This window comes from Giraffa tippelskirchi, chromosome 13 (genome assembly GCF_054371585.1).
Source record: "Giraffa tippelskirchi isolate mGirTip1 chromosome 13, T2T-mGirTip1v1.2.pri, whole genome shotgun sequence".
Lineage (NCBI taxonomy): Eukaryota > Metazoa > Chordata > Mammalia > Artiodactyla > Giraffidae > Giraffa > Giraffa tippelskirchi.
Genome location: NC_137287.1, coordinates 27,214,796 through 27,468,104, shown reverse-complemented (window position 1 = coordinate 27,468,104; position 253,309 = coordinate 27,214,796). Strand labels below are relative to the sequence as shown.

The following is a 253,309-nucleotide window of genomic DNA, read 5'->3' as shown; positions in this document are numbered from 1 at the left end:
ATTTGTAAATCAAAAAAATTTAAAAACAAGTGAAGGTCTCTCTAGTCACAGCAGCTTTGGAATTGACACAAAATATCTCTGAGTGCGATGGACCCTCCCAGTGGGCAGCATGCTCCCAGCCCCTCCCACTCTGTCACTGATGTGCTTCTGCTTCAGTCCAAGCTTCAGCCCGCTCACCACTTCCTGTCTATTCGGAAGATGAAGAGGCTCCCTCAGGTCACTGCCAGTACCATCATCTGGCCTCAGGGGACAGTGCCCTAGACCAAGCATGAAGCCAGTCCTCCTAGGGCTGCCATAGTGTATTCCCTCAACCAGCGGGGTTTAAACAACAGAAATTGATAGTCTCACAGTTCTGGAGGCCAGAAGCCAGTGTCTTCAGGACTGTGCTCTCTCTGAAGGCTCGTGGGAAGAATGCTTGCTTGCCTCTTCCAGCTCCTGGTGGCCCCTGGTAATCCTTGACTTTATCACTCCAATCTCTACCTCTTCTATAGTCCCCCTCTGTCTGTGTCTCTGGTCCTCTCTTCTTGTGAGGACACCAGTCATTGGATTTAAGGACCTTCCCCGGTGGTGCTAGTGATGAAGAACCTGCATGCCAATACAGGAGACGTAAGAGACACAGGTACGATCCCTGGGTAGGGAAGATCCACTGGAGAAGGGCCTGGCAGTCCACGCCAGTATTCTTGCCTGGAGAATCCCATGGACAGAGAAACATGGCAGGCTACAGTACATGGGGTCACATAGAATTGGACATGACTGAGTGAGTGAGCATGTGCACAGTTACATTAGAGATGCACAGAGAGTGGACAGCTCAACCGTGTGCCTGTATGACGCGCTAAATCTGCAATGATCGCATCACAGTCCTTACCTTAACAACTTCTCGTAAGACCCTGTTTCCAAATAAGTTCAGATTCTGAGATGGCAAGTGACCATGAATTTGGGGCAGGGGTGATGCTGAAAATTTGGCCTCTGGGCAGTGGTGTTGAATCAAACCTCAGAGCAGAGTTTTGGGTGCAGTAGAAAAGAATAGCTTTATTGTTTTGCCAGGCAAAGGGGGACACAGTGGGCTCCTGCCCTCAAAAATTGTTTTATAGCACTGGTTCAAGGGCAGGGCTGCTGCTAAGATTAGGGTGTGTGCAGGGCCTACACTCTTAATCTTGGGTAATCTCTTGACGAGCTTCTCTGGTTTCTTTAACGTGGCCTCAGGCGGTCTTCTCTGGAATGAAGAATGCTAGCATCTTGCATTTTGGAGTTTTAGTTCTGTAAAGATCTCAGGGATACTGTTAGGTGCACCCCTTGTGTATCCCAGGACCAGGACCCTGCCCCCAAGGCTGTGTTATTGTCTCAGGGCTGCTCTTCTCTCGTCTCTGCGTCCCCTCCCTTCCCTGGTTAGCAACAGTTCCAATCTGCCCTTTGGAACTCCGGGAAGGTCATGGAAGCTGGGATCTATTCCCTACACACAAGAAACAGGACAGAAAGGCTTCCATGCCCAGAAGGCACACAGTGTCCTGCTCGGTTTCAGGGGGATACTCTTTAACCCACTACACAGGTGCTTCCCACTCTTTCAGTAAACACTCAGGCTGAAAAGGGTCTGCCACTCTCCCTTCCTGGTAGAAAATGTGTGTCTGGAAGGCCTGACCTCAGACCAATTAGACAGCAGTCACTCACGGCTCCAACAAGCCAAAAAAGATCGAAACCCTCATAAAAGTCCTGCCTCTAGTACACCCGCTGAGCTCTGGGGTACATCTAACTTATGTTCCTGTCATTGCTATTGATTTTTTTTAAGCAAAACAAAGAAAAAAAAAACCCCACATCATTTATTGAGGTTTTCACAGAAGAGCAGAAGAAAGTAATTGTTCGATCTGCTCCCAGATCCCCAGGTCTGCCTGCAAAGGTGGGAAAACTTGCAGGTCTCAGGGTCCCATACTCCAGACTCACTCCTTTTGGGAGTCGACTGGGGGAACGGGACAATGATAGCTGGAGACACATTTATTGCAAGTCTGTCACTGTGCACTGAGCATGTACGCACATTTTCTCACTTGCTTTCACATCAAACCCATGAGGCAGATCCTATTATTGTTACAGTAAGTCTTCATATGTACTTCATTGGTACGTATGAATAAGTTCAGTTCTGACAGCGTGCTCATAAGTCCAATTTTTTGTAAGTCCGACAAAGTAAACCTAGGTACCCAACTAACAAAATTGGCTATCATTCTACGTTTGGGTCCTGTACTGCAAATAAAGAAAATCTTGCCATTTCCTGCATCATGAATCTCTTTAGTTCTTCAGTTACTTCCTTTTCCTCTTGTCTCTCTTTGTCCTTTCTCTGGGCCTCCAATTCCATAGGTCTTCATCAGTAGGTTCCACATTCACGTTCACATTCTTGGAAAGTTCACAACTTGAACTTTTGTATGCAGGTGACTTAACTGTGTCTGAAAACTGGGTTCTCTTCTTGGTGGGTTTTGAGTCAATAGACACAACCAAGCCAAAGATCAGGAGAAGGAAAGATTTATTACTTGCAATAAATAAGGAGATGCTATTAAAGTGCTGCACTCAATATGTCAGTGAATTTGGAAAACTCAGCAGTGGCCACAGGACTGGAAAAGATCATTTTTCATTCCAATCCCAAAGAAAGGCAATGCCAAAGAATGGTCAAACTACCATACAATTGTGCTCATTTCACCTGCTAACAAGGTAATGCTCAAACTCCATCAAGCTAGGCTTCAGCAGTACCTGAACCAAGAACTTCCAGATGTACAAGCTGGATTTAGAAAAGGCAGATGAACCAGAGATCAAATTGCCAACATCCATTGGATCATCAAAAAAGCAAGAGAATTCCAGAAAAACATCCGCTTCATTGACTATGCTAAAACCTTTGTGTGGATCACAACAAACTGTGGAAAATTCTTAAAGAGATGGGAATACCAGACTACCTTACCTGTCTCCTGAGAAACCTGTATGCAGGTCAAGACTTAGCAAGAGTTAGAACTGGACATGGAGCAACAGACTGGTTCAGAATTGGGAAAGGAGTATGTCAAGGCTGTATACTGTCACCCTGCTTATTTAACTCCTATGCAGAGTACATCATGTGAAATGCTGGGCTGGATGAATCACAAGCTGGAACCAAGATGGCCAGGAGAAATATCAACGACCTCAGATATGCAGATGACACCACTTTAATGGCAGAAAGTGAAGAGGAACTTAAGAGCCTCTTGAGGAGGGTGAAAGAAGAGAGTGGAAAAGCTGGCTTAAAAGTCAGCATTCAAAAAACTAAGATCATGGCATCTGGTCCCATCACTTCATTGCAAATAGAAAGGGAAACAGTGGAAACAGTGACAGATTTTATTTTCTTGGGCTCCAAAACCACTGCTGACGGTGACTACAGCCATGAAATTAAAAAATGCTTGCTCCTTGGAAGAAAAGCTATGAGAAACCTAGACAGTGTATTAAAAAGCAGAGACATCCCTGTTGTCTTGTTTGTAACAGTTCTTTTTGGTTGTAGAAGACCAAACTTGAAGCCAAGCTGGCAAAACATAAGGGTGTTTCCTGGCTCCTGGGCTGAGATGTCCCAAAATCTAAGGTACCAGCAGGTCCAGGGATTCAAACGATATCTATCTGTTTTCTATGTTTTGCTACCTCTCCATGCTGGCTTTGTCTAGCTATAGCTCCCAGCTTCCATTCCCCGAGCCTCCTGGAGGAAAAATCCAGCGATTTCAACAAGAATGCCAGCCTGGAGTCTGGGTCACATGCCCAGTCCCGAATCACCTGCTGGACCAGAGGGTGCCCATCACTCTCAGCCGAGCTGGGGGCCAAAGGTTGATCCTGGAGAGGGGGTGGTGATGTCAGCCCAGTTGTGCCAGAAGAGGAGAGAAGAGATGCTGGGAAGTTAAAAACACATGTCTGAAGCATTTTAGAGAATAAGAAACAAGACTTCCCTGGCAGTACAGTGGTTGACTCAGCTTCCACTGCATGGGGCGAGGGATCGATCCCTGGTTGGGGAACTAAGATTCTGTATCCCACACACCACACAACAAGCACCATCACCCACCTGCCCCAGTTCAGTTCAGTCGCTCAGTCGTGACCGACTCTGTGACCCCATGAATTGCAGCACGCCAGGCCTCCCTGTCCATCACCAACTCCCGGAGTTTACCCAAACCCATGTCCATCAAGTCGGTGATGCCATCCAACCATCTCATCCTCTGTCGTCCCCGTCTCCTCCCACCTTCAATCTTTCCCAGCATCACGGTCTTTTCTAATGAGTCAGCTCTTCGCGTCAGGTGGCCAAAGTATTGGAGTTTCAGCTTCAACATCAGACCTTCCAATAAACACCCAGGACTGATCTCCTTTTAGGATGGACTGGTTGGATCTTCTTGCAGTCCAGGGGACTCTCAAGAGTCTTCTCCAACACCACAGTTCAAAAGCATCAATTCAATGGCTGAGTAATATTCCATTGTGTATATGTACCACAGCTTCCTTATCCATTCATCTGCTGATGGACATCTAGGTTGCTTCCATGTCCTGGCTATTGTAAACACTGCTGCGATGAACATTGGGGTACACGCGTCTCTTTCAATTCTGGTTTCCTCGGTGTATATGCCCAGCAGTGGGATTGCTGGGTCATATGGCAGTTCTATTCCCAGTTTTTTAAGGAATCTCCACACTCTTCTCCATAGTGGCTGTACTAGTTTGCATTCCCACCAACAGTGTAAGAGGGTTCCCTTTTCTCCACACCCTCTCCAGCATTTATTGCTTGTAGACTTTTGGATAGCAGCCATTCTGACTGGTGTGAAATGATACCTCATTGTGGTTTTGATTTGCATTTCTCTAATAATGAGTGATGTTGAGCATCTTTTCATGTGTTTGTTAGCCATCTGTATGTCTTCTTTGGAGAAATGTCTGTTTAGTTCTTTGGCCCATTTTTTGATTGGGTCGTTTATTTTTCGGGAATTCAGCTGCAGAAGTTGCTTGTATATTTTTGAGATTAATTGTTTGTCTGTTGCTTCATTTGCTATTATTTTCTCCCATTCTGAAGGCTGTCTTTTCACCTTGTTTATAGTTTCCTTTGTTGTGCAAAAGCTTTTAATTTTAATTAGGTCCCATTTGTTTATTTTTGCTTTTATTTCCAATATTCTGGGAGGTGGGTCATGGAGGATCCTGCTGTGATTTATGTCGGAGAGTGTTTTGCCTATGTTTTCCTCTAGGAGTTTTATTGTTTCTGGTCTTACGTTTAGATCTTTAATCCATTTTGAGTTTATTTTTGTGTACGGTGTTAGGAAGTGTTCTAGTTTCATTCTTTTACAAGTGGTTGACCAGTTTTCCCAGCACCACTTGTAAACTGGAGCCCATTATACAGAGTGAAGTAAGCCAGAAAGAAAAACAACAATACAGTGTACTAATGCATATATATGGAATCTGAAAGATGGTAACGATAACCCTATATGCGAGACAGAATAAGAGACACAGATGCATGGAACAATTTTATGGACTCTGAGGGAGAAGGTGAGGGTGGGACGTTCTGGGAGAATGGCATTGAGACATGTGTATTGTCATATGTGAAACAGAGCACCATTCCATGTTCGATGCATGTGACAAGGGCTCAGGGCCGGGGCAATGGGATGATCCAGAAGGATGAGAGGGGGAGGGAGGTGGGTGGGGGGTCCGGGAAGGGGAACACATGTAAACCCATGGCTGATTCTTGTCAATGTATGGCAAAAACTATTACAATATTGTAAAGTAATTAGCCCCCAACTAAAATAAATAAATTTATAAAAAAAAAAAAAAACAAAAAAACAACAAAAGCATCAATTCTTCACCACTCAGCTTTCTTTATAGTCCAACTCTCACATCCATACATGACCACTAGAAAAACCATAGCCTTGACCAGATGGACCTTTGTTGACAAAGTAATGGCTCTGCTTTTCAATATACTATGTAGGCTGGTCAGAACTTTCCTTCCAAGGAGTAAGTGTCTTTTAATTTCATGGCTGCAGGCACCATCTGCAGTGATTTTGGAGCCCAGAAAAATAAAGTCAGCCACTGTTTCCACTATTTCCCCATCTATTTGCCATGAAGTGATGGGACCAGATGCCATCATCTTAGTTTTCTGAATGTTGAGCTTTAAGCCAACTTTTTCACTCTCCTCTTTCACTTTCATCAAGAGGCTCTTTAGTTCTTCTTTACTTTCTGCCATAAAGGTGGTGTCATCTGCATATCTGAGGTTATTGATATTTCTCCCAGCAATCTTGATTCCAGCTTGTGCTTCCTCCAGCCCAGTGTTTCTCATGATGTACTCTGCATATAAGTTCAATAAGCAGGGTGACAATATACAGCCTTGACTACTCCTTTTCCTATTTGGAACCAGTCTGTTGTTCCATGTCCAGTTCTAACTGTTGCTTCCTGACCTGCATACAGGTTTCTCAACAGGCAGGTCAGGTGGTCTGGTATTCCCATCTCTTTGAGAATTTTCCACAGTTTATTCTGATCTACACAGTCAAAGGCTTTGGCATAGTCAATAAAGCAGAAATAGATATTTTTTTCTGGAACTCTTTTGCTTTTTTGATGATCCATTGGATGTTGGGAATTTGATCTCTGGTTCCTCTGCCTTTTCTAAAACCAGCTTGAACATCTGGAAGTTCAGAGTTCATGTATTGCTGAAGCCTGGCTTGGAGAATTTGGAGCATTACTTTACTAGCGTGTGAGATGAGTGCAATTGTGCGGTAGTTGGAGCATCCTTTGGCATTGCCTTTCTTTGGGATTGGAATGAAAACTGACCTTTTCCAGTCCTGTGGCCACTGCTGAGTTTTCCAAATTTGCTGGGATGTTGAGTGCAGCACTTTTACAGCATCATCTTTCAGGATTTGAAATAGCTCAACTGGAATTCCATCACCTCCACTAGCTTTGTTTGTAGTGATGCTTCCTAAGGCCCACTTGACTTCACATTCCAGAAAGTCTGGCTCTAGGTAAGTGATCACACCATCATGATTATCTGGGTCATGAAGATCTTTTTTGTACAGTTCTTTTGTGTATTCTTGCCACCTCTTCTTAATATCTTCTGCTGCTTTTAGGTCCCTATCATTTCTGTCCTTTACTGAGCGCATCTTTGCATGAAACGTTCCCTTGGTATCTCTAATTTTCTTGAAGAGATCTCTAGTCTTTCCCATTCTATTGTTTTCCTCTATTTCTTTGCATTGATCACTGAGGAAGGCTTTCTTATCTCTCCTTGCTATTCTTTGGAACTCTGCATTCAAATGGGTGTATCTTTCCTTTTCTCCTTTGCTTTTTGATTCCCTTCTTTTCACAGCTATTTGTAAGGCCTCCTCAGACAGCCATTTTGCTTTTTTGCATTTCTTTTTCTTGGGGATGGTCTCGATTCCTGTCTCCTGTACAATGTCACGAACCTCCACCACCACCCCCACCAAAAAAAAAAAAAGAATAAAAAACAGGTTTTCAGAGCAGGGCAGGGATTTGCTAAGGTCATCAGCAAGCTCACTGAAGCGTGGACAGAGCTCAGAGTCGTTGGTCTGACTCAGTGCTTTGCATCCTCTTCTACAACATCCTGCCCAACCCAGAGGGCAGCTCAATCCTGAAAAGAGTGGTGCTGAGACTATTAGCCCTCCGGGGCCCCTACCTGGCTCTTGACTTGCTTTACCCGCAAGCTGTTTGTTTGCTCAGGTTTGAACAGCAACTGTCTACCCACGGAAACCACAGTCTATGCATTTGGAGGGAAGAAACCCCTAAGAAAGCATTTCTGTGGCTTCAGGCTCCACGCACAGCGTGGCCCTGGGTCAGTTAGGTCTGAATGAACTGCCCCACTTGGAGACCTCAACCCCCAGAAAGGCCCCGGAGCATGTTTAGCTATATTAAGATGAATTTTTTATTTGAAATCTTTTCTTCTTTTGTGGCTGAATCTTGCAGCCAACAAATGTCCATCTAGTCAAAGCTATGGCTTTTCCAGTAGTCATGTATGGATGTGAGAGTTGGACTATAAAGAAAGCTGAGTGCCAAAGAACTGATGCTTTTGAACTGTGGTGTTGGAGAAGACTCTCGAGAGTCCTTTGGACTGCAAGGAGATCCAACCAGTCCACCCTAAAGGAGATCAGTCTTGAATATTCATTGGAAGGACTAATGCTGATGCTGAAGCTCCAATACTTTGGCCACCTGGTGCAAAGAGCTGACTCATTTGAAGAGATCCTGATGCTGGGAAAGATTGAAGGCAGGAGGAGAAGGGGATTACAGAGGATGAGATGGTTGGATGGTATCACTGACTCAATGGACATGAGTTTGAGTAAACTCTAGGAGTTGGTGATGGTCAGAGAGGCCTGGCGTGCTGCAGTCCATGGGGTTGCAAAGAGTCAGACACAACTGAGCAACTGAACTGAACTGAAGTTGCAGCTTGTGGGATCTCAGTTCCCCAACCAGGGATTGAACGCAGGACACAGCAGTGAAAACCTGGAATCCTAACCACTTAGCCACCAAGTGGTGATTTGGTCACTAAGTCGTATCTGACTCTTGTGACCCCATGGGCTGTAGCCCACCATGCTCCTCTGTCCATGGGATTTCCCAGGTAAGAATACTGGTGTGGGTTGCCCTTTCCTTCTCCAGAGGATCTTCCCAACCCAGAGATCAGACCCGTGTCTCCTGCATTGCAGGTGGATTCTTAATGACTGAACCGACAGGGAAGCCCTTGGGCCACCAGAGAAGTCCTCTGTTTTGAAATAATTTTGAACTTACAGAAGCTGTCTTTAAAACAGTGCAAAGAACCCCTGTACACCCTATGACACAGAGTCACTAGTTGCTAGCATTTTGCTGCATCCTCTTTATCACTTTATTTCCAAGAATGACTTTAGTTGCAGACATGATGTCACGTCACCCTTAACTTCTTCAGCCTGTATTAAAGAACAAGGGTGCTCTTTCCTATTACAGCACAATTCTCAAAATCCAGAGGCACAAGACTATTATCTTGTATATACATTTTATTGATGGTCCCAGTCATTTTCATTATGGCTCACCCTTTCCAGCCTCACTCTCCCCATTTGTAACCTCAGCGTGGGCGTGGAGGCTTGCAGCTTCGAAGCTTGTTTGTTAACCCTCAGAAGGTTGAGCCAGGGCACCCCTTTCCTCCCGCACTGGGAGCTGGACCTCCGATGTCAGGCACTCACTCAAATTCATCAAACGTAAACAAACTGTCTATGTAAATTCATCGACTTGCTTCTGACTGATGGAATTTGCCAAAGATGATGGGAAGTCATTTCCTTGATTAGGTTACATCATACAAGTCTCCCTCTTAAGAGGACTGGAAACTCTCATTGCTGGCTTGAACTGAGCTGCCTTTCTGGGGAGGCCCGTGTGGCCAGCCTCCAGGGTCTGCAGATGGCTTTCAGCTGCCAACCCACAGAATCTGGGGCCCTCAGTTGCGGCGGGAGGGCAAGGGGGAGGGTCAGCAGGGGCCAGGCCCCAGAATCTGTGTGCAAAACAGCATCAGTCTCCCCACGTACAGAAGTGAAACAGGGTTCTATTTTAGAACACAGATTTACTTTCTGAAACGTCTTTCTTGAGTCCATGTCTGGCCCAGACACACCAGACTCAGCCAACACCAAGGGCGGGGCCTCTGCAGCCTGTGGATGGGTCTGTCTGCACTCACTGTGACTAAGAAGGTCTGGAGGGAGAAGGGGGGGGCGGGGGGCAGTTCTTTCACACCAGGCCCTGCATCAGGGAGACTTTCAGCAGAGGTGGAAGGGCCACCCCGACCACTGCAGCACCCTCAGCTGGTTCACCAGAATGGGATGAGGGGCCCAGTGGCTGGGTCCTTAGCTTCAACTATGGATGTTTCTTCCCCTTTCCTCCTCTGGACCCTGAACTCCCCATTTCCAAATCCTTCCTTCGCAGGACCTGTGGATCGTTCTCTTCATCTCGCTGAGGGAAGGTCTGGCCCTCGATCTCTGACCTTGTCCCACACACCTGAAAATTGAGGGGCTCGCTTTCCCACCAGTTCTGTAATCTGCCGACTGCATTCCAAAGGCAGCCAAAGTGTGAGGTGCTGATTGCTCAGTCATGTTCGAGTCTTTGCGACCCCATGGACTGGACCCTGCCAGGCTCCTCTGTCCATGGGATTCTCCAGGCAAGAATACTGGAGTGGGTAGCTATTCCCTTCTCTGGGGGAACTTCCCAATCCAGGGATTGAACCAGGGTCTCCTGCATTGCAGGCAGATTCTTTACTGTTTGAGCCACCAGGGAAGCCCAAAGGCAACCAGGTTTTCTCATATTTCCACCTAAGCTGTGCCCCAAGGCTGCCTACCTCCAGGGAGGGACTAGAACTCTGCTGGGAAAGAGCCTCCACACTCGGGCCTTGCAAGTACTAATCCAAACAAGCCCATTGGATCCGTCTCCACTGCATCTCTCCCCTAAGAGTGAGTTAGACCAGGCTGATGGTGTAACCACACATGCAGCTGGGAGACTGGCCAGTGACTGTATGAGCCTTAAGTATAGCCACACAGGAGGGTGTGAGGTCAAGTAACACAGTGATGGAGACCCCGCTGACTGCTGGTTTACAGGGCAGAGTCAGGTTCCTGCTTCTCCCCGAGTCCTAGAGCTACTATGTGACCTGTCCCCAGTGCAGATGGGAGCTATGGCAGGTCACTGCTGTGGGGGGGTGGGGGTGGGGGCTGAGATGCTTCTGATGGTCTGATGACTCGGACCCTGCCCACATGAAGCAGCTAGAAACCAGAGAAGCGAAGTCTCAAAGCATGAGGCTCCTCATGGAAAAGGCCACACACAGGTCAGCTGCACATCACAGTCAGTCCTAGAAGGTCACATCCGTCTCCTGTGTAGACAGGTCTGCTTTCACTCTGTGTCTGCTAGGCTGCCGTCTCCTGGTGGAAAATACAACCAAGATGAATGTGATGCCCTGTTTCAACCACCAATCGAGACGTTCCAAATTCCCTTGCCCCGACTAAAGGGGCATAGTGGCCTCTCAAGTCTTCTGGCAAAAACTGGCTACAGTGAAAGGTGTTTTGAAAGGATTGTGAAGGTTTTTAAGAGACCGTTAGTGTTGAACTTTAAAAAATTGCCCTTCATCAAGAATCAATTTACCTAGAAGTTCAAGTCTCTGCTGCGTCCTTTTCAAAATCCTGAGGGGGGTGGAGGGTGGGTGGGGAGTAACAGTAGTCTCAGGAAAAGGGCTTCACAATGGTGAAAGAAATCTTGTCTAAATAGGCTTATTCAAAAAGCAAGCCTGGCAGTGACCAAAACCAAGGTAGTCTGCAAAATGGATTTCTTTCCCAAGGAGAGAGTTCCCAAGTTTTATAACCAGAGGGTATCTTGTGGTTATTGTATTTTCCTCACGTGATTATAAGCTGGAGTGAGGCTGGAAACCCTGGAGGGTCCTGACCATGAACTGCCAGCAGTCCAGTCACCTGTTGGGGCCAGATGCCAAATTCAAAGGGGCTCCACGATGCCAGACCCATCTAATTCCCACCTCACAGATTCCCGGAAGGGATGAGAAGCTGACAGAACTGGGGTAAAATCCGCCCCCGCCAATCGAACAAAACACTCACTTGGGGAACTCAAGTGTGATGCTTGCTTTTAAAGTTTATTGACAACTGTTTGGTCCCAACACACAAAACAGCACTTGAACCACAAAAGAAGTGTTCAAACAAAGTAGACGAGAAAAACATCTCTTCCCCCAAAATCAATTCAAAACAAACAGTGCAAGATGGGAAAGGGGGTTTTGGTGATAACTTGTCTTTTTTTTTTTAAACAGATAAATCTGATATATTCTTTCCATCCAGAAATAAAGCATTTCATTGTCTTAATTCTCATACATCATTTTGTCACATCAATTAAGCCTCTAGATAAAAAAATAGATAGCAACTGGACTGGCCATTGTGGAGTACATTACGGACACCATGAGCTTTGCACATCTTCAAACGGCGACTGTTACGAGTCATGCACGCGTCCCAGGCTCCTGGCGATGCCAGTGAATGGTTCAACCACACCCCCATGACAGCGCACAACTCCAGTCTCTTCTTTGGTGCCCAAAGAAGCTGCTCTTTGAGGCTGTTCCAAGTGACTTGTAATGGTGCCTCGGGCATTTTTAAAGTCCACTTTCTCTACCTTCAAGCAAAACTAAAGTCCACGTGTGCAAATTCAGCCTTACGAAATCTTAGAATAAGGCCACTGATGTTCTCAACACTATCTTTATCATAATGTTTAAAAGCTTTCTAAAAAAAAGTGCACCTCTGCATTTTACTGACTGTCACACTATGTCTGTAGAGGACATGCCTTCGGGAAGACTGAGTGCCACGATGCCTACAAGGCTTTCCCAGGGCCGCTCCATCTTGGTCGGGGCTGTGGGCTGAGAACTGGGAATCGTTGGCTTCATTGAAAAGATTTGGGGAACAAAAAATCTTACTTGTAAAAAATCTCTCAATAGCCCTTATTTTGTGGCATTTTATCAAAATGCTGGCTATGAAATCAGAGCCCATTTTCTGGCTTTCTAGAAGCTACAAAATAGAATCATTTCCCCCAAAGAAACCATCTAACTAGTGGAAGACCTTATGCCAACAGGTTTTTTTCTGCTCTGTGAATGAATCCGCCTTTTTGCCCAACAAATACAACCCATTGTAAATGTCAGGTTTCTCCAGGAGGCGTAAGAGGCCGCCAATCACCGGATGCCTCAGCCACCTCAAGGCGAAGGTCACTCCATAGGGCAGTGCTCCCTCAAAGGCTGGCTTTCCATAAATGCCAACATCAGATACCACACACACAAAAACCCAAACATGCTTCCAACAGTGAGAAGTAACAGTAAAAGCAGACGCTATTAAAAGACACTGAGTTAATAAACACAAACACATAGACATGCGCACACAAAGCTTCCCAGCTATCAAAACCAGCTTTAAAATTACGAATACAAGGTTAAGTTGATCAACCTTGGCCTTCCTATGTATAGATAGAATTTCTGCCTCTTCCTAGTGGAAAGAGCATCGATACCATTCCTGTCAAAAGCACCTCCCTCCTCGCCTCTGATTTGTAATTTATGCATTTGATGCATATTCTAGAAAATCAGATTCTCTTCCCAACGCTGCCGCTCGACACACAATAATGTGTGTTGGAATTCAAATGCTGACTTTAAATTCATGACACCAAGACCATCTTCTTTTCCTTAACCTAATCTATGTCAAACTGGAACTTAACATAAAAGGGAAGCTTAAAAAACATCCTTGACTTTCTAGAAAGCTCAATGGAACCCCAAAGTGGAAACATTTTTAAAAATTTGAGATGAAGCCACATTTGTCAACTACAGACATAGTTAAATAAAAAAACAAGGCACGCTTACAAGTCACATGGAAGCCAGGAGCCTTCGCATCCAACCAGGACATACACTCCTCCTGCCTCGCCCACCCTTCTTCAGTGTGTGATCGCGCAGGATCACCAAACAGACTTTTGCTTCATCACCATCTCATGCATTTGATTAATACTGTCTGAACACATCAGTAAACAGGCTGAGAGACTACGGTATGCTACATGTAAGATTTTACCACTGGTGTGGCTTGATGGAAGTAAGACCACTTCCTTTGAGCTGAGTTCTCCCGGCTGTCTTCTTACGAAACACCATTCATTATACTTCATAATTAAGAAAAATTTGTTAAAATATATTAAGGATTCTTTAACAAATGCGAGGACATTTTTTTTTTCCCAAACAAGTGGGGGAGAAAAAGAAAAGAAAGAAAAACTTCAGCTTAAAGCTGCGTTCAACGTAAAAGAAACAAAACGTACGGAACATGTCTAAAAATGAAGTAAGTGGCTTCTGGGGGGAAAACAGAAAAGGTTGTGTTTTTTGAACCTGCTTTTGTGTGCAGAATCAGACAGTGTTTTCCCATCCTAATTCTATGTTCAAAACGAGACTCAAAGCTTGGTTATAGGTGCAAAGGAAAAGTTGGCTGCCAATTTTACTCTATTTTTGGGTTGCTTTTTGGCTGGGCTTTCCATGGGGTCCTTGCTGAGCAGCGACTCGGGGGTTTCTGAGGAGGGGCTGGGAGGCGCTGGGACAGCTGCCGAGACGCCCGATGAGCTGGGATCAGGGGGCAGGTTTTTGTTCTTTATTGGTACTGGAATTTCACTTTTCTCTTCTTGGTTCAATATCATAATTTCTGTAAACACAGGAAAGTAAAACACATTCAGTTGTAGGACCTCCCAGCAGTGCTAGTTTTCAGTTCCTCTCATTTCTCAAAAGATTAATCTCCGATCGTCACACACATGCTCTAATTTACACGTTAGCTCTGGCGAATACCAGGTATCACATAAGTATTTAAAAACTGTCTCTGCTCTTCCTTGAATTACAAAACTTCAGAGACCGTCATTTTGGGATACAAATCAATGGGCTGTCCGTGGTTTAAAAACATTTTTTTCTGCTTTCTCTGCCCATTCATTCTCTGCCAGGTAGTGAAGGACCCGGAAAGCCAAATGTGACCTACAGACTTTCAGACCAGAAGGGCCCTGGTACATTCGCCTGCTCCCAAGGGATCTAAGGTGGGGGAGGGAGGCGCACGGGCAGGCAGAGGTAAGGGGAGAACCACACAGAGTCAGAAGTACCCTCAGAAATCCAGGAAGAGGGACTTCCCTGGGGGTCCAGTGGTTGAGAATTCACCTGGCACTGCAGGGGACGCAGGTTTGATCCCTGGTCAGGGAACTGGGATCTCACGTGCCATGGAGCTCCTGAGCCCATGCACCACAACTAGAGTCCAGGTGCCACGATGAAGGATCCCGCACGATGCAGCAAAGATCCCGCGTGCCGTGACTAAGACCCGACACAGCCAAATAAATACACAAGTATGTATTTTTTAAATTCCAGGAAGAGAAGCAGCCCACTTTTCCTGCAGCGCCCACAGACTGTCTTTCTCTGGCTGAGCCACAGGTACTGATGAGTAGCCCACTGTGTGGACAGAGCCGTGCCACTCGGAAGAGACGTGCCCTGCACCTCGGGCTCCTACTGCATGTGCAAGGGGCTCCCACACTGAAGGCTCACAGAGGCCCAGAGTGACGGCAGGGACGCAGAGCCTCAGCTCAGCTCTCAGGCTGACACTCTCGGGGAAAAATGATGGAGAGATCTGCCAACACCACTCAAGATTATTTCTCTCCCCATCACACGGGGATGGCAGAACTCAGTACACTAAACACAGCAAGGTACACCCATGGAAGAACTACCATCAATTTCCTGTCAAGTCTATGCTTGTAGGGACACCACCCCTGCTGTCGCCACAGCCCAGGTCCACCCAGCAGCCAGGGAGGTTCACGTCTCCCTATCCATCTTGCAGACAAACAGCCTCTTTCAGGTTCTTTCTCTGGGTGACAGGGCCAGAGGCTGGTAAGAAGACTGAGGCCTGTGGTCAGCAGCAGGGTCGTCTCCTGGACAGCAGCGTCAGCAGAGCAGGGAAGGACCCATCATGACAGAGGGGACAATGGGGAAAGGCCCTCCTCAACAGGGCAGGCGGGCCGGCCTCTCGGGGGCCGGCGATACAGCACGAAGACGAGACGCCAGGGCTCCAGTCCTGGCTCTGCCCCTTCCCGGCCAGCCTGGGGCCCGGGCCACCCCTGGCTGCTGCACAAGCTGGGGTTCAAGACGCAGATGCCCCCTCCCTCCCCTACTCACAGCCCCCTGGAGCCCCAGGACCCTCTGAGACCTTCAGCTCATGTCTGCTGATGGGCAGGGGTTGCCCCTGGAGCTGCTGTGCTTTACAAAGTGGGGAGCACAGCCCAGGAGGCCCCCACGTGCGGCTCCGTGGGCTCCCCGCCCCCAGCCCGGCTGCAGGGCCCTCAAGACCACTGTCGTGCCCTGGCCTGCTGCTTCGCCAGCACCTCAGGCTGTGAGCCCAGCCCTGCAGGAAAGCTGACAGGAAAAGGGTCTGGAGTAATCCTCACAGGTATTTTTGTGCCCGAAAAGGTAGTCACTCCCTACTTCCATCAAACAGTTAAATCTTGGCATGAAGTGTTTACTGTTTGACTAAAGCCACAGAGAACCCGCTCCCCCAGTGACGCAGTGTCTCCTACCAGAAGGCTCCTGAGGGTGCTCCTCAAACCAGATGAGATCGGCAGCCTGGAGGACGACGGGATCCGGCCTCAGCTGTGGGGACGGCAGGCAGGAGGGGACTGGTGCGCACAGAAGGTCCACCGGGGAGTCGTTGGTCAGGCGCAGGAGCTCCTGCTCCGCAGGATGGGGCCCTGGGGGAAAGCAGGCGGGGGGCGGGAGGGGGGCTGCTCAGGAGCCGCAGTCCATGCCCGAGGCTCGCCTTCTCCCTGACTCCCTGAGGTCAGGAAGTACTCAAGAACGCAGGTTTTACCAAAAAAACCCATTCACAGAAAGGTCTGAGTCCTCTCTTTGGTAAGCGAAATGCCGCAGCCAGGATCGCCCGATTTGTGTTCATATGAACAGCAAAGGACAATTAAAAAACCCATAGCAAGTACTTGAAAGGAACAAACGTTCAGAATTAGAGGACTTGGGTCCCAGTTCTGTCGCTGCCTTGCTGTGTGCTCTCAAGTAAGCTACGACTTCTGGAACTTCAGTTCTTGGTTAGGATGGAGGTGACTGCTGAAGGCTGTGCCGACAGCCTGAGAGGAAGCACTACACTCAGGTGCCTTGGAGAACTGTAAAACGCTAGAGCCGATCACCCGATAAGCACGGAGCGCAGCAGCGCTGGTCACTTTAAAACGACTTGCAGAGCCCTAAGATAAAATGGCAATGGGCGCACAAGTCAAGGGAGCTGATCCCTACACCTCATACACAGAAAGCACCACATAAAGCCGGGGTGCCTCGATGACACTCTTCAGTAACACTAGTGCATTACTGTCAACTCTTTCCCAGGGAAGTCCTACAGCCAAGACTCCCTGACGCAACTTCAGAACTTCAGTCAGGGGTCAGGCACCTCAGCCCCCTTCTCCGCCAGCCGATGACCTTAGCCTGCTTACTGTGTCCTTGCCCTGTCCACGCTTGGCAAGAATCTTGGGAAGTCAGTTTAGAGGAATCCCCTCACCCTTGATATCTCATCAAGCTCCTCATCCCACCCCACCCTCAACCTTTGAGGTCTAAGAACCCTCTCGGGTCAGCCGGAATTCCCCGAGCCAGACATTTTCTCTTGGGAGCTTCCCAGTCACCGACGCCCTGGCTCTGCTCTGTGACCGTAAGCCTCACTTGTCCTTGCTGGCAGAGCTAAGCTCATCTCCCTCTCCAAGGGCAGCAGAGTTGATCCCACTGCAACTGTCTTCAAGTATTTTAACAAATGTCAGAATCTCTTTTAACATCTGAACAGGGCTGTCATACTTTCGTGACAGGGGCTACCGACAGCCTTCAAGAACCTTAACTGGTCAACCATCAAATGCAGGCCAGTTTTTTTCTCTGTTATTAACCAAACACCAGACTCCTCTGGAAAATGTACCAATGCTTCCCTTTGAAGAATGAAGATGACCCTGCTGTCGTCCTTTCCCCTGACCCACTCTTGACTCCACCCCAAGCCGTGTCCCCGAAACGTCACCAGCTTTGGTTTTCCCTCTCTCACCGTTGCCACCCACTCCAAGTCTGAGTTCCGAGGCCGGGGGAGACTCGGGCACCTCCAGGATGCGCTCAGGAGCTGCGGGCTGGGTCTCGTGACTGGCAGGGGGAAGACCGAGGGAACTCACACGACCTGGAGGACAGAAAACACCCGTCAGAGGGGGAGCCGGTGAGGGACCCGGGGCTTGTGAAGGGGGCAGGGATGGGGCATACTTACTTTTCATGTCATTTTTTAACACTACAATTCTCTTATGACCATGTCCTTTTATCCAGACCACCTGCACACAAGACATACTACTGGTTATGAGGTGGTAAAGGAGGGAAAATAAACCCTAAAATTATATGTTCGGTAACATACTTAAACATACTAGGATTTAAAAAGTCAATTAATGCCACAAAAAAATTTTTCAGCACTTTGTTTTAAAGCAACAGAGGATGGAGACACACGTCCCTTATAAAAAGCTGTGTAGTCTTAGAAATCATGAGATTCAGTTTTACTACTATGGCTCTTAAAGACATCACCTCCCAAATACCAGCTCTGGTATATAAATGAAGTTGGTTCTCTCATGTGGGAGCTCTTACCAGCTTTTCTAGATACTAAGTTCACCTTAAAAAGAATGAATGGCTCCCCCATGCCCCTCAAGCTAAAGCTCACTAATCCTAAAACGAAGACCCCCTACCTAATTATGCTGCCCCCGCCTCTGCCAGGAAAGGGGCAGCAGTGGCCTGGGTTCCCAACGCGCCCCCTCATATGCTTCTGTCACCAAGTCCCTCACCTCGGCTCGCCAGCTGGCCTGGCCTCGTGTCCTGTCCCACTTCAAATGTCGGGCTCCTTGTCCCCTTCTGGTTCTCTCCACTCCTCCATGGACAGCAACCCCAGGCTCCTCCCCTCTCCCCACGGAGACCCACCTCCATAACTGAGCTCTTACTCTGCAGTGAGGCACCCACTGCTCCCCACCACTTCTCACTGCTCTGCGCCTGCTCACAATGTCCGCCCCCCTCCCCTCTTCATCACGTGGTTAATCAAGCTTCTGCATATCGTGAGGACTCTGCTCTGGGATCCCCGAGCCTGGGGGTGGGCCTAGGCCTGGTCCTCCTCCGATGAATTTAACAAAGGTTTGCAGAATGAAGAAACACTAAAAACATTTTTTTTTTTTTTTTTGGCCAACAGTATGTATGTTTTGAAAGGACTGGTTCAAAATGCCTGCCTTTTCATTCTGTCCAAGAGAGGACACGCTTCAAGAAACTCAGAAAACGCCTACCTGTGGGATGGCTCCCAACAGCTCCTCCACACTACTGAAGCCATATGTCTTGGGCTGCAGTGTTTCTCCGACATACTTGGTATAGGCCATGGAAAATTCATGAAGGAAAAGCTGCTGGTAGTGGTAAGTATGAAGCAAAGACCGAACGTTCTTGGCAAACAAATACAGACTTGTGAGCTTCACACACTCCTCTGTCTTGTCATTAGTAAAAACCTGGTCCAGGAGAAAACAGCAGGATTAGAAACTTCCAGAGTGACAGGTCCTGCCTCCTGGGACAGAGGGTCTCTGAGAGTGAAGAGAGATGCCAAGTCAAACTTGAAAATGGGTCACAAGCCAGGGAGGAGGGGAGCCTAATTCAAGGATTTCCTTCAAGAGAGGACTACATCCTTGAGCAAACTCTAGTTCTGTCTGCAGGTGTCCAGCAGCAGAGGTCTGAAGAAATGGTGTGTCAGAAAGCAAGGAAAACTGGTAAACTCAATGAAAGGAGGCAGTGAAGAGGGAGAGCTGACCCGCAGGAGAGCAGAGCGGCAGCAGACAGTGGGGACTGAGGCCACCCACTCTCATCTCCCCAGGGACACCGGGATGTGGGGCAACAACTTCAGTGCCCTTTAAACAACAAAAGCACCAAACTCTTCTGTCCTCAAGAAAGTAAATAAATCTCTCTACATAAGATTTTCAGTCTTTAACCTGTCCTCCCTGAGGATATCTGAGAGAAGGGATCTTAGCTGGCCATGGAAAGCCTTTTGTCCTGGAATGTCGTACAACTAGTGTTCGTATACTAGTTCATACTTGTTTTGATGTCTGTGCTCAGTCGTGTCCAACTCTTTTGTGACCCCTTGGACTACGTAGCCCGCCAGGCTCCTCTGTCCATGGAATTCTGCAGGCAAGAGCGGGTTCCCATTTCCTACTCTAGGGGCTCTTCCTGACCCAGGAATTGAACCCACCTCTCTTGCCTTTCCTGAACTAGCAGGCTGATTCTTCACCACGAGCACCACCTGGGAAGCCCCAGGTGTCCCTTCCAGATAGGAAATTCACAGGGAAGAATGTGGATTTATAGCCATGGGGGCTGGGGAGAGGGACACCCGGAGCAGGCGGAATTCTTGTTAAACTGACCTAACAGAAACCTTGCAGAAGGCAGGCTAGGATGATCAAATGACAATGGCAGGAAGTTCTCTCCAAACTGGGCTAGCGGGCCCACCAAGGAGAAATACCAAGGACAAGGTATGGTCTAAAAGGTGGTCAAGGGAGCTTGATTAATGTTTGCCCAAGGAGAGAGCTTTTAAATTATTTAATTATCAATCACATGGTTATATGGTAACAATCGTTTTCTTACATTGCTGATTTAGTTAATATCCTAGTTAGAATCAATTTCTTTGGGGGGGGACTATATTAGGTTTCTAGTATTAAAGTTACTTTAGGTTCATAAAAGAAGTGGTGTTTTTTTTTCCCCAGGTGACCTAGGTTTTTTAAAAGTTGGAGTTATTTGTTCTTTAGGTGAGCTGAAGCTCAGTTCTTAACCCATCTACTCCTGGTGCCTTTGGGGTTTTTGGTTTTTTGGGTTTTTTTTGCCACACCACATGGCATGCAAGGATCATCCTTTTCCTGACCACGCCCCCTGCAGGGGAAGCTCAGAGTCCTAACCACTGGACTGCCGGGGAAGTCCCCCTGGTGCCTTTTGTCAGAAGTAAAATTTCAGTGATCGTCAGTCTCGAAAAGTCGTGTTAATTGGTCTAAGTTTTAACTACTTAAAAATCTGGAGTCAATTTGATCTTTTTACTGGGATCTTACTTATTTCTCCTAAGAAATAAGTGACCATCTGGTGACCATCCAGTCAACCTTCCTTTCTGACCTGCATCTGACTGGTAAGTGACTTGAAGCCATCATATAAGCCATCTAATTCAGAAAGAAGTGACAGCAGCAGCATCCCCCCCAGCACAGGAAGAAGGCACCTCAGTCCAAGGATCCAGAGGCTGGGGCTCTCGTCCCGGCTTGTCACTTGCTTGGGCAGGGTGCCTGCACCTGCCAAGGCCTCTGCTCATCTATAAAATGACCTATCAGTCTAATCTGGACCGTTCCGTGATCAAGAAATACCTGATAGAGTGATTTTCATTATGATTTTCATTACAGTAGTTCCAGAATCATTACCATTCATACCTCAACTAAGTAAGGCAGACTCTTCAGAAGTTCGGTCAAGGTCATGAACCCATATTCACAGGGGTTGAGAGGAGTGCTGTGGGTGCTTTCATAGTGTCTCTTGAGCTCATCGACAGAAAGATGGGTGGTTCCCTCCCAAGACATCAACAACACCAGCAGCTGGGCAGTGAGAGCACGCAGAGACTTGCGGTTGATCAGCTGAATCTGTTTGCCAGATTCCATATCAGCAACCTGGGGGAAACAAGAATGCACACTCTTCAGGACTCAAGAGATGGCCTGAGTCACACCCTGTTCATCTAGTTTCAGACTGGCAGATGAGACCATCAGAGCATGATCCATTTGTCTGCAAAACTGAAGTACAGTGAATGGGTTTGCTCCAAGTTCTTGGGGACCCCAGACCAGCACTATGGACCAACTGCAGCAGAACTTGTTCTCTCCTGCCCTGCCAGTCCATAAACCAGAAACACCCATGGACACCACCACTCCTCCAAGAAAAGATGAGACCAGCCCGCTGACATCCACTGGCACAAACTTATGGATTAAGGGTTGGTGTTCTCAGGGAGCAGGGGGTGGTGAGACTGCAGGGAACCCTCCACAGAGCTGCTCTGCACTCGACTCGCCCCAACGGTGTGTCCCAGGGACTGGACACAGGAGGTGACAGTAGGCCTTCTCTGTCCAAAGGCAAGCAGCATTCCTCTAGTCCATCAGTAATGAAAAAACAGCTGGTGTTTTCATGTCTGACTATATGTCTACTTCGCAATTTTTTTTCAGCTTCTCAAGGAGATAAAGGGTTTAACTGATTCACTGCACAGAAAAGGAGACCTTGTGAAAGAGACACAGGTTATCATTTGGGGACCAAACAGCAGGTGAAGAAATAGGCATTTGGTGACTGAGACCTGCAAGCCTTGGTCAGGGGGCGAGTCTGTGATGTGAGTCATGCCTGGAGTGAAAACAGGCGGAGCTCCAGGACACACACTGCTCAGGCATGGGCAGCTGAACCACTGCCCACCATTCTGGCTGTTTTCCCCTGTAGCTGATTTCCAGCCAGCACCACGGTCAAGATCAGGGGCACTGGTCCCTCAGACGCAGAACATGGGGGCAGCACTTGACATGCCAGTCCAATACCAGTGCGTCTTTGATGCCAACGCTCACCCAGAGATGGGACAAGAGGCTGGTGGGTGGACCCAGACTCCACTCATTGTGGTTATGGATGCAGATTCAGAACTGCAGATTGCCTCCGCAGACCTGGGGTTTAATCAATCATCAGATCCAAGTCCAGGGGACTCTTGAGTCATCTTCTTAGATTATCTGCCCAGATCATTATTAAGGATTCTTGACCTAGGCTACACCCTGGAATCACCTAGTGAGTTTATCAAAAATGCCAAGGCTCAAAACATACCTGGCCTCATTCTCTAAGAATCACAGAGGCCTCGGCATTTCCCAGGAGCCCCAGGAGACCACAGAGCACAACCCCGGGCGGTGCTGGAGCTGCTGCCGTCTTTCCCGGCTTCACCGCTCACACCCCCACGCCCCAGCCGCTGGCCCTCCTTCATCATGGTTGGTGGTCATGGCTTAGGGTCTTCGGTCCACTGAAGACCACCACTGCCATCGTCCTGAGCAGACGAACACTTGGGGGCCTGTCTCACACCAGGGCTTTCAGTTTCTCCATGTTCTCATCTCCAAAGACATACTCTTCTACTCTGCTCCACTCCAGACCCCAATCCAGGCCACAGTGCAGACCTTATCACTGCCCACTTCCGGAATCACTCATTCAACCGCCCCCGCCCACCACACACACACACACACACACACACGCACGCACGCACACACGCACGCACGCACGCACACGCATCCTGCATCCAAGGGCGGGGAGGCTGGAGCTGACACCAGGGTGGGAGACAAGGCGGCGACGTGAATGCTGAACTCTTACACTTCTTCAACTCTGCCAGCACAGACTCCTATTTTGTCCTGGTTCAGGAGCCCTCACCTTTCTTCACTTTGCTCTTTAATCCATCTTGGCACTGATGGGCCATTAGCTCATTAACATTCTTGTCAATACTCCACACTCCTCTGTCCCTAGGCCTTTTCATTGCACCCCTCTGGCAAAATCCCACCTTGAACCATCTCTTTCTCCCTCTCTAAGCAGCTGTGCCCACCTTGAACATAACGGAGAACAGCTCTCAGAAGGGGACTCCCTCCTTGGCCTGGTGACATACACCAAACTCGCCCACATCCACAGCTGCCCCACCCCTCTTCCCTTCCATCAAAATAGTAACCTCAGAGCTGTGCCTCCCTCCGTGGAACGCCAACGCCCACAATTTGGCCTCCTCAGGACCCTCACCCCGTCACCCCTTCTCTCCTAAGTCGGTCTCTCTCAGGCAGCTCCTCCATGGCATCTCTCAAATTTGCCAAGCCTCCCCGACTGGAAAGAAGGCCGGCCCCTGAATTCTCACTGGCTCGCTCAGCACCGTGGTCTCTCGCTCTTCTCCATCACAGGCAAACAGGCCACAAAGCTGTCAGTTACCTGCTGCCGATTTCATGCCTCCTCATTTCTCAGCCCACTCCGCATGGCTTCCGTCTCATGTCACCCTGACGCTGCTCCTGCCCCGGCCGGCAGCACATCTACCTGCCTGCACTCAGGCTGGCCCCAAGCTCGCGGGAGTCCTGCCTCACGGGAGTCTCTCAGGAGCACGGGGAGGTGCTGCCAGCCGTCCCTCCTCCTTGGCCATTCCCCCCTCGGGAGTCCCTTCTGTTCTCGGCTGCTGCCTCCCTGCCTCCCGTGAAGGGTCTTTCTCCTCTAACTGCCCGGCACAGAAACAGACTCCTCCCAGAGCTGTGACTGGGGCAGCCGCCACTCCGCACGTTTTCCTTCCATTTCTTCCTCCTTGCAGTCAGTTTTCTTGGTTCTGTGATAGGGGCAGCCTGCAAACCGTCCGGCCGCTCTGCCCAGGGCTGGAGGGTTGATGCAGTGCAGGCCGGGGAGGAAGAGGCAGCCACCCTCTCCAGTTCAGCCTCACCAGCACCCAAGGCAACTCTGAGCCCCAGAGTGCTCCTAAATCTACTCCGTAAGTTCAGAAGGAAGTGCTATAGAGCAGAAAGTAACACACATTGGAAAGCAAAACTATACTCCAATAAAAATTAAAAAAAAAAAAAAAAAAAAAAGCCAGTCAGGGAGATGGATCTTAAAAAGAACCTGGAAATGAGAAGAGAGCTGTGATTTCAGTCTCCCCAAAACTTCGTAGACAAAGATCTGTGTAGAAGGATCCAACTTCAGGTCAGCAGGACTGAGACACTTGAGAATAAACACCCTGGGATAAACGGGCGACTGTGTCGGTTCACAGATGTTACTTTGGGGAGGCTGCTAATAGACCCACAAAGGCAATCCCAAAAATCTAACCTGCCAAACCCAAGTCATCTCTTATGACCCAATGAGGTATTAACAACACAGAACATGTTGCAACAGTAGTAAGCGGTACAAGGTGTAAATATAGAAACACTAAATCACATGCAAACATCCCAACGAGGATTATACCACCACAAATCGCACTCTGTGAAAGAAAATAATCCCATTACCTTTACAACATGGCAGAGTTTCTGTGTTAAAGCTGAAACTGAACTGACATCATAGTCCTGGAGACGAAATGTGTAACCAAAAGTCTTAGCGTATTCCTTAAGCAGATCTGTCATCATAAGGCAGTTATCTTTTTGGGACCGAAGGAGTTTAACGAACTGAGCAGCTAGAGCTTTGAACCGTTCGACCTCTGTCAAAGTGAGGATCTTTTCTTCTCCACATTCCAATACCTTGGAAAACACAGGAGGAGGAAAGGGAGCATGGTCACAGGATAAACTGGCATGAAAATATATACAATCAAGAACCAAGAAGCACTTCTGTCCAGTTTCAGTTTTGCAAGGTTAGAAAGTTCTGGAAATTGGTTGCACAACATGAGGATATCTAACACTGCTGAACTGTACACTTAAAAACAGGCAGACAAGTAATGTGTATTTTATCACATACACAAAAATTTTTTAAGCACTGTGCGGGTCAAAAATGGTAATAGCAGGGACTTCCCCAGTGGTCCAGAGGTTAAGACACCACACTTTCCATGCAGGGAACGCGAGTGTGATCCCTGGCTGGGGAACTAAGATCCCACATGCTGCACATCGCAGTGAAAACAAGCGTGTGTGCTCAGTTGTGCAAATTTTCACCCTATTTTGTAACTCCCACTTCCAAGGCAAAAAGGCCTGAATTTTTTTTTTTCTCCCCATATTGTTCTGAAAGACAGAATTTCTTCACTTACTTGTAAAATATCAGGTATGGCTTCAAAAAGTTCAAGTAGTTTGGTAAAACCATAGTATGCAAGTTTGCACTGCCGGCCAAAGTGGTGATGGTAAGAGGGGATAAACTTATTAAAGGGCATCCGGAAATGGGGTTGATGCCGCAGCAAATCCACAACATCTTTGGAGAACTGTTTTGTCCTTTCTATTTCATCCTGAGTACGTTCTTCAATAACAGAACAAAACAAAAAACCCATAAACCACAATTATCTTCGACCCATTTGTATTCACATTATTGGTGTAGTTAGTCCTATGCACTAGACTATAAGCGATACCATCTTTGCCTTCCAAACACAACCTAAAACACTCTCTTCTCTCTTTCCAGATGGTTTTCAAATTTGATCAAGGGCAGAACACCAGGAAGTCATGATACACACACGCACACAGACACACCTATGTGGCTTCATCTCACAAGCTAGAAATAATTTCTCTAGCCCCTCCGCCTCCCCACACCCACTCCATATATATGAACGTGACACACATACATATCTCTGTACTTGAAAAAGTAATCTAGAAATTATTTTATTAAATCACACTTCTGAATATTCAAGTGCTTTGTTTATTCACCTGCTCTTCAGTTAAAACTGCTAGCAGCAACAAGCACCAGAAGTTTAACAAAAATACAGGGGAGAAACGTTTAGATGTATGTTTCTATTAAATTTTAAATTAGGATTATAGAAACACTGACCATAGTCATTTTAGCTTTGGAACACTATGACTTCATGGACATCAGTGCAAGAGCACAGTTTAAGAATGTTTCACAGATCAACATGAGTGGAAGAACATGACTACACAGATTTAATTTTTCTTAGTTCCCATCTCAGACTCAGCTGAACTAACAAAATGTGAAAGATGAAACATTCATTTGTGTCTTTTTTCCTTCTCAGGTGTGCAGAGGAAAACATCTTAGAGTGAAAAATCAGACAAGCAACAGCCAGGTACCTGACTCATGTGGGTAATTACAGCAGAAGCAGCCACAGACAGGCTAAAGGAGACATTTTTAAAAAGTGCTGGTTATGCCCTCCTTTTCCTTTAAGAGTGAATTCTGAAAAAACAGCCTGCTTTTCTTCTCAACAAGTGCCTTCCCCTACTCTGAAGAAGCTAGGGTCCACTGCCTGGCAGTGCAGAGTTCACACTGCACTTTCCACGGCATCCCCAGGAACCACGAGGAGGGGGTGAGAGCGCATCACTGTGAGATTCCCTGTCACAGTGACCACTGAGACAGACAACCTCCTTCCAGCAAATGTAAGGCACGTACCTCTTCTGGGGATACAAATCACCGCTTCACTATCTTGTTGGGACAAGCAGATGGTGGTGTCTGGGATCTCTGATATGATATCAATCAACTCACAAACACCATATTCAGTGATATCCCAGTCCTTTGAGAAACACCTAGGTTTTAATCATGGAGATGGGTGAAGAATGAGAAGCAGTACTTGCCAAAATCACTTTTTAAGTTTTTTCCAAAGAATGCTGAATGAAAAACTTAGATCATTATTCTTAAATTTGGAAGAAAAAGTATCTTAAAATATTTGCTTTTAATTTTTTCTCTTCTCAACTCACCAATGATAAGCCTGTGCGAATTCTCTCACAATGACTTGTTTGCTGGCTTGGGCTTTGAGAAGTTTGAGTAGATCCTGAGTAAAGCGCTTCACCTGGGCCCTGTGGGTAAGGGTCAGCAGACGTTTGGAGCCCATTCCAAGAATCTGCAAACCAGACGCTTGGGTTATTTACACTCCTAAGACCTTGGCAGAGCCTCTCTTTTTGATGGCTCGCGCTCTCTCTCCTGTTACCGCCCTCAGGGAACAATCCTTCTATGTACGATATCTGCACTTTGAAACACAGGTAGATAAACGAAGTGTAGGTGTCAGAATGAACAACTGCTCATGTGCCTGGGATCCCTTTTCTTTCCTTGCATGCTCTTTCCTAAACAGTCACGAATATAGAAATGAAGAGCATGTTATCAACCTGAGCAACTGATTTTGTCTCTAAATGACAGCTCAAATTTTGCAGGCTGTTTACAAGTGGGAAGTTATTATCACACTGTAGGTTAACAGGCAAAGACTCCTTAGGAAGCACTGTCAGGCTCCACTCCAGTAACTGGTCTTGAACTCCTTCATGAGAAAAGTAAGCCCGTGTTACAGCAGCTCCTATGGAAGAGTGAGAGAGGACTGTGCTAGGAGGAAGGAGGGCAGTCTATAGAGGTGAGAAGGAAAGTATTCCTCAGTGCACTTAAGAGTTCCTTTCAGTTGGAAACTCACAGCTTTCTGAACAACTGAGAAGACACACACGTGTATAAAGACAGTTTTTACGGGATGCTCTGCTCTGAGCTGACTTCTCAGGAATTAAGTTAACAGCTACCCTGTTTCTTTGGCAGAGAGACTCAAAGCCACGGAGGGACATTTCCACTGTTAAACAAATGAACTCTCAGCATTCCTTACCTGCAACACATGAGGCACTGCTTCTAACAATTCGATCAGCTTGGAATAGCCATAGTCTGATACCCGGCATTGCTTTGCAAAATGATGATGGTAAGATGGGATGAAGTTACTAATCGGTATGACACAGGATGGTTGGTTCTTCAATAGATCGATCACTTCTCTGCTGAACTGGATCAGCTGGGGGTTACCCACAGGACTTTTAGAACGCAGAAGCCAAGGGTCTAATACATATTTGGGGAGAAAACAGGAACATGCAAAAGACATAAAGCATGACTGCAGCAGCAGAAAGAGAAATAACTAACCTTGTACTCCCTGTGTGAACTCAATAATGACAGTGCACAAGACCAAATAGCTGTGTCACTTCCCCGCTGCTGAACTCAGGTCCTAGATAACCAACAGGATAACCCAACTTGTTTACAGACTGGCAAATGCTTTCCCACTGCTTCTGGAAGTCAACTTGCCAAAGTGAAGCATACTTCAACACAGTGAGAACTTAAGAGGGAAGAATACTATGGCAAAGGCCAACACAACACTGTGAAGCAATTTTCCTTCAATTAAAAATAAATTAAGTATGGGGAAAAAAAAATTGGGATTCCAAATAAATTAGTTTCAGTTAAAAAAAAAAAAAGGGAAGAGTAGATACAGAGGAAGTTTCCAGTTTATGAACTGGTTGTATGTCAAAGAACCATTTGTAATGTTGTCATTAACATATACTTTCCCAGAGAAACAAAGTTATACATGGTTGTTAAGCAGGTAGCCCAGAAGGGCCTAATTAATCCAGAGAGGGGCTGCAAATGTTGCCCAGATAACCATGGAAAGCAATGATGCAGAACTAGCATGAGATAAAACTAAGAAACAGTTTTTGAATTTATCTTGAATGTTTGTATAATTAAGACACTGATTATTTTATTTATAAAAGTATAAATAATCAGATGGAAACCTTTATAAGGGCCTAGTGGGCTAATGACACAGGAGAAAGGAGGAAACAGCACAACACAGGGGCCTGGAGGGTCTACGCCTGAGGGGAAAGGCTGGGAGAGGCTCTGGTACAAACAGCTCCCTCATCATCCTGACCTTTCTTCCTACAGGGAAGGGGCAGGGGAAGGTGGGAGGAGACGAGGAAGTTTTGGGGGCCAAGGTACAGTGCTATGCTCAGGTAACAGGATCAGACACCTGCAGCTCAGGGGTCGCCGAAGCCCAGAATCTCATGTATATCCCAGATCAAAGGTTCTGGTTCCTGACACTTAAATCTATTTTTGCATTGATTGAAGTCAACAACATTGATCAGAATAAATTACTGGAGCAAATACTCAGAGATAGTTCCTTCAAAGATCTGAAATGATTTTTAAAAGGCAAGCCAAACAAGCTTTACAAAATTACATAACTAGAGATGATTTGTAACTGTGGAATCTGGGTTTAAGAAAAAGTTTTTTAAAAAATAATTTATGCTGGTACTTTTCAAAAGTCTAATTCTGCCAAACCGTCAGCACGCTGAAGTTTTCAAAAGATCAAAGGAGACAATCACGCTGCTTTATGATGGGCAAACAGTGCTGCTATCTGAGAGGAAGGCCAGCAGCCTGTACTGCAGTAGACCGTGGCTTGAAAGGACCAAATACCTGAAACCTACCCGTGTTTGGAGGCGGGGGCTTGTTGTGAATCCATTTAACTACTTTGACGCCATTCTGTGCGGTGGCGATGTTCACACCTGGCACGCAGGTGATGAGGTGTTCCAAGGGGACACCCCCGCCTCGGTTTTCCTGCACTATTTCCAGTTCACCAAACTCTGCGGCATAACAATCTGGAAAACTGAAGTGGGGCAGGAGAAAAAGTTCATCAAAATAATGAAAAAACAGAGCACCTGGCAAACAGACTGCTGCTTTTAACACATCCATTAAGGTGCCCATGGTCTGGCTTTGAAAGTTAAAATGAAAGTCCCTCAGAGGTGATCACTATCTCTCTGTGATGCATTCTGATGGTACCAAAAATTCCGGGCAATTTTCTAGCAGGGGAGGGTTAAAAGTAAGGTAACCGGGTTCCAAGTTCAAGCTCCTCTAAACATAGTGGCTTTAAAGCAACTTGCTACCATCCTGGCCCCTCTATTAAGCCTACCAAGTGGCCCATGATGTGGTTAAACGGATTAGTGAAGAATACTTTTCTCCCTTAAATGTTGCAATCCACAACTATTTGAGACTGTGCATCCTCTCACAGTACTTGTGCACAGCACTTCCAACCATCTCTTCTCTGTGGAGGAGAATCTGCCCCACACATGCTGATGTTTCTAAAATTCAGCACAAACAGGAAATGTTCTTGTGGAAATATCAAGTGAATGGATCCCATGTTAGATACACTTTGACTACAAGTGGTAGCTAAAAATACTAGGCTGAAGCCTGGTACAGTGAGTGCTCTGGGAGAGGCACAGGCAGAGGGTAGACTTCCTAGAAAGAGGAGAACGAAGGCATCACAATGGCTTTGACAGTCACCTTAATAAAGGCACGGTGCCCTCGTGTGTCTGCAGAAGACTATGGACCTGGGGTGCAAATGTCTTCAGAGAGAGAATCACAAAAGGAATCTTGTAAGAGTCTGGATCAAATTCATGTTCACTGCGGAAAAGAGAACAGAAACAGAGAGCTGACACTTCTCAGTGGCCTAAGACGTTCCCAAGGTAATTCTAACAGATGCTCCACGACCTTTTACCGAACGATTGGTTCTCAAAGGAAATGGGTAGCATACCTGAAATCCTTGTTGGGACAATGCTGCCTGCAGACAGGCTCATGATATTCTAACTCTTCAAATATAATTGGGCTGCAGTTTGTTGAAGAGCCGTCGTGAGACTGGGAGGACCCCAAGGGGCTCTGGCGGGCCTGACTGCTGGGTAAGAGACACACCAGCCTGCCGTTTCCTTGTTCACGGATTGCAACCGTGTCTGTTAGTTTATACAGATCTGACACATTCAACCTGTGTCCAAACCTAGAAACAAGGAAAAAGAGAGAGAGAGAGATGCTGACTTAAAGAGAATATTTTTCTTCAATTGTAGAGAAATGCCTGACCTGTTTAGATAAAGCTCTGTAACCAAGAATGGATCCCTGTCTCTTCGAAAAGTAAAACTGGGATAATTCTACTATAAATTCATTCACCATCAAATCAGTAACACTCAGCACTCCTTGCAGTCATCCCGGGCCCACTGCCCATTACAGTGATTATATGTATCATTTGGTAAGTACCCTCCGACCCCAGTCTCTGTAAATGCCTCACCTAAATTTCTGAGATGGAAAGCTATCTGCTATAACCCTTGTCAACTTGGCTTCCCCTTCACTTCCAAATCCCTATTACCTCTCATCTCTGCTCCCCTCCCTCAGAGGTATTCCCCTTTCCAGCTACTCCTCACGTCCACTATGCTTCAGTCTTCTGATCTACACTAGACTGGACTCCCCAATCACCACTCTGACTCGTGTCTTTCATACCTGGAACACAAAGGCACAGGCTCTGAAGGCAGATAAATGTGAGCTCAAATCCTGATTCTACCTGTAAGACCTTAGTCAAGTTATACAACCAACCTACACCTCAGTTTTCCCATCTGTAAAACGGGGTGGCAATCCCTACATCGTGGAGTTGATGGGGATTACACATGGTATATATGCAGAGAGCATGGCACACAGTAAGTGCCTATTCAATGTTATCTGCTCTAATTGTCTCCTCCCAGTGCCCTGTCTACATGCTCAGATCTCCTTGCATATGTCAGTCTCAAGTCCCGGTCCCCACCCCCCACACTGCCCCGCTCCATAGAAGCCCAGTCTCCTCTGTGCTCTCTCAGTCTGGAGCTCTTGCATCTTCTCTGAAATGGAAACAGCTGGTCTCTCGATAGCCGCCTCTGCTATTTCACCATCCAGTCTGCCACCCCGTTTCCTCCAGGATTTTCTCCACAGGACTCTTAGGCGTCAGCTTCCAAGTCACCAGAGGCTGCCTCCTCCCCAACTCCAAACCTCACACCTCTTTCTCAGGCTGTCCCCACTCCCGATAGCATCCTGGCCTCTGGGTTCCCGCCAGCTTTGTCCCTAGTGGAATTCCACCCAGTTCTGCCCTCTCTCTGGCTCTCCTCTCACTCCTCTGAGCTGATGTTCCCAGGTCTTCCAAGATCATCTTTAGGCAAACAACTGCCATTATCTTCAGATCTGACTTCGTTCTTGAAGGAGACTCCACAGGTATAGAAGACCCCCTGAACTCTCTTCCCAGACATTTCAATTGCTCCCTAAAACTCGGATGCTCAACACCAAGATTAAAAACTTACCGTACCTCCTCAACAAGCTTTATTTCTTTTCTATTCCAGCTTAACCATATAACCTTTCCCTCAGTCATCTGGGGCAAAAAACTCAGAATTAAACTGACCTCTACTTTTTACCTTGCCTGCTACATAAAACTAATTACTAAGCCCTATTTCACCGACATCTGAAACATCTGTGCTGTCTAGTTCCTCTGACAGTGTCTGCTTAGAGCCAGGACTGGTGCCCACGTTCCGTGTCCCCCCTCCCCTAGTTCCGTTTGCTCCAGCTCAGACACCACCCCTGCCTGAAGCCCTCCCACCACCACACCTCCCCTCTCCCCTCCCTTCTCTGACACTTCAGTGGCTCCCACTACCCATGCTATTGATCATGGCCATACTCCTAGTTCCTTGCACCCTCTGTAATCTCAAGGCATTTTCTCCTCTGTAAGGACAGTTTTCTTTGTTCTATACAATAAATGGTGACTGTCTTTTTCCCTTCCAGACATATCCCCCCACTCAAAGAAATGGGCTGTCTTCCCAGCTCTGCACCCTCCAGAGCCTTTTGCTCCACTGGGATTTGCTGAGTGTCTGCTGAGCGCTGAGCACTGAAGACTCAGTATTAGGTCTGATCCAGTGCCTCCTGTCCAGAGCTTACAATCTAGAAGGTGCCTGAAAATGTTCACTCAATGAATAATAGAACAAATCAGCCAAGTGGAAAAGATACAAGTACAGCTTTAGGGACTGAGGTCTAAATTTACTAAAAATAAAAGACATTTTTAAAATAAGTGTTGTTAAAACTGGACTTTCAATCTGAACACCACTGTCTTGGTCTTATTTCCTCCCCTGGCTCCCTAAGAGTTGCTACCAGTGTAAGTCACTCATCAGCACTGGCTGGATCAATGACAACAACCCTCACTTACTTTTTTTCATAGATATCTGTAAATTTAAAAAGAGGCAGACAACAGGCAGGAGCATCCTGAAGAATGGACATTGTTTCTGCGCTGCAAGAAAAACGGTTAGTCCATTAGAGAATAGATGTCTTCCTCTGCTCCGAGTTGTTTTTAAAAACAAGAGTTCATTTAATTAACACAGTGTGTACACAAAATAAATATACTCATTTATTCTCAGAGTTTGAGCTTGCACAAAAACTTAAAAGAATGGACTTTAGGAACATGGCAATTAAAGAATATTTAATCATACACTGGGACTTTTATCAGACTCAAGCAGAGCTTTCCACACCTGTGTATCAGAAAGCAAAGGGCAGATGAGCCTGCCTGTCTCCTGCCACAGGGCAGTTCTATCAGACAGATGGGAGAGGACTCCCCACAGCTGAAGATACACAACTGAATACCCTTAAGAGTGACTGACTTTGAGCCATAGGATTATGGATGATTCTTCTGTCCCCAGCTTCTTTTATGTTCCTGAAATTTCCAAATTTTCTTCAATGAGTATTATTTTTATTCGAGGAAATAAAAAAATAACTTAAAATAATGGTGAAGTTTTGACTTGGATATGTTGTGAAATTACCACAATCAGTTAAGTGAACATCCATCATCTCATCCAGATACAAAATAAAAGAAAAAGAATGTTCCCCCTTGTGATGAGAACTCTTTTGGTATACTCTCCTAACACCTTTCATGCATGACAGCAGTGTTAAGGGTATTAATCATGTTGTACATTACATTCCTAGTACTTGGGTTATCTTATAACTGGAAGTTTGTACCTTTTGACCACCTTTATTCAATTACTCCCCACCCCCGACTTCTAGTAACTACAAAGCTAATCACTTTTTTTCTGTGAGTTTGCTTGTTTTTTTGAAGTTTAATTGACTGACAACAGTATATTAATTACTGGTGCACAAATCATTATGCTGTACACCTAAAACTTAAACAGTGCTCTACGTCAAAAGCATATTATGAATAAAACCATCACCAGACTCCTAAGATTAATTTGATTATAATGTAGATGTATGGGGCTGGGTGTCTATTTGACATTGAAGATGTACCTGCAAGTTGAGAGCATAGAATTTTGTAGATTTACCCCTTATAGACAAATCTACCTTCTACTAAAATTGGAAGGTAGTATTCCAGACTTTCTAGGCTTATAAACTTTTGCTGTAGAGGTCCACTATTTTTAGAACCTGTTCTGGATATGTGGCATATTATTTTACTCTTAAATGCCTGCCAAGATTAAACTGAGATTCATCTTTGATTAATGACTTGAACAAGAGTAAATTATTCTAGTTAGCTTATTACTAACTTCTACCTTATTTCTAACTCTATCAAGGGAGCGGGGAAAAAGTATTACTGTATATATGGGCATCACAAGAGGGTTGGGGATTGGATAAAATCTATTTTTATTATTTCTAAAATTGTTTCTGGGCCAAAAATAACATTTTTGAAATAAACAGCTTGTTCTTTACCTCAGTAAAGAGAGTGATTTATTAGCAGCTCCTGTGGCAAGTGAGACCAGGATTTTCTTGCTGCCAATTTTGTATCTGTGGAGGCTAGTCACCGCACCGATAGCTTCTTGTAAGTTCTCCATCTGAACCACAGCTTTGAGCTGATAATCTGTGTGGGGGCTGAGCTCAACACTCTTCACCTGCAGCAGTAAAAAGAAAACAGAACGCCAATCTACCAGAACCGTATCCTCTTGAAACTGAAGGTCACTCACTAAGGAACTCGCTTGTGGACTTCAATGCTGCCGTGAGGGAACCTGTCTGAACTCCACACTTCCGCCGACCACAACGGAAGCAAGCTAGGATGGGTGACCTTCAGGGGTGTGACAGCAGCCTGGCCGGCCTGTGCTCTGGCACACAGAGCTCTCCAAGGCAGGTTCAGGGGCCAAGACACACTGAGTCTTCTCCAGATCCTGCCAAAACTGGGGCAGAGCCAGTTTAAGAACCAGCAAAAGGTGCATTTTTTTAGCAACCTACACCTAAAAACTGAATCAGACACTGTAAGATGAACAAACAAAAACAGCCAACATCATTTTAGAATCCTGTTTCTGTATTTTACCTGCCAGAGCTAACTAAAATCCATCCGTGTTTTATTTCCCAAAGAGCCACTTATATCCCTGCCCGAGCCCACAAGTACGTCTCTGCCAGGCTTCTTGCTCCCTGGGGCTGTGTCCTAAAAACTGAACATACAGCACCAGCACGAGGAGACCCGAGTGAAAAAAGAAGGCGTTCAAACTCGTGAAGCCACGCTTACCGCCTGCCTGTGGTTATGTGTGCTGCGTCAAGTGCGCTCATCTTGAAATGCAGCAAGGGGTAGAACAGAGACAAGAGAGTGAAAAGGTTACCTTGCCGTGCCTAGAAAATGCTTCCTGCATGAGCTGCTGCAGTTCCTTCCGGGACAACCTGTAGTCCAGGTTGCTGATCTGGACGTCAACACCATGCGCGAATGGGTCTGGGCAGTCGGCACCAATGCTCGAATGTGCAGCGTTGAAAGCAAGCGGGGATGCTCTGTTTAAGAGGTTTGGAGACAGACTCCTGCTTAAAACGTATGGAGTGAGGCTTAAAAACTGTTTTAAAACTGTTATTCTATTTATTCAGTTTATGTCATTTAGATTTTGCTTGAAACTACATTAAAAACTGCTTTCCGAAATACAGTTTGGTCCTCAAATGTGCTTTTTCTTAAAACATCACACTGATTAGACTCATTGTCAGAAGTACTGTCGGTTGACATCCTGATTAACAACAACAACAAAAATTTTACTTAACATCAAACATTCTTTTGTTGGATTATTTAAAACTAAAGGCAGAAATTACAGGCAGGCCTGATGAATTCATTTTCCACTTTGGGTATTTATTCTTAGGAAATCAGCCTGTGATACCAACGTCAGCCATTTACCCTCTCCCCACTCTGAAAAAGCCAGATATTCTTGCTCATATGCTGTGGCTTTTCTCCCTGGGAGGAAAACTTTTACATCAATTTGCAGACACCATTTTACAGGTTCAAACTTTCAACAGTGAGTTTTCCCCAACCCAGCAGAATAACTACAATGCTAGCAGGAGCTCATGAGACCTAACATGGCCTTACGGCTCCTTTTGTTTTCCGAGCTTCCAGAATTACTCAGAGTAAATTCAGAAAGCTTAAATAAGGTGTTACACAGATGTTTACAGAGACCTTTGTTTCCCAAACAGTTTCCAATAATTACCCTATGAATAAAAAGAACCAATGCATGTCAGTTTGGGCCTCTTTCTCAGTCCAATGAAGTGATGAAGTGATATGGACGTAGTAAAGACATCTTAATGTGCCCCCCATCACTGGCCAAGGACTCCAGGACAGGCTTCTCTGACCTCGGCTTACCAAGACTCCCACATGGAGGATGGAGAAAGGCAAGAAGCGATCCCCCAAATGTTACCCGAGGAAAAGGGAACTGGCAGAAGAGCGGTGGAAGCTTTCTCTTTTATTTTTATTACTTTTTATGGTTCAAACATTTTTAATTTTTAAAATTTTTACTATAAATTTGTACTGGAGAAGTAAGGTTGCTTTACAATGTCATGTTAAGTTTCTACTATACAGCAAGGTCAGCTATCCCTTCTTATTTTGGATTTCCTTCCCATTTCAGTCACCAAGAGCATTGAGTAGAGTTGCTTGTGCTGTACAGCAGGTTCTCATTAGCTACCTATTTTATATGTAGTACGAAGATTTCTCTTTTAATTATGCAGTTCTGTATTGCTTGAATTCTGTTGAATAAACAGATTACTTCATAGGCCCTTCTACTGCCTACAACCACACCACAGATCAAGACCCACTCACCGAGAAGACCAAGGCTGAGCCGTGAGCAGGGGACTCACTTGTCTGGATGCGATCAACTTGCTAAAAGCAGATGGGTAACTCACTTGGAACAGAGTCTCCTCTTTCTCTTTTTTCTCCACAGGAGAACTGGTAACACTGCGGGCGCTGAGGTTCTCTTTCCTGGTGGAGGGAAACATTGCAGGCAAGAGGTCACTTGTTTCCCTTCACATCAATACAAGCAGCTACGAGGGAGAGTAAGGGAACCTACTTGGGATTGGTTTTGTAAACAGATTCTGCCAACCCTGGGGTTTTAGGCGTGGGCACTGCAGCACTTGAGTTTCTGTGAGGAGGCACCCCGGGCCTCAGATGGCCTTGCTGGGGCTCGCTGCTTCGAGTGCCAGTCTTCGACTCCAGGCGGCACAGCTCCTTAAGAGAGACAAGAGCAAGGGAGTTTAATAGTTAAAGTCTCCAAGCTGCGTCAGACCTTGTACAGGAAACACCTGACTTCAAACAGCCTCGAAAATGTAGGAAAACAAAAAAAGTATAGACACACCAAAAGCAGGTGAGCAGGTAAAACAGAGAGACCACGAAAGCAAACCTAGCATAAAGTTCAGAAAGCAAGAGGGGTCACAACTACCTGTAAACTTTTCACGTTGGTGTTTTTGGGAGCAGATCCAGAATTTGCCTGCGACCCTTTTCCAGGTGCGGCTCTGGCACTGGAAGGTGACTCACTTACATCTTTGATGAGGCACAGTTTTGGATTCTTAAGTTTCTTGGGAGACTTCACTTTATCAGCAGTTGCGTTTGAACTCTTGGTTTCACAGAGTTCGCCGCTTTTTGGAGTAAATGACACGACGATCCTGTTACCAAAAACATCTTCATTTTCCATTCGCTTCAGAGCCCGTTCCGCGCTGTCTCGGTTTATGAAGCGGAGGATGGCGCTGCAGCCTGTGATGTTCAGCACTTTCCCACCACAGTTATCGGACAGGCGTCTGAGCCTGTTGCTGATGCTCTTGCCGTCTTTGTTGGCTGGTAGGTTATAAACGTAGAGCAGAGTGTGGCACTGTGGACACAGACAAAGTGTTAAAACACGTGGGCTCAGGGGCTCACACTCAATTACAAAGAACAATGACCTCTCCAAACTACAGTGACCTCGGGGGAGGGAGAACAGAGATTTCCATGGGAAAGGGTACACATACTTGGATTGAAAACACAGAAAAAAAAAAAGAAGAAATGTACCTAAAATTGTCACTCTGGTGAATCAGAAAAAACATGTGGCAAGATTAAATGTTCTGAATAATCAGGTTTTTTTTTTAATCATAAGGAAAAAGGATCTCTACAATGGGTAACCTCTCACCTAAGATACTACATTTAACTTAAAGGCCTTCCAGATTAAAACAGGGAGTGCCAAATAGAAGCAAAGGGAGGAAATGTAGCTACAGCCAGAAGACATAAGGAATAACGACAAAAGTGAATTAGGGGTGCAGCTCCAAAGCTTGAAACAGGTATTGCCAACTGCAGACCATCCTAAGCATGTGTTTAATCTCAGGCCAGGCCCTGATCTCACTGGGTATCCGTGTGTGCAGAGGGACCAGCACTGCAAGCGCCTGAATCTGGAGGCAATCATGGTGGGACCTCCAGTGGCTTGCTTTTTTTTCCAAGGTGCTGACTTCCTCTTCACTAAAACTAGGTTGGGTGAGATCATTCCTAAAGTGCTTCTGTAACTCTCAAGTCATTAAAGTATGTTAAAACTGCATTTCATGAATGGGACTGCCCACCCTCTGGACCATCCACGCTACAGCTTCTTTCTATCATTATTAACGTGTGTTAGTCGCTCAGTGGGTCGCACCGAGTCGGACACGACTGAAGCGACTTAGCAGCAGCATGACCAACTGTTTGTGACCCCAGGGACTGCAGCCCACCAGGCTCCTCTGTCCATGGGATTCTCCAGGCAAGAATACTGGCATGGGTTGCCATTCCCTTCTCCAGGGGATCTTCCTGACCTGGGGATGGAACTCGACTCTCCTGCATTGCAGGCGGATTCTTTACCATCTGAGCCACCAGGGAAGCCATATATATTCTCCAAACAGCTTAAACACAAGTTCAGTGTCCTAGTAAACACCTTATCCTAAATCAAGACTGTGAGAAATGCTCATCTTGCTAGAAACACGTGCACATTCTCCTATTAAGTGGCTTATCAGGGTGACAGGTGTAGTGCCCACTACTCTTGATTGTGCTCGTGCATGGCAGGGTCTGCAACCAGAGAAGACAGGCTCAGAGGCCAGCTGGAACTTCAGGATTAAGTGTCACAACTGTATAATCATTCTGCTTATTTGCCTCCAACCACACCGATATATGCAAACCATCATCATATTCTTGACCCTTAAAACTTGGGCAAAAATAGTAGTAACTCTCATTCCATTACTGCTATACCCTGACACACAACACTGCTAACTGGCAAGTGGTTGTCAGTAAGGTGAATCTAAAAGTCAGTTTCCTGTGACAGTTTGAAAAATATAAAAGCAAAATTCACACACTGGGTTTCCCTGGTGGTACAATGGATAAGTATCTGCCTGCTAATGCAGGGGATATGGGTTTAATGCCTGCTCCAGGAAGACTCCACATGCCATGGAACAACTAGGCCCGTGCGCCACAACTACTGAGTCCGAGTGCTGCAACTACTGAAAACTGAGCGCCTAGAGCCTGTGCTCTGCAACCAGAGAAGCCACCACAGTGAGAAGCCCGTGCACTGCAACAAACAGTAGCCCCTGCTCGCTGCAACTAGAGAAAGCCCACAAGCAGCAACACAGACTCAGCACAAACAAAAAAATGAAAACAAAACCAAAAAAATTCACATATCAGTTCTCTGTATATTTGTTAAGAGAATGGAAAGTTTCTGGGCCTATTTCAAAATCTAGCCAGCCTACTACAAAGAACACCCTCACCTGGGCTTGGACATCCATTATGGAGGACTGTCTTGAGTCTTCACAGTCTTAACTAGATTACAGCAGAAAGAAAACAAACCCACTTACTGGCATTTTTAGTGGTAACCTGGGGGGCAGGTCAGAAATGAATTCTTCAAATCTGATCAGCTCGTTGGCGTGATGCAGCAGTGCTTCTGAGGCCTGGTTTTTATGGACCAAAATTATATGGAAACCATGCCTGTGTCTCAGGTCACTAAGTTCCAATGCGAAATTGACATCAGCTGAAAGACAGGGTACAGCCCACCCCCATCTCCAAAGATTAGAAACACTTGACAGAGAGGCATCTCCAGTAATACCCACTGAGAAGAAAGGAACAGCAGGACTGTATTCAAAGTGGCCCCCCGACCCTTTTTTTAGAATAGGAACACATTTCATATCAGAAGAATTAACACGGTAAGACAATTTTACCATAGACTCATGCTGAACTCCCAAGACACATTACTTTTAGTAGTAAAAAGGAACAAATATTAATGTTCTGGGGAGCCCCAACTTCATCTTGGATTTTTCTTTTAAATAAGCAAAACGGGGCCCAGGACTTAAATAAAAAAAAAATTACATTTCTTTAATAAACTTGGCCCTGTAAGAATCCTTACTCGAATTCCCAGGAGAAAATTACAGAAATCCACGTAGATCCACTTTTTTTTTTTTTTAACAGTTTTCAAAGGTAAGCATAAGCATGTCCCATGTATTTCAGCATATTTGGGGGCATATTTTAACATATTCTGGCTTCTATGATAATTCACACATAGAGAGTTTAGCTGAAATTAGCAGATTGTTTTTACACTTACTTGACACGAGAACCACAGTGGCAGGAGCAGTGTGAGTATTTGCAAACCTTCGGAGGCTCTGGCGGAGCTTGTCGTCAGCAGCATTCTTTGCAGTAGCATTGATGTGGGCAACGGTTACCTGCATTAATTTATAATAAGGACAAATGAGAAAGAGCTGAGGTTAGAAAATCACTACACATTCTGCCCACATCTTAATAGACAGTTCTTGAGGAACCTTTGATTTCCACTGCCACTCAGGGATGGGGAAAAAAAAAAAATTACAATCAAATCTCAATAATTTCACATTCAGCTCTCCAGACAAATTAACTGGATTCATTATTATCCCTACTTTCATCTCTAATCTTCTGCTTTTGCACTTCATCCATCCCCCTTTCAGAATAGAAAGTGAAATCTGAAGTAGTTAAATTAGCTCTCTCGAGCATCTTTTGCTAACAACGTGTGGGTGGCAGAGATTTAATCTATGATTAAGGAGAGACTCAGGGCTGTGTTTGTTATTCGCTTCCAGCTTAAGAGAACAGACTTGGAGGTCAATCTGGATTTAAATCCAAGTTCATCCACTCACTGGCAGTGTGATCTTAAAAGAGTTGCTTAACCTCTTGGGCCCTTTCATTCGTAAATTCCAAACCATAAATCCTCTGAGCAGTCACAGAGCAGTTATGAGCATCAAAGGAAATGATGCACATGGAATCACTATACTAGGGAAGCGCGAGTCACACAGAAGCAGACTTGCTAAAAAATCAGATGTGATTAAATGATTTCAGGTACTTACAGAAATAATCTCTTCCTTGTTTCTTTATTTACCAACTTAGCACAAACATACGATTAATAACAAATTTTCAACTGGAGTTCTTAAAAAAAAAAATCATGTGCTTATTCTTCTACTGAGATTAAAAAAAAAAAGAAAAAAGAATTTTTATCTACCTGGCAATTATTCAGCTCTTGAATAACTTCTTTATTTTCTTTACTGATGTCACATACACAAATGAATTCTGCTTCTCTGTGGCCTTTAAAAAACTTCTCCCGGATTCTCTGTACAACTGCAGTAGCTGAGCGGCCAGACGGGACTGAGCAGTTTTCAATATCCCAAAAAACCCCAATGGGGGGTAAGTTCTCTAGCATCTGTCCGGCTAGCGCAACTTCTGGTGACCCTTGAGAAATGTGAACACCTTTGATTACACACAGCAAAAAACTGGTTAAGATATTAAAGACAACAGGTAGCTACCTATCGTTCCCAGGGGCAGGAAAATGAAATTATAAATTGATGTTAAATTTAAGGATGCCAACCTCACTGGCTGGCCCAGTAAGACAACCCCAAGTTGCCAAAGTATCTCTAAGTGTTAATTCCTTTTTCAAGAGAGAACAAATCCAAAGGTCAATTTACTTTAGGCCCGCAATCAATCCATCACAAAGTGCGAGCCATCCTCACGCTGACCAGGTATGCTCCTCAACGCTAATACACAGGTGACTGGACACGGCCCTCTGGGGCCTGTCGTCATGCTGGGCCCACACCTCACTCAGTGTGGGAGAACAATGAAACGAATGGTGAAGGTGTTACAGCCCTTGACTTTTAATGACTTTTAACACTGCAATAACATCTGGTCCAACTTTTGAAAAGATCTTTTTAAAAGATAAAATATCATAACAGCTACTTTAGGGGGAAATGATCTTAGGTTTTCAAATATTGTTTTTTTGTCAGCCATTTCTAAATACTAATTATGTCTGAGCAACATACAACAAACAAGTGTGATTATGAACCTAAGTTGACACCAAGTACCCTCCAGTACTCATTTCTCCTCATATACTTTCCATTTTTCTATACACAGCTTCTGATCTCAAATAGCCCCAGCTCAACATAAATGGCAACTGACCTACTAGTCTATAAGGATAAGAAGATTTTTACCAAGAGATGGAAATGGCGACTCACATACACAGGAGTTTTAGAACCACAAGGAATCTTTTAAAGGCAGTTAAGTGCAGTGTTAGTATCAGGTATTGAAAACTATTTAAATATGCATTTTATACGAATCTGTCATTTACCAAATTTCGAAGCGGCTTTGCCTAGACTGGTCGCCAATAACAACGTGGTCTCCTTTCCTGTACCTTTGGTTCCACAGCCATTACACAGAGGAACAGTAACAGGTGCAGTCTGAGTATTTGGAGGTGGTATATTTGGCCAGACTTTAGCAGCATCAATTATACTATTTCTTGCCGGCTGTTATTTTAAAAAAGAGGAGGTTTCAGATATATTATTTCAGAACCTAGAGTTACGCATAACAACTGAAAACACAGTCTAAGTGTTTCTCCCTTCCACCTGCTAACCTCTGATAAAATGTATTTTCCTATCACCTTTCCCAGAACTACCAAAGCATAAACTCACTTCCAAAGTGACCTGAAATCATCAGGGAAGAGAGTCACACAATTAGACCTTTACATTCTGGGGCATGTGTCTGTTACAGGAGAAACCCTCAGACACACTTCACAAAAAAAGGAAGTTAAAGTCTTTACTTGAACTCCAGGTGTGATGGAGACCAAATTTCAAGTTCCCCCAATTACTACAAAAGGACAACAAGCAGTCATCTATATTACATGAATGGGTCCATGTATCAGGTGAGCATTAGCTTTAAGAAATTCCAGTTGCGCTCCAGCCTTTAAAAACAAGAGAGCACAAGCCTTGCCAAGCTAGGATCCCATGTAGGAGACAGATTTATTACAGGAGACTCTAAAAGCATGAAGTGAATAATTACACTACACTCTTCTGAACAGTCCCTCCCATTGTACCCTTTGCTTTCTTTCTGAACCACAAGAAGTTATGCTGATGGGGAGAAAGCCACATCATGAAAGAATCTTCAACCCCATCCACAAAACCAAGATTTTTTTTTTTAAAAGATGAAGTCATTTTATTTTTAAAATCATTCTTCAAACCTTAGCTGCACCCAACATAACAAATAAAAAGATACAAACCTTGTTGAGACAGTCTTCGCAGTAAAGTGAGCCCTTTAAACAAACTGGAGGTACCACATTTAGGTGCAAAGAGTTGGTGCATAAGTGAGGCGTGAGCTCCGACTGTGAAATGTGTTCTTCCAAGTGCCCGGGAGCCCCACTTGTGAAATCAGAACAGGGGAAATAGCCCGCAGAGGAAGAACAGCCCTGGAGAGCCGGAAACTGATGCAGCTTGTGCACATTACCATGACACGACTGGAAATGGAGCTTCCCACAACAGGGCAGGTGCTTGCAGGAAGAGAGGTTACTTTCTAGACACATGCTGGGAAAGTCGCTTGCAACGCCGGCCAAGGTGTTCCTAGCTGAGGCATTCTGGAGTGGAGGTGCAGACTGGAAAGCAAGCCCTGACCCTACCTGACACGTGATTGTCCTGGTGCTCTGCGAGTCTAACAGGGCGCCCGGGGGAACCAAGCTACCAGTCCCTCCGCCACTGCCACCACCAAAACGCACTGGCGAAGTGGAAGGGTCATTAGTGCAATGGGCACAGCAGCTTACTTTGGGGACAGTTGAAAGCTGTACTTTAGGTTGCTGAAGAGAGTGGATATCTGGAAGTGGGACTGCTGGGAAAAGTTTAGAGCCAGCATGAAGGGGAGATGGTACATCCTTTAGTTCCACAGCAACTTTCTTGTTCTCCATGTACTCTTTCTGAGGAAAGAAGACCAGAACACAAGTTAATTTTATGAGGCCAGTGACTTGGGGTTACTCACAATTGACTGCATTAAAAATGAACACTGTTCAAACCTTATTTATATCACTCGATCATAACCACACAAACGGAATGGCAGCTAAAACCAGGAGCGTTCCTCAGTGGGAGGTGAACACTGAGACAGACAACAAAAATTAAGACTGTCCTTCCTGAATTTTAAGAGACTGGGGGAGGGGGTCTGTTCACATATTTAACAAGCCTGGTTAACCATCCATGTCTCACTGGCTTCCCTTTGATAACTTCCCCTTGCCTCTCAGTGCCTTCTGCAGACAAAACAGGTGGCAGGTATGAAAAACAACACAGTCACAACAGTATTCACTAAAGACAGCTTATGAGCAAAGCGCTTTAAGGAAAATACTAAATAGTTCTTGCAGTCAGATCATAGGTGGTTTTATTAAAGTCCTCCAGGGGAGAAGATATCAAACACTATGGATGAGATTGGCCATCTGCCCAAGTGGTCCATCTATGAATAGATCTTAAACATGTTACTAATGACATTTAGCAAACCATGGGACATCATGACCTAAAGCCATAACGCCCACAACTGTTTTGTAGCCAGTGGAAAGAATCTGAGTAATAAGGAAACCACCTGGGAAACAGACATAAGAGAAATAGTTTATCATATGTCTCCAACACAGACACTTGAGGCTGGTCCATTTATTAAGATTATAGCATAGCCCTGTGGTCAGAGACCTGGGTTTGAATGTGATACTAAATAGTTTTATGACCTTGGGTAAGTGACTTAACCTAACCTCTCCATGCTTCAATCCTGCCATCCTTCAACTGGGAACAGAATGTACCTATTACATCTGTGAGAAGGGTAAGAAGAAACAGTGCACCTAAAGCGCTCAGCAGAGTACCTGGCCACTGAAAGACGGTGCGGCGGGGGTGGGGGTGTCCAACCAATCAACAGATTTTCTTGGCTGAGTGCAGACACAATTAAGATGAAGAGGATGCCCTGATACAGTGACTGAGACATACTCATCCCTTAGAGCATAGACGGGTCCATCTGGCTGCTATGATTTCACTCCTTCTGCTGATTTTACACTCACCTGGGAGGGTATACTCATATGGGAGAAATGTGGACTTTCAGTTAAGATTTTTTCCAAAAGGGAGGTAACAGCAATGGTCTGACCATTCTAAAAGGAGTGTGTTCTACCCTTGTGGTAATTACAATTCAGGCTGGAAATGAACTCACTGGCATTCGGATGGATTTAGATCTGGCTCTCGTGGGCAGGGCTACTGTGAGTCGGTCTTCCTGAATGTATTCAATTCTGGGTGCCACTGACAAAATCGAGACTCTGGATCTAGAAAGGTGACGGTGCACGTCTGTGTCAAGTGACAACTTTAGGCCCCAGATCTGCCACCCTGGACCCCTGCCTGAAGCTGCCAGCCCTCAGTGCAGACGGTCCCTGAAATTCTGAAATAACTCCAGTTACTGATGCCATGCAACAAAGGCAACTATATAATGAAAATGTGGAGATGACAGGGAATTGATTTTTTTTTTTAAGTCTGTTATCAATACTCTTATATAAACTCATGGTAAAGTCTCATTTAAATTCCAAGTACAAGAGAAAAAAAAAAGGTGATAACATGATACGGCAAATGAAGTCAGATCAAGTCAACAGCGTTATGAAAAGACAAAAAAAGGAAGTCTCAGATATATTTAAATATTCAAGAGAAATCCTGAGTAGAAAAAGATCATCAACAAGGTCATACGAGCTTTCTGTGAGTTTAAGACATAAAATTCAGAAGGCTACAGTAAAATAAAATCTATTTTGTACTTTCCTCCCATTTTACTCTAAAATGTGGATTTTTGTCTTTGGAATCTGTGACTTAGAGAAACAAACTTTCCCAAAATTTCAACATCACATCTTTAAAGCATCTAATGTTACTCATTAGTACAGGATTTAAAAAACTGCATCCTCATTGAGTCAGGAATTACAACAATGTGCTACAAGAAGTAATATAAGCAGGACACAAGGGAAAACTCAGCACAGACTCCAGGGCGAGAGACTGCCCCAGACCAAATGGATCGCTTATCTATTTGCATAAGGAATTTGCTATGTCCTTAGTCTTGCACATAGTTACCGTTTGGGGACTAAGTGGCAACGTTTGCTCAGGACGAGAAAAGCAGTTAGAGAATTTCCAAAGCCATGGCTTAGCATCATTATCTTGTTGAAGCCATCCAATTGTTCTACTGCAGGGGTTCTCAGTTCCGTTTCCTTCCATCATACAGCCATGCGGAGTGGTTCAACATTCTTTCATCTTTCTTTTCTTTCATTCTTCCACCCTGTTAAGAATGAGGTTTCAATGTTATTCATTTGTATAAGTACAGATTTTACTACTGAAATATAAGACTACAACTATATTTATGGCACATCATTTTGTTTAGTCACTAAGTTGTGTCCGACTTCCGTGAACCCACAGACTGTAGCCCACCAGGCTCCTCGTTCCTAAGATTTCCTAGGCAAGAATTCTGGGGTGGGTTGCCATTTCCTTCTCTAGGGCATCTTTCTGACCCAGGAATCGAACCTGTGTCTCCTGCGTTGCACGTGGATTCTTTACTACTGAGCCACAAGGGAAGCACATTTATGGTGCATAGGTCATTTCAAACAGGGCTGATGCAGCCAAATCTGGGTGCTTTTAACACTGGGACCAAAGACTGAGTCTTCCATAGGATGTAACAGCCACTCAGTAGCACTACACTTTCCTGATGGAGATACAAGATTTAGCCACTCATATCCATGATTAGTGATGTGGGAAAGTAAAAATTAATGTAATTGTTTTCCAAGCTAAAAAAAAAAAAATTATGGTGCAATGGCTCCATAATGGCTCAGATCTTAAGGAACAAAAGCAGAATGGCTATCAAAGGATATTGTAAAAGTGAAAGTGTCAGTCACACAGTCCAGCTGGCTCTTTGCGACCCCATGGACTATAACCTGCCAGACTCCTCAGTCCATGGGATTTTCCAGGCAAGAATACTGGAGTGGGTTGCCATATCCTTCTCCAGGGGATCTTCCCGACACAGGGATCGAAGTCAGGTCTCCTACACTGGCAGGCAGATGCTTTACCGTCTGAGCTACCAGGAAACCTGGCATCAAAGCATATTCTAGCTTACTAAAACTGGTAAACTTGGTTGACTACTCATACTTGAAATCTAACTATATCAATTTGACTTTAAAAAAAAATTTGTCATCTTCCATTCCTTATGTTTCATAGTTCTTCAAACAAAAATGAACTCTGGATGAGCCCTCTTTCCGGCCATGCTTGAGAGAGGTCACCGCATCTTGGACACCTGCATATCCCTCCGCTTCGCTGAGCTGGAGCCAACGTCCTCCAGCACTAAGTAGACTTTTTCTATATAGTATTTCTTAATTCTTTTTGACTATCCCTCCCTAAAGACTCTACTTGGGAGAGTGAAAAAGTTAACAGGAGAGAGCACGTAATTTGAGTAAAAGAACCACTACATGTCCTCATTCTCAATTATGTAAGATTGTGAAACTGATTTCAGAGCAACTGATCTCACTGTGTCTTTGATATTGAGCATGGAAGGTCCAAATTAAGTGCCCTCTGTGGACTCTGAATTTGATTCGGCCACAGAACAAATCGAACCAACCTTTCAGTTTGCTTATTATGAAAGTAGAATCTGCTATACCACCAAAAATCTAACAGACACATCTCAAGTTCCAGATGTGCTGTAGCTATTCCACAGCAACACTATACAACTCTTGAAACAGTACAATAAAAGCAGATGCAATCAATAGCAGCCATTGGGCGTGGAGGCAGCCTGCCAGTGATAAGGACGACTGAACCTCATTTCCAAGCCCTCGTCACCAAACCCCAACCACCACCTCCTCTTACCAACAATGGCCATTTTGAGGTCATTATCTTTCAGAAATTTCTGGGCATATAGATAAGATTTTCTTATCAAGAGATTTAAACATCTACATAGTAGGGTGAGGGGAGAGAAGTCACTTCTATAGTCACTATAAGCACTACGTCTAAGCTTAAGAAAACCAATCACATAAAGCGGGGGGGTGGGGTGGGGGGGGCAAACTATGGCCTAAAACGATAGCCCAAACCAGCCCACTGCTTGTATTTAAATGGCCTGCAAACTAAGAATGTAGTTCACATTTTTAATCCTTGGGGAAAAATCAAGAGAATGATTATATTTTGTGACAAAGTTATATGAAATTCAGATTTCGGTGTCTATGAATAGTTTTGAGACACAGCCATGTTTATTTAAGTTCTATGGCTGTGTTTGCACTACAACTGCGGAGTTGATTCTCTGCAATAGAGACTACACAGCCCACAGAGCCAAAAATATTTACAATTTGGCCCTTATGTGGAAACTACAAAACTTCTTCCTCTGTCAAATTTGCCATAATTTCTCCCCTGTCCACCTCACAGCATTACTGTGGAGAAAAGAAAACCAGATAAAGGACCTCACCATCTGTTTGTCTTCATTACCATATGTCCTGTGCCAAGCACAGCCTTCTACATAGTATATACTAAATAAATATTTGTTGAATGAGGGAATGAATAAAGCAAATATTCATCTACAAAACCCAGAGCTAATCTGGAGACAGAGACGAAGTTACTGCAACGATGGTAATAAACTATGGTACTTGTCCTTTCTATCAAATACAGACCCTAACAATATATCTATCAAAATATCCCCTAACAATCTCCTCTCTAGAGCCTAAGAATTTGGGATATTCGTGATACACACAACTTTGACACGCTCTCTCAAGCTTCTTCAAGGCAAATTCTGAGAGGAAGCCAACTAAGGCATTTTTCTTTAAGATCATTTATTTCCTCATTCAGCAAACATTTACTTAGTATCTGCTATGTAGCAGGCTTGTGCTTGGCACAAGGGATACAATGATGGACCCAACCAGAAAATGCAATCCATTTATGTCATCTTTTTTCCTACAGTAAATGTGTGTGAAAGACAAGGGAGAAATCGGCCACCTTTTTAATGAGGAAAAGGAGGCTTGCTTCCCTGGTGGCTCAGCGGTAAAGAATCTGCATGCCAATGTAGGAGACACTGGTTCGATACCTGGGTCAGGAAGATCCCCTGAAAAAGGAAACGGCAGAAACGGCAACCTACTGCCGTGTTCTTGCCTGGGAAATACCATAGAGAGAGAAGCCTGGCTACAGCCCATGGGGTCACAAAGAGTCAGACACAACTTACTGTCTGAACAACAACAAACAGGTTTAATGTAGTTTTGTAATTTGCCCAAGATCACACAATTATTAATAGAAAAGGGACAGAACCAGGCTTGTCCACTTCTTCCCACACAACCAAGGTATCTTTGGTATCGTCCAATGCAAGCAAAAGAAAGTAAAATATACTAGTACAAATGTGCACCCAGAAATTTTCCTAAATGCTCCTGGGAACGATAAGTAATTTGGTCATAGCAAATTGGTGGTCAAAGCAACTTCTGTTTCGTCATTTGAGAGAGTGTCTCACTCCTGCCATTATCGCTCAGTCTTCAAGCAATTCAGATAGTGCTTGAGAGCAGACTGTGACGTCAGGCTGTCCTTGTATTAATCCCCAATTCTGCTGCTTCCCATCTGTGCAGATCTGGACAACGCACAACAAGTTCTCTGAACCTCAGATCCCAGGTGTAAAATAGGCCTGATAACAGCAGCACCTTCATAGGATTAAACAACACCAACGAAGTAGAAAACTTGGCAATGGCCTTCTCTCCACACCTAATCTAGTCCTCAACACCCGGTATTACCCATCCCATCCCTGAGTTTTTCTGTTGCTTTTCACAGCTCTTCTTTCTAAAATTATCTTATTTGCTTGCTTTTATTATGTCTCCCTCACTTAAATATAAACTCCAGGATAGTATTTACTTATAGATCATGGGTTGTTGTTTTTTTATTCATTATTGTATCTCCTGCACCTAGGACGCTGTCTGGCACACATCAGTAATTCTTGAATGAAGAGTTTAATAAACGTCTAGGACAACTTCCCTGTATGCAAAACAGAATATTTATACTCAGAAATGTTGGAAAGTGCAAAAGATGTAACTGGAAAGCTCTAAGTAGTATCAGAAAGGTGCCACGGAAACTAAAAAGTGTGTCACAGTGCCACAATTAAATCTGTGGGAGGGATTCAACCCTAAGACAACTCAGTGCTGTAGGTCAAGCCAAAGGCTGCACTCTAGGGAGTGCTGGTAGACCGAGGAGGGTGCAAAACGTTAGAGGTGGTTGCAAGAACACTAGCCCTTCTCTTCCTCTCTTAAACTTCCAACAGTACACACTCCCCTAGAAAGGCTGCTCTCCACACCTGAAGGGCCCTCCAGGGAGAAATGAGACAAGTGTAGTCAGGAAGCCAAACAACCCCAAAGGGCAGCAGCGACGCTGCAACGACAGTCGTGAACTGGCCACAAAGGGAGGCACCTCGCACCTCTGGCGGGGGCCTGACGGGTGGGTCCCATGGCTTCTCAGTCTAGCCAACCTCCCCCACCCCCGCCGGCAATAGGCAGAAGGAGGGGATACACTCCCCCGTTCCCGCCTGGTGCCCAGAGCATGAAGAGCATCAGGGACAAGTTCCCAGCGTTGCTAGCAAACTCACCTCAGCCGTCGGCCCCACCTCCGCTCACATTCCGGCCCCGCCGCCTTCCCCCCGCCCCCCCAGGCCCTTTGTTTTGATTCCCGACTCCGCAGCTCCCGCCGCCGCCGCCAAGCGCACCCTCCACTTCCGCTTCCGCACCGCACCGCCCCTGTCGCAAAACCGACACCCTTCTCTCCCCATGGCTCCGCCCCTTCCTCCGTCCCTCCCCCGCCGCCGCGTCCTCCCCGCGCGGGGCGTGCTGGGAACCCCGGGGGGGGCGGGGCCTCGCGGCCCTGCAGCCTCGTCAGGCTCAGTCCCCTCCCGATAAACCTCTAAATAGGGACCTTCCCGGGGGGCTACCTCGGCTTTTTTGGCGAAAACCCCCAGTTTATGGAGGACTTGATCCTGGCTTATCGTTGTGGCGTGGAAGGGAACCTCAAAGAGGAGAATTAGGGTGCCTGTGAGGCGGAACCCGGGGAAAAAACCTGCCAACCGGGATTTGATACCATTCAGCTCTTTCGGTCTTTTGAGGGAAGGCAATTTAAGAGGGATTTCGAAGAAAAACCCGATCGTTTGGTATTTTTTTCCTCTTACTCGCTCTTGTCACGTGATGGCCCTATTAAAAAAAAGAAAAAGTAAACTAAATGACGCCTGTTTGTTATAGCATCCTTCATCTAGTGCAACCTAGTGGCGAGCGGAAAAAAATAAAAATAACTGCCAACTGGGCTTCCCGCGAGGTCCTTCGGGCCGAGAGGGCTCCTCGGGAAGTTGTGATCCGACTGGCAAAAATAAAGCCTGTACGAAGACTAGGCTGGATTGTGTCACCAACAATTAAGAGGTCCTCGTGACTTAAAAAAAAAAATGATTTTTTTAAAGTCCTGGTCCAAAGCTCGTTACAAATGAATACTTTTCCAGGGACCGGTTGGGCGAGCAAAAGGAGGTTTATAATTGCAAAAGCCTTGTGAAGCCAGGAACAGATTATGTTTTAGTGGCTAGATTTGCCATGTTTGGGTTTTTTTTTGGGGGGGGGCGGTGTTTTGGGACTTTTGGCTGCACATTCTTTACTTTTATTTGAAATTATAAAAAAAAATTTTTTTTACGTAGGCAAAACAGACATTTCTGAAACTGTCAGCTGTTCACTATTTCCTGTTGCAAATTAGAAAAACAAAGCACATATTTAAATCTAGACATAGTTTAGGATGCAGTAGTCGAATGCAGCATAAAAGTTTATTTCTGAAGTTTGGTAAGAAACAGGTTAACCTTGCAAAAGGATCAGTAGATAAAAATGGCCAAAAGAGAACTTTTTTCTCCCTGATGTATGTAATGTGAGGCAACCTCATTAGGCAATCCACATTAAGTGGGGGAGATTTCAGGGGAAGCTAATTCATCCCTGCAGACTTTTTTTGTAGACAGGCATTGTGGAGGGCAAGATCGAACACGTAGCTGAAGAACCCTTTCTACTGGTAGTCCGTTTTCCAGAAGGCCGATGACAAGTTCCCACATCATCTGCCTGCTTAGGTATTTATTACTGCGGAGTAAATCTTCATTGTGTCTGTGTATGGGGAGTATTCTCCAAGTGGGAATTAGGACAGATGAAAAACAACCCTGTTTCTAGTGTTTTTTTCAGAGTACCAAAAAATTCGCTTCTCAAAGAAGTATTTTTTTCCCTCCTTTCCATTCTTTCTAGTGAGTATCTCTGAATACAGACAGTATTAACTAAAAATATAAAAGGAAGCAAAATAGTTGTGAAATTTTTAATTGCTTAAAAAAAATCCCAGAGGTTTAGCCGTAAAATAAAGAGCAGACACATGTCTGACATTGCCAGAGCTGTGCCTGGTGTTAACAGGTAAATAAAATACAGTAAATAAAAACAAACCAATCATACTAAATGGAAGGTTAATGAAAAGTCTGAATTACAAATAGTTTTTAAAGATATGACTCTTTATTATTTCCCATAGAAAACTAGCCTAAACTACATCCACCCTTGGAAACACAATTCTACATCAAAATGTACATCACCCTTGTGAAAGGGTGTTTTTTTTTAACATTTTTCTTAATATATGTTTTCTCGAGCATAGCCTCTGTTAATCTATTTCTTTGCTGGGCAAACTCTTTGAACAGAAAGTCAGAGTACCTCTCAATTACCTGCCCTGTCCATATTATAATCTTCATGTTTATGAAACCAAGACTAAGATTTATTTCTGTGCAACTTTTTGTGCAACTGTTACATTCAATCCAGCTCCTAAATTAATCTAGCTGCCACTAAAGGCATTTCTCCTCCAGCTACTTCTATGTTATTGTTAGTGTTTTGAAATGACAAATTATGATGGAAGGATTTAAGCAAGAGAAACCCAGATTTCTGCTCATTAATATCTGAAAGCTCCAAGGAAAAAAAATTGAACAAAGAGAACAAAGTTTTTAAGTACACCAAAATTTCCCTTTCATTTTTTTCAAGGTTTTACCCAATAACAAACCTGTTTACCTAAACATATTCCTGAGAGAAGTTTAATGATAATCATTTCAATGTCTTCTTCCTTTTATTTTTAATGGAAAAATGAAGAAAATTGAAAACCAAGTAGTTTAAATGATAATGTCATTTAGTCAGTACCGATAAGCTCATCAACATGTGTTTCAGTTTATGTTAACTGGTGGGTGGTGGTGGTGGTGGTGATTATTCTCTCCTAGAAACCTCACAGAATGGTGAGGTTCTGGAAAGGATAGAGCAAAAGTGACAAGAGGATGCAAATCATTTATTAGCATCTGGGGCCAGGATGGATGTTTCCTAAAAGACATTTTGATACTTTCCTTAACCCTGTTGATGTAGGTGGTAGATCCCTTTTGTGTCTCTGAGCTTCTTTCAGGAACTAGCAAGGAGTCAAAGAAGAATCAGGGCTTTCCTGGTGCCTCAGAGGTAAAAGAATCTGCCTGGAGACCCCAAGACACAGGTTCCATTCCTGGGTCTGGAAGACCCCTTGGAGAAGGAAAAGGCAACCTACTCCAGTATTTTTGCCTGGAGAATCCCATGGATAGAGGAGCCTGGTGGGCTACAGCCCATGGGGTCGCTAAAGAGGTGGAAGTGACTGAGTGACTAAACAACAACAAAGAGGAATTCAAGGCCGTTCTTAACCATGGTGGGGATACAGGAGGGATTCCATGTCTGGTTGGAGGCCTCAAAGTTGCTAAGATCTCTCTGCCTCCAATATTGTGACAAAGAACACTGGTTAGGAGTCAAACATACCCAGCTTTACGGCCTGATTTATTTACTAATTATGAGACCCTGGGCAATGCATTTAAATTTCCTACACTTTTGCTTTCTCATCTTTAAAATGAAGACAATAAAAGTTCTTTCCTGTGATTCTCATCATCTGGGTCTCAGCTCCATTGTAACCTGGTATAGTGGCCTTCCCTGACATTCTATCTGAAGGGACCTCTCCCAGCCCCTTTCTATTACACGACCTTGCTTTATTCATAGCACTAATTAGCACCTGAAATTATTTCACATTTTCTGTTTGCTGATTTAGTGTCCTTTCTTAATACTACAAGCCCTTTAAAGACAGGTGTCTTGTCTGACATTTATTGTGCTATAAGTGAGTGCTCAGTAAAAATTTATAAAAAATCCTACGTGGTGAACAAGTAGGACCGCTATGAAACCCACATCAAGAAATTAGTATTATGCCTGACACAGATGGTGGTGGTTTAGTCACAAAGTGGTGTCTGTCACTTGCCACCCCATGGACTGTAGCCCACCAGGCTTCTCTGCCCATTGGATTTCCCAGGCAAGAGTACTGGAGCAGGTTGCCATTTCCTTCTTCAAGGGATCTTCCCCACCCAGGAATCGAACCCGGGTCTCCTGCATTGCAGATTCTTTACTGAGCTACCAGGGACCAGTAAAAAAATTCATGATCAGTACCTACATTTTTTGTTGTTCGCTTGCTCAGTTGTGTTCGACTCTTTGCCACCCCATGGACTGCAGAATGCCAGACTTCCCTGTCCTTCACTATCTCCCAGAGTTTGCTCAACCTCATGTCCATTGAGTTGATAGTGCTATCCAACCATCTCATCCTCTGTTGCCCGCTTCTACTCCTGCATAGATTGTACTTAACTATGTGCTGAGGCACTGTCCTAAACGTTTTACAAATGCTAAGTGAACTCATTTCATCTCTGCATAATCCTAGGGGTAGAATCCTATCACGAATCCCATTTTATAGGCAAGGAAAGTAAATCACAGAGTTCATTTGCCCTAACCAAATCAGTCAATCCTAAAGGAAATCAGTCCTGGTTATTCACTGGAAGGACTGATGCTGAAGCAGAAGCTTCAACACTTTGGCCACTTGATGTGAAGAACTGATTCATTGGAAAAGACCCTGATGCTGGAAAAGACTGAAGGCAGGAGGAGAAGCGGACGACAGATGATGAGATGGTTGGATGGCATCACCGACTAAACGGACATGAGTTTGAGTAAACTCCAGGAGTTGGTGATGGACGGGAGGCCTGGCGTGCTGCAGTCCATTGGGTCGCAGAGGCCATCGTGACTGAGCGACCGAACTGACTGAACTTGCTCAAGATCATACAGCTACTAAGGGGCAGAGCTAGGATTCAAGGCCAGGCCCCAAAACAAACTCCTATAAAGGAGCTTTGTTGCCTTTGAAGGAGATAATGATGTTTATATTGGTTGTAAAGTTCTGGGAAGGACCTGGGACATTGCTTACTCTAAGCGGACGTAGATCTTTGTTCTTCCATCTGCTTCGCAGGAAATTCAAGGGCAGGGAGTCATATTTTCTTCAAGTGGCCCGCAAGTCCAAGCCCGTTCCCCACGGTGTCTAGGGAGCAGCTCGCAGCCTCCAAGCCCGGCCAGAACCCTGCCCAGCAGCTGGAGCCTCCCAGAACCCCTCCCGCCAGCCCGCCTAGGGCCGCCGCGTGGCCGTGCCGCGCCCGGGACCTGGGGAAAAAAGTTTCCAAAAGGCGCTGCTCGGCGTTGATTGGCCGCGGCGGACGCGGTCCCGGGGCGCGGCAGCCAATGGACGACGCCGGCCGCGGCCGCGGCCGCGGGCGCGGGGGCGGGGGCGGCGGCCGGAGGCCCTGGCCGCACCGCCCCCGGCAGCCGCCGCCGCCACCGCCGCTGCCGCTGGTCCGCAGAGCCGGAGCCGGTAAGTGCGGAGCTGCGGCCCCCGGGGTAGGGGTTGCTCGGGGGTTGCCACCGCCGCCGCCACCGTCATCGCCACGGCCGCGGGGAAACTCTTCTGCACGCCCGGCGCCCGCCGCCCTCTCGGGAGCCCCGGCCGCCGCCTTGCAGGGACCTTGGCGCGCCCCTCACTTGGGCGTCTCTTCCTGGGCGCTGGGCTCGAAAAATCGCGCTTCCCTGGAGCCTCCCTACCTAACTTTGTGCCTTCCCACCCTTGTGTCCTGCGCGCCCGGCTCCTCACCCTTTCGCCAACTTTCTTTCTCTTTCTGCGCTCGCCTCCCTGCTCGATTTCCTCGGCCCTTCTGCCCTGCTCGTCCCGGGTCCCTGGAGCCCGTTTGCTCTGCCCTGTTCCCTTCCACCACCACCCCCCCCCCGCCACCCCGACATCCTTCCTAGAGTCCCCTCGTCTCCCTTCTCTCTCAGTTTTCTGCCCCGCAGCCCTCACCCTTTCCTTTTGCTGCCCCCACCTCCCTCTCCGTCCTCGTAGCCCCCCGCCGCCCCCATTCTCGCCCACGTCCCCACCCCGCTGCCACCCTCGGCGGAGGCCTCTTTCCAAAAACCTCCCCCCTCCTTGGCACTCCCCTCCCTTTGGGAACGTGTTTGGAACAGTCTTGTTCCCTCCGCCTTTCTCAGATCTCTGCTGCAGGACGGTTCAGATTTCCCCTGACAGCACTTTGGGGAAGGATTGGATAAAGGATGAAAACGCTTCTTCTAGAGCTTGAATGCGGTGGTTGGGCTTACCTGCCTCTCTGAGGTCATAGGAAACCCCGCTGGACACTGCTATTTTGGGGGAACCTAAGGTTATCTTCTCCAGTCCTCTCAAGTTCAGTGTCTCCTGAGGGCTTGACCTTCCCTGATTTCTTGGTCCAGGATTTGTACCTGCTTGTGCTTCTCTCTACTTTTAGGTCCCTTTAAATTCCTTTCTAAAGAAATGGCCTGCCTATGCAGCCTGTGCTGGACAGAAATTTCTGATTTTCTCTGTGAGTTTTATTGATGTATTCTAGGAAAGGATGGCATCCTAGGACGTATATGTGTGTGTGTGAGTCGCTTGTCCATGCTGCATGCTAAGCTGCTTCAGTTGTGTCCACATCTTTGCGACCCCATGGACTGTAGTCCACCAGGCTCCACTGTCCATGGGGATTCTCCAGGCAAGAATACTAGAGTGGGTTGCTACTTCCTTCTCCAGGGGATCTTCCCAACCCAGGGATCCAACCCGGGTCTCCCACATTGAAGGCGGATTCTTTACCACCTGAGCCACCGGGGAAGCGTAGGATGTGGGTAGGGTCGTTTGAAGGGTAATTGGAGTCCCGCGACTCTCAGAGCCACTAATCTCTGACCCCTCTGGCCACCGCCCCCTATCCCGCCCCCCGCCACCATGGGTATTTCACCACTTTTGAAACTTCAATCTTTCCTCTTGGTATGTCTTTCGTGTCAGATTAGATGCAGATGATCCATGCTCCTAAAGTGTCAGAGGCCTCTGGTTGGTGTGTTTTATCCCATTTTGGATAATAGTTTCTTAACTTCGCTTTTTCTGTTAGGATGTTATTTTTGTTTCCGGAGTGTGTTCTTTTGCTTTAGAACATGTGAAGCCAGAGAGATTGCACTCCCTTTGCTCACAAGATAATTCCCTAACAGGACTGTGCGGGTAGACAGAGAGTTTGTGTCTGCAGCTGGTACAATGTTTGCACCTAGTCCTGATGTAGGTGATTTGGGTCTGCCACGCTCAGCAGTGCCTAGTACTTAGTAGGTGTTGGGAAATATTTGGAAAGTAATGGAGAAGAATACAGCACTGTAGGAAAAGCTCCCTCCCTGGCATCTTGATTCAGTACCATAAAATTCTCCTTGGACAGTAGCTTTCTGGGTTTTTTGTTGCTGTTCATGTTTAAGCGCCTTAAGATTTCAAAAGCAATATACGCTTATTGTAAAAAATATTTATTGTAGTAGATGTCAGGTACAAGTTCTCATCTTAGTGTCTGCCTTACTCCCATTCTGGTACCTCCTTCCAGACCCTTTTCTGTTTGTGTACACAGCGGAAGGTACATTTGCAAACAAAAATGGTACCTTTTTTTTTTAATTCTTTTTTTTACACTTTAAGCTTTTTATTTTGTATTGGGGTACAGCCAATTAACAGCGTTGTGGTAGTCTTAGGTGAACAGCGAAGGGACTCAGCCATACATGTACATGTATCCATTCTCCCCAAACCCCCTCCTATCCAGGCTGCCACATAACATTGAGCAGAGTTTCATGTGCCATACACTAGAAAAATGGCACTTTCTTAACATAAACTTTCTTCCACATTATTACTTTTAATTCTTCTTAACTGTACAGTTTTCCAGTCAGTCTTCAGTTAAGTTTCTCCATTTCCCCCTCATCATTACCCTCAGTGATGGTGTACACCCTTGAGCATATGTCCTTGCATGCCTGCTGAGGTTTTTTTGTGGGTAGATCATTTCAGACTTTGAAAGCACCGAGACAGAAGTCAGACTTGCTGACTCTTGACTGGTTTTGCCCCAGTGATGTCATTTTATGCAAAATGTAAAGCCTGCGTCATAAAGTGGAAGCTGTGGGAGCCTGTGCTGGCCTTTGGCAGCTTCTTTCTCTCCCTCTCCCATGTGTTTTGATTGGGAAGGAGTGTGGTTGGGGTGGAGAAGTTAATCCCTGATGGTTTGTAGGTGTGGATTGCTCCTGACCAGCTGTGCTGGCTTTCTTCACTCAGAGGAGAGCTGAGAAAGACTGCTTTGTCTTTTCTAGAGTTTTGAAATCAAAGGTGTGTGTCTCAAGTGTGTTTTCAGACTTTCCTAATAAGTTTGATCATGGAAAACATGCCCCCCCCCAAAAAAAAAGCTTGCTGAAACGCTTTTGTAAGAGTAATAGATCTAAGTTATCCAAAACAGAAAATAAATACCTCTGGGACCACTAGATCTGAGTTTGTGCTTGCAGGCTGTAGCACATACACTTGAGGTGCCCAGCAGGTTTGCCCACAGAGCTGCTGGGACAGGATGTGGCAGGATGGTGTATTGAGAATGCGAGTTAGCAAGCCAAATCCCTTGACACAGATGCAATAAATGCATGCAGTATCCAGTTTGAAGATAGTGGGTACAAAGTTGTGTATGCTATGGCTACACACTGACACCTGCCTGTCACAGTGCCTTTTAAAAGACCGCGGGGCCCAAAAACTGAATCTGACTTCTGTGCAGTCTATCAGCAACCCCAAGGAGACCTTGAATTTAAATTCAAAGTCTCCCTTGCACTTGGGTCTGGTTTGCTTCTGTCACTCCTTTGCATCTATGGAGATGGCCAAGACATGTAATGTTTCTGCTCTAGCTTCCCAAGAAGCCCAGTGATTGCCTTACCAATCCCTGGATCAGGAAGAGGCCCTGGAGGAGGGCATGGCAACCCACTCCAGTATTCTTGCCTGGAGAATCCCATGGACAGAGGAGCCTGGTGGGCTACAGTCCATAGGATCAGAAAGAGTTGGACATGATTGAAGTGACTTAGCACATGCACACACACACACACACACACACACACACTCACACACTCTCTCTCTCTCTCTCCAGCATCTTAGAGGTAAACAGGGTCAGGTTGTTTTTAAATGACATATTAAATGCCTAGCACCCCACAAACAGAAGGTGATGATAAACTTGAGTAAATAATGCTGGGAAAGGGGAACCTTTGCCAGTCATCTTGCCTGCTGTCTGTGGCAGACAAGAATGCACATTAGAACTTTTCTGAGATATTTTCAAGTGGAAAAAAAGAAAGGCTTAGATTTTTAAGTGTAGTGTTTCATAAGAAAGTGAAGTTGAGCTGTTATTTATTTCCTCTTAGCCTTGAGCATCGTCTTCTTCTTCCCTAAGGGGTGTTTTTAAAATGCAGGGGTTGTAATTAGAGCCACAGTGGAACTCCTCCTAAAACATCTCAATTTCATTTCTTCATGGAGGCTTAAATTCTAAGCCTCATGGCCATGATAACAGTGCCCTTTTCTAAAACTCATCTTTGGTAAGACTGCAGGATGAAGCTTATTAAAACTCCAGTAACTGTACTGAGTATTCCTTATCATGTAAACCTGGGAAGTGGGTAGTTTCCAACATGACACCCTGTCCTTCAGCCTCTTCCCATCAATGAGATGCCACTCGGGTGCTGAGCGAGAAAGGTTTTTCCCCATTCTATGAAGTACCTTTCTCAGTCATTTGGCTAAGATCAGGTGTGGTATGGTGGCTTCCCAGGTGGCACAGTGGTAAAGAATCTGCCTGCTGATACAGAAGACACCGGAGACCGAATTGATCCCTGGGTGGGAAAAATCTCCTGGAGAAGAAAATGGGAAACCACTCAGTATTCTTGACTGGGGAATCCCATGGACAGAGGAGCCTGGTGGGCCATAGTCCACGGGGTTGCAAAGAGTCAGACAAGACTGAGTGACTGAGCACACGGATACACATTAAGTATCCTAGGGATTTATAGAAACTAGCCTTCAGAGGGCCTCTTGCTTCTTTTCCTTAACTCACATCCCTTTCCAGCAAGTGGTCAATCTCTATGTTCCCCTGTGTTCTTTCCTTCCGCAAGCATTTATTGAATGCCTGTTATATGCCAGATACTGTTCATGGCGTTGGGAATTTAAAAAAAAAAAACGATGGTGAAGGTCCCTGTGCTCAGAACTGATATTCCAGTTGTTGCTGTTCAGTTGCTCAGTTGTGTCTAACTCTTTGCCAACCCCATGGACTGCAGCACGCCAGGCTTCCCTGTCCTTCACCATCTCCTGGAGCTTTTTCAAACTCACGTCCATTGAGTTGGTGATGCCATCCAACCATCTCATCCTCTGTTGTCCCCTTCTCCTCCCGCCTTCAATCTTTCCCAGCATCACGGTCTTTTCTAATGAGTCAGCTCTTTGCATCAGGTGGCCAGAGTATTGGAGCTTCAGCATCAGTCCTTCCAATGAATATTCAGGACTGATTTCCTTCAGGATTGACTGGTTTGATCTCCTTGCAGTCCAAGGGACTCTCAAGAGTCTTCTCCAACACCACAGTTCAAAAGCATCAATTCTTTGGCGCTCAGCCTTTATAGTCCAACTCTCACATAGGTACGTGACTATTGGAAAAACCATAGCGTTGACTAGACGGACCTTTGTCAGCAAAGTAATGTTTCTGCTTTTTAATATGTCTAGGTTTGTCATAGCTTTTCTTCCAAGGAGCATCTTTTAATTTCGTGTCTGCAGTCACCATCTGCAGTGATTTTGGAGCCCAAGAAAATAAAGTCTGTCATTGTTTCCATTATTTCCCTTTCTATTTTCCATGAAGTGATGGGACCGGATGCCATGATCTGCATTTTTTGAATGTTGAGTTTTAAGCCAACTTTTTCAGATAAAACAGAAACACAACTCACAAAGTGACGAAATAAAACGAAGCAGGGATTAATGTGACAGTGAAGGGATGGAGGAGGTATTTGGTGGAATCTTCAGAGAAGGTCTCTCTGGGGACGACAGTTCAGCTGAGATCTGAATGGCAAGAAAGGGATCTGTGGGCAGAGATCTGAAGGAGGAGCATTCCAGGCAGAGAGAACAGCCATTGCAAAGGCCCTGAGGTGGGAGCATGCTTGGTGTGTTCAAGGAACAGAAAGAAGGCAGTGTGACTGCAGTATAAGCAGGTGAGGGGCAGGGCTGTAGGAAATGTTTAGAGAAGTAGGCAGGGACTCATGATGATGAACTTGAACATGAGCTTTTTCCAAGCAGCAGGAGAAGTCAGTATACATTCATTGTTCCTGGTTCCTGACTTTCTCACCCTCCTATACACAGAGCTCTCCCCATGCCGTGCGGTTGAGACTGTCTACACAATCATCAATGGCCACACGGCACTCAATCACGATTGCGTGGGCTCTGGGCTCTTAACATTGTAGACATTTGTCTGGTGACCTCACACTAGATGAGCTCTGGGCTCATTAGAGCTTGTGGCTTGAGCAGGGATTACCAGAATTAGGTTTGCCCTTGCCTGTCACCGTGATAATTACTATTATCTACACTCTAGGTGCTCTTATTCTTTCTACTTTCAGCAAACAAGATAGTTCACTCCAAACATTCATTAGGCCTCTCTGGTAGCAGAAATCCAGGCCTAACTGGTACAACCAAGAAAGGAAGTTGATTACCCCTCCTCACCTTCAGTCAGGGATGACTGGACCCAGGTGTCCACCTCTTGGCCCTGCTTTCTTATTTTGGCTTCATTCTCAGGCAGGCTCCTCCCTTGTGATAGAGGTGACCACCACGAACCCTAATGGAAAGAGAATTTCTTCTCCATTCCTCCCACCACAGATCCTGGCTTTCAGTTCAGTTCAGTTCAGTCGCTCAGTCGTGTCCGACTCTTGGCGACCCCATGAATTGCAGCACGCCAGGCCTCCCTGTCCATCACCAACTCCCGGAGTCCACCCAAACCCATGTCCATCGAGTCGGTGATGCCATCCAACCATCTCATCCTCTGTTGTCCCCTTCTCCTCCCGCCCCCAATCCTACCCAGCATTAGGGTCTTTTCCAATGAGTCAACCCTTCGCATGAGGTGGCCAAAGTATTGGAGTTTCAGCTTCAACATCAGACCTTCCAATGAACACCCAGGATTGATCTCTTTTAGGATGGATTGATTGGATCTCCTTGCAGTCCAAGGGACTCTCAAGAGTCTTCTCCAACACCACAGTTCAAAAGCATCAATTCTTCGGCACTCAGCTTTCTTCACTGTCCAACTCTCACATCCATACATGACCACTGGAAAAACCATAGCCTTGATCAGACGGACTTTTGTTGGCAAAGTAATGTCTCTGCTTTTAAATATGCTATCTAGGTTGGCCATAACCTTCCTTCCAAGGAGTAAGCATCTTTTAATTTCATGGCTGCAGTCACCATCAGCAGTGATTCTGGAGCCCAAAAAAATAAAGTCTGACACCGTTTCCACTGTTTCCCCATCTATTTCCCATGAAGTGATGGGACCAGATGCCATGATCTTAGTTTTCTGAACGTTGAGCTTTAAGCCAACTTTTTCACTCTCCTCTTTCACTTTCATTAAGAGGCTCTTTAGATCTTCTTCACTTTCTGCCTTCACTTTCTTCACCTCACTTTCTGAGGGTGGGGTCATCCGCATATCTGAGGTTATTGATATTTCTCCCGGCAATCTTGCTTCCAGCTTGTGTTTCTTCCAGCCCAGCTTTACAGAGATATAATTGACATATCACATGGTGTAAGTTTAAGGTGTAGCACATGATGGTTTGAGACATGTATATATTGTGAAATTATCTTTATAGTAAGGTTAGTTACACCTTCAGAGAGTTTCTTTCTTGATAGCTCTTTGAAAGGCCTGGGTCTGGACACTCACTGTCTCAGCTTGGGTTAGGTCTACCCCTGAACCCATCATTGGCTCTTCTTGGGTTAGGCCCATCCTTGTCACTGGTGTAGCCTGGGTTAGGCCCACCTCTGATCCAGTCATTGGCTTAACTTGAATTAGGCTGATCCTTGTCATTGGTTCAACTTGGGTTAGACCCACCCTTATCATTGGGCTCAGCTTTGGGATAGGCCTACCTCTGAGCCTGTTTCTGATGCTGGAGGCATGAGTGCCATCTCCTAGGTACAGTGGCTGATGACAAGTCCACCTGAGCCCCATGGAAGGAGTGTAGAGTTGGTTCCCCCAAGAGAACATTGGGGTACTATTACAAAAAGATGGAAAAAGGGATGCCGGACTGGGGGAAAAAAATCAAGTTAACAGCTTTCTATTCCCTCTAGCTTCTCTGCTTTGGTCAAGCTTTCAGAGAAATTCTGTTCCCCAGAAGGGAGTGGGTGGGGACATGGCATGTTTTTTCTGAATCAGGGAAGGGCGAGAAATTTGAAGGGAGAGATACGAATACAGGTCCTAACAGATGTAGAGTTGTCAGTAAGTGCTTTACTCAGATGTAGGTATCGTTGTTCAGTTTCTACCAGGGACCCACTTGGTTGGTGATCGTGTCCATGTCAAAACTGACATATTTAGTGGAATGATTTGTATTTTTTACCTAGATATTCAGCTTGTTAGTTATGTCTTGCAGAGTTAGGGGTTGTGTTCCTTCTTTTGTCCCCAAAGACAGAACCGTGAGCTAGCTTGAAGGGAAGAAGGGACTTTGGAGGGATCTCATTTGAATTCTTAATAACCTTTTGACAAACTCAGAGTCTTAAACAAATTGAGAAAATAAGCTATTACATTGAGAAGCGCTATCAGCAAGGAGTCCAAGGACTGATAACTGTTAATAGAAATCTGTTCCTGACCTCTGCCCTGGATAGCTCAGCATCCTCAGAGCCTATCACCACTCCCCTCTGTTGTTCAGTCGCTAAAGTCGAGTTTGACTCTTTGTGACCCCATGGACTGCAGCACACCAGGCTTCCCTGTCCTTCACTATCTCCCGGAGTTTGCTCAAACTCATGTCCATTGAGTCAGTGATGCCATCCAACCATTTCATCCTCTGTCGTCCCCTTCTCCTCCTGCCTTCAATCTTTCCCAGCATCAGGGTCTTTTCCAATGAGTCAACTCTTTGCATCAGGTGGCCAAAGTATTAAAGCTTTAGCATCAGTCACGCCAGTGAATATTCAGGGTTGATTTCCTTTAGGATGGACTGGTTTGATCTGCTTGCTGTCCAAGGGACTCCGTCTAATTTGTCTCCTTTCTTCTCACACCCAGTTCTCCAAAATCCTGTCTGCTTCCTCTTCCTCACCTCCCAGTCACTCCTCCACCCCCTCTATCCCTCCTCCCAGTGTTGAAACCATTCTTGCTTACATCACCAGTGACCAACATTTCACCAAGTCTCGTGGGTGGATATTTTCCAGAGCTCATCTTGCCAGCTTCTCTCTGCATCTCAAATACCATGGAACATTCATTCCCCATTTTCCCCTTGAAACTGACTCCTCCCAGTATAGTCACTTTTCTGGTTCTCATCCCTCTCACTTGTTTCTCCTGTCTCCTTCCATCACTGTTTCTTTCTTTGCTCAGCTTTCAGATACTGGCACTCCTCAGAGTTCCATCAAAAATCCTCACTTGATTCTTTGATGGTTCAGGCACAAGAAAAAGGGAAGAACCAGCTACAAACGCATGACTCTTAAATTTGTGATGTTAGCCCGGACTTCACCTCGAGTTTCAGATCCGGTGTTACATCTTGATGGATCCACAGGCCAATCCAACCAAAAGTGTCCGAAGCTGGTGTCAAGTATCCCCTCACCCTGCAGACTTCCTTTCTGACATTCTCCATCTGTGGTGATGGAGATGGTGGAGGTACCTGGTTGCCTAAGTTAGAACCCCTAAGCTGCCCTGCTCTCCCCTTCCCTCCAGTGTAATGAAATCAGAAGATCCTGGTAGGTGTATCCATCCATGGAATGTAACATACTGTAATATAATGTAATGAATGTAATGTAAATAATAGACTGTAGTTTGTCTGGGTTTAGTTTTTAATTTTTTTGGCAATGGTTTTTTTTTTTTTTTTGGCCACATTTAATCCAAGATAAAGTTCAGGAATTTTTTTCCCCCTCTATTAAAGATCAGCTGTTTAACCAGATGTGGGTAATAGCTTTAAAACTTTCTGTCCTAGACATTATGCACCAAGAGGAGTGACCTCGTTCCCCCCCATTTCCACAATGGCGGACTCGGGCAAGACCTTCAGCTCCGAGGAGGAAGAAGCCAACTATTGGAAAGACCTGGCTATGACCTACAAGCAGAGGTCAGTTCTCCCAAGTTCACCTTGCGTTTTCTTCCCACAGTGACGGCAGGGAACAGTTACTGGTGGGCTTGCTGTGTGCCAAGCCCTGTGAAGAACTGAACATACATCATCTCAATTAAATCTCCATGGTGGCCCATGGAGAAACCATTCTCACCCCATTTTACAAATGGAGGACTGAGCCTCAGTGACAGCAAGTAACTTGTCTAAAGGCACACAACCGGGGTAGGGGGGGCAGCAGAGCTGGGATTTGGACCCCAAAGCATAGGGTCCTAAGCAGAGGGCTGTGCTACTTCCCAGCTTATTTTCTGGCAGTTTTTTGTTTGTCTGTTTCTTTGTTTTTTTAAGTGTAAACGGTTTCTTTTCGTTCTTTTTATTGTTGCTATTTTGTAACATAGGCAAAATTATTTAAGTCAATAAATTTTTAAGGAATTTCTCATGTTCTGATTCTTTCTCCACTGCCAATCACCTTAGTTCCTCCAAAGTTATACTATTCAAGATAAGTAAACTATGAAAAACTTAACATTCAGACTTTTTTTATCTTAGGTATTGTCATATCCCAATGATCTGTACCACCCTATTAATAGGGTTTGACAGTTTAGGAATGAATATGATTTGAACTTAACACATTTTTAGAGAGTATCAAATTGTGGCAGTGTTATATCAACTCCCGGAAGCCTTATCTGGTCAGCCCTTGGTGTGTGGGAGAGAACTTTTCCCTATATCTAGCAGTCTAGGTTGTTACAAGTTTTTAAATTTGAAACCAGTGTTTCAGTACCCCTATCTGGGAGCTGTGGGTGTGTGCTTAACATTGTTTCTTTCATTGCTTCTCGTGGATTCTTGTAATCTACACAGGCAGGGCTTATTCCAGCTCCTCTGAGGCTCCTCTAATGTCTTTATTCTTAGTTTGATTCAAAGGCTTGTTAAAAAAAAAAGAGCCTTGAATTTTAAGGATTGAGAAGCCAGAATTGGGTGTTTGGGATATGAAGCAGGGACCCTAGATAGTGGTATGGTAAGTGAACCTTTGTATTATGTCCAGTTTCTGCTTGTAAATAACTCTGCAGAGAGTATACAGTCTGAAGTGTATTTACTTCAGAAATATATGTTGGGTTCCAGAAAATACACATTGAATGAATGAGTGGACAGTGAATTGGTTAAGAAAGGGCTGTGGAGTTGGGCGCACTGGGGGCAGCTCCACGCCCTGTGTCTGACTTGTTTGACCTTGAGACATGCGTGTGTGTGCTTAGTTGCTTCTGTCGTGTCCAACTCTTTGTGACCCCATGGACTGTGGCCCGCCAGGCTCCTCTGTCCATGAGATTCTCCAGGTAAGAATACTGGAGTGGCTTGTCATGCCCTCCTCCAGGGGATCTTCCTGACTCAGGGATCGAACGTGCATCTCTTAGGTCTCCTGCATTGGCAGGTGGGTTCTTTACCCACCTGGGAGGACCTTGAGACAGATGACCTCATCATGTATATAATACGGGTCATGACAGTTCCTGCCTCAAAAGGCAGTTGAATGAAGAGCAGATCCATGTCTCATCCTCAGCAACACATAAGCGCTCAGTGATGAGCTGACATCTGGGAATCCCACAGGGCAGAGAACACGCAAGAGGAGCTCCGGGAATTCCAGGAGGAAAGCCGGGAATACGAGGCGGAACTGGAGACACAGCTGCAACAGACTGAGAGCAAAAACAGGGACCTGCTGATGGAAAACAACCACCTTCGCATGGAGCTGGAGAACATCAAGGTGAGGGGGTGAGGGGAGACACCCCCAGGTGTGTGGATGGGCGTCCAGGGCCCGTGACCAGAGAGGGGAGCCTGTGGGTGTGGCCCCGGCCCAGGCTCCCTTCTACCCCTAGAACTGTGGGCATGTGGGGCCCTTGAGCTCCCAGTGCTCCTGTAAGAGAGGATGAGATGGTTGGATGGCATCACTGACTCCATGGACATGAGTTTGAGTAAACCCCAGGAGTTGGTGATGGACAGGGAGGCCTGGCGTGCTGCAGTCCATGGGGTCAGGAAGAGTTGGACACGACTGAGCAACTGAACTGAACTGAACTGAACTGAAGAGACAGGTCTCACATTAGTCCCGTGGCCATGCTTAGCAATCCCACAGCACATGTGGAAGGTAGACTTTTCTAGAGTATGGATCATGGCTGGAATTGCTGATTGTTATAAGGCCCACGGTTATGCTGTCCGGAATGCCACATGTGGCAATTGACATTTAAGTTTAATGAAAGTAAAACAAATAGCAATTTAATTCCTCAGTCTTACTAGCCACCTCTCAAGTGCTCAGTAGCCACACATCTCTAGTGGGTGTCAGTGTGAACGTAGAGGCTGTAGAACGTTTCCATCATTGTGGAAAGTTCTGTTGGACAGAACTCAGGCTCCTCAGCCTCTGTTGACATTTGAAGCCACACGACTCTTTGTTGTCAGGGCCGAGTTTTACGTTGCGGGGTTGTTCAACAGCATCCCTGGTCTGCACCCTCTAGATGCCAGTAGCACCTTCTGCCCCAGGTGGTGACCACAGAAGTATCTGCAGGCATTGCTGAGTATCTGGAGAACCACTGCTCTGAGGGGTAAAGACTGGACACTCGGTGCAGGTTAGCAAATGATCACGAAGTGTTATGTTGGCCTTAGAGACGGCTTTCGGCTTTTACTGCCAGGCAGGGTCACCTAGCCTGCTTTGTAAACATCAGTAAGGCCTGGCCCCAACCCGCCCTGAGATTCTCATTCTCAGGAAGTCTGGGTGGGGCCACAGCAGGCCTGCATGTCTTTTTTTTTCCTCTCTTTCTTAATTTCTTTTCTTTTTTTTTAAACAGAGCTGCTCATATTTATTTTGATGAGCCGCGGCGGGGGGAAGAGCCAAAATCCTGCAGTGTGAGCCCAGGGCTAGGTGTGAGGCACAAGAAAGAGATGTGGAGATGTGCGTATTGCCCCTGGAAGCCTCGTGGGGAAGACAGACCTGACAGTCAGAAGCATTTAGTGAAAAGATGCTCAGACAGAGGCAAGAATGAATGTCAAGTGGACCTTGGGAATCTGGGTTTACTAGCACAGAGGAGAAAGTGGGGCAAGCAGATGGATTGGGGATTGAGGGATGAGGAGTAGCGGAGGAAAGACCCCATAGACTTTGGAAGCTGACCAGTGGACTATGAGCTTTAATGGTGTAGACCACAGAGCCCAGACTGGCCATCCACAGGTCAGTCTGGCCCATAGATGTTGTTTGCTTAAGCCTTTGGTGGTTTTCACTGGACATTTTATCATGAAAGCTTTCAAGCACATGGTCAGGTTGAAAGAATTTCCCAGTGAACAGCTGTATGTTCACCACCTAGGCTCTGCCAACGACCTCTGCCACACTTGCTCTTTATTATCTGTCCATCCATCAATCTGTCTTCCCAGTGCATTTCAAAGTGAATTGCCAACTTCTGTATTCTTCCCTGTAAATATTGCAGTAGGCTGTTAACTAGAGGTGAGGGCTTGCTTATGGTTCATTCTTTTGATAGTAACATTTATCTCTTTAGTGGTTTTTTTAAAAAAAATATTTAATATCTGCATTCAGAATTATGAGGCTTCTTGTAAGAACTTGGATTTCCAGCTTCCTTTGGTCTTCCTCTGGTGGCTCCTGCAACCCCAGCCCGGCCTTCGTCCTTACCCACAAAAGGCAGAGTCGTGGTTGCTTAGGGCAAGGTCACCCCATTCCCAGCTACTGTCCCCCCCATCTCCCCAACTCTGACGTCAAGGACTGAATGTCATTTGCAGGTTACACCCACGTCACTCATTTTGTTAATGGCCTGACTGCTGCCCTAGGCACTGGGGAACCATTACAGCTTTTACACTGAAGGGGGCTCAGGGCCAGAAGGCTGGTGGTTTGAACCATGGTTAGGAGAGGGTAGGAGGACCTGCATGGATGCTGATAAATACACATTTGCTAAGTAATTAACTACTTCCAGACCAAGACCTTGAAGTGGCAGCTCTGTGAGGTTTGTGAGACACAGGGTGTAGAGCAGGAGAGGAAGGGGACGGCCTCGGAGTGAAGAACGGCCCCCGGCACATATTTCTGTCACCTAAGAGAAAAGTCTTCAACTGAGGCGGACTCCTTGACAACTGGCTTATTCATCGTCAGATGAATAAAAAAGCTTGTAAGGGATCCAACAGAGCGTCTATTGATGCCTCCATCAGCTGACAGTTTATTATAATTAGCCCCAGATGAAAGCCCAACAGCTTTCTCATGTCCCCAAGTTCAAAGGACATCATTTGAATCTCTGTGCTGGTGGACAAGCCCCTTAACCGCATCCTCTGGGAACCCGCGTAGGAATTTAGGTTAATGACCTGGGATCCTGTACCCTCCTGTTGGTCTTGGGGGTGCACCCAGGCCAAGGGTGGAAGCGATCAGAGCCATGCCTGGGAATTCGCCCGAGCCTGGGCCTGCTCGGCCCCTGCTTGTCTGAGCTGAGACGCTTCCTGTGCTCACAGCCAGGAAACAGAGCCTCTGAGGAGACTGAGTGGCTGAGGATGACACCCCTGCCCTGTCCTCACCCTGTAACCGTCTGTCTGTCCTGAGGCCCTTCTTCTCTCACGATGGCTCTGGCCACGCCTTTCTGGCCCTGGGCACCATTACCTCACCCTCCCCAGAGCCCCAACACTGTTTCTAGCAACAGCTTTGTGTACTGGACTGACTGAGGAAAGAAGAGGAGTTGGCTTGTTTTAACATTCAAATTAAACTCTGGGCCTTTCCTGTGGGAAGGGAGTGTCTTCGTTTCTGTTTGTGGAGGAGGGAAAGGTGGTGAGATTGTGGGATGACGGAAAATAATTGGAAAGCGGACCCAGACAGGGAGAGCACGGGAGTGTGGGAGTGTGTATGCACACGCGTGTGATCAGTTCCTCTGTGAACCTCGGTGGAAGAGCTCGTGTTCTGCGAGCACGAGCCCAGGCGGCCCGGGATGGGTCTCAGCTCAATCATTCGCTCCTGGTTGACTCTGGGCTGACGATGGGCCTGAGCCTCACCTCGGAAATGGCGTTCGGTCAGGCAGCGGGAGGGGTGTCCTGAGCCCAGAGGCTGGCGCAGAGTAGCTTGCAGTAAATGCTGTTGTTGTTTAGTCGCTGAGACCCCATGGACTGTAGCCCGCCAGGCTCCTCTGTCCGTGGAATTCTCCAGGCAACAATACAGGAGTGGGTTGCCATTTCCTGCTCTAGGGGATCTTCCTGACCCAGGGATCGAACCCCCATCTCCTGCTTGGCGTGGATTATTTACCACTGAGCCACTGGGGAAGCCCACAGGATACATTAGCTGCTGTCATTGCAGGGCAGCAGATTCTTGAGGCCTCATCTGGGCTGTTCCTTGCCTCGGAAAGCACCGGCCAGGTCACACTAAGCTGCTTCCAGGAAAAACGTTATGGTTTTTTCTTTCTTCTCTTCCCTTCCTCCTTCCTCCCTCTCCCTCCCCTTCTCTCCCTCCCTCCCCCAGAGGTGCCCAAGTTCCCTCTAAATACGCCATGCCACAGGGAGAGTGTCCTGGGTCACAAAGTCAGAATAGTCGTCGAACTGAGTCAGCGATGTCCTGCTCTGACTGTGAGGCGTGAGCACCAAAGTCACTGTGATTCTGCTCTTGTCCCTGTAACCCAGGGATGTCATGTAAAGCGCATCAGTATTGCCCTTGCGGGTCAGGCTCGGAGAGGTTGCTGACACTTTCTATGGCTGTGGACGCCTTGCACAGAATGACTGCTTAAGATGGTTGGGGGCTTCTGGACACCAGAGGTGGCAGGGACCCTTGTGGGAGGGGACCAGGTACAGACAGATGCTCAGGAAGCACTCGGAACTGGACAGCTTGACGGCCCCTGTCTCCCCCCATCATCCCTTACTTGCTTAAGAGCCCATGTCCATGGACAGAAGGTTCTCCTGACTGAGCTTAGGCTTGTCCCCTGGCTGTAGTGGAGGCTGCAAGAGGTCCTCAAGAAATTGGGGTGCCGGCGGGCTGTGCAGAGGGGAGCAACGGATCCTTAGCGGCAGGAACCACACATGTGCACCGTAATGGGAGACGGTACGTCCCAGGATTGACCTTCAGCATCCTAAGGAGATGATGGGGAAAGGAAATAAACATCCTTGTTGGGAGTCTTAAGTCATTCGCTCAGTGTCGATTCTGTCCTTCAGGAGAAGTTTAAAACACAGCATTCTGAAGGCTACCGGCAGATCTCAGCCTTAGAGGATGACCTTGCCCAGACGAAAGCCATTAAAGATAAACTGCAGAAGTACATCAGAGAGCTGGAGCAAGCCAACGATGACCTGGAAAGAGCCAAACGGTAAGTCGGGAAGGAGAAAGGAGGTCTGGGATCCTTTCGTCTCTGGGTACCAGGCCCTGTGTCGAGGGTAGGGGATTTGGCAGAGAGCAGAGCCAGGGCCCTTGGGCTCTACAGCCTCATGGGAAATGGACAACAAGCAGAAAGTGCTGCGAGTCCAGGGTGCTGTGGGGACATGTGATCCGAGATAGTCATCCGTCCGTTGCTGGGAGGATGTCGGGCAAGGCTTCTCAAAGGAAATGCCATTTAGGCTAAGACCAAGGGATGCCTCAGCATTATCCAGGGGGAGAGTGTGGGGTGAGAACATTCTGGGCAGAAGGACAAGCGTGTGCTCAGCTGGCCCTGAGATAAGATGGTATTTCTTTCTTTCTTTTTTAATCTTGACGATATTGTGCCAGTTTCCAGCACAGAATAACTCAGCCATAATTATATATATATATTTCCCCCCTCTCCCCTCCCCGCATTCCACCCGTCTAGGTCAGCACAGAACTCCAGACTGGGCTTCCTATGCTACACAGCAACTTCTTACCAGCTATCCATCTTACACCTGATAGTGTATATATGTTGATGCCACTTTCTCCAGTCGTCTCACTCTCTCCCTCCGCCACTGTGTCCACAAGTCCATTCTCTACATCTGCGTCTCCATTCCTTCCCTGCAAATAGATTCATAAATACCATTTTTCTAGATTCCATATGTATGCGTAATATGCAATATTTTTTTTTTTCTCTTTCTCACTCTACATAAGAGGCTCTAGGTTCATCCACCTTGCTAGAACTAACTCAGATTCGTTCTTTTTTTTACGGCTGAGTAATATTCCACTGTACATATGTACCACATCTTCTTTATCCATTCATCTGTTGATGGACATCTATGTTGCTTTCAGTGATAAGAAGACAATATTTCTTAAACCAATGTTCTATAGTTTAGCAGACTACTAACAATAATAAATAACAGTAATTGAATAACTACTGTGAGCCAGGTGCTTTGTTTTTTAAGAAAACACTTTAAAAAATTTAGATGTAAATTACAACAACATGCACCAATCATAAGGAGTGTACAATTCCATCAGTTTGGACAGTTTTTCAGTCCAAACTGAACTGAATGTGCAACTTTTCAGTCTGCTTAGTTAACTGTGTACCAAATGTAAACAGTCTCGAAACCTTAGGTTCACTTACCGTCCTCAAACTTTATGCTGTAGCTTTAATGCATGAAAGTAAGAGATTAAAAGATAGCCTTTTATATTTACCCGTATGTTTATGGTTTATGGTTCATTTCTTCCTGAAGTTTCCCTCTGGTTATCATTTGCCTTCAGCTTGAAGAACTTCCTTTAGGGTTTCTTGTGGTGCAGGTCTGCTGATGGTAAATTCTCCTCTTTAGTTTTTCTGAAAATGTCTTTCTTTTGTCTTCATTCTTAAAGGAAATTACCACTGGATATGGAATTCAGGTTGACAGGGTTTTTTCTTTTCTTTTCTTTCAGCACATTAAAGATGTTCTGGTGTCTTCTGAGCTCCTTACTGGGGGTTAGAAGCTAGTGGTAACCCAAATAGTCACTAGTGTTTTTCTCTGGCTGCTCTCAAGAGTTTCACTTTATTTTTGGTTTTTAGCAGTTTGATTGTGATGTTCCTAGGTTTTGTGTGTATTTATCCTGATAGGGGGTTGCTGGTCTGTAAATTTATCTTTTGCCAAGTTTAACTTTGGTCATTATTTCCTCAAGTGTTTTTGCTGCCGCATTCTTTCTCTCCTGTCCTTCTGGAATGCCAGCCACACACATGTTGATCCTTTTGATACTGTCACACAGGTCCCTGACACTCTGTCCGTATCTTTTCCTAATTTTATTTTTCTTGGTTCCTCAAATTTGATCATTGCTATTGATCTAGTTTCAAGTCCACTGACTCCTTCCCTCCTCCAGTTCTGGTGGGAAGTCAGTTCCCGTACTGTTTTATTTTAGGTACTTTATCTTCAGATCTAAAATTTCCTATTCCTCTATTAGTGAGCATTGTTATAATAGCTTCTTTAAGATCCTTTTCTGCTAATTATAACATCTGAGTTACCGCAGGGTTGATTTCCTATAATCACCTTTTCTCTTGAGTTTTGGGACACATTTTCTTGCTCTTCGTTTGTCTAGTCATTTTGTATTACATTCTGGACATTAGGAATGATGTGTTACAGAAGCTACGGATTCTGTTATGTTTTTGTTTGTGTATTAAATATGCTGAACTCACACTCCAAACTCTGTCTCCCCTTGTTGGGAAGTAGCTGAAATCTGATTCTTTTAATTAGGCTGCTTCATGTCTGCATGGTTTGGGTCAGTCAGAGATGGGGGAAGAGTTTATATGCAGAACTGCGGACTCCCCCAAGGTGGTGGATTTTTATCACTGGAGCCACAGACACAAAGCTTGTAAAGATACAGGATTCAGTCACTGCTGTTCCTTCCATGTGTTGGCTTCCTTCCAGTTTTTGCCAAGGCTGTCAGATCATTGTTTTTCTTTTACCCAGAGTTTGCAGTTGTAATCTCTAGGATATTTGGTTTGATACAAGCTACTTTATTATTAGCAGAAGTGGAACCTTACTTTTTTTTTTTAATGAGTTTGTAAAGTTCTTGGTATATTTTTGCTACTGATCTTTTGTCCTGTCTTGAAAATATATTTTGCAGAATAAACTTGTCTGTTGACTTTGTGGTATGATTTTCCTTACAAATATTTTTCTTTCTTAGGTCATCAATTATGTCTCCTTTTATTGCTTCTAGATTTCCAGACTCCACTATGGAGATCCCCTTGATTGTTTTTTATATTTATTTTTGGTTGCGCTGGGTCTTCACTGTGCACAGGCTTTCTCTGTTTGCAGCAAGTGACTGGAGGGGAACTACTCTTCATCGCAGCGCACAGGCTTCTCATCGCAGTGGCTTCTCTTGTTGTGGAGCACGGGCTCTAGGCACGCAGGCTCAGTAGGTGCAGTGCATGGGCTTAGTTGCTCCCCAACATGCAAAATACTCCCAGACCAGGAATCGAACCTGTGTCCCCTCCATTGGCAGGTGAATTCTTATCCATTGTACCACCAGGGAAGTCCATTGATCATTTGATTATGTATGTATTCTCTTTAATTTTTTTGAAAGTTTTTTTATTAATTGTTTTAACTTATGCTTTTAATCCACCTGGCGTTTTTTTTTTGTATCTAGTATAAATTTGTGTCCTATTTTATTTTCATTAGGTAGATAGCCACTTGTGCCAGTACTTTGTGTTAAACACTTCATCTTTTTTCCACTGAATTGAGCGCATCTCTGTCACATGTTAACCTTTCATTCAGTTGTCCCTTGGTATCCATGGGGGAATTGGTTCCAGGACCCTTGAGGATACCAAACTTTGTGGATACTCAAATCCCTTAAATGAAATGGTATAGTATTTGCATATAACTTATGTGTAGCCTCCCATATACTTTAAATTATATCTAGGTTAATTATAATACCTAATACAATCCAAGAACTCTGGTGACTCAGCAGTAAAGAATCTACCTTCAGTGCAGGAAACATGGGAGACACAAGTTTCATCCCTGGATAGGGAAGATTCCTTGAACAAGGAAATGGCAACCCACTCCAATGTTCTTCCCTGAAAAATCCCATGGACAGAGGAGCCTGGCAGGCTACAGTGCAGGGGGTTGCAAGGAGTTGGACATAACTGAGAGATTAAGCGCGCACACACACACAATACAATCAATCAAAAGCTCCATAAACAGTTGCCAGTGAGCGGCAAATTCAAGTTTTGCTTTTTGGAACTTTCTGGATTTTGGTTTTTTTTTAACAGAATTTTTTTGATTTGCAGTGTGCTGAATCCAAGGGTGTGCCACCCACAGATGTGGAGAGCTGACTATATTATGGAATCTAATGCAAGATTCTTTTCTCTTTTGATCCAGTGTGCAATTTGTGAATTACTGCCAACGCCATAATGACTAGATTCCCTGGTGGCTCAGACAGTAAAGAATCTGCCTGCAATGTGGGAAACCTGGGTTCGATCCCTGGGTTGGGAAGATCCCCTGGAGAAGGGAACAGCAACCCTCTCCAGTAATCTTGCCTGGAGAATTCCATGGACAGAGGAGCCTGGCCAGCTATAGTCCATGGGGTTGCAAAGAGTTGGATGCAGCTGAGCAACTAACACTTTCACTTTCCACAGTGACTTGGTTACTGTGTCCTTTATAGTATGTTCTGATTTCTGGCAAGCCCTTGGCATATGACTATTTCCACTCATTGATGAAAACAAGTCACACGGCCAAGCCACATTAAGGGCTGGGAAAGTACATTCTACCCACAGTGAGGCTGAAGCAAGGGTGTGGATAGAGGGAGGGTGAAGAATTGGGAGCCATCATGCAGCCTGTCACAAAGAGAGAGTGCATTCACGTGACTCAAAAATACCATACAGAGGGCTAGCGTTCTTAAATTCAAATTCAAGCAAATAAAAACAGAAATTTGTATTATTCCCTCCACTCCCCCCTTTCTTTTTCCACAAAAGAGCATTCTGTACCCACTATTGTACTTCTTGCCTTGTCACATAATAGATCTTGGAGGTCTTTCTGCAGTAGGACACAGAGCATTCTTTGTTGTTGCTGGTTTCTTCCCAAGTGCATACTATTTTATTGTATGGTTGGTATTGTATGATCCATAATAATTTATTTATCTATCCCCCTCTGGATGGATATTTGCTGCATTTCCATTCTTTTGCAGTGATAAGGGTTGCTATAGTGAATGATACTCGTTGCTTGCACAGATGAATATCTGTAGAGTAAATTTCCAGAAGTGGAATTCCCGGGTCAAAGGATATATGCATGCGATTTTGTTAGTTTTTACCTGGTTGTTCTCTATAGTGGTACCAGTTCACATCCCCAACACCTGTGTCTCTGTTTTCCAAATAGCTTCACTAACAGCATTTTTCAAGCTTTGGATTTCTGCTAGTGAAATAGGTGACAAATAGGTACGTTTCTGGATTATGGATGACCTTGAATTCCTTTTCATATGTTTAATAACTTTTATTTCTTTCTCTGTAAACTCTGTTTATCTTTGCCTATTTTCAGATTGCGTTGCTGGTTGTTTTTTCTCATCAGTTTCAGGAGATGTTTATATATTTGTCTATGATGAGAATTTAAAACTTTGGGGAGCTTGTCATTTGTCTTCTGTCTTTGTCTATTACATATGTTACTGTTGAAAGTTATTTGGATTTCTATGTAGGCAAATTTATCTGCAATCCAAGGTTTATAAAGCAATTAGTTATATTTTCTTCTAGTATTCTCACCCTTCCTTCCTTCCTTTCTTTCTCTCTCTTTTTCTCTCCTGAAGATGCACTGGATTCATAGTTTAGCTAAATGCTGAATGTAAGTGATAGTCGCTCAGTCGTGTGCAACTCTTTGCAACCCCATGGACTATAGCCCTCCAGGCTCCTCTGTCCCTGGAATTCTCCAGGCAAGACTCCTGGAGTGGGTTGCCATTTCCTTCTCCAGGGGATCTTCCCAATCCAGGGGTTGAACGCAGGTCTCCTGCATTGCAGGCAGATTCTTTACCATCTGAGCCATGAGGGAATCCTACTATTAAGAGACATTTCTAAGTATAAAGACAGGTCCACTTAAAAAGTATCAGCAGATACATGCTTGACTTTATTTTATAATCTATAGTTAGTACATTAGAGTATGTAAAGAATCCTTATACCTTTTCCAAAGGAATACCTGAGACAGAGTAGCAATAAAGTTATAAATGGTGAATAGTTGAATGTTACAATCAGATGTGGTAGTGTTTTGCCAAAAGTTTTCACTTTTGTCTCAGGCTCAAAGATTTGTTAACAAAATAAGCCACTTGCTATATACAAATAAATAATACCAATATTTATTAGAGAATTGTCTAGCTTACTTTCGATATCCTAACATTAAAAGAAAAGAGAAATAGACACAGCAGAGGGTATTGTGCTGGGTTTTGAGCAACATCCAGACTCATACAGTGCTGGGAAGTCCCGTGACACAGCGCATCTGGAGTCCCAGTTGGGTAAAGGGCCCAGGCAGTGCGTCCACTCTGGGTGAGACTTCAAATATTGCAGTTCAGGGTTCCTGCTTTAATCCCAGGACACAAACTGATATCATCATCAATCCGTGAGCAAATTGCAGCCCTAGTTTCATGTTAATGCTATTTGTTCTGTCTTGTAAAGCTTGGAATATTGTGTTGCTAAGCCTGGGGCTTGATTGGCCAGGGCCCCTCCAGGGGCTCAACAATTTCAAGATTTGTCCCCTGTCTTCTTGCACTCAGAGCAGCCAGTCAGGACAGTGTCCAGGCAGCTTAGAAGCAAGGTCAGAGGTCTGTTCTGCTTTGTCTTTGAAGCCTAAACAAAACTATTTATTTAAATTCCCTAACAGGTAGAGACCCAAATCATCAATTTAGAATGAATAAAGTTCTGGAATGCTGAAGTTTTATTTTTAAAAAGAACTTTAAAACTTTACAATTTCGTTATACATTTTTAGTAGTTATGTGTGAAAAATTTGACTGTGTACTGCAAGAACAGTAATTTCTCAGCACCATCAACTATTTGTTTATTTTGGTCCCTCCACCTATATGTCTGTAAAATTAAATAACACTTTTGACTGAGTAGAGGGTGACCTTGTGAAAGGTTAACCTTGAATGACTCAGGGAATTTTGTTGTTGTTCAGTCACTCATTCGTGTCCATCTCTTTGTGACCCTATGGACTGCAGCATGCAAGGCTTCCCTGTCCTTCACTGTCTCCCAGAGTTTGCTCAAATTTATGTCCATTGAGTCAGTGATGGTATCTAGCCATTTCATCCTCTGCTGCCCTGTTCTCCTTTTTGCCTTCAGTCTTTCCCAGCATCAGGGTCTTTTCAAATGAGTTGGCTCTTTGTATCAAATGGCCAAAGCATTGGAGCTTCAGTACCAGTCCATCCAGTGAATTTTCAGGGTTAAGTTTGTTTAGGATTGACTGGTTTGATCTCCTTGCAGTTCAAAGGACTCTCAAGAGTCTTCTCTAGCACCAAAATTCAAAAGCATCGATTCTACAGTGCTCAGCCTTCTTTAAGATCCTACTCTCACACCTGTACCTGAATACTGAAAAAACCATAGCTTTGACGATATGGACCTTTGTCGGCAAAGTGGTGTCTCTGCTTTTTAATACACTCTCTAGGTTCATCATAGCTTTCCTTCCAGGGAGCAAGCATCTTTTAATTTCATGACTGCAGTCACCATCCACAGTGATTTTGGAGCCCAAGAATACAAAGTCTGTAACCATTTCCACTTTTCCCCCTTCTATTTGTCATGAAGTGATAGGACCGGATGCCAGGATCTTAATTTTTTGAATGTTGAGTTTTAGGCCAGCTTTTTAACTCTCCTTTTTCACCCTCATCAAGAGGCTCTTAAGTTTCTCTTCACTTCCTGCCATTAGAGTGGTATCATCTGCATATCTGAGGTTGTTGATATTTCTCCCAGCAATCTTGATTTCAACCTGTGATTCATCCAGCCCAGCATTTCACATGATGTACTCTGCATATAAGTTAAATAAACAGGGTGACAATATACAGCCTTATGTTACTCCTTTCCCAGTTTTGAACCAGTCCTTTGTTCCATGTAAGGTTCTAACTATTACTTCTTGACCCGCATACAGGTTTCTCAGGAGCTAGGTAAGGTGGTCTGGTATGCCCATCTCTTTAAGAATTTTCCACAGTTTGTTGTGATCTACACAATCAAAGGCTTTAGCGTAGTCAATGAAGCAGAAATAGATGTTTTTCTGAAATTCCCTTTCTTTCTCTGTGATCCAACAGATGTTGGCAATTTGGTCTCTAGTTTCTCTGCCTTTTCTGAATCCAGCTTGTATGTCTGGAAGTTCTCAGTTCACATACTGTTGAAGCCTACTTTGGAGAATTTTGAGCATTACCTTGCTAGCATGTGAAATGAGTGCAGTTGTGCATTGGTTTGAACGTTCTTTGGCGTCGCCCTTCTCTGCGATTGGAATGAAAACTGACCTTTTCCAGTACTGAGGCCACTGCTGAATTTTCCAAATTTGCTGACATATTGAGTGCAGCACTTTAACAGCGTCATCTTTTAGGATTTGAAATAGCTTAGTTGGAATTCTGTCGCCTCCACTAGCTTTGTAGTAATGCTTCCCAAGACCCACTTGTCTTCACATTTCAGGATATCTGGCTCGAGGTGAGTGATCACACCATCGTGGTTATCTGGATCATTAAGACCTTTTTTGTATAGTTCTTCTGTGTATTCTTGCTACCTCTTCTTAATCTCCTCTATTGAAGAGAAGGTGTATCTCTTAATATGAATATTTACTGAAAATCTATTTTTCTGCTTACTGTTTTCAGTTTCTCATAACTGTCTGTGAGATTTACAGCTTTCATAGTCATTATGTATTGCAGCATTTTACTATAATAAATATGCTTTTTTGCATTTTACTCTTATCATATTAGATATGCTTTTATATATCAGTTGACAGAATTTCAGCATATAAAACACATAGAGCTATTTGTCACTCAGATGACAACTAGGATACTTACCTTTAGTTGAAAGCGAGTATTATTCACAAAGTAACAATAGACCTAAGTGCTGTGCCCTACTGGTAGTACCCGGTCAAACTGATTGTATACAGTCAAGTGGTCATTGATCCACGTAAGTTCAGGAACACCAGAAATACCGCTGAAGTTGGTCTTCATTTTTCTGGCATTCCAGAAGCCAGTGGTAGATTTTGACCAATTAGTGAGTTTAAGTTTTTGATCTAGATGAAGTTCATCTTGGGGTGCAACATTAGATCCAACATTAATTTTTTCCAGGTGGCTACCTGGTAGTCCCCAGACCTAAAACTGAACCAGTCGTCTTTTTCATTGATGATTTGTGATGCCACCTTTATCATAAATTAAATTCTCATATGCATTTGGATCTATTTCTGGACCTTTGATTCTCCTTGACCTGTCTGGTCTTATAACTTGTACACTGCAGCCCTCCTCATTATTGAGGCTTCATAATAACATGTTCTTTGTTTCTGGTGGAACTAGCTCCCCTGATCTCTTCTCTTTCACAGTTCTTCTGGCTATTTTTTCTTTCAGTTTTATTGAGATATAATTGACATACAGCACTGTATAAGTTTAAGTGTATATAGCACAAGGACTTGACTTACATACATCATGAAATGATTATCACAATATATTTAGTGAATACCCATCATCTCTTATAGATACAACATTAAAAAAATGGGAAAAAAGTGGTCTTGTTCTGGTAAGAACTCTTAGGATTTAGCCTGTTAACAACTTTCATAGATAACATACAGCAGTGAATTATCATTATGTTGCATGTTGAGTCCTTAGTACTTATTTATCTTATAGCTAGAAGTTTGTACCTTTGACATCTTCATCCAGTTCCCTTGACCCCTGAAACCACAAATCTGATCCCTTTTTTAAATCCGTTTGTTTGTTTTGAAATATAATTGACCTACTGTGTTAGTTCCTATTATATAACATAGTGATTCAGTATTTCTATACATTTCAAAATGATGGCCACAAGAAGTCTACTTTAAGATGTCATCAAGCAAAGATGCTACCTAGTTATTGACTGTATTCCCCACATTGTATATTTCATACCTATGACATTTATTTTGCTACTGGAACTTTGTCCCTCTTAATCTAGCTTCCCTGATGGCTCAGTTGGTAAAGAATCTGCCTGCAATGCAGATCGAACCTGTGTTCGATCCCTGGGTTGGGAAGATCCCCTGGAGAAGGGAATGGCAACCCACTCCAGTATTCTTGCCTGGAGAATGCCATGGACAGAGGGGCCTGGAGAGCTACAGTCCGTGGGGTTGCAAAGAGTCGGACACGACTGAGTGACTAACTCTTTCACTTTCAATCTACCTCACCTATTTTTCTCCTCCTCCAACCCCCTCCCTTCTGGCAACCACCTGTTTAATCTCTGTATCTGTAACCCTGTTTTGTTGTGTTTGTTCATTTATTAATATTTTTTAGGTTCTACATGTAACTGAAATATATGATACTTGTCTGTCTCTGACTTAATACTCTCTAGGTCCATCCATGTTGTCACAAGTGGCAAGGTCTCATTCTTTTTTTACTATTAACGTTCTTCTCCTGGCCATTCTTGTTTCGTTACCTCATCATCTTTCAAATCAGTCCCCCTGTGCCTATAAAAATAAATAAAACCTGTTCGTACTTTTGTTAAATGCTGAATGTGAGTGATAGTTGCTCAGTCGTGTCCAACTCTGTGCGACCCTATGGACTGTAGCCCGCCAGGCTCCTCTGTCCATGGGATTCTCCAGGCAAGAATACTGGAGTGGGCTGCCATCCCCTCCTCCAGGGGATCTTCCCAACCCAGGGATCAAACTTGTGTCTCTGATGTCTCCAGCATTGGCAGGCAGGTTCTTTATCACTAGCGCCACCTGGGAAGCCTGTTTTTTTATTAGGATGGTGTAAAACTTATTAGATAACTTACAGAGAATTGATTTCTTTATGATTTGGGGTCTTCCTCCTCATAAATAGCATATGTTTGCATTTCAGTAAGACTCTGTGGCCTCAAGTCTTAGATGTCTGTTGTTACATGAATTCCTAGCTGCAGCATCTTTGTTGTTGTTTGACATGCCAGCCTTAGGGTCATTTTAACTGATTCCAGTCTTGTATTCTTAAATATCATCCCTTTATTGTTTTTAATCAGGCATTTTTGGTAACTTTATCTTCTTTACTTCAAAAGACCCTTTGAGGTAGGAACATTAGCTCCTACATTAGGACTCAATCTGGACTTAGTAGGCAGTGCTGAAGAGATGAATGGTTTTTTTTAATTTGTTTTTAATTGAAGCATAATTACAATACTGTGTTGGTTTCTGCCGTATATCAACGTGGATCAGCCATAGGTATACAGATATCCCCTCCCTCTGGAGACTCCCTCCCCATCCCACCCCTCTGGGTTGTCACAGAGCCCTGGTTTGAGCTCCCTGAGTCATACAGCAAATTCCCATTGGCTGTCTGTTTTACATATGTTAGTGTATATATTTCTAGGCTGTGGTCTCTCCGTTCATCCCACTCTCTCCTTCCTACCCCATACCCCATGTCCATAAGTTTGTTCTCTATGTTTGCATCTCCATTGCTGCCCTGCCAAGAGGTTCATCAGTACCATCTTTATAGATTCCATATATATGTGTTAATGGATGATGTTTATTTTTCTCTTTCTGATTTACTTCACTCTGTATAATAGGCTGTAGGTTCATCCACCTCATTAGAACTGACTCAAATGCGTTCCTTTTTATGGCTGGGTAATATTCCATTGTATACATGTACCACAGCTTCTTTATCTATTCATCTGTTGATGGATGAGATAAATGATTGATCCTCACTTGGCTGTTGAAGGCCTGGAGGCCCAGAGAGAACACTTAGATAGTCTTACATGTTAGAGCCAGGAGGGTTTCACTCTAGATGTTTTTAATCACCATGCAATACAATTCAGGGGATGTTAAAGGTCTTTTGGAGATAAACACGGAATCAGTAAGAAGAATTGCTGACATTTATCAAGCACTTACCTGTGAAACATCTCTTGTGTGTTTTGTGTGTTACTCCACTTCCCCCACTCCTGTTACTGCCCCTGCACCTCTGCTTTGCACGTGAGGAGACTGAGTCCCAGAGAACGCAGCTTGCCCAAACAGAGTTAAAGATAATTTTTTTTTTTTTTTTTGGTTGCGCTAGGTCTTCGTTGCTGCATGCAGGCTTTCTCTAGTTGCAGCGAGCAGAGGCTACTCTTCATTATGATGCATTGGCTGCTTGTGGTGGTGGCTTCTCGTGTTGCATGGAGCACAGGCTCTGGGGCGCATGGGCTTCAGTCATTGCAGCACGGAGATTCAGTAGTTGCGACGCGAGGGCTCTCGAGTGTGGGCTTAGTAGTTGTGGTGCTTGGGCTTAGTTGCTTTGCAGCATGTGGAGTCTTCTAGGACCAGTGATTGAACCTGTGTCCCCTGCATTGGCAGGCGGATTCTTATCCACCAGGAACGTCCCAGACAGTTAAACAGACTTCCTTATTGCTGCACTTGTCAGTGCCTTTAACATGGCATTCCAGTAACCTGTCTACACTATCCAAAATAAGTGGTTGTTAGGGCAGCTGGCCTGGGCATTTGGAACTTTTCTAACTTGTTAAGGTAACTGAGGGATAAAGAAGGCCTCTCTTAGCCATGTAAATGCATGTTATTAGATTGCACGTACATCTTAGTGGGACGTTCTGAATGCTGACTACATGGTTTGAGTCTCGGAGACAAGATGGAACGTGCTGCTCTTGGCATTTGATCGGGGCCTGTCTGTGGTCCTAATTAGATCCTGGCTCGTGTTTTAAGTGCTGTATGGACATGCTCTCATTAACCCTCGGGACAGCCTTGTGCGCCCCGTGAGCTGACAGGTTGTGCAGGTGAAGGTGCTGGTCCCGAAGTCGAGGGGCTGCTCATCTCTGGGATTAGGACGTGCGGGAGCCGGGACCCGCTGCCCGGGTATCTCGTCTCCCGGGTGCATAACAGATGCGTTTGTTCCCTCGGGCAACCTTGCTTGTCTCTCACCCAGGGCCACGATCATGTCACTGGAGGACTTTGAACAGCGTTTGAATCAAGCCATTGAAAGAAATGCTTTCCTGGAGAGTGAACTAGATGAGAAGGAGAATCTCCTGGAATCTGTTCAGCGACTAAAGGATGAAGCCAGAGGTCAGGCGGCCAGGGCTTTGGTCCGTGGGTTTGACTAGCGTCGTGCCCTCTCCCAGCCCGAGGGTGTCCTGTCCCACAGCATCTCCCGGCATGCCCTTTGCTAGAAATCTGCACCCTTCTTGGTGCTCTGGTCTGAGGTTGGGGATCACGCTGGGTAGGTTGAGGCTTGATGGGTAGGTTGAGGCTTGATTCCTACCCTGTCCTAGGAATTGTCAAATGTCCCACCCTCTAAAGACCCCTAGTGGGTATTTAATCCCATCACCAGTTTTATGCTTAGCAGGAGCACAGGAGTTTTGTGGGGGGGAAATATCTGTTGATGGACCTGCTAGCCAGCCCTTTACTTTTTTGAAATGTGATGGCTGCTAATGCAAGTGGCTTGGAACTCAGGAATCTCATCAGCATTTGCTCTTTGGAGCACTTCTAGAGGTAGGGCATTTTTTTTTCAATTTGGCCATGCCATGCAGCTTGTGGGCTTTTAATTGCCCAGCCAGGAATCGAACACACACCTTCAGCAGTGAAAGTGTGGAGTCCTAACCACTGGATCACCAGGGAATTCCCCCAGCCTTTTACCACATTCGCAAGTCATCCGAGTTGGGCTCAGAAGAGATTTTGTTAAAGTCCTGGTTAATTGTTTATGACGTTCATTTGGTTTCTAATGTGTGGCCAGTAGAAGAGGGATTAAAAGAAAAATTCTCGAGTTTAAAACGTAGTTGTTCCTAAATGTCCGTCAGTAATGAATTGCCTACGTAAATTACATAGATTTATTTTGTGGAATGTTAAATAGTAGAAACAAACATGATACAGATATAAATGTCATAGAAAGCTTGTTAGGACATAACATTGAAGGGGGCAAGTATGTAGATAGTAGATGTATGTTTCTAGCTATGCTTAATAAAAATTATATGCTTAAAAGATATGCACACGCATATATAAACTGTATATGTGAAAATGCAGAGGAAAAGGATTGAAACAGTCACCCTCATGTTATGGTGATCAGGAGTGAGGCCGAGCATTTGAGGGTGGATTGGGAAGGCATGTCTGCACTTGGTACTCTGTATATCCTGATACACTGGAATTTTCCTGAAACAGTACAGTCATAATTTTAAAAGTTTTTTTTTTTTTTTTTAATCTTTTTGTTTTTACTCAAAAGAAAAACTGTGTGGTCTTGCAAGCCTGCGGGGCAAGGTCCTGTGGGGTCTGCTTCATTCGGGGTTTCCACTGGGAGTTTCTCACTCTGGTGGTGGTTCTTGCTCACCCTTGTCTCCTGCCCCGTCACCCGCAACAAGGACTTAATCTGAATCCTTTTCCTCGCCTAGATTTGCGGCAGGAATTGGCTGTGCAGCAAAAGCAGGAGAAACCCAGGACCCCCATGCCCAGCTCGGGGGACGCTGAAAGGACAGACACAGCGGTGCAGGCCACTGGTTCCGTGCCGTCCACCCCCATAGCTCATCGAGGACCCAGCTCTAGTTTAAACACTCCTGGGACCTTCAGACGTGGTAAGGGGGATGGGAGTTGGGAGGGTTCTCTTGGCTTCACAAGGCTTTCCTGGGTGAAAGAGAAACAGGGCCAGGCTGTACAGCAGGGAGCAGAGGTGGGGCTCACAGGGGCAGAGCAATGTGGTAGGTGAGAGGGGCCTCTTGAATGTGAGGCGACTGGGAGCGGTGGAGTCTGCGGCAAACCGGAGAATGGAAGTCTCATCCAGAGGGGCCGCTGCCTCTCTGCTTCAGCCGCGAGAGGTGTGGGTCCTTTGGTGAGGACCAGAGGCCAGAAGTCCCCATGTTGTATATGAAATCTCCCAAGTTGAATATTTCAGTAACCAGATAAAGCATTTTGTGGGTCCAGCAATACATTCTGTAGAACTGGTCCCAGCATAACCTGTGCTGTGTGGGGGAAAAACCAAGAAATGGAGTGCTTGCCCAGCCCCTGTGCTGACTGATTAACTGTGGGGCTCTGATTGGGCCACTTAATAACAAATAATAATAATAATAGACAATTACTGAGCACTCAGGAGGTGCCAGCCCTTCTGCTCGCTGTGCTCTGTGGGTATGTACGACCTCCTTGGATTTGCATTGAGGCCCAAGAAGCAAGTAATGCAAGCCTTGCCCCCATTTGATGGATGAGGAGACTGAGACTCCGGGTTAAGGAGCTGGCCTGACATGGCACAGCTGGCAGATGGCGGGCAGGCTCCGGGCTTTCCCCGCCACATACTGCCTGTCGCTCAGCTTGTGCCCAGAAGGCACAGAGTGTGCCATTTCCAGAGTCCTAGTCTAAGTCCCACTTTAAGCACGTGCCTCAGCTGGGCCTCAGATGCAGCAGATGTGGGCGGGACCTGAGATCCTCTGTTTCTGATGAACGCCCGGGTTATGCTGATCCCCGAGCTCCGTGAGCCCTGCTCAGAAGAGAGAGGGGGCTCCGAGGGGTGGAACCCTGACCAGTGGGCCTTGTTCAGATGCTGAGAATGTTAATTAACTGTATGGAGTTCCTCAGAGTTTCAGAGGACTTGCTTTGATTTTCTTTTATTTCAAAGAGTAGCATCTAAAGATAAATACTGAGTATAATCATCATAAGGCTACGAGAAGTTGGTCATCAGGTACTCTCGTTATGTCGGGCAGCACACTAGTGACTGAAACAGGGCATCGTTGGAGTCAGGGCACAGGGACCCACCTCCAGATTTCACATTCAGAGACGTTAGTGCACAGACTTTTCCGTGTGTATTGATGTCATGTGTGCGTCCTTTTACACACACAGGTCTGGACGACTCCACTGGGGGGACCCCCCTCACGCCCGCAGCCCGGATATCAGCCCTCAACATCGTGGGAGACCTGCTGCGGAAAGTGGGGGTAAGATGGCATCACGTGGCTTGGTGCCCGGGGTTCACGTGGCATCCTCTGTCTTCAGGAGACTTGAGGCGTGAACTTGCTGGTCACTTCCCGTCTGGCAGAGGCTTCATGAGTGCAGGTGTAGGCCTGGCTCGTCTCGTGTCCCTTAGAATTGCTGTGCGTCTGTGGGTGGTGATTCTGGTTTTTAAAGTTTTGTTTGTTTGGTTTTGGCTGCAGGGCTTGTGTCTTAGTTCCGCAACCAGGGATTGAACCCAGGCCCTGGGCAGTGAAAGCCCAGAGTCCTAACCACTGGACTGCAGGGAAGGCCCTCGGGGAGCACTGTTTCTGACAAACACAGGCTCTGACCCTGAGGCACCCTTAGATCCCCAGGTATACCATTCTTACCCTGTGCCATTTTCCCTGGCAATTTGGGACGTTTGAATGGTATCAATGATATTTTTCTCAGTTTGAAGAAACTGAGAAAAATTGAAAACTGCCTTCCCTTTTCACACTGTTCATGGAGTTCTTGAGGCAAGAATAATGAAGTGGTTTGCCATTCCCTTCGCCAGGGGATCGTATTTTGTCAGACGTGGTTTTTATTTTCTCAGGGAGTTAAAGAGAAAATCTTGAAAGGCTGGGCAGAGAACATGACCTTACAGGTTTTATGTTAATTACAGGGAAGGAGTCTTTGGTGCTTAAGAAATCACACGGGTATTCTCTGTAGTTGTTTCTCTTATTTTTAAAAATGATGCCTTTCTAAATATTTAAAAAGGGAAAGCCACATAGTTTAAATCCTGCCAGTCTGTCATTGACCAGAAGGTGTGTATTCAGAGTTAATAGAAGCTTGCAACCCGTTTCCTGTGTTTTTCTTTTTGGCTTTTGGTTTTCTGGTTTGCTGTTTTACAAACAGATTTTAACGGTTAGATTATAGAGAAGCCCAGGGTGATCTCAGTGCCCCTTTGGGCCTGTTTACAGCGAGGCAAGTGCTTGTTCAAACCTCCTGCCACTTGGTGTGTGTTTAACTAGGTAACAGTGACCATGAATGACTCCAAAAGTCAACTTCATTCTTTCTTGTAGGCAGACTTGGATCATAGGTAGGGTTAGTGACTTTTTAGGAGGCTCCTAGATATCTTAGCTCACTGGTTGTATGAGTTGGATGTACACTGAATTTGGTGGGGGAGCGGGGAGGGCATGCTTTGGGGTTCTAATACAATGGTTCTAACACTAGTGGTTCTACTTAGAGAACCACTGCCTTAAGTTATTATGATGTGAATGGGCTCTGATGGCCCATACACATAAGAACAGTGATGGCAACGCCAATGCAATGGACATGAACTTGGGCAAACTCCGGGGGACGGTGAGGGACAGGGAGGCCTGGTGTGCGACGGTCCAGGGGGATGCAAAGAGTCGGACACTACTGGGTGACTGAACAACAATGTGGGCTCTGATGAGAGGTGTAAGGGTTCTTGTCTTCAACTTGAGCAATGAAAGCATCTCTCTCTCCAGGCCCTGGAGTCCAAACTTGCTTCCTGCCGGAACTTCGTGTACGATCAGTCCCCAAGCCGAGCCAGTGGCCCAGCCTCAGGGCGGGGGAGCAAAAACAGAGACAGCGTGGACAGGCGGCCCGGCGGCAGCAACGTGCCTCTAGGTGACAAAGGGTCAGTGCCCTGTGTGCTTCCTCCTTAGTGTCGGGAGAACCTGTCCACTCCAGCCAGAAGCCTCTGACCCCTGACCCATAGCCGTTTTTTTTGAAAGTTGCAGGAATTATGTCAGCATATCTCTATCCCTTAAGGCCAAGTTAGTTGAAATCTTCTGGTTTGGGCAAATGGCCAGGGAGAGGGTCATTTTTATTGACTCTACAGCCCCAGCTCCCAGTCGTGCTGTGAGAAAGCCCTTTGTATAAATCACTTGTTTGGGACTCAGGCTTCAAACACTGTTCTGCTTCCCCTAGAAGCGGATTTTGATTTATTTTTTTTTAAACCCTTTAGAACCTTCAGGAAACTAAATCAGCCAGGCTGGATTCCTGCAGCCAGTCACCAGATTGGAAAACACAAACCTGACCTCTAACAGCTTCATATATTTTCTGGCCTGAAGAAAATCAGGGCGGCCTCCAGATTCTAGAATTTTCTAAGATGTGCCACCATCTCCCTGGCCCCTGGGCCACGTAGATTTGGGGTGGTCAGTGGCGCAGACGGAGGACAGGAGAGGAAGAATTTGTTTTCCCCAGCATGCACGTAACTTCTGGACCTTTAGCCAGGGGTGTTCTTTGGAGGGTCTTCTGCGACGGGGCTTTTTGTGTGGCTCTGGGGGAGGGCCGTGAGCGCTAGATGGCCAGTGTCCTTTTCTTCATTTCACAGGAGAGAAAATTGAGACCCAGTGAGACACTGCTCCCGACCTTGATATTCACTCTTGTAACTTTGTGGGCCCCGTGCTAGCCAGCCTAGAACAGCCGTAATGTCCGCTTAACTTGGTTTGCTCTGTCTGAAGGTTGGGAAAACGCCTGGAGTTTGGGAAGCCGTCACTGAACGTTTCCTCACCGTCGCTGCCGTCAGCCCAGGGTGTAGTCAAGATGTTGCTTTAGGAAACCCACGGAAGCCGAGGCCCCGGTGTCTGTGCGCGAGCCCTTCCCCTCCTTCCCTCTTTAAACTAGGTTTTGGGTATGTTTTTTTAAGTTAGTTTGAGAAATAACGAGCAAGCAGTCACACTAGCCAAGTGACCAAGGCCATCGCCGGGGGCCCTGGGTCGTTGGCCGCAGGAAATGCAGTCTCTTAACCCCCGGCCTCCGTGCTGGTGTGTACAGCTCGGAGACGGGACCAACCTGACCCTCTGGAAAGGGTGACATGTGTGCCAAGGCCACCCCATCCTTGTCAGCTGAGTCCCGCTTGGTCTGGAGAGGTGTTTTTAATGATCGGAGACACCTATGGAGTGGAGTGTGAGCCCATCCTAGGCGCACCCTGCCCCACATGGCTGGTGCTTCTTCTAGAACAAAATCTCCAGTATGGCACAGCAGGGGTCAGTGCCCTGAAATCACGCCTGGGGTGAAGAATAGAACAGGCACGTACCTTTTATTTAAACTGTGGTATGGTGTACCTCCGAGACATTTTTTTTTTTTAAGTGGAGTATAATTGCTTTACTATATTGTTTAGTTTCTGCTGTATAGCAAAGTGAATCAGCTACGTGTGTATACATATATCCCCTCCCTCTTGAGCCTCCCATTCCACCCCTTTAGTTCATCACAGAGCACCGAGCTGAGCTCCCTGGGCTATACAGTGGCTTCCCGCTAGCTCTCTGTTTTATACACATGTACCTCCAAGACTTTTTAACCTGCCTGTCACTGAGGCTTTTAGAGGCATGCTTGAGTTTCAGTGTAAATTTTGTGGGGACCAGGTCTGTGGAAAATCTGTGTCCTCTTTAGACCTATCTTTGTCCTGAGCCTCCCGCCTTGGTCTGGGAGTGTCCTCTGCTTCTGAGGAGTTCTGGGGTGTGATGGCCTTACTGATGCAATCCGTGAGAATAGGACTTCATTCAAAGCCTTGATGAAATAATCAAAGTGACCTTCAGATAAGATGAAGTCACCAGGGTTGCATTGGGAGCATCCTTATTAAAGAAGAAACAAACCCAGGATTTCCATGCAGACGGCATGTGGCTCCTGTCTGCTGGTTTTGATTAGCTGCCTCACACTTTGGACACAAGTAAAAGGAACATGTGAATTCAGACGTATGCATGTAGCTTAACAGCCTTCTGTTACTAAGTTATTTTTCCAAAAGAACAGCAAAACTATCCAGTTGAAAACAGAACTTTTAAAGTGCTACTGAAATTCAGCAGAGAATTAAACTCCAGTGCTCACCTCATTATCATGGCAACATTCTAACCTGTATTGGTAAAAGATGTACTTTTATTTTTTTAAAAGAACAATAAAATCAAGAGAAACTGATTTTCAGCTAGTTTGTGGCAGTCAGTAAATGCCATTCAGTGCTTCTGTGTTTGTGCATCTGGTGGTGAAAAACTTTTTTTTTTTAACCAAGTGACAATGAAAAAAACCTACTTTTTAAAAATTTCCTTTCAGGTCAGCTTAGAATTGTGTTTGGAACACATGTATGTCCTGTTCAAGTTGTATCGTTTGGTCTTTCAGTGTGTCCTTGGTCTCTGTGATTCGCTTCGTTTCAGTCTGTTTGAGCCCCCAAGGTCTGAATATGGAGTCGTTTGTGTTGAGTGGAACCTTTGCCAGGCAGCTCTGTCTAGAGCATGCAGGTGAAGGAAAGGACGGGCCCAGACCCGGTTTTTATGGGCCTCAGGCCAAGAATGGTTTATACGTTTTTAAAGGATAGTTTAATTAAAAAAAAAAAAAAGACAAAAATGTGACAGAGACCATTTCTGGGCCTTTATAGAAAAAGTTTGTCAACCCCTGCTGGCCGAAGTCTTGTGTTTTAACTCAAACATTCAAGGAACTTTTGTTATTCTTCACATTAAGTACATACCGTGGTTTGTGTGTGTTGTTTATGTTTTGTTTTAAGAATTTTTTATGTGGATCGTTTTTAAAGTCCTTATTGAACTTGATACAATATTGCTTCTGTCTCATGTTTTGGTTTTTTTGGCCATAAGGCATGTGGGATCTTGCTCGACCAGGGTTCAGACCCACACCCCCTGCATTGGAAGGCAAAGTGTCAGCCACCAGACCACCAGGGAAGTCCCCATCACGTGCTGTTTTGATTGAAGCAGATGTTCTTCCGGAACCCAGTCCTGCTCCCTGGGCCTCGAGCCGCTCACCTCCTACGTGGAAGAGCCCCTCCCTCAGACCCACTCTGAGGTTCTGCTCTCCTCCTGGCCAGCTGTGGGGTGTCGGACAATTCATCTCACCTCCCTATACCTAAGTTTCCCCATTTAATGAAATAACAACCCTGACTTCATAAACATTAGTCACTTAGTTGTATCCGACTCATTGCAACCCTATGGACTGTAACCCACCAGGTTCCTCTGTCCCTGGGATTTTCCAGGCAAAAATACTGTTGCCAGTTCCTGCTCCACTGACTTCATAGGATCATCATAAATGAGGCCACTCTGCCCCCTCTCCCTTCCCTACCCATCGCGTCCTGTCCTTTTTCTCTAGAAAGCAACAGAAAAGCCAGCTCAGTTGTAGTGATTTATAACCATTTATTAGTGAGGGTGTACAGTCAGTGCATATAAAACAGTGTGAATTTCCTGCTCTTAGCCTTTGAGCGGCGTCTCCTTTGTAACTCACGTGACTACAGAAGGCACTTGGTCTCAGTGAACTGTGTGCGTCTGACGTGTGGGAACCGGAGGGAAGAGGAATTCTCAAACCGGCCCCCACCCCCACCCTGGGATGGTGGAAGGGTCCACAGGGCAGGAAAATTGGGGAGTAGGGGCAGGGGCACCCATCTCGGTGGTGACTTTCTCCCTGTTTCATGTAAATTAAGTTGCCAGTGATCAGTTACCGTGGATATATTTTTCTAAAAATTCAAAAAAAACCTCTGCACAGTTCTTGGCAGAGAGGATGGGTGTGTCTGTGTCTCCTGTTGGATTTTTCGCCTTTGGTTACCTCGTTCCAAACTTAAGATGATGCCCTGAATGCAGGGCGGTGTTTATATTCATCGTGAGGGGTGTCTGTGATGTTTGGAGTTTGAAAATGGATTTAGACAGTGCTAAGCGGAGTCCACTGGGTTTGGTTCTGTCCCGTTTTGAGCAAGTCATTTCATTCACTGGCTTTGGTTCCGTTGAAGTCGGCATCGCGAGCGTCCATTTCCTCCTCAGAACCGTCCACATTCTCAATAACTCTACGTCCTCCAGACCTTCTTGTGGGAACAAAAGAGGTCTCGTTCCCTCGCCTGTGGGTTTTTAAGAAGACATATGTTTGTTTAGGACAGAAATCTGTGAGGTTGGAGGAGGTTTTCAGACTGAGCAAAGAACAAACAGAGACTTGGAACAAATGAGACGCAAATATATTCAGGTGGAAGTGAACACATCCTGACCCATCTGGAGGTATGGGTGCATTTAATCAGCTGCAATGGGGGCGAATAGGTTTTTCAAAGCAGGACCATCTGCTTTAAAAAATGTCTGGCTCGGTCAGTTGCTGACTCACCAGCTTCTGGTCAGCTGTGGACTTCTATTTAGAAAAGAAGAGGGAGAGGCAAGTGGGGTGATGCCCCGCATGGGATTTTTCCTACTCTCTGGGGCCGGGATGAGGGGGAACCTTTGTGTCCGCACCTCCTCTTTTGCAGAAGGAAAAGCGGGGAGGGGGTTAGGTTTTGAATTGGAGAAAGGTGAGCGTGACCACCAAGGGCAGCCTTGAGAGGGAAGGAGGTCCCTGTGTGGTCGCCAGAAGAATGCTGTCTGGTTAAAGGCACCAACACACCCTGCTTCCGTGGAGCAGAATCCTTGGACTGAGTTCCAACAGGGCAGGGATCTCGTCTGTTTTGTGCTCACCATGGCAGGCACCATGCAAGGCAGAGAATAGGTGCTCAGTGGATATTTGTCAGAAAAACGTTAGACCCATTAATCCAAGGTGTCTTTTAGCTCTAACTGGTGGGATGGCCCTTTCTCTCTGTCTTTCCCACTCCTATCGCCTCTTCTCTGTCCTGCCGGATGCCCTGTTCTCACCAGGGCCTGCCCTGGTCACTGGCAGGGAGGCTTTGTGTAAGAAGGCAGGGCAGTCAGGAGGAGGAAAAGTCAGACCCGCCTGCTCTTAACCTCCACCGTTTGGAAGGAATGTTTGCCTTTTTTTCAGCGACCACAACAAATAACGTTATATGTTGAGCTCTGGCCATCTGACCCCGTTTAACGGGTCTTAACTCATTTTAGGATGTCTAAGAAGAAAGCAGACTTTTGCAACAAAAAACGATCCACTTCACCACACAAAGGCGGACAAAGGAAAGCCACGAGGGTGAGCCCAGCCCATCGATTCTTTAGTCACAGGGGGCGACTCAGACAGGTAAGACAGGAGGCAGAAGCAAGGCCCAGAGATTCCTGATCGCTGACAGGCTTCCCAGCACGAGCCATCTGGGGTCCAAGGGTGGGAGGAACTGGGCTGGCAAAGCCCAGTGGGTATGGCAGATGGTAGTTCCCAAGGGGGCAGCGATCAGGAATAAATACTTAAAGTGGTAGATACTACCAACTAAAGACTCAGGGCAGCCTTCCTCCCATCAGAGGAAGCTTCTAGGTCCCCAACTCCTTTGAAAGTAACTTTATATCACTCCCTCCCTAGAGGTGACCTTTAAAAAATCTCTTCCTTCCTTAGCATGTGTTCTCTCAGCATGCAGGGCTCAGCAGTCGTACACACAGCTTTCTCCTCTGCGTCTAACCTTCCAGGTTCAACAATGGATGGGCTGGGCTGGGAACAGTGCCTTGGTTTCCCTTTGCCTCTCAGAAGAGCCTGTACTTAGTACTGCGTGTGTACTAAGTTGCTTTAGTCATGTCCAACTCTTTTGCAACCCTGTGAACTAGCCCTCCAGGCTCCTCAGACGATGGGGATTCTCCAGGCAAGAATACTAGAGTGGGTTGCCATGCCCTCCTCCAAGGGATCTTCCTGACCCAGGGATTGAACATGAGTCTCTTACATCTCCTGCATTGGCATGTGGGTTCTTTACCACTAGTGCCACCTGGGAAGCCCACATTTGCTAACTAGAATTGAACTGATCAATATGCTCCTTTGACTTAAGAAGTAAGTCAGTCACTCCTGGGTCCCTGGAAGCCCCCCTGTGTGGGCGCCAGGCCTGAAGCTGGTCTGTTTTGGTTCAGGAGCCTCACTTGAACAAACAGGCCTCATGTCCTAGGCAAAGGTTGATAACTGGCTATCTCTGCCAAAGGAAGTAAGGGACTTCTCTAAAAATTTGCTTGAAGTGTCTGATCCTGGAGAATTTGGGTTCTGTTCATGGACTCAGGAACATATCTCAGGCACTGCTGGCGTCCCAGGAATGAGCACAAGCGTGTAGGCCCTGCTACCTTACAAGGACTTAGGGTCCATCAACTGGTGGGGCCTACACTCCAGCCAAGCCTAGGACCCAGCTTATCCGGCGATCCGAACGAGCTGGCAGGAGAGCCGCTCAAGAGCAGTGCCCCAGAGGCGTGACGCTCCACCTAAAGCTCCTGCCGAGACCTCCTCCAGCTTTAAGTATTTTGGATAGTGACAGCAAAGCCAAGATTTCTCCAGGAGAGAAGACGGACAGAAGGCAGGGCTGGCTGGGCCTCAAAGATGATGAGGGAAAGCCGGGCCCTGGTGCCCAACTGCACGTGTGAAGACGCTGTTAGAATCCCAGAGAGGCCGAGGCCTCTGGACCCTGTCTTGTGATGGCCCCGTGCTCCCCCCGAGTCATGGGTGTCCATCCCTGGTCTGTGAACACGTGCCTGTGAGGCCTCTGGGAAAGACTCGGCCTGACCCGGCCCTCGTGCGCTCAAGATGCAGTTAGCGGCCGGCCTTGCTCAAGCCCCACGCAGCCCTAGTGAGAGTGAGATGTCGGGATGAGAGCTCGTTCGCTCGCACACGTGTGTGGAAACCCCAGCCCGGGGGGCCTGTGGCTGGGGGCCACCATGACCCTGTGCTTGGCTAACTCCGACTTGTGAACCAGACCAGCCGATGGCAGCCATTCTCCAGGAAGGTACCCGGATGGTGGCGAGCTGCCTGAACCGGATGAGGGGGCACGGCCCAGCCGTGGCCTCACCATGTACGAGGGGCCTGCCACACAGGTAAGAACCCTCCAAGCCACGCAAAACAGCCTCGAAACTTGTCAGCACGCGGTGTGACAGGCCACATCAGTGCCACGTCAAACGCCCAAGCAGGAGGAAGGAGACTTTGTGAGGTCTTCTCGGGTGCATCTTGGTTTTGATGAAAGGCCATTTTGAACCTAAGATCCCTAAGCCTTCAGACTCTGTAGACATCTCAGAAGTTTGGGAGGGCCCAAAAAGGGGGACAGGGAGACAGGGGGGGCGCGTTGGCAGAAAGGAAATGGACACTAGGAGCCACACACGCACACACGAGCTGCGAAGCTGCAGGCATGATACCTGGTGAGTCATTGCGGAGTTTCCTGGGGGAGGGGGCCTCTGAAACAGAGAGAGAGAGTCCCCGGTGGTTACCATCCTCCTGTTCAAGTGCGAGTTTAATCATTAAAGGTGTTTGCTTCAATTCAGTAGTTAAAGCCACTTTTAAAGACCCTTACGGCGGAACATCTGCAGCCACCAAGCACTCAGGGAAGCTGGCACACAAAGGGACAAGCGGTTTGTTTTTTTCCAATTAAAAAGCACTTTCTGTCCTTCAGAGCTTAAAGAATGCAGGCTTAATGGCTTCCTCCCATTCTGCTTTTCTCTTCAGGAAGGTAAAGGAATCTGAGTAAGCTAGGCCAGAAGATCCTCGTGAGACCAGAACCCCAACAGGCCGAGGCGAGGAGCCTGCAGCAGCCTGTCGCTCCATTACTGTGACTATCTCCACTGCCTCTCACGCCCATAGCCAGGAGGTAGAGGCGGGCACCTGGGCGGTGCATGTGGAGATACCTGGCAGTCTGGGGAGGGATGGGTGCATTGGTCAGGCTCTAACAAGGGCTCATGTTGCGATGTATCTGGCTGGTAAAATCATGTGAAACGTGCATTGTAATTCCTTGCTCATGGAGGAGCTGGCTAGGCTTGCAAACCTCACTCACAGCCCTCGTGCTTGATCTTGGGTTTTTGCACGTTTGGAGGACTCAGAGGAGGCAGCAAAGGTGGGAGTTGTCTTCCACCCATATGTACACATATGCTTGTGTTAACTGTAAAAAATGGGTGGTCTAATACCGGCCTGTATGGCCCCGAGAAGGGTCAGTTATCCGGGGCAGAATCCAAAAGGGATGGTTGGCTTGTGCTGCACGAATGACCAGTCCCAGGAATTCCCTGGTGGTCTAGTGGTTGGGACTCCGAGCTCTCACTGCCGAGAACTGGGTTCAATCCCTGGTCTGGGAACTAAGATCCCATAAGCCTCGAAGTGCAGCCTAAAGATTTTAAAAATTTAAATAAAAAAAAAGACATCAGTCCCAAAAAAGGGACAGTGACAACAAAGTGGCAAGAGAGCTGGGGTGGCCGACTGCTCCCCAACGGCTCAGCCACGGAAGGGCAGCGTCCAGTCAGCAGCAGAGAGGGTTCTGGGGGTTCCAGCAGTGGGGGCACACCACCCATCCGTCACCTTGCACGGGCAGGGGGCTCCCTCCTGAATGCCTGCACTCCGAGCCAGCTGCTTGTGAAAGAGGATCAGGCTTCCCTTTGTCTCCTAGAGTGGTTCTCAGAGTCTGGAACTGAGATGCCCGGTGATTTCAGAAGGTTCCCAGGCATGCCCTTGGATTGCTGAATTGCACGGTGAGAAAGTGATTCCCCTTTCCACTCTTTAAATACATCTGATATGGCAGAGAGTCTGTTTGGTGCTAATGTCGTTTTCTGTCATTGCCTTTTTAATGAGAAGTCGGCCTTCAGGTCACAGTCATCAGTTTGTGGCCACGATAGCTAGAACTCACTGTTGTTTTGTTTTCACTGTGTTTAACTTGATTGTGACCTGTTGATGCAAGGGACCCTGGTTTAACAATACAGGGGAGGTAGGTTTCATTTGTCAATAGACACATGTATGATTTACACAGTAAATTTCAAAGAAAGTAGCAAGTCAACAAAAGTACAGTTGGTAAGAGACTAAGGCAAAATGCAAAGGTGGTATGAGAATGTCTGAGGCTGGAGAAACATCATCTCTGACTCAACAACTGAAGGCTTATTCTGTGCCCAGACACTGGGGATGAATAAGCAGACACAGGCTTTGTGTTTATGGCCTTGCAGGCCAAGAGTGAGGACAGACTGGATATGAGATAAGTAAAAGAATAAGTTCCACGATGACAGAGAGGAGAATGGCAGGGAGTGAGGCAGGAAGTTCTGATCACATGGATGAGTAAACACCTGAAGGAAGGGGAGGAGGGGGCAGCTATTGCAATGAGCTGGGGGAGGAGCTTTCTGGGCAAAGACAGCAGCCCGGTGCAAGGGCCCTGAGGCAGAAGATGAAGAGCTGGGGGGGTAATTTAGGAGGCAGAGGACAGAGATCATGCAGGGCCCAGTGGAACTAAACATTGTAAAGATGTTACTTTGAACGAGATGGGAGCCCATGGAGGGCCCCAAACAACGGAGGGGCATGATCCCACACCATTTCTGTGTTGAGAACGGACTATAAGAGGCCAGAATGGATGCGAGAGGCCCATGAGGAGGCTGAGAAAGTCGTCCAGATTGGAGGAGAGGGCAGGTTGGACCAGGTGGCAAGAAGTGGTTGGATTCTGGATGCAGAGAGGGTGGGGGAGAGATGAGAGGCTGGGGGAGGGGTGAGGCTGGGGGAGGGAAGGGGTGAGAGGCTGCGGGAGGGGTGAGGCTGGAGGAGGGGGAGGGGGGAGGTGAGAGGAGAGGGGCGGGGAAAGTCCCAGCAGCACTAAGGGGGGTCAGCTTGGTGTCTCAATGGCACGTTTCTCAATGGAAGTGGCAGCGCTCCTGTTGGCTTTCTCACACAGCTTTGAGCTGCACAAGGTTGGCAGCTGGGTTTCATTTGGGTTGTATTTTAACCAAGTGAGCCCAGCACAGCAGGAAGAGGGACTAGAATGTGGAGGATGTAGGAGAGGCTGATCGTAACCGTGGAGTCGGTGGGGCTGCGAGAGGATGAGCCGAGGGGTGCAAGACCCCAGTGGAGACAGAGGGGAGAGCTGAAGCAAGGTGGTGGTGGGCTGATGATGTGATGCCTGATGGTTAGGTTAGGGCTGAGAGAGTTAGCGGGCGTGCGGGCGAGTGGCAGGGCTCTGGAGGAGAGAATGTCATGGACTTTAAGCTGGATCACCAGCCTACAGGGTGTGGACGAGTGACATGGAAAGCGTGGAGCTAGACCTTTCAGGGAACCGGGGGGACCAGGGGCTGGAAGGAGCCCTGGGGAGCAGGGAGCACCTACTGCCTTCAGGCCCAGAGGTTCAGGGATGGGAGAGAAAACAACCCCGCCCACTTAGGGCAGAGGGGCTTGACTGTGGGCAACAGCTCCCCCAGGGACATCAGGGGAAGCGCCGCTGCATCTAGCTTGTGGAGGCCAGGGGTGCTGCTCAGCGTCCTACAGGGCACAGGCCAGCCCATGACAGTCGCTCAGTCGTGTCTGACTCTTTGTGACCCCATGGACTGACTGTAGCCCACCAGGCTCCTCTGTCCATGGGATTTTCCAAGCAAGAATACTGGAGTGGGTTGCCATTCCCTTCTCCAGGGGATCTTCCTGACCCAGGGATAGAACCTGGGTCTCCTATATTGCAAGCAGATACTCTACCATCTGAGCTACCAAGGAAGCCCATGATGAACAAAGAGTTGTTCAGCCCTGGATGGAGATCGGGCAGAGAAACCCTGAGTTAGGAAGAGCGGGGAAGAGAAAGTGAAGAAGAGAAGGGAAGAGAGAAGGGAGTCTGCCAATGTCCTAACACAGAGAAGGAAGGGTCTCAGGAGACAGGGAGACACCGCCTGGTCTTCCTGCTCCTTGCCAGGAGGACGGGGAAGGACTGGTTGTTAGGACGGAAGGGGAGCCGCTCAGAGGCAGGGCCCCTGTGACCTGAGCCCCGCCCACATCCAGCGCAGGCGAGTGCTGCATACAGCTGGTGCTGCATACACGATGAGCTGAGCGGCTCCGGGGAGAGGGCCCCTGAGCCACTGTGGGCATTTCAGGCCACCCCGCGCACCCAGCCCGTGACCCCAGGCCCCCGGGGGCCGGTGCCTCACCTGAGCTTGCTCTTCAGTGCCGTCACCTCGCGGCCCATGGCCTCATTGCTCTCCGTGGCCTCGTCCAGCTCGCGCTGCAGCTTCCTGCGGTTGGCGTTGATGCGCTGGGACTCCTCCTCTGCCTCCTCCAGTTGCCTCTTGAGTTGCTTGACCCTCACGTTTCCTTTCTCGGCCTGGCAAGGAGTGGCCCGAGGGTCAGGTGGGTGCCTGGCGGGGCCTGCGGGGCTGGGTGGGGGGCCGGGGCGCGGTTACCTGCTCCTTGTACTGCTCTGCCATCTTTCGCTCATCCTCCACCTGCAGCAGGGCCTCCTTCAGCTTCTTGTCCTTCTGCTTCAGTGACTTGGCGGCTGCCTGTTTCTCTCTGCGCACATGGGGCAAGCAGGGAAGGTTCAGATGGGGGAGGCCTCCCTGCAGCCAGTGCATGAACCCGACCAGCATCACCCACGTGGGCACTTTTCTTTTTTTTTTTTTTTAATTTTATTTATTTACTTGGCTGCACTGGGTCTCAGCTGTGGCATGTGGGATCTAGTTCTCTGACCTGGAATCGAACCCTTGTCCCCCCTGCATTGGGAGCACAGAGTCTTAACCGGGGCCACCAGGGAAGTCCCCACGTGGGCACTTTTCCTAAGCCCGAATCAGAGCTCATTCTGAGAACAGTATTCGTCCGTGAAAAGGAATGACGTGCTGACCCTGGCTACAGTGCGGGAGGACCTTGGAAACATGCTCAGTGAAGAAAGCCCGCCTTAGCAAGAGGCCCTGTGTCGTATGCTCCCACTTTGTGAAACGTCCAGAATAGACAAGAGACAGAAAATAGATGAGTGGTTGCCTGGAGCCGGGGATGCAAAATAGAGGGTGATGGCTAAGGATACAGGACTTCTTACTGGTTCTTCTTAATGTGCTACAGTTGACTGAAGTGAACGTGTGCCAATGAATTGTACGCTGAGAGCCACTGAACTGCACTGGTGGCTCAGATGGTAAAGCATTTGCCTGCAATGCAGGAGACCCGGCCTTGATCCCTGGGTTGGGAAGATCCGCTGGAGAAGGGAATGGCTACCCACTCCAGTATTCTTGTCTGGAGAATTCCATGGGCAGAGGAACCTGGTGGGCTACGGTCCACGGGATCGCAAAGAGTTGCACACGACTGAGCGACTAAGCACACACACACACTGAGCCGTGTGCTTTAAACTGGTGAACTGTGGTGGCACGTGACTTACCTATCAAGTCACCACACAAAAAAAGGCAAAAACAGTGTAAGGATCTAGACTCTGTCTGATGGTCATGAATGTGCTGTGACCTTCCAGCTCAGGGACTGCGTGTAGCCCATGACTGTGGGAGCCAAAGGGGCTGAGGACCTGGATGTTTGGTGTACCCGTTAACGTGACAGCCTGCAGACACAGGTTAGGTGAAGTCCCGGGAGCTCCCGGGCTGGGGGGCTGGCTGATGTCACTGAGGAGTCCGGCCGCTCAGAGCAGCTAGAGGCTCACTCGGGGCTCATTCGGGGCTCACTCGGGGCACAGCTCAGAGGCTTACTCGGGGCATAGCGCCTTCCTGTGTTCTCGCTCAGTTCACCCAGCACAGCTGCCGCACAGGCACCTCTGACCCAATTCTCGGCTGGAGCTGATGCCCAGGGAGGCTGGCTGACCCCTCCATGCCCCCACCGCTCACTGGCAAGCAGGTGGTCATTGGAGTGCTGCTCGATGCCCCCCTCCCCGTACCTGGCCTCCTGTTCCACCTGCTCCTCCAGCTGTGCGATCTTGGCCTCCAGGGCTGCGATGGTGGACTTGAACTTGGACTTGACTGCCCCCTCCATCTCCTGCAGCTTGCTCCGCAGCTCCTTGTTCTGCCGCTCAAGCTGCTGCCGCGCGTTCTCATTCTTCTGGGCTGCACTGCGCTCCGTGGCCAGCTCGTTGCTGAGCTGCTCCGCCTGGGGAGGAGGGTGGAGGGTGGAAGTCACCAGGTGGAGGGCGCCTGGTAGCCCCCCTCCCTCCCCTCCGGCACCCAGCTCCTCCCTGGCCATCCTTCCAGGCCACATCCCAGTGCCACTCTGGCTCCACGACGGGTCCCCAGTGCCCATCATGGAGGGGTGCTCACTGTCGTGAGGTGGGGGCTAAGGAAAAGGCAGGAAGGAGACTGCCAAGCCCTTGTGGGTGAGCCTCGTCTGCTGGAGGGAGCCACCACGGGAGGCCCTGCAGGCCGGGTGCTGGGGTGACCGGAGAGGAGGGAGCGGGTGCTCCAGAGCGGATGTGCTGGGTCCCTACTCTCTGGCCTCGTCCCCTCACCCTTCCCGGGCCTGGCACACAGGAGCCTGTGCAGCACAAGCGTGGCGGCTGGTGGGACGAGGGCCTGTCCCAGGGCGGATCCGGGCTGCCCCGGCCCCCACCTGCTGCGTGGCCTTCCGGACGCGGTCACTCATGGCCTCCATGTTGCCTTGTTCTTCCTCCAGCTCCTCCTCGAGCTGCGCGATCCGGGCCTCCAGGCGGCGCTTCTCATCCTGCAGTGCATTCCTAAGGGAAAGGCAGCCGCCCTGGGACCTCCAGCCTCCCCTGGCTTAGACAGCTCCCTCCCTCGGAGGAGCAATGCCTTTGGGTCGTCGTCCTCTTTTACAATCGAGACTCAGGGAGGCTTAGAGGCTTGTGCAGACTCACACAGCTGGGAAGCAGGGGGCCAGCTGGTGTCAGCCAAGCCAGGCCTGAGAAGAGGACCAGTTCCCTCCTCCCGGACATCCCCAGATGCCCCATCCCCACCAAATAGGGTGTGAAAAACCCATGACCCCTGTCACAAGCTCAGCTGAATGTGTTATCACGTTCAGCCTAAACATGCGGTCCAGGAGGCCTCCTCTGACTGATTGCCTCTATCATCATGTGAGTCTAGAGACCCCTTTCTCCCCAGGCGGCTCCTACCTTCCCGACACGCTGCTGGCCAGCTCCTCGGCCAGCTCGTCCTTCTCCAGGTCTGCCTGCTTGCGAGCCCTCTCGGCCGCCGCTAGATCCTGGACGGTGGGAGGTGGGGAGGAAGGAAACAGGTTGTCTGCCAGGAGGCCCAAGCCCCACCCAAGCATCCACCCCGCTCCCAGTAGCAGGCTCCTGGCCGTCTCCACAGCCACCCTTGAAAATGGCTTGGCCTCCTCTGAGCTTGGGGGGAGGCCTGCAGATCCGTCAGCGAGAAAACCCCGTGTCTTTCCACACCCATGCTACTGGGCCTTCGCTTGTGGGATGCTGAATGCGGGCACCCAGGCTGGGGGTGCCCAGGGCCTCCCCGTCAGGGTCCCCACAGTGCGGAGAAGGCTTTACCTCCTGTAGCTGCATGAGGTCTGCCTCCAAGCTCTTGGCCTTCTTCTCATTCTCTTTGGCCGTGGCAAAGATCTCGTCCCGGGAGGCGCGGGCGTCTTCCAGCTCTCTCTGGAAGTCCTTCATCTGAGCCTACATGAGGACAGGCAAGACCAGCTAAGAAGTCCTTACTCACCAGGTCCTGCGGCCCAGATTACCTTTCTGTGCCGGCCCAAGTGTGTGTGTTAGTCGCTTAGTCGTGTTCGACTCCTTGCAACCCTGTGGACTGTAGCCTGCCAGCTCCTCTGTCCAAGGGATTCTCCAGGCAGGAATGCTGGAGTGGGTTGCCATTTCCTCCTCCAGAGGATCTTCCCGACCTAGGGACTGAACCTGGGTCTCCTGCATCGCGGGCAGATTCTTGACCATCTGAGCCACCAGGGCTTTCCCACCATTTAACCACAAAGTCCTTGGCCGCAGGTGACTGCCTGGGGGCACCACTATGGACAGGCTCCACAGACCTAAGAAACGGTGCTGCGGTCTGAGTGTTAGTCTCAGTCGTGTCCAACTCTTCACAGCAACCCCGTGGACTGTATAGCCCACCAGGCTCCTCTGTCCATGGAATTCTCCAGGCAAGGATACTGATGTGGGTTGCTATTCCCTTCTCCAGGGAATTTTCCCAGTCCAGGGATAGAACCTGGGTCTCCTGCATTACAGGCAGATTCTTTACCATCTGAGGCACCAGGGAAGCCCGCAGCCAAACGCTTGAGGATAGTGCCCACCCCACCCCCCGCCCCTAGGGCAGGAAACAGCCCCCAAAGCAAAAGCGTGATGGAAAAGCACCAGGTGACCAGGCATCAGCGACAGAAGGAGGCTGTGTCCTCCCACGGCTGTGGACCCGACCTCCCTGGTACTTGGGGCATCACCCGCCAGCACTCAGGGCATCACCCACCTGCAGTTTTCGCAGCTGCTTGATGGCTTCCTCCCTCCCTTTGACGGCCGAGTCAGCCTGCAGTTCCAGGTCCTTCAGCTCCCCTTCCAGCTTCTTCTTGGCCGCCACCGCCAGGGCACGTTGCTTTCTCTCGTCTTCCAGTTCCGTCTCGTATTCGTGGAGCTGGGTGAGGCAAGAAACGTGTGCTGCAGGGCAGGGCTGCCTCGGACCCCTTCCCCCAGGGCCCAGGTTTGCACCACCACCAAAGGTGGGCTTCCCATCCCCGGGTCGCAGGTGAGAAATCAGAGTCTCCATGAAGCCAGGAAGTGGTGGTAGAAGGAAGGAATGCCGGCTGGCCCCCCTCCCCTCTCCCTCCCCCTCCCCTCCCCTCTCCCTCCCCCTCCCCTCCCCTCTCCCTCCCCTCTCTCCCGCCATGGGTTACCTGCCTCTGGAGTTGCCTCCGCTTTTCTTCATTCTGCTCGTCCCGTGCCTGGAGGTCTCGCTCAAACTGTACTTTAAGGGCCTGCATGTTGACCTCCAGCCTCAGCTTGGCGTCTTCTGTCGCCTGCAGCTCGTCCTCGAGCTCTTCCAGCTGGGTCTTCATCTCCTCCATCTGGGTCTCCAGGGCCCGCTTGGACTTCTCCAGCTCATGGACCTTTGACGTGAGGGGTGATGTCATGAAGATGGTTGGGCAGCCCCCTGTGACGGGCAGCTCATCATGGTCCAGGAGGTGGCTTTTGATACCCCTGGCATGCGTGACCAGGAGTCCAGACCACAGCCTTCCTCTCAGAACCCTTGACACAGACCCTAACCCCAAAGGCTGTTCTTTAATTCCTGATTATTGCTTACCATGAATGAGGCGTGGGGCCCCCCTCTTTACCCGTGGACTGGTAACTAGCAGAGAGGGTCGGGGGCGGAGGGACGTGGACAAGCAAAGACGATGAAGAGCCACTTACGTTCTTGCCCACGTCGTCCTTGGAGCTAACCAAATCCTCCATCTCGGCTTTGAGCATCTTGTTGGTCCTCTCGAGCTCTTCTTTGGCTTCCAAGGCTTCTTCGAGGGCCCGCGCCAGCGACAAGGCTTTGGTTTCCTTTTCCCTGGCTTCTGCCTCGGCTCTGTCCCTTTCATCCGCATATTTAGAAGAGATGTTTTTCTCCTCAGCCAACAACTGCAACATAGCAAAAGACCCAGAAGTGAGCTCTAGGCATGCCCCAGGGTTGGCTGCATTTAACCACAAATATCGGGAAGAAGCCTTGTGTGCAGCTGAACTCATCCTGGTGCAGCTGGGAGGAGGTCACATATCTATGCAAATAGTTTATAATAGTCCTGCTTGCTGACTTCTAGGTCAGCTCTGCAGCGCCAGCATTCACCGTATCTTTGTGCTTAGAAATCACTAATGCTGCCCATGTTGGTTAGAACATACTGTGACCAAGGTCAGGGTGACACTTAATCCTGCCAGAGGCCAGCTATTCTTTTGTTTCATGGCCACAGTCACTCTCTTACAAAAGTACCCTATGAGCCACCCTATGAGTAGGGAAATGGTGAGCGTGTGGATGGATTTGCACACACCCTCTGCCTGGGGAAGCAGTTCCAAGAACACCCCATACTGATGTTAATCTCATCTTTAGAAATAGAGAGGCTTCCCTGGTGGCTCAGTGGAAAAGAATCCTCCTGCCAATGCAGGAGCCTTGGGTTGGATCCCTGGGTCAGGGAGATCCCCTGGAGAAGGAAATGGCAACCCACTCCAGTATCCTTGCCTGGAAAATCCTATGGACAGAAAAGCCTGGTGGGCTACAGTGAAAGGGGTCGCAAAGAATCGGACATGACTTGAGCAACTAAACAACAACAAAAAGAAAGAGCAACATTCACTGTAGCATCCAAAACCCAGACTGCCACAGTCTAGCAAAGATGGGCAAGTAACAGGGACTCCCAACAGCAGTCAATACAAAAACTCGCCACTGTTTGTGACGGGAAAATAATAGAGCAGTCTCACACCCTGGACCAGATAATGAACCAGCAGATAAGAAGCAATGAGGACAAGCTGTTAGCACAGAGAAGGGATGGCTGGTAGAAAAGAGAAGAATCCCAAAATTCCATCCCCAAACTGATTGGAATAAATCCCGAGTCACATGTAAACCAAATCGTATTTACTGACTCTGAGTAATACATATTAAAAGCTGGTATTTAGGGGTTTGGGTCATACAGGTGTATGCATTTATCAGAACTCGGTGAGTGTATACTTAAGATTTATGTATTTCATTGTATGTAATTTTACTTCAAGGGAAGAAAAAAATATTTTGAAAAATGAACCGTAGTTTATATGCAGTACTGAGGTATCAAGAGGGTGATGTACAGTTGTCTGTAATTTGCTTTGAAATACATCCAACAGATAAGATACAAATGAGAGATGTAATACACTCTTATAAATAAGCATGTGATAAAGTCAGTGAAGTGTTAGTCGTTCAGTCGTGTCCAACCCTTTGCGACCCCATGGACTGCCAGGCTCCTCTGTCTACGGAATTCTCCAGGCAAGAATACTGGAGTGGGTTGCCATTCCCTCCTCCAGAGGATCTTCCTGACTCAGGGATCAAACCCGGGTCCCTGCATTCCAGGCAGATCCTTTACCATCTGAGCCACCAGGGAAGCCCCAAGTCAGTATGGTAAGGCACTAATGATTGAATCAAGGTGGTAAGTGGCCAGGTGGTCACAGTACAATGCTTTCTGCTTTGCTGTGTGCTCAAGATTCTTTGTGATGAGATGTTAAGGAACAGTGGTATTTCAAGGGTAGATACTTTAATTGGAATCCTCAGTAGGAACCCAATAAATACTCGCTGAATGAGTAAAATCAGTAAACCTCATTCCTTATCAGGGCTAGAAACCAAGGCACAACTGGGTTTCTAGATGGCCCTTGTGGTGGTGGTGGAACCTGGGAAGTCATGGCCATTGAGGCTTCGCTGCTGTCCTCACTGACCCCTCGAGGAGCCTCACCCAAGCCGGCCAGCCTTCCATCTCGTCCAGCAAAGCCAGGATGGGATGCTGCCATACATGCAGCAGCCATGCTGGATGTTCTGCAGACCCAGACCCTCGCCCCCCAGCCAGGGTCCGTGAGCAGAGGGGAGGGCCCTCCAGCCCCTACCTGATCAAACTTCTTCTGCTTCTTTTCCAGGTTGGACACCAGTTGTCGCTGGTTGTCCAAATCAACGACCAGGTCGTCCAGCTCCTGCTGAAGCCTGTTCTTGGTCTTTTCCAGTTTGTCATAAGCAGCTGCCTTCTCCTCGTACTGCTGGGTCAGGCCTTCAATTTCCTTCTGGAACTTCTTCTTGCCCTCTTCCAGCAACTCCACGGTGCTGGCAAAGTCCTGCAGCTTCTTCTTCGAGTCAGAGAGCTGAAACGGCAGTGTCCAGGGTGGGATGAGAGGAGGCGGGGATAAGGGAGTCCCAGCCTCACGCCCCTAAGAAGCCACGACCATCATTGAATAAAATCAACAGCAGGGGGAGCCAGTGAGCCAAGCAAAATGGCGCCACGGAAGAAACTCAACAGCGGGGGGAGCTAGTGAGTCAAGTAAAAATAGGGCCACCGTTCTACCACAATCACATCCGAGCCATTGATCTACCCTCCAGGGCAAAGACACGCAGTGGGCACCTGGATGTTCAGGGTCGAGATGTGGCGCTCCAGGGTCTGCTTGGCCTCCATCTCCTCGTCCAGCTGTTCCTGCAGGCTGTTCCTCTCGTCCTCCAGCTGGCGCAGCTTGGTGGACACATTGAGCTTCTGCCGGGTTTCTTCTTGAAGCAGCTCCTACAAAAAGGACACGCTGAAGTCCAGGGGCCCACCCCTAGGAAGGCTGTACCCCAGGTGCCTCCGGATGACGTGGCCTGATACCCACCTGGGTGTCCTGGAGCTGGGACCCAAGGGACGCCACGTCCTTGGCCAGTTTGATGGCTTTGCCCTCTGCCTCATTGAGCATCCCCGTGACACTCTCCACTTCATTCTGTGGGCACCGAGAGACTGGTTAGTTGGATCATCCAGAACAGGATCGTCCTTAAGTAAGAGAGGCTCTCTGTACTCAGTGACAGGCCTTGGGGTATCCACTGATTGAGAGGTTCCCATGAGCTAAGGGGCCTGCTCATGGTCACTCCATGGCCCCCTAGGGGAGGAAAGGACATCACCTACAAGTTGCAATCTCTGGTAGACTCTGGTTCCAGAACCCTGTTATACTCTGGTTAGACTGTACTAATTGGGCCCTGAGCCCTCCACATGGATCCTGGAGCTTGCCAAAGTTGGCAAACATGAAGAGCAGGTGTGTGGGTCCAGACACTGAGCAGTGGTCTGGACTTACGCAATCCCTGAAGTGGGGGAAGAGGCTGCAGGGGGCACCTCCACATCCAAGGGTCCTGTCCCTACCGCCTCTCTTGCCTCACCCCTGCTCTTTGCCCTTTCACTGACCCTTACAGCAAAACCATAGATGCAGGCACTAAAGGTAGAAAGCTCTCTCTACCTTTCCTCTGCCTTTTACTCCAGGCCCTGGTATCTCTGAACAAGTTCTTTCGGAGATACCAGCCCACCATCCGTCTTCCTCCCATTTACAGTGAGGATATAAATGATGTTGTTTGTGTTAGGATAGCAAAACCCCTGTGCTCAGCTGTGTGTGGAAAAACTCATACTTCATGCTGTCCTGTACTCTTGTGCTAGGCTCTAAGCACATTAAATATTTATCAAAAGGTAGGCCATATCCCATGAATGGCAAGTCAGTCCAAATGTCTATTCAAAGCTAATCAAGACCAAAGACCAACAGACCATGTCATTCTTCAGCTAAAAACCCAGTAGAGGTTTCCCATCACTCAGAGTGAAGACCGATATGCATATATAATAGGGCCTTGAAGGCCCTGTGTCTTCTGGCCCCAACCCACTCCAGTCCCATTTGTGCCACATATCTTCCCCTTCCTGTAAACTCCACTTGGCCCCAGTCCCCACCATCCCCTATTGTCCATCAGATTTATCATTCTAGCTCTACTGGCCTTATGTGATCTCTTCTGACTTCTCACTTAGTCCTGGGCCTTTGCACATGCTATTCCCTGTCTATAAGTAGACAGCCTTATCTGTCAGACTATACATCCTTCTTAGGGAAGCCTTCCTTGACTCCTCCTCCCACAGGCCCAGGCCCTTGTATTATTTATATTCATTGCAGTATGTGTCTCTGCTTCCCAGCATCATTTCATATTCATCTGCATGGTTATTAATGTCTTTCCCCACACAGGGCTGGAGTTCTCCAGGGGCAGGGACAGTGTTTGTCTTCTTCCTTGCTGTTGTATCTCAGGATTAAACACAGCACCTGGCATACAGCAGGCACTCAATAAATACTCTTTTTGAATGAGCAGGTAGGAGTTTTTAGAGGTTAAATTGAATAGGGCAACCATCTCATCTCCCTGAGGAATGTAACTCAAGGAAATGGACAGGGGCTTCATTAGCAGGAAGAACCTCATCCTTCAGAGACGGTCCCAATGAAGTCGCCTCACCTGCAGCTTGTGGACCTTGTCGTTGAGCTCGGCCCGGGCCCGCTCCCCGTCACTGTACTTGGACTGCAGCTCCTGCAGCTGCACCTCCAGCTTCTTCTTCTTGTGTTCCACCTCCTGCTTGGCCTGGCTCAGGACTCGCAGCTCTCCGGCCAGGTCTGCGTTCTCTTTCTCCAGCGCCTGCTTGTTCTTGTCCAGGTTGGCTTTGGCCTAGCCAGAGAAGCAGAAGGGAAGGGAGGCATTAGGGCCATGGCTGGGAGAGTGTTTCAAGATAAGGACCTGTGCTAGCAGTGGATCTTCCTCTTTGCTTCCCCCTCCCTTGGTAGGTCTGGGGACCTGTGCTCCCCAGCTCAGGGGAGGGACACGGGGCAGTGGGGAGCACACAATCACCAGTGAGACTTTCTGGATTCTGTTTTGCTAAAGCTCAGAGGTGCTAACTAGCATCCCCTGGGCTGCATCAACCCTGCCATTACATCCTGTTTGATCCATGTTATACCTTTTAACACTTTAATAAAGAAATAGTACATAGGGACATCCCTCGTGGTCCAGTGGCTAGGACTCAGCACTCCCAATGCAGGGGGCATGGGTTTGATCCCTGGTTGGGGAACTAGATCCCACGTGTCACAACTAAGACCTGGCAGAGTCAGGTAAATAAAAAGAAATATCGCATAAAAATCTGGGTCCCCAGCTTCTCATTTGAAAAATCAAATGTTCTATTTCATGAGCGGGTGGTGGTTAAATCATTTGTCAAAATTCACTGAACTATATACACTTAAAGTTGGTGAATTTTGCTGCATACACATCTATTTAAAATCTGACTTCCAAAAAAAAAAAGTAAAGATCTGGAAACAGAGGTCTTGCTTCCTGTAAGAGAGCAATCAGCTGGATCTGAGTAACAGCTGGCCCTGTAAACAGGGCAGTCACACTACACTCAGCCCCAGTCCCCACCACTCCCTATCGTCCATGGATTTATCATCAGATGTACACTGCCATTTCTGTGAAAGTTTAGAGAAAGCTATTTTATCTAACCAGCACTTGTAGGCATAGGAGTTTCTCTAAGAAAAAAAGTATTTGGGGGAAAAAGCAGAAGAAAGGAGGGGCCTTCTCCTGGGTCTATAGGAGGAAAGGAGCAAGAGAGAAGTGTGTGGGTCCCAAGAGTGGAAAAAGCAACAGGGGGCTCGCCCTCAGCTCCTGGGCAGGTCTGTGCAGTGTCAGGCACCCTCAGAGGCCAGTTCTGTGGTGACGAAGTCCATTTAGTGTTGCCAGGACCCCAGACAGGGACAAAGTGCCTCTTAAGGCAACAGTGCAGTTTGATATGCAAGGACCCTGGGGGACCTCATGGGATCTGGGCTCCCCTAAAACCTTTTTCCCAGAATGGTGGTGACATTGTACACACGTAAGGGGAGTCGAGGTAGGAACAATGCTATGAGTTTTCACCAACAATCTGATAAGTTGCTAGAGGTAAAATAGTCCCCCTCTTCAATGCTCCTGAGATGGTGGGCAGGCGTGCCGAGCCTCCCCCTGCTCACACAGGTCAGGCATGGATGGCTAGAACAGCTGAGTCTCTGCAAAGAGGCCTCCAGTGCCTGCTCATCTCAGATGACCACCTGGCTCACCGCTGGTCAGTTAGCTTTCCAAACTTAGAGTAAAAGTGACAAATGTACCTTACTACTGTCTGGAGGACTTATTATTCCATCAGGTGGGTAGAGCCCATTTGGATTCAATTTCTATCACAATAAAATTTTCTGGGGGACTTCCTGGTGGTCCAGTGGTTAAGAGTCCACCTGCCAATGCAGGGGTCACTGGTTCCATCCCTGGTCCTGGAAGACTCCATGTACGGCCCAGGGGAACTAAGCCCATGAGACAACTACTGAAGCTCGCACGCCCTAGAGCCTTTGCTCCACAACAAGAGAAGCCATCACAATGGGAAGCCCACGCACTACGACTAGAGAGGAGCCCCCACTCGCCACAACTAGAGAAAGCCTGAGCGCAGCCGCAAAGACCCAGCGCAGCCAAAAATAAATAATTAATTAAAAAATAATTTCTGGGGCCTTCCCTGGCGATGCAGTGGTTAGGACTCCATGCTTCCAATGCAAAGAGCTCAGATTTGATCCCTGGTCAGGGAACTAAGATCCCTCATGTCACAGGGCATGGCCAAAAAGTAAAAAAATAAAATAATAATTTAGTATTATTTATGTTTCTTATTATCTGAAATATTTATTATTTATTAATATTTATTATTATCTGAAAATAATAAAGAGAAGACAATTGAAAGGGGAAATACATGTTGTAGATAAAACTAGCAAGATCTTATCTGTCCAACACAAAAGAACTGACAAAATGCTGAAGGTTCGTATTCAGCCCCCACATGATGAGTGACAAGAGGACACGAACAGGTAGGTAGCCTTTTCTCCACTTGGAGCGTGAGGGGATTCAGTCGCGGACAGTGTGTTTCAGTGTGGGGCCTGGAGATGTGCATTTTAGCCAAGGTCACGGGCAAGATTAAATGAGTTGGTGTCCATAAAACTTTGAAACAGTGGCATATACTCAATGCCATACAAGGGGTTGCTGGCATTATTTAAATGTATGGGAAAATTTTGAGATTATGATCGAACTAGTGGTGAACCAGCTCATGGAAGAACATTTATCTTTTTTTTTTTTTTTTAATATTTATTGATTTGGCTAAGCTGGGTCTTAATTGGGATTCCCTGGTGAATTTGGCTGAGTCAGGGTCTTAGTTATGGCACCTGGGATCTTTCTTGTGGTATGCGGGATCATTTTCGTTGAGGCACGTGGGATCCAGTTCCTTGATCAGGGATCAAACCCAGGCCCCCAGCATTGGGAGCACAGAGCCTTAGCCACTGGATCACCAGGGGAGTCTCAAAGAACATTTATCTTGACTGGCGATAGAAACTAATGCCAATGCCAACAATTCTTAGGTAACACAACAGCCATTCAACCTAGAAAGTTCTGGAGGAAAGCTGCAGCACTGATGGTGGTATAATTCAGACTTTTAAGGAAGCCACCTAGCAGGATGTCATAAGCTAAAAAAAACTCTTCCCTGGGAATGAAACACAAGGACATTCTCCAAAGCGAGAGGAAGTTCCGGATACACAGCATTTTAGTGCTAGTTAACTGCCTCAGATCCTGTGCACCCCCAAATAGCCAAGCATCAGAAGAGGATTAGATCTAGCCATTCTCAAACTACACCAGGGAGGGGTATCTTGCCACTCAAATGATGACAGTCTTGCTCCAATCTGCAGAGAAATGAAGATGGCTAGACTGTCCTCAGTGTTCAGCTACCTTCCCAGAATTTTGCTAAACTGCTTATCCACAAGGGCATACCTGGAGACCCTACCCTGGAGAGGCTAAGAGATGAGTCCAGAGCCAGGGCTTCCCAGGTGGCTCCAGTGGTAACCCGCCTGCCAATGCAGGATACACGGGTTCGAACCCTCGGTTGGGAAGATCCTTTGGAGGAGGGCACGGCAGCCCACTCCAGTATTTTTGCCTGGAGAATCCCATGGACAGAGGAGCCTGGTGGGCTACAGTCCATGGGGTTGCAAAGAGTCAGACACGACTGAAGTGACTGAGCATGCACGCAAGCCAGAGCCAGACTGCTGGGATTCTGTCAATAGCTGCATGACCTTTAGGTACTCTGGACCTCAGTTCCTCCTTGTGTCAAAGGGGCTTCATTGTACCCATCCCAGTGGGTGGTAGAAAAGATTAATCAACATAATATTCAGTAAGCATAAATGCTGGGTGCCATCACTCTCATTAGAATCACTGTAGCTTGTTAGTGGTCTTAGTGCAGATGCTCACATGTAGTTACTTGAAGCTGTTGACAGATCATTCTTTGTATTTTGTTGCGACTCACCCTCTTGAACTGCTCCAGTTGCTCAGTGAGCTCCTCCACCACCTGTGTGTGCTTCTGCCTCATCTCCTGCACCTGGGACTCGTGGGACCGAGTCTCCTCATCCAGGGCTCTCTTCAGCATCGTCACCTCCTGCTCCCTCTTGGCCCTGGACAGGAAGAACACAGTGGCTGGCAGCGGAGGAGCCAGAGATTTGCCTCAGTGCAGAGGAGTGAGGGGTCTCCCGGGATCTGGAACTGACGTCTTCGTCGCTATCCCTCCCAAGCTGTGTGACTTCAGGTGAGTCACATAACCTCTCTGGACCTGGAATTTCCTCAAAACAAGGAGGTAGCTATAAAAAAGAGGAGCATGCTACCTCCCAGAATCTCCCAGGGCCGACAAACAAATACACAAAATAAAACACATGGTATTGTTGGAAGAATGCAAAGTGAGTTGCAGACTGTTCTGTAAATATTAACATTAGCTTTATTTACTGAGGGATACGCTATATGCCAAGCTCTGACCTAAGTTCTGGGTATATGTCATCTGATAGAATATTCAGAGTGACCTTTAGAGGCAAGTGTATCATTATTTCTGTTTTACAGATGAGGAAACAAAAGCTAAGAAAGAGTAAGCAGCTTGCCCAAGGTATTAAAACCAATGTGTGACTGACCAAGAGTTTGAACCCAAATAGTCTGAGTTCACTACGATGAGCCACTGCTCTGGGCCAGTGCAAAGGGGGCAGAAAGTTGTGCTGGCTTCTAGGCCCAGCTAAGTGATGTAACACAAAACCCAAAATGTGGGAAGTAAATCTCCATGTTAGCACAGCACTTGACACAGGGTGCACTCAAAACACATTTGTGTGTTTGTTGAATAAATAAATGACCTAGTTTCACTGAAGCTGGCATTCATTATCTGGCAGGTGACCCGTTTTTGTTTCTGCTTTTTGGTTGGGTATTGTCAGTTAGCTAGCAGTGACACTTCAAGTGAAGACCAATCTGATAAATATTATTTTGAAAATTTAACACAAAACTTATACACACACAGGAAAAGACAGGAATGAAATTCCCCAAAATTTTAACCATGGTGGGACTGGGGGCGATGCTTTTGGTGTCTAACTTTCCTATAATTTTCAAGTCATTCTCTAATTGAGTATATCCACCTCCTGTGATGTAAGACAAAATTAAAAAATAAGCATGACTAGACACCGAGAACAGACTTATGGACACGGGAAGGGGTGAGGGAAGGAGAGCGTAGGACGAACGGAGAGAGTAACATGGAAACATATCCACTACCATATGTCCAATAGATAGCTGGTGGGAATTTGCTATATGACTCAAGGAACTCAAACTGGGACTCTGTAACAACCTACAGGGGTGGGATGGGGTGGGGGGAGGGAGGTGGGAGGGAGGTTCAAGAGGGAGCGGACATATGTATACCTATGGCCGATTCATGTTGATGTATGGCAGAAACCAACACAATATTGTAAAGCAATCATCTTTCAATTAAAAATAAATAAATTTAAAAAATAAGCATGCTTAACTTACAAGTTGATTTTCATGGTTCAGACATATTAAAATGTTTTATTAGATTTGATGTTAGTATTTATAACATCAAGTATAATAAATTATTAGTATTTTCAAATAATTAAAAAATCCAGTTTTTCCAATTACCCTCTTTGGGTAACAGTAAACTCGCAAATGCCAAGCAGCTAATCATCTCCAGGGTAGGAAGATATGAGAGCCCTTTTAGGTATCCATGTGGCTTAATTAGACACAAATATTTATTACTCAGTTTTCTGAGATGTTCTTTTTGTTAAGAACAGAACTGAATCAGTTTGCTGTGTACCTGAAACTAACATGATATTGTAAATCAACTATATTTCAATAAAAAAATTTTCAAAAAAAAATTAAGCATGCTTATATCAGTTAAAGCAAAATGCAATCAGCATGATAAATGTAGGGCCTAAGGAGCCCCATGACTCAGGATCTGTGTGGGTTTACCCCTTTCTACCAGCTGTCCTGACCCATCAGAGCGGCTGGCCGGCTGGGTGGGGGCTCCTCACCTGAGCTCCTGTTGGGTGGCCGTGCTGTCCAGCGTGTCCTCCAGCTCTGTCTTCAGTGCCTCCAGCTCCTCCCCCAGGTCCCGCTTCTGCTTCTCCGCCTTGTTCCTCGCAGCCCGTTCTGAGTCCAGGTCCTCCTGGAGGTCTGAGATGTGACCTTCCAGCTCTCGGATCTTCTTCAGGGCGTTGTTCTTCTGAGAGATTTCGTCATCCAGCCTGCCGAGGACAGATCACCAGAACTAAGACCCTGGGGTCCCGGGCCCCCTGCTATCCACCCCACGCGGTGGCCAAAAATGGCTTTCTGGAACCAGTCATTTGGGTTCCACAAATATCAGAACATGTTCCATTCGGGTCCCGAGACACACAAGACCCCTTCTTGCCATGTTGGACTGGTTGGAGGTTCATGCAGGATGTAGTTTCTGAGGGCTGATATAAGAAAACAGGTCATGCTGCACGTGTGTGTGTGTGTGTGTGTGTGTGTGTGTGTGTGTGTGTGAAAAGTGAGGCAGAAACAGAGAGACAGAGACGCAGAGACAGAGAGAGTCCCAGACAGCATGGTGCCTGGTCCACAGCAGGAACCCAACAGATGCTTTCTGAGTGTTAGGCAAGTATTCCTCCCCAATAACTACTGGTCGATTCTCCCTTCTATTTGCTCCATGTCTGAGTCCTGCTCCATGCAAAGTGCTTGGCCAGGCACTGCTTGTTGGGGGTAGGGATGTTAACACCAGGGGAGACACCACCTGACTGTGGGTCAGGGTGGGAGGTGGGGAACCTTGACCAGAGGGCATGGAAGGGAGCTCCCTCCGGAACACGGCGGAGCTGCTTCTGGTTTCGTCCATGATGGATGGAAAGGGACTAGTGGAGGGAAGACACGAGGTGGCCCATCACCCTAGCGCGGTCGCCTGGCATAAATGGGCTGAGAGAGAGCTGGCCAGGGGACCAACCAGAAAGCGACTCCCAGCCCATCTCTCAAAAGCCGGGCAACTGGCCCAGGTTCCTTCACCTCCCCTGGCGCAGCTTCCTCCTCAGTGACTGGAGATACAGCAACACCTGGCCAGGTGTCGGTAAAGATACCGCTTGAGCAGAGCTCAGCACACGGTGAGCAGGTAAATAACTGTGAGTCGCTGCTGTAATACCCCCAGGGGGAGGCTGTTAGAGCGAACCCAGCTCCGAGCTGGGAGAAGGGGGCACAGAAAAATGGGTGGGGGACACACCGCATGGAACAGGCTGAGTCTGCTGTACCCTGGGCGGGAAGAGAAGGGGGCAAATGCTTGGGAGGAGACTGGTATTCACATAAAGAGGGGCCTCAGAAGGAGACAGCCCAGGACAGGAGGGTCCTCCAGCCTCAGACACGTGGTGTTTGTGATGCTGATGGAAGGGCTTCTTTGTGCAAACAGAAATCCAGGACAGGGGCGCAGATGACAAAGGATGGGCACCCAAGGGGCGGGCACAGTGGCAGTAGAGAGGATGAGCTTGGTAGGGAGAGAAGAAGGCTGAAGCCGAGGTTCTAGGGGTGCCAGCAGGACTGAGAGGCAGCTGGGAGGCCAGGTCGGGGCCACTTCATGTGAGATGGGGGCCTGCCTGGAGGAGGACCAGGCCCCTCCCCACCGCAGATCAGCAGGGGCCCTCGGGCCAGGAGCGCACACTGGACCTGCCCCCGGCAGCCTCGTACCTGCCCAGGGCCGCCTGCAGCTCCTCCTCCTTCTTGGCCAGCTGCATCTTGAGCTCGGCGATCTGCGCCTGCAGTTCTGCGATCTGCTCGTGTAAGTCGCTGGCCTCACCATCCAGCTTCCTCTTGAGCTTCTCCAGCTCCTGCCGGCTTTTCTCCTCCTTCTTCAGCCGCACTGTGAAAAAGCCAGGGCGCTTCAGGGGGTGGACACTACCCGAGAAACCCCTGGAGGACGAGCCTTTCTGCTCAGGCACTTCACACACACACACACCCAGGAACTATCCCACCCGCACCACGGTCTTGTGGAAGGAAAGTCAGCACTGGTGACAAGCACCTTCTAGAATGAATGTGTGTGTTCACTAAGGGTGAGCACGCAGCTAGGTAGGACTGTCCCTTTCCTGCCGTAATCCACCGTTCTCAAATGTCCTGTCTTATTTTCCTGCTTTTAAAATAACCCCCTTCACTGTTCACCTGAAACTATCACAACATTGTTAATTGGCTATACCCCAATACAAAATGGTTTTGGTATTAAAAAAAAAATAAAATAAAGTCAAATATGCCCTCAGAGCCTCGCCAGAAGCCATTTTACCTTCCAGTTCTGAAATCATAGATTCGTGCTTGTTTTTCAGTTTGGTAAGATTCTTGGCTTTTTCTTCCTCTTCTGCAAGATTTGTTGTTAAGTCACTAATCCTCTCTTCAAGGAGTTTTCGCTCCTTTTGGGGGAAAAGAAAAAGAAATATCATCAGTTTTTTTCCTTTTCTCTGGGGTCTATGTTTAGTAATTTCCAGATAAACAGCTGAAAGGACAATCCACACTATAACCAAATGCAACCTAGAGTTTTAAATGGGGAAAAGTAAGTTCCTCAACAATAATACTTTCCAAAGACTGGCCACTCCCCACCTCAGGCCCCTCCACCCCTTAACTTCATGTCCCAGCTGAGGGGCCTCTTTCCTTTCTTACCACAGGCCTCAGGGCTCTTCCAAACAGGCGGGACCATCTCCCTGGGGATGTGTCTCCACCCCTTCTCCCTCTAACTGCTCCTCATTCTTCAGGTTTCCACTGAAATGTCACCTCCTCCAGGAAGCCTCCCCTGAATGCCCCACCTCCATCCCCTAGTGCTCTACTCTTATAAGAGGGTGAACACCTCCTTCAGAACCCTGATCATGACAGCAATTAGTGGTTGCTTGTACAATCATTTACTTGTTGTCTCTCTAGAACATAAGCCCCTCGAGGATTGGGTCCTCCTCCACCATGCACTCCCTGTCCCTGACACCAGGCCTGTCTCACAGTTGGTGCCCAGCTGGCATCCAGGATTAAAGGTAGTCTACCCATAGTGGGGCTGCTTAGTGAATACTGACTAGGGTGACCTACTCATCTTGGGACTTTTCTGGTTTGGGGGCTGAAACTCTCACATCCCAGAAGCCCCTCAATCCCAGGACAGCTGGTCCTCTGTTAGGAACTAGAAGTGGGTGGTGAGAATGTGAGACGGGCCCCCGGTCTCAGGCACATTGCCCACTCTCCCTTGTACATTGCCCACCCTCCCTTGCACAATTTGGGGGTTGCATTGTTGTGGTGTTCCTGACACTTGTTCCACAGTGGCCCTGGCACTGTTGGGACCACCGGGGACCCCATCCATGGCATGCCTGCATCCTGACAGTGGTCACAAGGCCGCCACGTCAACGCCAGAGGTAACCGCTTTTTCAGCCTTTAATTCCTTTTATCTGGCTAAAAAAGGGAAGGTGTCTGAAGGTATAGATAGTCCTGATGAGCCTGTCATTTTAGTGCAGATGCTCAGCCCCATTCACTTTTTTTTTTAATTTTTGGCCACATTACAGGGCATGTGGGATCTTAGTTCCCTGACTAGGGATTGAACCCACTCCCCCATGCAGTAGAGTCTAACCACTGGACCACTAGGGAAGTCCATCCCCACTCACTTTTGACAGTTTATTGTTCTGATCATCCATGACCAGAATATCATCCTCCAGTTTCTTGATCTTGGCCTCAGCTGTGACCTTCTCAAGTTGTAGCTTCTGCCTGGCAGCTTCCTCTTCCTCCAGTTGTTCCTCCAGGTCCTTTGTGGGGGAGAGAAAAGAATTACAGCCTTGCTTAACCCAAAATTTACTCTCCCGGAGCTCTGGGGACTCATGGATACAGAGGCTGGGCCTGATGGCTCCCTGCAGTCCTCTGCAGTCTCTTTTCATCAGAAAGAAAAGGTTTGGGTAAACCACTTTGCTTTGTGGAGCCTCAGTCTCCTCATCTGTAAAGTGGGGAGAATAGATACCATGGTGATTTTTTTTTTTAATAAATTTATTTATTTTAGTTGGGGGCTAATTACTTTACAATATTGTAGTGGTTTTTGCCATACATTGACATGAATCAGCCACGGGTTTACATGTGTTCCCCATCCTGAACCCCCCTCCCACCTCCCTCCCCATCCCATCCCTCTGGGATACCATGGTGATTTTAAAAATATGTCCACAAATTCTTTGATACTCTTCCCTTCAAGAGGTGGAGCCTAATTCTTCTCCCCTTGAGTGTCAGCTGGACTTAGTGACTTGCTTCTAACAAAATCAAGAGTAAGTGATGGCGTGTGTAAGTCATAGATTAGGCTATAAGAGACATTGCAGCTTCCTCCCCTGTTCTCCCTCCATTCACTCTGTCCAGGGAAAGCAAGCTGCCATATTGTGAGGACACTCAAGCAGCCCTGTGGAGAAGCCCACAGAGTGGGGAACGGAGGTCTCCTGCCTACAGCCATGTGAGTGATGGCTCACTCACCCATGGAAGTGGATCCTCAAGCCCCAGTCAAGCCTTCAGATGACTGCAGCCCAGGCTGTCATCACGACTGCAATCTCATGAGAATCTCTAAGCCAGAGTCACCCAGCTAAGCCACTCTCAGAGTCATGACTGTGTGAGATAAATGTTTAGTATTTCATTTACAAAAAAAATTTTTTTTTAATTTATTTATTTTGGGGTGTGCGGGGTCCAGCTTCCTCTAGTTGTGGTTTGTGGGCTTCTCATTACGGTAGGTTCTCTTGTTGCAGAGCATAGGCTCTAGGCACGTGGGCTTCAGCAGTTTCAGCATGTGGGCTCAGTAATTACAGCTCGTGGGCTCTAGAGTGTGGCTCAGTAGTTGTGGCACAACACGTGAGATCTTCCTGGACCAGGGAGCGAACCCATGTCCCCCTGCATTGGCAGGCAGATTCTTAACTACTGGTCCACCAGAGAAGTCCTAAATGCTTATTATTTCTAAGCTGCTGAGTTTTGGTGCTTTTTGTTCTGCAGCAGTAGCTTACTGATACAATTACCCCTCACACAGGGTGGCTATTAGGAGAAAACGTGTTTGCGCATGGAAGGCAAGACAATAGGACAGAGTAGGCTCCTGAGGAGACCTGTGTAGGCAGAGGGCTGTTCCTCTCCAAGCCTGAGTCTCTGTCTCTGTCTAGTGGGGACACACATCATCAGATGCACCTCACAGGTCTGCAGGGAGAGTCAAGGGATTAGGCACCACCAAGGGCAGCCCCCACAGTGCCTTACCAGCATCTGCTGGGCCATTTTCTTCCGTTCTGCCTGCAGCTGCTGGCTCCGGTCTTCCTCCTCCTCCAGGCGGGCCTCCATCTCATGCAGGATCTCCTCCAGCTCCTGCTTCTTGGCTGCCAGCCGGACCCGCATCTCCTCAGCCTCGGCGTACAGCTCTGTCTCCGCCTGTAGCTGCTCCTGCAGCAGGTTCTTCTCCTCGGTCAGCTGCAGGCAGGGGGTGGGGAGACGGGCAGTGAGCCCCACGGGAGGCAGGGGGCCCACCCTCTGCAGCCCCAGCCAGGCTCCCGGGCCGGTACCTGCGAGTGTTTCTGCTCCAGCTCCTTGAGTTCGCTCTCGGCCTTCTGCTGCCGCTCCTTGGTCTTCTGCAGCTCATCCTCCTTGGCCTGCATCTCCTCCTCCTGCCGAGTCACCTGCAGCAGGGGCTTCACCTGCACACAGAAGGTCCACCCATCAGTTGCTTCCATGGCATGAGGGATACACTCATAGTAAGTAAACCAATGGTTCTCAGCCAGGGACAATTTTATTCCACCTGCAGCTCCTACAGGCATATTTGGCAGTTTCTGGGGATGGTGTTAGCTGTCACAACTAGGTGGGGGGGATGCTACTGGCATCTAGTGCGTAGAGGCCAGAGATGCTGCTCAACATTCTAGAGTTCTCAGGACAGCCTCTGTGACACAGAATTACCCATCCCAAAATATCAAGAGACCAAGACTGAAAAATCCTAGAGCAACAAGAAAAGGTGCAAAGTGAAAGGAGAAAGTCTCACTTCCCCCCATTTAGTCTCATTCTGGGTGAGAACTGCTGCTGACAAACTGATATGCTTCCTTCCAAAGAGAAAAGGAAAGAAAAGTCCCCCATATCCTACCTCCCATTACTAGCACTATCAGCATCTCCTTCTAGCCCTTTGTCCTACACACTAAAAAAAAAAAAAATACACCTGAGACCACACTGCCCAGTGTTACATGTACTTAAAAAAAATTTTTTTTTTTTAATTAAGGAAGTTTTTTGCCATACCATGAGGCTTGAGGGTTCTTAGTTCCCAGGCCAGAGATTGAACCTGGGCCCTCAGCAGTGAAAGCATAGAATCCTAACCACTGTACCATCAGGGAATTCCCTATGTGCTGCTTTTATTACTAAAAACTACAGGATAATTATCGCCCTTGCTGTCACATCAGTGTTACAACTTGATTTTTAAATACCATCATTTTTAGCATTTGAAAAGTATCCCATTGATGGATGAGCTGTTATGAGTCAGTCTGCCAGGGCTGGGCATTGAAATCTTGCTCTTGTAAATGAATGTCCTTCATTTTTTTATTTTCTTTATTTCAGAGGGTTTTCTTAGGAGAGTTTTCCAGAAGTTGAGTTAGTGGGAATGAATATTCCCAAAAAGCAGCTTCCCCTCACTGCTCTTCACCAGGCTGACTCCTAACTCCTTGTGTTCAAGCCCCGCCTGGCATTAGAGGGACCCATGTTTGACACACTGCAGCTTCCTTCCTGCGCTGACCCCAGTCTGCCATGAGCATCACTCTCTGTGATTACCTATCATCTACTCCTCCACTCACCTAGAATATTCATGAAGCCAGGGTATCCCCAGCCCTTCGCACAGGCCTGGTGCACAGTGGCCATTCAATACGTAGTCGCTCAGTGAAAAAGCTTTGTGCCCATCGACACACTCAAGAGCACCTAAGAGGAAGCTGTGTCCATCCCCACAGAGCAAGTCTTTGCCCAACAGACTCGTAACAGCCAACGACGCTGCAAGACCAAGTTGTACCCAGAGAAACAAACAGTGGATACACACAACACGCTGGATGGAGGGATCTCCAGAGAATGATGCTTTGTGACAAAGTGAAAGTCGCTCAGTTGTGTCCGACTCTTTGCAACCCCATGGACTATACAGTGCATGGAATTCTCTAGGCCAGAATACTGGAGTGGGTAGCCTTTCCCTTCTCCAGGGGATCGTCCCAACCCAGGGACTGAACTCAGGTCTTCCGCATTGCAGGCGGATTCTTTACCAGCTGAGCCACAAGGGAAGCCCAACAACTGAAGAGGGTAGCCTATCCCTTCTCCAGCAGATCTTCCCGATCCAGGAATTGAACCGGGGTCTCCTGCATTGCAAGCAGATTCTTTACCAACTGAGCTATCAGGGAAGCCCTGGTGACATAACTACGGAACCCGTAGTTATACATAATATATATAGTTAATATAATATATAGTTAATGTAATATATAGTTAATATGATATTCTTGAGATGACAAAAGTATAGAAATGGAGAACAGATTCGTGCTTGCTGGGGCTGTGGAGGGAAGTGGGTAGAGCTATAAATGGGCAATAGGAGGGATCCCTGTGGTGATGGAAGTGCTCTGGGTCTGGGTTAAGGTCATGGCTGTAACCCACGTGCCAAAGAGGGGGCTCTTCTCAAGCCCAGAGAATCGCCAATGGGGAAGGTTTGGTTTTGAGCTCTCACTTGCAAGCCTGCTATCCACCACCTCCAGTCCCACGTGGGCAACGTCCCAGGGAAGACCCGGGACTTGGCGGGGGTGGTGGGAGGGGGCTTGGGATGAGCATGCACTCACTTTGGTGAAGAGCCGCCACCACTGCCAGTTCCGCAGCTTGAGGTAGGCGGCGCAGTTCCTCTGAATCACCTTCATGGCCGTCAGCTGCTGCTGCCTCTTGGCAAAGGCCCTGGGGAGAGGGAAGGGGAGGCGTGAGAAGACCTGCTTGGCCCAGCACACACCTCACTGCGTTGTTACAGCATCCAGCCCAGCAGCATCCTGAGAGCAGGACGCGTCTATTCGGCTTGTGATTTTGTGACTTGCACAAGGACACCGCCCCATGGAGAATCTCTAGCCCAGATTCTCCAGCAAGCTCTGAACATCAGTACAAGTATATCATCTGGAGGCCAGAGCCTTTCTCAGTGGACAAGGAAGACCCAAGGCTCACAAAATTCCCTGAATTCAGATCTTTGGTCCTGGTAACACCTAGGAAATCAACCCATGCTACACCATTCCTGGGGAGCATCTGACACACTCATCTATACCACATCTTCCCCAAAGCTGAGTGTCTGAAAAACCTATCCTTTCCTTGGGTGTATTTTAAACTCCCAGACCTGACACAGAACCAGCACTCTTCCTATTTAAGCATTGGGTTGGAAAAACCACAGAAGAGTGAACACCATCTTCTTGTCTCTGAGTGGCTGCCATTGCAGCTGCCATCTTGGACGTGGGTGAACTTGGAAGAATAAAATCTCCCCAGTCAGTCTGGAAGTGGGAGTGGTGGCAACAGAGAATTTAGTTATGACACGTAACAGGTTAGGTCTGTCCCAGGACCAAGAGCTCCCCAGATCTGGCCTTGACCATCCTGGGTCTATCTGGCAATGAATCAGCTTGACACGATCAGATGAGTGTGTGGTCTGTACCTCCTGATGACACATGCCCTGGACTAGAGCTACTCCACCAGCCCCTGCAGTCCTGTTTGGGGTGTGAGTTTCATGGAGGAACCCTAGCTCTCACCCAGTCCCCCAAAACAGGGACCTGGTTTCCCAAAACAGGGAGCATCAGGGCAAGACCATGCCTTATGAATTACATTTGAACGTGGGGGTATAGATACCAATACACCTTCCTCGGGTATTTTATCATACTCTCACACTTCTTAAATGATAACCAGCTTTGTTCTCAACTGTTTACATGCAGTATTTCATTGTCCCCCCTCATTAAAACAAGTTTACGAGGCAGGAAAGATTATACTCATTCTCCTGAGGCTCAGAGAGGTAGAGTAACTTTTCCAAGGTTCTTCAGCAGATAAGTAGGGAAGCCAGGATAGAACCCACATCTGACTCTCCAGAGCTCATGGTCTTAACCCCTTCCTGCCCTGCCCTTGTAACTAGCATATATCTTTAAAGTGGTAGCATTTCTTCCCCCTCAAGAAAAGGCTGCCATGCAATCAGTGACACATCTTAGAGCAGATGGCCTCTTAAAATCAGGGAATCAGGACACGAGGCCAGAAAACCCCCTGAAATTTTGTGTTTCTGGTCTGTGTTTGCAGGGAGGCGACAGCATGCAGGTCTTTACTTTCTGGCCAGGTAGCCGCGGCACATCGCCTGGAAGGCCATGATGACGTCGGTGATCTTTAAGTCTCGCTCCTCTTCCAGGTGGGCCAGGACCCCGGTTCGGAAGAAGATTTTGCTCTGCCCAATCCTGTACAAGTTGGGGTCGAGTTCCAGGGCTTTGATCTGCGGAAGGAAGGAGGGGAGAGTTCCCGTTTTCCGTTTTCCGCTCTGCCACTTGGCAGGGGGTTAAATGTGTTTAAGAAGGGTCCTGCCCGGAGCAGCTGTGGGCAGTGCCACCCGAGGCTGGGAGGTCCGCAGGTGGTTTTCTGGGGAGGGGCTGGAGACCAGGCTCACCATCAGGATGCAGGCCTGCTTCCCATCCATGAAGCCTTTGGGAATGGCATTCGCGGCCAGGATCTCGTACCTTGAGACACAGGGCAGGAGTCACGACCAAGCGCATCTCCGTTGTCGTCAGTCTGTCCCCCTGCCCAGCCTGCTCCCCTCACCCACTCCCAACACCCACCCCACCCGTACCAGCCCGGGCTCACCGTTGGCGGAATTCCTGGAAGACGATCCTGTTGGGGAAGCCCTGGCGGCAGATTCGGATGCCTTCCAAGACCCCGTTGCACCGCAGCTGTTCCAGCACCAGGAAGGCATCCAGCTTGCCCGACTGCAAAGATGCAAAGGGCTGTGGGCTGCCAGGGCCTCGGGGAGCAGCAAGCCCTGAATCTCAGGCCCGGTGACCCACCTCCTCAGGCCATGGAGGGATCACCAGGGGCACCAGGTGAGTGCTCAGCTGAGGGTCTGGTGCCATCTCTCGTTCTTGCTGGCACCAGCATCACCTGGGGCTTCCTTCTTGTTACCTGCCCCTCCCTCGCTTCCTGCCCATCGCCGTTCTACAGCTCCTACCTCCCAAACATCTCCCCATCCACCTACTTCTCTCACCACTGCCATCCACTAGCCACCCTCTTCTCTTGCCCCAATGACCACAGTAGCCTCATACTGTCTTCCCACCCCATCCTGCCTCTCCCATCAACTCATTTGGTTTCTAAAATGCAAATCTGATCATTACATACCCCTGCTTTTAAAATCCCCCTGATGACATCTTACAGAAGGAGCGCCAAGCCCTGTTAACCCCCAGGAACGCCACAATCTAAGCCCTGCCCAGAAGTCCAGCCTCATCTTCCCCATCCCTGCCTCACACCATCACACGTCAATACGGAACCACCCACCTGGAGTTTCTTCACCCAGACCCTTCATTTCTCACCTCCACGCCTTTGCTTATTCTGGTCCCTCTGCCTAGGATGCCCTCCCCGTGCCCCGCCCTCTGAGTCACCGAGTTCACATCCTTTAAGAAGCTTTCTCTGAGCCCTGAGTTTTGAGTGGGAGCCCCGGTTCTTTGGTATTCTCATAATTTACCATATGACATCTTCAGCTGGTGTGTCCACCTCTCCCACAACTCAGCAGTACCGACATCTTGGCCTGGATAATTCTCTGTGGTTGTGGAGAGGAGCGGCTCTGCGTGCTACGGTATGTTTAGCAGCATCCCTGGCTTCTATGTGCTGGATGCCAATAATAACCCCGTTCTCAGTTAAAAATGTCTCCAGACATGGCCAAATCTCCCCTGTGGGGGAAGGGAGGGCACACAATTGCCCCCCAGCTAAGCACCCCTGTCCTAGATTGTGACACCTGCCGGCAAGGACTGCAGTCTATCCAGCACCGAATCCCCCCACCTGGCACAGGCAGAGCTCAGCAAATATTAGCTGAGTAATGTTTACTGTAAATATTACAGTAAATATTAGCGAATGAGTGATTTGATACCATGTGTAGCCACTCCAGGGCTCAAAGTCCCCAGGTGCATTCTCCCTTCCTCTCCTGCCTTCTTCTACCTCTCGGATGGGAAAGGAGTGCCTCCCACCCATGTCAGATGGAGCCCTCAGGGTAGGGGGTCTGGCTTTCTTCCTGCCCCTGTAGCCCGGCCTGCCTCCCCTTTCCCTGCAGACCCTGAGGACGTCCCAAGGAACCGGGCGGCGGCCTCACCCTCTTCTCGTGGTTGGGGATGATGCAGCGCACAAAGTTGGGTGTGGTGTTCCGCAGCGTGGTCATCAGCTTCCCCAGCTGCTCCTTGTACAGCTGCCCCACTGTGCGGAACATGCCCTTCTTGGTCTTGGAGGCGCTGGGCAGTGAGCTCTCCGTCATCTTGGCCATCTGGTCCAGCCCCACGATGCGGTCCACTGTGGGCACATGAAGGGTGGCGTCAGCCCACCCAGGGGCTCTGTACCCCCACAGCAGGCCAGCCCCGAGGATGGAGACCCCAGGTCCCCTGCTCATTCGCCAGGGCACCCCTCCCCATTCTTTTCTCCACCCCCTACACCTTCCCTCTAGCGATAGGTAAAGGGAGGTGTCGGGGGTTGCTTTCCAAGCATTATGTACTTCTGAGACGCTGAGAACCCCGAATGACAGAAAGAACACATTGTCTCTGACACTGTCACGGAAACTTGGGAGCAAATCCTGTTCTTGCCACCACCTTGGCCTGGTGCCATTTTGTGCCTCACTTTCTCCTTCTGTGAAAGTGAGTCACTCAGTCGTGTCCGACTCTTTGCGACCCCATGAACTATACAGTCCATGGAATTCTCCAGGCCAGAATACTGGAGTGGGTAGCCATACCCTTCTCCAGGGGATCTTCCCAACCCAGGGACTGAACCCAGGTCTCCTGCATTGCAGGCAGATTCTTTACCAGCTGAGATAGCAGGGAAATGGAGGTAATAACAGCATCTACCTTCTAGGGCAGGAATAATTGAATAAGGTTAGCAAAGGGCTTACCTCCCTGCCTGCCTCCAATCCTCATCCACCAACAAAACTTATTGAGAGCCTTCTGTGTGCCAGGCCCTGGGCATACAGACATGAACAAAGTCCAGACGCTGTGTACCACTCCCTCCCCGACCCCAGCTCATATTCTATGGATATTCTAACACAAGGAGGCAGACAATGATCACACGTGCAAGTATGCAATATTTTGAGCGGTGAGGTGAGCTTAGAGAGATAAAATAGGGATCCCTTGGGGGAGGAAATGGCAACCCACTCCAGTATTCTTGCCTGGAGAATCCCATGGACAGAGGAGCCTGGTGGGCTACAGTCCATAGGGTGGCAAAGAGTCGGATACGACTGAGCAACTAACACACACACACACAGTTGACTGTATCCAGTTGGTTGGTGGTGTTGTGGAGTTCAACCCCGCTGACATTAGACCCCACCACTTCTGCTCCATGTGCTCAGTTAGGCTCTATTAATAATGTCTTTGCTTGTCTGCCTCGCCTATATGACTGTGGGCTCCTTGAAGGAAGGAGTTTGAGAGTTCATCGTGAGTCCCAGTTGTGAGATATAACCTGGGTTGAGATGCTGTTACCCCATCCCAAGGGCCTTGGCACTCAGTAAATGTTGGCAGAACTGACCCCTGTCCCTAAACCAAGGGCAGCTAGTCCTGTAAGCCCTAGACCCACAGGTTCTATGTCAAGAGTGAAATCTGCTGTAAGCACTGAGGCCCAGGAGCGAAAGCAGCAAAGTCCACCACTTAATTGTCATCACAGGGCCGATGTGTACTAAGTCCCTACTGTGGGCCCAGCAGGTGCTAGACTTCACTTGGATTATCTGTTCTCTGGTTTTTAAGGGGAAAAAAGTGTGGTCCCCAGACCAGCAGCATCAGCGCCACCTGGGAACTTGTTAGAAATACGAATTTTCAGGTTTCATCCAGACCTGCTGAATCAGACCCTCTGGTGATGGGATCCAGTGATCATGAGCTTTAACAAGCCTTCCAGAGATCTTGATCCATGCTCAAACTTGGCCACACTGATCTAATTTCACTCTCACAGTAATCTTAGGGAAGATGGGAGATTAACTCAACTGGTAAAGAATCCGCCCACAATGCGGGAAACCTGGGTTCTATACCTGGGTTGGGAAGATCCCTTGGAGAAGGGAACGGCTACCCACTCAGTATTATGGCCTGGAGAACTCCATGGACAGAGGAACCTGGCAGGCTACAGTCCATGGGGTTGCAAAGTGTCGGACTCGACTTTCACTTTCACTTTCACCAGTGAGGATAGAGGAGCTTAAGGAAGTCAAGTGACTTGTCTGAGATCACACAGCTGGTACATGGCAGAGAAGAGAATGCAGTTAAGTCTCTCTGACTCCACAAGAGGGCACTCTGATCCAACATACCTCCTAAGACATTTCCTCCATCAGCGCCTGAGCCCTGACTCAGGACCTTCTCCGTGGGGCCCAGGTGCGGGATTGAGGGGCTCAGGAATTGGTGCCCGTCCCTCTTGGGAGCAGACGTGGGAATCAGAGGCAGCTGGGAAGGGGCCGGAGGGAGTTCAGTCCTCCTGCTCCAGCGGGCAGGGCCTTACCGTCCTTCCACAGGTCAGCCATAAACTTGTCCGAAGAGGCGTTGAGGAGGGAAGTCACATTGTCATTCAGCGGGTCCATGTTCTTGGTCAGCCAAGCACTGGCGTTGTAGTCCACCTGTCAAGGACCACCCGACCGGTCAGGTGCTTCTGCTTCAGTTTTGAACTAAGGACAGGGCCCCAGACTTCTTCCCCCACTGCCCTGGATCTTCTGAAGTCAGAGAGGAAACATTAGCAGCTGCCATGATGGGAAGCCACAAACACCAATGAAGGGGCCGACAAATCAGCACTTTAAAGGGCCCTGTGCACGGTAGGCCTCAGCCATGACCTACTGGTAAAGCCTCGTCTCCATCCCTGCCTTCTCCTAATGAGCTTCCTCAGGCAGCCTCCTCCTTAAGAGTCCAGCATGATGCCTGAGATTTCCCAAAGGTACAGAGCTTTGCTGGTGGCAAATACCCTCCCCTCACACTCAACGTTCACCTCTCATCCAGCAAAGGCTTGACAACAAGTCTTTTTAAAATTTTTAATTTTATTATTTTGACCTCTTTTACTTTTATGATTTTGACTATGACATAGAAGGTACTGATCAAATAGTTCTGGTGGGGTTTTACAGGATATGGGTTGTTACAGTGATGGGCAGGTCTGATCTTGGCTATGTGCCAACAAAACTTTATTTACAAAAACAGGCTGTGGGCCAGGTTTGGTACCTGGGCTGTAGTTTGCCAACCCCTGGTTTAGAAGATTGCCTGTTTCTATGATGTAGTGGATATACCAGGGAGTCAATAAACGTCTGCAAGCCAGACTGAGTTATGTCTTTTCTATATGATCCAGGACCCTCCAGAGCCATAGGGAAAGGGTCCTGTATGTTAAGAACTATGACATGATGATGATGGTGATGACGATGATGGAGGAGACAGGTAGGGGAAAAGGGGAGGAAGGAGGAGAAGGAAGAAAAAAAAAGACATCATAAATTTCCCAGAGTGGCACAAGCTGGCAATGGCAAACCCAAGGCCATGATAAAGGAGATTCCTGTTGGACTCAAAAGTGGGTTTATTGGTCACCCCACTCCAGCTGGCCCTTCCTGTTGGGTTTAACTGGTAGCAGGAAGGATTTAGAGTCTATACAGGAAAGAACTGCCTGGCTACCATGAAAGTGAAAGTTGCTCAGTCCTGTCTGACTCTTTGCAACCCCATGGACTGTCCATCGAATTCCCTGGGCCAGAATACTGGAGTGGGTATAGCCTTTCCCTTCTCCAGGGAATCTTCCCAACCCAGGGATCAAACCCAGGTCTCCTGCATTGCAGCTGAGCCACAAGGGTAGCCTGGCTACCATAGTTGAAGCATATTAGTGGCCTCTCTAATACATATCTCCTATGTCTATAATATACAACATATATATTAGCCTATTATAGCATATATATTCTCTATCTTTAATATATAGATATTATACATACATTAGCCCATTATATGTTATATCTCTAAATCTTGTCCCTTACTGATACTTAGACAAATCATGTATAAGGCTCACTTTGGGTCTGACTTCCACCAGAGGCCTCTGGGTCCCGCCACTCCTAAGCTGCTCCTACTTGGAACATCCTGCCTGGGTCCCCTGGGATGAAGAAGCCCCTGGGACATTCGCCTGGTACCTTTCCAGCGTAGTGGATGATAGAGAATTCAGTTTTGTCCTTGAGCTGCTTGGGCTTCTGAAACTTGGGGTGGCTGCCCTGCTCCGTGCACAGCTTCTCCACGAAGGACTTGTCTGTGGCTTTAGGGAACCAACACTCCTCATCCAGCAGGGCCAACACACCTGGAGGGTTGTTCTATGGAAGACAAACAGATCATAGCAAGGGTGCCCGAGCCTCAAGCTGGCCACCCAAACACATGTGTAGGCTCCATTACCATATCTACTTACATATAAAGGTGGATTTACACACTCCATCTCCACCTCCTCAATCTATCCTCAAAGTATTTTGTGCCCAGTGGGCCAGCACTAGGGATGCAAGGGCCGGGAAGCATACACAACATCACAAAGATTTCACACTTCTAGTAATTGCGTTCCTTTACAAATAAATTCACCTAAGGGTTCTTTTGAGTAAAGGGCTCCCCTATGGCTGAGACAGTTTAAAAACTAAGGTATCAGGAGCACCATCAAATCTGCACATGCTGTTTGCTCTGCTGAAATGTTCTTTACTTTTTGGACTCAGATCAGAGAAGCCTTTCCTGGCTATTCTGTCCAAAGCAGGCATCCCTAAACCACTCTGCTTTGTCCTTATCAGGGGTTTCAGTTGCTCTTCTTGTTTGTCTAGTTTCATTGTCTGCTCCTCCAGGAGAGTAGGGACTGTGCCCACCTCGTTCACTGTTACATCTCAGCCCCCAAAGAGAGGGCCCAGCACATAGTTGTTGTTTAGTCGCTAAGTTGTGTCCAACTCCTTTGCAACCCAATGGACTGCAGCCTGCCAGGCTCCTTTGTCCATGGGATTTCCCAGGGCAAGGATACTGGAGCCGGTTGCCATTTCCTTCTCCAGGGGATCTTCCTGACCCAGGGATCGAACCTGCATCTCCTGCATTGGCAGGTGAATTCTTTACAGCTGAGCATATAGTAGGTGCTCAGTCAATAGGCATTCAATAATGATCTCTTGTGCACCTACTATGTGCATGGTTCTAGGAGTTCGGGATGGGTCAGTGAACAAAATCAAGACCCTTGCTTTTGGGAATGAATGACTGGAGAGAGGGGAAGGGGATGGGTGGGCATGGTGGGGAGGGCAAGAAAGGAGAGGGATAAAAAGAAGCAACACCTTCAATAGGAAAATGTGGGCTAAAGGACAGGGTAATTTAGTTCACAAAGATTCAGTTTACAGCCTTTCAAGACTCAGTGATGGGGAAGCCGTGTCCTAGTGGAGAGAGCGACAGGGTCTGCGTGCCGGCTGCATGTGTGTGACGTGGGGCCTCACCGGCCGCTCGATGAGCTCAATGCAGGGCTGCAGGTCCAGCCCGAAGTCGATGAAGTTCCACTCGATGCCCTCGCGCTGGTACTCCTCCTGCTCCAGGATGAACATAGTGTGGTTGAAGAGCTGCTGCAGCTTCTCGTTGGTGTAGTTGATACACAGCTGTTCGAACGAGTTCACCTGAGCACACGACACCAGGGAGACCCGTGAGCATCATGGTCCAAGTTAGAGGACTAGGGGCCCCGAGGAGCTCCCTGCTGGAGAGAGCTCCACACCGGAAACCCTTTCCATGAGTCTGCTCTGCCATTTCAGCACCCAGAGAGGGCTCAGGCCCCAGTGAAGGCTGCCCGGGGCTCGTGAGGGCTGGTAAGAGTTACTTATTCCCATGTCACGTGGTTTCAAGAATGCTGATCTCCATCTGCACAATGATTTATAGATAGAATAACTGTGTAAGGTATTTCAACACCTCAATTTTTTTTGCCACACCCCATGGCATGGGATCTTAGTTCCCCAACCAAGGATCGAACCTGTGCCCCTGCAGTAGAAGTGGAATCTTAACCCCTGGACTTCCAGGGAAGTCCCTCATTACTCCCATATTGCAGATGTGGAAACTGAGGCTCAAAGATGGAGTAATTTCATAGTAGATATGTTTTGGGATATCTGCCAATCTTAACATATTCTCTTTCACTAAGAACCTCCCTCCAACTCATGGGAGTGGGATTTAGTAGCCATTTTATACTCTATGAAGTACTGAAAGACCCTAAAAACAGTGCTTGGCTCTGAGATGACCATGTGACCCAACTCAGGTAAGATTCAATGAGACTCAATTCCCAGATGTGGGATGGAACTACTGGAAAGAATTGGAACTGGTTGGAACTAAGAGGCAGTCTGGAGCAATGGTAGCCATATTGCCACCATGAGGGGACAGCCCACTTGAGAATGAAGTCAAGGTGGAGGAGAGAGGAGAGAGGGAGATGGCAGGAGTTCAGGTCCTGCCTGTTGGATCCAGCTGTACCTCTGGCCTCAGTTTAAAAACCAGTACATTCTCCACTGGATTTCTGTCTCTTAAACCCTCAAAGATTTAACCTTCATTAGACAGCTTCCCACCCTATAGTAGCTGCCTGCCTTTCTCCAAAAATAGTGAATTTCTCTAAGTGGAAGCTAATTTCTAGAGAGCCGGGACCATGTCTATTGTGATCCTGCCAAGTTGTACCTCAAAGATCTCAAATCCAGCGATGTCCAGGATCCCCAGGAATGAAGCCCCTTGCCGGTGGGTCTTGTCCAGGGCTTTGTTCACGCGGGTAAGTATCCAGCGGAAAAGGCGCTCATAAGTGGCCTTGGCCAAAGCTTCTACAGCGAAGTCTGCCTGCAGCGGGTGAGGGGACCGGGTTACTCCCAATGGGCTGCGTTTTCACAAGAGCCTGACTGGTGGTCCTGGATTTTTATGCTCCCTCTACCTACAATTACTCCTTAAAAGATAAACAAAGAAAAGGAAAGTATACCATCTCTACAACTGGCAATAAGGGACAGAGTGGTTAGACCTAAGGAATGGCGATGTAGCTAAGTAGTCACTTCCTGTCAGAGGGACCTGGAACACAGTGGAGCCTGCTCCACCCCAGGGTCACTTAGAGGCGGTCAGTCCTGCCTCTAGAAAGGGTCCAGAGACATTTCCAAAGGTTAAGTCAGCCCTCATACCTTCAACTAAGAGATCAAGACGAGGGCAGAAGTGAGAGACTCTGATGTTCTTGCTCAGCCAGTGTTGTACTTTCAAAACCTGACAGGGAACTTTGATTATTATAGTACTGGATATACAGGGGATAAAAAAATGGATGGATGGGTAGATGGATAGGTGGGTGGATGGAAAAGTCCTTCCCTGAAAGCCACCAGCAAGTTTAGGTCTTTTGAGTATGAGCCACTCGTTGCCCTTGTTGGGCATGTGCAGTAAATGGTATACTTTCCTTCACCACAAATTGGCTTTGCTGCATGGTTGATTAACAGACCCAAGTTTGGTTAGGTAACAGATGCATGAATGGATGGGTGGATGGATGGATGGGTGGATAAGTGGATGGATAGATGGATGGATTGATGGATGGATGGATGGATGGGTGAGTGGGTGGATGGATGGATGGGTGGATGGATGGATGGGTGGATGGATGGATGGATGGGTGGATGGGTGGATGGATGGATGGAAGGTGAATGGACGGAAGAGTCTTCAGGAATAAATGACAAATGCAGGAATAAATGGCAAATGCATCACTTACCTGTTCTTTTGTTTGAGCCTTCTGTACCACATCCCGTCCGACTTTGATACGTGGGGTCAAGATGGATCTGGTGAAATCTGTCACATTAATTCCCATGAGGTGGCAAACTTTCTGAGCCACTGGATGGAGAAAAGAAGCATATTAAGTGTATCACAAAAGTGAAGGCTTGGAAAAGAAGGCATATCACAGGGGATATCTGTGATCTGTGGATACACTGTTTTTTTCTTGACGACGTGGAACATGACAGTGACCACAGCATGAAACAGTCCTAAAAACTGCTGTAATCAGTGACCTCACCCCAATGTTTTACAAAGAGGCGACGATGGGGCTGGGATGGAGGTGTGCCCCAACTGGGGGCTTAGGGTCAGAGCCAGTTTCAGGTCCTTGCTCTCTTCCCCCTTCGCAGCCATGTGATTTTTTGGAAAAGCTACTAAACTTTCTAAACTCTAGCTTGCAAAAATGGTCAGTTATTTGGTCTGTTGTTTGATTGTTAATGGGATTGAATGAGATAGGCATATACCTGACATATAGTTAAATTCAATAAGCATTTGTTCTGCCATTCCAAGATATATGTGGCAATATATGTAGAGAGAAAAATACTGGAAACAACTTAAACGCTTATTCACAAGGGAGCAAACAAATGTATCACGGTATTTTTGTAAGTATTTTTTCTCTAGAAAAAAAAAGGTGCAAGATGATGCCTACAGTGTGATATCATCCATGTAAATAAAAAAAACACACTCACAAAACACCACTGTATACTGTTCAGATATATGTGTGTGAAAGTATAAACATAAGAATGGAAGCGTATACAGTAAAGTACAATTGTGGTTGTCAGGAGGTTCAGGGAGAAGAATGGGATCCAGTTGAGAGAATAGAAGATGTCAGTCTTCCCTGTACCGTGTTGTGTTTCATTCTAAAGATCAAGAAGTATTCAAAAAAATTCACAAATGTCCATTCTGAATGGTGGACACATGGGCTCTTGTTGTATTCATGTAATTCTGCATTTAAAAAGGTTTTCTCAAAAAGAAATACAACATTAGCTGCTCCCTTAATGTTAAGACTAGTGATACACAATGGTCTGGAATGGTGTGAACTACACGATAGCAGCTGGAACTACTAGATAGTTGGAACTACTACGTGGAACTACACTATAAATTGTGTAGTTTTAGGATTTTCCCCCCATCTTTTTGCAAAGGTGCTCTTTTGATTTCTGTTTTCCTGAGGGTCTCTCCTCAGAATGAGATTTTTCTTTAACTTGCCATTTTGGGGAGTGTAAGACATAAGAAACAACTGACAGTTCAAAAGGGAGCTTGGAAAAGCAACCCAATATACAGCTTGAGACAGGGGTGTTGAGGCCACAGGTGAGCAAGTTGGGAACCTAAGTCATCCTTTTGGATCAGCCACCAACAAGCACAATGGTATCCAGGCCATCTTTTTGAAACACAAAACACTGTTTATTTGCACGTAGGGCTGTCAGATTTAGGAAAAACATACAGGACACCCAGTGAAACTTGAATTTCAGATAAGCAATGAACAATTTTTAGTATAATTATGTCCCCAATATTGCCTAGGACATACTTACAATCAGAAGTGTTTATCTGAAATTCAAATTCCACTGGGCATCCTGTGTTTTATCTGACAACCCCATTTCAGGGAAATGTGAGGTCTATCTCCCCAACAAAACCATACATGACATAAGAAATGGGGCAGTTCCTTCTCATTTCTCATTGTATCCCACTGCCCGGCATACAGCAGGTATTCAAAAATACTTGTTTAACAAAATAAATGAGTGTGGAGTTTTAGAAGAGAAACTCCCTAAGGATCCTGTCTGATCCAAAACTTAGTCCCCCCCCGGCCACAGTCTGATTGGAGAATTTTCCACATAGGATCTTCAGCAGTGAAAAGTTTGAAAAAGGAATTAAGTGATAGCAACCCAGTCTGGTTCTTATTAACACCCCAGATATCCTCAGCCAGAAAAATAACCAAGACAAATGTGACCTTCCCTCCCCTCACCAAAGTCATCAATTATCACAAAAAAAGCAGCAAGCACCTGTGTTATCCGGCATGGAAGCCTGGTCTGTGTTTCTTTCCTTCTTGAAGACAATATTTCCGAGTTGCAGGACAGATGACACCACCCTCAATATGGCTGGAGTGAGGAGAGAAGACCAGATAAGACAAAGATGCCAACATCAAGATCTGGAGTCTATAAGTCATTGAGGACCTGGAGCCGGCCTACAGCTTTCCCCCAGAGAGACCCCGTTCTGAGCCTTTGTCTAGTCTTGTTCAGTCACTAACTTGTGTCTAACGGAAAAAGCCAAACCATCCCAATTCCCTGATAAGAGGAGAGAAGACCAGCCAGGGCGGAACAGAATATTTTTGGATTGTTGCTAAAAACCTTGCACTACAATGGAATTACGTGCAGGAGGGTATGGCAATCTATAGCCTATGGACCAAATCCAGCTCATTACCTGTCCTTGAAAATAAGGTTTTATTGGAAGCCAGCCAAACTCATTCACTTACATGCTGTCTATAGCTGTTTGTATGTTAATGGCAGAGTTCAACAGTTGCCATGGCGATCATATGTCCTGGTAAGGCTAAAATACTTACTATCGGGCCCTTCGATACATCAAGGAGATTGAATGATTAACAATTACAAACAAACAAACCTGCTGTATCTCACAAACATGAATGCTGAATGAAGGACTCCAAATGCAAACAAGAACATATCATATAAATCCACTTAACAGGCAAATCTATGCCGTTAGAAGTCAGGGTGGTGGTTATCCTTGACTGGGGAAGCTGCGAGAAGGAGCATGAGGAGTTTCATGGGGGCTGGTGGTGTTTGTGTTCTCTTAGTTAAAATAGGCACCAGGTGCGCAAGTGTGTTCGGTGTGTAAAAATTCATCAACTATACACACTTATACATAATCTTCTAAATGTAAATTTTACATCAATAAACTGTATCTAAAGACAAAACAAAACCCTGTGCTTCTTAGCATGCTCTGGCTGGGTGTGTGAACTTTCATGTTAGGATGAAGAAGGGGGATTCTTTTCCAATGGTTGTCGAGACATCTCCAGACAAAACAGTGTGTTGCCAGACCTGGGGAACCCTTCTGACACCATACTCAGCCCATGTCACTGTCAACATGGTTTCTGTGCCTGAAATCCTCCCAAGACCATGGGTTCCTGCATAGTAGGGGGCTGTCCTATCTTCTTTATATTCCCCGAACCTTCTCCAGGGTCCAGGCATATGGGGGAGGGAGGGTAGATGGATGGATAGAAAATGAAATGATGGATGGATGGATGGAAGGAAGATGGATGATGGATGGATCAATGAATGGATAGATAATAGATGGATGGATCAATTAATGGATTGATGAATATAGATAGATGGAGGATGGAGAGATGGATGGATGGATGGATGGACGGATGGATGGAGGATGAAGAGATGGATAGATGGATGGATGGATGGAGGATTGATCAATGTAAATACTTGGCTTTAGATTACCTGAGGTGCAGTCTATGGGGAAATCACCCAGGATTTCCAAGAAGAAATCACTGTTCCAAGAACAAAACATAGAGATTCCAGCCTACTCTGATTCCTCAGGCCAAATCAGGGATGACAATCTTTTTCAGGGGGGGGATTTTTTGGAACCTTTTGGGACCTTTTGGGCTTCCCTGATAGCTCAGTTGGTAAAGAATCTGCCTGCAATGTGGGAGACCCCGGTTTGACTCCTGGGTTGGGAAGATCCGCTGGAGAAGGGATAGAGTACCCACTCCAGTATTCTTGGACTTCCTTTGTGGCTCAGCTGGTAAAGAATCTGCCTGCTATGCAGGAGACCTGGGTTCGATCCTCGGGTTGGGAGGATCCCTGGAGAAGGGAACAGCTACCCACTCCAGTATTCTGACCTGGAGAATTCCATGGACTGTATAGTCCATGGGGTCGCGACAAACTTTTACTACAACTGTCCTCACACGTTAGGGACCCTGGCCCAGTTCAGGAGGAGAAAGGCCTAGACCACCCACCCATATGCTCCCACTCACCACTGGAGAAATTTTCCTCTCAAATGAACAAAGTTTCTGTCAAAAGGAAACAGCTGAAGTAGTTTCTTTAATAACATCTATGAAGGGGCTCTATAAACCATCAGGTGCAATACTCACAGTTCTTAAACTGAAAGTCTAAATGAGGGATTGCTGAAATGCCTGCATCATTAGTGAAACTCAGGATTTCTCAGCCTGGGCCCTAGTGAATTTTTGGCCCAGATAGTTGATTGCGGGGGTTGCCTCATGCATCATTACAGGATGTTTAGCTGCATCCTTGCTGTCTAACCACTAGATGTCAGTACTGCTGTTTTTGTGTTCAGTCGCTAAGTCATGTCCGGCTCTGTGACCCCATAGACTGCAGCATGTCAGCCTTCTCGGTCCTTCACTATCTCCCAGAGTTTGCTCAAATTCATGTCCGTTGAGTCGGTAATGCTATCTAGCCACCTCATACTCTGTCAGTAGTGCTACCCTTTCCCAAGTTCTGACAACAAAAAATGTCTCCAAACATTGCCAATTGTCCCCTGGGGGCCACCCCCCCAACCCAACCCCTGGTTGAGAACCACTGGTCTAATTGAGAAAAGCAGATTGATGGGGCCTGCAGGGACTCATAGGGGCCAGAACCCTGTATGAAAGGTGACAGCTGCGAGTCCAATCATGGCCACAAGGGAGGCAAACCCAGAGCTGCCAGACTTCTGCTTTTTCCAAAGATGACGGGGAAACCCAGATTTTCATGTGAAATCTACACAAGTTTAAAATTAACAACTTGGAGAATTCCCTAGTGGTTCATAGGTTAAGAATCCACCTTGCAATGCAAAGGACGTGGGTTTGATCTCTGGTTGGGGAACTAAGATCCAACATGACACGGGGCAACTAAGCCTGTGCACCACCACTAGAGAGCTGGCATCCTGTAACTAAGAGCCTACGTGTTGCAACTAAGACCCAAAACAGCCAAATAAATAAATAATAAATTTAAAAATAAATAAATAATAAAATTAACAACTTTAATGTGGAGGTCAATCTCTTCTGCGGGCTCAGGTGCTGCCAGTTTGCACTTTCTTGCATAGATAACATGGTCACAGAAATGACAAAAGAATAGTCACCACTCCCAGGTCATAAGAGCTGGTGGACAACATAGCAACAAAGTGGATGTGGCTGCCAAGCTGGTAAGGGTAGCGAGGGCTGGGGTCTGGGGCACTGGTTGAAAGCAGGCACTCTAGTGTCAGGATGTCCTGAATTCAGATCCTAACTTCATCTTGCAGAGCCTCAGTTTCCCCATCTGCAAAATGGAGAGAGTAACAGAAGTACCTGCTTCATGAAATTTATATCAGGAGAGATGCTGCAAGCCACAGGCCTGGCCCAGTGGGTGCTAAGTAGCAGTTGACTGGTGGCCATCAAAGAAGTGACCATCCAGAACCTGTGAATGTGACCTGATTTGAAAAAAGATCCCTGCAGAGGCAATTAAATGAAATCACCTTAGATTAAACTCTGTGTATGTGTGTGTCTGTGCGTACACGCGCGTGCTCAGTCATGTCCCACTCTCTGCAACCCCATGGACTGTAGCCCATCAGGCTCTTCTGTCCATGGGATTCTCCAGGCATGAATTCTGGAATGGGTTGTCATTTCCCCCTCCAGGGGATTGTCCTGACCCAGGGATCAAATTCGAGTCTCCTGTGTCTCCTGCATTGGCAGCTGGATTCTTCACCATCAGCACCACCTGAGAAGCCCCTAGATTAAACTGGTGGGCCTTAAATGCAGGAGACCTGAGTCTAATCCCTGGAGAAGGGGATGGCAACCCACTCCAGTATTCTTGCCTGGGACAGAGGAGCCTGGAAGGTTATAGTCCATGGGGTCGCAAAGAATTGGAAATGACTGAGACTAACACTAGATTAAACTGGTCCTAAATCCAACCACAAGTGAGCTGATAACAGAGAGAAGAGAAGTCACACAGAGCAGAAGAAACATGAAGAAGAAGGCAGATTGGGGTGATGTATCTACAAGCCAAGGACTGCTGGCAGCCGCAGAAGACAGGTGACTGACCTGCAACAGATTCTCCCTTAGAACTCCTGGAAGGAACCACCCCTGCCCACACCTTGGTTTCAGACTCCTGGCCTCTAGGACCATGAGAGAATAAACTCCTGCTGTTTTAAGCCACCAAGCAGGGGGTCATTTGTTACAACAATGACAGGAAACTAATATGCCACCCTTACTGCTGAGAAGCAGGAAACAGGTTTCTCAACATGTAACAGACGCACACAGTATGTACAGAGGGTGACCCACCTGCCAAAGCAGGAGATGTTAAGAGACACAGGTTTGATCCCTGGGTTGGGAAGATCCCTTGGAGTAGAGAATGGCAATCTACTCCAGTATCCTTGCCTGGGAAATCCCAAGGACCAAGGAGCCTGGCAGGCTACAGTCCATGGAGTTGCAAAGAGTCGGACATGACTGAAGCAACTTAGCGCACAGGAAACTTTTAAAACATTTCAATAGTTAGGGACTTCTACTAATTTATGTGAAATAGTATAACCAGGACATACACTTAGTGATTTTACAGAAATTGTTGTTTAGGACAAAGTCCAGAGTGGATGGACCTGTGGAAATCTACTCTCTGCATAAAAATATTCAGTCAATGATGATATAGGTGGAACCCAGAAGCGGCATCAATTATGAATGACTGACATCCGAAAATGGACCTAGATAGCCTCAGGGAGGATCTGAGGGCAGGAACGCTGGAGTTAGCTGCTGGGAGTTCACATCCTGGCTGTGTTATTAGCAGCTGTGTGACTTCAAGTCAGGTATTAGCCTCTCTGGACCCCCATTTTGCCATCTGAAGGCCCATAAGAATACCTACTTCATAGGACTATCATGAGGGTTAAATGCATAGTACCTAAACCCAGGGGCTTCCCTGATAGCTCAGCTGGTAAAGAATTCGCCTGCAATGCGGCAGACCTGGGTTCGATCCCTGGGTTGGAAAAATCCCCTGGAGAAGGGCATGGCAACGCACTCCAGTATTCTTGCCTGGAGAATCCCCATGGACAGAGGAGCCTGGTGGGCTACAGTCCTTGGGATCGCAAGAGTTGGATACGACTGAGTCTAACACTGCACAGCACACAGCACCTAAACCCAGACTGTGATCAATAAACAGGAGTTGCTATGATGTCATCGTGATTATGATGGTCTTACAGTGCTGCTAGCTCTGTGCAACCTGGGGCACGTGCTTCTCTCTTGCTGAGGGCCAGGAGCCAGAGGAGACTGGTCACCTGGGCCCTCATGTAGCTCCAGGGCTCAGGCCTGACAGCACCCTCAGCTCCCCATTTTCCTTTGACCTTTTTGGAGAGGGTTGGGAGCAGCCCTAGATTTATAATCAGGGTTGGTATATACACAGGTCTAAGTCCATGCCCTATCGGCATCAGTCCTTTGTCCACTCTCATCTTCTTAAAAAATACTTATTTATTTTAATTCATTTACTTATTTGGCTGTACTGGGTCTTAGTTGCAGAATGTGGGATCTTCAGTCTTCGTTTCGCATGCTGGATTTTTTTTTTTTTTTTCAGTTATGGCATGAAGGATCTTTAGCTGAGGCATGCAGAAGCAGCATGCAAACTCTTAGCTGCGGCATGTGGGAACTAGTTCCTTGACAGAGGATCAAACTCAGTCCCCCTGCATTAGGAGTGTAGAGTCTTAGCCACTGAACCACCAGAGAAGTCCCTGAACACCCTCATCTTTTTCTTTTTAGTTTTTAAATTATATTTATATACATTTTATTACTTATTTTGGCTGTCCAGGTCTGAATTGTAGCACACGGGATCTTCAATCTTTGTTGCAGTGTGCGGGATCTTTAGTTGTGACATGCAAACTCTTATTTGCAGCATGTGGCTTTAGTTCCTGGACCAGGGATCGAACCCTGGCCCCCTGCACTGGGAGCGTGGAGTCTTAGCCCCTGGACCACCAGGGAAGTCCTCACCCTCATCTTAATGCTTGCTCTATAGGCATACCAGGGCTTCCCAGGTGGCACTAGTGGTTAAGAACCCGCCTGCCAATGCAGATGGAGACATACGTCTCCTACATTGGGACTGTGGAAATCTACCCTTTGCATAAAAATATTCAATCAGTGATGATATAGATGAAACCTGAAGAGGCATCAATTGTAAATAAATGACACTGGAAATGGATCTAGACAGACTCTGGGAGGATCTGGGGGCGGGGGCACTGTAGTTAGATGCTGGGAGTTCACACAGCTGCTAATAACCCAGCCGGGACATGAACTCTCAGCAGCCAACTCCAGCGTCCCCGCCCCCAGATCCTCCCAGAGGCTGTCTAGATCCATTTCCAGGTGTCAGTCATTTACCACTGATGCCGCTTCAGGTTTCATCTATATCAATCACTGACCGAATATTTTTATTCAGAGGGTAGATTTCCACAGTCCCACTGTGGGAGATATACGAGATGTGGGTTCGATCCCTGGGTCGGGAAGATTCCCAGGAGAAGGGAATGGCAACCCACTCTAGTATTCTTGCCTGGAGAATCCCATGGATAGAGGAGGCTGGAGGGCTACAGCGCATGAGGTCTCAAAGAGTCAAACGGGACTGAAGTGACTTAGTACGCACACAGCATGCTGTAGACATACCATCTACTCGATTATTTATTTATTTATTTTCAAATGACTAGGTAGGTTGTCTGCATATGTGCTCAGTTGTTCAGTCGTGTCCCAGGCTTTTGTGACCCCAGGGACGGTGGCCCGCCAGGCTCCTCTGTCCATGGAATTCTCCAGATAAGAATACTGGAGTGTGTTGCCATTTCCTTTTCCAGTACTCTTGACATTCAACACTTTTCTTTACATTCACTTCTCTTTCCTATGATTTACTTTAGTAGGAAACTTTATCTTAAGTAAAAATCAGTTTCTTCATTTGCAAACTGTAGTAACAACAGTCATCTCTTAGGGTTGTTGCAGTATTAAATAATGTGCATACAGCACTTAGCAGACAGTTTTGTCCCCTGATGTCTTCACTTTAAATATATTAGAAGCATTTCCACATAAGGCAATGTCTGAAGGGACCCACTGTTTTCTTTCATAAGGTCAAGCAATAATTGAATAAATCTTCTATCAATAAAACTGAACATTCTGATGTATTTTTGGTACGTTTTTTAAAAAGGGAAATTTACCAAATACCTGGCCCAAAGCAAGTACTTAGTCATTAGTTGTATTTTTCTAAAAGCAAAGATTAGAAGTAAAATTAACTTATGTTCCAAATAAAATGAATCGTTCTTGGAGAGCCAGTGTCATTCAGGAAGGGATGCTGTTAGCACTGGATTCTGAAGTGGGATCCCAGCCAAAAGCCACAAAGGCCCACCATCTGTTATCTGACTCATGGAACCTTCTTTTTTCAGCCCCAAGTTATCTCTGGAGGAGCTGCCCGTCCTACAAAATGCAGTTGCCCTGCATTTTGGCAACTGTAGCCCTCGTTCTTGGGCTTCAAAGCGGGTGCGAACATGGCAAGAGAGGGAAAATTTCCACAATCTTGTCCTGGTGTTTCCCAAAGAGATTAATCTTAAATATTGCTGCTGCTGCTGCTAAGTCGCTTCAGTCGTGTCTGACTCTGTGCAACCCCATAGACGGCAGCCCACCAGGCTCCCCCGCCCCTGGGATTCTCCAGGCAAGAACACTGGAGTGGGTTGCCATTTCTTTCTCCAATGCATGAAAGTGAAGTCACTCAGTCGTGTCTGACTCCTAGCGACCCCATGGACTGCAGCCTACCAGGCTCCTCCATCCATGGGATTCTCCAGGCAAGAGTACTGGAGTGGGTTGCCATTGCCTTCTCTGCTTAAATATTGAGGCATATCTAATTCAGAAGGAAAAGTGTTTCTCGCGCAGTATGGAAACCAGGAATGTCTCTATGAGCTTTCCTAGTCTGAGGACCAAATGTGTTTCTTGGTCATTGGTATGATGATATTGATCAATACTGACCCACCACCAGAACTGCCTTTCCAGGAAGAGCCCAAGTACACCCACTGCCACAATTACTTTCCCTCCCCTCCACCTACATATTCTTGATAAGGCCAATGACCTCTCTACCTCCAGCTTCAAGAATGGAATAGAGACCATAACAAAGAGATGTAATAGAGCTTTCTACAACCCTGGCTCATTGTGAGTAGTTCAGGATTATGCATGTCAACCTAGGCAATGAGACTTCATTAAGGGACTCAGAGGAATCCACTCTGCTCGTTTCTGCTGGACATAAACCCAATGGATGTAAGGGCTGGAGCCATAACAGCCATTTTGTTGCCAAGAAACTATCACCTACTTAAAGACAAGGTTAGTGAGATACCAAGTTCCAAAGACATTCTTAGAGTCCCAAGAATTTGCTGTTCATGAACCCAGTATCCCTGAATTTTCCAGCTATATGAATGAATCATTTTCCTTTTTGCTTAAGCCAATTTGGTCAGTTGTAGCCAAAAGAGGCCTAATGTAGCCACCTTTCTAAGACAGCAATAAGCCACATAAAGTAATATTAATTTTCCTTCTTTTCCTTTTTTTTTTTTTGAGTGGGGAATTCAGAAAGCAGAAATCCGTCCTGACCAAAGGAAAGTCCCTAACTTATTCCAGTGGTACTGAGGCAGGAAAGACAGGGCTGGGCCCAAGGATGGTCTCCTCATATGTAGACATCAGGTGGAAGGCAAAGCCACCTCCTTGTTTTGCACTTAATCAGGCCATGATTCATGGAGGAATGGCATTAACACAGAAACTCTGTAACTATGAGCAAGAAACTCTGACCAAGAAAACTGTGGAGCATACGCAGTAAAAATGCATGGGTTGCCAATGACCCTACATGCCCTTTCATGTGTGGAGCTTGACTAGTAAAGGAAAATTTAAGGGAATACAGCTCTTAGAGTCATGTACAGTGGCTTTGAGAGACAAATGCTCAAGACAAGGGACTGATGCTACTGGATGCAATCCAGGCCACACTTCAGCCTTCCCCTCAATGAATATTCCACCCCTAATCAAAAAGACCCACCTATTTAAAGGGCTACAAATAAAAGGGGGATCAAAAAACCCCTGCAGGGCACCCCTCATTTGGAGGACACCTACTCTCTGTGTTGAGTGCGTAAGTTTCAATTCTGCCCTAAATAAACTGCTTTGCTGCTCACTTTGCTCCTCAGCCTCAGTGTGTGTGTGTGTTCATTTTTTTCCCCTTAGTACCTCATGTTCTTTGCCCAAATTCTTTTGGACAAGTTGAACGAGAGCCTGGACTTTTGATAAAGCATTTTGGAGTCAGTACACAGAGCAGGATCCCAAAGCTGGTCTCCTGACCAGCACCCTCCCCAAGGTGAAAAGACTTACACAGCTGCTCCTCCTCAGTGAACCCCATGATGGCCATGGCCTCCACGGTTTCATTGAACATCTCATCGTCCTGGGCGGCTGGGATGGGCACAAAGCCATTGGAGAGGAACGTGTAGTTGTTGAAGCCTTCCAAAAGCAAGTCATCTAGAAGGAAAGGAAGATGGGGTGGTGGTCAGGAAGGACACGTCCACTTTGAACAGGAGACTGGAACCTGATGAAGGGTCTGGCCCATCATGATTTCTTTCCCTTTCCCGAGACTTGGACAGTTCAAAGCTTCCTTCTGTTTCATTGCATAGAAGTGATCACTAACCATCACCTGCCTCATACAGTGGTGAAGCTTGTGCACTGACCCAGGGTGCCTGGCAACTGAAATTCAGCCTTGGCCCCACATCCTTAGCCATGGCCCCTGATGGAATGGTGGCATCTACTCAGAGGAAGGGATGTCTTTAGTTCAGTTGCCCAAAGGTATCCTGCCTTCAGGAACAAAGCTGTCTGAAAAGTTAGATTAATCTTTATCCATCCATTTATTAAACTTTTATCAAAATTAAACATGCACACAGATTTTAAATATCAGTGACTGAGCTACAGATATGATACTAACAGCCTGAGAAATGCAACTTGCAGCTTCTAGTCATCACTGGTCGAATAGAATTTGACAGGAACTTCACGAGCATCCCAAGGAAGGAGAAAGTCACCCTTGTTTTGCAACCTTCATCAGCATTAGTTCCTGAATCACCCCAGTTTTCCTTCTCTAATAATCAAATAATTCTCTAGGCACATATGATTTTACCGTATCTTTTTGGATATCTAGTTAGCACTGTGATTTTTGTTCTATGTATGTTGTGTAATAGTTGATTCTGTCCTATCCTATTAAAACACATTAACCTTAACAAATACTTTATGAGAAAAAAATCAATTATTATCAAAAGGTTTATAATAAAAATACCATTGCTTGTCCCATCCTTTCTCCAACTCCAACCTATAGTAGTTACCTACAGTAACTGCTTTTTACCTCTTTTAACTGATTTTTTCCTGGTAGTTAGCACTATTTCTCTATATAATAGGCTTACTATATACTATACTTATATGTCATATTAATGGCTACTTCTGGATATGGGTTAGATACTGCCCATTCACCTCCTGCTATGATAGAAAAAGATTTAGTGTTCTTACAACATCCTCCCTCTTCTCAAACTATTACTAGCAATCAACACGTGTCAGGTTACTTCAGTCATGACCATGGTCGCTCTTTGTGACCCCATGAACTGCAGCCCTCCAAGTTTCTCTGTCCATGGGCTTCTCCATGAAAGAATACTGCAGTGGGTTGCTATTTCCTGCTCCAGGGGATCTTCCTGACCCAGGGATTGAACCTGTGTCTCTTATGTTTCCTGCATGGGCAGGCGAGTTCTTTACCACTAGTGCCACCTAGGAAGCCCCTGTAATAATAGATAAGGCTTATATCAGGGGTTGGCATATCTGGTCTGCTGGTTGTCTTTATAAATAAAGTTTTATTGAAACACAGGCACTCCCATTTCCTTGTCTATTGTCTATGGCTGCTTTCATGCTACAATGGCAGCCAGAGTTGAGTAGCTGCAATAAAAACCATATGATCCCAAAACCCTATATGGACTATTTCGCCCTTTAGTAAAAACATTTGCCAATTCTCTGTTTATGACATTTATTAAATATTGTTCTCTATAAAGCTGTATTCTGTAGTTACATTCCTTCGTTGTTATTCACCCCTTTCTCCCTCAAATTTATAATTTATTCTCTTTTTTCTTACACCATTTGCTTTTATGACATACTCCAATATATCAAGTGTCCTCTTCCAGATTAATCATTAATTAGGCTGGATTTGATTATATTTTTGGAGGGAATTCAGCAAGATGCTTTTCTTTTTAAGTGAAGGGATTTCATGGGTCAAGTCACTTGGAAGCTACTTAATAAAGTCAAGGTTAAATTGACCCAAGATGCCAGTTAACTCAAGCCTTTGGATTAACTGAAATGCTTGATTAAAGTCACAAGGATCTGAGTCTTTGCCAAGATTTCATTATCCAGACTGAGGATATCTTTTAAAACATTCAATTCTCTCTAAAACCCTAACCTCTTCCCAAACCTACCATCAAGCATACAAGTGGTCCCTAGGAATTTTAGTTAGCCTTATCGCTGCTCGATTTCTGGAAGACTGGAGGCAGAGTACAAAACTTGAACCCGTTTCCAACCAACCAGACTGTTGACTTTGGTGGCATAGAGATGGAAGAAAAATATAAACATTTCTCTCTGGGTCGCCCCACAGCGTCTGTGCTGTAACAGCTAGTTTACTTACTTGCCACTGTGTAACATCCATTCCACTCCCCAGTTTTATCCAAAATTGCTCCAGATGCCAAGTATCAAGATCAAATCACGAACGCTGCTCCCTCTAGTGGTGAAACGTTACAATACACCTCATCACAGCAAAGGTACCAGTACACTCATACTTTTGGTAATTTTCTAAGCAAAATAACTAACCCCAGGTCACAAAACTGATGGGAAGAAAAATTTGTACTGTTCTCCTAAAATTTAGGATTTAAACTTATTACTATAAAGTAGAGCATACTATGTACCTATATTGACAGGTATATTTCTTTTTTCAGAATTTTATATATTCTTTTAAGTTAGTAAAGATTAATTCTTCTGCATGCCTAGAACATATTATATAATTCCCTACTGGAGTCTGGCATACAGTATAGTGTTTCTATGTGAAAAATGTTTTTCCTACAACAGAGAGCAGCAAACTACAGCACAGTGAGTATTCCTATTTTTGGAAGTAAAAGTCTACTGTAATATAGCTATGCCCACTGGTTTAGCATTGCCTATGACTGCTTCTGCATTTACAAAGGCAGAGCTGTGTAGCTGTCACAAAAACCATGTGGCCTACAGAGCCTAAGAGATTTACTATCTGGTTCTTTATAGAAAAATATAGTTGACCCCATCCTACAAACAGGCCACTTCAAAGTTATTTTCAAAACAGGTACAACGAAAAGTGCTTGGTTCCACTACAAAATTCCTTATGAAATCAGAATGCATCTTAAATACCTGCAAGTTTTATAAACTTGCAAATATGGCAACTGTCTTTTTAAAATTATTTATTTAGTTTACTTTTGGCTGTTCTGGGTCTTTGTTGCTGTGTGTGGGCTTTCTCTAGTTGCAGGAGTGGGGATGTGGTGCATCACATCTTTGTTGTGATGCACCAGCTTCTCATTGTGGTGGCTTCTCTTGTTGCGGAGCACTGGTTTAGTTGTTCCACGGCATATGGGATCTTCCCAGATCAGGGAACGAACCTGTGTCCCCTGCACTGGCAGGCAGATTCTTATCCACTGCACCACCAGGGATGTCCCTGGCAATTGTCTTTCTCCCTTCCTAGAAGACACAGATTGTGTCTATTTGGACTTGATGTCACCCAGTCTAATTATTAATTAAGTATTTCATGCCTAATTGAAACTGACATCTGCTATGCCACATAGTAGAAGCTCAGTAAATGAAGATGACTGACAGAAGCCATATTCACTCACTGAAAGGAGATGAAGAGATGCTACCCCCCAGAGATGTGTAACCCTTTCCCTGGCAGGATCTCAGACTCTGTTTTAATAGCTATCAATTAACCCTGGATAACGATGGAAGGGAGGGCTGAGGTCTCCCAGCACACGTCCTTGCTCATCACTTACTTCGCATCTTCTCCTTGGCTCCAGCAATCAGATAGTAAAAGATGTGGAAGGTCCTCTCGTCTCGGGCTTGGCGAATCGCACGTGACTTTTCCAGCAGATCTGGTTTGGGAGGAGTTAAGAATTCTAGAACTGCCGTTCTGGAGAAGACGCTTGAGAGTCCCTTGGACAGCAAGGAGATCAAACCAGTCAATCCCAAAGGAAATCACCCTGAATATTCATTGGAACAACAGATGCTGAAACTGGAGCTCCAATACTTCGGCCACCTGATGTGAAGGGTCGACTCACTGGAAAAGACCCTGATGTTGGGAAAGATTGAAGGCAGGAAGAGAAGGGGGCAACAGAGGGTGAGATGGTTAGATGGCATCACCAACTCAATGGACATGAGTTTGAGCAAACTCCAGGAGATAGTGAAGGACAGGGGAGCCTGGAGTGCTGCAGTCTATGGGGTCACAAAGAGTTGGATATGACTGAGCTACTGAACAACAACAACATGGAATTAATTCCAGGGATACCACATGTGCTTCTCTTGCAGGGACATGACCTTCCTCCCCAAGCCCTGGCACACCAACTGCTGGAGGGGAAATCTCCAGAACCCGAGAGAGGCTCCCTGGAGAGTTTTGAGGACTCTGATTGCCGAGGCAGATCAAGCCATCGGTCCACATGAGCTGACCTTCCAGTTCTGGCTCATAGATCCAAAATGAGACTACTAGGTGCTGCTGGCTGGCCCCAGCGCCAGAGAGAAGTGAGGGGAACAAAGGGGGTTAAAAAGTATAAAAAGACAGGAGTCAAAAGACTCCAGGGTGGAAGACTTCAGGAGGGGCATGAAATGAGACGTTTCCCCAACAACCATCACCAACTTCTCTTCTGTACAGTGAACTGTCTTTAGATATTACAGAGTAAGAATAATTACACCCTCTATGGACTGTTAATCTCTGTGCTAAATGTGGACATGCATTTTCTCGTTTGTTTTTCTTTATTGGAATACAATTGCTTTACAATATTGAGTTAGTTTCTGCTATACAACAAAGTGAATCAGCTATAAGTATACATACATCCCTTCTCTCTTGGATCTACCTCCCAGCCCTGCAATCCCACCCACCTCAATTCTTCACAGGGCAATGAGCTGAGCTCCCTGAGCTTTATAGAAGGTTCTCACTAGCTATCTATTTTACACGTGGTGGTGTGTATATGTCAATCCCAGTCTCCCAATCTGTCCCACCGTCTCTTTCCCCCATTGTGTCCACATGTCCATTCTTTATGTCTGCATCTCTATTCCTGCCCTGGAAGTAGGTTCATCTGTACTATATTTCCATTGTCTCATTTAAACTTCACCAACTATCCTAGGAACTAAGAGCAAATATTGTTGGAATTTTCAATACAGGGGAAACTGAGGCCCAGGGAAGCTCAGGGAAGGCTCATTTCCCAGGAGCACACAGCCAGGAAGCAGCGAAGCCAAGTGTCTGCAGTGGCCAAAGCTACCTCAGCCGAGGGGCTGGGCTTCAGAGAGCTGGGTACCAGTTCTGGCTGGCTGAGTGACCTTGACTCAGCTGACTAGCAACCAAGCCTCAAGATATTGTAAACAGGCCCACTGATTAATCTAAGGAGACCTGTTCTGCTTTGGGGGCAGGGGTGGAGACCATGGGGGCGTGGAGATGGTGGGAGCCACATGGGCAGCTGGGCTGTCATACCAGGTGGATTTCCCGCACATAAGAACTAGGCTCTGTTTGACTAAAACAAAATCTGCCAAGATGCTAACCACCAAAGAATGAATAATCATTTCTTCTCTGTGTCCCCAAATCCACTGGTTTAGACTGTGTCCTCCCTGCTCTGTTATGTCAGGTCATGGGCACTAATTTCTCCTCTCAAGGCCTCATAATTGTGGGCTTCCCTGGTGGCTCAGATGGTTAAGAATCTGCCTGCAGTGCAGGAGACCAGGGTTCAATCCCTGGGTAGGGAAGATCCCCGGGAGAAGGGAGTGGCTAGGTCCACAAACTCATCTGCAATTCCCGAATCCAGAAACTTCAGAAAACTGGAACTCAGCTGGTGGCCATGCCCGTTCTGAGCCTACACAAGGCTCTTCATGGTCACTTTACCCCCCATTGGAGACTAGTGTGTGTTCTGCCGTATCTCATTTAGTCCTGGCCCAGCTCTGGGGAGGTGGGGATGATGCATGGTCAGGTGACCCAGGCCATACCCTGAGTCCTCACTGGGATGCATGAGTGGGCACTGGTGGGCTGTGGAATTCTGATTCCTTAGATTTACAGAAACAGCTTCTGGTTTGCTTTGCCAGAAGCAGGCTGTTCCTCTGGGAAAGTTCTATTTCCACTGACATCCTATTTGTAGGCTGGAGCTGCTCTGTTCCTAAAAAGGACAAGAGGTCTGGGCTTGGCCTTGAACCCTGGCTCGTTAAGAATGAAGTGAAATACTTGTGGATGAGTGGGTTGTCATTTCCTTCTCCAAGGGATCTTTCTGACCCAGGAATCGAACCCAGGTCTCTTGCATTGCAGGCAAAATTCTTTACCATCTGAGCTACCAAGGAAGCTCTAGCCAATACTTAACAGCACTTATTCTATCATGATTCTAAAAGCTTTAGTGTGTTAGTTGCTCAGTCATGTCCAACTCTTTTGCAACCCCATGGACTGCAGTCTGCCAGGCTCCTCTGTACATGGGATTCTCCAGGCAAGAAGACTGGAGTGGGTTGTCATTCCCTTCTCCAGGGGATCTTCCCGACCCAGGGATCAAACCTATGTCTCCTGCCTTGCAGGTCGATTCTTTACCATTGAACCACCAGGGAAGTCCTCTAAAAGCATTACATGAATCAGTTCACTTGAGGCAGGTATTATTATCATCCCCATTTAACTGATGAGGCACAGAGAGGTTGAATAACTAGCCCAAGGTCACTCAGCTAGCGAGAGGTCCACCCAGAATAAAATGCAGGCTGCTTGAGGTCCCCAAACCGAGGGACCACCACACTACAAGGCTTGATCTTAAGCAAAAACAACCCCAGGGAAGAGTTGTTCTGGATGGCACCCAAGTGCTGGAGAGAGAGGTGGCTCTTGTGCCTTCCAGGCCCCCTGGGGCTCTGGGCAGGAGGTGGGTGGTGCCAGGGGTGAGGATCCCAGGTGGCCCAGGCTCAGCAAAGGATACACGTCTCAATGTTGGCTCCCACGATATAACCTGTGACATCGAAGTTGATGCGGATGAATTTGCCCTGCCAACAGGAAAACACAGTTCACAGTGGGGTCCCCAGGCTCATCCCTCAATCCCATGCTGCAGGCAAGTATGGTGAGAGAAGTCAGGGAGCATTCAGAGGGGCACCCACAAATCAGCAAGGTCCCCCTCATTAATGGAATTCAGATACAATCTTTCCTATAAATTTCTTCATGAAATTATCTTTCTGAGTCTCCTATAGAGGTCCTGCTTCTTTTGTACAACAAAATGATTACTGTCTAAGTATCATCAACCACCCAAGTTCAGGGTTCTCCTGACCCCATTAGGCTCAAGTGAGAAAGGGAAGGGGCCCATGACGCCTGGGAAAGCCTGTGTGGGAAGTTCTGCCTCATTGACTATTGGCACAACTAGACCACAAGCTTTGTGAAGGCTGGAACCATGTCCGAATTGTTTGTTGTGATTCTGAGTCCAGTTCAGGGTCTGGTATACAGTAGGTACTTGGTAAAAATGATCCGAATAAATGGAGAGAATGATGTGTGTAAAAATGCCTGTATAAATATATACAGTGAGTGCTTAATAAATGTGTTGAAACTTGCATATTCTTGGTACACAGTAGGTGCTCAATGCATATTTTGCTGAATAAATGAACGAGTATTGTATACAAGTGTCTGTCTAGCACTTGTATACTAGGTGCTCAATGCTGAGTAAATGTTTATTGAATGAATTATGAATGTTAAACTGTAACAGAGAGCCGAGTATACAGCAGGTGCTCAATGAATATTTGTTGCATGAATAGTGACTGAATGAATGAGGGAGTGAGTAGCTGGAATACTCACAGGGTGGTCAGTTTAAGACAGGACTGGAGACACAGAGCAGAATGCAATGCACACCTCCATCCCTTAAGCCTCAGATGCCCTGTGCACACGCACGCACTCTGTGCTCTCAGGCAGGAAGGGACACCAGGGAACCTGAGCCTTTTCCAGAAAACTCATGTAGCTTCACCACTTACGAATCGGGAGGAGTTGTCGTTCTTGACCGTTTTGGCATTGCCAAAAGCCTCCAGGATGGGGTTTGCTTGTAGAAGCTGCTTCTCCAGCTCACCCTAAAATTCATTCATGTGCAGTTATTAGAGAAAGTGATGCAGGCACCGACAGTTCTGCCCTGGACAGAGGTTGTCACAAAGCTCTGCCCTTAACCCACGGGTTCTCTCCTATTACCTATCCACTCTGAGACCCCAATGCTAATGTCCAGATTTACTTGAGGATTTCAGAAGAGAAACAAATGGATGAGCTCTGTTAAAGCCAGGACATCTGTTCCCTAGAAGATAGGGCCTACTCATCTATGGGACACGCTGAACTCTGGCACTGACAACACTGGGATGTCATTGACATCATAGTGAATCCATGGAATTGTGCAGTGCATAACCTGCCCCGCTGTACATGGCAGTCCTGAGGCTGCTCATGTTTGACAAGCAGCCTTCTTCAAGCTAGACCGCTACAACACTTATGAAGGCTTTAGTGCATTTTTTAAAGTTGCAATTTTCCCTTTCTTAGGATCAGTTTTCTGAAGTCTCCTGGGGAAGACAAATAAGGAACGCACAAAACCCAGCAGGAATACTTTGAACCAACTGCAGAACAAAGCCTCAAAGCGGGTTGCCTGAGCTCCATTCATCAGGTTAAATGCAGCTGAGACTGTACACAGCCCACTGGCCCCCTCTGAGGGGGCTCCTGTGCACAAATGCAGTCACGTGATTAATTGTGGCAGGAAAGGGCCAACGAGGTAAATCATGCCAGGAAGCAATGAGCTGCTCTTTGCCTAGCCCCGCAACATGGCAGCTGCAGACTGGCCCGGCGGCTCTCCCGACAGCTCCTCCTACAGGCCAGGCTGGGAAGTGGGGGTCCTAGGGGTTTTCTCCTGTATTCTCTGCTGGTTCCCCTGTCTTTTTTTTTTCAGGGCAGCTGGACTAGGCTAAAAAGAACCTTGGAAACATTCTAGAAAGAGAAGGTTAGTGCATGGCTTTCTCCCCTCTGCTGTGCACCAGAAGGGCACTGTGGGTGACTGTCCCTAAAGGAACAGAACAAGAAGCCACTATTTATTTCTGTGTTTATTAGTCACACAAGGCCTCTTCCTTTGCAGATTCCAAAGAAGATGGACAGGAAGTGTCATCTCTGTGAAAATCGCAGCCATGCTGGAATCCCCATGATTGGGAATGGTGGAAATTTACAAGGAGGGCTTTGCTTGACTAGTGGGGAGAAGACTAAAGGGGTCACTTTTGTCAACACAAACTTGGGGTCTCAGTATCCCCCGAGAAAGTTCCCTTTCTAGAACAGGAATTCCAGCTGGTGGGGCCAAAAGATCCTTCTCAGGAGATCTGATCCAAACCACTCATTTTATGGATGATGAGACAGTGACCCAGAGAAGTTATGCAACTTGGTCAAGGTCACACAGGAGCAAATCCCAAAGAAGAAGCCTGATTCTCCTTCCGATGCAGGCATGATGCTGCTGCCCATGTCTAACTAAGATGGACTTAGTGTGATCCTAGGACACGCTAGGACCTCTTGATCTGAGGGTCTCTTCCAGGCTGGGACCCATACACCAGCCCCCCAAGCTCTGCGTTAAGAGATGAGTTTGTATATGCAGAGGTTTGAGCAGGGCCTGGTTGGGTGTCGCATAGCTGGGGCCTTACCGTGCCACCGAAGCTAGTGCATCGTGAACCCAAGACTTCCGTTTCTGGAGCCTTGGGTCAAGCAACTGGCATGCAAAGACAGACACGCACTGCACACACATGCAGAGGAGGACACACCAGTGCACAGGGAACAGGCTTCAGGGGAGGAATTTAGGGATGATGGCAGGGAGGGGAGACAAAGGCATGCCACAGCAGTGCCATTAACTGACTGTCAATCAAGCCAGGAAAGCTTTAGGGCCAGAAGGTCCTCAAAAGCTCAACCAGACAGGACAGACATCTCCAGGGCCTTCCAATCAGGGATACCCCTGTGGTGGACACCTTGGTGGGAAAGGTAAGGTGACATTCATTCTGAACTGGGGAAAATCCGTTCCAGGCTAGAGGACAACCCCGGGGATTCCAGTGGGAGTCCTGCAGGTGGCGATGCGCCCACACGCCCCACCCCGCCGGGTGGCATCGGACACCCGCAGGACAGTATTTCAGTGCGTTTGTAGGTTCGGGGGTCTAGCCCAGTCTACCATCAGCTACTGGGCTCAGTGGGTGCAACAGGGGCATGCATATCTAAATACACTCCGTGCCTCCCGTCCACACCAGGAAAACACTCTCAGTTACTCACGTAGGCAAAAGATGGGCCTTGCTGTGGTTGAACAATACATTATAAAACAAATGTCAGTGTTATTTCCATCACATGTACATCAGGGTCTGGAGAATATACGATTTCAATCCCCACCCCGCCCAAGACAGCCAGGATTCTCCAAGATCCTCCAACTGAGAAAAGCAGTAGCTTTTCTTGGATTCAATTTCCTTTCTGCTTTGTTTGCTTTCTTTTCTAATTTCTTATGAGATTCAGACATTTTCAAAGGTTTTTTAAAATTGCTGGGACCAAAGTGCGCTCTTTAAAACTGTATCCAACGAGACGATGTCTGAGATACCTTCTCACATGCAGAGAAAAGTGTCTGGCACATAGTAGGTGCTTGATAAAGATCCGTCATTAGTATCATTTCTTCCTTCTACTATTCTAGGGAAAGGAAAGGCAGTGGGAGGCAGTGTTTGGCTGCCACATAAACTCGGGGGCTCTTTGTTCCTTACACCATGCCAGAGGCAGTGTGGATGCTGGATCTCAGGCTTCCCGCAACTGTTGGAGGGAGGAAAGTTCCCCAAGCTACAACCGGGGCTCGCCCAAGATCTCCAAGGGCCTCCAGACAGGCTGGTCTCTGTGGCTTCTCCAGCGTCGCCTCTGAGCCCCAGAAGCTAGATCCAGAGCGGCAGGAACCGGTGACACCCCAAGCCTTCTTCAGGCCTCCACTTTGCCACCCCCCTGGCCCCAAATCTTCGGAGGGAGGGGCTGGCAGGTTCTTGTCACTGCTTGTCACCTCCACTGGGATAGATGAGGCCAGGCTAAGGCTGGGGAGGAAAAGAGGGATGGACCCAGGCAGGGATGATTCTAGAAACCTGCTCTTCTTTTCCTTAATTGACTGTGTCCTTATTTGATTTACGCTCTCTCTTCCCCATGAGTCTGGAAGCTCGTGTTTAGAATAACTCAGACTCATCGTTGGGCCCCATACTAGCAGTGCCTAGCACACAGTAGATGCTCAGCCAAGGGCACTGGACCAAAGCTCATATGCTGAGTGACATGCATGTTCCCATGCCCTGGGGTTCCCGTTGGAGGCATACATGGAGGAATGATAGGTATGCCTCAGCACTGGGGAATTTACAGCGATTCACTTCAGGCAGTGGCTCTCAATCAGGGGTGACCGTGCCCCTCAAAGGGCACCTGACATTCTTGGTCGTCATAACTGAGGGGGGAGGCTGCTACCAACCTCCAGTGGGGAGTGACCAGGGGTGTTGCTAAAAATCCTCCAGGGCATAAGACAGCCCCACCACAGAGAACTATCCAGTCCAAAATGACAGTGATGCCGCAAGCGAGAAGCTTTGATGTCAACCAAAGCTCCTCCTCCCAGTTCACAAAACAGGAGCCGATCCTGGCCAAAGTGAGGAACCGCCTAGATCCAACAGGGCCACCCAAGATGAAGAAAAATCCCTTCAGTGAGCTGTCAGGGGAGGGACAGGGAAACACAGTCCTGAGTCCTTATAACACAGAGTCCTGGCCTTCCCAATGGTGCTCTCTCTATCTGGTCAGCCCACGAGAACAAGGCCCATCGCCAAGTTGTGGCCAGAGGACGGGAGCTGCCACTCACCGTGATGCTTGTATCCTTCTTGCCCTTGTGGGAGGAGGCCACCATAGCCAGGTACTGGATGACTTTCTTGGTGTTTTCTGTTTTCCCGGCTCCAGATTCGCCTCTGAAAGACACGGGAGCAGTGACCCACCGGAACAGTAACTCACCAGCAGCTGATGGAATAACCAGCTGGTGGTGTTCATCTTATCAGGTGTTCTGTGGGCATCTTTCCGCAGCTCCATGTCATTTGCCAGATGGGGAAACTGAGGCTCCCAGAGGGAAGGAGACTTGCCCACCACTGGCAGGGAGCTGGACTGGGCTTCAAACACTGCTCCTTATCTCAGTCTACTCCTCCCGAGGGGAGGCAGGAAAGGATTTAGATGAAAAGAGTAAAAGAAAACCTGAGTTTCCCTACCAAAGTCTAAACAGGTTTATTTGGAGCTGTCTACTTTAAAAAAACACTTTGTTTTTTAGAGCAGTTTTAGGTTCACAGCAAAATTGAGCAAGAGGTACACAGAATTCTTAGATCTCCTTGCCCCTCGACAACTTCCCCCACCATGAACAACCCAGCCAGAAGTGGTACGCTTGTTACAATCAATGGACCCACATCGGCGCATCATCACCCAAAGCCCACAGTTTACATCGGGATTCACTTGTGCTGTTGCACATTCTACGGGTTTTGACAGCTGTATAATGATATGTATCCATTATCATAGTATCTACAGAATAGCTTTATTAAAAATTATCTACTTTAAAGACATCATTACCCTTGTTAGAGACGAGAAGATCGGGCAAGAGACTGCCTTCCAGGATGGATGTAAGTACCTCTCAGAGCACCAAGAGATAAGGTAGAAGTTTTAGAAATGCCGCTTACAAAGAAGAAGAAGGAAGAGGAAAAGAACAAGGAGAAGAAGAAGGAGCAGGAGGGGAAGGACAAAGAGGACAAAGACGGAAAGACTAGTGGTTAGTCCATCAGCCATTGGACCCCCATAAGCCCCTTCATCCTCTAGAGAGCTCACTCGAAGGTTCAGGTGGCTAGCTAATGATTTCAGTTAAATACCAAAGGATAAAACATAGTTGAAGTAAGTCATGCTAAAGTGTAAATGACTGATAAATTTAGATCATCAGGGGGCTGTTTGTCTTATCAAAAGAATGCTCCTAGAATATGAACAGTGTTTTTTTTTTTATTATTATTTTTAATCAAAACGGCTTCTTGAACCAGCTACACCTCTCTTGGCCACCTGAGGTCATGGTGATGGAATTGTTTCATCAAAGGATTCTAGACTGCCTGACTCCCACACTTCTTAGTAAAAGGGAAAGATGACCTCAACTAAATCTCTCCTCCTTTCTTGTCCTCTCCTCTGATTTTCTTTTTTTGTTTGTTTTTTATTTTTCCTTCCTTTGCCTAGACTCACATTTGCTGAGCTCACTGAATATTCTGAAATGCGCTAATTTTTTTAAAGTCTGAATTCATCTACCCTGAGGTCAGGTCAAGGTTCTCAATGCTGAACCAGTGTCACCAGTGCTAGGGTAGTGCTTGCCCTTTTTACCTAATTAGGAAATTAATTTGCTCTGCCAAGGGCCCGTTAATAACTTTGTTCATGGCAAGACAGAAGGAAGGAAAGAAAGAAGGGAGGGTGGGAGGGAAGGAGAAAGGAAGGAAAAAAGAAGGAAAGAGAAAGAGAAAGGGAGGGACCAGGGAGGGAAGTAAGAAGGTGGGGGAAGGGAAGGGGGCAAGAGAAGGGAGGGAGCAGGCAGGGGGGGAGGGAGCAAAAGAAACATATGCCCCAAATTGTCAGACCCAATCCCGTGGGCCACCATCCAGGAATCAAGAGTCAGGTCTCCAGGAAGGTTGAAACATCGCACCTCATGTTAATACGTCTCACGACAGTATTAACACTGTCCTCTCCCCGATTCCTAATGGTCCTTATTCCCAATGGTCACGTTATTTCACGTGGCCTCAGAGGCATTTTTTGAGATGGGAGCTACGGAGGCATTATCCTCATTTTCTTGAGGAGGAAAGCTGAGTCCAAAATTTCTTTTCTTTAATTTTAAAGAGACAATTGATTTTTGGGGGGGAGTGGAGGCTCTGTGTTAATTGTTTCATGTGCATTATCTCCTTTACCTCCCCTCCCCCAATCCTGAAGGGAAGACATATCACTTTCATGTTATTACAGGATAGGAACTTGGGACCAGAATGAGCAAGCAACTTGCCCAAGGTCACACAGCAAGGCAAGAGCACATTCAGCATTGAAATCAGGTCTCTGGTTCCAATGTAATCAGGATTCTTCCTATGACATTTCGCCGTCTTTCCATGACACAGATCCAACCCTCTAAGAACATGCTTTCTAAGGTCAGAGGAAAGGAATGGGGAAGAGGAATTGATATTTGTTGAAGACCTATTCTAGGCTACTGGGCTAAGAAATCTATTCATTTACTCCAACAATCTAATGAAAGAGTCATTGATTATTCCTGTCACCCACCTGGGGAAAACGAGGCTCAGAGAAGTTGAAGTGTTCTAGGTCACAGTTTCTGTTATCACACAGATCAGAAATAGAGGAGTAAGGTTTGTATGTGGGCCAGGTTGATGCCAGAGCCCATGTTCTGCTGCCTACCCTTTTACTTTCAAAAGTGAGAAAAGGGGATGGAATGCAGGAATACAGAGCGAAGCCCTGACCCATCAAAGAGTTATTCCATATATTCTGGGAGCCTTCACTTGCCTTAATAGGCTCTTTTTGAAAATCTGAGCAGGTACCAATGAACCAAGCCACTCAGTCATTTACACCTTAGTATGAATTACTTCTATTAGGATAATGTCAGAACCCTTGATAGACATCACCCCAAACTGAGGGGGCTAGGTTATGATCAGAACAAGAAGAAGGAGAGAAAATCTGAGTGTGGGAAACCACTTATGTAGCTGGTCCTGAGTCCATTCAGATCCAAGACAAGAGTCAGGATAGCTGTGCACACATTGACCCCGGATCACTACAGCCCCTCCCTTTGCCGCCATGATTTCCTGGTCTTTCACCTCACAAGGGCAGGGAAGTGAGATACAGACTCTGGGAACCTGCTTCTCCCCACGTGGCTGCTTGGCTCAACAGTCTCCAAGTTTTATTGATAAAAATAAATTGTCCTGGGAGGTTCTGCCAAAGTAAACAACCCAAGCTCCAGACTCATGGGTGTCTGAAGATTGATGTGCTCTGGGCTGCTTCAGAAACATCAATATCTTTGCTTTTCTGACCCCAGACTCTGAGAATAAAGATGCCTTCTCGGTCAGTGCACCCTAAACTTCAGTCCTACTTTTTTTTTTTTTTCATTTTAGACTGCACTGGGTCTTCATTGCTGCAGACAGGCTTCAGTTGCTGTGATGTATGGGCTTAATTGCCCTGAGGCATATGGGATCTTCCCGGACCAGGGATTGAACCCATGTCCCCTCCTTTGGCAGACAGCTTCTCAACCACTGGACCACTAGGGAAGTCTCTCAGTCCTGTTTCTTAGGGGACTTTGTGTCCAGCTCCCTCATCCTTGAGGAAGACTTGGCCTCATGACCATATATGGCCTGCTGGCCTTGTAATTACCCTACTGCCAAGTCCTTTTAATCAGTCTAGGCTCAGCACTTGGAAGGAGGCTACCCAATGGCTGCTTAATCCCTCAGCCCCCAGCTGGGCTGGATTCATGGGTGTGTGACCTGTCCAGTTCCATGGGGACTTCCATAAGGAGGGTCTGATGTTGTGATCTTGAATTGCTTAATAATTTTTGAACAAGGGCCTTACCTTTCTCATTTTGCATAACTTAACAAATCAGGTAGCTGGTCCTGGCTCCCACAGTGAAACACCATTTCTGAGTCATTTCAGCTGTGGTCTGCCCTTGGTAGCAAAGCCAAATTGTCTCTGAATCTGTCAGTCCCTAGTCCTCGTGTGACTCCCACCCCTGTAACCAGCAAAGTCCTCTGGTGTTTGTGCTGTCCAACTCCTACACATCCTGCAAAGCTCAGTTAGGCACTGCCTTTATCTTGAGTACTGCCTCAAGCTCCCCAGGCAAAAGCAGTTCCTCTTTCCCCTGCAGCATCAATCAGCAGAGCAACACAATGGGCTCCAGGGCCAAACTTCCTGAGTTCAAATCCCTGCTCTGCTCTATGTGATTATGGGCAAGTCATTTAACTACTCCCATGAACAGTATGAAAAGGCAAAAAAATATGACCCTGGAAGATGAGCCCCCCAGGTTGGTAGGTGGCCAATATGTTACTGAGGGAGAAAGGAGAAAGAGCTCCAGAAAGAATCAAGAGGCCGGGCCAAAGCAGAAACACTGTTCAGTTGTGGATGTGCCTGGTGGTGAAAGTAAAGTCCGATGCCATAAGGAATAATGTTGCATAGGAACCTGGAAGGTTCAGTAAATTGGATGTGGTCAAGCAGGAGATGACAAGACTGAACACTGACATTTTAGGAATCAGTGAACTAAAATGGACGGGAATGGGCAAATTTGATTCAGATGACCATTATATCTACTACTATGGGCAAGAATTCCTTAGAAGAAATGGAGTAGCCTTCAAAGTCAACAAAAGAGTCTGAAATTCAGTACTTGGATGCAATATCAAGAACAATGAATGACCTTGGTTCGTTTCCAAGGCAAACCATTCAATATCACAGTAATCCAAGTCTATGCCCCAACCAGTAATGCCAAAGAAGCTTCAGTTGAATGGTTACATGAAGCCCTACAAGATCTTCTAGAACTAACACCAAAAAAAGATGTCCTTTTCATTATAGGGGACTGGAATGCAAAAGTAGGACGTCAAGAGATACCTGGAGTAACAGGCAAATTTGGCCTTGGAGTACAGAATGAAACAAGGCAAAGGCCATCAGGGTTTTGCCAAGAGAAGGCACTGGTCATAGAAAACATCCTCTTCTGACAACACAAGAGATGACTCTATACATGGACATCACCAAATGATCAATACTGAAATTAGATTGGTTACATTCTTTGCAGCCAAAGATGGAGAAGCTCTATATAGTCAGCAAAAACAAGACCTGGAGCTGATTGTGGCTCAGATCATGAGCTCCTTGTTGAAAAATTCAGGCTTAAATTAAAGATAGTAGGGAAAAACCACTAGATCATTCAGGTATGACCTAAATCAAATTCCTTATGACTATACCAGCTTTTCTGGTGACTCAGATGGTAAAGAATCTATCTGCAATGTGGGAGACCCAGGTTCAATCTGTGGGTCAAGAAGATCCCCTGGAGAAGGAAATGGCAACCTGCTGTAGTATTCTTGCCTGGAAAATCCCATGGACAGAGGAGCCTGGTGGGCTACAGTCCAATGGGTTGCAAAGAGTCAGACACGACTGAGCAAGTAACACTTTCATTTTATGATTATACAGTGGAGGTGACAAATAGATTCAAGGGTGAGATCTGATAGAGTGCCTGAAGAACTACAGATGGAGGTTCATATCATTGTATAGGAGGAGATGACCAAAGCCATCCCCAAGAAAAAGAAATGCAAGAAGGTAAAATGGTTATCTGAGGAGGGCTTATCCCTGAGAAAGTAAGAGAAGCGGAAGGTGAAAGAGAAAGGGAAAAATATACACAACTGAATGCAGAGTTCCAAAGAACAGCAAGGAGAGATAAGAAAGCCTTTGTTAAGTGAACAATGCAAAGAAATAGAGGAAAACAACAGAATGGGAAAGACTAAATATCTCTTCAAAAAAAATTAGAGACCAAGGGAATATTTCAAGCAAATATGGGCACAATAAAGGACAGAAATGGTATGGACCTAACAGAAGCAGAAGATATTAAGAAGAGGTGGCAAGAATACACAGAAAAACTATACAAAAAAAGGTCTTAATGACTTAGATAACCACAATGGTGTGATCATTCACCTAGAGCCAGACATCCTGGAATGTGAAGTCAAGTGGGCTTTAGGAAGCATTACTACAAACAAAGCTAGTGGAGGTGATGAAATTCCAGCTGAGCTATTTCAAATCCTAAAAGATGATGCTGTGAAAGTGCTGCACTCAATATGGCAGCAAATTTGGAAAACTCAGCAGTGGCCACAGGACTGGAAAAGGTCAGTTTTCATTTGAATCCCAAAGAAGGGCAATGCCAAAGAATATTCAAACTACCACACAATTGCGCTCATTTCACATGCTAGCAATGTAATGCTCAAAATCCTTCAAGCTAGGCTATAACAGTATGTGAACCAAAAATTTCCAGATGTACAAGCTGGATTTAGAAAAGACAGAGGAACCAGAGATCAAATTGCCAACATCCACTGGATCATAAAAAAAGCAAGGGAATTCCAGAAAAACATCTACTTCTGCTTCATTGACTATGGTAAAATCTTTGACTGTGTGAATCACAACAAAGTGCGGAAAATTCTCAAACAGATGGGAATACCAGACCTCCCTACGTGCCTCCTGAGAAACCTGTATGCAGATCAAGAAGCAATAGTTAGAACCAGATGTGGAACAACCCTGGTTCAAAATTGGGAAAAGAGTAAGTCAAAGCTGTATATTGTCACCCTGTTTATTTAACTAATATTCAGAGTACATCATGCTAAATGCTGGGCTGGATGAAGCACAAACTGGAATCAAGATTGCTGGAAGAAATATCAATAACCTCAGATATGTAGATGACACCACCCTAGTGGCAGAAAGCAAAGAGGAACTAAAGAGCCTCTTGAGGAAGGTGAAAAGGAGAGTAGAAAAGCTGGCTTATAACTCAAAATTCAGAAAACTAAGATCATGGCATCCAGTTCCATTACTTCATGGCAAATAGATGGGGGAAAAATGTAAACAGTGACAGACTTTATTTTCTTGGGCTCCACAATCACTATGGATGGTGACTGCAGCCATGAAATTAAAAGATGCTTGCTCCTTGGAAGAAAAGCTGACAAACCTAGACAGCATATTAAAAAGCCGAGACATCACTTTGCCAACAAAGGTCCATCTAGTCAAAGCCGTGGTTTTTCCAGTAGTCATGTATGGGTGTGAGAGTTGGACCATAAAGAAGGCCGAAAGCCAAAAAATTGATGCTTTTGAACTGTAGTGTTGGAGAAGACTCTTGAGAGTCCCTCGGACAGCAGGGTGATCCAACCAGTCAATCCTAAAGGAAATCAACCCTGAATATTCATTGGAAGGATTGATGCTGAAGCTGAAGATCCAATACTTTGACCACCTGATGGGAAGAGCTGACTCACTGGATAAGACCTTGATGCTAGGAAAGATTGAAGGCAGGAGGAGAAAGGGGCAGCAGTGGATGAGATAGTTGGATGGCAATACAGACAGGAATTTAAGCAAGCTCTGGGAGTTGGTGATGGACAGGGAAGCCTGGCGTGCTGCAGTCTATGGTGTTGCAAGGAGTCAGACATAACAACAACAATAATTATTACTGAGGTCAACTTGAATATACTTTCATATTAAATATGAATCATTCCAGATTTTGATGCTCTATGAAAATTTCTTGCAATTCTTGTAACTGACCAGTGTGTGTGTACAGCAAGAACCGAGGGCTCAGTCATCTATGAGAAACTTTCCAGGCCCAAAGTTCTGGGCTAGAGATTGTAAACAGGTAGCCCCACTGGCAAAGCCAGCCCACCAATGGATTTTATTTGGCTGATGCTCTGGGTATGTATGTTCATGTAAATTAGGTGCAAATATTTAAAAATTGAATATTTCACATAAAAACCTAAATTTCCAGCTTCTGTTGCAATGTAGAAGAGTCTGGCAACACTGGACCTGCTTTCTCTCCTGGAAACAATGGACAGAAGAGGGATAGAAACTCGCCCCCACCCCTCAGATGTGTCATTTTCTTCAGTTCACCACACTCCCCATCATCCCCTACTGTGTTACACCCAGGCCTTCTTGCACATTAACAGTACTTGGTTGGTTTTGATTGGCCCTTGGGTTTGCAACCACAGTCCTAAATGTCCCATAGTGGCTCTTCTCAGACAGAGGGCTTCTGCTGGGAGACACACTCTGGCCAAATTTATGTCTCAGTTTTTCAAATAAAACACACTCTATCTGACCCCGGTGCCTTTGCATATGCTGTAAATGCTTCCCCTCTTTTCTTCATTGTCTCTGCTGAAATAGCACTTCTTCCAAGAAGCTCTTCCCATTCTCCCAGTTAGAATCTCTCTGATTTATACATTCTCCTAGTTTCAAACATGTCTCATTCTTTGTCATTTTCAGTTTGTAATTACACATTTACTTGAGTGATTTGCTGGGAAAGATTGAAGACAAAAGGAGAAGAGAGTGACAGAGGTTGAGATGGTTGGATAGCATCACCAACTCAATGAACATGAGCTTGAGCAAACTCTGGGAGATAGTGAAGGACAGGGAAGCCGGGTGTGCTGCAGTCCATGGGGCCGCAAGGAGTCGGACACAACTTAGTAACTGAACAACAATAATTCTTTTTTAAGTTTCTGAAAAGGTAGTTCTTTCACAGAATCGAACAGCAAATTCAAGTAGTACCAAAGGGAAGAATGTAATTACTGTTCTAGTGGCTGTCTTCCCTCTTGAGAAGAGGGGTCATGTTTATTTTGGATTCTTTCCTATACGCCAAGTATCACCAGTGGAACTGGCTCATTCAATCTGTTGAATAGTGAGTGAGGACAGGAGTGGGTGTAGGGGGACAAAGGAAGGAGGGTGTATTCGTTTCCCACTGCTGCTTTAAAAATTACACAAACAGTGGCTTAAAACAACACAAATTGATTATCCTGCAGTTCTGGAGGGCAGAAGTCTGACATGGATTGTACTGAGCTAATACCAAGATGTCAGCAGGCTTGTGTTTCTTTCCAGGAACACCAGGGGAGAGTCTGTTTGCTTGCCTTTTCCAGCGTCTAGAAGCTGTTTTCATCTTTGGCTTCCTCCATCTTCAACGCCAGCAATGGTGGGTGAAGTTCATCTCACATTGCATCTCCCTCTGACTCCCCAGCTTCCTCCTTCTTCCATTTGTAAGGACCCTGTGATTACACTGGACTTGCCTGGATGGTGTAGACTCCCCACTATCGTAAGGTCAGCTGATTAGCAACCTTAATGCCATGCAACCTCCATTCTCCTCTGCCTTGTCACCTGACACATTCACAAGTCCTGGTGATTAGGAGGTGGCAATCTTTGAGGGACCACTACAGGTACTTTTAGTGCACATTGTTTTATTGCAGTTCACAGATACCATGTTTTTTTACAAATTTGTGGCAACTTTGCATCAAGCATTTCTCCAACAGCATTTGTTCACTCCATATCTTTGTGCCATCTTTTGGTAATTCTTAAATTATTTCAAACTGCTTCCTTATTTTTCTCTTTGTCATGGTGATCTGTGATCAGTGATCTTTGATATCACTATTGCAAAAAGGTTACAACTCCCTGAAGGCTCAGATGATAGCTAAGATTTTTTAGCAATGGGTATTTTTTTTAATTAGAAGACAATTACTTTCCAATATTGTGATGGTTTTTGCCATACATCAACATGAATCAGCATTAGGTATACATATGTCCCCTCCCTACTGAACCCTTTCTCACCTCCCTGCCCATCCCACCCCGCTAGGTTGTCACAGAGCACTGACTTTTTGCTCCCTGCATCATATAGCAAACTCTCACTGGCTATCTATTTTACACATGGTAATGTATATGTTTCAGTGCTATTCTTTCATATCATCCCATCCTCTCCTTCCCTCACTGTGTCCAAAATGTCTGTGTCTCTTTTGCTGCCCTGCAAGTAGGATCGTCAGTACTGTCTTTCTAGATTCCATATATATGTGGAATATATATATATGTGTGTGTGTATATATATATTTGTCTTTCCCTTTCTTACTTTCTTTCTGTTACTTACTTCACTCTGTATAATAGGCTCTAGGTTCCTCCACCTCATTAGAACTGACTCAAATGCACTCCTTTTTATCGCTGAGTAACATTTCAAGCAATGGGTATTTTTTAATTAAGGTGTATACATTGTTGTTTTTAGATATAACACAGTTGTCCACTTAGTAGTATAGTGTCAACATAACTTTTATATGTACTGAGAAACCAAAAAATTTGTGTGCCTTGCTTTACTCTGATATTTGCTTTATTTCAATAGTCTGGAACTGAGCCCATGCTATCTCTGAGGAATACCTGTATTCTGCCCACCCCAGGAGAGATTTTCCTGAATACTGAAAATCCTCTGAGTGATTTTAAACTGAGTTCATATCTTCTGGCTATGTATCCAGGTCTTCAAAGAAATAGTAATACCAACCACCAAATATGGCACACTATGGTTACTTAATTGTGAAATTTTGGGGTAACTGTTGAACACAAGCCAAGACTTCCTCATTAATGGAGATGCCATCTACTTTCACAGAGCTATTACAGAATTACATGTACTTCTGTCTGTAAATTATTTAGTTCAGGGCCTGGCACACAGTGAGTGCTCAATAAATGCTAGTTTTAAAGAGGGGGGCAGTGCAGAACACGATGACACCAGGTATCACCTGCAGTCTAGGGGTGCTGGCCTCAGCATCAGAGTGTTTGTACAACAAATGTTTCATGACCATCCTCGCTGTGCTGGGGATAGGGTGGTGCATGGAACATCAAACAAATCAAATAGCCCTGTTCTCACGAACCTTTTTCTTTAATAGGTTGGATCTTAACTCAGAAAAGCAGAAGAAAAAGCAGCTCCACTTACGTGCAGAGAATGGACTGGTCCTCCCGATCTGAGAACAAAAAGGAAAAAAGATCCACGAGTTAGAATCAGCTCTGAGTTGAACGTCTGGATATCCTGCCGCCAGGGGCTCCCATTTAAGCTTCTTCACCCTGGCCCCCTGGGGGTGACAAGGGGCCAGCTGAGCTCATTGCCCAGGGCATAGGGGACAAGACCAAAGACAAAGGGCAACAAAGCCCTGGAGGCAGCCTCAGAAAGATGTTGGAATCTGACCCATTCAGGAGGCAGTGAGCATCCCAGCCCCACCGGCTCGGAGTGGAGGGAGTGTTCCCAGGAGACCCACTCTGTACAGATGAGGTCACAGACAGAACACCGACTTTGGATCCAGACAGACTGGGTTTCCTCTTGGCCAATTCCCAGCTCTGTGGCCTTGGGAGAATATTCTTAACCTCTCCAAGCCTCAGTTTCTTTATCTGGAATACGGGGCAGTGGACATTTTTGGCTTGAAAATCCAGTATGCTATTCCTATTCTTCTGGCAAGAGCATCCTATGTTCCTTAAGGAGACATGTCCTGGGGACTTCCCTGGTGGTCCAGTGGTTAAGACTCTGAGCTTTCAATGCAAGGGGTGTAGATTTGATCCCTGATCAGGCAACTATGATCCCACATGCCTAGAGAAAAACAACAACAAAAAAGGAGACATGACCCCTGCACCACTCCACTCCCATCATCATGTACTGTCTTGGTAGCCCACAAGCTGTCCCAGCCAAGAGGCAACAATGTTTCCCAGGCTGCATCAATCAGATTCTCTGAGTTAAAACTCCAACCTGGATCGAGGACAGAGAAGCACAGTGGGTGGGCAGAGCCCCGATGGGGCCTCAGTTCCTGCACCCCAGAGCCCAAGCAGCACCTAGTTTCTGACATTCTCTGAGGCTGGCTCCCCACTCTTCCCACCTCATCTGTGAGCTCCCCAACACTCTTTCAGAAATTCCTTTCCTAGATAAGGTCTCTGTCGCTTACCACCAGAGAACCCTGGTGGACACAGAGGGCATCGTGAGACTACATGTGATTAAGCATATGTTATTAATCACCTTTCACTCTTAAAGTGACCTCAGGAGGTGGAGCCAAGATCCCCTATGAGGGTCATGGGTAAGGTGACACACTTCAACCGTTAGTCAGTTAACCATAACCAAGAAAGCAGAGCATCACATCCTCTGCTGGGCAATGGTGATGCAGCTTTTCTTAAGGCATTCCTGGCTCCAACCCCACCATCACATCCCTCAGCCTCTCCTGATCAAAGATCTCCCTGGATCTAGTGACGTCTTCCTCCAGATCCCTTCTCAGAGTGATCTTTCTGACATGCTGAGCTACCAATTGCTCTGCTCCTCAACACCCTTCCATTTTGTAAGTTTCTTAAAATGTTAAACATAAATTTATCATATGACCCAGCTATTCCACTCCTGGAAATCTACCCAAGAGAACAGAAACATGTGTCCCTGTAAGACTAACACAGGAAGGCTCACTGCAGAGTTATCATACTAGCTAAAAAGTGGAAACAACCCAAATGTCCATCTGCTGGTGGATGGATAAATAAAATGTGGTCTATCCACACAATGAAATATTATTCAGTCATAAAAACAATGACATACTGATACAGATTACACTGTGGATGACTCTCAAAAACATGATGTTAAATAAGTCTGACACAGAAGGCTACATACATATTGCATTATTCCACTTACATGAAATGCATAAAGATAGGAAGTAGATTAGTGGTTGCTGAGGGCTGGAGTGGGGTGACTGCAAACAGATATGAAAGATCACTTGGGAGCTTGGAGACTGGATTGTGGTGATGCTTACATAACTCAATTTACTAAAACTCACTGCATTTTACACTTACAGTGGGTGAATATGGGGTATGCAAGTTTTATCTTAAGTTGTTTTTAAACATGTCCATGTCCCCCAGGACTTGTATGCAAGGCCCAGACTCCTGAACATGACATCTAAGACCTCCCATGACTAGCCCTGCCCACCTCCCCAGCTTCGGCATCTCTATGTCCCTCACTCTCAATTTCCAGCAACCCCACCCAGATCAACCCCCAATCACACTCAGTGCCTTTGTTCAGGCTATTCCTGCTGCCTAGCAGGTCTTTCTCTTCTCCTTTTCTGGCTACTTCCCTCAGTCTCAAAGATAATACGTCTTCCAAGAAGTCTTCCCCATAGTGATGAAGCCAGGAGGCAGCTTGGCTATAAGTCTCTGACAACACTCCTAAGCTATCACAATAGTTGGCCTTGCTAGAGAGAAGAAGCCCCAGGAAGAGCCCCTAGTCTCCATCAAATAATCCGACTGCTGCCTTCAAGCCCCTCTTGATAGGAATCCTAGAGCTGTCACTGGTTCCTGCCCATCACCAAGACATGCCTCCACTTCCACAGCCCCTATGCTGCCTGAGTGCCCTGTCTCAGGCTGGCACTTTTGTTCCTTGTGTCTCTGCCCCCACAGAATTATGAATTCCTCATAAGAAGAAACATCCAGATCTGGACCCCACTTCCCTCAGTTTCCGGGAAACTGAGGTCAAGTCCCCAATCCCTAAGCCCCTAACACAGAGAAGGTATAGCTTGGTGAGCATTGAAAAAAGCCAACCCCAAACCTGAAGACTTGAGCTTCTTGATGGGAAAGTTCAACATACATGCAAGAAATTGAGACCAGTGACTTCCCTGGCGGTCCAGTGGTTAAGAACCTGCCTCCCAATGCAGGTGACGGGTTTGATCCCTGGTTGGGGAACTAAGATCCCCCATGTCACAGGGCAACTCAGCCTGCACACTGCGGCTAGAGGGGCCAAGTGCTGCAATGAAAGGGCCTTCATGGGCCACAGTTGCCTGTACGGGCTACCTTTGGGGGCCCGGGGAGGTTCTACTCAGGCAAGTTTGACCTTTGAGCCGAGGGCCAACAGGAGGTCCTTGCAGGGAGAAAGGCCACAGGAAAGAGGCAGCCCAGACTTTGGCATGAGAACTTTCCACCACCACAAAGTAAGTCCCATTTCTGGTCCAGCTGCACTGATTCCCATCAGGCCAACATGCTCTGCCTCCTGCCTCTGCCTCTGACCTTGGGCTGATCCACAAATCTCAAGAAACAGCCGTATCAGAAACCCGCACACATGTGCCCAAGGACAAATGCTTACATTGGTCACTGCGGCAATATCAGTCAAAGCAAAAGACCAGAAAGGAGTGATTTTGAGGTGGACAGACAATGGACTGTCTCCACCCATCTGCTTTCGGGATAGAGGTGGCCTTTCCAGCAGCCTTGGGAAACCTGAGCCCAGAAGACAAGAGATTGACAGGGTCCATGCCTGTCTGGAGGCTTTTCCTCCCAGGAGAGGAAGTGGCTCCAAGGGGAAGGCTTGGCAGCTGCCGGGGCAGCTCCATGCTGGGCACTGCCAGGGGACCTCCAGCCTGAGACATTCCCATCGGAAACACACCGCTCCAAGCGTGGGAAGCTAACTGTGTCATGGTTAGTTAGGGGCAGGAGGGCTCAGTGTGTGTGTTCCTTGCTGACCTGTGCAGAGCCCAAGAGACCGACTTCCCCGGGGCTTTCTAGCTGATTCCTTCCCTGAGCCTGAGCTCATGTCTGACACAAGAGAGCAGAGTTCTAAGAATGTGCAAAGGAGTCCCCCAACCCAAGCTTTGCACATGCTGTTTCTTCTTCCCAGAGCACCATCTGTATTGCTTTTGTACCTGCCTTATCCATTCTCCCCTTTTTTTTTACCCCAATGAGGTGAAAACCACATAAACATAAATTAAACCACATAAAAGCGAACAACACAGCAGTAGGTAGTACTTTTACAAAGTCGTGCAACTCACACTTCTAGTTCCCAAACATTCTCATTAACCCCCAGTAAAACCCCACACCCATTAAAGAGTCACTCTCCATCCCCTGCTCCCATTAACCCCTGGCAACCACTGATCTGCTCCCTGTTTCTATGGATTTACCTATTCTGGACATTTAACACAAACACAAGTAAGTGGTCTTTTGTGTCGGGCTTCTTTCACTTAGCATGATGTTTCTGAGGCTCATCCCTATTGTAACATGTATTCGAACTTCATTCCTTTTTATGGCTGAATAGTCCTCCATTGTGGATAGATCTCATTTTGTGGTTCCACTCATCCATTGATGGGCGTTTGGGTTGTTTCTAGCATTTGGCTATTGTGAACAGTGCTGCTATGAATATTCAAGTACAAGTTTTTGTTTGAGCACCTGTTTTCAATTCTTTGGGGTATATATTTTAATTGATTCTTGAAATGTCACCCTCTGAGTCACCCCCTCTATGATGTTTTCTCTGACTTCATACCTCCCTAGAGCTAAGCTGGGGGCCTTTCTACTGTATGTCCCCTCCAGAGCTGCCATGGACAGTGGTGCAGGTCAGACACTGCATAACTCTAAGGGGGAACTATTTACACTGGTCACTGTAGATCTGTATATTTATTACAACCATCTTGCAGCGGATGGAAGAAAAGTGCCTTGAGAAAGAGGTGAAAGTAAAATGTTAGTCACTCAGTTATGTCCAACTCTTTGTGACCCCCATGGACTGTAGCCCACCAGGCTCCTCTGTCCATGGAATTCTCCAGGCAAGAATATTGGAGTGGGTTGTCATTCCCTTCTCTAGGGGATCTTGCTGACCGAGGGATCAAACCTGGATCTCCTGCTTTGCAGGTGGATCCTTTACCATCTGAGCCAAAACAGGGGGTAGCTTTGTCTAATTCTATAAAGGTACCACCCAGTCTAGTGGTGATCCTAGCTCCATTAGTCCAAAGATTCCCTGCCTTGCAGCACTTAACCTCATAATGATCATTGTTTTGCCTCAATACCTTTTAGAATAAAGAGATTACTCGGAATGGTAATGGACCATTTTCCTATGATACAACAGGCAGAATTTTTCTTTTTCATCTTAGTAAAAATTATGCTACTTTATATTATTTATAATAGCCAAAGAATACAAACGATACAAATGTCCATCAGTTGGTAAATGGATAAACAAAATGTGGTCTATTTGTACAATGGAATATTACTCAGCCATAAAAAGTAATGGAGCATTGATATAGGCTAAAAGATGGATGAACCTTGAAGATATTACGCTATGTGAAAGAAGCCAGTCACAAAGGACCACATGTTGTATCATTCATTCCATTTATTCTAAATGTGCAGAAGAGGCAAATCTATAGGGACAGAAAGTAGACTAGTGATGGTGGAACCGGGAGTGGGGAAGGGAGTGACTACAAGAGGGCACAAGATTTCCTTTGTGGATGACAGAAACATACACTTAGATTGTGGTGATGGCTGTGTAACCTTGTAAATTCACCAATAACCAGTGAATTGCATTCTTAAAATGGATTGATTTATGGTATACAAGTTACACCAGAATAAAACTTTTTAAAAAACAATGTTACTTTTATGCCATCTCTGAATTAAGAGATCTGATTGCTCAGCTATCACACGGAATCTATTCATTTTTCAATAGTTATGAAACTATTTCTTTTTCCTTAAATAAGCCACTAATTGTTTTTATTTAGATTACAAAATTAGTACACAACCACTGAAGAAAGCTTGGCAAATACAAAATCCCCCTAACCCATGATGGTTAACGTTTGGATATATCTTCTCTTCTTTTCATTATTTTTTATAGGAGTTTAAAGTGATTTACACAATTGACACCATATGGCATGGTATTTTAGTTCTTTTCATTTAACAGTGTTTCCTTCTTGGGCTTCCTTGGTGGCTCAGGTGGTAAAGAATCTGCCTGCAATGCAGGAGACCCAGGTTCAACCCTTGGGTGGGGAAGATCCCCTAGAGAAGGGAATGGCTACTCACTCCAGTATTCTTGCCTGGGAAATCATATGGACAGAGGAGCCTGGCCTCACATGGGGTCACAAAGAGTTGGAAACAACTGAGTGACTAACTTTATAAGCATTGACCATGTTGTACAGTCTTTGTTACTGACATTAAATAGCCTTATAATAGTTCACAGAGAGGTTCCTGCTTTTTCTCCAACCTCATCTGGTTACTCCCCTTCCCCACTTACATCCCAGCCATGCTGACCTTCTTGGGACTTTCGTAATACATCATGCTCATTCCTGCCTCCGGGCCTTTGCACTGTCTTCTCCTTTTGCTTCTAAAGCTCTTCCCCATCTCTTGATGTAACCAGCTCCTTCTCACCTTTCATTTGTTGTTGTTTAGTCACTCAGACATGTCCGACTCTTTGTGACCCCATGGGCTGTAGCCCGCCAGGCTCCTCTGTCCATGGAATTCTCCAGGCAAGAATACTGGAGTGGGTTGCCAATTCCTTCTCCAGGGGCTCTTCCCGACCCAGAAGTCAAGCCTGAGTCTCCTGCATTGGCAGGCAGATTCTTTACCACTGAGCCACCGGGGAAGCCCTTCACTTTTCACATCCCAGTCCAAGTATCTTATCCTCAGATGGAGCCACTTCTGACTACCACACACCCATAGCCACTCCCCTCAGCTTCTCTTGATCCCATCATCCTGTTTTATCTTCTTCTTAGCGGGAAAATAACTTTTTACTTTTGCCATCTGAAATTATTTCTTTGCTTAGGTAACAAAACTGCTTTTAAAGCTTCTCCTAACCCCTGAGCTCCTGCGGGTCAAAGGTTGTGCCTGATCGCGGGTGGCAGGTACAATGTGTGACGCATAGTAGGTACTCAGGAAATGCTTAATGATTTGAATCAATCTCAAACTACTTTTCTTCTCTCTCTCTCAATCTCTCTCAGAAAGGCAATTCCGATTGAAGCCACGGTGAGCGCTTCTTCCTATATTCACATATTCACTCAGCGAACAAGTCCAGAGCCCCTACTCTGGGCCAGGCACTGGAAACAGAGAGTTTACCAAACCGACGTCGTCTTTGCTTTTGAAAGGCTTATGGTCTGGTGTGAGGGTCAGACAGGCAAAGAACTGACTGCAAGATGTGGGCAAATGCCACACTGCATATGTGCTCAAAGTGCTACTGAAGGTATAGCTGTTTTACCGTAATAAAAAAAATTTTTTTTTAATATTTATCTATTTGGCTGCACCAGGTCTTAGTTGAGGCATGCAGGCTCTTACTTGTGGAATGTGGGATCTAGTTTCCCTGAGGGAGGCAGTTTCCCTGACCAGGGATCGAACCTGGGACCCCTGCATCGGGAGCTCCTAGTCTTAGCCACCGGACCAGCAGGGACGTCCCAGTGTAGCTGTTTTAACATACCCTGAGAGGCAGGATATCCCAGCAGCTGTGGTGGCCACTGAGCTGCATGGAGAAGGATGTGTAGGAATCCCCAGGGGAGAAGCCACCAAGGAGGCGGGGCGTCCCATCAGGAGGGCCTGGACCACGGCGCCTCAGGGCCGGGAAAGGGCGCAACAGCGGAGAGGAGATGGCCGGCGGACCCGCATCCCAGCACCCCGCGCGGGTTAAGCCCCGCCCCCGCCCCGAGCCCCGGAGACCACCTCGTCTCACACCCCAGCTGCGGACACCCCTGTGTCCCCTCTGTCCCCTGGGCCTCGGGGTCTGGCCTTGCTTGAGCAGGTGTGCGGGGGAGTTCTCCAAGGACGGAGAGGGCTCCCTGCCGCCTCCCCCGCAGCAGGCCCGAGCCTCCCAGGAGACGCCCAGCTCCCCACAGACCAGCTATTTCGGCCTGATCCCAACACCAGCTCTTGGTTTCTGGCTGGGGAAGCCAGAGACCCGCGGGCTGACCATAAAAGGAGAAAACCCAGTTGGGTGTGAGCGAGGCCTGGGCTGGCTGCTTCCCTCCTGCCTTCCCGTGCCAGGGTGCGTGGGATCCGGCGAGAGGGGGGTGGCCAAGCCCTGTCTCCCGCAGGGTCACTGCTCCCCCTGACCTCCAGGCCCCTGGAGGTGAGGCCTGGCTTCCACCGAGTGCATAAAGGTGGCTCCCCCACGAATGCCTGCCACCCTCCAAGGTAGACGCAGAAAGTTCCAGACACCCCCGCCTCCACCTGGAGCTGATGGCTCACGCCCTGCCCCTGCCCTGCTGAGCACCACACTCCCCAGGCACCGTCGGAATCAGCCTACACAGCCACCGGGGCAGGTGCCGTCCTTGTTGGGACAAGTGAGGAAACCAAGGCCCAGAGAAGTGGGCCTGTACGCAGAGCCAGGATTCCAGCCCAGCTCAAAATCTATGCCCTGTGTACACGCTGCTATATTTAAAATGGGTAACCAACAAGGACCTACTGTATAGCACATGGAACTCTACCCAATGTTATGTGTCAGCCTGGATGGGGGAGCAAGGGCTTTGGGGGAGAATGGATACATGTATATGTATGGCTGGGAACCTTAGCTATTCACCTCATGCTATCCCAACATTGTTTGTTAATCAGCTATACCCTAATACAAAATAACGGAGAAGGCAATGGTACCCCACTCCAGTACTCTTGCCTGGAAAATCCCATGGACGGAGGAACCTGGTAGGCTACAGTTCATGGGGTCGCTAAGAGTCGGACACGACTGAGCGACTTCACTTCCACACGACTGAGCGACTTCACTTTCACTTTTCCCTTTCATGCACTGGAGAAGGAAATGGCAACCCACTCCAGTATTCTTGCCTGGAGAATCCTAGCGACGGTGGAGCCTGGGGGCTGCCGTCTATAGGGTCGCAAAGAGTCGGACACGACTGAAGCGACTTAGCAGCAGCAGCAATACAAAATAAAAAGTTTAAAAAATAAATAGCACCCTGGAGGAAAATAAAAAAGCGATGATGCCCTAAACCTCTGCTCTGTAGGCCCAGGCCTTCCTCTCTTCACCCTCCTGCCCCAGCAGCATGGGGAGGAAAATTCTGGGTGAGCTGAGGTACTCTGAGAGCTTGTGCTGGACCCCAGCAGGACTCTTCCAGACCCATATAAGGCAGATCTGGCCAGTGAAGGGGGCATGGGTTCACGAAGACCAGTGTTCTCCCGGTGGTCTCCTGGGCCTCGGCTCCAGCCTCCAGCCTCTGCGTCCTTCTCTCCATTCCAGCCCCACAGCCTCGTGCATCTCATCAACTCCTTTAAGCCCACATGTTACCTTTCAAGGAGGCCTCCCTGTCCTCCCAGCTTAAGGAGATCCCAGGGTCTCCTGCCCTCCCCCCATAGCACATGTATTTGTGGTTTGATTTAATTAATATCTACACCCCTCAGTAGACTGCCCCCCACAACAGTTCCCTCACAGTGGGGCCTCAATCAACACTTTTGGACAAAAAGGGAACGGGGAGCCAGATTCTCTCTGAGGCTGGGAGGACACAGTGGGAAGGCCATAACACTCAGAGTCCAAGAGGAACACGCCGCTTCCAAGTGTCAGTCAGAGCTTCCCAAATCCACTCTCCTCAGCAGATCTGCTTTCCAACTCAATATTTACTGGTTATTTAAAAAAAAAAATTCTCCTTAGCTCTCTCCCATCTGTGTGAGACACCATGGGCCGTCCATAAAACATGCATCAGAATCAGATGATCCTTCTTCTTTATTTTCTGCCAAAGAACGTGATCTTCTTGTGATAACTCAGAGGGGCCGGCCAGACTGGGCCAGACAGATGGAGCCGCCAGTATCCCTCGCCCCGGCAGGCCAGACGCTGAGCTGAGAGCAGAGGCAAAGTCTCCGAGAGGCAGAGAGGCAACTGGTCCCCTCCCTGGGGTGTCACAGGAACAGTCTCTGCAGCAAAATGTCTGGGAAATTACTTCTGGGCTCCACTTCTTGGGCAACTCAGAGCATCATCTTCCTTACCAAGAAGACAGGGATAAAAACCGCACTTTGCAAGGATATGAAAAAGATGCACGGAAATTGGACACACAAAGAGCTTAAAAAGGGCCCAAGATACATTCCAAAGCTCAATAACAAGAAATTATTGTCAGCTTTATTATCATCACTGCTCCATCATCTCCATCCTCCACAACAGTGAGCTTGTGAAGTGGTTATAGATGGCAGCGGGTCTGATGCAGGAGGACAGGCTATCAGGCCAAGTTCAATCCTTTCTAATTATAAGGCCTAAGCCAGTCCCTTAGCTGGCGGCTCCATCTGTCTGGCCCTGTCTGGTTGGCCCTCTGAGTTATCATGAGAAGCCTCAGTTCCCTCATGTGTTAAATGGGTCTGACAGCACTACACTATCTAACATACCATACTGCCTCAGAGGGAAGATAAAACGTTTCCAGTAAGGGACTTCCCTGGAGGTCCAGTGGTTAAGACTCCACCCTTCCAATGCAGGGCCAAGGTTTGATTCCTGGCTGGGGAACTAAGATCCCACAGGTCACAGAGCATGGCCAAAAAAAAAAAAAAAAAAAAGACTCTTGACTTAAAACAAAAAAATGCTTCAAGTATGGCCAAAGGTGATATCAGGTTTGACACTCAGCTCTGGAGCCAAGCGCCTCGGTGTTCTGAGCCTCAGTGTCTTCAGTCTGTCACATGGAGAGTCTGTCCTGCAGGGGACCGGCGAGGACTGAGGGACACGGGATCCACGGGGCAGCAAGCTCAGTGCACACAGATGCCCTTCCTGTCTCTGCTAAGATACAGAACCTCTGGTTGAGCACGGGCCAGCCCCCCAAGGCCTGCTGACCCGGACAGAGGGTTCAGACTAAGTGTGGGAACTTGCAAAGCAGAGAACGGAGTTTGGATCATTCTGCCCACCTCCCTACCCCCACAGACTTCTCCGCAGCTTAAAGAGGGTTCAGCCAAGAGCCTGAGCTAATAAAGGTCTGGCTATTTTTTTTTTTTTAATCCCCTTAGAGTGGCCGGTTAGTAGTAACTAGGTGCGGACACAACACTTCCAGTGACAGGTCCTGATGGCTCCTCTCATCCTCAGGGTGAAATCTCACCTGCCTTTCACACCCTCCCCCACCCCAGGGACCCACAGAGAAGAGGCTGGAGATCCAAACTGGCTTTTGTCAGGAAAGCTTTGCTGACGCTTTCCCCACACTCATCATGCTATAATTTGCTGAAGTCACTCATGCCAGCTTCTCAAGTGCCGAGCCCTCAACACTAACCCCCTGCGATGGCAGGAGACAGCCCTGCAGGAGCAAACAGCCTTCTGCAGGGCAGGAGGGGCTGTGAAACAGCTCAGCATCACCCTGCTCCAGCAAGCCTGGGGCTTCAGAGTCTGATAAACCAAGTTCAAATCTGCTCTGACACTCCTGCATCAAGTTCTTCACATCCCCAAGCCTCAGTCTCCCCAGCAATAAAATGGGGCTAATAACAGCACCTGCCTCCAGTACTGGATTATCTAACCAGTTATGTTTTCCGACAGTAGTCATGTATGGATGTGAGAGTTGGGCCATAAAGAAGGCTGAACACCAAAGAATTGATAACTTTTGAGCTGTGATGTTGGAGAAGACTCTTGAGAGTCCCTAGGACTGCAAGGAGATCAAACCAGTCCGTCCTAAAGGAAATCAGTCCTGAATATTCATTAGAAGGACTGATGCTGAAGCTGAAGCTCCTATACTTTGGCCACCTGATGCAAAGATCTGACTCATTGGAAAAGACCCTGATGCTGGGAAAGATTGAAGGCAGGAGGAGAAGGGGATGACAGAGGAAGAGATGGTTGGATGGCATCACCGACTCCATGGACATGAGTTTGAGCAAGCTCTGGGAGATGGCGAAGGACAAGGAAGCCTGGTGTGCAGCAGTCCATGGGGTCACAAAGAGGCGGACATGACTGAGGCATCTGAACAACAACAACCAGTCATGTAAACATAGGTCCACGAGTGAAGGAAGGGAGGGAGGGAAAAATAAATAAATTTTTAAAGGAGCCAGTATTTGTTACTTCTTAAAAACTATCATGGTAAATGTTCTGGGAAAATTTAAAACACTGTTGCCTTTCTTTACTTTATAGTTTAGTGTTGTTTTTATTCTGGATTACATACACAGGCACCATAATAGTTTCAAGGCTTCATTTTAAAGGTCCTAATCTGATCCCAGCTGGCTCAGTGGTAAAGAATCTGCCTACCAAGTCAGGAGACCCAGCTTCAATCCCTGGGTCAGGAAGATCCTCTGGAGGAGGAAATGGCAACCCACTCCAGTATTCTTGCCTGAAGAATCCCATGGACAATGGAGCCTGCTGGGCTACAGTCCACGGGGTTGCAAAGAGTCAGACACCACTTAGTGATTGAGCACCAGCACGTGGATCTGATGCCTTCTGCCCTGTCAGTCTGCAGTGAGGATGAATGGAGAATTCCTGGAAAGCCCTGTGCACACAGGAAGCACGCGATAAAAATCCACTACTGGGGCTTCCCTGGTGGTCCAGCGGCTGAGACTCTGAGCTCCCAATGCAGGGGGGTCAGGTTCAATCCCAGGTCAGGGAACTAGATCCCACATGCCTCAACTAAGAGTTTGCATGCTGCAACTAGAGATCCTGAGTGCCACAACTGAGATCCAGCACAGCCAGATAAATAAAGTAAATATTTTTTAAAAATCCGTTATCACTATTATCACTCTTTGGAAAAGAGAGTGTGAGAGAATTTCCATCGAAATGTAGTGGGTTGAACACAGACAGTTAGCGCTCCTCTTCCTCCAAACCTCATTAAAATGACAGTAAAGGGGTTTTGAAAGTGAGTGAAAGTCACTCTGTCATGTCCAACTCTTCATGACCCCATGGACTATACAGTCCACGGAATTCTCCAGGCCAGAATACTGGAGTAGGTAGCTTTTCCCTTCTCCAGGAGATGTTCCCAACCCAGGGATCAAACCCAGGTCTCCCACATTGCAGGTGGATTCTTTACCAGCTGAGCAGCAAGGGAAGCCGAAGAATACTGGAGTGGGAAGACCATCCCCTTCTTCAGGGTATCTTCCTGACCCAGGAATTGACCCAGGGTCTCCTGCATTGCAGGAGGATTCTTTACCAACTGAGGTATAAGGGAAGCTTTATTTTTTGGGCTCCAAAATTATTGCAGATGGTGACTGCAGCCATGAAATTAAAAGATGCTTGCTTCTTGGAAGAGAAGTTATGACTAATCTATTAAAAAGCAGCATATTAAAAAGCAGAGACATTGCTTTGCCGACAAAGGTCTGTCTAGTCAAAGCTATGGTTTTTCCAGTAGTCATGTATGGATGTGAGAGTTGGACTATAAAGAAAGCTGAGTGCCGAAGAATTGATGCTTTTGAACTGTGGTGTTGGAGAAGACTCTTGAGAGTCTCTTGGACTGCAAGGAGATCAATCCAGTCCATCCTATAGGAAATCAGTCCTGAATATTCATTGGAAGGACTGATGCTGAAACTGAAACTCCAATCCTTTGGACACCTGATGTGAAGAACTGACTCAGTGGAAAAGACCCTGATGCTGGCAAAGATCGAAGGTGGGAGCAGAAGGGGATGAGAGAGGATGAGATGGTTGGATGGCATCACTGACTCAATGGACATGAGTTTGAGCAAGCTCCAGGAGTCGGTGAGGACAGAGAAGCCTGGCATGCTGCAGTCCATGGGGTCGCAAAGAGTCGGACACGGCTGAGCAACTGAACTGAACTGAACTAGAAGGGGTTTTTCTCAGGATTCCCAGGTGGTGGTAGTGGTAAAGAATCTGCCTGCCAATGCAGGAGATGTAAGAGACGCGGGTTTGATCCCTGGGTCGCTAAGATCCCCCAGAGGAGAGCGTGGCAACCCCCTCCAGTATTCTTGCCTGGAGAATCCCATGGACAGAGGAGCCTGGTGGGCTATAGCTCATGGGGCCACAAAGAGTTGAACACGACTGAACACACGTGCACAAAGAGGTTTTTCAAAAATACATGAGACTGGGGCAATGGGATGACCCAGAGGGATGGGATGGGGAGGGAAGTGGGAGGGGGGTCCAGGAAGGGGAACACATGTAAACCCATGGCTGATTCATGTCAATGTATGGCAAAAACTACTGCAGTGTTGTAAAGTAATTAGCCCCCAATTAAAATAAAAAAATAAATAAATAAAAAAGTAAAAATCAATAATAGCAAAAAAAAAATACATGAGACTGTCCAAATAAATGGGAGAATAGAGAGCAACACAACCTGGGAAGCCGGCAAACGGGATGAATGATGACAGTCCCAGGAGAGACATCTAAGCTGGTGGTGGGGATGCGGAGAAGCAGAGTCCTCTGCCTCCAGCCCAAACCTCAGTAGCAGGCAACCTGGGGCCTCAGGAAGAGGGTGGAGGACAATGAAACACAAGGACTGGTTGAATGTCCGTCTGAGAAGCTGCTAGACACTCCAGATACCATCTATACTCCCTGTAGCCAAGTGACTGCCCTCCCCGCAGCCCACCAAAGAGGGCAGATCAATTCTCTGAAGAGGCAGAAACAGAAGGTCTCTGTCTTGGGGACACTAGGAACAGCAAGAAGAGAACATGCAAGTTTCATCCCATAGTTTGAAACCCTCAGCCTCTTCTCAACTAGATTCTTAAAATGATGGTGGTTGTTTAGTTGCTAAGTTGTGTCTGACCAAACTTTTGCGATGCTATGGACTGTAGTCCACCCGACTCCTCTGTCCATGGGATTTTCCAGGCAGGAATACTGGAGTGAGTTGCCATTTCCTCTTCCAGGGGATCTTCCTGATCCAGGGATCAAACCCATGTCACCTGCGTCTCCTGCATTAGCAGGCAGGTTTCTACCGCTGAGCCACCAGGGAAGCCCCAAAATGATAGTAGACAGATCTTTACCCTTCAAGCAGAAGACTGTACATGACTTCTCTGAAGAATTTCACTAGCCAAAGAAAAAACACTGAAAGATACATTAGGAGTCACCTGATGGAGCAGCCCAGCCTCACCAGCAAGCTCCTCCTGCAAACACGAAGCTGCCATCAATTTTTTGGTGCCCATGCATTAGAGCATCCCAGATGAATGGACAGTCAATGAATCAGCAGGCATTTGAAGAAAGTCACTAACAAGACAAACATAAATTAAAACAAATAAGTAAGAAAATATGCCTCTTGGAGGTAACAGGCCTACATGTGGAGAAGTACCCTCTAAGAAAAGAAATGTGCATGGAAAAAGAATGTGATAAGAAAGAAACATTCAGGAAACAAAACAAAGTTCTCGGAAATTTTTTTTTGGAATGATAGCAGTAATTGAAAATTCAATGGAGGGTTTATAAGATAACGTTGAGGTAACTGCCTAGAAAATAAAAAAGACAAGAGAAAGAGATGAAAATTATAAGAAAAAAAATCTGAGAATTCCAGTATAGAAATAAGAAAACATCTAGAAAAAAACAGAAAATACAAAGAGAAAGAAATCATTAAGGACATAATTCAAAAAATTTTCCCAGAATGTAAGGACAGGAATTTATAGACTATGAGGATCCATTCAAGTCTCCAGCACAATGAGTAAAAACAGATCCACACCAAATCCAATCATGAACAGGGAGATAAAGATTAAAAAAAAAAAAACAACACTTTCAGAGAAGGAGGAAGGAGAAAAAAAAAAAAAAAGGTCATATACAAAGGATCAAGAATAAGAACGACTTTTATCTTCCCTAAAATGAAACTGAATCTCAAAGTTAATGAAGCAATGCCTTAAAAACTTGGAAAGAAAATTATTTCTTGCTTAAAAATGTAAACCCAGTTAAACTATCCCTGGGGCTTCCCTTTTGGCTCAAATGATAAAGAACCCCTCTGTGATACAGGGGACCTGGATTGGATCCCTGGGTTGGGAAGATCTCCTGGAGAAGGAAATAGCAACCTCCTCCAGTATTCTTGCCTGGAGAATTTTCCATGGAAAGAGGAGCCTGAGGTTGCAAAGAATTGGACATGACTGAGTAACTAACACTTGCACTTCACTTTCACAGGCTTTCCCTTAAATATTAGAGAAGCATCAAGACTTTCAGATTATGCAAGATCTTAAGTTGCCTCACATATGTCCTTTCTTGAGAAGCTGCTAGAGAAAGTGCTCCATTTAGACAGGGAGTAAATTAAGGAAGAAGAAGACATGGAAACTTAGGAAACAGTCCACCATGAGAGCATTCAGAGGAATTCCAAGAATGATAAAGATGATCCCAAATGTCAGCTACTGGTCACAAGAGGGTATCCAGGGCAGGTCAAAAGACTCCAGTAGCAATCACTTCCAAAAAGAAGCTATAAATAGGATCTTGAACACATATCTTATATTATAAGACATGTTATAAGAAGATTAACACATTTAGAAGGAGAATTTGTGGTAGAATTAGTGATTAAGTACATAGATACCCAAGTTGAAAAAAAAAAAGGCAAGTACTAACTCCAGGGAAAAGAATAAATTATACAGGAAAAGTCATCACAAGACAGTGCAGAGCTCAGCTGTGAATGGCATCTACACAGTCATGATAATGTAAACTCTGAATATAGCTTTCATCAAAGTTAATATAAAACTACATTGGGAGCTTATGTGATGGGGCATGGTTGCATGTGTGTTGGGAGGAGGCCGGATGACAAAGCAAGGGGATGATTGAGTGAATTTCTCATGTTCCATGATGAAAAGTCAATAAGTAATGCCTAAAACTGAGGAAGAAATTTAAAATATGAGTAATATATTCAAGTCTCTTAGAGATTACAGTGTTAAACATCCAAAATTCAGTTAAGAGTTGATAATGGTTATCCCTGGAGAAGGGGAAATTAGAAAAGCAACCAAGGAGTGATGTTTTTCTTAACAAGCCTCAAGGAACTGACTAAATCATCATCATGTATACCTTCAATAAAGATGAAAGCTAAAAGTGTGAAAAAGGAGTAAGGAATCCCTTAGTAGGCATATAATACTCTAGCAGCATGCAGAACAGTGCATATGGAATGTTACTATTTGTGGGGAAAACTTGGGAAGAGAGAAATGGATGTGTATCTTCAGACATGTGCAGAAAATATCTCTAGGAGAGTATCTAAGAATACCTAATAAACTAGAATAATAACCCCACAGTTATCTCTGGGGAGGCAGACTAGGAGTCTTGAGCACAAGGGTTGAAAGGGAGAATGGTCAGCTTTTGAGTTTGAATCTATCATCTCTCCAAAAACAAAAAAACATTGGGAAATGTAAAAAGTACATACGATATCATTTACACATACACATACGTAAGACATATTTTAAATGCTGACTTCCGTTCATTGTCTCCTCCCCACTGGGGCCTGGCTTCCTTTGGGGAGGGGCTTGTGAATGAATTATGTCTTAGAAATCCCCTCCCATATTCCCAACTCCCCTGTTACTATTCTCAGCCAGAATGCTCCACCCTCCCCTTGCCCCTCTTAGTAAGTCACTGAGCCTTTGGTAACTCCCCACCCCTCTTGGACAACCCACCCCACCCATCCTGACCCTGGTCAGTGCTTTTCTTTAAAAAAAAAATGTTTTAAATTTAAAAAAAAATTTTTTTTTTTTTGGCCGGGCTGAGCAGCAAACAGGATCTCAGTTCCCTGGCTAGGGAATCGAACCTGTACTCCCTGCAGTAGAAGCATGGAGTCTTCAACACTGGACCACCAGGGAAGCCCCTGGTTCTTTTCTTTCAACAACTCTGAGAGTTCTTCCTTCATTCATTGCAAATATTAACTGAGCAGTTACTCCATACCAGGCATCAGCAAACATGCCAGAGATTCCATGATGAGCAGGCAGACAAGCATGGCGTTTGTGAATTTCATGGAGTTTAGGGGGGCCTCGGGCACTTAAGAGTCCACGCAACACATTTTAAACATTTCATTCTGTGTTCGGTGAATGCGTTCTCCACTCCTTCCCAATCCTTTCTTCACATGCCATCCTGTTTCACAAAGGACTTGAAGAGGAAGACATAGCTGCTGACTTAATGCCTCCAACAAGATAGAAAGTTCAGCGTGATCCCAGCCCAGTGACTGGACAGCCTGGGACAGCAACATTCACCAACAGAGTCACAAAGCGGGCCCACACATTCCTTCACAAAAACCAAATTCCCACTTTATAAAGAAAAAAGAAAGATTTTTCCTAAGCTTTTGTTTTTTTCTCACTGATTTTTTTTTTGGAGATTTTTTTTCACTGGAGTTTGTCATCACTCATTTCCCAGAAAGCACCAGGTAAGGCCAAAACAAATGCATACATAGCAGCTGTTGATTAACCTTTAATCTAAAAAGAGCTTCTCTCTTATGGATCTGTGTGCTTATGGATGGCATTTTTCTCTTGAGGTTTGAAATTTCTAGGTAACTTTATATTTCACTGTATAATTGTGTGTTAAAATACAGAGCTTAAGAGGAATGAAATGTGTTTGCCCTGGGGGTCCCTGTACAGAGTATAACATTGCCCCATGGATGGGAAGTTGTCTAGGGAGGCAAAAGTTATTACAACACAAAAATATTCTTCAAAGAGTCAAGTATTTGGGAAACCAGATCCCACTAAAGCATCTTTCTCTAGTCTGCATCACTGCTGTCCTCTAATTCAAAGGCTTCACCTCACCAGCCACTGGGTGTCAACATCCATCGTCTTGATACAAACACAAAACAAAATGGCAGTGGAAGGTGCCATGTCACACGTTGGTGATGTTCGAAAGGCCACCAAAAACGTCAGATCACTTCACAACCAAACATTAGGGAGTCATCAGGAAAGATAACACAACAAGGACTTTGAGAGACAGTGCTAAACACCAAAGAAGTCAAAGCCCTCGGCAGAAGTGGTGATTTCTCCAATAAGTCTGTAAAAATTATCTTCGTATCCCATGCTGCAGAAATCAAGCATGGCATGAAGAATGGTGTCTTATGCTCTCACATGGTTCTGTTCAAAAAAAAGTTAAGGCAAGAACACCCAACTCTGAATTAATTTTATGCTCTTTCTAAGAATTAGAGCATCTAGTTGCGATTACCACCAAATTCTTACTGCATGTAAAATAAATAAGCCTGTGTTCATAATTTGCAATGTCATTTTTCAAGCCCATCAAAACCTCTTTCCCCCTTAATCTACATGCCCATTTTAAGTAAATCTTTTCTGGAACCAATTATTTTCAGGTAGTCATAACCTCCTTCATTTCATGCCATCCAGCTGTTAGTGTAGAAGGGTTACATAGAAAAACATTAATGATGGTGGTCCCTGGTGACAGGATTACAGGTGCTAGTACATTCTCTTGCTTAAATATGTGTTTCAATTTTTCTAAAGTGGAATATATAAGATAGAAATTTTTTGTTGTACTTAGTCATTCACTCATGTCCAACTCTTTGCGACCCTTTGGATTGTAGTTCGCCAAGCAATTCTGTCCATAGGATTTTTTTTTCAGGCAAAAATACTGGACTGGGTTGCCATTTCCTTCTCCAGGGGATCTTCCCAACCCAGGGATAGAAACTGCATCTCCTGTGTCTCCTGCATCGCAGGCAGATTCTTTCCTGCTGAGCCATCAGGGAAACCCTAAGTTTCTAAAGTTACACATATAAATTCTAAGAGCACTATGGCAATATGGCAAACTACAAGGGCTTCCCTTGTAGCTCAGTCAGTAAAGAATCTGCCTGCAGTGCAGGAGACCCGGGTTTGATCCCTGGGTTGGGAAGATCCCCTGGAGAAGGAAATGGCAACCCACTCCTGTATCCTTGTCTGGAAAATCTCATAGACAGAGGAGCCTGGTGGGCTGCAGTCCATGGGGTTGCAAAGAGTCAGGCACGACTGAGCGAGTAACACTTACTTACTTATGGCAATGTTTACCTGTCAGTCCCTCTTCCCCCTTTCATTCTGGTATTCAGACTAAATGTGCTTAGTAAGAGCTCCCTTAGGCTTCCCTGTTGGTTCAATGGTAAAGAATCTGCCCGCCAATGCAGGAGATGTCAGTTCAATCTCTGGGTCAGGAAGATCCCCTGGAGAAGGAAATGGCAACCCCTTCTAATGTTCTTGCCTGGGAAACCCCATAGACAGAAGAGCTTGGCAGGCTTTATAGTCCATGAGGTTGCAAAAGGGTCAGATGTGACTTAGCAGCTAAACAACAACAAAAGAGCTCCCTCAGCTCCGGAAAAGAACTAGGAATAGTCCAAACCAATCATAAATGTTCCAGCCCTCATTGCCAATGATTGGTTTAGAGGTTTGCATGTGATCAAGACATAACAGACTTAATAGACATAAGGGATGCCTGCTGATTCGTTTCTGGAAAAGGTTTTCCTCTCTCATAAAAAAGAGATATGGGGGAAAAACCTAACCCTTCTCTTCCTTCATGCTTTTGGATATTATCACATGAGGATGTGATGTCTGGAGCTATGGCTGCCATCTTGTGATGATGAGGAAGCAGCCAAGAAAATTCCAAAAAAGGCTGTTTTTGAGCTGCTGAATTAACTAAGCCTGAAATCATCAACATCCAGACTACTTATTATATGCAGTAATAACTTCCTGTTGTTTAAACCGTTTTAATTGATTGCTATGCTTCTTGTAACCAAAAGCACCCCAAATGATACGAACACTGTAACTTTGTAATGTTCAGCTTCCCAAAGAGGTGTGTGAACCACCATCATATACTCTTCCATCAAGGGAGACTACAAAGGATTTTTTTTCACAAAAGCACATACCTAACTCCAAGAGTCGTCACTTTATAACCTAAGATTATATCTCCCACAATTGTCTTCGCAAGGCTCCATATTCTAGTCTTTGGAAGTAATGGTATTACCAGTCTGGAGTGGTCCAGTTTGAATCATATCTGTGGGGCATGGCTAACCCTGTCAGTAATTTGGGGAACTTCTTCCTGAGCCCCTTTACCTTGAGTTGGGGGAGTAATATGTCCTAGGTACACCTGCCCTCAGGAGCTTCCAGAACTGGGCTCCTTTCAATTCTCAACTCAGAACATTCTTGGAAGAAGCTATTCCAGGGGTTGCAAAGTCAAGCACAGGAGTCAGGCAGTAAACACAAAACAAGTGCACCAGGCCAGGTGAGGACTAGGGAACTGGAGAACTCATATGTCCTTTTGAGGGGCTGACAGGTGGGATCACATGTTGCCAGATGTTCCAATACTTTAAAAAGAACCTAGAAATCGGGCTTTTTATGTACAATCTCCACGTTTTTAAAAGTTGGCAACTAATTAAAGTATCCTTAAAACTCCATGTGGCCCAAAACCTAAACTTATCTGAGGGCTGGATCCAGCCTACCAGCTGCCGGCTTACCACCTCTAGGCTCTTCACACCTAAAAATCACATAAGAACTGTGCACAGCTTTAAAACTGCCAAAGCTCTTTCCTGTTGCCCTTTCTCAAGTGTAAGGACAGAAGAACTCCTGTATCTCAAGACCAGATCCATTTATAGGAGGAGGTATTCTATTTATGGAAGGAGGCATGAGAGAACTTTCTAGAACTATTTCCCATCTTGGTCTGGTGGTGATGACGACTGTAGGCATGTAAAAATTAATTTTAGACTGGACACTGAATTTGTGTACTTTTTTCATTCTCCTGTATGTATGTTCTACCTCAGTAGAAGTTATTAATGATAGTAATAATAATAATACATAAACGTGGAGGTAATATGCAAAGGTCTTCAGTGTGGAAAAGCCTGCTTTACCATCTTTACAACATGCTGCAAGATGGATCCTCTCACTCCCTTTTCACAGATGAGGAAACTGAGGCTGGAGAGGAAAAGAGATTTGCACAGGATCCCACAGGGTGTGAGTGACAGCTGGCTGCAAATTCAGATCCAATTGGCTCAGCGCGAGGGCCATTCCCCACCTGCTTCCCTTCTGAAGTGACAGCAACCTACCATCTTCCAGACGGCTGGCCCACCCAGGCCTTGGACAGCCAGGGGACGGTGAGCCCACGCGTGTATCTTCCCAAGCTATCTGCCCTCCCTCCCTCTCCAGGGCTGCACACACATCTGTTCTGCTTGTGTTTTTCCTTTTTCAGTCACAGCCCTCCTGTTACCCAGCTCCGCCTGCCAAACCCTGCATTCTTGGCGAGAACTGCCGGCGGGCAGGACAGGAGGGGCCTGGCGAGTGACTGTAAGCAGCCCGGGTGGGCTCCCTGGAGGAGGAGGAGCTCTGTGCCTCTGCAGGCGGCTTACCTTGCAGCATGCTCCGGTAGGCCGTGTCGGCGATGGCGTAGATATGGGGTGGCATCTCGTGCCGCTTCTTGCCCTTGTACATCTCGATGATCTTCTCTGAGTAGATGGGCAGCTGCTTGTAGGGGTTCACTACCACACAGAAGAGGCCCGAGTATGTCTACAAAAGAGAGAACCGAGCTTACTACAGGAACCCAGCAGGGACAGAGCTCTGACATCCAGTCTGTGACCACCCACCACAGGCTGCATGGTCTGAGCACCACTGTGTGCATTTTCTCACTTCATTCTCATAGGGGCAGCCTTGAACATATGCCCTCAGAATCCCATTTTAGAGATGGGGAAACTGAGCCTTGGGGCTTCACAGGTGGCACCAGTGGTAAAGAATTCACCTGCAATGCAGGAGGCACAGAAGATGCCAGTTCCATCCTGGGTCAGGAAGATTCCCTGGAGGAGGAAATGGCAACCCACTCCAGTATTCTTGCCTGGAGAATCCCGTGGGCAGAGGAGCCTGGTGGGCTACAGTCCATGCGGCCGCAAAGAGTCAGACAGGACTGAGCAGCTGAGCACACATGCACAAACTGAGGCTCGGTGTCCTGGTGGGAATTTCTGGCATCACTGACTCCAGGGACAGGGAGAGGAGCAAGGGGTAAGTTTGGTTTTCTAGGACACCATTTATAACTGTGGTCTTAAATAGTGCTGGGTTTAGACCCCAGGGCCACTCCCAACCACTGTCGCTTCATCTCCCTCTGTAGGCTTAAATAACACCTACAATTTCTTGAGCACCTACTATGCACCAGCCTCTAAGCTAAGTACTTCACAGGCGTCTTCTTTAATCCTCTCATTCAACCTCTGACAGGGATACTATAATTTCCCCATGGCCCATTTGACAGATGAGGAAACTGAGGCTCAGTGAAGTTCTCACCAAGTCACACAGCTGCTGGGAAATTCAGAACTAAAATCATGACTTCTTACCCCAGAGTTCATACTCTCCTCGACCATGAAAAAGGACAGAGTCCCTCATCTGTAAAATGGGGATAAACACAGCTGTCTTTAAATAGGAATGGTACTTACACATTACAACACGGATGAACCTTGAAAACATTACACTGAATGAAAGAAGTCAGACATAGAAGGTCATGTATCACACGGTTCCGCTTATATGAAATGTCTAGAATAGGCAAATCCATAGAGACAGAAGACAGGTCTCTGGTTTCCAGGGACTGGAGAGATGGGGGAATGGGAGTGACTGCTAGTTGGAATGGGTTTTTTGGGAGGTCTATAAAAATGTTCTGGAACTAGATAGCAGTGGGAGTAAGACTATACTGTGAATGTATTAATGCCACTTGTTTCTTTCAAACTGACTAATATCATGAATTGGTTATATGGATTTTATCACAATTAAAAAAAGCCTTGGGAGTTCCTGAGGGTCCAGTGGTTAGGACCTTCCACTGCTGGGGGACTGGGTTTAATCCCTGGTCCCGGAATTAAGATCCAGCAAACTGCACAGCAAGGCCAAAAAACTTAGTTAATTAGTTTTAAAAAAATCATCCTGCCCTACCAAGCGCCGAGGAACATCTGAAACTGATCAGAACAAGGAAGGGGCATGAAGATGCCCATACACCCCACCGTGCTGTGGGCGGGGGAGGTGTGGTCCTGGTTACTACTGTTCTTTACTGTACCTTGGCCTTTCCCACGGGCTGAGCTCAGAGCCCAGGAGACAAGTGCCAACCTGTCCCAGAGGAACTGCTTTCCCAAATGATAACATCAGTGCTGCCCAAGGCTCTGGTGGCCGCGAAGCATGTCTTCCCTCCAACTCCCCCAAGAAGTGACCAAAGGAAGAGGAGCAGAAAGTCCATCCCTGGGTTACACTCACAGCACAGCAAACACCAGAGAGGTTCAGCACCTTAATCTAAGTCGCCCAATACTGAGCCCCACTCGGCCCACTATGAGGAGTGGGCACTGTCCATCAGCTGTGGACCAATTCCTGTCCTACAGAAACAATTGATCATCTGTTCATTCAGTCACTCATTCATTCATGCATTCCACATGTGCGGCCTAGACAACGTGTGAGGCTCTGGGGTTACAGTGCAAGACAAAACACACAAGGACCTGCCCACAGAGGGCTTTCAGTCACAGCAGCAGCTGGTTGGCGAGTGAGGGGCTCCCTCCAGGGCTCCATCTGCTAAGGGGCGATGATGATGAGAGTTGATCCGGGGTGAGGAGAAAATGCTGTTTCTGAAAAGGTACAGGACTGGGGGTGGGGGAGGTGAGAGGGAGGCAGTAATCTCCCAGGTTCCCACCAGTCCTATCTAAACATCAACCACTTATTGAGCACCGACTGTACACCCGGTCTGTGTTAGATGCTGGAAAGAAATAAATCGATGATCATTCCTGCTCTCACAAAGCCCCCTTCAAAAAGGAGACGAGGACGTTCAAAATAACATCATAAGAACAAGGATGGAGCCCTATGGATTATGGGAGCAAGGAAGAGAGGGCCCTAACCCACGAGGAGGGGGCGGTGCTCAGAGAAACTTCAGCAGGAGGTACTCCCTGCCCTGAGACTTAAGAGATAAGATTCTAACAAGTTCAGGGACACAGTAGGTGCTCATTAAATGCCTGCTAAATGAATGCCTGAGGGGTCAGTTAATTATAAAGCTTCCCTGGAGCAGGGGCAGCGCTGCCTTCATCTCTGTGACCCAGGGCCTGGCACTGGGCTGCACATAGTAGGTGCTCAGTAGACATTCGTTGAACACGTGGCAAAGCTGTTCCAGGGCAGGGCCTGTGTGTTTCCTGTTCCTCCATGTCCTGGTCCCCAGCTCAGGGCCTCCATGGAGTAAAAGCCCAAGAATGGCTGATCATTTGAATGAAGGTCAACCACGCCCTACCTCCTCTTTAGGCCTGAACTCCACCTCCAGCTCTTCCCAGGCTGTGCCCACTGCCACCACCATGTCCTTTTTAGAATATGTCATTTACAAACCAAACCACTCCCTCCAGGGAACTAGGGGCAGTAAAAGGTAGTGGTTAAGGGTATAGAATTGACTACTGAGGACTTACCTGTCATTCTCATTCTGCTACTTATTGGCTGTGTGACCCTGTGCAAGTTTCTTTGCCTCTCTGAGCCTCATTTATCCTCATCTGCAAAATGGGCTGGTGCAATTGTCACTCCTTCATCAGTCTGCTGTGAGACAGCTCTCGGGGAGCATTTAGCACAGTGCCTGGTGTGTAACAGGGACTCAATAACTATTAGTGACCATCCAATGCTCCCTTTGTTTCATGATGATGAAAACTTTGCCACCTTGGAAACTTCACACGTAATGTTCCCTCTCCTTGGAACACTTCCCCCTGAGCTCCTCAGAGCCATTTGCATCTGCTCTTTCAGGGCTCAGTCTAAATGTCACCTCTTAGACTGTGAGCTGCCCACTATCATATCTCCAGCCCTTAGCACAGGGCCAGGCACATAGCAGACACCCAGTAAATATTTGCTGAATAAAAGAATGAAAGAAGGAGGGGGAAGAGAGAGGAGGAGGGAGAAGGAGGGAGGGACGGAGGCAGGAAGGGAGACAGGTGTGGCTCTCCCAACTCCATTATCAGTTTCCGAAGGAGAAATATCACCTTCCCCCTGTTTGCCTAGGGCACCGCCTGGTTCGATGTACACAGCAAGCACTTAATCCATGCTTCCAGGAAGATCTGAATCTCTGTCCAGTTCTGCACACTTTTCCAGGGCACCATGTCCCAACAGAAAGGACTGGGTAGATGGCAGTACATCCCACACAGAGGCGGGGCTTCAGAATCTAGGGGTTCAGCCTCCATTGTTTCAGCTTGGTTGATCTCACCTGACGCAGCCCTCCTGAGCTTGGCTGTGTTTCTGCCACCCCATCCCCACAAGCCCTTCTGAGCTGGTCAAGTTCAGAGGTTTTCAACATGCCCTGCCTCCCGTGTCCCAGCGGCCTCTCAGGGCCCTGTGCCACCAGCAGGTCCCAGCTGCAGGCCTAGGGTTTCCCTCTTGTGACCGTATTAGGAAGCGACTTCACTTTTTCCCTAATGCTTTATATGGTCAGCCGTGGAGCCCTGAGCTCCCAAGGCCTCCGGCAGAAATGAGGAACAGTGGGGGAAGGTGGAAGAGAAGCAGGCTTTAAGTCACAGAGGCCCGGGCGGAACCTCAGACTTGCTCTCACTGCTTGTGTGACCTGAGCCTCGTCCTCTCCATCTATAAAACGATGGACAGATTGCAGTGCAGCGTCATGGCTTTCTGAACATCCTAGAGACAGACCTGGCCCACCAAAAATGTGATCTGCTACAGCCTTGATGTTAATGGCAAAAAAAAGAGAAACAACCTAAATATCCATCAATGGGAGACCAGTTCAATAATTATGGCACACTGCCCTTTCAAAGCATACATACACACACACACACACACACACACACACACACACACACACAAATATACATACAGGGAATTCCCTGGTGGTCCAGTGGTTAGGACTCCATGCTTCAACTGCAGGGAGCTCAGGTTTGATCCCTGGTTGGGGAACTAAGATCCAGCAAGCTGGGCAGTGCAGCCAATACCCATACACACACACACACACACACACACACACACACACACACACGCTGAGCAGTGCAGCCAATACGCCCCCCCCCACACACACACACACATTTTGGGCTTCAAGGTGGCTCAGTGGTAAAGAATCTGCCTGCCAATACAGGAGACATAAGAGACGTGGGTTCGATCTTCCTGGCTTGGAAAGACTCCCAGGAGGAGGAAATGGCAACCCACTCCAGTATTCTTGCCAGGAAAATCCCATGGACAGAGGAGCCTGGCGGGCTACTGTCCGTGGGGTCACAAAGAGTCGTACACAACTGAGAACGTACACACACACATATATATATACACGTGTATTGGCCTCTATATGTATAAAATATTAGGGCTTCCCAGGTGGCACTGCTGGTAAAGAACCTGTCTGCCAATGCAGGAGACACAGGAGACGTGGGTATAAAATATTGCTGGAAGAGTTATAAGGAACTGGTGACCGTGGTTTCTGTAAGGAGGGGAACCAGAAGATGAGGAAATGGGGATGAAAGGAAAAGTTCTAAAATACCCTTATATACTATTCAATATTTTATTTAATATTTGCATGTGTTATCTGTTCAAAAAATGTTTGAAGTCTGAGTGAATAGTTATGGACAGACACAAGAAAAAGCCACAAATAAATAAGAAATTTCCCATTTTCACCTCCCCCAGCCACTGGCAACACCATTCTATTCTGATTCTCTGAGTCTGACTGTTTTAGATTCTCCTGTAAATGGAATCCTGCAGGATTTGCCCCTCTCTGTCCGGCTATTTTCACTCAGCATAATGTCCTCCAGGTTCAACCATGCTATTGCAAATGGCAGGATTTCCTTCTGCTTTAAAGCAGAGTTATTATATCGTACGGTGTATTTACCACCTTTCCTTCATCCATTCTGGACCTCCCTGGTGGCTCAGACAGTAAAGTATTTGTCTGCAATGCAGGAGACTGGGGTTCAATTTCTGGGTCAGAAAGATCCTCTGGAGAAGGGAATTGCTACTCACTGCAATATTCTTGCCTGGAGAACTCCATGGATAGAGGAGCCTGGTGGGCTATAGTCCATGAGGTTGCAAAGAGTTGGACATGACTGAGCGACTAACCCACTTCATTCATTCCTGTAGAATCCATGTTACATATCTGCAGCTCAGATGTACCTTATCTTCCTCCTCTCAATTATCAGGCAGCCTCAAGGCAAGGGCAGGGCCCTGTAACTCTCAACACTCCACAGAGAGGGAAAGGGGGATCAGCAACACTTAACAGTCCTGATCCTGTCCCTTCTCAGGTAAGTCACATCACCTCTCTGCCTTGGTCACTTCGTGTGCTGGGTGGGAAGTGAGCTTCAACCTCACTAGAGAGAGCTGGGAACGACTTGCGACAGCAGCCAGTACAGGCAAGGCCCACATCTCCACTGAGCTCCCTCTGCCTGAAACCCTTGTCCCATCTCTCAGCCCAACACCAGGGACAGAGCCATGAAAACTCCCAGGCAGAGAGAACCCAGCCCACGACGCCATTCACAAGAGCAAGGGAGTGCTGTACCAGGAATCAGAGCCGTGTGGGGGCCCCATCAATGATCTGGGGGCAGCTCAGGTAAGAACCTGCATCTCGAGACATAGAGGATGGACATGTGGACCTAGTGGGGGAAGAGGAGGTCAGATGAAGGGACAGAGTAGCACTGACATACATACACTACCACGTGTAAAATAGATAGCTAGCGGGAGGCTGCTGTATGGCACAGGGACCTCAGAGCTCTGTGATGACCTAGAGGGATGGGATGGGGGTGGTGGGATGGAGGCTCAAGAGGGAGGGGATATATGTGTACATAGAGCTGATTCACGCTTTTGTACAGCAGAAACTAACACAACATTCTAAAGCAATTATCCTCCAATTAAAAAAAAAAAAAAAAGAACCTGCATCTTTAAGGCTTCTGCCTCTTCTGGATCCAAGGGGATGAGACATCTGCCAGGACTAAGCAAAAAGTGCCTTGCTTGAGATGAGCAGGATGGAAGATGACAGGATGGAAGGGAACATTCTCTTCTTTACCAGGGGCAAAGTTAGGCAAGGTCAGCTGCCTAAGCTTCACCTGCCATACACCTGTGAGAAGGGCCACGCCTTCCACCATCACGCACTGGGTGAATAACTTGGGGTGCTCCCCCACCCCGTCCTATTTTATCTCCTCCGTCACGGATAACAGTTTCTAGTTAAGTGATTAAGTTGACCAGAAAAGAATGAGACAGGAATAGACACGTGGTCATAAGACTGAAAGGCTTTTCACCTAATCTGTCCGGAGAAGCACAGAAGGAATTTGAAGATTTGATTCATTTTTTTTTTTAATCTGCTGTCAGAAGACAGTCTGGGTCTTGGGACCTTCATAAGCCCCTCATTTTTCCTGGTTTCTATTTTGGGCCCAAACATCTGTATCAGAGGACAGCAGGCAAGATTCCTATCCAAGCTTGTCCTTCACCTCCCTGGATGAAGGTGACGTATCTTGGACAGGAGGCCCATAGGAGCACAGTTCCTCTAGAGCTTCCTGCAGGCTGTTGTCTTTAGGAAAAGCCACTCTGTACCAACAGCCCCAGGTTGAGAATGCTTCCAGACAAGGAATGGTGTGGACAAAAGCGACTTTCCCTACTTAGTTAGGGAGCATCTTAGTTAGACTGTCCTTGGAGGGTCTTTAGTTCTCTGAGCCACAGCTTGCTCAGTCTGTAGGATGGTACGAGCATACTTCATTCAGTGGATGTTGTGTTAATTAAATGAGATCAAGAGAAGGCATGTATAGAATTATGAGTTGCTTCCCTGTTCCCCCTTGGCTCTTAAAAACAAGCCATTGTAACCCTCTCTGAACTATCTATGTGGTTTAGTTGCTAAGTTCTGTCCTACTCTTTGTGACTCTATGGATTGTAGCCCACCAGGGCCCTTTGTCCATGAGATTTTCCAGGCAAGAATATTGGAGTGGGTTTCCCTTTCCTTCTCCAGGAGATCTTCCCAGGAATTGAATCCGGGTCTTCTGCATTGCAGGCAGATTCTTTACTGACTGAGTGAAGAATAATTAATTATGGTACATCTGTGGGATAGATCACAAAGCCCATAAAGGGGCAGTTGGGGTCACGAGTGAGCAGTAGGGATGTTCATCACTAACTTGTACATGGAAAGAGAGTGGGTCCCCAGCCTCTGTGCACAGACTTTTCAATACATTGTTGTCATTAAGTTGCCAAGTCGTGTCCGACTCTTTTGTGACCCCATGGATTGTAGCCCGCAAGGCTCCTCTGTCCATGGGATTTCCCAGCAAGAATACTGGAGTGGGTTGCCTGTTTCCTCCTCCAGGGGATCTTCCTGACCTAGGGATTGAACCCTTGTCTCCTGCATAGGCAGGCGGATTCTTTACCACTGAGCCACCAGGGAAGTTCCTTTTCAATACATAAACATGCACTATTCTCACAAAGAAACATAAACATCTTATCAGCTGTTATCTCTGGGGGAGGACTGACTCTTGGGTTTGCTGTGCTTTACTGAATTTTCCAGATCTTCTGGACTGAATGTGCCTCATTTTCCTAATTAGGAAAAAAAATCTGCAAGACATTTTTAGAGATGACAACGGGGGTTTGTAATTTTCATGTGGCAAAACATAAAGGGCAAGATCAAAAGGGCCTCAAGACAGAGGTGACTGTTTCTGTAATTTGCAAAGAATCCAAGAACATCTCTCTGGCAATAACAAAAATGGGCATAACCAATAAAAACAATACCTAACATGTTGAGTGCCTACAACGTGCCAGGAAGCATGCCATGTGCTTTCTTTCCAGACTAACCCACTCCATGCATGCACACGTGCTCAGTCACTCAGTAGTGTCCGACTCTTTGAGACCCCACGGACTGCAGCCCGCCAGGTTCCTCTGTCTGTGGAATTTTCCAGGCAAGAATATTAGAGTGGATTGCCATTTCCTACTCCAAACCCACTCTATGAGGCAGGTACTATTCTTGTATTCATTTTACAGAGAAGGAAACAAAATGTCAGAGAAATGAAATAACTTGCCCAAGGGACAGATGTACCCTTTCTGAGAGGCAAGACAAAGGCTGGAGTGGGATGCCCGCTGTCCACCAGTCTGGCTTGATGGGGCTACTATGTCCTGCTATATCCTGGGGAGCTGGTCCAGCCCACAAAGAATCTGTACCCCTGAGTTACACATCATCCAGTCCAGACTGTCCAACAGAGCTTTCTGCAACGATGGGAATGTTCTACACCTGTGCTGTCCAGTATGGCAGCCACTAGCCATGGGTGTCAGGTGGGCACTTAACACGTAGCCAGCACAATGGAAGAAGTGAACTTTTAAGTATTGATGTTTAATCAGTTTACATCAGGTCTTCCCACATGGCTCAGATGGTAAAGAATCTGCCTGCAATGCAAGAGACCCGGGTTTGATCCCTGAGTCTGGAAGATCCCCTGGAGAAGGGAATGGTTACCCACTCCAGTATTCTTGCCTGGAAATTCCATGGACAGAAGAGCCTGGTGGGCTACAGTTCATGGGGTTGCAAAGAGTCAGACATGACTGAGTGACTAACACTTTCACTTTTCACTTAGTTTACATCTACATTTAGTTAGCCGCATGTGGCCGGTGGCTGCCATATCGGACAGTGCAGCTCTAATTCACTCTGACCTGCATGGTCAACCCAGAGGAATCCAGGTCCAATCTAGTCATTCCCATTTGTGACAGGGCAGGCCTCCACCAAACCTCGCCAGGATCCTCATGTCTCCTACCTACTTGGCTGTGGGATGGATCAGCCTTCTCAAGGAGGTTAAGAGCTCTTCTTTATTTCCAAGACAGTGGAAGAGCAGGGAACCACTTCACTGAAATCTGTTGAGCATGGACCATGCAACCATGTGATCATATGGGATCTGTGGATCTCACTTACGTGGGGGGAGGGTGACTGTTCTCGTTTTGCAGATGGGAAAACTGAGGCTTCAAGAGGTGAAATAACCTATTCAACATCACAGAACTAGATAGGGCAGGGTGAATGGGAACCCAGGTCTGAACGATTCCACCCCACCATGCAACCTCCCTCAGTGAAAACTTCAGCCTCCCAACCTGCACTCCAAAGACATCTGCAAGCCTCTCCATTCCCTCAGAGTGGCAGGAGACCAGCAAGAAGTGACCGGCTTCCCCAGGATACTCACATATATGAGTCCTGAGAAGTACCTCTCCCTCAGGTTGTGCAGCACAGAGGCTTCATTGAGACACGTCAGCTCTGCCATGTCCTCCACCTTGGAGAACTTGGGCGGGTTCATCTTCTGGATGTCATCTTTGCCGACTGTGACCTTCTTGCCATTCTCCACCAGCTCCACGATCACCTCATCCCCTTTCTCCTCCTTGATGCTGGCTGCCTCGAAACCCTGCTTCTCTGAAGGGACCCAGACCAGCTTCTTGGCAGCCCAGTCAGCCTGGGCCACTGGGTTGTTGATGAAGTTTTTGTCCACAAAGAGGAACTTCTCATCGTCACTGAGCTGGTCCTTCTGTGCCATGGTGCCTGGTTGGTCCCCTGGGGAATAAGGCAACCGGGTCAGAATGAGGCAAGAACCAGACTGGCCTAAAGACAGATCAAGAACCAAGCCCTAAAGACAGATAAAGCCTTCACCTCACCATGTCTGGGGATGCAATCTGCAGAAATATCCCACAAAGCACAATGGTGTTCACAGCAGGATGGTTTATGTTGTCAAAAAATGGAAATGACCCAAAGGCTCTTCAGAAAAGGATCTGCACTGCTATATATTGTCCATCAACATGGCATGAATATGTAAACCATGATATTCTCATACAATGAATGCTATCCAGGGGTTAAGATGCGAGAAGTATATCTAGATGTGTTGACATAGGAACAAATTCAAGGCTTAAAAGTTCACTGTAAAAATAAAAAGGGGTGATCCTCAAATGTTTAAACATAGGTTTATCACATTATCTAACAATCCCATTCTAAGGTATATACCCAAGAGAAATGAAAACATACTTCCACACAAAAACTCAGGTGAGTGTTCATAGAAGCATTACTTCTAATAGCTAAAAAATAGAAGAAAAACCCAAATGTCCTTCAACAGATGAATGGATAAATAAAATGTGGCCTATACATTTAATGGAATATTACCCAGCCATGAAAAGGAGTGGAGTACTGAAATACACTGAGTGTTAATGAGTCTTGAAAACATTATGCTAAGTGAAAGAATCTAGTCACAGAGAACCACGTATTATATGATTCCACTTACATAAGAATGTCCAGAATAGGCAAATCCATAGAGATAAAAAGTAGATTAGTGGTTGCCAACAGCTGGGAGAGAATAAAAGGGTGACAGTAGAAGAGCATAGCAGACAATAGAGGGATCGAACTGCAAACATCCATTGAATCATGGAAAAAGCAAGAGAATTCCAGAAAAACATCTACTTCTGCTTTATTGATTGTGCCAAAGCCTTTGACTGTGTGGATCACAATAAACTGTGGAAAATTCTTCAAGAGATGGGAATACCAGACCACCTTACCTGCCTCCTGAGAAATCTGTATGCAGGTCAAGAAGCAACAGTTAGAACCGAACATGGAACAACATTCTAGTTCCAAATTGGGAAAGAAGTACATCAAGGCTATATATTGTCACCCTGTTTATTTAACTTACACGCAGAGTACATCATGCAAAATGCCGGGCTGGATGAAGCATAAGCTGGAAACAAGATTGGTGGGAGAAATATCAATAACCTCAAATACGCAGATGACACCACCCTTATGGCAGGAAGCAAAGAGGAACACAAAAGCCTCTTGATGAAAGTGAAAGAGAAGAGTGAAAAAGTTGGCTTAAAACTCAACATTCAAAAAACTAAGATCATGGCATCCGGTCCCATGACTTCATGGCAAATAGATGGGGAAACAATGGAAACAGTGAGAGACTTTATTTTCTTGGGCTCCAAAATCACTGCAGATAGTGACTGCAGCCATGAAATTAAAAGACACTTGCTCCTTGGAAGAAAAGCTATGACCAACCTAGACAGCATATTAAAAAGCGAAGATATTACTTTGCCAACAAAGGTCCATCTAGTCAAAGCTATGGTTTTTCCAGTTGTCACGTATGGATGAGAGAGTTGGACTATAAAGAAAGCTGAGTGCTGAAGTATTGATGCTTTTGAACTGTGGTGTTGGAAAAGACTCTTGAGAGTCCTTTGGACTGCAAGGAGATCCAGCCAGTCCATTCTAAAGGAAATCAGTCCTGAATATTCATTGGAAGGACTGATACTGAATCTGAAACTCCAATACTTTGGCCACCTGATGTGAAGAACTGACTCATTGGAAAAGACCCTGATGCTGGGAAAGATTGAAGGCGGGAAGAGAAGGGGACGACAGAGGATGAGATGCTTGGATGGCATCACTGACTCGATGGACATGAGTTTGAGCAAGCTCTGGGAGTTGGTGAAGGACAGGGAAGCCTGGTGTGCTGCAGTCCATGGGGTTGCAAAGAGTTGGACGTGACTGAGCGACTGAACCGAACTGAACTGAAGTAGAGGGGAGTGGGGTTTCTTCTTAGGGTAATGAAAATGTTCTAGAATGTACTGCAGGGATGGATACACAGTTCTGTGAATATGCTGAAAGCCATTCAACTGCACAATTTAAATGGGTGAATTGCATGGTATTTAAACTAGATCTGAATAGAACTGCTTAAAAATGAAATATTGGGAATATTGTAAGGCACTAGTATAATAACCCATTTTTATTTTAAAATATTTAAAATTCATATAGGCAAAATAACTGGAGAAATATGCACTTATCAAGTACAGTTTTGAAGGGATTTTTACTTTCCATGAGTTTTTTCCTAATTTTTTTGTAGTAAAATACACATAAGATTTACTATCTTACCCATTTTCATTTCAGTGACTTAATGACATCCATATTTTCATGCAATTATCACCACCACCCAACACCAGAGCTATTTTCATCTTGTAAAACTGAGACTCCTCACCTGTTAAACACAAATTCCTCATTACCTCCTCCCTCTAGCCACTGGCAAGCACTATTCTACTTTATGTTTCTATGAATTTCACTACTCTCAGGACTTCATGTCAGTGAAATAATCAGTATTTGTCCTTTTGTCACCAGCTTATTGCACTTTGAATAATGTCTTCAAAGTTCATCCATGTTGCAGCATGAATCAGAATTTCACTCCTTTTTTAAGGCTTAATAATATTTCATTGTACTGACATATGACATTTTGTTTATCCATTCATCTGTTGATGGACACTTGAGTTACTTCCACATTTTCTCCATTGTGAATAAGGCTACTTTGAACATGGGCACACTTTCTATTACGCATTTTTGCCATGAAAGAAAGTGAAAGTCGCTCAGTCGTGTCCGACTCTTTGCGACCACATGGAATTCTCCAGGCCAGAATTCTGGAGTGGGTAGCTGTTCCTTTCTCCAGGGGATCTTCCCAACCCAGGGACTGAATCCAGGTCTCCTGCATTGCATGTGGATTCTTTACCAGCTGAGCTACATGGGAAGCCAATATAGTTTTATAACTTTTATTAAATTTATGATTAACAAAAATAGATACTCTACAAAAGACTTCAAATAACCAATTCACATAAGAAAAAGATGTTCAGCCTCAGGAGTAAATGGAGAACTACAAAGTGAAGCAATGAGATGTTGCTTTTCACCCACCGCTTGGCTGAGAGGAAAACCACTGATAATGCCTGTGTTGTCAAAAGAATAGGGGTTGGGGCTCTGCACACATCACCCTTACTGATGGAAAAGTCCTAAAAATTCACACACATCCTTTGACCTGCAATTCCATTTCTAGCAATATAGCTTACAGAAACAGACAAGTGTTCACAGATGTATAAAAATGTGCACTGCAGTGCAATTTGGCACAGCAAAACCCGCAAGCAATCCAAATAGTTTTCAGGAAGTGCCTTGTTAAATTACAGATCATCCGGGCAACAGAATGCTATAAGCCCACCCCAAATTCAAGATGTAGACTTTTATATATGCCACGCAGAGCTTTGCCCTTTCAGACCTCCCTGCCGTGCTGTTGGTGGGAATATAAGTTGGTACAGCCACTATGGAAAATAGTATGGAGGTTCCTCAGAAAACTAAAAATAGAATTACCAGCAATCATTACCAGAATGATCCAGCAATCCCACTCCTGGGAATATGCCTGGACAAAACTATAATTCATACAGATACATGCATCCCTATGTTCACAGCAGCACAGTTCACAATAGCTAAAGCATGGAAACAACCTAAATGTTCATCAACAGATGAATGGATAAAGAAGATGTAGTGCATATATACAATGGAATACTACTCGACCGTAAAAAAGGATGAAACAATGCCATTTGCAACAACATGGATGCAATTAGAGATTATCATACTAAGCGAGATAAGTCAGAAAGAGAAAGACAAAAGCCATATGATATCACTTATATGTGGAATCTAAACTATAGCACAGAGGAACCTATCTATAAAATAGAAACAGACTTACAGACAAAGAGAACAGACTTGTGGTTACCAAGCAGGAGTGGGGAGGAAGAGGGATGGACTGGGAGTTTGGGATTGGTAGATGCAAACTATTACATTCAGAATGGATAAACAACAAGGTCCTAATGTATAGCATAGGGAACTACGTTCAATATCCTGTGATGAAACATAATGGAAAAGAATATAAAAAAAAGAATGTAAAAAAAATAATGAAAGTGATAATTCATAGACTTCATGCTATTTACAGATTTGCCCACAAGTTTGAACATTAAAACACTCTAAATTAATTAAAATGCAAATTACAGACTTGTAAAATAAAAAAATAAGGATTTTTCCCTTTCATCTTAACCTATTTGTGATTTACATGCTTTAAAATTCTCTTGTTGTAAATGCACAATTCAATGATTTTTAGTAAATTTACAGAATTGTACCATCTATCATGATGCTAAATTTTGGAACATTTCCATCATCCTAAAAAGGGTTTCCTTATGCTAGTCTGCAGTCACTCCCTGTTCCTACCCCCAACTCCCTGGCAATTACTAATCTGCTATCTGTCTCTATAGATTTGCCTTTTCTGTACATCGCAATAAATGGAATTGTACAATAGGTGATTTTCAACCATGCAAAGTCAATATGACAAAAACCAATATGAATAAATGGAATACTCAGCAATAAAAAGGAACAAATTACACAATAAAATAGATGAATTGCAAAAGCAAGCTTAATGAAAGAAGCAGAACCCAAATTCTACACACTCTATTATTCCACTAATATGGAGGTCTGCTGCTGCTGCTGCTGCTGCTGCTGCTGCTAAGTCGTTTCAGTCGTGTCCAACTCTGTGCGACCCCATAGAAGGCAGCCCACCAGGCTCCCCCGTCCCTGGGATTCTCCAGGCAAGAACACTGGAGTGGGTTGCCATTTCCTTCTCCAGTGCATGAAAGGGAAAAGTGAAAGTGAAGTCACTCGGTCGTGTCCGACTCTTAGCGACCCTATGGACTGTAGCCTTACCAGGCTCCTCCGTCCATGGGATTTTCCAGGCAAGAGTACTGGAGTGGGGTGCCATTGCCTTCTCCGAATATGGAGGTCTAGAAAAGGCAAAACTGTGGCAGCAGAACAGATCAGTGGTTGTTACAGGCTGGGGAGGGAACTGACCACCAAGAGGCACAAAGGAACTTCTGGGGCAATGAAAACATTCTATATCCTGATTATGGTGATGATTATATGACTATATACATTTGTCAAAATTCATTGAGCTGTACACTTAAAAATCAGTGAATTTTTTAAAAATTAAAAGAAATACTATATGTAGTTTATACCTCAATAAAGCTGAATAAAATAGTTATAAAAGAATGTCTTGTCATTTTATACATCCCTGTATACATTTTTAAAAGTCTAGAAAACTACACGCAAAAATGTTAAACCAGGGTTCTATTTGGTCAAATATGGGACAGTCTGAACATCAGTAAGGTAAATACAAGAGTTGAAAGATGAGTATGTTTAAATCCATGAGCTCATCATGGTTAAAAACAAAAAATCACAGATCATTCTTGTAAGCTGCTGGGGAATCAACCCACTGTTTTGAAAACTGGTAAAGAAAGAGGGGGAAACTAAAACATTGATTCTGCTTCTCTACAAATTCTTCCTCAAGGTCACTAAATAACCGACAAGAAGTCTGTGTTTATCTAAAATATCAAGTCATTAAATGTCAGATTCTCCATTCTATTGTCTAGATATGTCCAGGAGACGAGCTGCTGAGGCAACAGACTCTTTTCAGACCTGTCCAACGGCCCATCCCAGGCCCTCTGATCATACCTGCAGGAGGTGTCCTGCCCTCTGAACACTGGCTCGTGCTCAGGTACTCCAACCCACCCTACCTCCCTTCCCCCATCCACTGGTGGTTCCAAAGAACTAAGGTGCAGGCTAGTGAGGATGTACAGTCACAAGGACACATTGCGTGGTTGATGCCCCTCCTTCAGCAGAAAACAATTCATAGCTCCTTTGAGCTATGAATCCCCTCTGGAGGCACATAACCTCTGATCAGCTTTGTTTTTGCTGCATTAAGGTTACTGAGTAGGTGTAGGTGGTGTCAGCCCGATCCATCCATTGTAAATTTCTCCATCTGCTATTCAGGCTTCCCAGGTGACTCTGGTGGTAAAGAACCCACCTGTCAATGAAGGAGACGCAAGAGACGCAAGATAATTTGCATGCTTGGACTCCAAATCCCACAGAGGTGGACTAACTTCCACATCCCACCAATGGGCCCCTGGAGCTGGGCAGTCAACTCCTAAAATGCAGACTTTGCAAAGTAAAAATCAGAGAGGCAGGTACTCCCACTTTCCTCTTCCAGGGTGAGAATAACAATAATAAAAAACAGGAGCTAATTTGTTCAGAAAGGTTAGTTATTTCTCCTGGGCGACCTGATCTAGTAGCTCATTAAAAAATAAAATAAGAAATGAGTGAACCATTCCCTAAATCTGAAAAAATCACTCCAGTTATCCCAAAAAGTGAACTAAACAATTGTAGAAAATGTACACTGTTCCAGGTTTAACAATCACATTTCCTGCACTTTAAATTGTTTTGGGAGGCGGTGATTCCGGGCATGTGGGATCCAGATTTCCTAAATAGGGATTGAACCCAAGCCCCCCCTGCAGTGGAAACATGGAATCTTCATCACTGGACCCCCAGGAAAGTCGCCCTTAATTTTTAAATCGCTATTGAATTTCTCCTGGGACGTAGTAAGTCCAACAGCATTCTCCCTTCACCCCCGTTTCACTGCTTTAAAAAAAAAAAAAATACTGCCATATACTTAGAAGAATTCCTGCTAATAAATGTAGAAGAAATGATGAAACTAGAATGTAGCAATTCTGGAACTCTGAATAAAATAATGGGTCTTGACAATCATTACCAAAGTTGCTAAAACATCAGACCAGTGGTTCTCAAACTTCCTTGTGCATCAGCTTCACCTGGGCAGTTGTGGAATCACAGACGGCTGGGCCCACCCTAGAGCTTCTGAGCCAGTAGGTCTGGGGTGAACCCAGGGATCTGCATTTCTAACAGGCTCCTGGGTGATGTTGAAGATACTGGTCCACAGTTTCAGACCCACCCCACTATATTAGATGACAAGCAAATGTGCTGTGTGCTCAGTTGTGACTGACTCTTTGCAACCCCATGGACTGTAGCCTGTCAGGCTCCTCTGTCCATGGGGTTTTCCAGACAAGACTACTGGAGTGGGTTGACATCTCCTCCTCCAAGGGATCTTCCTGACAAAGGGATCAAACCTGTGTCTCTTATGTTTCCTGCATTGACAGGAGGGTTCTTTACCACCAGCACCACCTGGGAAGCCTGAATAGCAAATGGAGAACTTGACAATGGATGGATTGGGCCAACACCACCTACACTTACTCAGCAAACTTAACACTGCAAAAACAAAGCCAATCAGAGGTTATGTGCCTCCAGAGGGGATGCCTGGGGAAGTGGCACTACCACCAGTGAAATATTCTTACAGAAAAAGGGGGGGTTGGGTGGGGACAGACACTGACGAAGCCTCTGGATCTAACACCTATTTAATGGAAATGCAGGACACAGGGAACATGCCAACCAAGGTCACAGGCATGAGGCAAAGTCCACAAGGTAGGAAAGCATAGGAGGAATGACTCAGTTTCTTTAACAGGTCAACCATTTTAAAAGGGGGAACCTATAGATTAGAAGAGACTTTGGGGGGACTTCCCTGGTGGCCAGTGGTCCATTCTCCCGATGCAGGGGACCTGGGTTCAATACCTGGTCAAGGAACTGGATCCTATATGTTGCAACTAATACCCAGAGAAGCCGAATAAATCAATAGATGTCTATTGAACAAAGATGTATAATATTTTTTTAAAAACCCTGTTCCTCAAAACGGTACCCGATTAAGCAAACTACAACTCTACACCACGATAAGAGCAAATCACACAAACACTTGTGTGAAAAAAAGGCAGACAAGAAGGACATACTGTGTGATTCTGTTTACAGGCAGAACTCGGGCTCAGTTCCAGACCATCATAATAAAGCAACTATCACAATAAAGCAAGTTACATGGATACTCTGGTTTCCCAGCATATAAAAAGGTTGCATTTACACTATGCTGTCGTCTATTAAGTGTGCAATAGCATTATGTCTAATGTCTACCTTAATGAAAAATATGTGATTGTTAAAAAATTCTAACCTTCATCTGAGCCTTCAGTGAGCCACAATACCAACAACAAAGATCACTGATCACAGATCACACAACAAATATTACAATGAAATCACCTTAAACATACAAGGATTACCAAAATGTGTCACAGAGACATGAAGGAAGCAAATGGTGTTGGAAAAATGGCACCAACAGAATTGCTGAACACAGATTTGCCATAAGCCTTTAATTTGTAGGGAAAAAAGACCCCACAGTATCTGTGAAGTGCAGTAAAATGTGGTGTGCCTGTATATGAGATTCAAAACCAGGCAAATCTAACCTATGGTGCTAGACATCAGATGTAACTGGAAGGGTAGGACGTGATGCAGGTTGATGGAGCTGATAACTCTGTTTCTTCATCTTAGTACCAGTTACATGGGTGGAAATTCATCGAGCTCATGTGCTGTTCTGATATAAAATATGCTTTAATGAAAATTTTTTATTTTTACCTTTAATTATGGTAAAATACACATAATAAAATTTACCATTTTTACCACTTAATTGTGCAGTTGAGTAGTCTAAGTATAGTCAAGAGAAGTTTTTGAATGGTAGCAAATTATACCCAAGAAGACCAGGAGATGTGTTTTATTTGTTTCGAGCAGCATGACAACTAAGTGGGCTCTTCCTAATTTCTATGTTGGCGAGTTGCCTTAAAAATCAGGAAAAAAAAAAATCAGGAAAAAAAAGAAAAGCAAAAAAAAAAAAACAACAGAAAAACAAAAGGACACAGGAATTTCCACTGCCAGGAACCCTGTCTAATCTAGGACTCAATATTACAAACAGATCAAGGGCAGAGATTCGGTCTTTGTCCAAAAAAAGGAGAGAGAGGCTGGGCTGTTTCCCATGTCGTTGAGGTCTCTTGACGGCCACAATGTGTGAAATCCTCTTTGGTCAAAAGAAAGAAAAGGAAAGAGAGCTTGGCTTCACTCTAGAATGGCGTTTCCCAGAGTGTGTTCCTTGGAACTCAAATTCCTCAAGATATTAACACTTTGAGTGGGGGTGGTGCAGGATTCAGGGAAGTTGAGACACTATCCATTTGAAAAGTGCTACCCACTTCCCTCCATCATTTAGAGGGAGAGCTTGCATCAGGACATCCAAGGTCCTGACATCTGAAAGCTATTTCAGTCCTTTGACCACACACATCTTTGAACACGCGAACATTACAGACCCCAAACACTGATTAAATCCCATAGATTTGCCCTTGAGAAAAATGTGGTGAGTCTAGCAAATTAATATTAGTAATCATAGCTGCTGCTCTGTCTTTTTCTGTTTTTTGGCCACATCATGCGACATGGGGGACCTTAGTTCCCTGAGCAGGGATTGAACTGTGCCCCCTGCCCTGGGAACACAGAGTGTTAACCAGTGGGGAAGCCCCACTGCTGCTCTAATTGACTGTCAGCTATTATCTCGTTTAAACCCCTCAAAAATGCTACGCAAGCCACCGTTACACTGAGGCACAGAAAGGTTCAGTAATTTGACCATCACAGCACAGCTAGTTATGGTGGAATCTGAATAAAAAGTACGTTTTCCAAGTAATCTTTCCTGTTCGGTCTACCTTCTTTGAAATAGAGAAAGAAATTGAGGACTGAAAGAAACACAGGCACACACGGGACACACCCTTGATCAGTCTTTGGCAACTTGAAGGCTGCAGGTAACTTGGTTTTATTGCTATAAGTACTTGCCTCAGCGTGCACCCAGAAACTCAAGCCTTCAAAATTTGAGGTAGTGGACAGTCAGGCAAAAAGTGTCAGGTCACCATTAGGTGAGGTACAGGGGGAAATGAGAAGCAGATGGCCGGGCTGCAGCAGTGGTCAGAGAGCACACTGCAGTGATAGCATTCGCCATGCGCTAAATGCAGGGAAACTGCGGTCTGCAACTCCCTGCCGAGGTCCTTAATTTAGAGCAGGGTCTCTCAAAACCGCGGCACTATTGACATTTGGGGTTGGATAATTCTTTGCCGGTGGGATGGATGGTGGGCAGAAGTGTGGGCGAGAGGTGGGCAGGCGGAGCGTGCAGGGAAAGGGCCTGCCCTGTGCCTTGTAAGGCCATTAGCAGCATCTCTGGTCTTGATCCAATCGATGCTGGTAGCACACCCTCCCCACTGAGACGTGGCAACCAAAAATGTCTGCGGGTATCGTTAGATGTCCCTTAGGTGGAGGACTGTCCCAACCAACCTGGAATGCCAGCTACAGAAGATCACATGTGTAGGGGGTGAGAACATGAGAGCAGACAAGAGAAGCCCAGACAGCCAAACCTCAAGGAGACCCCCACCCTCCTGGTTTCTTCCTCTCAAGCTCCCCACCCCCACCATCCCCCCCGCACTCCCGCCCCGTACTGTCCAGTGTCCTGCATCAGCTCTGACAGCTGAAAGGACACCTTCAGGCTCATTACCCAGGATTGATGGATACTATGTCCAGTTCATGATCAAGGGCTGCTATCCAGCGTTTTGATGAAAGCAAAGGACTCTTCACTGTTGGTGTCAGCAATGTCCGACGCAGCCAAGTGTGTCAGCTCTGTGCACATCCTGGCCTCCTCAACAACACCCAGCTTCCTTCTTTGAGCTGTTCATTAGCCTCTGGAAGACCACAGGTTTACACATCCCAGTTCTGTGCTGAACTCACTGGGTGGCTCTGGGCAAGTCACTTTCCCTCTCTGGGGCCTTGTGTTTTTCACTTGGGGAAAGAAATAGGAAGGGCTGGCTAGCTCTAACATTTTGTGGTATCTGTGATTCCAGATCAAAAAGGTTGGAGTTGGACCAACTAAGAATGTTTAGCTATTTCAGCTTGTTTTAGCATCAGTTTTATCTTCCCCAGAGGAACTCAGGGGTAAAAGATCTTGCCCCTTCTGCTTCTGTATTATTGAAAAATGAATAAAATTCCCCAGAGTAAACAGTAACAGGATTTGCACATCATCAGCCCTAGTTAACAGCTACCCTCAGTATTTTACTGCCAAGATTTTGGGCTAGAGACACCAACTCAAATGTCACCGGGGTCAGGTGAGCAATGCAGAGTGACCCAGGCTGGAGGTGGCTGGATGTGGCTGGACAGAGCCCTTTGGCCTGTCCAGAGGAGACAGGGCAGCTTCCCAGCTCCTGCTTGGGTGTCTGAGTGAGGATGTGGGCCCTGCTCTGCCACATATCCAACAGACTTGGAAGTCTGCACTTAGGTATGAAATGAAAGTGAAAGTGAAGTCGCCCAGTTGGGTCCGACTCTTTGCGACCCCATGAGCTGTAGCCCACCAGGTTCCTCTGTCCATGGGATTCTCCAGGCAAGAATACTGGAGTGGGTAGCCAGTCCCTTCTCCAGAGGATCTTCCCGACCCAGGGATCAAACCCAGGTCTCCTGCATTGCAGGTGGATCTTTTACTGTCTGAGCCATCATATCCATCCCTAAAGGAAATCAATGCATGTTTCAAATGCCATGCAGGCAAAATGAAAACCTTTTGGGCCTGATCTCGAACACAGACCACCAGCTGACAGGACCTCTGCAGAGAAGAAACTAGGTCAAGCCCTGGTCCAGGTGAGGGAGGAGTCAGTGTGGCGAGGGAAGCAGGGGAAGGGGCTGGGCCCCCAGATGCACCAGATCTCCAGGCCCCAAACTGTCACCATCAGCAACCGGGACTCTCAATCTGTCATTAATAACAGGCACTATTATCACTGTGCTACGTGTGCTAAGCTGCTCAGCTGCGTCCGACTCTTTGCAGACCTATGGACCGTAGCCACCAGGCTCCCCTGTCCATGGGATTCTCCAGGCAAGAATACTGGAGTGGGTTGCCATGCCCTCTTCCAAGGGATCTTCCTGACCCAAGGATCAAACTGGCGTCTCTTATATCTCCTGCATTGGCAGGCAGGTTCTTTACCACTAGTGCCACCTGGGAAGCCTCTATTCCCCTTTCTATTCATGGGACATTGAGCTAGGCTATTTATTATATATACCATCTTGCTATGTTTTCTAAGTATTCAATGAGGTAGGCATTATTGATTATTCCTATAAGGCTATGGAGGTCCCAGAAAGTAAAGGCTTTTGTTTGTAAAAGTTGGAGCCAAGATTTGAACCCAGATCTGACACCTGATCCAAGCAGAAAGTCTCATCCTTGCTTGGCTTCCTTGCACGGGCTTGTCCTTGTGCGCCCCTTGCTGACATCTGCCTAACTCATTTGCATACCGTTTTTAAAGTACCTCCAGAAGGAAGTTCTTACAATTATCAAAGCTAAATTAATTTTTCCTCCCTACCAAGAGAACTTGGTCAGCAAGAGGTCTGGTGGCTCCCACGGAAGATGCTTTGAGGATAGACAGAACTGGCCATTTCTGGTCCTAAAAGTCCCATTGTGTCTTGTTTCTTGCAACTCTGGCTTAGCACAGCTTAAAATACATGTAGTCTCCTATGTGTCCATTAGAAGTTTAAATTGACAATGTCTTTAGAGGACTGTTTAGCAATATCTATCCATTTTAAATGTGCATGCTCTCTAACTTAGCAAATTGCATTGCTGGGAATTTATCCTGCAGATAAACTCATATAATTAGATATAAATAGATACACAAAGATGGTCCCTGAAGCCCTGTTTATATGTGGAGTGAAGCTGGTAAATTTCAATAAGAGGTTGTTATAGTAAGATGCTATTTTGTTATTCAGTCACTAAGTCATGTCCAACTTTTTGCAACCCCATAGACTGCAGCATGCCAGGTTTCCTTGTCCTTCACTATCTCCTGGAGTTTGCTCAAATTCATGTTCTTTGAGTCAGTGATGCTATCTAACCATCTCATCCCCTTTCGCCCCCTTCTCCTTTCACCTTCAATCTTTCCCCGCATCAAAGTCTTTTCCTGACTCCTTGATTAGATGCTATACTTCCATATAATAGAATATCACGCAGGTGATTTAAAAAACCACAATATGCTAATATAGAAAGTTAAAAATATGCAATTAAGTGAAAAAACAGCTAATTTACAAAGCCAACAATATTTGTGTAAAAAAGGAAGATGTGACGTAGAAAAGTTTTGGAAAGATGCTCAATACATTAACAATGGTTATATCTAAAGATGAGGAAGACTGGAGAGGCGGGGAAGGACAAAGAAGGTCAGGAATTCTACCTAGAGAGGCATTTTACCTGGAGACCAGGGAAGGGTTATAACCACCCCCCAGTGGTCTCAGACTCTGAGGGATACAGAACCCTTCCGAGATTCTGTATCATTTGCTGCCTGCTTCACTAGCGGAGGGGAAGTTAAGCCTGTACCGTTGAACAAGAGGCAAGCCCATGGCCCTTTCTTAGGGACTTTGATGAGGAATATTCCTCTTTCACCTCCAAATCACTGATGTGGTTTAGAGTCACCTGACTTCCTCTGCAGGAACAACAGGCAATGCTAGCTTCTTCCTTTATCATCTGACCCCTTACAAAATTTCCTTCAAAGTCAACTATTCTCCAACAAGGCAAAACACAAAACTCCTTCAAATTCCTATGTAGCCTTTTGCAGACTCAGCCTTTCTCCCACAGTGTGGCCATGGTTAAATGCATTTAATGGTCAGAGTGAAGGGAAGAGACCCCAGGGATCAAAGGAGTCACCTTGGAAGCCAGACAGGCTCCTCCCACTGACAAGTGAGCTCTTCAAGGACACCATAGAGATCCTACACGAATCACAAAATACGTGGGCCAGTATACCTGGCCATGTTCCTGACATAGGCGAGGAAATGTATCTATATTAGCAGAAGATTCTAATCACCATTTTTACCCAAATAGGAACTGAGTTTATGAAAAGAGATGGCAAGAAAAGAAATTTAAGGGCAAGTTTCTCTTTTATGAAAAGACTACACCATAGGTTTCCTAGTTCTCCCAAGTACCTGCTGGGCAACATTGAGCAAAATCCTTAAGGTCTCTGGTAATATATAAATAACCATCTGCGGAAGTTCACCAGGGGCCAAGCACTATGCTAAATCCTTCGTATGTGTGATCCCCTTGAATCCTCCCAGCAGGGCAATTCCATAGGCACTGAAGTCTTGAAAGAGCTAGTTTTGTAAAATCTTGTATTCCTCATTGGCTAGTCAAGCTATCTTGAGCAGTTATTCAGTCTCCACATTTGTGAAACAGGACCAATAATAATAGCATCCACTCCAAAGAGCTGTTGTGAAGACTTAGTGACAAGATGTCTGTAACAGATTTGGCATGGTGTTCCAGCAAAAGCACTCAACAGATGTTAGCTAGTCTCATTAGCCCCATTTTACAGATGGGAAAACGGAGGTTTGGGAAGGACAATATGGATGATTTCTACATTTGCTTGTGACATTCTTGGATTCTGGTGAATTTAAAATTGGATGTGGTTTGCCAGAAAAAATCTAATGTATATTTGAGTTTAGAGTTACAAAGTTGTGCCTACAGCATAAAATTCACCTGTTTGGATTCAATATGCTGAGGAAAGGAGAAGACCACTTTCCCACCCCAAAAATAAAACTTCAAAACAAAAGAGAGCAGGAGGAGGTAATCCCCGTTTTCTCCCAAATGTCTTCCTCTCCAGACTCCCCAACTTGCTCCCAAACGGGAAGGACAAGGGCAGAGAAATCCCCAGAGGCAGGACCAACAAAGCTGCAATACAGGGCTAATTTGTGAGGGGGCTGGGGATGGCCTCGTGGAAAACGCTACCATAAATGGGCATGTTTGCCTCAATCTCAGCCCTCACACAGAAAAGTAACGATAACAAATCCATAACAAATACCTTGTACGGAATAACATGTCTATTTCAGACATGATAATAAAACACACGGTGTTTATCAGCCCTAGAAGCTTCTTGAGGAAGGCCCAGTTAGTTCACCTTTTGGACTCTGGGGATGGCAGCCCATCTAATCTAGTCAACTAGATAACTACACCACCAGGGGACAAACAGTGCATTTTATTTTAAATTTGCAAAAGGTCAGTTTATATTCTCTTCAAAGAGATGATAAACACTTGCCTTACTGGTCGCATCTGGTCCTATCAGAAACCTGATCCCAACAAAGTCTTTGTTCATGGTAAAGAAAAAAGTTGGTGGGGTCAGGGGTATAGAATTGGCAGGAATGGGATCCACCACCTGTAAGCTGTGTGACACTGAGCAAATTACTTAAACTCTCTGAGCCTCAGTTATCTTTTATACTGAACAGGCATCACAATGCCTCCTTTAAAATGTTGCAATGACTAAATGAGGTCAATGAAGTCAAACACTGCTACAGTGCCTGGCACTTAAGCACTCCATCAATGGTAGTTTATCTCAATGGGAAAGCACCAAGGAAACTGCACTTCCATGGGTCTTCAATGCCCTATTTCACCCACTGCTATCTAATGACTTTCAGCTCAGCTTCTGCAAGCTCATTCTCTGTACATAATGGTCAGTTTGCGATTTAATCTATTAGTTCTTAATATTGTACTAAATGCTCCCTTTCTTGGGGTTTCTCAATATTTGCTTTTACTTCTTGATGAGTGTGGTTTTGAATGGTGCCTTTCCTCAGGCAGCCAAATCCCCATCAGCTCTCAGTGCAGACAGAGAACAGACAACAGGTGGCAGCCACTTTCTCTCACTTTGCCCACTTGGTGGGACATGAGAGCAACATGGGTGTTCTGCGGGAAAGCCCCGCCCCATCTTACCTAATGCACTTGCAGACTGTGTAAGCAAGTGCAGGCTTTGGCATCTGAGTATTTGAGGCCCCTGGGGTCAACCTGGATGAGATTTTTAAAAATTTGGAGGGGGAGCGGTGTGTGTGTCTGGAAGAAAACCAAGCTGTAATAAATGGATCATGATCAGAGTATCACTCAAGGCTTATCAGCAGCGCATCCTCTAGATCAGGGGTCCCCCAACCTCCAGCATCTAATGTTTGTGATCTGAGGTGGAGCTGATGTAATAATAATAGAAATAAAGTGCACAATAAATGTAATGTGATTGAATCATCCTGAAACCATCCCCCTACCCTGGCCCATCAAAAATTGTCTTCCATGGGGATGCCAAAAAGGTTGGGGACTGCTGCTCTAGAGTGGGGAAAAACACTCCCTCTTCTGCCAGTGGTTTTTTAAACTGATGCTTCCAACTCCACTTGGAGCCACATATTGCCTGCCTATGAGATAGGAAATGACTTTTCAGTGGAAGCTGGATCTTTGATATTTCCAAGGCAGCATATCTCCCGGAGTCTCCTCATAACAGGAATCATCGGGACTCACATACACAGAGTACAGTTTTTCTGAAGATTCTAAAGTAACCGGAGACGGGCCCAGGCATTATCTTTAATAAGCACCCCCAAGGGGGTACTTCTCATTGGCTACCTTGGGAGGTGCTGGTTTGGGGAAAATCTAGGATGACAGGGCAGAGAGAAATGAAAATTGTGACCCCTCCCCCCAGGCCCTTCCGAATGATCCTTAAGAGGATGGCAACAGATGCGCCTCACGGCTCCCCAGCCCCTATAGGATGCTCTGCAGGATCCTTTAACCCCCGACTCAACTTCGTCCCCCGCAGGACCACATACTTACAGATCTCCAACTGGGGGGGAGAGCGGAGAAGAAACTTGACGGAGAGCTCAGATCTGGTACACCTCCCAGGCAGGGGCGTCCAAATCTCCGCGCTCGCCCGGGACGCCTCTTTTTATAGACCCGGAGCTGCCCGCGGATGGGAAAGGGGAGGCAGCCGAGGAGGGCGGGGTGGGGATGGGTCCCTCGCTGCTCCCTCCGCAGCGCCCCCTGCAGGGTCCAAGAAACGCCGCTCTGGTCCAGGCCTCGCGCGCTCCTGCCGCGACGCCCCAAAGGGGCGCACCGGGTGGGGTCCCCCGAGAAGGGCGCAGCGGACAGAGGCGTTCAGGGCTTTCTAACCCCGGTTCTCGGACAGTCGCGGAGACTCCGGGTCCCTAGAGAAACGGGTGGAGCACTCGGCGTCTCTAGGGGATGCTTGAGACTTTCTTCCTTGAGTCAGTTCCAGCCGCGCAGGCTTTAACCTCTTCTTCCGCAGGGGAGGAACTGTGGGGGTCCGAGTTGACACCTCCTCTCCCCGCTCCCTATTTTTTTTCGCCCTTACTGCCTGCAAAGGGGATGGCTATGCTGCGTGACGGGCAGGGAAAGGGGATTTTTCTGAACTTTGCAAAGTACAAGGCAGGAGCCCCCAACTCTGCTGGGAATTGTGCGGAAAGGGGAAGTTTTTACTTTTCCCAACTTGGCATCGCCACTTCCACCCACAAGCAAAAAAAAACCCCAAAAATCCAATTGTTGTGACTTCAGGCACTGGGTGTACCATTCGCTGGCTGTGTGACCTCAGGCAAGTCACTTCCCCTCTCTGAGCCTCGGTGTCTGAAGCTGAAGTGTGTGTGTGTGTGTGTGTGTGTGTGTGTGTGTGTGGTAATTATGTAATTTGCAAGGTGCATGTCAGGATCCAAAGAGAATGTGGGTGCCTCCCTGCTCTTTGAAAGCTCCCTTCTCCTGCTCCTCCCCGCCCCAAGAAATTCTTGCAAATGAAGCTGCCTGAAAGCTTTCTCCTTGTCTCTGTCCCTCTCAGTATACCACTCCCTTACCCCCTGTGTCCGCACCACCCCCTCCTTTGTGTCTGAAACCGGGTCTCGCCGTCACCGTTTGTCTGTCTTGTTCTGCCTTTCTTTCATTCTGTGTGTCTCCGTCATTCTGCCCATGGCTGTCTCTTACTGTCTCTCTGTCTCTTTCTGTCTCTGGTCCCTGTGTCTCTGGCTCCAGATCGCCCTCCCTTTCTGCCCCCATCTCTCTCCTCTCTGTCACACGCACGCACACAGGCCATAAAAGGAAGCCGCAGCGTTGGGCTGGCCCTGCGCCAGCCCGGGGACCCACGGGCAGCTGAGCGCCCCGCTCCCCGCCCGGCCGGACTCCTAGGTTCCCGGCCGGTCCTCCCACCCCGGGCGAGCGCGGCGGGCGGCGGGGGGCGCTGGGCGGGAGACAACCCAAAAAGGGCAGGCGCAGGCTCCTTCCTGCAGGAATTCCCAGCGCTGCATACCAGCTCGGGGCTGCCCGCTCCCCCTGACTAAATATGGTGCCGAGCGGCCTCCCGGCGCCCTGCGGGGGCTGGGGGGAGCGACATCTGAGGGCAGTGGGGTGGAAGGGGGACCCCTCTGCTTATGGCTGAGCCAGAAGGAGGTGGCCCCCCAAGTCCCACGTTGGTCCCAGCTGCTTAAGCCAGAGGGTTTGCTGAGGGAGTTAAAGATGTTGGAAGACCCTTACCCAGCTCTGTGCTTGGTACTCGCCCCAGTCTTATCCAACAAACTCTCCTCTGGCCACCAGGTCAAGTGACTGTGAGGCCTTTATTAATGCTCCCATTTTGCAGGTGAGAAAACTGAGGCCCTGGAGGAGTTAAGAGCTTTGCCTGAACCCTCATTGTGTCTGAGGCCCACAGCTGCCATGATTCACTTCCCCAGGGGCATTAAGGGGAAAGGCCCAGAAGAATTAACCCTGAGGCTAAAAACCCCCACTAAGGTTAGTTGGAATCTACCAGTGCCATTTTCTAGTTGTTTTTTCTAGATCTGGTGCCTCAGTTTCCCTACCTGTAAAATGGGAAGAACAGCAGTCACTTCTTCACTTCTCAGCTGTTTGTAAATGGTCCTTGAGAAGATCCATGTAAAATGAACATGTGTGTCTGTGTTAGTTGTTCAATTGTGTCCAACTCTTTGTAACCCTATGGACTGTAGCCCACCAGGCTCCTTTCCATGGAATTCTCCAGGCAAGAATACCAGAGTGGGTTGCCATGCCCTCCTCTAGGGGATCTTCCCCACCCGGGGACTGAACCCAGGTCTCCTGAATTGCAGGCAGATTCTTCACCGTTTGAGCCACCAGGGAAGCCCCAAATGAACATATATCCATGTAAAATGCCTCATGTTAGCTGCTAGTATTCAAAACAAACATGAAACCAAGCACAGTTGCACTTGGCCTTGAGGACGTCGTAATAATGAGCACCTGTCCTGCCTGCTGTTTCCTGCAGGCTGCCAGTCCCCTCTGCAGCTCTGCATCTCAGACCCTCTCTGACACTTTCTCATCCCTCCAACATCTTGCCTGCTTTCCACCCTGAAAACACCCAGGCCCAGCTCCCCACCCCACATAATGGACCTAAGTCAGACTCTGCAACAGCCAGCATTCAGCTGGCTGGGATGTCACGGGTAAAGTTCTTCAGAAAGTGATGAATGGGCGGCTTCCCCATGTGCCTCGTAATGTCTACACTGTAAAAGGAGTGGAAACTGTCCCTGCGTTAGTACAGAGCTGATGTGGAGCAGAGAAGAGAAGGGGGAAAAACTGAACTTGATCATCTCCTTCCCATGCTGGAAAGATAATCCAGAGCAGGCTGTGAGTCCAACTTGCTGACCTCAGAGTGAAAACCGGCACGTTTCCAGAGGCATTTACATTGGTATTCCAAAGTGATGCATCTGATTCTTTAAAGAACTTGGTAACTTTTTAAAGAGAATAATTATATTAAGTTATTAATAAATGAAGGCTTTATAACAGACACTGAGTTGCACTACATTACCTCATCTAGTACTTATAATAACCCTGTGAGGTATATGCTTAAACATTTTTTCTCATTTTGCTGTGGAGGAACCAGGTTTGGTGAGTGAAATAACCAGCCAATTTAGCACAGCTAGCTAATGATGGAGCAGGAACTCCCACCCTGCTGTGGGATGGAGTCCAGCATTAGTAGAGAAGTCTGAGGGTTTGAACTCATGATCTGCTAAGCACCAGCCAGGGGGCCACAGGATTGTCAGTGAATCCTTCTGAGCCTTTGTTTCTCAAAGAAAAGCAGAGATGGTCAGAATCTTTGCCTCAACATGGAGAAGGCCTTATAGAAGGCATTTCTGGTACTCTGGAAGTCCTCAGGGACAGCGTGTGCACATAATAGTCATTCAATGTCTATCTAATGCAGAAGCTCAGATGTTTGAATCTTCAAAATCAGATGCCTTCATTTTATTTCTCATGGCTCAAAAAGCCAGTTAAAGATTGAGAGGGGAAAATTACTTCCAAAAAACATAACTGTGACTGAAAAAGGGCTGTCAAGTTAAGTTTCCTTGGCATGGCTCCTGTGAGGTGCCGGGTCCTAGGAGTTTCCATGAACTCATGGAACGAGATGGCAGTGGGGAAATTCCTCTCTTTTAGAGTCTTTTTTTTTTTTTTCCCCAATCAAATAGCTTTGACTTTACTACTAGATTCAAAAGTTTGAAAGTGTTGAGTGTGAGTCTCTCCAGTTTTTAATAACCTCAAAGACTAGGTTGATGCATGGCTCCTGCATGTGGTTCACAATGACTGACAAGTGCATCAGCAGTCAGGTTATCCAGCTCAAGATCTGCACAGGACTCTGCCTTCCTGTGAATGAAGGGCCATCTTCCCTGACCACAAGCATGGTTCTGCTCCTGCACACAAGCACTTCCTTTCATGCATTATGGCCCCCCTGCTTCTCCAGGTTCAAGACTAAATCTCAGTTTAGTTCTCGCAGTGCTCCCCCCTTTATTGTTGATTTCCAGCTCTAGTGTCTTGGTAACTTTGGGTTTTTTACCCCTATCAGGAAAGGTCCTAAAATTCTCAATAAAAATTGTTTTATGGTTTCTTAGAAAAGTAAACATGTTCTTACCATATGACCTAGAAGATCACACTCCTTGGGATTTACTCAAATGAGTTGAAAACCTATGTCTGTACTAAAGCCTGCACAGTTGTTTAGTTAGAGCAGCTTTCTTCATTAATAGCAAGTCTTGGAAGCAATTGAGACGTCCTTCCAAGTAAGTGAATGGATAAACTGTGGTGCGTTCAGATGTCAGAGTATTACTCAGCACTAAATAGAAAGTCATGAACAGAATGGATGAAACTTAAATTTGAGTATTACCAAGTGAAAGAAAACAGTGTAAAAAAGCTACATACAGTATGAGTCCAACTATATAACATTCTGGAAAGGTAAACTATGGAGACCATAAGCAGATCACTGGCGGCCAGGAGTTAGAGGAGAAAAAAGGAAGAATAGACAGCACAGATTTTTACGGCGGTGAAATTACCGATACTGTAATGATGGGTGGATGCATGTAGTGACATGTATGAAGTGAAGTGAAAGTTGCTCAGTCGTGTCTGACTCTTTGTGACCCCATGGACTACACAGTTCATGGAATTCTCTAGGCCAGAATACTGGAGTGAGTAGCCTTTCCCTTCTCCGGGGGATCTTCCCAACCCGGGGATTGAACCCATCTCCTGCATTGCAGGAAGATTCTTTATCAGCTGAGCCACAAGGGAAGCCCAGTGACATGTATACCCATAGGCTATACAACACCAAGAGTGAACCCTGACATCAGCTACGGACTTTGAGTAATAATGATATGTCAATGTAGGTTCATTGAATGTAATAAATGTACCACTTTCAGGGGACATGTTGGTAACAGGGAGCCTGCGAGTATGTACCACTTTTGGGGGTATGTAAGAACTCTGTACTTCACACTCAATTCTGCTGTGAACCTAAAACTGTTTTTAAAAACTCTCTATTTTTTAAAAGGTAGTTTTACCTCACTTTCATTTTTTAAAAATGAATGAAGACCACACAATCCTTGCAGAATGGCTGTTACAAAAAAGAAATGCCCAGTGGCTGGGAACCACTGTCCCAAATGCCTTTAAAGGAATCTTCTCACAAGTGTTAGTCCTTCATGTACACTTGGCTTTAGGTTAAAAGAACACATCATATTTTACATAATCATACAGGCATGTGGGACATATACAAATATGTTCTTGCACCTAATTATAAAGCTGTTAGTTGATACTAAGCAAACATATATGCTAAGCTTAAATTTATCATCTTCAAAAGCCACCAGTGGTCCTGCTATGAGTCTTTTTTACTGCCAAAGTTTTAAATGTCTGCTATTCCTAAATCCCTCTTCAAGACCAATTCCCATCCTATTTTTGTATAAGTTTTCTGCTAAAACTTCTCCTGCATGTCTATAGGATAACTTCTTCCAACAATCCCATGAAAATTACTGCAATGATGTACTAATTTAGTTTATGAGTTCATGAGAAGAGTTTGATAGGTCTTCTATGTTTATATTTATCTTTATCTTTTCCTCCTTGAGTTTAAGTGTCTCAGCTCAAGAACCTATTTAAACTGCTAGAATATGTGGGAATTCCCTGGTGGTCCAGTGGTTAGGACTTGGCGCTATCACTGCCATGGCCCAGGTTCAGTCCCTGGTCAGGGAGCTGAGATCCTGCAAGCCACAAGGCACAACCAAAAACAAAAACAAAATGTAACACTAAATGTGTTTTTTCAAACCATATGTGACCCCACAGATTATAATGCTGTCGCCTCAGAGAATAACATCACCAGCCCCTACCATTGCCAGCCGGTGAAGAATAAGTATCCCAGGGTGACATGGCTGATGCCAACAATGCTCAACCCTCCAACAACTAGGCTGCTGGAGATCCCTAAAGAAAGCCTAAGGAGCCATCACCAAGCCTTCTTCTGGTTCCGGCAGACATCTCTTGATGACAGAAGAGTCACAGGAACACCTTTTGCATGCCGCTTATTTTTTTTTTATTAAATGGTACACTGAAAGTATAAAAGTTGTCTAGGTACAAACAAGTCACATAAAAATGCATACAGACACAATATGGACTACATGTGACAATTTTGTTTAGCTTCTATTTTGATGATTTTATATCATACCCAAAGTGACAAATTCCAGCACTTTTTCTTAATCTAGACCTGCATGATGACAATTCCTGAGGTAAACAGTGTCCACTGTCAACATTCCTGGGTGTAAACCAAATCCTCTGAGAAGAATTCAGATTGTTATATCCCCCTATACAATACAGTGGAATTCATCATTGTAATCAGGTACTATAGATTTCATTTAAAAAATGGAAATGAGCCCTTTATAATACTTCTACATCGGTATATGTAATTTTAGCCCACCAACAGGGCCTCTCAAAAATCTTTTGACTTGTAAAGTATGACTTAAGGGGATTTCTTTAATAGTTTTCAGCATTCAGGTAAAAATTCTTGGTTAATCTGTAAGGATTGAACTCCTTACACCAAAAACTTGACTAGCACCAGAAATAAAGGTTCCAAAAGCAGCACAGAATCAACACCCCAAAAAGAATGCCAATTTTGCCAGCTACAGTCCTTTCTTATCACCTTCCCTATGGAAAAAGTTTAAGCTAAATGTCGTCAGTGTATAGGTGCCCATACAGTTTTATTCTGAATATACCTTGAATCTTGTGCCAATCAGGTTCTGTCTACTATACTCATTCGTTGCTTCAGTGAAGCTAGCCTGAAGACTCCACATTATAAAAATGTCAATAAATATCAAAACATTTTAGAGATGGCACCATAAAAAATCCTACTACTCTTCTATCCCAGGAATAAAACATGACATTTAAGAAGGCTTTCAGAGCCCATATAAGTGAGGGTTGGCCCTTTCATAGCTCATCTGGTAACTGCAGAACTGAGGGCCACAGGAAGTTAAACAATGCCATCTTTTAAAAGGTACTTTCTGGTATCTCTCCTAAAGCCTGTCTCTTCATGCTTATTCCACATTCTTCAAGTAATAAACTCTTTGTTTTACTTACAGCAAAATTAAAAGAATTATCCCCCACCCCCACCTTTTAATTAAATCTTCTAGGAGAAGCCAAAATTGTTTAAAAAAATAAAAAGTACATTGTTACCAAGTTTTAAAGTTCAAATTTAGATAGTAATTCAGATATTTAAACCTAATTATAAATGGTTATCTGAAGAATAGCTAGTTTCACACCCACCCGCCCAAATCAAACTTTATAGGAATTAGTTTTTTCTGGCTTTAGTGTGCTTTTAAATATATATATATTTTTTTTAATGAATGAATTTTTCCTATAAATCCACATTATTCCAGCCTGAAAGAAATTTAGTTAATGTGCCATGGTAAAGAACAGAGCAGGGAAATCCCTGGAGGTACGGTGGTTAGGACTCAGCACTTTCAATGCCAGGGCCCAGGTTCAGTCCTTGGTCAGGGAACTAAGATTCCACAAGCCGCGAAGCACAGCCAAAAACAGAACAGAGCATATGGCTAGAAATACTTGGATTTTTTTCTTTAGAAGAATTTATAGGGTACCAAAAAAACCCTTCCATTTCTCACAGATTTACAGAGCTTTAAAATCGTCCTAAAAACCACACATTTTCTTTCAAGTCAAATCTGGTAAACTAGATGACAGGGTTCGCTTTTATTCACAAATGCAGTACAACATGAGGGGCTAAAGGTTTTGCAGAAAGTTCACATTTTTACAAAGTACAATACTAGTGATGAAGTCTGGTATCATTGGGAAAATAAATAAGTTATTTAATACATACAAGTTTAAGATAAAAGATGCCCCAACTGGAAATGTCATCTCTTCACCGTGGGAAAAGTGTGCAGGTTTTCAGCATTAGTACCCCTCCCCTGCTCCTTCCGCAGGTGGTCTTCTGCAAGAACATGAGCAAAGGTCAGTGCTCATTCCAAGTCAAAAGGGGCAAGAGGCAGACTTAACTATACATATTTCAGGATATTACGTATTTACATCATACAAGGTCTTTATATGGCTTAGGACAATGAAAAAAAATGTTGGATTTTTTTTTTAACACTATTGAAGAAATCAGAAATGTTTAGTACTAGGGACTTATTAATTATTCAATTTTTTTTTTTTAAGTGAAAAGAGTACACCCTGGAGTAAACTCATGGTAAGTACTTACAAACTTACACTGTATGTAAGGATTGGAATTCACAATAAAGGACTGCGTTTTCAATTAGTATTTTGAGGGATGCCAAAGTTCAATTAAAAAGAAAAAACAAAAAAAACAAAACCTCTTCTTCAAATAGAAACCCTCCCAGCAGCGCCCTCTTGTGGCAAGAAGAAAACTTCCTACCCAACTCAGAAAACCATCCACGAAATTGTAGGAAATAGTCTTCAGCCAAAAACAAGAGGGCAATTTTTGTTTAGTTGTTGGGAAACTAAGCACCGGCACACCTAGAACCTGTGTTCCCCAACAAGAGGAGCCACCGCAATGAGAGGCCTGTGCACCCACAACGAAGAGCAGCCCCTACTTGCTGCAACCAGAGAAAGCCCGGGAGCAGCAGCAAAGACCCAGCACAGCCAAAAACACACAGACATCTTAAAAAAAAAAAAAAAAAAAATGCTTTCATGATGGCATGCTTTGAACTCATTTTCAAGTAAAAGAGAGTTTAATTTTAGTGTTTTATGTTTCACCTGGATTGAGTTTATACATCACTAGAAGGTACATAATCTGAAGAATAATTTAAATGTCTTTGTAACTTTCTCAATGTTGTCAAAACGTATCCTTCACACAATAAGTTGAATTGAGAAAGTAAATAGGATGTTTAAATGTGTTACAGAAACCTTACGCAATTTGGGGTTAATAATTCTTCACTGTCCCTGTTGTGCCAAGAACATTTTTGACAATCAAGAAAAATTATCTGCAATATCACTGTTCTCCTATTAGTGCACTCATCCTCCTTTCTGAGCCTTCCACAGAACAGGTATCCAAAGCTTTGTTGACCTCAACTCTATTCTTTGAGGTCTCTGGCACTTTCTCCAGAGAGGAGCCAAGGTAACCCAAGGACTCTTGCATCCTCTCTAGCACTCTCCCGTTCCTGCTCCCCTCCCACTACAACTACAAACACCAACGTGACAGGTTTGCTGTGCTAACAAGTGTTAATGCATACACTATCCACTGGTGAGAATTAAATAGAGAAACTAGTATTATCATACATTCTTGGTAAACACGTAAAATGGTTAAGCCTTTTTGGAGGGGAATTAGACAGTATCTACTACATTTTTTAATATGCAATATTTTGAACCAATTCTACTTCAAGGTATGCACATAAGAGAAATACTAATGCTACCCTGCAATACTGTAAAACCAAAAAATTTCAAACATACAAAAGTACATTAGCAAAGAGTGATTAGTAGTAGTACCAAAGAATACTACAGACTATACAGGAAATTAAGAATGAGTTAGAAGCAGATTTACATAAATTGATAATACATGTGAAAAAACAAAGTGTAGGATAATATGTACAGAAACAGCGCCTATAAATTTAAACAGAAATGACTCCTGAAGGACACCCACAAAGCTGCTAACAGCGCTACCTTCTATGAAGGAGAGGGAAATCGAGGTGTTAGGGAGTGGCAAGGAGATGAGGTTAGAGGGAATTCTACATTATATCATTGATGTTTAGAGATTTACTCTCGTACCGGGTGTTTGGTTTTGCTTTTTAAGTTCTTGCCAAATAGTAGGCAATAATGGCAGTTCCTTACCAATACTTGAAAAAGTAACTAGAAAAACTTCTCATTTTCTCTAAGTGGAAAAGTGCACAGGAATGTCAATCAAGGGTGCTGATTCTGCTAAAAATGACCAGCTACAGGCAGTGAGCCTCTTAGTCTTCGTTTTCTCAACTGTAAAATAAGTGATGGGAATGATTTCTTTTCCAACACCCCATCAATTCAGAATTCTAAGATATACAGAAGGATAACTCCTAGTAAAGGCAGAACTAACCTCCAAGAGATCACTTTGCCTTCAGATCTTAAGAGACATGGCAAACATTTAACATGATCAATATTGCTCATGGCAATTTAGGAAAACTACAAAAGACAATTTGCACTTAGATGTTTCTTAACAGTTTATTTCAACAGTCAAGATTTGTATTTGTTCTGATAATCAGCAGCCTGAGCCCCACCTATGACTGACCTTAAAGAGAGAGATCAGCTGTAGTTTAGATTACCAAATTGAGATCTCAGTGTTTTGATAAAATCAAAACAACTGAAAGCTCATTGGAAGAGTGAGTATTCTTGAAAAGAAATACGAGCTGTTCTCCTAAGAATTTATTTGTGAGTAATTACAACATTACCACAAAGAATATTCACATATTCACCCCACTCACTGCCAAAAAAGAATCCTGAAAATGCAAAGGACAACACATAAACCTGTGACTGCTCTATTTTCAGCAATCTTGACTTTTCTCAGTTTGAGAGGGAAAAAAATAGATAACTTGGTAAAAAGCTCTTTCTTCAGTATGCTCAGGATCTAAGCTGCTCCAAAGAGTACAAATCTATGTGAAAATCAAGTTTTTCAATACTTCTTTATAGAAATTATATCGAAGAATTTTGTCTAGTCTTCTCTCTGCTCCTCACAAGATTCTCTTTCCAAAAACTACTTTGCCTTTTTTGAAGATAAATAACACAGGCTAACTATATTAGATATAAATGGAATTAAATTATGACTCAAAATCTTAAGAAAAACTACCTCAAAGATAAAAATAGATAGGAAGAAAATACATTTGCTGAAAGCTGAGTGATAAGTCTCAGAAAACTCATACCCATCTGCTTTCTTCCACTAGGTTGTTTGCCAAGATTTGGGTTTGGAGGCTGGAGTGAAGACCCTTTCAGAAATGTATTTTGGTTGTCATCCTTAGTTCCATGCAAGAAATGAGCTAAAATCCCATATAAAAGAGGTCTATAGCAGGAAGAAAATAAAAATCAATTAAATTTGCATAAATAGGAAAAACTTTAAAATATCTATTCCATAAAAGGGAGTCTCTGACACCAAAATAGCCAAATAATTTACTAGACTTGAAAAAGTTGCATGGTTATTACCCAAATTGCAAACTGTTCATGCTTTTTGAAATTTAAGTGTACAATTTGACTCTATAATTTTAAAATCCATAGGAAACATGTTAACAAGTTAAACTTCTTCTAACCTGAAAAACAAATTCAATCAATGCACAGGAATCAGCTTTTTTTTCTTTTTTAACTCCAAGTCCAGTATAAGATTTCCCACTACCTAACACTGTCTGATACAATACACACTTATTGGATTCATAAATCCTTGTCTGGGTTCAAATCCTGACCCTGCCACTTGACAGGATTCAAGATTCAGCAACATTTTTAATATCCCCAGCCTTATAAATGTTTCTTCCTCTATAAATGAGGGTAAGCATAGTCTCTACCTCATAGGGCAATCACGGACCAAATACGTCAATAAATGTCAAGTGTTTAGATCTGTGCCTGACATGTATTAAATGGTACACAAATGTAAGCCATATAGGTGTCAGGTAAGAACTAAAATTTTAAAAACTTACTTTCCAGTTTACAAAACATTCTTTCCTTTATTTTATCCTCATCTTGTGATGTCATAATCATCATCTCCAATTTATAAATGAGAAAACCATAGCTCACAGAGGATTTGTGAGAGGACTGCTTGGATAGTAGACAAACTTGATATTTGAACTCCAAGTCCCGTATTTTTTCCCTTAAGAGTATGCTTCTTGATGCCCCTGCACCAATGAAAGCTGCTCTGATGACAATAAAGAGAGGTTTTCTCTTGTTTCCAATCTCACAGTTAGAAAACATCAATTTAATGGATTGTCTTTTTGAGATTTTTATCTACTTACTAGCAGGTGTGATAGTTTAAAGTATGATATCCTTTTTCTTCAAAAGGTGGAGTCTTACTCTCCTGAGTGTGAGCTGAACTCACTTTTTCAAGAACTAAGTAAGGCACTGAGTGACAGCATTTCCAGCTTCAGAGACTAGGTCATCTATAGCATTGTGGCATCCTCCCTGCCTGCTCTCTTGGTCACTCTGGGGAAGTCAGCTGCCACTCAAGCTGTCCTATGGAAAGGCACATGCAGTGAAGAACTGAGGCCTCCAACAAACAGCCATGTGAGTGAGCCACATGGAAACGGATCCTCCAGCCCCAGCCAGGACTTGAGATGACTGCCCCCCGGCCAACAGCTTAACTGCAACCTCACGACGGAGGCTGAGCTAGGCCACGGATCACTCTCAGATTCCTTACCACAGATAATAAATGTCTGCTATTTTAAACCACCAAATTCTAGGGTAATCTATTATACAGCAACAAATAACTAATTGCACACAAAAGCAATGTTTCCATTCCACAAGGAAACCAAGAGAATGGGTTTTTCTATTTAATAAGATGCTTCAGCTCTTATAAAAGCAGTATCCAGGAATATAAAATAGGTCTCTTGGTCAACTTTAAACCATTGTTTCCCCAAATGTTAACTGATCAAAGGAGACTTTTAAATTAAAAAAAAAAAAAAAAATTCTTTTGCCAAATTTACAATAAAATCTATTTAAGATTGAAAAATTTTAAGATTTAGATATTTTTAAATGTATGAGAAAACATATAACCAGCTCATTTAACCTGCAACTTCATCAATATCAGGTTTCTTTTTAAAAAAATCCTGAGTTAAAAATAGTGATAATTGTTTTTAAAGTACAGCTTCACAATGCCTTATTTGCAATTTTGAAAAACAGAAACTCTAAAAGCGAATTTTCTTCATAAATTTGACACAAACTCACTTGGTGTCGTGGCTTGACCTAATATAAGGTTATTAAATACTTTACCCTACATTTTGTGAAATTTTTTAACTTTCACTGAAAAATATTAATGTGAACGGTGAGTGCTACTTCAGACTTCCACTGGCACCTACACCCAACGCTTGGTATATGGACTCTTACTTTTTAAAATCTGAAATCTTTTCAATGGAAATGCTTTAAACAAGCAATAAGTGTCTTTCAGAAAACAAACTGTTGGCAGCATGACACATGAGTCAGAAAAGTACATGACTGGAAAGAAATGGGAAAGAGGCCTCCTGAACTGCACAGTGCAGGGCATAAGGACAGACAGACACAATGGCACAGGCAGAATTGATGAAACTCGCAAAGTGACTGGTGGAGAAATGAGAACGAGCCAGAAGTACACGTGAGCTCTGAGATGAGGACCTGAATGGCTGTATGAGGAAGCTACAATGGGGGGTTTGAAGAGATGAAAATAACGGACTTGATTTTAGACACACCAAGTTTGAGATACCAGCAGAAATGTGTGCCCACAATTCATGAGATCTGTCAGATTTAAGGCACAGTCACTAGTGTGGCGGCCATCACTAAGGATTCATGAATACTTAGAAAAGTGGGCAGAGGGGCAAGAAGAAAAGAAAGTTAAGGACAAATCTTGGGGGAGAGTGCCCACAATTTAAAGGAACCTTCCTAAAGGAGTCGGTGAAGAAACAGAAATGACCATTAGGGAGATAGAAAAACCAAGACAGTAAAGGGTCATAAAAGACAACTGACAAGAAGTGTTTCAAGGAAGAGCTGTTAATATTACAAAACACTGCAGAAACTCAAGTAAAACTGAGCTTCTCAAATTGGAAATAGGTGTATTCCCACTCTCAATGCTGTGGGCTTGATACAAAGTAGAGGTTAAAGGTAGCCTATGATCCAAGAACATTCATTTTACACAAAGATTGGAGGGAGGGAGAGTTCAACTTAATTGGCATGTCATTTTAAATGTTTTTATGGTAAAACAATTACATCATGAAGTAGAAGGAAAACATTCAATAAACTTTTAGAATGAGAAACATAAGATCTCACAGAAATGTATTACTAGGGGAAGGCTACTTTGAGCTATGTTCCCAGGTTTCCTAGGTATAATTTTTTCTGCCATTCAGGGATCCTCTAGAAAAAGTTTAAGAAACATTAAAGTAGAAAAAGAACTAAGAAACTATTAGACAGTGGTCACTCTTTTTCAAGAGCATAGTTTCAGTATAAATGATGAGGAGAGAAGGCAAAACACTTCAGTATAAATGATGAGGAGAAAATTTTAAATGTAGAGACGGCAAAAAATGTAGATAACAAAATGAAAATGGAGGGTTGATTTTCACTAACTTCAGTGGTAAAAATAGGTTTTTTGGGGAATGGGGAGAATTGAGTACACTCCTAAGCTGAAGTAAAGGAAGCAGAGGAGGAAGATTAAATATGAGGCAGAAAACAATTGACAGAGCAAAGCCTCAGATGAAAAACAAAAGGATGGATCAAGAAGCCAAGAGACATGACCCTTAGAATGAAGCAGGGGTACTTCATCCTCTGAAACCACAGGCATCTTAGCACTTACTGCTGTATACCTTGGATGTGGTACACACACTGGACCCAAATAAATACCTGATGAATTAAAATGAAATAAAACTACCACTACACAATTATGATCCCAATACAATAATATCTGAAAACTTATTTTTTTTAAAAAAACTTCTTACATTGTATTATCCTTTGATTCTTCAAATGCATTTAGTTCATGGATGAGAAACTGTCTGTCCAGTGGAACTACAGGTTGACCAGATTCTGGGGGGAAAAAAATCACAAAACACAGAGGCTTTATTACTCTAAAAAGTAAATAGGATTTTGATAAAAACCACATTTATGAGGTATACACATTTTTCAGATTTTAGAAGAATGATGATGGCACGCATCAAGAGATGCAACTGTGATTTTATGACTTTCAAAATATCTAGTTTGTTAAATGCATATCTTTAATATAGTTTAATATAAACTCAGTTTTTAAATCCCCCAATTTTGAGTTAGGAAATTACTGTTTCTATATACTGGACTTGAGAAGTCCTATTTTCTAAGAAGCCTACAAATTAAATACATGACAGCACTGATATTCATTTGTTGGCAATAAATCTAAAAGTAAAATGAACACTAAATATGAATTTCTGGCAAGGATCAGGGCAACTGGGAGAACTCTGCTAGCAGGAGAACAAAATGGTGCATTCATTTACAAAGGTAAGCAGATACTTACCATACACTACCCAGCAATGCCACTCTTAGCTCTTTACCCAGGAGAAGCGAAAACAATATTCAGACAATCCTCGCAAGTGAATGTTTATGGCAGTTGCATTCATAATTACAAAAACTAGAAACAACCCGAGTGTCCATCAGCTGATAACAGATAAATCAACATAGCCATACAATGGAATGCTATTCGGTGGGGGAGAAACAAGAGCATAGTCTCAAATGCGTTATGCTGAGTGAAAGGAAGCAGATTCAAAATGCTACATCCTGTACCGTTTCACTCACACGACATTCTGGGAAAGGCAAATGACCAGGTACAGAAAATAACAGATCAGAGGTTGACAGGAGTTGAGAGTAGGCAAAGAAGTTGTCTACAAAAGGGCACAGGGAATTTTTTTGAGGTGATAGAAACGTTCTATATTGTGATTGTGGCAGTAGCCACACAACTGTACAAATATGGCAGAATCCACAGGACTACATACTAAAAACGGTAAAGTATCTTTATGCTAAGTACATCTCAGTTTTTTAAAAGTCAAGACTCTGTAGAAACTTGACAACTGTCACTGTATTTCATTCTAGGTAAGCACAAGTCCAGTACATCTAATTGATGATATTTTCACAGTCTTCTTTTCTGAGTAGTAACATATTATACAGCCATCTACAACAAACTGAGGAAAGTGAAAATACTGACACTGATGATCCTTAAACCAATAAAAATCATCAGTCTTTATTCAGTTAAGGTATATGCTTAACATTAAATAAAAGACCTAGAATATTAACAAAAGATCTATCCAATGGAAAGTTCCAGCATCACAATAAGGAATCCATTATCTCTTTCACAATCTACTTCATGATCTCTTTTCTTTGATGAGGCATATCTCCAAGGCACCAAAGAATCTTAAAGCACATACTAAACACTGGACAAGGGAATCAAGTAATGTTCATGCAAGGTGCTCTGATCGTCCTCCCAACCTCATCTCCCCCAGCCTAGGGGCAATACCGATCCTGACTATTGTCCCTATTCTTCTAGTTCTTTTGTTTTCTTTCTTAAGAAATAAAATTTAACAGATAAAGTAAATTTAGCTTTAATTGTTGACCCCCTTCCCCCAATACCATTTCTCTCCCTTTCATCACTAGAATGAGCTTGGAGTTTATCTTCCTAACCGTTTTCTATTTTTAATTTTAGTTGATTCACAGTATTATTTTAGTGTGAGGTGTACAACATAGTGATTCGAAATTTCTACAGATTATCTGCTGCTGCTGCTAAGTCGCTTCAGTCGTGTCCGACTCTGTGCAACCCCATAGATGGCAGCCCACCAGGCTCCGCCGTCCCTGGGATTCTCCAGGCAAGAATACTGGAGTGGGTTGCCATTTCCTTCTCCAATGCATGAAAGTGAAAAGTGAAAGTGAAGTCACTCAGTCGTGTCCGATTCTTAGCGACCCCATGGACTGCAGCCTACCAGGCTCCTCTGTCCATGGATTTTCCAGGCAAGAGTACTGAAGTGGGTTGCCATTTCCTTCTCCAATAGATTATCTAGTCCTTTTAAAATATAATGCTTTTACATACATCTGAATATATGCCTAATCAATACATGGGAGCAATACTTTGAGGCTTTACCTTCAATGTTTTATATTTTTTAATAAAGAATACATATTAAGTCTGTGTGTGTGTATTTTTAAACCACATACACAGAAAAAAGACTGACAGCACATAGGGTAAAATGTAAATATCTGTTTATTTTCAGAATCAGAAATTATGATTTTCAAAGTATGCACCTAGGTTAAGTGTTTACAGTCATTTTCTCCTAGAGTCCAATAAACATCATGAGAACTTGTTCAAGCTATGATATGAAAAGAGCCCATTTGATTTTTATGTCCCAGTCATGTCCCAGATGACACCGTTTGGTAATGGAATTAGATTTCTAGGCTAAACACTTTCTGAGAATTGGGGGAAGGGAAAAGGCAGATTTCACCTCAGGTGATTAACAATAAATAAGCTTTTACCTGCTATGAGGACCGACGCTGTATACTTGTATTTGTTGAATTCCAAATACTCCCGAATTAGCTCATTAATTAGAAAGTTTTCATGAGACAATGATGGCCGAGTTTCACTTTCATCATCAAGGGCATTGAAAACTTCCGCACGAATCCTTGCTTTTAAATGCCCTAACACTCCTCTTTTTTCCAAGGTGTCCTTTAAAACTGTTTAACATAAAGTATTAATGTTTCAGTTATAGAATAAATTTTTGTCATTCTTAGGCAAACTTAAAAAAAAAGTTTAAAATATTACATTCTTTCAATCTATACAATATGGCAAACTGAACAATCATCACATTAGCTACCACAAGCCATATTTGCAATAAAAAATAAAGTTCCCAAATTTCAATGGTTTACTATTTTAACTTATTTAAACAAATGCAAGTTTATCCTTCCAACAGCATCACTGTCAGAGGCTATAGACTGACACACAAGCTTTAGGGAAGAGAAAAAGGGGGGAAGAATTATACTCGGCTTACTAGGACCTGAACCTGTCTCCCAGTGTCTCATCTCTTTTCAAGAGTGGTTGTCACTGCAGACAGGTTCTGTTGTTTATTTGCTAAGTTGTGTCCGATTCTTTTGCGATCCCCTGGACTACAGCCTACCAGGCTCCTCTGTCCATGGGATTTCTCTGGCAAGGATACTGGAGTGGGTTGCCAGTTCCTTCTCCAGGAGATCTTTCCAACTCAGGGATGGAACCCACATCTCCTGCATTGCAGGTGGATTCTCTACCACTGAGCCACCTGAAAAGCGTAAGAGACAGGTTCAATCTGTCACTAAAAACCTCTGGTCTAGAAAGTATATGATTGAAAGTAACAAGTATACTCCAAAAAGGAAGGATTATGTCGTGTCTTTTGTATAAAAACTGATACCCGGAACCCTTGGGAAATGGCCCACTCTGGACAAAAGAGATGGGCTTTTGTTCTGGGGTTTTGTTTTTTAAAGATAACTATGAGTTAACTCCTTAAAACTGTAAGATTTTGGGCTTCCTCGTGGCTCAGTGGTGAAGAATTTATCTGCCAATGCAGGAGACATGGGTTCCATCCCTGATATAGGAAGATCCCACATGCCGCAGAGCAACTAAGCCCGTGTGCCACAGCTACTGAGCCTGTGAGCCCAGGAGCCGCAAGTAGGGTGCCCACATGCCAAAATAACTGAGGCCTGCAAGCCCTAGAGCCTGCACTTCCACAAGAGAAGCCACCGCAGTGAGAAGCCTGTGCACCACATCTAGAGAGCAGCGCTCCTCTCACCACAACCAGAGAAAAGCCCCTTCAGCAACAGACTCAGCACAACCAAAAACGAATAAATCAATCTTAAAAAAAAAGTAACATTTTTAAATTGAAGCCTAGTTAGAAATCTGACATATAGCCTTATCAATGCCATCTTAAGGAATCTGGGATATATATGCTGAATGTAATCTAAGATCTTGATGAGCAAGGGTCACTATTACAAATATCAGTAGTTATGATAATGAGATTTTAGCTATAAATAATAATATGTATAGGGCTGAATTGGCATCATCCCTTACCATTGTCTAGAAACTTTTTTTTCCCCTATGTGGTCCCTAACAGCTAAATCACACCTCCAGAGAATCAACACATTTCACCCATAGGCACCCATAGTGCCTAGAACAGAGTAAGAGCTCAATAAATGCTGCCTAAAGGCTTTATAACACTGTGCTGTATACTTGCACTCAGTCGCTCAGTTGTGTCCGACTCTTAGAGACTCTATGGACTGTAGCCTGCCAGGCTCCTCTATGCATGGTGTTTCCCAGGCAAGAATACTATAGTGGTTTGCCATTTCCTTCTCCAGGGGATCTTCCTAACCCAGGGACTGAACCGGAATCTCCTGCATTGGCAGGTGGGTTCTTTACCACTGGGTCACCAGGGAAACCCTGTGCTGTATACTACTGGTGTAATAAATATAGTTTAATACTGTATTGTGCTATAAATAAGTACACTACAATAATGACAATTCATAAATGGAGCCCAGGGACTGTATTCATGTAGGCACGGACATGAAACTTTTTTTAAGCTTTGATAAAACAACAAAAATCTGGGTCATATGATTAAAGGGATAAATCTAGACTAGACTTTAACTTTCCTTGCTCTTTACATTTAGGTCATCTCCTCAACCTTTTTTTGCAGGTAGGTTAAAAGTAGTTATCACCCAATCAGACTGTGTAACAGGCCCATGAAGGGAAGGGAAGGTACAGCTTTATTATGTTGGAATCATTACTAAACCCCTGTTCTCTAATTCCATCTTTGGAAATTAAACAGAGATTCCCCACTATACACATCCAATTATTCTGTATATGCATACAGCATAGCCTTAAATTCAGCAGAGAAATGAGAAATTAAGAAGCTGGACTTCCCTGGTGGTCCAGTGGTTAAGAGTCTGCCTGCCACCACGGAAAACACAGGTTTGATCCCTGGGCCAGGAATATTCCACATGCCGCGTGGCAACTAAGCCCATGTGCCAGAACTGCTGAGTCTGCTCTAGCTTCCATGCTCCGCAACAAGGGAAGCCTCCGAAAGGAGAAGCCAGCACACCACAACTAGACAGTAGCCCACACACGCTCACTGCAACTTGAGAAAGCCCGCACATACCAGTGAAGACCCAGAGCAGCCCAAAACAAAAATAACCAGAAAAAGAAGAATTTGGAGTTAGGAACCTTGCATGTCATCACTACCTCAGGGCTAGATCACTAACTCTTGCCTCACTTGCCTTCTCCAACATGAGCTCTATGTCTCAGAGGCAGAACCAAGTAAGGCGGGAAAATGTGAAGTCAAAGTGCTTTAAAAAAGGTGAAAGCCCAAGTAATATAAATGATTGGCAAACCTTTTCATTAGATTTCTCTTGAACACTAGGCACATTCAGAGCTGAGGAATGCAGAAAACACCGAAAGGGCTCCCTATATCTGTGTAATACATCCCTAATCTCCATGCCATTCTGACCTTCACTCTATTATCATGTTTATTAAAACACTGCACCATGACAATTTCTTCAGATAGAGCTTCTTAACCTGGTTTATATCCTCAGAGTGAAAGTGGTGAAAGTGAAAGTCACTCAGTTATGTGGGACTCTTTGCTACCCCATGGACTATACAATCTTTTACCAAAATTGTAAAATATTAAACAATAGGAAACACAGTGTGCTGTGTGCTAAGTCACTTCAGTCATATTGGACTCTCTGCAACCCTATGAACCGTAGCCTGCCAGGCTCCTTTCTCCATGGCATTTTCCAGGCAAAAACACTGGAGTGGGTTGCCATGCCCTCCTCCAGGGGATCTTCCTGACCCAGGGATCAAACCCGAGTCTCTTTCCTGAATTGGCAGCAGGTTCTTTACTAGTTATAAATCCTCAGAAGTAGCATGCAACATTACAGGTGACGTGTGTTTTCTGGGGAGAGGGTACACCAACTCATGTCGAGTTTGTCCTTGTGGATAGAGGTATGCCACTTTTGTTTGGCCCCTGTGTGATCTTATTTCCCTGACCAGGGATGGAACCTGTGCCGGCTGCACTATGTGTGTGTATGGGGGGCGGTGGAATAGGGGGGAGGGGCTGTGTCTTAACCACTGCACCAGGGAAGTGCTAAAGGTATGCCTTTTTAATGACTGCTCACCAGCCCGAGGCCACAAATATACACTTATATCAACAGTTACTGAATCATATTCTCAAATCATTTTCTCCAACAAATCTCTAGGAATCACTGATTTAGAGCCTAAATTTCCCCAAAACTGGAACTGGTCTTACTAGCAGATACTAAGTAACACTAAGTAACTAAGACCTGCAGCCCTGGTGCAGCATCTCCCAAGTTCTCACTCTCTGCCTTTTTCTAGCTAAATTACTTTGGGTGAGCTGTTTCACCTCTTGGCGCCTCAATTTCCTAATCTCTGAAATGGGCATAAGGTTGATACGCGGAATCAATTAGATAATACAGGGGCTGGGTAGTGCCTGACAGAAGGCTCGATCACTAATAACCATAATTACTATTACTTGTCTGGACATCTGCGTCAAAACTAACGGTATACAAATATTCTCAGCTTAAAAGACTCGATTCCTCGTGCAAGTTTTCTAAAAAACACAGGAGAATATGGTCAGGCCAGACACCTTTCTACCTACAGTTTTTTCCCATGGAAAATGGTGACCTACCTCGCGGGTGGTTGTACAGATTCAGGGAGATAACCAAGCAAATGGTTTACGTTTGGGCCAAACACCAACAGTGGTTGTTTCGGTATTGCAATCATCCGTTTGGAGGGAAAGGCCAGGTCCAAGGCCTCGCCCCCGGCAGGGCCTAGAAAGATGAGCCTGAGCCCCAAGGTGCAGGACTTCAGACCTCTCAGGTACCCGCGGATCCCGGGGCTCCTCCTCCAGTTCAAAGTCGGTTTAAAAATAGCCCCCATGCAACCACATTCCTACCCCCAGGTCCCCGAGCTGCAGCCGCCACACCCGCCGGATGCTCCGCAGGCCCTGACGCCGCAGAACGACCCTAGGACAGGCTGACTTTAGTGTTCCGCGAGCCCTCCTTTCGTCCCATGCTTTTCACAGACTGAAGGCCGACACATTTCGCTAGGTAGACCTCCCAGTCGCACTCACCGGCCTTCAATTCAGCGACAGTCGCCATTTTTCAACGGCCGCCGGAGGCGCGCCTTGGCTGTGCGCACGCGCAGTTCCGTCCCGCTCCGCGTCGTGGTCTGTAGCCAATAGGGGCGCCGCTCTAGCCGTGCCTAGTCCCGCCTCTCTCCATTTACGTTCTCCGTGGTTGGATGGGTGGTGAAGGTCCAGAGAGACCCCACCAATTAGCGAGGCGGGCGCTTTAGGCCGGCGCTGAGGGAGTAGGAAGGGGAAGTTGGAGTTGAGGAAGGTAGGAACCGTTACTACGAACGCTGCTGCACCGTAAGGCTTAATAGGCTACTAAATCCTTCGTCATCTGCCCTCTGCTCATCTCTGCAGCCTCAAGCACTAGTTGTTAGTAGTTGAGTTCAGTTCAGTTCAGTCGCTCAGTCGTGTCCGACTCTTTGCGACCCCATGAATTGCAGCACGCCAGGCCTTCCTGTCCATCACCACTCCCGGAGTCTACCCAAACCCATGTCCATCGAGTCAGTGAGTGATGCCATCCAACTATCTCATCCTCTGTCGTCCCCTTCTCCTCCTGCCCCCAATCCTTCCCAGCATTAGGGTCTTTTCCAATGGCTCGTGCATTAAACTTTAGCATGCGTGGGAATCACCTAGAAATTTTCTTAAAACAGATTGCTGGACCCCATCCCTGGAGTTTCTGATTGGATAAATCTGGAGTGAGATCCGAGAACTGCATTTCTGACAGGCTCCTGATGATGCTGATGCTGCTCGTCTTGGGGATCACACCTTGAGAACCACTGTATTAAGGATTTACAATGCTCCTGACATTCTTCTAAGCTTTTTACATGCGTTGACATTGATTTCTCTTATGATTACTCCACAAAAGAGTGAAGTGAAAGTCGGTCAGTCGTGTCAGACCCTTTGCGACCCCATTGACTATACAGTCCATGGAATTCTCCAGTCCAGAATACTGGAGTGGTAGCCGTTCCCTTCTCCAGGGGATCATACCAACCCAGGGAGCGAACCCAGCTCTCTTGCATTGCAGGCAGATTCTTTGCCATCTGAGTCACCAGGGAAGCCCAAGAATACTGGAGTGGGTAGCCTATCCCTTCTCCAGCAGATCTTCCCGACCCAGGATTTGAACCGGGGACTGCTGCATTGCAGGCGGATTCTTTACCTGCTGAGCTATCAGGAAACTGTTTAAAGACTGAAGAGGCATAACCAAGATCACCAGCAAATGGTGGAGAGGCCTCTTGCTCTTCAACGCCTGTTCTCCCCACTGGCACTTAATACTGGAGAGTGCACATAAGGATTCCAAGAACTATTTGTGAAGATGATTGATGACAAATAAGCTCTAGCATTCCAAGGAAATGAAAAAAAAAAGGAAAGAAAGAAACATGGAAATAATGTACCCAAAACTGAGTGTGAGGTTCTATGATTCCAGTTATATAGCCAGGAAGGTCAACATTTATGACCTAGAACAGTGCCCCTTAATCACTAGTCTTAACCGAACAGTAGATTTTGAGATCTATTAGTATAACCTAATGAACATATTTTCAATGAAATGGAATGGGATGAATAGAAGACATAGACGTATTGTTTCGAAACTTTTGTTCCAGGTCTATTTTGTGTTCTGGTTCCTGCTGTTATCTCTTGAAGTGGGTGGCAGTCAGAAAAAGCTTGACAGTTATTGTAACCTAGAGGAATCTTGTTCCATACTTGATTGATTTTGACTTCGTGGGACATAGATCTGTTCTATAACCTTATAAAGGTCCTATTGGGTCACACTTCCCTGTTCTGTAACACCCACAGTGCCTGAAATCCTAGCGAGCACCTGAAGAGATTTATAAAGATTAACTAACTCCATAGATAGAATGTTTGAGCTCTTCAGAGAAACATATTTGTGAATATACTGATGAAGAACTCAGAGAGAGAGGGAAATGATAGTGATTAATAGTAGTAATCATATAATAACTATTAACAGGAGATATAATACATATACATATAATAACTATGTACAGGAGACAGGGATCAAGACAATGGAAAAGAAATGCAAAAAAGCAAAATGGCTGTCTGAGGAGGCCTTACAGATAGCTGGGAAGAGAAGAGAAGCGAAAAGCAAAGGAGAAAAGGAAAGATATTCCCATCTGAATGCAGAGTTCCAAAGAATAGCAAGGAGAGATAAGAAAGCCTTCCTCAGCAATCAGTGTAAAGAAATAGAGGAAAACAACAGATTGGGAAAGATTAGAGATCTCTTGAAGAAAATTAGAGATACCACAGGAACATTTCATGCAGAGATAGGCTCGATAAAGGACAGAAATGGTATGGACCTAACAGAAGCAGAAGATATTAAGAAGGTGGCAAGAATACACAGAAGAACTGTACAAAAAAGATCTTCACGACCCAGATAATGACAATGGTGTGATCACTCACCTAGAACCAGACATCCTGCAATGTGAAGTCAAGGGGGCCTTAGAAAGCATCACTACGAACAAAGCTAGTGGAGGTGATGGAATTCCAGTTGAGCTATTTCAAATCCTCAAAGGTGATGCTGTGAAAGTGCTGCACTTGATATGCCAGCAAATTTGGAAAACTCAGCAGTGGCCACAGGACTGGAAAACGTCAGTTTTCGTTCCAATCCCAAAGAAAGGCAATGCCAAAGAATGCTCAAACTACCGCACAATTGCACTCATCTCACATGCTAGTAAAGTAATGCTCAAAATTCTCCAAGCCAGGCTTCAGCAATACGTGAACCATGAACTTCCAGATGTTCAAGCTGGTTTTAGAAAAGGCAGAGAAACCAGAGATCAAATTGCCAATATCCGCTGGATCATCGAAAAAGCAAGAGAGTTCCAGAAAAACATCTATTTCTGCTTTTTGACTATGCCAAAGCCTTTGACTGTGTGGATCACAATAAACTGTGGAAAATTCTGAAAGAGATGGGAATACCAGACCATCTGACCTGTCTCTTGAGAAACCTGTATGCAGGTCAGGAAGCAACAGTTAGAACTGGACATGGAACAACAGACTGGTTCCAAATAGGAAAAGGAGTACATCAAGGCTGTATATTGTCACCCTGCTTATTTAACTTATATGCAGAGTACATCATGAGAAATGCTGGGCTGGAAGAAACACAAGCTGGAATCAAGATTGCCGGGAGAAATATCAATAACCTCACATATGCGGATGACACCACCCTTATGGCAGAAAGTGAAGAAGAACTAAAGAGCCTCTTGATGAAAGTGAAAGAGGAGAGTGAAAAAGCTGGCTTAAAGCTCAACGTTCAGAAAACTAAAATCATGGCATCTGGTCCCATCACTCCATGGGAAATAGATGGGGAAACAGTGGAAACAGTGTCAGACTTTATTTTTTGGGGCTCCAAAATCACTGCAGATGGTGATTGCAGCCATGAAATTAAAAGACACTTTTGCAGCCATGAAATTAAAAGACACTTACTCCTTGGAAGGAAGGTTATGGCCAACCTAGATAGCATATTTAAAAGCAGAGACAATACTTTGCCAACAAAAGTCCGTCTAGTCAAGGCTATGGTGTTTCCAGTGGTCATGTATGGATGTGAGAGTTGGATGGTGAAGAAAGCTGAGCACCGCAGAATTGATGCTTTTGAACTGTGGTGTTGGAGAAGACTCTTGAGAGTCCCTTGGACTGCAAGGAGATCCAATCAATCCATCCTAAAAGAGATCAATCCTGGGTGTTCATTGGAAGGACTGATGTTGAAGCTGAAACTCCAATACTTTGGCCACCTCATGCGAAGAGTTGACTCATTGGAAAAGACCCTAACGCTGGGTAGGAATGGGGGCGGGAGGAGAAGGGGACGACAGAGGATGAGATGGTTGGATGGCATCACCGACTCGATGGACGTGGGTTTGGGTAGACTCCGGGAGTTGGTGATGGACAGAGAGGCCTGGCGTGCTGCAGTTCATGGGGTCACAAAGAGTTGGACACGACTGAGTGACTGAACTGAACTGAACTATTAACATGCATTGCCACTCTGTGGCAGGCACTTCTCTAAGAGCTTTAAGTTCTCACCAACAGCCCTATGAGAGAGATACTCATAGTATCTCTTAAATTTCATTTAAAAATGTAAGGATATTGGGTAATACACTGTGTTGGTGAGGATGTGGGGAAACAAGTATTACCATACCTAGCTTGCAGGCATAAACTAGCCACACCTTCTTGGAAGTCTTTTTGGCAATACGTAGTCAAACTTGCACATCCTTTGACCCTTCAATTCTAGTTCTAAGAGTATATCTTACAGTTATACCTGATTACAAAGGATATTTGTATAAGAATATTCATTGTCACACTGTTTGCAGTAGATAAACATCTATATACATCTATGGGAATGGCTGAAATAAAAACACCTAATAATGATAATACCAAATGCTAATGAGTTTGCATATACTGCTGGTAGAAGAACAAAGTGATATAGTGACTTTGGAAATCAGTTTGGCAACTACTTATTAAGTCAAACATGCACTTAACATTCAGCCCAGTAATTCCACTCCTAGGTGCTTACTCAAGAGATAAAAATTTCATAAGCTGGAATCAAGATTGCTGGAAGAAATATCAACAACCTCAGATGGGCAAATGATACCAACCAAATGGCAGAAAGCGAAAGAAATTAAAGAGCCTCTTGATGAAGGTGAAAGAGGAGAGTGAAAAAGCTGGCTTAAAGCTCAACATTCAGAAAACTAAGTTCATGGCATCCAGTCCCATCACTACATGGCAAATATGGGGAAAAAATAGAAACAGTGTCAGGCTCCAAAATCACTGCAGTTGGTGACTGTAGCCATGAAATTAAAAGACGTTTGCTCCTTGGAAGAAAAGCTATGACAAACCTAGACAGAGTTTTAAAAAGCAGAGACATCACTTTGCTGACAAAGGTCTGTATAGTCAAAACTATGGTTTTTCCAGTAATCATGTATGGATGTGAGAGTTGGACCACCAAGAAGGCTGAGCACCAAAAATTGAGCCTTTTGAACTGTGGTGCTGGAAAAGACTCTTGAGAGTCCCTTGGACAACAGGGAGATCCAACCAGTCAGTGCTAAAGGAAATCAACCCTGAATAGTCATTGGAAGGACTGATGCTGAAGCTGAAGCTCCAGTACTTTGACCACCTGATGTGAAGAGCCAACTCATTGAAAAACACCCTGATGTTGGGAAAGATTGAGGGCAGGAGGCGAAGGGGGTAACAGAGGATGATATGGTTGGATGGCTTCCATGACTCAATGGACATGAGTCTGAGCAAACTCCAGGAGTTAGTGAACAGCAGGGAAGCCTGGTGTGCTTCAGTCCATGGAGCAGCAAAAAGTCAGATGATTTATTGACTGAACAACAACAACAGATGTTTACTTAAGAGAAATAAAAACTGATGTCCACACAAAACTCAGTATGCAATAATAGCAGATTTATTCACAAGTGCCCCAACTACAAATGACTCAACGTCTTCCAGCTGGTGATAGATATAAACTAACTGTGGTATATCTGTATCATGGAATATAACTCAGAAATAAAAACAAACCAAACATTGATATACACAACAATATGGATGAATCTCAAATACATTGTGCCTAGTGAGAGCAACAGGCTCAAAGCCTGCATCCTGTATGATTTCATTTAGATGACATTTTGGAAAAGCAACAGAAAGCAAATCAGTGGTTGCCAGGGTCTGGGGATGATTGAATGAGATGATTATGCATAAAAATGCACTAGGGAGACTTTTGGAGTAATGGAACAGTTCTACATCTTGATTGTGACTACAAGATTGTATATAGTTTGGTAGAAACCAACACACTACTGTAAAGCAATTATCCTTTGATTAAAAATAAATAAAATTTAAAAGATTGTATATGTTTATCAAAATAGAGCTGTACACTACTGCCTTAGAGGTACACTAGACCTCCAATCAAATTGACTTTTAAAAAATTACTAGAAATAACAATATCATCAGAAAGGAGAATTAGTTCAGTTCAGTTGCTCAGTCGTGTCTGACTCTTTGCGACCCCATGGACTGCAGCATGCCAGGCCTCCCTGTCCATCACCAACTCCCAGAGTTTACCCAAACTCATGGCCATTGAGTTGGTGATGCCATCCAACCATATCATCCTCTGTCGTCCCCTTCTCCTTCTACCTTTAGTCTTTCCCAGCATCAGGGTTTTTTTCCCAATGAGTCAAGTTCTTCGCATCAGGTAGCCAAAGTATTGGGAGTTTCAGCTTCAGCATCAGTCCTTCCAATGACTATTCAGGACTGATTTCCTTTAGGATGTACTGGTTGGATCTCCTTGCAGTCCAAGGGACTCTCAAGAGTCTTCTCCAACACCACAGTTCAAAAGCATCAATTCTTCAGCGCTCAGCTTTCTTTATAGTCCAACTCTCACATCCATACATGACAACTGGAAAAACCATAGCTTTGACTAGATGGATCTTTGTTAGCAAAGTAATGTCTCTGCTCCTTAATATATTGTCTAGGTTGGTCATAGCTTTTCTTCCAAAGGGTAAGCATCTTTTAATTTCATGGCTGCAGTCACCATCTGCAGTGATTTTGGAGCCCAAAAAATAAAGTGTGTCACTGTTTCCACTGATTCTCCATCTATTTGCCATGAGGTGATGGGACCAGATGCCATGATCTTAGTTTTCTGAATGTTCAGTTTTAAGCCAACTTTTTCACTCACCTCTTTGAATTTCATCAAGAGGCTCTTTAGTTCTTTGCTTTCTGCCATAAGGGTGGTGTCATCTGCATACCTGAGGTTATTGATATTTCTCCCGGCAATCTTGATTCAGTTTGTGCTTCATCCAGCCCAGCATTTCTCATGATGTACTCTGCATGTAAGTTAAATAAGCAGGGTGACAATATACAACCTTGACATACTCCTTTCCCTAATTGGAACCAGTCTGTTGTTCCACATCTGGTTCTAACTGTTGCTTCCTGACCTGCATACAGATCTTTCAAGAGACAGGTCAGGTGCTCTGGTATTCCCATCTCTTGAAGAATTTTCCACAGTTTGTTGTGATCCACACAGTCAAAGGCTTTACCATAGTCAATAAAGCAGAAATCGGTGTTTTTCTGGAATTCTCTTGCTTTTTTTTAATTTATTATTATTATTTTTTTTTATAAATTTATTTATTTTAGTTGGGGGCTAATTACTTTACAATATTGTAATAGTTTTTGCCATACATTGACATGAATCAGCCATGGGTTTACATGTGTTCCCCTTCCTGGACCCCCCACCCACCTCCCTCCCCATCCCATCCCTCTGGGTCATCCCATTGCCCCGGCCCTGAGCCCTTGTCTCATGCATCGAACATGGAATGGTGTTCTGTTTCACATATGATAATATACATGTTTCAATGCTATTCTCCCAGAACGTCCCACCCTCACCTTCTCCCTCAGAGTCCATAAAATTGTTCTATGCATCTGTGTCTCTTATTCTGTCTCGCATATAGGGTTATCGTTACCATCTTTCAAATTCCATATATATGCATTAGTATACTGTATTGTTGTTTTTCTTTCTGGCTTACTTCACTCTGTATAATGGGCTCCAGTTTCATCCATCTCAGTAGATGATCCAGCAGATGTTGGCGATTTGATCTCTGGTTCCTCTGCCTTTTCTAAATCCAGCTTGCACATCTGGAAGTTCACAATTCACTTACTGTTGAAGCCTGGCTTGGAGAATTTTGAGCATTACTTTACTAGCATGTGAGATGAGTGCAATTGTGCGGTAGTTTGAGCATTCTTTGGCATTGCCTTTCTTTGGGATTGGAATGAAAACTGAGCTTTCCATTCCTGTGGCCACTGCTGTGTTTTCCAAATTTGGCCTTGGAGCACAGAATGAAGCAGGGCAAAGGCTAATAGAGTTTTGCCAAGAGAACGCATTGGTCATAGCAAACACCCTCTTCCAACAACACAAGAGAAGGCTCTACACGTGGACATTACCAGATGGTCAATACCGAAATCAGATTGATCGTATTCTTTGCAGCCAAAGATGGAGAAGCTCTATACAGTCAGCAAAAGCAAGACCGGGAGCTGACTGTGGCTCAGATCATGAACTCCTTATTGCCAAATTCAGACTTAAATCGAAGAAAGTAGGGAAAACCACTAGACCATTCACGTATGACTTAAATCAAATCCCTTATGATTATATAGTGGAAGTGAGAAATAGATTCAAGGGATTAGATCTGATAGAGTGCCTGATGAACTATGGATGGAAGTTCATGACATTGTACAGGAGACAGGGATCAAGGCCATCCCCCAAAAAAGATCTAAAAAAGCAAAATGGCAGTCTGAGGAGGCCTTACCAATAGCTGTGAAAAGAAGAGAAGCGAAAAGCAAAGGAGAAAAGGAAAGATATACCCATTTGAATGCAGAGTTCCAAAGACTAGCAAGGAGAGATAAGAAAGCCTTCCTCAGTGATCAAATGCAAAGAAATTGAGAACAACAGAATGGGAAAGACTTGAGATCTCTTCAAGAAAATTCGAGATACCAAGGGAACATTTCATCCAAAGATGGGCACAATAAAGGACAGAAATGGTATGGACCTAACAGAAGCAGAAGATATTAAGAGGTGGCAAGAACACACCAAAGAACTATACCAAAAAGATCTTCGTGACCCAGATAATCACGATGGTGTGATCACTCACCTAAAGCCAGACATCCTGGAATGTGAGGTCAAGTGGGCCTTAGGAAGCATCACTATGAACAAAGCTAGTGGAGGTGATGGAATTCCAGTTGAGCTACTTCGAATCCTAAAAGATGATACTGTGAAAGTGTTGCACTCAATATGCCAGCAAATTTGGAAAACTCAGGAGTGGCCACAGGACTGGAAAAGGTCAGTTTTCATTCCAATCCCAAAGAAAGTAAGGGACTTAAGAAAGTAACTTAATCCCAAAGTTAAGTAAATTAAGGTAAATGGAATACCAAACAATCTTTCCAAAGAGGGAGTCTAAACATATGTAATTATCAGTAAGATGCAGAGATAGAAATTTTTAAGAGCATGATCCAGGAGATAGTGTGTAGTAAATTACTAATGATTTAAAGAAAGGTATCCTGTTTCATCCTGTTCACATAGAAACTGAGGTTTAAATGGTTTATATAACTTTCAGGTAGATGGCAGAATCAGAACGACCTCCAGTCCACCAAACCCTGCTTAGTTATTTTCAGTTACCCTGAATGAGAGGCACTTCCTCCCCGCCACCCCCTTGTCCCTGCCCCCTTACCACTGGACCTTTGTTTATGCTCTTCCCTTGGCCCGAAAACTTCCTCCTTCTCTCTCTCCTCTCTCTCTAGTTGATTTCTACTGATTCTCCAGATCTCAGTTTAAATCTTTTTTCTTCCTAAATGTTCTCTAGACTAGGTTTCTCTTTTCAAATCTATTTTTTGGGGTGGGAGGGGCTGAGAAAAGGGAGGGATATAGAAAGGAGAAGGCTTCCAAGTAGGGATGGAGGCTTAAGGTCATGCCGCTCTTTTTTTTTAAATTTAATTTATTTATTGACTTGTTTTTTATTTTTGGTTGCTCTGGGTCTTCTTTGCTGTGCATGGGCTTTCTCTAGTTGCGGCGAGCGAGAGTTACTCTCTAGTTGCGGTGCATGGGCTTCTCACTGCAGTGGCTTCTCTTGTTGCAGAGCGTGGACTCTAGAGCACAGGCTCAGTAGTTGTGACCCACGGCTTAGTTGCTCCAGGGCATGTGGGATCTTCCCAGACCAGGGATTGAACTGGCGTCCCCTGCATTGGCAGGCGGATTCTTAACCACTGGACCACCAGGAAGTCCATGTCCCCTTTTTAAGGGCAGACCACTTCTAGTGCCTGGTCCATGCTGGAGTATAAAGGGCCAGCCTCTGCAGCCCAACTTTGGACAATTCTGTAGAATTCCATCAACTTCACAGCTTCCTGAGTGGTAAGCTGAGGACTTTCAGGAATCCAGCTTCCCCCTTCCCCTCCCAATCTCCCTCCCTAGGTGTTGATTCCAAATGCCCTCCCTAGTAAACTGCTTAGTAAACTGGCTGTCAGAGAAACTGCCACTAAATCCCAGAGAACAGTGATAGATCTGAATGTCCTTGGTCCTCTACCTTCCCACATTTTCTGATGACTCCTCACTCAGCAATTCTGGAGTTTAGGGCGTTCCCTGCGTTGCACCTGGAGAATGGTAGGTGACGCTCATCCTCAGAACTCCCCAGAGTTCCCCCACCCACACCATCACTGTGGCAGTTCCACCTACACAGCCTGGACTGAGACTCTTTGTTCCACATCTGGTGCCCACGCTGGACTGCTTTGCAGGACAGAAACCTTGCCTACCTTGCTCCTCCCTGGTAGAATAATGTTTGTAGAACGGCTGAATGAGTGAAGTCCTGCTAGATGGCTCATTTTACAAATGAAACAGTTGCAGAGAAGTAACTGATCCAGAGAAACTGACTATGAGTGGTGGAGCCTGAATGCAGCCCAGCCCTCCTCTTCCAGAGGGACTAAGAACATGGAACCTATGGAGATCAGAGGTCCTGATTTCTCACTGTGGCATATACATAGTTCTCACATTGGAACGTTGCCATGTATGAGATTTTAAAATGGAATTTGGGGAGTGTGAGATGAGGCAGTGGCAAGTAACGTCAGTCCTTTAGAGGAAGTAAAACAGACCTGCCAGGTAAAATGACATTCTCATGCCACTGTCAACAGGACACTTTTGGAGGAATGAGTGATAAATTCACCCAATGCTTTATTTACCAAAAGGATTTAGGATTAAGGAATTCTTAAGGTAACTCTTGCTGTCATGTCCTATCAGAGGATCTCAGCTGGATCAAAGTTGCATTCCAAAGATTAAGTGTCAGGATTTCCCTGGTGGTCCCGTGGCTAAGACGGCAAGTTCCCAACGCAAGGGGCCTAGGTTCAGTCCCTGATCAGGGAACTAAATCCCACATGCCGCAACTAAGAGTTCACACGCCACAACAAAGATCGAAGATACCGCATGCTGCAACTAAGACCCAGCACAGTCAAATAAATAAATATTAAAAAGAAGAGTTTAGTGCCCCGTACCAAGGTTTAGTCACCTCCCTCCTGGTAGGGTGCCTTTTCTTAGGAAATGCAGGAAAGGCTGTCTAGAGAACGGCGCTGGGGTGGGGAGCACAGATGGAATTTTTCAAATTGGAGACAGCTACATTATAGAAACACAGACAAGTCAAGGCAACTTTTGAAAATATGACTTGCCTGCACAGAAGCCATTCATAGCCCCAAAGACTATGGCATCTGAATCTAAGCTGCTGAGTCAATGTGATGGGTCTGAATTCCAGGGGAATTCAAATTCTTTTCTGACTTATTAGGGAGTAAAACAGCTACTGTCTTTATCTGCAGTATTTTTGCACTGGGCACAGTGCTAAAATTAGAAGTGGCTGTTATTTTTCAAATACTCAACTCTTCTAGATCGTTGAGACATTTTGTGTGTATCATATAATCGAATCCTCACATTATCCCAGGAGGTAAGTACTATTGTTATCCTGATTAAAAGAGGAGATGAGGAAACCAAGGCTTCAGGAGGCAAAGTGACCTGCCTGGGTCAGACAGCTGGACCAAGACTTGACCGTTCAGTCTGATGACAAGTCCAAGTGTCGCCAAACAATGTTTGTGTGCTTGAAGCACAGTAGGGCCAACAAACCAAAACACTGGAGTCCAGTGAGCCAAGTGAGGCTCGTGCTCAAAAACCTTGAATTCCCCAATGGTCTGGGGGAGAAGTTTTACGGGTGAAATTTGGGGTGAGGGCTGCAGGATGTATGACTTTCTTCTGATTGGTTGCTAGTGAGGTAACAAGGTAGTGCTCCAGGAATCTCGTGTCTGTCCTTGAATTACCATCCTCCACCTGTGTGGGGGCCATAGTTCTGCAGAACTCATATTGTTACATATACTCCTTGAGGAGGAACCAGAACCCTGCCCCAAGGCTGCACTAATATTTCTTGGCTGTTCCTCCTGTATTTCTGTATTCCTTCCCTTCCGATATTAGCAACTGTTTGAAAAGATCTAAGAAATGACCAAAGCGGGCTGTTTATAGACCCTTTAAAACAAAGAAACAAGTTAAAGTTACACACTTTAAAGCTTTTTGTTAATATTTGTGGAGAAGATTTTTAAGATTTGTATTTGTTCTTGACAAGTGCAGGCTTCCCTAGTGACTCACTTGGTAAAGAATCTGCCTGGGATGCAGGAGACCCAGGTTCAATCCCTGGGGGGCGGGGGGGGGGCAAGATTTCCTGGGGAAGAAAATGGCAACCCACTCCAGTATTCTTGCCTGGAGAATCTTGAAGAGGAGCCTGGCAGGCTACTACTGTCCATGGAGTTGCAAAGAATCACCACAGGAGATGACTTTGAATTCAGTCCCTGGTTGAGGAACTAAGATCCAGCAGGCTGGGCAGCACACCATGAATAAGTGAAATAGCCACTCTCTTCAGTTGGCTTCCCTCATAGCTCACCTGGTAAAGAATCTGCCTGCAATGCAGGAGACCCTGGTTGGATTTCTGGGTTGGGAAGATCCACTGGAGAAGGGATAGGCTATGCACTCCAGCCTTCTTGGGCTTCCCTGGTGGCTCGGATGGTAAAGAATCCGCCTGCTATGTAGGAGGCCTGGGTTCGCTCCCTGGGTTGGGAAGGTCCCCTGGAGAAGGGAAAGGCCACCCACTCCAGTATTCTGACTTGCAGAATGCCATAGATTACAGTCCCTGGGATTGCAAAGAGTCAGACACAACTGAGCAACTTTCACTCAGTCTCAAGCAAGTGCGGGCATGGTTTTAAATACCACCTGGGTATTTATATTTCAAAGACATGGTTCGGTTTACATCTTCAAGGGATATAGAGACAATGTAAGTTTTTGCCTAGGCATTTTGGAGTGTAATTGTCTATTATCAGAAGTCTAGAGTAATTATTATTAATGCTTTTCCTTGTTTCTGAGTGTACAATCAACCTCAGGCCAATTCACTTTAGAGGCTGCTGCTGCTGCTAAGTCGCTTCAGTTGTGTCCGACTCTGTGCGACCCCATAGACAACAGCCCACCAGGCTCCTCTGTCCCTGGGATTCTCCAGGCAAGAATACTGGAGTGGGTTGCCATTTCCTTCTCCAATGCATGAAAGTGAAAAGTGAAAGTGAAGTTGCTCTGTCATGTCCGACTCTTAGCGACCCCAGGGACTATAGCCTATAGGCTCCTCTGTCCATGGGATTTTTCAGGCAAGAGTACTGGAGTGAGTTGCCATTTCCTTCCCCTCACTTTAGAGGAGACAGCCTCTAGTATCATGTCTATCTAATCTCGACTGTCAGCCTCCAGCTGAGCTATTTCCTAATCATTTGCAGGAAGGCATGGGAAAAGTTCTGGTCATCTGTTTGCTTTGTGAAATGGGAAGTGGGTTTCGACCAGGGGTCCACAGATCCAAAAGATCTTCTAGAGGATCAGGGACAGGCTGTTGGGGATAAGAAGTGTGTAAGAGGACGGGATAGGGGATTTAGGTCAGGTTTGGTTTTTAATTTGTCCTAAATTTAATTTCTGTTCTTTCACCTTAGTAAGAGAGTCCCAAAGGCTGGCCATTATATTTCTTTGTATCCGTTTTTTAGTTTTTTTTTTTTCCATGGGTACCAATGAGACAATTGTTTTAAGAGGAGAAAATTTTCAGTTTAGAAGTTTTTGCTATTCAAAAGATTCATTGTCTGGTGAGTAAGGTTTTCTTAATAGCAACTCAACCCAATAAGCCTTTCATGGCTTCATGGTGAATGCAAGAAGAGTGCAAAAGATAGAGGTTTCACAAGACCCAGGACATTCATTCCCTCAAGGAGATTGCAAAAGGTAAAGGTTTCACAAGACCCAGGAAGTTCATTCCCAAAGAGAATCTGAGAAAGCAAAGCAAAAAGCTCAGCCAGGCAAGGTGACATCTCTCTCCATCACCCCGTTGTACTGGCTCTTGACAACACTCTTAGAAACGCATCCCTGGTACCCTTGCAACTCTGATTTCCCACCTAGGACAGCACTACAGGGTTCTGGTTATCTACACAGTCTCTGTTAAAATGCAGACCTGGATGTAAATGCCAGATAGTTACATGGCCTTGGGCAAATTGCTCTACTACTCTGAACCTTAATTTTCTCATCCCTAAAAAGGAAACGAATAATATATCCCCTTCCTGGGATGTTGGCTACAAATTAGCTAATGCATGATAAGCACTCAACACAGTTTTGTAGAAACCTGTCTTTATTCTTTAGTAATTGGAAAAAAATCAGCTGATAAAGAATGTTTAATCAGCTGGAGAGGCGAGAGACACTGGGTGACCCCCAAGAGAACTGGAGGCTCCTTTAGGAGGAAACCTGGGAAGGGTAAGAAGGAGCATTGTGGACCAGAGCAAGCCCCCACCACCCACGTGAGACAGGTTATGCCTGAGATGCCGAAGTGCCTCAGGTATGAAACCAAATTCCAGTTCACTTAGCCTGGCCCTGGGGAGGAGATACTGGGATGTGTGGGGAGGAATGTGGGTGATATGGCC

At 45.9% G+C, this 253,309-nt stretch overlaps 4 protein-coding genes, 2 long non-coding RNA genes and 1 other non-coding gene across 37 annotated transcripts; 4 read left to right on the top strand and 3 right to left on the bottom strand.

Annotated features, from left to right (window-relative positions):
* Positions 1-11,563: 11,563 nt before the first annotated feature.
* On the bottom strand, positions 11,564-50,932 carry MARF1 (meiosis regulator and mRNA stability factor 1). Of its 10 annotated transcripts, none has more exons than XM_081556305.1 (27): positions 50,805-50,932; positions 46,301-46,502; positions 43,461-44,148; positions 42,541-42,715; positions 41,425-41,651; positions 40,504-40,621; positions 39,764-39,936; positions 37,369-37,794; positions 37,000-37,157; positions 36,753-36,911; positions 35,290-35,479; positions 34,409-34,587; positions 32,907-32,987; positions 30,459-30,695; positions 30,209-30,328; positions 29,356-29,534; positions 27,729-27,949; positions 26,851-26,993; positions 26,546-26,679; positions 25,251-25,453; positions 24,526-24,753; positions 20,953-21,183; positions 18,799-19,011; positions 17,754-17,814; positions 17,544-17,669; positions 16,042-16,212; positions 11,564-14,144 (listed from the first exon to the last, which is right to left on the bottom strand). In XM_081556305.1, the coding sequence occupies exons 5-27, from the start codon at positions 41,620-41,622 to the stop codon at positions 13,900-13,902; spliced, it is 4,194 nt and encodes a 1,397-aa protein (XP_081412431.1). In that variant the 5' UTR covers positions 41,623-41,651; positions 42,541-42,715; positions 43,461-44,148; positions 46,301-46,502; positions 50,805-50,932; the 3' UTR covers positions 11,564-13,899. The 10 variants fall into 10 exon arrangements, with proteins under 10 accessions (XP_081412431.1, XP_081412421.1, XP_081412422.1 ...); XM_081556295.1 differs by having other exon boundaries at positions 43,465-44,148; XM_081556296.1 differs by having other exon boundaries at positions 35,290-35,452; positions 43,465-44,148.
* LOC145532054 (uncharacterized) lies at positions 19,926-32,768 on the top strand. Its single transcript, XR_014072941.1, has 4 exons — positions 19,926-20,019; positions 26,175-26,225; positions 30,763-30,941; positions 32,489-32,768. It is a non-coding gene; the product is annotated as an uncharacterized LOC145532054 (long non-coding RNA).
* Positions 50,933-55,828: 4,896 nt separating the features above from the next.
* Positions 55,829-110,600, top strand: NDE1 (nudE neurodevelopment protein 1). Of its 13 annotated transcripts, none has more exons than XM_081556281.1 (13): positions 55,829-55,930; positions 65,542-65,670; positions 67,261-67,414; positions 71,812-71,960; positions 84,527-84,663; positions 85,980-86,159; positions 87,412-87,503; positions 88,989-89,140; positions 94,299-94,428; positions 94,806-96,179; positions 96,802-96,943; positions 97,730-97,811; positions 107,582-110,600. In XM_081556281.1, exons 2-10 carry the CDS (start codon positions 65,588-65,590, stop codon positions 94,938-94,940), a joined length of 1,212 nt encoding a protein of 403 aa, XP_081412407.1. In that variant the 5' UTR covers positions 55,829-55,930; positions 65,542-65,587; the 3' UTR covers positions 94,941-96,179; positions 96,802-96,943; positions 97,730-97,811; positions 107,582-110,600. The 13 variants fall into 13 exon arrangements, with proteins under 13 accessions (XP_081412407.1, XP_081412408.1, XP_081412415.1 ...); XM_081556282.1 differs by lacking the exon at positions 97,730-97,811 and adding an exon at positions 96,621-96,707 and having other exon boundaries at positions 107,582-110,457; XM_081556289.1 differs by having other exon boundaries at positions 94,299-94,380; positions 94,735-96,179; positions 107,582-109,133.
* MYH11 (myosin heavy chain 11) lies at positions 92,614-217,168 on the bottom strand. 7 transcript variants are annotated; one of them, XM_081556278.1, is made up of 43 exons: positions 217,080-217,168; positions 200,064-200,425; positions 190,332-190,488; positions 168,464-168,491; positions 157,832-157,934; positions 156,250-156,270; positions 153,960-154,052; positions 152,927-152,990; positions 149,780-149,878; positions 146,076-146,219; positions 136,747-136,842; positions 134,694-134,812; positions 133,646-133,798; positions 132,439-132,612; positions 131,134-131,307; positions 129,492-129,606; positions 127,129-127,322; positions 125,637-125,758; positions 125,443-125,512; positions 125,111-125,271; positions 123,617-123,725; positions 121,340-121,471; positions 121,041-121,247; positions 119,441-119,578; positions 118,096-118,219; positions 117,510-117,681; positions 115,841-116,053; positions 113,800-113,944; positions 109,929-110,135; positions 108,299-108,403; positions 108,058-108,210; positions 107,552-107,800; positions 105,371-105,583; positions 104,857-105,069; positions 104,436-104,597; positions 103,511-103,639; positions 103,121-103,209; positions 102,601-102,724; positions 101,936-102,144; positions 100,473-100,581; positions 100,221-100,393; positions 96,495-96,533; positions 92,614-93,325 (listed from the first exon to the last, which is right to left on the bottom strand). In XM_081556278.1, exons 2-42 carry the CDS (start codon positions 200,406-200,408, stop codon positions 96,503-96,505), a joined length of 5,838 nt encoding a protein of 1,945 aa, XP_081412404.1. In that variant the 5' UTR covers positions 200,409-200,425; positions 217,080-217,168; the 3' UTR covers positions 92,614-93,325; positions 96,495-96,502. The 7 variants fall into 7 exon arrangements, with proteins under 7 accessions (XP_081412404.1, XP_081412400.1, XP_081412405.1 ...); XM_081556274.1 differs by lacking the exon at positions 96,495-96,533; XM_081556279.1 differs by lacking the exon at positions 156,250-156,270.
* A 5,524-nt stretch (positions 217,169-222,692) lies between these two features.
* Positions 222,693-222,764, top strand: TRNAD-AUC (transfer RNA aspartic acid (anticodon AUC)). The gene has a single exon. It is a non-coding gene; the product is annotated as a tRNA-Asp (tRNA).
* A 310-nt stretch (positions 222,765-223,074) lies between these two features.
* CEP20 (centrosomal protein 20) lies at positions 223,075-238,885 on the bottom strand. 4 transcript variants are annotated; one of them, XM_081556269.1, is made up of 5 exons: positions 238,820-238,885; positions 234,189-234,386; positions 231,647-231,731; positions 227,912-228,048; positions 223,075-225,000 (listed from the first exon to the last, which is right to left on the bottom strand). In XM_081556269.1, exons 1-5 carry the CDS (start codon positions 238,845-238,847, stop codon positions 224,924-224,926), a joined length of 525 nt encoding a protein of 174 aa, XP_081412395.1. In that variant the 5' UTR covers positions 238,848-238,885; the 3' UTR covers positions 223,075-224,923. The 4 variants fall into 4 exon arrangements, with proteins under 4 accessions (XP_081412395.1, XP_081412396.1, XP_081412397.1 ...); XM_081556270.1 differs by lacking the exon at positions 227,912-228,048; XM_081556271.1 differs by lacking the exon at positions 234,189-234,386.
* A 154-nt stretch (positions 238,886-239,039) lies between these two features.
* LOC145532050 (uncharacterized) lies at positions 239,040-240,919 on the top strand. The gene is made up of 2 exons (XR_014072940.1): positions 239,040-239,087; positions 239,473-240,919. It is a non-coding gene; the product is annotated as an uncharacterized LOC145532050 (long non-coding RNA).
* The last annotated feature ends 12,390 nt before the right edge of the window (positions 240,920-253,309 follow it).

Coding starts and splice junctions, on each gene's coding strand:
- NDE1 (XM_081556283.1), top strand. CDS start 65,588: ATGGCGGACTCGGGCAAGACCTTCAGCTCCGAGGAGGAAGAAGCCAAC. Junction 65,671..67,260: donor GCTATGACCTACAAGCAGAG/GTCAGTTCTCCC, acceptor GGAATCCCACAG/GGCAGAGAACACGCAAGAGG. Junction 84,664..85,979: donor ACTAAAGGATGAAGCCAGAG/GTCAGGCGGCCA, acceptor TTCCTCGCCTAG/ATTTGCGGCAGGAATTGGCT.
- CEP20 (XM_081556269.1), bottom strand. CDS start 238,847: ATGGCGACTGTCGCTGAATTGAAGGCCG. Junction 228,049..231,646: donor GAATCAAAGGATAATACAAT/GTAAGAAGTTTT, acceptor TTCCTGCTATAG/ACCTCTTTTATATGGGATTT. Junction 225,001..227,911: donor TAGTGGAAGAAAGCAGATGG/GTATGAGTTTTC, acceptor ATGTTCTTGCAG/AAGACCACCTGCGGAAGGAG.
- MARF1 (XM_081556295.1), bottom strand. CDS start 46,444: ATGATGGAAGGAAACGGAACTGAGAACCCCTGCAGTAGAACAATTGGA. Junction 39,937..40,503: donor CACTGTGGTTCTCGTGTCAA/GTAAGTGTAAAA, acceptor CCTGTCTTTCAG/CTGATGTCAATTTCGCATTG. Junction 14,145..16,041: donor GCACCCTCAGGAGCCTTCTG/GTAGGAGACACT, acceptor CTGTGTTTACAG/AAATTATGATATTGAACCAA.
- MYH11 (XM_081556273.1), bottom strand. CDS start 200,408: ATGGCACAGAAGGACCAGCTCAGTGACGATGAGAAGTTCCTCTTTGTG. Junction 132,613..133,645: donor CTGGATTTGAGATCTTTGAG/GTACAACTTGGC, acceptor TCGTGTGCTCAG/GTGAACTCGTTCGAACAGCT. Junction 102,725..103,120: donor GCCAGCAGCGTGTCGGGAAG/GTAGGAGCCGCC, acceptor CCTTTCCCTTAG/GAATGCACTGCAGGATGAGA.